Here is a 267,269-nt window from a genome sequence, read left to right as displayed (position 1 = left end):
TTATTATTATTATTATTATAATACTTTAAGTTCTGGAGTACATGTGCAGAATGTGTGGGTTTGTTACATAGGTATACACATGCCATGGTGGTTTGCTGCACTCATCAACCTGTCATCTACATTAGGTGTTTCTCCTAATGCTATCCCTCTGCTAGCACCCCCGACAGGCCCCGGTGTGTGATGTTCCCCTCCCTATGTCCATGTGTTCTCATTGTTCAACTCTCACTTATGAGTGAGAACATGCAGTGTTTGGTTTTCTGTTCCTGTGTTAGCTTGCTGAGAATGGATGGTTTCCAGCTTCATCCATGTCCCTGCAAAGGACATGAACTCATTCTTTTTTATGGCTGCATAGTATTCCATGGTGTAATGTGTCACATTTTCTTTATTTAGTCTATCATTGATGGGCATTTGGGTTGGTTCCAAGTCTTTGCTATTGTGAACAGTGCTGCAATAAACATGTGTGCATGTGTCTTTATAGTAGAACAATTTAAAAATATGAAACACTTCAGGAATTTGCGTGTCATCCTTGTGCAAGGACCATGCTAATCTTCTCTGTATCCTTCCAATTTTAGTATATGTGCTGCCGAAGCGAGCACGTTTTTTGTTTGTTTGTTTGTTTTTTGAGATGGAGTCTTGCTTCATCACCCAGCCTCAAGTGCAGTGGCACAATTTTAGCTCACTGCAGCTTCCACCTCCTGGGTTCAAGCAATCCTCCTGCCTCAGCCTCCTGAGTAGCTGGGATTACAGATGTGCACCACCACACCCGGCTAATTTTTATATTTTTAGTACAGATGGGGTTTCACCATGTTGGCTAGGCTGGTCTCAAACTCATGACCTCAAGTGATCCACCTGCCTCGGCCTCCCAAAGTGCTGGGATTACAGGCAAGAGCAACCACACCCAGTCAGCTGTCTTCTCACTATGTCTTCACGTGGTGGAGACAGAGAGAAAGCTCTGCCATCTCTTCCTCTGTTTATGGGGACACTAATCCCATCACAAGGGTCCTGCCCCTTACGACCTCATCTAAATATATTTCCCTCCCAAAGGTCTCATCTCCAAATACCACTACACTGGGTGTTAGGACTTCAACATAATGCGTTGTGGGAGAACGCAAACATTCAGTTCATAATAATTACCAACAAATTTAACATCAATACAGTAATATTATCTAATACACAGATATTCAAATTTTATACTCAGTATTCAAATTTTAAATATTCATTTTAAATTCAATATTCAATTTCAAATATTCTATACTCAAATTTTATTTTGATTGCATGTTGAAATGAGAATACATTGATTACATTGGGTCAAAATACATTATTAAAAATTAGTTTCACCTGTCTTGTCACTTTTTCATGTGGCTTTAAAAATATTAAAATTCCACCTTTTGCCTGAATTACATTTCTATTGAACATCACTGCTCAGAATATTCCCTCTCACATTTTGTTGTTGTTTGTGACATGGGCATTTTTTTTAGTGCAAGCCAATTATCTTGTGGAAGGCTCTACAATATGGCTTTGTCTGTTTCCTTTTGACTAGATTCTGGTTAAATCTTTCTGACAAGGATATAATCGAAGTGATGTTGAGACTTGGCATCAGGGGCTCACTGTGTGAGTTTGCCCCATTGTTGGGAATGCAAAGTTTTACTACTTGGTTAAAGTGGCCTCTGCCACACGTAAAGATTCTTTTTTCCCTCTATCGGGGTGGTCTTTTGAAACCATATAAGCATCCTGCTCCTACTTACTCAGTGGTTTTAGCATCTAATGATGCTTGTTGCCTGTATCAGTCATACATTAGTGATTGCAGAAATCACAGGTGTCTTAACTTTTCATTTTAATTGGCTTGACTGATTTCCTATTCTAGTTTTTTACGCTAGTACATGATATGAGCAATTTACTGCTTTTTTTTTTTTTTTTTTTTGGAGACAGTTTCCCTCTGTTGTCCAGTCTGGAGTGTAGTGGTGCCACCTCTGCTTCTCGCCTTCTGGGTTCAAGCGATTCTTATGCCTCAGCCTCCCGAATAGCTGGGATTACAGGCACGTGCCATCACGCCTGGCTAATTTTTGTATTTTTTGTGGAAACGGGGTTTCACCATGTTGGCCAGGCTGTTCTCGAACTCCTGACCTCAAGTGATCTGCCTCCCTCAGCCTCCCAAAGTGCTGGGATTACAGGCGTGAGCCACCACACCTGGCCCAATTTGCTGCTTTGTAAGTCTGAGAAGACTTTTATTTTGACAGTTACTTTTATTTGACGAAGACTTTTATTATGACAATTTATTTTACTGGCTGCATAGCATTCTGTTGTATAAAATGTAGAATACGATATAGTTGAATCTCTGTTGATGATTATTTACATGTTTTCTAATTTTTTGCAATTAAAAATATTGATTCTATGAACATCCTTGTACACTGTCCACCCAGTCATTTCCTGCCTTGAAATATATCCCTAAAAATGGTATTATTGAGTATGTTCAGTCAAATTTTTGACACATATAGTCAGATTGCCCTCCAGAAATATCACACAGTTCACACTTCCAGTGAATCAGCCAGGATGCTTTCAGCTGCAAAGGAACAACAATCTCAACACAGATTGGCTTCCATAATAAAGACATTTGTTTTCTCATAGAAGCCAGAACTCCAAATGAAAGGTGCTACCATACACTCCATTTTCTCCTCAATTTCATTTTTTAAGAAAAGCACTAGCTGTAACCCATTAAATAGACTTCATGACTCACCAGGGGATCATGACCTACAATTTGAAAAACACTGCTTTAAAATACTCGAATTGCTCTCTGGAACTGGAGATAGGTGGCTACCTGAACAAATTCTGACTTTTGTTAGGAGTGGAGGAATGGATATTCATCACCTTATCTATTTATCTACACGGATGGCAGAGAACACCGTCCCCCAGGCCCTTCTCACCCTGCGTGTAATTTGGCTCCCCTATCTTTGCCAATCTAATAAGTGAATTCGTCATCTCTCTTTTTAAAATTTCATCTATTTAACAGTGAGATTTCATGGATAAACAATATTGTATAGTGCCAGGCTCTGGTAAGAGGCCTGCCTGGATTCATAATCTGGAAACTTCACTTATCACCTATGTGACTTAGAGCAAGTTACTTACCCTCTCTGTGCCTCTGTTTTCCATCTCTAGGAGGATAATAATATCTACCTCATAGGTTTGTTATGATCATTAAAAGAGATAACTTGGGCTGGGGTGCAGTGGCTCACGCCTGTAATCCCAGCACTTTGGGAGGCCAAGGCGGGTGGATCACCTGAGGTCAGGAGTTTGAGACTAGCCTGGCCAATATGGTGAAACCCCGTCTCTACTAAAAATACAAAAAATTAGCTGGGCGTGGTGGCACACACCTGTAATCTCAGCTACTCGGGAGGCTGAGACAGGAGAATCGCTTGAACCCAGGAGGCGGAGGTTGCAGTGAGCAGAGATCGCACCATTGCACTCCAGCCTGGGTGTCTTGAAAAAAAAAAAAAAAAAGAGATAGTTTGTATAACGTGCTTAGCACCCTTTCTGAAAATGTGTTTTGGAAAAACTTTTTTTCATTTATAGGTTTCTTTTGCTCTATTAGGATGATGTCTGAATTTGAACCCACCACACCAGGGAAAAGAAGTCGACAGAGATTTGAGCTGTGCAGAAACAACTGTGTCCTGATTTCCCCAGGCCCTACACAGCTCATGGTATATGGAATGCAAGGGAAGAACTGTTTGCAGGGCACAGGGTGGACAAGGCCCTGCAGCTCTGCAAGACCAGGAAGGCGCCAGGGATGACTCTGGCTTCCAGAAGTTTAATAGGAAAAAAAAGGCAAACAAACATTAAAAGAGAAAATGCATGCAGCATACAGCGCACACAGCTCCTTTTTCTTGGCGTGCACCTGGTCCCTGCAGCCACTTGGCCAACTGCGGTGTCTGTCTTCCTTCAGGTCCTCTGTTGGTGTGCACTTCTCGAGCCTAGGGCCACGTCTTTTCATCTTTGGACAAGTGCCAGCGCCTTTTCTGACACATTGTAAGTGCTGAATAGATAGTAAATGGCTGACTGAACAAATGCAATTTACAACTATATAGTGGAAGATGTGGAAGTAATTGGGGTGTAGTTTTTTTTTTTCTTGCATTATCCGTTTTCTCTCTGGGATCCATGGTGGTTTATATACAAAATCTCAAGGTCAATGTCTCCTTAGTTGGGGAGCCTAAGTAGGAAAAATAGAAAATGGCTAAAGCATTAGGAAAAAGATAAAGAAGTGTTACATGTTCTTATGAAAACACAGACACTGTAGAGAGAAAGCCTGCAGGACCCTAATGAGCTAACTGCAAAGGGGCTATAAATTCTACATGGTGTCTATCTGCAAGCCAGGGCCATCTCAGGGTCTAAGACCTTTGACGTTGCTGTCATATGAATGTGTGAAGATAGGTTTCAATTGAGATTGATTAGAAAAGGTACCTGGCCCCTAATTGAAAATTGGACAAATGATAAGAGCAGGTAAATCACAGGAGACACAAATTCCCCCAGAAGCTGTAAAATGCTAGATTGACACCAATCACCCAGACAGTGTCATAACTGTCATCGTCAGTTTTGTGACAAGTGAACAAGATTATTTGAAATCGTGGTTGGAATTATAATAATAGCTAACGTTTATAGTGTTGTCTGTCCCTGTCAACCTCTTTCCCCTGGTGTGACTTTATCCCAATACAACAACAGAAATCCATAAATGAAAAATAGTTGTTTTCTGAAGTGCATTTACTGTTAAGCATCTCATATTAATTACCTCTTTTAATATTCATCTATAAGGTAGATATTATTATTCCCATTTTAGAAATGATGACCCAGATGAACAGAGAGGTTAAGTAACTGCTCAAAGACACATAGCTAAGTAATGGTTGCAGAGTATGAATTCGGGAAGATCTCTCCCAAGAGACTGCGCTATACGATATTGCTTGCCAATGAACTCTTACAGGCAGATGAAATAAAAAGGCAGGTATTTTCTGAAAAGCAAGCCCACTCTATATGTTAACTCAATCTGGAGTTATTCCCCAGATTGGTGATGCCAGTTTTAGGGTACTGGTGATGATGCCGAAATTTCCAGGGACCTTAAAACACACTTGGGAGTTGGGGGAGCCATTTTTTCAACCTCCATTGTGGGAAATAATCAAATCTTAGTCATCTCTAGTGTGTGACTAATACCCATTGCCAGGGCTGTTCCATTCTGCTGCAGAAGCCCCTGTAATGACTAAGCCATCAAGATGGGTTTTTTTCCTAATGACATTTGCTGCACAGGACTAAATTCTATTAAGCCAGCCTTTTCGAATCTGGATCTGGAGGAGTCATTGTATCACTGTCTTTGAAAATTAGGCTAAAGGGGGTGGTATCTATTATTACGCCGAGGCTCTAGTTTCCCTCCTCCTAGGATGCCTGACCTCTCCGGCCCATTCCCGTCTCTTTCTTACTGAACCTGCTGTGCCTGTCTTGTGGGAGCCAGCATGACCTCATCGCCCTGAGCAGGGGAGTGTTGGGCTGGGCCAGGGCCCTCTCCGTGCCCTCCCAGGCAGAGCCTCCACCCTGGGTTTTACAGTTACTCAGGGACCACAGAAGATGGATGGTGCTAAATTAAGGCAGCAAACCAGAAAAAAAAAGCAAGGACCCACCATTCAATACACCAATGCTTTTATTTTAAAGCAGACACTAACTGAGGCCGTTTCTGACTTTGACATCCTATAATTACGATCCTGAGAAACATTTATTTAGACAACAACACATAAATTAGTTGATGACTTCTCTTGTTACTTATACCTCACAAAGGTCAGAGATACAGAGCCAAGAACAATTATCTTGTCACGAACTTAAATTCTTTTGGGTTCTAATTATTGGGGTATTTAGCCTCTTCCCAACTAAAACGCCAACCTTTTCCCCAGCTTCTGAGAATAAAGAAAATCTGATTCACTCCCCTGCTTAAAACCCACGAGTCCCTTCATCTCCAGGGTGAAAGCCAATCCTTTTCTCATGGAACAGTCCTTCCTTATCCATTCCCTGCCTACCTCTTTAACCTTACCTTTTATTATTTTTTTAAATTGACAGATAATATTGGATGTATTTATCATGTACAGCATGATGTTTTTTGTTTGTTTGTTTGTTTTGAGATGGAGTCTCGCTCTGTCACCCTGGCTGGAGTGCAGTGGCCTGATCTCTGCTCACTGCAAGCCCCGCCTCCTGGGTTCATGCCATTCTCCTGCCCCAGCATCCCGAGTAGCTGGGACTACAGGCGCCCGCCACCACGTCTGGCTAATTTTTTGTATTTTTAGTACAGACGGGGTTTCGCCATGTTAGCCAGGATGGTCTCGATCTCCTGACCTTGTGATCCGCCCGCCTCAGCCTCCCAGAGTGCTGGGATTACAGGCCAGCATGATGTTTTGAAATATATCTTTCAACATCACTCACCTCTGTCCCCAGGTAAGTCTCAGCCAAATGGCACCAAGCTCTCTCTGTCTCTTGGTGGTCCCAGGCCATCCGCTTGGCCTTGAAACACCCCCTCCCCACCCTGACCTGTCCACCCTTACCTGGCTGACCCTTCTTGCTTCTGTCCCAGCTAAGACATCATTTCCTCCTGGAAGCTTTCCCCACTTTCTCCAAATACCCACATATGTGGGTGCCACTCCTGCAAATTCCCACAGAAGAGCTCAGCAGCTGTCATGGTGGATTATAATGGCCCCTGGATTTGTCTGCCTTTCTCATCACTGTAAGTCCTTGAGAGCAAGGGCTGTGTTATCTTCACTGTCATAGTCCTAATACCCAGCCATTTTGTCTGGCACACAGCAGAAGCTTCATAAATATTTGTGGCTGAATGTTATTCATGCCCATATGATTTTTTACATTTTTTGCGATTTAGAATGTAGCTATCCATTCTCTTGTTAAACTCTCTGCCACTTACTGAAAACAACCAAGTGATTCATAGTTTCTCCCACTCCAAGCTGATGCCTACTCATGCCATCCAGAGGGCAGTCCCCACCCGCCCAGCCCTTCAACACACACTCTGAGCCAAGCCTCCATCATACTCTGCTAGAACTTGAATTGCCACATTGAGGGGTTGGATTTTATTCAACAAGAAGGGTGAGTCAGTGGAAGTTTGTTTAGGACCAGGGAGTGTGCACTTACAGCCAAGATGCATGTTTCTGTGAGGTGCAGAATTGATTGTGGGAGGAAGGGAGTCTGCTTAGGGGACTGTGACCGTGAGCAATGTAAACTAGACTACTAGGGAAAGAATGGAGAGGAGGGACCGGATTTGAACTGAGAGGCAGCACTTGGCAATTGACTACATGTGGGGGCAAAAGAAAGAGGCTCCATGTTGATTTCAAACTCTTAGGTCTAGAAAACGGGAAGGTAGGTGACACCACTAACAGAAGTAGAGATCACTGGATGGATTGTGCGAGGTGCTTGGTTTTGCTTATTTGGAGAAAAGAGGAATGTATTGATGTGCTAGCAGAGTTTTCAAGTTCTAAAGATCAATTATTCAAATAAAATTAGAGATATCATTTATGACCAGGCACAGTGGCTCACGCCTGTAATCTTAACATTTTGGGAGGCCAAGGTGGGCAGATCACTGAGGTCAGGAGTTCGAGAGCAGCTTGGCCAATATGGTGAAACCCCATCTCTACTAAAAACACAAAAATGAGCCAGGTGTGATGGTATGTGCCTGTAATCCCTGCTACCCAGGAGGCTGAGGCAGGAGAATTGCTGGAACCCGGGAGGTGGAGTCCGCAGTGAGCGGAGATTGTGCCACTGCACTCCAGCCTGGGTGACAGATCAAGACTCCATCTCAAAAAAATAAAAAAATAAAAAATAAAAAAGTTATAATTTATTAAGTGAATACTCTGAACCAATCATTTCACAAAATTAACATCTAAATGCTTACTATAACACTAAGAGGTGGATTCTATGATTCTCCCCATTCTATGGATAAGGAAACGGAGGCTGAAGTCACGTGACCACATTCACACAGCTGTTCTGAGTGGCAGAGATGGGATTCAGCCCAGGCTCTGTGACCCAGTGTCTTCAGTATGTGGGACTGAGGCTCAAGAGACAGCTTGGAGCTCTCTATAGACTTCAGTGTGGTCCGCATTAGGAAGTTAAAGCATTGAGATGGGACGAGGCTGTCAAGGGAGAAAACGTGCAGAGGAAAGTTGAGAACCACGTATAGAAATGGAAGACTAAGAGTGAGCAGGCAAAGGGAAGACGAGGAGCCCGAGGTAGAAGTAAGCAGGGGCAGCCCAGAGGAGGAAGTGGGTAAAGCATCCTGGAATAGGATGGAAACAGGTTTTAGAAGAAAGTGATGAGTGTCACCTGCTGTAAAGAGATGTCAAGAAGGGAAAGTCCTTTAAGGCCATGGGTGTGTTTATTATGTATTGTTTGTCGATTGATCCGGCTAATAATCAGTATGTTTGCCTCCTTAATGTTCTAGGGCATCTACCGTGCAGAAAGCAGAGAAGTGTCAAGGAACCAATTTGGGTAACATCAGCAGCATTGGTAGAGTTATACCTAGAACCAGCACAGAAAGATAGAGGGAAATTTGTGCCGTGGTTTCCATGCTTCAAATATGCCAAGCTGTGACGTGGCAAGTATAATCATTAACGCTGCTTGAAACCCACAGGGAGCACTCCCGCGTAGCTAAAGCCTCAGTATTGCTTTCGGCTTGAACTCACAACCTGAAACAGCCTTGAATCTAGTATACTGTGGCACCTAAGATCATTTGCCAATGGTCCAGATCTTATTTCAAGCTCCTCTTTCAAGCACCAGATGACCTGGAGTACGGCCATTTCCAGAACTAGCTGGAACTATTTTTCATCTAGGACCATTCAAATAAGACTTTAATGCAATATCAGAATTTACAAACTCAGATCATTCTCTTCCACTTTGCCAGTTGCTAAGTAATCTTTCGAGGTTCTAAAACTCAGGGACTTTAAGATGATCTCTGTTGACACTGGAAAAGGAGAGGTCTCTTTCCTCGTCCTTGGCTAAATAATAGATGAACTGGCATCTAAGCTGCTAAGACTGAACTCCCATTGGAGAGGCTTAAATGGCCTCAAAATGTGTGTCCTGGAGAGAAGAGGCAGGACATACTGATAGTCTTGAGGAATTGTAGAAAGTTGAAACTAAAAGAATATCAAAAACTATCTAGCTTAAGCCCTCATTTTGCAGATGAGCAAAAAAGAGGCTTAGAAATATTAAGGGCTTTGCTCCAGTCTCAGAGCCAGTTAATACCAGTACTAGGACTAGAACTAAGTCTCTTAACATTTAATGCAGTTCCTTTTCCACAATACTATTCAGAAAACAAACATTCATTGATCTGCAGATGTTCGTCCTCTTGCGTTCCAGCATTTTTGCAGCTAATGCCACTTACCGTCTCCGTGAGCATGTATTTGTGCCTCAGGCAAGAGAGAAGGGAGGCTGACAGACAAGTTCTTCAAATTATATTGAATGAAGAGCTAAAGAGTTTCCCAAGGGGTAACATGAGCTCTGAGGAAAGACCACTTGGGCTTTGGAATTATTTACTCTTGGTTTTAATCCTGACTTCATCATTGTCTAATTTGTGACACTGGGCAAGTTATATCTTAAACTCTGTATTAGTTTTCTATTGCTGTTGTATGAAATTACCACAAACCTAGTGGCTTAAAACATCACAAATTTATTCTCTTACAGTTGTGGAAGAGGTCCAAAATGTGTCTTGCAGGCTACAGCAAGGTGTCAGCAGGGCAGGCTCCTTCAGGTGTCTCTAAGGATGAATTGTTTTCCTGCCTTTTCCAGCTTCTGAAGGCCCATTCCTGGGCTCATGGTCCATTCCTCACGTCACTCTAACCTCTTGCTTCTGTCATCACATCTCCCACTACTGACTTTGACCTTCTTGATTCCCTCTTTATTTATTTACTTAAAAAAAATTTCTTTAGAAATAGTCTCACTCTGTTACCCAAGCTGGAGTGCAGCGGTGCAATCATAGCTCACTGCAGCCTGGGCTCAAGTGATCCTCCTGCCTTGGCCTCCCACAGTGCTGGGATTACAGGCATGAGCCACCACACCTGGCCTTGACTCCTTCTTTTTTTTTTTTTTTTTTTTTGAGATGGAGTCTCGCTCTGTCACCCAGGCTGGAGTGCAGTGACCCAATCTTGGCTCACTGCAACCTCCACTTCCTGGGTTCAAGCGATTCTCTTGCCTCAGCCTCCCGTGTAGCTGGGACTACAGGCATGTGCCACCACACCTGGCTAATTTTTGTATTTTTAGTAGAGATGGGTTTTCGCCATGTTGGTCAGGCTGACCTCAAACTCCTGACCTCAGGCGATCCGCCCGCCTTGGCCTCCCAAAGTGCTAGGATTACAAGGGTGAGCCACCACGCCTGGCCTTGACTCCTTTTATAAGGGATTACATGTGATTACAGTGGACCCACCCAGCTAACCCAGTATAAATAAGCTCCCCATCTCAAGATGTTTAACTTAATCACAATGACAAAGTTGTTTTGGTTTTTTGTTGTTGTTGTTGTTTTTGTTTTGTTTTGCCATGTATATTCACAGGTCCTGGTGATTAGGATATGGACATCTTTGGGGGTCATTATTCTATCTTCCACAAACTCTATGAGGCTCAGAGATAAGTCTGGAGCTAACAATTCCCATCTAGGGCTGGGTGCAGTGGCTCACACCTGTAATCCCAATACTTGGGGATGTTGAGGCAAGAGGATCGCTTCAGCTCAGGAGTTCGAGACCAGCCTGGGCAACATAGTGAGACTCTATCTCTGTAAAAAACAATTTAAAAAGTAGCTGGGTGTGATGTGCACACCTGTGGTCCCAGCTACTTGGGAGGCTGAGGCAGGAGGATCACTTGAGCTCCGGAGGTCGAGGCTGCAGTGAGATATGATTGCACCACTGCCCTCCAGCCTGGATGGCAGAGCAAGACTCTATATCAAAAAAGAATTCTCTTGCATCTAATAGTGCTTGGACATCACTTCTTATAAGAAGACTTTCTTGGGACCCCAAAATCAGATTAGATTCTCCTCCTATGTGTTCCCATCACCTTCCGGGGTCACCTCTTACTGGAGCCCTTATAAAACCACATTACAGTTACTTGATTATGATTACGTCTTCCACACTAGTCTTTTTAACTCCAGAGAGTAGAGACTGTGCCTTATTTATTTTTGTTATCTCCTGCCCCCAGCATGGTGTCTGGCACTTGGTAGTTGCTTAATAAATATCTGTTGTCATGAGGATTAAAAAAGACCAAGTAAAATGCCCAATGGGGCCGGGCATGGTGGCTCATGCCTGTAATCCCAGCACTTTGGGAGGCTGAGGCAGGTGGATCACCTGAGGTCAGGAGTTTAAGACCAGCCTGGCCAACCTGGTGAAACTCCGTCTCCACTAAAAATACAAAAATTAGCCAGGCATGCTGGCAGGTGCCTGTAATCCCAGCTACTCTGGAGGCTGAGGCAGGAGAATCCTTTGAACCCAGGAGGCGGAGGTTGCAGTGAGCTGAGATTGTGCCATTGCGCTCCAGGCTGGGCAACTAGAGTGAAACTCCATCTCAAAAAAAAAAAAAAAGCCCAATGGTACCTGGCTCAAACAGGTATTCAATAGATAGTGAATTCTTTTGCTAACAGCCATTATTGCCAAAAAAAAGTAGGAGAATTTTTTTCTTTTTATTTTACTTTAAGTTCCAGGATACATGTGCTGAATGTGCGGGTTTGTTACATAGGTATAAATGTACCATGTGATTTGCTGCACTTATCAACCCATCATCTGGGTTTTAAGCCCCGCATGCATTAGGTATTTGTCCTAATACTCTCCCTTTCCTTACCTCCCCACACCCTGACAGGCCCTGGTGTGTGATGTTCCCCTCCCTGTGTCCCTGTGTTCTTATTTTTCAACTCGCAATTATGAGTGAGTTCATGCAGTGTTTGGTTTTCTGTTCCTGTGTTAGTTTGTTGAGAATGATGGCTTCCAGCTTCATCCATGTCCCTGCAAAGGACATGAGCTCATTCTTTTTTATGGCTGCATAGTATTCCATGGTGTATATGTGCCACATTTTCTTTATCCAGTCTATCATTGATGGGCATTTGGGTTGGTTCTAAGTCTCTGCTATCATAAATAGTCCTGCAATAAACATATGTGTGCATGTATCTTTATAGCAGAATGATTTATAATCCTTTGGGTATATACACAGCAATAGGATTGCTGGGTCAAATGGTATTTCTGGTTCTAGATCCTTAAGGAATCACCACACTGTCTTCCACAATGGTTGAACTAATTTACACTCCCAAAAGTAGGAGAATTAGGAGAATTTCTATGGATGACAAGTGAAATGCCTCCATCCCGACAGGGAAAGTACAAGAAAGCATGTCTTCTAGCTTAGAGACAAAAACCCTTTAAGGCAGTCAGAGCCAATGGCATGGTTTACCTTTTCTGTTTTTATTATAACATTGTTTTGCCCAGAACCCACCACCCATTTGGTGAGGAAAGTGTGCTGGCTGACTTTCAGAGGCAAGTGGGGCAGGAACAGGTGAAAAGGAAGAAATCCACTCTCAGTATTTCATCATCAACTGGGCAGAACAGAGCCTCAACCTGGATCTGCCTTTACCTCGTCAAGTGCTTTGAACTCTTGGCTTATGCCACATTTTCTCTCAGTGGGCCACACTTGCTTTCTTTACTGACATTTATGCCTAGTGCAATGGAGAGGCAAGAGGACGGGCAGCAGGCCAAGTAGTTCCGGGTGGCCCTGTGGTGCTGGACTCACCGTATTCTTGGACTTGCTATCTGACCATACGCAAGTCACTCCTCTTTCAATTTCTGCACCTATAAAATGCATGACTCACCTCACAGACACCGAGAAACTCAAAGTGTTTCTGTCTTTAAAGGGAAAGAGTTATTAAAAAAAAAAAAAAAGCTACTGTAGATGTACCTATCAGGCTATTACTACACCAAAGCTAAAGCCAAGGCCAAAGCCAGCTTTGATTTCATTTCAAAGCTTGGAGCAAGGAACCTAATGTCAGAAATTTAAAGAAACATGCTGTTTAAAGTAAGCCTTCCCAGCCTGCAATTTAGATTCAGATTCACACACATCCCACAGTGGAGACCTTAGTTCCCCTACAGATACACACAGTAGGACTTGAACCAGCAACTTTGCCTTTTTAGCTAAGCAGTCATGTATTGATTGCACTTACAGCCAGAGCCTGATTGGCATACCGGCCATATTTGCTGACAAAATTCAGTCACGTGGTCTGCAAAACGATGTTTTAATTATTTGTGAATTTATTTCTATGAGAAGTTTACAAAGGAACAAATATTAAACCAAATGTAGTTATGCCTTTAACAAGTCACTCTATTTAAGAACAAATTGTATACTCAGGCCATCCTGAGCTCCTTAAAGACCACTGTGTTTTATTTACTTTTAAATCCCCGTCTTTAAAATACCCTTAGAAGAGTTGGCGATCAATAAATGTTGACTGACTAATTAGTTATTCCATCAAATACGATTTCTATAGTCTATTGCAGGGATAAAAGGGAAATAGAAGACGCACCAATTGGAGCCGATAGGGCAAACAGATTAAAGAAACATACAGCGAAAGGACATTGCACAGTGAAAACCAATTTGCATTTATATGGAACTTGCCTGGTTTGGCAATATTGATCACTCATTCATTTAATCTTTCATTTTTATCATTCAATAAATATTTTGTAAGCACTTTTCAATGAGATAAAGAAGGAGGCCACGTTAACTCTGAATTATGCTCAGTTCTTGAGTCTTCTTTGACTAAATAGGCAAGAAATGGGCAATTCCATGGACAGTGCCCAGAACTGCTACTTTAGAGAAGCAAAGAGATACTACAAGAGTTCAAGGGAGAAAATGGATCCAGTCTAGGGGTGACAGGTGGGTCCACCTCAACCACCAAAGAGCACCTGCTTTCAGTGACATCATTTCAAACGTGAAGAGTAAAGAAGGGAAGGGCAACATGGAATTTAGGAAAAAAGAACTCCTTCCAAACTCAGGAACTTTAATAGTCCATAAGCAGGAATTTTGACAAATGCTTTTGACTCAGAGATTTAGAATCGTGGCTTAATAAAACTAATAAACTAAAAACCAATAAAAATAACACAAATGACCTTCTACTGTGGATAAAGGCAACCCCACTATCATTCATTTCACTAACAGCTCTGTCCAGAGGAATAAAATTCACCTTCAGCCCCCTCTTTACTGTGGATTCCTGAAACTGTGGCCAACCAACTCCCAACTGCCCAATTTCTCCCGTGTCTCCGGTGGGGTTCTCAAGAAGCAGGAGGATTCTTGAGCAAGTCATTCATCGGGGCAGTGTTCTCAGGAGGAGGGGAGTGAGGAGGCAAGAGAGCACAGGGTGGGGAAAGTCAAGCAAGGATGTGGTGTCATCTGGAGACCAGCTTCAGGCTGATCCCTTCAGGGAGCTTGGGAAACCCAAAGTGCACCACACAGGCAATGCCTCCTTGATGCTGGGGGCCGAGCTTTTGTATGTCTGGGCCAGAATGCATTTTGGGAGCCATGACTCCCAGGAGAAGGAGGGGCTGTGAGCTGTCATCAGCCAGCCCTCACAGCAGCTGGGGGTAAAAGGGACCTGGATGGGGCACTCCTAGCACCTACCATGGTGAAATATACGAACCGCTGAATACAAGTGAGCTCAGTGAAGGGAGATGCTAATCCCCAAACCATACATCTTGCCATTATGTTGTAATAATAAGTAATTCAAAATCAAAGCTGTTTCTACATCCCCCAAGCACCTCAGACTCAACATATCCCAAACCTAAGTGTCACCTCGCGTCCCTCATGTCACCAAACTGTTTCCCTGGTGTTCTCTTTGTCGATGAGATTCCATCATAATGAGGTCACTCAAGCTACTGACTTCTCTCTCTCTCTTTTTTCTCTCTCTCCAATCTGTGCCACATTTAATCAATAACCAAGTCCTACCAGTTTTACCTCTTAAAGGTTCTTAAACCTATGCCTGACTCTCCCTCTTCATTACCACTGACCTAGGGCAGATCCTGATCATATCTCACCAGATCTCCCTGCCTCCAAATGTGTCCTCCCCAAATCCAACACCTCCCACCCCATTCCTGGCTAAAATGTTCAGTGATCTCTTTCTATAGAAATGTCCAAGCTACTGACCTTAACTTCCAGCAGCTTCCCTGAACAGGCACCAGCCCATCTCGCTGACTTATTTTTCAGCACTTTCTGACTTGCACTTTATTTTCTAACCACACTAAACTGCTGACTGTTGTCTTGCCCACAGAATGCTGCTCTCCATCCAGGCCTGGGCTGATACTGTTCCCTCTTCTGCTAATGCCTTTGTCCTCTTTATCTGGCTCACTCAGATCAGATGGCACCTCTCCAGGAAGCCTGCTCTCCTCCTCCTCTCTCTCAGACTGGGTTCAGTATCCTTCCCCTGTGTGGTTTTTCTTTTTCTTTTTCTTTTTTTTTTTTTTGAGACAGAGTCTCACTCTGTCGCCCAGGCTGGAGTGCAGTGGCGCGATCTCAGCTCACTGCAAGCTCCGCCTTCCAGGTTCATGCCATTCTCCTGCCTCAGCCTCCCAAGTAGCTGGGACTACAGGCGCCCACCACCATGCCCAGCTAATTTTTTGTATTTTTAGTAGAGACGGGGTTTCACCATGTTAGCCAGGATGGTCTGGATCTCCTGACCTCCCACCTCAGCCTCCCAAAGTGCTGGGATTACAGGCGTGAGCCACCTCGCCCGGCCCCCCTGTGTGGTTATTCATGAGTGTGTTCAGTTTGTAATCATTCATCAGATTGTGAATATAAGATGCCACCGCGCCTGGCTAATTTTGTATTTTTAGTAGAGACAGGTTTTCTCCATGTTGGTCAGTCTGGTCTTGAACTCCTGACCTCAGGTGATCCGCCCGCCTCGGCCTCCCAAAGTGCTGGGATTACAGGCATGAGCCACTGCACCCAGCCAACATAATTGTTTTTTAAAAGTTATATTTATATATACATATACATGTAGATACACACACACACACACACACAGACACACACACACACACACATTTTTTTTAACTTTTTTTTTTTTTTGAGGCAGAGTTTCACTCTTGTTGCCCACACTGGAGTGCAATGGCGCCATCTTGGCTCACTGCAACCTCCGCCTCCCGGGTTCAAGCAATTCTTCTGCCTCAGCCTCCAGAGTAGCTGGGATTACAGGCACGCACCACCACACCTGGCTAATTTTTGTATTTTTAGTGGAGACGGGGTTTCACCATGTTAGTCAGGCTGTTCTCAAACTCCTGACCTCAGGTAATCCACCCACCTCGGTCTCCCAAAGTGCTGGGACTACAGTGTGAGCCACCGTGCTGGCCTATATTTTAACTTTTATTCTAGGTTCAGGGGCTCAGGTGCAGATTTGCTATATAGGTAAATTGCGAGCCATGGAGGTTTGATATACAGATTATTTCATCACCCAGGTAATAAACATCGTACTAAATAGGTAGTTTTTTGATCCTTATACCTCTCCCATCCTCCACCCTCAAGTAGGCCCCGTGTTTGTTGCTCCCTTCTTTGTGTCCATGTGCACTCAATGTATATAAACATAATCTGGAGTGAAAGAAGCCAGACACAGCAAAGTAGATTCGATCTGATTTTATGAAGAGAGCTTCTAAGAGTCTGGTCATGTTCTGTTTCTTGATCAATGTGTTGTTCATGAGGTAGCAGTGGCTTAAATGAAAGGAATGTTTTGCTCACCATTAGGCCATTTAGACATTGAGACAAAGTTACTAGGGAAAGTTGTCTAAACTTCTTTCCTGAAAATCATTGTGAAAAATTGGGAAGGCAAATGTCCCATAAATATTCATCCAGCTTCAATATTAATTATCTCCAGAGAGAATTTCTTCTGCTAATACTATGATATCAACATTTCTCATTTAATACTATTAATCATAATGCCTTCATGATTACATTGCATATGTAGTATATGCTTACATATCATGTGGATTTTATATTTGCATATGCCCACTTTCCTCTCCAGCTTAATGAATATCAATGATTGCAGCCTCTTAGCAATAAAGGAGTGTCACTTCTCATTCACAGATGAGGAAATTGAGGCCCACTATCAAATAGACGGTTACCGCAGAACTGGAGCAAAATTCAGGTCTTCAGGCTCCCAGCCCATGACTCTTTGGAGCACACATAACTACATAAAATGAGAAACTTTGTTTCTACTTGGAAACATAAACAATGATAATCCTAATTGTTATTAAAACTGTGAAAGGTTTTTTTTTTTCCAAGACAGTAGGACTGCATGACTTAGCTTTATGTTATAAAATCATGATATTGCACCCTAAGATAATGATCCTTCTTTGAGACATGATTCGGGTGTCTCTGCAGAAACTAATTTCACAATCCAGTATACTTCATAGGGATTTCGGAAGAAATTAGGTAAATTAGCAGAGAAAACATGAACTTGTCACCTCAAATATTGACTTAAGCTCTAACACAAGTAATCTTACCTTATAGAGCTGTGGGACTTCAAAAGCAGAAGTGAGGTTACAGAAGAGCTTAGTCTAAACTTGTCCCCTCCTTCCCCATTCCTACTTCTGCTTCTGTGGATATTCCTCTTTTTTGGTAATTTTAGAAAAAAAAAAAAAAAAAAACCACGAGGTAGTTCACATCCAGAGTCTTCCTACCTCTGAAACCTCTGAATGTAGCATTCACTGCGCTGAGAGCTTTTCCCCAGGAAGTTGGGCTTTGCTCTCACCTGGTCACCTTTCAGGAATCCCAAAAAGACAGGGTCTGTTTTCCCTGCAAAAGAACAGTATGTGCAGGTCACACATACTGTATGTGACAGGGTTTCATCATGCTAGCCAGGCTGGTCTCCAACTCCTGACCTCAGGTGATCCTCCCGCCTTGGCCTCCCAAAGTCCTGGGATCACAGGCCTGAGCCACCACGTCCAGCCTTTTATTTATTTTTTTGAAACAAGGTCTCACTCTGTTGCCCAGGATGGAGTGCAGCAGTGTGCCATCACGGCTCACTGTAGCTTCGACCTCCCCAGGCTCAGGTGATCCTCCCACCTCAGCCTCCCAAGTAGCTGGAACTGCAGGCATGGGCTACCACACCAGGCTAATTTTTGTACTTTTTTGTAAAAACAGGGTTTCACCAAGTTGCCCAGGCTGGTGTCAAACTCCTGGGCTCAAGCATTCTGCCTGCCTCGGCCTTCCAAAGTGCTGGGATTACAGGTGTGAGCCACTAGAGGGGAACCACCCCATCTTTTTTTTTTTTTTTTGATGTTTTTTGTTGTTGTTGTTGTTTGCTTGTTTTCTGTTTTGAGCCGGAGTTTTGCCCCTTCACTCAGGCGGGAGTGCAATGGAGCAATTTTGGCTCACTGCAACCTCTGCCTCCTAGGATCAAGTGATTCTCCCATCTCAGCCTACCGAGTAACTGGGATTACAGGTGCCCGCCACCATGCCTGTCTAATGGTTGTATTTTTAGTAGAGACGGGGTTTCACGATGTTAGCCAGTCTGGTCTTGAACTCCTGACCTCAGGTGATCCACCCGCCTCGGCCTCCCAAAGTGTTGGGATTACAGGCGTGAGCCACCGCGCCCAGCCTTTTGTTGTTGTTGTTTTGTGAGATGGAGCCTCGCTCTGTTGCCCAGGCTGGAGTGCAATGGTGCAATCTCAGCTCACTGCAACCTCTACCTCCCAAGTGAAAGCAATTCTCCTGTCTCAGCCTCCCGAGTAGCTGGGATTACAGGCACACACCACACCCAGCTAATTTTTGTATTTTTAATAGAGACGAGGTTTTACCATGTTGGTTAGGCTGGTCTCAAACTCCTGACCTCAGGTGATCCACCTGCCTTGGCCTCCCAAAATGCTGGGATTACAGGTGTGAGCCACCATGCCTGGCCACAATGTAACCATTTTTAAGTGTACAGTTCAGTGTCATTAAGTATATTCACATTCTTGTGCAAACCTCACCACTATCCATCTCCAGACTTTTTCATCTTCCCAAACGGAAACTTTGTACCCACTAAACAACTCCCCATCCCCCTCTCCCGGCAGCCCCTGGCAACCACTATTCTACTTCCTGTCCGTATTAATTTGACTACTCCAGGTACCTCATATAAGTATAATCATACAATATTCGTCCTTTTGTGACAGGCATGTTTTACTTATCATAACGTCCTCAGTGTTTATTCATGTTGCAGCATGTCTCAGAATCTCTTCTCTTTTTAAGGTTGGATAATATTCTATGATATGGATACCTCACATTTTGTTATATTAATCCGTTGAGGGACACTGGGGTTACTTCCACCTTTTGACTACTGTGAATAATGCTACTTTAGACATTACTGTACAAGTATCTATTTGAGATTCTACTTTTGATTCTTTTGAGTACATACCCAGAAGTGGAATTACTGGATCACATGGTAATTCTATGTTTAACTTTCTAAGGAAAGGGCTTTTTATAGCAAGAAAAGGTTCTGGGGTGTCGGGGGTGGTGAGGAGGAGGGATGGTAGTTCCGAGAATCGAGATTACTTCAACATTCGTAAGAACCTCAAGGATGGCAGGTTGGAGGGATCTGAAAGTTAATGTAGCACAGCTGCCTTCTAACACCTACAGACTCGCTTCTGTGTGGCTTCCTTCTATGGCTGAAATGCTCTGAGGTCTCCCTGTGCTGCCTTTACCTCTCGTGGCCACAGAGATAACGTGAATCTGTCTGCTTTGTGACAGCCCTCAGGCCTCGGAAGACAGCTTTCTTGTCTCCCTGTCTTTTGTCTTCTAGAGAAAGCTTTGTGCTTTAATTTTTTTTTTTTTTTTTTGGTAGAGACGAGGTCTTGCTATGTTGCCCAGGCTGGTCTCAAACTCAAGGCCTCAAGTGATTCTCCTGCTTCAGCCTTCCAAGTGCTGAGATTACTGGCATGAGCCACCATGGCCAGCCTGCTGTTTTTTAACTGTTCCTCCTATGACTCAGTTTTAAGACTCCTTATCCTAGGTACTCTCTGAATGAGTTAATTTCTGTACAATACTTATAAGAGTGGTATTCTAAGTGGAATGAAATACCCCTGGCAAAGTCCAAGCAGCATGGCCTAGAGAGAGTTTATCACTTCCTTTATTCTAAATCAGGGCGTCAAATGACTGCTTGGGCAGGGCAGAGAACAGACAGGTGCAAGTCAGGCCTCTGTGAGACAGCTGGGATTGGTAAAACCCAGGGTTAAATGGGAAGCATGTTGGCTTGCAAAGGTACTTACCTGGACAACAACTGCAGCCCCAACGAAAGAGAGGATTTACCCCAAGGACAAACCATCCAGCCCACTGTTTCCTTTATTTTTTGATAGGTAGGTAAAAGGTGAATGAAGGACTGCAACCATCACAATGTGGCCTCATATGGAGCTTGCTTTCAACTAAAACCCTGAACACCTTTTCCCACAAGTGCTGCAAAATACCTCCCACCTATTCTTTACTCAAACCATTGATGTTTTCGACTCAACGGCAGGGCCCGACATGGCACTAACCTCTACTAAATGCATTGTTAGAATGATCTCATCCCTTTAACCCTTCAAGATTTGTCTAGTCTTATTCTGCCATTCTGTGTATTTAGTCCATCTCCCAACTTCATATCTTAGCTCGTCAATGCTGCTTAGCAATGACGAAGGAATTTTAGGAGCTTAATTGACTTTTTCAGTCCTCTCCATAAAGTAGTGCGGTATGTACCACCTCAGCTGGACAGTTGCTCTTATATGTTTCATATTCAGCTGATTTCTGAACTCTCCCAAACAGCCTAGCATAGAATGAAGCCTTGTGAAGGATCACAACTTGAAGTCTGTCTTACACTTCACAACTTCCCATAACTTCTGACATATTTTTAATATGCCATTCTCTCTTCTCTAATAAGAATGGCAGACAACCTGTGAGTAGGCTATAATTTTTAATGAGTTACTATGTTTGCCTGTGGATATTTTTAAAGGAATACAGTAACTCTTTAGGAGACAAATGCTTTTTTCCTCCTTGAATAGAATGTCAAGTAAAATTTGGGTAAATTTATAAATATTTCTTTTTTTTTTTGAGATGGAGTTTCACTCTTGTTGCCCAGGCTGGAGTGCAATGGCACGATCTCCACTCACCGCAACCTCCGCCTCCCGGGTTCAAGCAATTCTCCTGCCTCAGCCTCCAGAGTAGCTGGGATTATAGGCATGCGCCACCACACCCGGCTAATTTTGTATTTTTAGTAGAGACGGGGGTTTCTCCATGTCGGTCAGGCTGGTCTCGAACTCCCAACCTCAGGTGATCTGCCCGCCTCGGCCTCCCAAAGTGCTGGGATTACAGGCATGAGCCACCGCGCCTGGCATATAAATGTTTCTTTATCAAATAAACATGGTGGGCGCAGTCAGACCTATATTATCCATCTAATTTTTCTTTTTGCCTTGATTACCAGTAATCTAGGCCAAATTCAGAGCCCAGATAATCAGCTCATCTCAGGCAATTTGTTATATTCACCCCATTTACAGAGCCCCTAGTGTATTTTTTATCTTAAATTACCCTAGTTTTGGAATCAGTATCAATTTTCTCAAGCCAGTTAGAATCACTCTGCACATCAGAAGAATGTTTAAGTAAACGGTAGCCACCCAGAAAGGATTTCTGTATTCCAAATGAATCATTTGCATCCTGTTCATTAACAAGGGCCTCTAAGTTCATAATAAGGCCAAGATATATTTTTTTTCCAAAACGTCTTGAAGAGGCAAATATTAATTCAGTACATCAAGTTATGATAGGTGATCTAACAACATTAGTAGAATTAAATGAGGCAGGAAGTACCATGAGAAATGCGAGTAACACTTAGGTAAAGCCTTCACAGCTCTTCAAAATGCTTCAGGGGCTTTTTAATAATATGTGTTACAGCATGAAACAGAGCTAACCAACATTTCAGAGGAAACAAGGCCTTTTTCTCCTAAAGGTATACATTCACAGTGACTTTATTATCCACAGCATTCAGCCAGTTTTCATGTTGGATAGATAAAGAACTTTCTCTCAGTACCTTTGACCCTTAACATCTCTGCTGGGTGTGAGTTAAACTCAGCTGATATGAGAATAGTAAATACAGTCGAACCCACACTTATTACACTGAGTGCAGCTGGGGGAATTCAGCGACATGGCCTAAACAGTGATAAAAAGGGACTGCAATAATGATGTATTGAAGAAATATTTATCAAGAACTTAATACCTACATGGTACATAATATACTAGAATACATTTATAAATATTTGTTGAGGAACTAATTATAAAGACTCTGCCAGGTGCTTTAGGGTTCAGCCACAACCTATTATAAGTAATACCTATTACAAGTGGGTGCTTGTAATAGATATTACCATATTACCTAAGCACTCACTTTAATACTCATTGTTCTAGGCTCCACCTGTTGTTATGATATGAATCTTTTTAGCTATACTCTGATCCAGAAGATCACATGATTAGCCTCAATTTCTAAGGACAGTAATAAACTTGATAGTTCTGAGCAAATACATACACTACAGAATAGTCATTCAACAAATATTTATTGCCCGCCTACTATGTAGTCTATATATACATATATGTAACACACATGCAAAGAACACTCTAGTTAGTAGTTTAGAAGGATGGAATTGGATGTTAAACGGGCCTGGGTTCAAGCACTGGTGCCACCATTTAAAAGCAGTGAAACACTGAACAAGTCTTAGATTCCTTATCAGTAAAATGGGAATAAAAGTACCTATCTGGAAGAATTGTTGTGAGGATTACATACAATAACACTGATGAAATACTAGCCCAGGATGTGGCATAATTGCTAATTTAAAAAGAGCAACTTGGCAAAGTGCTAGTTGGGAGGCCAAGGCGGGAGGATTGCTTGAGCCTGGGGGTTCAAGACCAGCCTGGGTGAAATAGCAAGCCCCTGCCACTAAAAAATAAAAATAATTAGCTAGGCATGGTGGTGTTTGCCTGTAATCCCAGCTACTCGGGAGGCTGAGGCAGGAGGATCACTTGAGCCCAGGCGTTTGAGGCTGCAGTGAGCTAAGGTCACACAATTGTGCCCTGGCCTGAGCTTCAGAGCAAGACCCTGTCTCAAATGAAAAAAAAAAAAAAAAAAGACATTGTTTATATATATGTACAAAAGTTTCTAAATAAAAATATTAATTAAGAAATCCATAACAGGCATATTAAAAAGATGACAGTAGTTTTTAATTAAAATATTTGAAAGGTAACAACAGGAGGAGGAAAAAAAAGGCATATTTTAGCACAAAGGAAGGGCAGAAAAAAAAAAAAGACACTATGAGTTTGGTGAAAGTTTGCCACCAGAAGGCTAGTGGCAGTATCCATGCTTCAAATTCATATTCCGGGCCAGGTGCAGTGACTCATGTCTGTAAACCATGGCTTTGGGAGACTGAGGAAAGAGGATTGCCTGAGGCCAGGAGTTCAAGACCAGCCTGGGCAACATTAAAAAATTAGCTGGGCATGGTGGCTCGTGCCTGTAGTCCCAGCTACTTGGGAGGCTGATGCAGGAGGATCTCTTGAGCCCAGGAGGTCTAGGCTGCAGTGACCCATGATTGTGCCACTGCATTCTGGCCTGGATGACACAGCCAAACCTTGTCTCTGAAAAAAGAACTCAGATTTGGGGGTTTAGTTCTATGTCCTCCAAGGACTGCAGACTTCTCAAGCCAAGAGTAATGATGGTCCTCACAAGGACAAACTTAGGTCCGCCCTCTCTGCAGAAGAATCAGGGAATTATGACTCATAGGAGCCACCACAAAATCACTAACTGGAAATCCTTGCTGCAGCTACACTGCAAAAGAATCGGACTTGATTTGCCAAATTCCCCATGTGATACAAGCGTGGCCACCTGCCAAAGAGCCAGAGGGAGAGAGGGCCACTCGCCTTCCTGGTGACACAGAGATTTCCTAGCCCTGTTACCAAATGAAAAAGCAACGCAAGGGCTTCTAAGAAGCCATCCCAACGACCTTTCGGCTTTGAGAAGAGCAGTCCTCATACCAGAGTGTTTGGGGTTTTGGCCTCTTTCAGTGTTTATTCATTCTTACATGGGAAAGTTGTATTCTGAGGTTTCCGTGGTTCATGAAGCTTTTGCCTTCACCATCTGTTCCTGTGTCTTCCTCGGGTGACATCAGAGTATAGCAGTATTTTCCCTTGCCATCTAATGGGGTTTGGGCTGTTTGACTCAACCGTGTGTGTTCCTCAATGCCAGGGGAATAATCCTACCCTAAGTCAGCTGAACAGAAGCCAGGATCTAACTGCAAACAAGAGACCCAGCTTGCTTAACAGCATGGAAGAGACCAGTTTCGTTGCAGCTACCTGGGAAGATGGTTGCTAATTAGCCTGCAACAAAGAGTTCCTTGCTCATCTAAAAAAGGCAATCACTGTTCAGGTAGGTTAAAGTGTTTCTGAGACTTTTCAGTGCCAGCCAAGAGCATGGGCAGCTTAGGAGGGCAGGCTGGGTGCCGACAGAGCTTTAAGTACCACCGAGAAAGGTGACTGGTGGATGAATTCCTGGCAGGCCTGTTGCCTCCAGCAGCTGGCCCCTGCAGACTGCTTGCTCAGAGAGTGGCCAGGACTGTAGAGAAACCGTAGGGAAGAGTATCTGAGGAGGGAGAATACAGATACTTTTCTGGAGTGGGGTGAGCCAAAGACATTCATTGGAGAGATTCCAATCTGATTCTCGGGTGCCAGTAAAATTGAGATTATTTGTCTGGGTCATGGTGTAGTTATAAGGACTCACTCAATACATGTGTGCAGATGGACTCATGTGGGATGTTTTTAGACAAGGCACATGAAACTGAACATATCTAACATGGACTTATTCTTTCTCTCCTTCTCACTCCTCACTGCTAGCCCTCCCTAACCCTTCAGCGTCCGTGCTAAGGCTATCTCACATCCTTAGCTTCCACTCACCACCTCTCGTAGGTTCCTACACACTCTTAACACCTCTCTCCATTTCCAATACCCTCAGCTGGAGCCCTCATCATCTTTCTCTTGGGCTACTGCAAGAGTCTCCTCACCATTGTCTCTGCCTCTAGTCCCTTTCACCTCCAATACTCTCTTCATGCAACTGCCCACATTCTCTTTCTGAAATGCAAGCTTGGTCTTATATCCAGCTCAATGGACTCCAGTAGCTGCCCAGTACCTATGGAATAAAGTCCAAAGCTTCTGCATGGCACACAGGAGCTTTCAAGATCGGCTCCCTCTGCCATTGCAGCTTCATCGCCTGCAAGAGTCCAGGACTGTCATCAACTGGATTACCTGCTGTTCTCCTAATATGACCTTGGAATTACCTCCTTACTTCCTATGCTATTCCCTCAGCCTGGAATATCTTTCTCTTGTCCTGCCTGCCAAACTCTTCCTCTCTTTTCAAGACAAAGTCACCTCCTTTGTGAAGCCTTCCCCATCCTCCTTCCTCCAGATCTGGGTTAAGTATTCTGCTTCCTATTCGTGTGTGTGTGTGTGTGTGTGTGTGTGTGTGTGTGTGTGTGTGAGAGAGAGAGAGAGAGAGAGTGTGTGTGTGTGTATGTGTGTGTGTTTAAATATACATAACATAAAATTTATCATTTTACCCATTTTAAATGTACAGTTTAGTGGCATTAAGTACATTCACATTCTTGTGTAACCACCACCACTACCCATTTCCAGGACATTTTAAACTTCCCCAGCTGAAATTTTGTACCCATTAAACACTAACTCCTCATTTCCTTCTATCCCCCAGCTTCTGGCAACCACCATTCTATTTTCTGTCTATGCGAATTTGACTATTCTATTTATGTTATATATAGGATTTGTCCTTTTGTGATAGGCTTTTTTCACTTAGCATCATGCCTTCAAGATTCATCCATGTTGTAGCATGTGTCAGAATTTCTTTTCTTTTTAAGGTTGAGTAATATTCCACTGCATATATATATATATATACGTAAATGTAAATATATATACACACACACAGAGTGATATATATAATATATCACATTTTCTTTATTCATCTATCAATGGACACTTGCATTGCTTCCCCTTTGGCTTTTATGAATAATGCTGCTATGAACATGGGTGTACCAATATCTCTTTGAGATCCTGCTTTCACTCTTTGATATGTACCAGAAGTGGAATTGTTGGATGGTATGGTAATTCAAACCCCTATTATTTTTCCTCAAAGCCGATTGTGCATGTTAAATATGTATCTTCGATGTGGTAATGTAGCTATATACAAACTCCCAAGGAGTAATTTTAGGTAATTAAAGCACAGCAAAGACTCTGCAAAGAACATCTGACTCTCCCCTGCGGTAAAAGTATGTTTTCCACCCAGAAGAACTTGCAAACCTGTTGAAACGTGACAGTGTGAATAACACTTGCAATCTAAAATTAAACTCTGGCAAAATACTTCTAAGGAGAAAATCCTTTTAAGAAAACCAGTTGGTAAGTTTTGTAGTTACCACTTTGTTATGACCTGCTTAGGAATTTGGAGTTAGGAACCCCAGTTCCAGCCCTGCCCTGCATATCACATATAGCAAGTCACTTAATTTCCTAGGCTGATTTTACCCTCAGTAAAATAACAAGCACCCCTTTATATTCATGATAATAAGGCAACCCAAGTGAAAGCATTCTGGTAACCTCAAAAAAGGGGGATCATCTGAATTATCATAATGACCAGCACCCATGTAATGCTAGGGATCCTTTCCTTTTATAGCAGACTCAAATGGCAGTAAATTGGACTCATGATCCTCTCTCAAAGGAAGCTAAATTGAATTTTTTTTTTTTTTTTTTTTCTGAGACAGGGTCTCGCTCTGTCACCCAGGCTGGAGTGCAGTGGTGCAATCTCGGCTCACTGCAATCTCCACCTCCCGGGTTTAAGTGATTCTCCTGCCTCAGCCTCCCAAGTAGCCGGGATTACATGCACCCTCCACCATGCCCAGCTAATTTTTGTATTTTTAGTAGAGACGGGGTTTCATCATGTTGGTCAGGCTGGTCTTGAACTCCTGACCTCTGGCGATCTGCCCACCTCAGCCTCCGGAAATGCTGGGATTACAGATGTGAGCCACCATGCCCGGCTGCTAAATGGAATTCTTTAAAGGAAAAAATGCAGCAATATTTGATCTTCCCATTTGCGTAAGAAAAATCTTTGAAGATGAAGTAGAATCCTAGGGACATTTAAGGGTGATAAGATAGGTTCTGGTGGGATTTTAAAACATCACAATTGAGGAGACAGTTTTCCATGAATAAGGAATAGGCACAGAGAAGGAAAGCCCTGAACCAAGAATAGAAAAAATACTCTTGGTAAAAACAGACAGTAAGTCCTACATGGTATGTGTACATTCCATCTAGGCAGTATCAGTTATAGCATTAGTATAAATACCCTAACCCACTTCCCATGGTTCTTTCTGGTTTGCTATATGTACACATTAGGTGTGGCAAAGATGTGTTTATAGTCACTGTTATGATGGTGTCAAATGATGACACTTTTACCGAGTAATAAATCAACACAGGATCCTTGACTTAGAATAACTGACCAATCAACTTACTTGTACATCTTACAACCTCCATTCTTACCATCCATGTTTTCAGAATGTCTATGCTATTGATTCTCCACAAGGGAAGGCAGTATAAGGCAAGACTGCTGAGTTTTTTTCACATGTATTGCTAAACTAATATTGAGTGAGATATAGCCTTCCTTCTTCTCTGAAATTGAGGAAGTGGTCAATACAAAAAGAAACATGTTTGAGACAATTACAGAATTCAGATGACCTAACCGATGACTTGTAAATACAAGACATAAAAGGTACAGTGCTATGCATATAGTTGCCGATAACGCTTAGAAAAAACGAGACAAGGGTTCAGTCTTCTGAGAAACTTAGATCCATTCTCAGTCTGGGCACGGTGGCTCACACCTGTAACCCCAGCACTTTGGGAGGCTGAGGTGGGCAGATCACCTGAGGTCAGGAGTTCGAGATCACCCCGGCTAACATGGTGAAACCCCATCTCCACTAAAAGTACATAAATTAGTCGGGCATGGTGGCACATGCCCATAATCCCAGCTATTTGGGAGGCTAAGGCAGGAGAATGACTTGAAACTGGGAGGCAGAGGTTGCAGTGAGCCAAAATTGTGCCACTGCACTCCAGCCTGGGTGACAGAGCGAGACTCTGTCTCAAAAAAAAAAAAAAAAAAAAGGAAAAGAAAGAAAGAAAGTTAGATCCATTCTCAGAGCTTTCAGTTTATGGTTCCATATTTCTCTGTTTTAGAATGCTCAGAAACAGCCTGGAAAGCTGAAAGGCAGTTAGTATGTAATAAAAGTGGCATTTCTAATTAGAGGGGAAAAGATGAGTATGATGAATGGTGTTAAAGGAACAGACTATGCATCTGGAGGAAAATATTTTTCCCTGTTCTCTTTCCCTTCAAACAGTGTCCTCCACACATGTTGTCAGGTGTCTGGTTAGAGAGCCAGTTAACACAGGTAGCCCCTGGGGTGCCACTCAGCAGTTCTTGAGGTGAATATTGTTAGCAGGCGACCATTCCCGCCATATGCTCCCTGCTTTTGCAAAACCAGTCCCCAGTGGCCAAAGATTTGTCTTGCTTTCAGACATCTATTATATGCCTGCCTTCAATTGGTCAGAATTCACCCCCATACCTGCAAATGTATTCTCCCCAGTGACAAATGCTCTATTATTTCTGTGTATTAAGAGTCAGCCACAAGTGGGTAGGATACTCACCTCATAGTTGTCTTCAGTGTGTGAAGAATGGCTGGTAGTGGTGGTTCACACCTGTAATCCCAGCGTTTGGGAGGCTGAGGTAGGAGGATTGCTTGAGCCCAGGGGTTTGAGGTTACAGTGAGCTATGATTGCACACAGAACTCCAGACAGGGCTATAGAACAAGACCCTGTCTCTTAAAAAATGTGTTACCTATTGGGTACAATGTTCACTATTCAGGTGATGGGTACACTAACAGCCCAGACCTCACCACTACTCAATATATCCATGTAATACAATTGCACTTGCACCCCTAAATCTGTAAAAAAAAAAAAAAAATTTAAATACTAATGTGTGAAGAACTGTGTTCATTAGATTGCCTGAACCCAGCATGGTGGGTGGCAAGCACAGGTTAAAAGCCAGGTTTCCAAAAATCAGCAAAGGCACAGCTGCTAGTAAATATGGTGTTGTCTGTATCCCATCAGGAAACCCTTGCTCTCCTATTAGACCTAATTATCAGTCAGCAGCTGAGTTCCAAAAATGGTGCTATGGGTTTGGCAGGAAACAAGTCAAAAGAGGTTATCCTGCTGGGTGAGAGGTCCTGTGATGGTGCTTTACAATACATTTCCTGGTCAGCTATTACTGTGATTTGGTGACCTCAAAATCTTGGCTGGTGCTTTTATGTCTGGAGGAGGAACTTGGGCAGTAGGAGCCACAATGGCAGAAGCAGGGCGGCCATCATTATTTTTACTTCAGGTTGCTAGCATCTGACTATTAGGGAACATGTGTCCAAGGGGGTGGAATAAGGGAGAGTGGGATAGAAGGGAGAGTCTCTTCTTGAAATCATATAGAATTCAGGAGAAACTGAGTTCAATGGCAGCTTGCACACTGGTCACAGAGTCCACCGGCAGAGCCAGAGTTGCTCTGCCACAAGCCACTCCCTCATCACTCAGGGTGGGAATGCAGCTCGCCAAGACTGCCTCCTGGCCTGGAGTCCCCCACCAGCTGAAGGCCGAGCTCACCTGCTCCAGGGATGTTGCCTTGAGGCTCTGCTGATTAAGCTACCCTATCTTGCCCACACGTGTGAAATGACAGGATGATTTTTAAAACTATAAAGATCCAAAGATTACATTATTAAGTGGGCCCAGACATGTTTAAATGCATTGCATATTTGAGGCCCTTTCCAATTCACAAAGGTGCTTTGATACTTCTTATCTGAGTTAACTGTCTTCCTCAGTTAGATTTCTAGAATCTAGTAACACCCTGTTGCCCTGTCTTCTTGATATTATATTTCAGTGATTGGTTTTCCAACCTAATGTCTGCATTTGCTCCAATATCAATGTGTGTTTTAGATTTATTTTTTTTTTTGGTGGCAGATATTGTCAGATACTTCAGAATAGATCACACATTTTATTTTCCATAAGATGACCCACCTGGGCTACATCTACACTGCTAAGCGACGCAATTGTCTCAGACTGTACTCACGGAATAGAAACGTTTAAAAAAAAAAGTTGACCGACTGGGCGCAGTGGCTCACGCCTGTAATCCCAGCACTTTGGGAGGCCAAGGCGGGCGGATCACCTGAGCTTAGGAGTTCAAGACCAGCCTGACCAACACGGAGAAACCCCATGTCTACTAAAAATACAAAATTAGCCAGGTGTGGTGGTGCATGCCTGTAATCCCAGCTACTCAGGAGGCTGAGGCAGAATTGCTTGAACCCGGGAGGCGGAGGTTGTGGTGAGGGAGATCGTGTCATTGCACTCCAGCCTGGGCAACAAGAGCAAAACCCCATCTCCAAAAACAACAACAACAACAAAGTTGACCATAAGTGAACTGTTTACAAAATGAATTCTGTGTTCCCATGATTCCTATATTTCCTCCTGTGATGTCAGCACAATCTGGGCAGGGAGAAGGATTTTTCTTCCATAAGAGGCTCCAGCAAACACCTGATAGAGTGAGTGACCTCTCTCTGTCATGGCTGGTGTGTGATGCTGGCCCCTCTGGATAGCGGGACAAGGCCATTCCCTTTTCTCTGGTACAACCACCTGGTTATATGGATAACATATCAGTGCTGACTTCGACCAGGGATCCCACAGACATTTTAGGGAAAACAAGCCTTTCTGTTTTAAATCTCAGATGCTTTTGTCCAGGACTGGACATAGAAATATCTAGGAAACAGGTAAGGAGCAAATCTGGATGCCAGACCCTCTGCCATGCTTACAATCACCTGTTCCATTCTGCAACCCAACTTTTTTTTATCAGGCAAGCTTTTGTACCTGGGAAGGTCTGAATGAGAGCTCGTCAGTCACTCATCTGAACCAATGCCTGGGGCTGCCCCACCAGGACCCATATAACTCGCACCATCTAAATTCTAGTCATAAACATAGCTTAGGCTTAAAGTGGACCATGCTACACTAATATTCAGTTCTGATTCCAAATATATGACAGGCCTGTGCCTCTCAAATTCGCTTATGAGCTAGGCAAATGATTATGTCATTTTTACAAGTTTAGTTTCTCTTTGCAGAAAACAGCACTTTGCTAACAAACAGGATGTCACATCATAGTGCACACAGATGTCAAATATTCCGATCTGCCAGGAACAAAAAATCAGAATTTAAATAAAATCTTCCCAAGTATGAGAATAAGCTCTAGCAACTGTTGGCCATGTGGCTACAGATCATAGAGAATTCATTCAACTATTTGTATTCTTCTGTGTCATCAGCTTCCTCGTTTATCCAAAAAATTAATTGAGCAACTACTATCTTGGGTACCTGGGAACACAAAAAGTCAAAATGCAGTTCCCACAACTTAATAAACTCAAAGTGTATTTGAGAAGACAAATCATTTTTTTTAAAGAAAATAACAATAGAAATACTGTGGGAAGCAGGAGAGGGAGGGAAAACTATATTGGATTGTGTTTTGTTTTTTTGGCCATGTGGGATGTTCTTTCCCTTTTAGCAGATAAAAAAGAAAATGTATTTTCTTTTTTTCTTGAGACAGAGTCCCACTCTGTCACCCAGGATGGAGTGCGGTGACGTGATCTCTGCTCACTGCAACCTCTCCCTCCCAGGTTCAAGTGATCCTCTCACCTCAGCCTCCTGAGTAGCTGGGACTACAGGTGCTGCCACCATGCCTGGCTAATTTTTGTATTTTTAGTAGAGATGGGCTTTCACCATGTTGGCCAGGCTGGTCTCAAACTACTGGGCTCTAGTGAACCACCAGCCTCAGCCTCCCAAAGTGCTGGGATTACAAGCATGAGTCACTATGCCCGGCCTAGAAAAAGCATATTTTAATTTAAATCCTAACTCATAAATAGGGAAAGATCATGCCTTTAGTACATTCAATGCAGTTTGTTTGTTTTTGTTTGTTTGTTTGTTTGTTTGAAACAGAGTCTCGCTCTGTCACCCAGGCTTGAGTACCATACCTCACTGCAAGCCTCAAACTCCTGGGCTCAAGCCATCCTCCTGCCTCAGCCTTCCAAGTAGCTGGGACCACAGGCGTGTGCCACCATGCCTGGCTAATTTTTTACTTTTGTAGAGATAGGGTCTCGCCATGTTGCCCAGGCTGCAGCACAGTTCTTATGCAGGTGTAGGATGAAGACTAATTTAGACAACCAAGCAGTTGTGTGGGGCAAGACTCCTTCCATCAGCATGATGTAGCTGCCCCCTGGCTTAGGGTAAGTTTTTATCCTTTGGTGTCTGGTCCTTATTAAAACAGACTCTCCACCAGCCACTCTGGAGTGTCAGAATAACGTGTTATTATAGTTATGAAATGCTTAATCAGCATCCCACTAATTGCCACACAATAGCCCCAAGATATTTGTCCCAGGATATTTAACATGTGCTTTGAGGTTTTTCTTTTTTTTATTTTTTATTTTATTTATTTATTTTTTTCGAGACGGAGTCTCGCTCTATCACCCAGGCTGGAGTGCAGTGGCGCTATCTCAGCTCACTGCAAGCTCCGCCTCCTGGGTTCACGCCATTCTCCTGCCTCAGCCTCTCCGAGTAGCTGGGACTACAGGCGTCCACCACCACGCCCGGCTAAATTTTTTGGATTTTTAGTAGAGACGGGTTTTCACCGTGGTCTCGATCTCCTGACCTCGTGATCCGCCCGCCTCGGCCTCCCAAAGTGCTGGGATTACAAGCGTGAGCCACTGCGCCCGGCCATTTTGAGGTTTTTCAATAAGTGATTGGACATTGTAAGCAACACGGAACATGCCATAGTTAAAAATGACAGGAGGAAATAGGGAACAGTGATCTATGCAGCTACAGTGGGAGCAGAAGGAAAACACAAATCATCTTCCTCCACCCTCCTGCCTGCCTTCCCAGCATCATTCTCAGCCTCCCTGAATTGTGGCCTGGACTCTTTCACTTTGGAAAAGATCTTCAAACCACCGTGATCTTTCCCACCAGTCTTTACACCCGCTGTTCCCTCTATTCTAGGAATGGAGGGAACAAAATGCACTTTAATGTGTATATAAATCACCCGGGGAGCGTGTTAAAATGCTAAGCCTGACTCAGTAAGTCTGGGGCATGGCCTGAGATTGTGTATTTGTCTCAAGCTCCCAGGTAATGCTGATGCTGCTGGTTGGAGGAGGAGCCTGGGCTTGGAACACCCTTGCTGTCCGTCCTAGCTCAGCTGTCAGTTGTTTCCGGACACGTGGATTTTATGCACACACATCTATGCACATACACGCACATACAAATAACAATCATATCAACACCACCAACAAAACAACAAACCCTTTCAGGGACCAATCAAATTTCCAACTCTTTATTGTCAACTGATTGGTCCAGAAAGGCTATTTGAGACATCCAAACTGTTATTTCTGTATCATAAAAGGAAGATTATTTAAATTCTCCAAAAGTAGGAAGGGCTTAGTTTCAGAATAAAGGACAGCACTTTGCATAAAATTAGCTTTATGAAAAAAATGTTTTCTGCATTACTCTTATTTTAAAAAATTTATCCTAGACTGGAGGTGCTTAAAACATTAGGAAAAACTGGCCTGCTCAAAGTCTGCTGAGTGTTTAAGTCTCAAGTTTAGAGGCTGCCTTTCCAAGAAGCTTTTTATGATCCCGGCATGGGGGTTGGGTGTCCCTCCGCGCTGCTCCAGAGAATCTTACGCACAATGTTGCCATAACCTTCATCTCCCTCCACTATAATTGCTTGTTTAGTTGTCTGGAGTCCAAGCAGACCCAGAATGTCTTTCATTCCAAAGCCTTGAACATTGCAAGTATACAGAAAATACCCAATAACTGAATGAAGGTCTGAAATAACAGATCAATCCTGCAATCTTACTACTGTAGTGGATTCTGTGTGTGGGACTAGGTAGAGTTGGAAACATTTTTTTGAAATGGTGCAAAATTGTGGTGTTTATAGAATGGTAAAGTGTACATATTCAGAATCTTTTTATGTAGTACCATTTTTCGAGGAGGCAGTAGAACACACATATGTATCTTTACCTGTTCCTTACCTTGACCCTGATTCACTCTTTTCAACTGTTGCTTTGAAGTGCTCAAGTGATGTTCTGTTCTATGCATCTGCTGAGAATTTATATTAGTTGTGTTTTTCTATTTCCTTCTGAATGAGTGACCACGAGTTTTAGCGAGTCCTTGTAATTTTTAATCTGCTCAGATAAACTGGGCTCTTGGCTTTATAAACAGGAATGAATAGGAAACCTGTATTTCAAATGATAATGTTTCTTAATTTCCTTGTACTTCTTAGCCTGTCTATTGTGTAGGACAGATTTAGTTTCCTCTTCCAAACTAAACAGCTAGTGTGGTTTCAGGTGAAAATTAATCTGAAATTTGTAGGCTGCAGGAATATATTGGGAATTAAGATAGATAATATTGGCTGTTAAGTAATGGCAAGTAAATCACCAGGCTAAGAATTATGCTCAAGAATGGACCCAAATCTCTCTTTTTGGGTCCATAGTGGTGGTGATAGTAATAATAATGCAATAATAACCACAACTCTGTGTGTTTGTGTGTCTACTAAAACACCTGTGGGCATGTCTGTCAATTACTAATGATTATTTCTAGGGTGAGATCATGGAATACTTCCATTTCCTACATTGTATATTTGTATTTGTCTAGTGTTTGAGTTTATTGCTATAGCATATATTTTCTGTTGTAAGCAGAAAAACAGGACAGAATTATTAAATGGAAAAAAAAAACTTGTATGAGAATTAATGACACTGTTGCCCACAAGTACAGGCTTTTCTACATATGAAAGTAGAACACTAAGACACATTCGGCTTGAGGTTTCCACAGGAGAGGGGAAATTTCAGTTGCTTTAACACTTTTAGTTGGTTGGAAAGGTCATCTCAAGGAAATAGTTTCTGATGTTTATGTCAGGACTCAACACAATACCCCAAAGTTTGGTGCCTTGGCATGCTGAGTACTTTGAACGAACTGCAGGAAACCAAGAGAGCCTCAGAAGCAAGATCTGTTTCACCTTCTCTCGCCCTCCTTTCTCCTGCTTCTCTTTCTCCTTCAAGATAGGCCGTGGAAACTCTAAGGCAAGCCATAGAAAGTAGAACTCCTCCACCACAAAGCAAATCATAAGCCTGGAAATATTATTATTTTTCTTCCCAACTTTCTTTTTGCTTTTTGAGACAGAGTCTCGCTCTGTCACTCAGGCTGGAGTGCGGTGGTGGGATCTTGGCTCACTGCAACCTCTGCCTCCCAGGTTCAAGCAATTCTCCTGCCTAAGCCTCCTGAGTAGCTGAGACTACAGGCGTGCACCACCACACCTGGCTAATTTTTTGTATTTTTAGTAGAGATGGAGTTTCACCATGTTGGCCAGGTTGGTCTCAAACTCCTGAACTCAAGTGAACTGCCCACCTCTCAAAGAGCTGGGATTACAGGTGTGAGCCACTCTTTCTGCCCAACTTTCTGAATAGAAGCTGTCCATAAAAAAATTCTCTGACCTCCCCTGTTAGATGATTTTAGGTCATAAGACCTTCATTCCAGAGGCATCCTGCCCTGTATCTGGGAAGAAGGAATGCTGCACACAGATGCCAAGAAGAATCGGAACAGACAGGCATTGCTGGATCCCCCCTCGGTCTATTACCATGAGATCAAACCCTTTTGTCCAATCACATTTCTACAGTGCTGTCCACTCTTCATTGAATCTAAGCAGAAAAATGGGCAGTTTTCCCTGGGCCTTCCGGTCTTCATTTCTGAAGTCTTCCATGTTACATAAAACTTTCTTTTTTTTTTTTTTTTTTTTTTTGAGACAGAATGTCACTCCGTCGCCTGGGCTGGAGCGCAGTGGTGCAATCTTGGCTCACTGCAATCTCTGTCTCCCAGGTTCAAGCAATTCTCCTGCTTCAGCCTCCTGAGTAGCCAAGACTACATGCATGTGCCACTATGCCTGGCTAGTTTTTGTATTTTTAGTAGAGACTGGGTTTCGCCGCATTGGCCAGGCTGGTCACGAACTCCTGACTTCAGGTGATCCACCCACCTCAGCTTCCCAAAGTGCTGGGATTACAGGCGTGAGCCACTGTGCTTGGTCCCACGTTACGTAAAACTTTGATTAAATAAATTTGTATATTTTTTCCTGTTAATCTGTCTTTTGTTTTATTTCAGAGCCAGCCAGGAACCCTAGGAGGGTTGAGGAAACTTTTCCTCCCCGACATGTATAAATCTCTTAATGCAAGGACATGAGAGTTTTTGAGTAAAGTATAGATACTGTCACCAGAAAAGCGATCTTGTCCCAGACCCCGAGAGCAGGTTCTTGGATCTTGCACAGGAAAGAACTCAGGGCGAGCTGCAGCGTATAGTGAAGTTAAGATAGTTTATTAGAGACTACTCAATTACAGAGTAGAGTGTCCTCAGAAAGTAAAAGGAGGAACTCACTACCTTAAACGTAGTGCTTGCTTCTATAGGTTGTTAAGAATAGTGTACTTTATTACAAAGACTTGTGATCAGCTTGTCACATGCTATTAGTATTGTTATTTTCCTATGTTACTATTGATTTCAGCAAGAATTAATGAGTATATTATATTATCTTTAAAGCAAAACCTAGTCTTAAACTAAGAATGCTTTTTGTTCTTAAAGTACTAGGACATTTCCATAAATTCCAGGTCTTTAATTAGTTATTAGCATCATTAACTCATTCCCTCAACCATAAATGTCTTGTGACCAACAGTGCCCAACCCCTCGGGAATGTAACACAGCAGGTTTGCCTTTATCCGGCCTTTATTCAAGATGGAGTCACTCTAGTTAGGACACCTCTGACAATACTTTTGGGGATTTCAAATGCTATTGGTGATTTAGTAGAGAAAACTACATGAAAGAATCATACTAAAACCAAATCTGATAACTTTTGCAAAATGAAGTGGATGTTGGTAACAACTTAATGAAGACATTAATTATGAATTGACCTCTTCAATAAAGTTTCAAGGTGGCTACCAAGACACACAATTTTAAAAGATGTATATGCACCCTAATAAGGTAAAGCACTTCAAAATTAAAGTGACACTCAAAATTAAATTGATGCAGGTCTTTAGTCAAATGCATAATTTTATTCATCTGTATAATTTTGACCTTCTTGCTGTTGCTGAAATCTCAGTCTTGTATTCCTCTACCACTTCACAGATCCATTTCTGTTCCTGTGCATTGTAGTAGGCATTAAGATTGTCCAGCTCCAAAATTATGGTCAACTTACTGTTTGGACATTTATTTGAATTTTCAACAAAATTTTCTTAATTTAACGATTTATCCAAATATTTGCTGAGTGCCTACTAAGTGCCAGGCACTGTTCTGGTCCTTGGGATACATCAGAAATAGAACAAAGATTGTTGCCCTGTGGAACCCATAGTCTGAACACGGGTGACAATGAAAATAAGCATAAGAAATAGACAAATTATGTAGTATGTTAGAAGCTGATGGGTGCTATGAAAGAGATGATGTTTAGAGTTACAGGTTACACTGTGATAAAAGAAACACTTCAGCCAAATTAAATTTAAAGGAGTTTAATTGAGCAACGAACGATTCGTGAATCAGGCAGCCTTTTAAGCCAAGGTAGGCTCAGAGACTCCCGTGCAGCCGCACGGTGGGAGATTTATGGACAGAAAAAGGAAAATGGAAGTGAGGTACAGAAACAACTGGATTGGTTGCAGCTCAGCATTTGCCTTATTAGAACACAGTTCGAACAGTTGGCTACATTTGATTGGCCAAAACTCAGGGATTGACACAGGGGTGGGCTACGGCCTGTTTACACCTTCATTTGTTATAGCTCATGATGTACAGAAAAACCTTTAAGCTGAACTTAAAATATGCAAGGAGGCAGCTTTAGGCTACACTTGATTTAACAACTGTGTCAACTCTCAACAGTGCCACCCACCCCCCCAACCCCCCCAAGAAGGGACAGAGAACATACATGTTTTTTAATACAGTTATTTTAGGGAACATTTGTGAGATGAGGTCCATTCATGTGTGGGGTCCAAGGCAGAGGCCCTCTTGCCTAGTTTAAGGGCAGTATTGAGGGTAGACCTCATTGAGAGGTGAAATTTGAGCAAACACATGGAGGAGATAAAGGAGTTACAACTGCAGCCATGTGGAGAAAACAAATTTCAAGCAGAGGGGCCAGTCACTGCAAAGCCCTTAAAGCAGGACTGTATCTGGCATGTTTGGTAAACAGTAAAGAAGCAGGTATGTAGGTAGTGATGGGAGAGTAGAAGGAGATGAAGTTATGAGGAGCCAGATGGTGTAGAGCTCTGTAGGCCATTGTAAGGACTTTGGCTTTTATCTGAGAGAAGTGGAGAGCCAATGCAGATTTTTGAGCAGAGATGTGACATGATTTGATTTATATATCCATTTAGTCACAAATAATTTTTAAAGGTGTTTTGGAGAATAATTAAATGTGAAATTATGCACATTTACGTTGACTGTTGTTTTAAGCTGGGATGTTACAATCTCATTGAAGATTATAATTCTGGAGTCAAATTAGCTGAAGACTTTCCTGCTGAAAAAGTTTTCCAGCATGTGATACATGCGTTAAGTAGAGCTTTCTTCTATATACTTATTACTTTACTTTTTTCTTCTTTTTCATGTTCTTCACTACACATTTTGGGTGTGTTCCTAGGAAATCTTTTAAACTAAGTTTTCTTTGATATGTATATTTAGTATCGATGTTCTAAGATACTATTGAATAAAATACATACCGCAGTAGCTTAGTTAAAATACCGGAACCGAGGCCAGGCGCGGTGTCTCACGCCTGTAATCCCAGCACTTTGGGAGGTAGAGGTGGGTGGATCACCTGAGGTCAGGAGTTCGAGACCAGCCTGACCAACATGATGAAACTCTGTCTCTACTAAAAATACAAAATTAGCTGGGCGTGGTAGCACATTCCTGTAATCCCAGCTACCTGGGAGGCTGAGGCAGGAGAATCACTTGAATGCGGGAGGTGGAGGTTGCAGTGAGCCAAGACTGCACCACTGCACTCCAGTCAGGGAAAAAACAATGAAGCTCCATCTCGAAAATAAAATAAAATAAAATAAAAAATACTGGTACCGAAAAAAAATAGTCACAAATGACATTACTTAGTGCCTTTTACAAACAATACTTTGAGGGCCAATTGTATACCATTATCATCTAAAGTCTGTCTCATTTTCTTTGCTTTAATGAAATCATGATAATCTATTATTTTCTACTCAAGGTTAACAGAAACTGGCTTGTTACTTAATATTTCTTTGACTTCTTTTGTCCATTAAAAAAGGGGAGTGTTTTTAAGATTAGTGGGTGAAAGTTGATGTATAAATAAGAGTAGACACAGCTTTAGGTAAAATGACGAAACAGGTTAAGTTTGGCTTCCTCTTTTTGTTTCAGTTCAGGCACATGCACCCAGCACAATACTTAGTGCATTGTAGGGGCTCATTATATACTGGTTAAATGAGTGATAAGTTTCCTGAGACATTTATTTCCTGCACTTGTTAGGGTTCAGTGAGCCGAGATCCCACCACTGCCCTCCAGCCTGGGCGACAGAGCGAGAATCTGTCTCAAAAAAAAAAAAAAAGATAAAAAATAAAAATAAAAGACTACCTGCCAGAGGAAGTGGGCAATCTTCGCCTAAAGATATGACCTGCTAATGATTAAACATCAGACGTCAGGGAAGACATATTTTAGAGTGGGGAATTTTCCCCAAGAGCACCCTCTAAACCACATCAGTGGGCAACTTAAGGCGCTTTGCTTGTCATTGGGTCAGATGGGAGTTTGAGGAATTGGCAGTAACATTTGGTATATAGGCTTGGGACATAATATCGTGAATTATTTCTATTTCATAATTCCTGTGCAAAAAATTATGGGAGTTGTTGATTCTACAGCAATTCCTGTCAATTTGTAGATTATCGCTTATTAATAGTTTGTATTGTTTGGTAGAACTTGAAAACTACCGAACGATTACAGTTCAGGCTTTTTTCCAGTACCCCTGGCGTTGCTATCTCAGTGACTGGGAGGTGAGGAGGGTGGCCCTTGAAATGCCAAACTGCCTCCCGCTGCAGTCTGCCAGCAGCGTGCTGGGCCCAGAGCCGGGGATGCAGCCAAAACATCCTGGATTTTACCTACAGCTCCCACCCTCTGGAGGGACTGGTCTATTAGGGCATATGACACTGACAGTGCACACTGTATACAAACCGTGTTTGAACAGGAGTCGGTTGGAAAATACACCACTGCACTGAATTACTTCTGCAGTGGCTTTGCAAAACTCTTTGTTTCTTGAAAGAAGCCGACGGTAACCATTACAATATGGCTTTTTCCAGGTCCCAGAGAAAGGCTAGGGGTGCCTTGTGGGTAACCCTTTCTCCCTCTCCTGACTCCTTCCCGTTATTTCCTCTATCTTCATCCTCTAGACCTACACAATGGGACAGGTTGACAGTCTGTGTTGAATGGAAGAGGCGGACGATGCGCTTGTGTTTGGTGCTTCTCAAACGGTGCCCGCACGCCCCAGGGTCTCACGCAGCCCACTACGCATAGCCCTGGGAGGAGGTGCGGACCCAGGGTACGACCCCCGAGCACTGAGAAACCGAGACCGGGCCCCGGGCGCAGCCCCGCGGGTCGGCCCGCCCCCCTGCCTTCCCTATTGGCTTGGCGGTTCCACGCGTCACGCCTGCGACGCAGGCGCTGCCCTCCCGGAGGAGGCGGGGCTTACACGCGCGAGGCAGAACCAAGAGCGCACGCGCAGACGAGCGGGTCTGGGTCCGGACGAGGGGAGGGAGGGGGGTGGTGTTCTCGGTTTCCTGGGTTACCTGAGCGGGCGGGGGTGGGGAGTGCGCGGCGGCGGTGGCGGCTGCAGCGGCAGCGGCGTCGGCTCGGGGTTCTCCGGGAGAAGGGGAGTGCGCGGCGGCCGCAGCTGCCACAGAACAGGTAAAGGCGGCCGCCGGGCGCCGACGCTGCCGGCAGAAGGTTCCGGGTCCCGGCCCCTCTGCGTGGCCTGGAGGGGGGGCGGTTTGGGGCTGGTGGCAGTCAGCCTGGGTTGAGGGCCGGGGCCGCTGGGCTGAGGGCGCGAGGGCACTCGGCCCGACGCGCCAGCTCGGGGCGTCCTCTCTGGCTTCTGGGCTCTGGGACTTCTCCTCGCGGCGCCGGGCCGCCTTTGACAGCCGCTGAGCCGCGCGGGCGGGAGCTCGGCTGGGCCCCTCTTGGCCATTGCAGCGGCCACTGGGCACTAACTTTATTTCGCAGTGCGCGGGGGGCGAGGTCGAGCAGGCTGACGGCGGTGCGTTGCTACCTTTATTTTATTTTTTGATCCTGTGTCGCTGCACTACTCAGCCCAGCTGGGCCCAAGCTGTCAGGTTGACGATGGGAGTTGACGGTTTCCGCGCCACCACCCAGACGGTCACTCCGCGCGCTCTTGCCCTGCGGCGCTCGCCCACCTGTCACCTACACCGTGCGCCTGGTCCGCTCTTTCCTCCTGTCCGTGACACCCTTTGACTGGGCGAGAGCCTCTCTTTCCAGGGTATCCCCTGAGACATCTGCCGTCTGTCTCCGGCATCACTGGAGCCTGACCGAGATGCCCCTTCGCTTTCGATGGGTTAAATAAACTGGGAAATTACCCACGAAGACCCCGGTATCACAGTGTAAAGCCCAACGAAGGGGTTGCTTAATGGTCCAGGGGATACAGAGGCTTTAAGAAACGTTTCCTTAACGCTAATTCTTATCTGGTTAAACAAAACATAACGAAACATCCCCGATCTGCTCAGCAGACCATACACACCCAGCGACGGCACTTAATAGGGTTTGTTTTAAGCAGATAGAAAATTTTAAGGGAGTCGAATCTTGTGTTGAATGCGTTCGTGTTGAATTTGGGCCAGTGTTTCCTTGAAGATCAAATGCAGGTTGCATTATCCTATTGTTTGTTTAACAGATTGATAGGACAAACCGAATTAGACTTTTCTTCCTGATGATTCTTGGCTCTTCTGCGCTATTACTTTAAAATTCCACGCCTAGATTCCCTATGCTGATAAAGATGTTGACTTTAAGCTTTCAATTTATAGATGTAGTTGATTAATATGGGGTATCTGTTTTAAAGAGCTTTGTTAAGTAGCCAACAACTCTTTTTCTGATAGCTCTTTGCTGTCATCCATATTGTTACTACAAAGATTGGAGAATTTGGAGAAGAGAGGGCATAAGGAAAAATGAACTGCTGTTATTTAATTTACATGAAAATACTTCACGAACTATATAATTATATATATGTATTTAGTAAATATTTATTGAGCATCTACTGCGTGTCAGATACTTTTCTAAGAAAACATAAATATCTGCTCCTTCATGGAGCTTATATTCTAGTGGGGACCTCAGATAATAAACAAATAAAATATGTGCTGTGTCAGATGGTGTTAAGTACTACAGAGAAAAAGCAGGGAAGAGGGAGGGCAGGGAACCGAGAGAGGTTTGCAATTTTAACTAGAGGCAGCCAGGGAAAGCTTCCTAGAAAAGATATTTGAGCCAAGACCAGAAGTAAGTGAGGGGTAATCCATGCACCTCTCTGAGGGAAGGATGTGCTAGCAGAGAGGAAGGCAGAAGGGCTTGCAGAAGCTCTGTGTGCTGGGCATGTTTGAGGACAGCAGAGAGGCTGATTTGGCTGTGGTGGAGAAAGCAAAGAGGAGTAGCAATAAAGTCAAAGAGGTTAGTGTGGTGGGAGATTAGACTGTATAAGGCCTTGTAGGCCCTTTTAAGGACTTGAGTTTCTACTCACAGTGAAAAGGGGAGTCCACTCTTTGAGTAAAGAACCTTACCTTTTATTTTTAGTTTTGAGTCAGGATCTCACTTTGTCTCCCAGGCTGGAGTGCAGTGGCACGGTCACAACCTACTGCAGCCTCGACTTCCCAGGCTCAGGTGATCCTCTCACCTCAGCCTCTAAAGTAACTGGGACTTCAGGCACACATCACCCACCATGCCTGGCTAATTTTTTGTAAAGATGGGGTTTCGCCATGTTGCCCAGGCTGGTCTCAAACTCCTGGGCTCAAGCGATCCATCCACCTTGGCGTGTCAACACTCTGGGATTGTAGGCATGAGCCACTGCACTCGGCCCCAGGCTTGCCTTTTAAAAATGATCGTTCTGGGCTCTGGATGGAGAATAGACTTTGTTGTAGGGGAAGGGTTGAGCAGGAGCAGAAGCTGGGATACCAGTTCGGAACTGTTGCCCTAATCCAGGCCAGCGAGAATGTAGCTTGGACCAGAGTGGAATTGGTGGAGGTGGTGAGAGATCATTGATTTCAGGATAAATTGAGGGTAGAGATGTAAAAGACACCAACATTTAGTTCCGAACAAGTAGAAAGATGGGGTACTTGTGTACTGAGATTAGGCTTATGAGAGGAGTAGATTTGGTGGAGAGAAGGGTGGGAGTTGTTAAGAAGACAATACAATTAGACATCCACGTTTTTAAAGAAAAAAATTATTCAATGATACTTGTCTAAGAATGGTAAGTAAGACTTTATTCAGAACCATCTCAATAGGTATAGAGACCTCTGCACTGGGGCCCTGCAGTAGGGGAGGGAGACTGGGCTCAACTCTGAATACAGCATGGGAAAATGGGAATTTATAGCCAAGCAGCAGTGTGGGGATCGTGGATGGAAAATTGCTAAAAGGAAACATCAGGGATAAGGGGGATTCTGGCTAAGCTGACCTAACAGGATTCTTGCTGAAGACAGGCCAGGGTGATCAGACATTACCTGGGGAATGGTGGAGGATGAGGAACCGATCAGATATTTAGGATGATTAGATATCCAGGATGTTATGCTAAACAGACTTAGCAGAGTTCTTTGCTAATACTGGATTTTACAAGGAAGTGCACAGATGGGCCTCACAGAAAATTCAAAAGCCTAAGTTTGGCCAAGCAAAGAATTTTTGTCAAAGCTGAGATTATTAGTAGTAAACGCAAGTGACTTTGTTTTGAAGACACTTTTTATATTACCTTGACTATACCAGGGGGTTAAACATTTCACCCATAAACTGCCAACTTTGATTTCATGATTATTTTCTTCTTAGTTCTTTTGGACCAACCTAGTCATTCTTTTCCCAATTGTAGTTTTATTTTTGTTTGATTGCACTCACATAGTGTGTTTGTTAGCTTCAGTTGTAGAGAGAGCCATATAGTCCAGAATTTCAGAGTACCTTTTTGGTCTGTTGCTGTATTTAACTTGAACACCTTCATCTGATTAATCTTTTCCTGAATTATCTTGTTGCCGGCTTAAGTTCAAGTTTTTTTTTTTTTTTTTTTAGACAGAGTCATTCTCTGGTTTCTCTTCAAATTGTATAAATCTTTCGCCTTTTACTAAAGATTTCCGTGGGGACAGAGTCTCGCTGTGTCACCCAGGCTGGAGTATAGAGGCGGGATCTTGGTTCACTGCAACCTCCACCTCCCAGGTTCAGCCAGTTCTCCTGCCTCAGCCTCCAGAGTAGCTGGGACTACAGGTGTGTGCCACCATGCCCGGCTAATTTTTTGTGTTTTTAGTAGAGGTAGGGTTTCACTGTGTTAGCCTGGATGGTCTCAATCTCCTGACCTCGTGATCTGCCCTCCTTGGCCCCCCAGTGTGCCTGGATTACAGGCATGAGCCACCCTGCCGGGCCAAGTTCAAGATTTTTTTTAAGCCCTAAAATGTTATCAAGTGTGGCTTTACTTGGCCATTTGCAAAATTACAAAGGAAATGACTCATTTTTAATACTTTGTAATGTCAAAAGACAAAATTACAACAAATTTAGCTTAAAGATCTTACTTCACCTTTGCCGTTGTAGAATCAGGCAACACCTCATTCTATAAAATAGAACAAGTGTTCTGATGAGCCGAGCAGAAGTGGTTGGTTTTATGGTAGTCTGACTTTATCTTGAAGGGATATGTGTGTGTGTGTGTGTGTTTGTTTGTTTGTTTTGAGATGGAGTCTTGCTGTGTTGCCCAGGCCAGAGTGCAGTGGGGTGATCTCAGCTCACTGCAAACTCCAGCTCCTAGGTTCAAGCGATTCTCCTGCCTCAGCCTCCCGAGTAGCTGGGACTACAGGTGCCTGCCACCATGCCCGGCTAATTTTTGTAATTTTAGTAGAGATGGGGTTTCACCATGTTGCCCAGGCTGGTCTCGAACTCCTGACCTCAAGTGATCTGTCCATCTTGGCCTCCCAGAGTGCTGGGATTACAGGCATGAGCCACTGCACCCGGCCTTGGGGAGATATGTTCTAAGATCCCCAGTGGAAGCTTGAAATGGTGGATAGTACTGAATCCTATATACACTATAGAGCAGGATGAGATTTCATCATGCTACTCAGAACAGGGTGCAATTTGAAATTTTGAATTATTTCTGGAATTTTCCATTTAATATTTTCAGACCGCGGTTGACCTCAGATAACTGAAACCTTGGAAAATGAATCTGTGGATAAAGGGGTACTACCGTATAGACTGAAAAGGGGTGAGGAAAACAGAAGCAGAAAAGAAAAAGCAAATTGGTCATTTAAAGTTATTTTTCTTATTAGGGTTAAAGCAGATGGGACTTCCTTATGTCAGTCATATCATATCATATATCATATCATATCAGCTGGCCTGTTTGGGATTTGACTACTACCTCTGTCTCTCCTGATTGCTTGGAAGGTCAGATAAACAACTTAGTTTTGGCTTGGTGAAGTGGAACTTCAGCATGAGTGACTCCATTTTGATTTGATCTGTTGTCCCTAGTGCAGGAGGAGCTCAGTCTAAACCAATGACCTCCTATAAATTTCATTTAACACTGGTAAGTTAGTAATATGCAGGGATTAGCCTAATTCTTTTGTTTCAGTAAAGATGGCTTGAAATAAATGGGCCCTCACATGTTAAATGAAGATCTTTTAAATCAAATTATATAGTATTTGTAGCAATAGAATTTGCCCTATAAAACTCGGATAAAAAGTCTATCAGTCTCTGAAGCCAGGAGCCATGGCTTGTGCCTATAGTCCCAGTTACTTGGAAAACTGAGGTGGGAGGATTGCTTGAGCCTGGTTTGAGTCCAGCATGGGCAACACAGCAACATGTCATCTCTAAACAGAACAAACAAACAAAACATATATATGTATATATCAGTCTTCTGGAATTTAAGGTCTACACTTTAAGAACCAGGAAATAATCTAATTTTTTAAAATGGATTTTCAACCTAAATATATCTTAAAAATGTATAAAAATCTGTCAGATTAGTAACTAATTATAAACTGATCTTAGAGTCTTTGAGGACACCGTATTGTCTTTGATATTGTTTTATTTTGCTGCTGTGTCTCACCAGTGTTTGGCTTTGTAACTCTTAATCCCCCAACTTTGTTTACAGTAATGAGAGAGGTCCAATACGTTTGGAAATGTTGAAGGCTTTCCAGGTCTAACTGCTGAAAAACAAAAATCTTACCTAATAACGTGAAAGATTAATGCTTAAAATTGATCATCTTAATCAAGAAAGGAATCAAGTAATTTTCAAAAGGCTAGTCATTGTTCCATTCAAATATGATTCTTTGAAATTAAAACATAAAATGGATGAGGACATAAGAGAGCTTTTCACTATTTTAACTGAATGGAAGAAATAAATGAACAATAGGATAGAGTACTACACATATTAGAAATGTTTATAAAACTGCTGCCACTCATCTTTAAAAAGCAATGTTTGTATAACAGATTACTACTTAGCAATAACAAGGAATGAACTTTAGATCACACAACAACATGGATAAATCTCAAAATAATCACACAGCATGAAAAAAATCCAGACCAAAAAGAAAAAAAAAGTACATACTGCATTGTTCCATCTATAAAATTCTAGAAAATGCCTATTAATCTGTAATGGAAGAAAGCAGACCAGTGCTGGCCTGGACATAAGTTACAGAGGGAAGGGGCAGGAAAGAGGGAGAACAGCAGCGTACTAGGAAACTTCAGGGGGTACTAGATATGTTTACTATCTTGATTTGATGATGGTTTTGTGGGTGTATACATATGTTGAAATGTATCAAATTATGCACTTTAAATATGTGGTTTGTTACATGTCAGTTATACCTGTAAAGTTGTGTTTAAAAGTGGCTTGACCATGAAAAGACATGCAGAAATCTTCAGTGCATATCACTAAGTGAAAAAAGGCAACCTGAAAAGTCTGCATACTTTATGATTACAAGTGTATGGCATTCTGGGAAAGGCAAAACTATGGAGACAGTAAAAAGATTAGTGGTGAAGAGGAGGAGGGATGAATACGCAGAGCACAGAAGATTTTTAGGGCAGTGAGACTGTTCTGTAGATAGTACAGTGGTGGCTACATGTTATTATACATTTATCGAAACCCATAGAATATACAACATCAAGAGTGAATCCTAATGTAAACTGTGGACTTTGGGTGATAATGACCTGTCAGTGTAGGTTCATTGATTATAACAAATGTGCCAGTTTAGGGGGGCTGTCCATAGTTGGGGAGGCTGTACATGTGTGAGAGAGCAGGGTGTACATGGAAACACTGTAATTCCTTCTCTGTTTCGTTGTGAACCTAAAACTCTTCTAAAAAATAAAGTCTTTTTTTAAAAAAGAAGATAGAAGATTTTTGCCAGAAACCTGAAGAATTGCATATTTTACATTTAAAAATGGGAGGAGAGGAAGGTAAAGTCCAGAAACTATATATTGAAAATCTTGACACTGACTGATTCCTAGAAAAACTATAGACCAGCTTGCCAAGTGCTTAGTGATTTGTAATTAGAAAAGAAAGCACTGATGACTAAGACTCAGAATTTAAGAACAAGTCATATTAAGCTAACTTCATGCTTATATTGGCAAAGATGTAATAGTATTTGTATGATAATCTTTGTATAGTACTTTATAACTTACAGAGTACATTCCCATTTATTTTATTTAACCTTCACAACATCCCTTTCAATTAGTGTAAGATGAGAAAGACCTCAACAGTAATAATCCCAGGAAGGCACAAAGGGGACAGATATGAGAGATTTTAGAAAGGCCTTGTGTAGTTATGGATAAAGGAGAGGGAGGAATCAAAGCAGGCTTTAAGGATTCTAGATTGTCTGAGGGTGAATGGTGATGCAGATAATTACTCATAATTTAAAAAATACGGGTGGAGGAGTGGATTTGGAGATGTGAAATCCATCAGTTTTCTTCAGTTTGGTGGAATTAGCCGTTTTATTTCCTTTGTTGAAACTGAGTCAGATATAAATATATATATATATTTTTTAAAAAGGCCTGGTGTTCAGGAGAGAAGCCTAAACCCAATAAAACAATTTTCCTTTATTCAGTTAAATATATTCTTTCAAATACTTTTGGTAATGAAGGGAGGTTAGTGGGTAGGAGCTTGAGGAAGTGGATGTGATCATTGGGAAGGTTTGTTTGTTTTAAGGATGGAGAAGCCAAGGACGCTTCAGTGGATTGAGGGAAAGGGACTATTGAAGAGGAAGAAAATTGAAGTCACAAAAGATAGAAGATAACTGATCAAATGTAATGAGAGGAAATGGAAGAGTCAGGTCCAGGAGGACAAATGAAAGAGCTCCCTGAAGAAGAGGAATGATGTATCTTCCTGTTTAAAAATGAAAAGGAAATGGGGTAGATATAGATATAAGTTAGTATCCAGGATGGCATCTCTTTTTCTCTGTGAAACAAGATTATCTGCTGAGATTGAGAAGGAAGAACATGGTTTGGAGTATGCTTGAGGGGAAAAGAAAAGTTACTATTGAAATTGGAAAAGGGACTTAACTAGGGGCATGTGACCTCTTTGCTGAATCATGATTAATACCCTTCCAAGGCTTGAAATCACAAATGTACAGAGGCCAACAGGATGCTTAAGCAGTGTTCTCCAGCAGCCTGCCTGCTCCCACTCCCCTTCCCTGCCCCCCATAACAATGCAGAAAACAAATAGACTGAACCTGGACCACTCCCCTTCCCCACCCTCATAACAATGCAGAAAACAAGTAGACTGAACCTGGATTGAGATTGGAAGGGAAGGTGTGATGGAAAACTTGAGTAGGGGGTAGTGGGAAGTGAAGGAATAGAGAGTGGTAATGAGGCTGCTAATTGAAGGGTTGAGCCATAGGAATCCTGCTTATTAAGGAACAAAGCCAAGCCAAGACAAGGCTGGTAAATGTGGATAATGAAGAGGATGAAGAATCTAAATTAGTCAAGGGCAGGAATAATGGAAATAAAAGAGTACTAGAGATGGAAAAATTGGCACATATGGTGTGAGAATTCTCAATTTAAGATTCTGGAGTTAGCAATTTCAGGTGATGATAAGGGCCAAAGAATGACCAATGATGGGTGGATAGCCAAGATTAATAGTGCTAATTATAACAATATTAATATTAATAAAAGCTACTATTCATTGAACACTGTGTAGTAGTCACTATAGTAAATATTTTCCATAGGTTATCATGCTTATGTTTCATATATTAGTATCAACATTTTACAGATGAGGAAACTGGAGCTCAGTGAGATTAAGTAACTTTTCCCAAGACTCACAGCTAGGAAGTACCTGAGTCTTTCTGAGTCCTAGCTTTGAAGCACTTATGCCTGACTACTAAACCATGCTAGCCTTCTGCAAAGTAGGAGTCATTGAAGAAGAAGACAGAGCTTTAAGTCTTGTGTGTTGGGATTAATTGTTCTTATGGATAATGAAGTCCCCAGAATATATAGCTTCTGTGTGGAAACAAAGATAGTCATATGACAAAATTCTCAGTAAATGGAGATGGCTGACTCAAAGGTCAGTAGGTGACAACTATAAATATAGCTATAATGTAATCTTAAAAGTGGATAAAATCGAATAACAATGACTCACAAGTCATCTTGGGAAACTAGGAGAATACTGAATTGTCTTCCTGGCCCCCAATGTGATGCATATGAAAATATTAACCATTCATTTCTTAACCCTCTCTTCTCTCTTGGCTTGTGAAATTTTTTATATGTGTGTGTGTGTATTTACATATGTTTATGTGTGTATATATACGTGTGTGTGTGTGTGTATATATATATATATACACCTGTGTGCACACGTGCGCACACACACACAGACACACACCCCTCTTTTTTGGTTTTCCTCCTACTCCTCTAACCACTCCTTCTCAGTCTCCTTGGCTGGATTCTTCTTTGCCAGCTCCTTCATGTTGGTGAGCCTCTGGATTCTCTCCTCCTCCTCACTTCTCTTTCTTTGTGCTTTCCTTTGATGATCTCATCTATTTCTAAGCTTTCATATACCACCTATATGTTAATGACTTCTGAACGTTCATCTAGAGATGAATCTAGAACTTTCTTCCAATCCCAAGATCCTTATATAGGAAGATGTACCCGGAAGAAATAGCCCATGATATTTCAGGGCAATATCATGTGACTAGAGAAAATCATCTTAGGCTAGTAATCTCCACTCATGCCCATCTAGCTGAGGGCTCAATTCCCTTATTCTCAACATCCACAACCATTTCTAAGGTGATAGCTTCTCTGGTTACTTATCACTGGTATGACCAAACATCTTGATTTGCCGAAGATGGCTCTGGTTTATGCTTATTGTTCAAGACCAACCTGGCCAACATGGTGAAACCCCATCTCTACTAAAAATACAAAAAATTCGCTAGGTGTGGTGACACACACCTGTAATCCCAGCTACTGAGGAGGCTGAGGCACGAGAATCGCTTGAACCTAGGAGGTGGAGGCTGCAGTGAGCCGAGATCGCACCACTGCATTCCAGCCTGGGCTACAAGAGTGAGATTCCATCTCAAAAAAAAAAAAAAAAAAAAAAATCAGTGTATCCTGTGTCACTTTTAAGAGCTGCTTATATCCATTAGTTCACTCTTACCCTACTTTTCATATTTAAGTGTCTAGACTTCGTTGTACTTTTACTGCATTATGACTTAGAGTTTGTTCAAGATTAAAATCTTTTGCCATTTCTTGAATTTCTGCTTAATGATGCTTCCAAAGACAGTAATACTGATCATTATTCTTGAAATATTTCTCTATTAGCCTTATTTAAACATTTTGGAGAATGTTTCTAAAGTCATTTGCTCTACATTACTGAAAAATATATTTATTTTCTCTTCACCTTATTTTTTAAAAAACAGAACCCAGTAAGGCAGTTTTGATAAAACCTGATTATGCACAGTTTAAGGAAACATTCAAGATGTATAATTTTAATCTTAAATTAATCTTGATACTACATATTCTGAATGTTCTAAGTTCACAACCCAAAGAGGCATTTAGAGATCATCTAGTTTTTGTTTTTTAAATATCTGTAAGAATAATGGGCATCAGAAAGGTTAAGCACCTTGCCTGAGATCCTAAAGAGAACAAGGCAAAACAGAAAACTGAGAATCTCTTGACTTTTAGTCTACTATTCTTTCTGTTATACTACCAACCTTTTGAAAATTTTAATGTATTTTAAGAAAGTGATCTCATAACCAAAAGATGCCTGTGCATCATAGAAATCCATAGTGTTTGGTTTTCAATATGTAATTTGCTTATTTTAACCCTTTAACCCTTTTTCTTTATGCAAGTCTACATTTAGACCACAGTGATAGAAACTACCCAGTATGATAGAAACTACCCAATGTGGTAGGGAAAAAAATTATGTGGGTGGAATTTGAAATGCCTTTGCTCAGAAAATATTTATATATATTCCTTTCTTATTTCTGTTCTGTGCCCTGCTCCCCTAACTATCCATCTCCACACATGGTTATAGAACAATAGGTTCAGCCACCAGATCTCAGTTTGAACTTGTGGTTATCTTTCTTGGTGTGAAATGTTTTATAACAGTAAACACATTTTTCTGTAATTGACTGCCTCAATTATTATTTTTTCTTTCTTTTGAAGGGAAGCTAATTTTTTGTGTGTCTTAAGAATTATGAAATAAGAGGAAAAGTGCTATCTATACATGCAAGGTATATTTAAAGCTTATAAATATCTGTGTTCAGTATGTCTAAAACTTGTTTTGCAGAATCTTCTAAAACTTATTTTGCAGAATCTTTAATCTTATGCAAAATATATATGAAAAAAGTTTATTATTATAGTACAGCTACATAAATTATTTTTATTATTTTCATTTCACATTTAGGATAAGGCTCCAAGCTGTGTTTTTAGCATTCCTCAGGAGGTATGGAAAACTATCATGCTTATAATTGATTTTCAAGAACTTTTAAACTGTATGCTTTGAATTATCTTTAACATAGTATGAATAAGCATCCAAAATTTTATTGCTGAAGATTTTTGGTTTTAATATGAAAAATGTTTGGTAAGGTTTTCAAGGTGTTTCGGTAGTGCCTTAAATGCTTGTTGTGGAATAGAGAATGGCTTTTGTAAATGTGTCTATTTCTCAGAGCCTTACCTGGGAGAACATTTCCTAAAGGTATTTGAATATTAAAATGTTTTCTATCAAAGTTAGTATTAAATGAATTGGTGTTTATTTATTGAACTCTTCTATCTGTGGTACTGTGTTAGATGCTCATATTTTTCTGATCAAATAAGATCTGGTTTCCTTAAGAAAAGCATAATCTAGTTTTAAAAGAAACAATACAGTACAGTGTGATGAATAATAAGACAGAGGCATGTGGAAAAGTAATTAATTGGGAATTAATGGGAATTTCCATAGCAACATGATAAAAAAATTAGTTGAGAAAGCGTATACCCTTTGAAGGAATTGCAGGGTGGTACAACGTGTTATGTGTTGGGAGTTTGGAAAAGCTAAATTGTAGCAGATATTGCATACTTTGATAATAAGCAGTTGGGATCTTCTTCCCTATGAATTGGAGTGACGTTTGTCATTCCAAGGGATATGAGTAACACTTTTAGTGGTTGTATATTTAGATTAGACAAAAAATAGACCAGACAGTGTGATCAAGTAGGAGTTTGTTAGTATTGCAAGTAAGAGAGGAGTTGAAGGTCTAAGGATGCTTAGGTGTAAGATGAGAAGGGAAGGACCAGATTCAAGGTGATGATGATAATATCTAATAATTATTGATTTTCCTTCAATCTGCCGGGCACTGTGCTATGCATTTTACATGAGTTATCTCATTTAATGTTGATATTCACAATAACTGCAGGTACTCTTATGAACTCAGTTGTATAGATGAGAAACTGAGGCTTAGAAAGAGGAAGTCGAGTACCCAAGGTCATAGAGCAGCAGATGCAGAGGTGAACCAGTAAGCGGTCAAGAGGGAGAATTGACTAGGCGCTAGATAAAGTGCTATTCTGGTTTCTCACCTCAGTCACTGGGTAGAGGCCATTAACTGAAAGAGGAATGAAGAAGGAAGAGCTGGCTTTTTGGAGAGAGAAGTCAATGTTTGCTTTGGAGAATAGAAATTTGTATATAGAATACAAAGGGATTGCACGAGTCTGAATCCTGGCCCTGACACTTAGTAACTCTGTGACTTTGAGCCATGACCTAACCTTACTGTGCTTCAGTTTCCAATATGTGTCAACTAGGGATAATAATGTTACTTAGGAGATTGTTAGGAGGATTAAACTAACTACTCTACTTACGTAGAGTGCTTACAGTAGTGCCTGATGTGTAGTAATTAATCATTGTAAGTGTTAGCTAGATTATCATCATCATCATGCTATAAAAATCCAAAGGTCTGTTTTGAGGAGGGATGTAGTAGTCAGTGTAAAACATCTAGCACATTCCTTCTAACAGGGATAGAAAGCCGGGGAGATGATTTACCTGGATGAACCTTCATAGTTCTTTTAAATGCCATCTCTCTCTCTATAACTATAATATCTCAGAATTTCTACCCTTTTACAGTGCTCAGGGCCAAACACAGGTTCTTCCTGAGATACCTGGTTGCTGAATTTGTTTGTTTTTAGGAAAAATGAACTACCTGTTGAAAGGCTTAAGTTTGGTGCGTTTTAGTGTGACTTCCTCTGAATTTCTATTAAAATTTTGCCTGGCTGCCCTATGCCTGAGTTTCCTTTATTTCCTGGCCAGCTTTGTCCCACACGGAGCCAGAATAACCTCTCCTCCCTAGGTCAGTGCCCCAGGTTTCAAGGCAGCTGGAATGGCATGTTAACCAAGATTTCATGGGCTTGGGGAGAGGGGTAGAGAAATAGGCAATGTTGTTTATTGACACCCTGAAATACGAAAAAATAATATGTACACTTTTCTGGGCCATTGCTGTCTTAGATTTCCGTTCTTCCCCCAGAACTACTGCTCTACTGCTGTTACACATGTTTTTTTTTTTTTTTAGTTTTCTTTACACAATTCTGCATAAATTGGAAATATTTCATTAAATACATTTTTCTACTTTAACTTAGCCTAAATGCACAATACAGAATAAATATAGGAACAGCACAACCATTTATTTCCATATTCACTAGTTAAGGATTATTATATTCCCACATTTTAAATATAGAACATCTAGTTCAGAGCCAATTCTTAACCTTCTGATGCTGAAATTTCTGATGCTCTTTAGAGCCGAAGGTGTTACTTCTTGTTAAAATGTAAATACTTCTTTTCAAGAGGAGCAACATTTTTTTCCAAGTCATTTACTTTTTGGTATAAATGTACGATGTAGAAACATGGAAAAAGATAACAAAGCTGTAAAACATCTTGAGAAGTTTGTGGGGGGCAAGAAGTTTGTGGTGCTTGGACGTGTGCTTGGGAGTTGGCACTAAGTACAGCTGTAATTAGTCAGTTTTCTGTCCTGTCCACACAGAAAACTGTCTAATTACAGTTGCAAGTTGTGCCAGACCTAATAACTAAAATGCTCTGAAAGGTAGAATTCTGAAAGATATAGTTTGGTTGTGAGTAGTCTGTCAAAAATTGTATGCAATATTAGGAAAAACATTGGATAGGACTCTGCAGACCTAGCTGTTAAGTCCTCTGACTTTTGGGAAATCTCTTAACCGCTGTCTGCCTTAGTTTATCTGTAAAATTTTGAGGGAGGTGATATGGTCATTAACCCAGAGATCGTTTAACTCTCTGAAAGTTGATTGTAGAATGGTTTCTCATTTTAAAATAATGTATTAAATGCAAACTCTGGCAGTTTTCCTTTATTGTCAGTCAACTTGTCACCTCAGTATTAGTTGAAAAAATTTGTTTTGAGTATGGCAATTACATCTTACATATGACTGTGTTCCAGAGGCTCATTTCTAAGATGGTTGTTTAGAATGTTTAGAATGCATAAGATTTGCCCTTACAGACAAAATAAACTACAGTATACTTGAGTGTTGCATTGTGAGACTTCCCCGGGAAAAAGGTCCGGCAAAGTGCTGAGATTACCTCAACACGTGTAACTGGCTTACTGTTTGCCTTACATGCTGCTATCCTACTTTTTGGACCCCTTTCCCCAGATCGTTGGAGCTACCACAAATGGCTTGGAGGTACAGGAATCTCTTCTCCCTCCCTGATAGGCAGGGGGCTGGGGGAGAATGGGGCAAAATATATTGCTAGCAATTCAAGTTGGAACTCTGAATTCATTTTCCCATTGAGGCATGCATGAGTTGTTACTAAGATTCTGTAGGGTCTGTAGTTAAAAGCCTTAACAGCATTTCCTTCCTGAAGCTGTCCCAACGTTAGTATCTACGGAACTGGAGACCACAATCTTTACTTCCTAAGAATACATGACATCTTGACTTCTAGTCAGATGCTCCTTAATGCACTATTCAGAGAAGCAAGTTCAGTATTTGTCAAGAAGGGCCTGGGCTCTAAACAACTACTATCATTTCTTTTAAAGTTAATAGATTCAATGAACGTTGAACATACCACCAAGTATGGTGAGTAGTCAATAAATATGGGATCATTATTTGTCTTATGGAAGATTTCAGTTTGTGAAACCATTTATATTATTGTTAAAGTGGTTTTCATGAATTTTCTTATTCAGTTATTTAATTTAGAACTTTAAGTGTCATTTCTTTCCCTGATCTGCATTTGAAATTCCAAGAGGAATTTGATCACACAAAGCCCATTAAATATTTTAATTTCCCATATTTAGTACCAGATTTCGCTTCAGTATTCTCGAGAGTGTATTTATTATCCACTATAAAATAGATTATAAAGGTTTTTATAGTAATAAAAGTAAATATATAAAAATAATATTCCTAATGAACTTTCTGTTTTGTCTTTAGTTAGGAATCATTCTTTTTTTGCCAATAAACATTTTTTATTTTTATTATTTTTAATTTTTCCATAAGTTATTGGGGTACAGGTGGTATTTGGTTACATGAATAAGTTATTTAGTGGTGACTTGTGAGATTTTGGTGTACCTATCACCCAGGCAGTATACACTGTACCATATTTGTAGTCTTTTAATCCCTCGCCGCCCTCCCACTCTTCCCCCCAAGTCCTCAAAGTCCATTGTATCATTCTATGCCTTTGTGTCCTCATAGCTTAGCTCCCACATATCAGTGAGAACATATGATGTTTTGTTTTCCATTCCCAAGTTACTTCACTTAGAATAATAGTCTGCAGTCTCATCCAGGTCACTGCAGATGCTGTTAATTCATTCCTTTTTATGGCTGCGTTGTATTCCATCATACACACACACACACACACACACACACACACACACACACACACTTACATACCACAGTTTCTTTATCCACTTGTTGATTGATGGGCATTTGGGTTGGTTCTACAATTTTGCAATTGTGAATTTTGCCGCTATAAACGTGTGTAAGTATCTTTTTCGAATAATGACTTCTTTTTCTCTGAGTAGATACCCAGTAGTGGGATTGCTGGATCCAATGTTAGTTCTACTTTTAGTTCTTTAAGGAATCTCCACATTGTTTTCCATAGAGGCCGTACTAGTTTACATTCCCACCAGCAGTGCAGAAGTGTTCCCTGTTCACCACATCCATGCCAACATCTACTGTTTTTTGATTTTTTGATTATGGCCATTCTTGCAGGAGTGAGATAGTATCACATTGTGGTTTTGATTTGCATTTCCCTGATCATTAGTGATGTTGAGCATTTTTTCATGTGTTTGTTGGCCATTTATATATCTTCTTTTGAGAACCGTCTATTCATGTCCTTAGCCCACTTTTTGATGGGATTGTTTTTTTCCTACTGATTTGTTTGAGTTTGTTGTAGATTCTGGATATTAGTCCTTTGTCAGATGTATAGATTTTGAAGATTTTCTCCCAATTTTGTGAGTTGTTTACTCTGCTGACTGTTCCTTTTGCCATGCAAAAGCTCTTTAGTTTAATTAGGTCCCAGCTATTTATCTTTGTTGTTATTGCATTTACTTTTGGGTTCTCGGTCATGAAATCCTTGCCTAAGCCAATGTCTAGAAGGGTTTTTCCAGTGTTATCTTCTAGAATTTTTATAGTTTCAGGTCTTAAGTTTAAGTCCTTAGTACATGTGTAGTTGATGTTTGTATAAGGTGAGAGATGAGGATCCAGTTTCATTCTCCTACATGCGGCTAGCCAATTATTCCAGCACCATTTGTTGAAAAGAATGTCCTTTCCCCACTTTATGTTTTTGTTTGCTTTGTCAAAGATCAGTTGGCTGTAGGTATTTGGGTTTATTTCTGGGTTCTCTATTGTGTTCCATTGGTCTATGTGCCTATTTTTATACCAGTACCACACAATTTTGGTGACTATGGCCTTATAGTATAGTTTGAAATCAGATAATGTGATGCCTCCAGATTTGTTCTTTTCCCTTAGTCTTGCTTTAGCTATGCAGGCTCTTTTTTGGTTCTGTATGAATTTTAGATTTTTTTTTTCTAATTCTGTGAAGAATGATAGTGGTATTTTGATGGGGATTGCATTGAATTTGTAGATTGCTTTTGGCAGTATAGTCATTTTCACAATATTGATTCTACCCATCCATGAGCATGGGATGTGTTTCCATTTGTTTGTATCATCTGTGATTTCTTTGAGCAGTGTTTTGTAGTTTTCCTTGTAGAAGTCTTTCAATTCCTTTGTTAGGTGTATTCCTAATTTTTTTTTTTTTTTGGAGCTATTGTAAAAGGAGTTGAGTTCTTTTATTTGATTCTCCACTTAGTCGGGGTTGGTGTATAGAAGAGCTACTGATTCGTGTACGTTAATCTTGTATCCAGAAACTTTGTTGAATTCTTTTATCAGTTCTGTGAGCTTTCTAGAGGAGTCCTTAGGGTTTTCAAGGTAAACAATCATATCATCAGCAAACAGTGAAAGTTCGACATCCTCTTTACTGATTTTGATGCTCTTTATTTCTTTCTCTTGTCCAATTACTCTGGCTAGGACTTCCAGTACTATATTAAAGAGGAATGGTGAAAGTGGGCATCCTTGTCTTGTTTTATTCTCAGAGGGAATGCTTTCAACTTTTCCCCATTCAGTATTATGTTGGCTGTGGGTTTGTCATAGAGGGCTTTTATTACATTAGGGTATGACCCTTGTATGCCGATTTTGCTGAGAATTTTAATCATAAAGGATGCTGGATTTTGTTGAATGCTTTTTCTGCATCTATTGAGATGATTTTTGTTTTTAATCCTGTTTATGTGGTGTATCACATTTATTGACTTACGTATGTTAAACCATCCCTGCATCCCTGGTATGAAACCCACTTGATCATGGTGGATTATCTTTTTGATATGTTCTTGGATTCAGTTAGCTAGTATTTTGTTAAGGATTTTAGCATCTGTGTTCATTAAGGATATCGGTCTGTAGTTTTCTTTTTTGGTTATGTCCTTTCCTGGTTTTGATATTAGGGTGATGCTGGCTTCATATAATGAATTAGGGAGGGTTCCCTCTTTCTCTATCTTGTGGAATAGTGTCAAAAGGATTGGTACCAATTCTTTAAATGTCTGGTAGAATTCTGCCACGAATCTGTCTGGTCCTGGACTTTTTTTTTAGTGGTAATTATTAAATTACCATTTTAATCTCGCTGGTTCTGTTCAGGGTATCTAATTCTTCCTGATTTAAGCTAGGAGGGTTGTATTTTTCCAGGAATGTATCCATCTCTTCTAGACTTTCTAGTTTATGTCTGTAAATGTATTCATAGCAGCCTTGAATGATCTTTTGTATTTCAGTGGTGTCAGTTGTAGTATCTCCTGTTTCATTTCTTAATGAGGTTATTTGGATTTTCTGTCTTCTTTTCTTGGTTAATCTTGCTAATGGTATATAAATTTTATTTATCTTTTCAATGAACCAGCTTTTTGTTTCATTTATCTTTTGTATTTTTTTTCTGTTTGTTTCGATTTCATTTAGTTCTGCTCTGGTCTTGGTTATTTCCTTTCTTCTGCTGGGTTTGGGTTTGCTTTGTTCTAGTTTCTCTAGTTCCTTGAGGTGTGACCTTAGATTGTGCTCTTTCGGACTTTTTGATGTAGGCATTTAGGACTGTGAACTTTCCTCTTAGCACCACCTTTGCTCTATCACAGAGGTTTTGATAGGTTGCGTCATTATTGTCATTCAGTTCGAAGAATTTTTTTAATTTCTATCTTGATTTGGTTTTTGACCCAATGCTCATTCAGGAGCAGGTTATTTAATTTCCATGTATTTGCATGGTTTTGAAGCTTCCTTTTGGAGTTGATTTCCAGTTTTATGCTGCTGTGGTCTGAAAGAGTGCTTGATATAATTTCAATTTTCTTAAATTTATTGAGACTCGTTTTGTTGCCTGTCATATGATCTATCTTGGAGAAAGTTCCATGTGCTGTTGAATAGAATGTATATTCTGCAGTCGTTGGATGAAATGTCTGTATATATCTGTCAAGTCCATTTGTTTCAAGGTATAGTTTAAATTCATTGTTTCTTTATTGACCTGTGTTGATGACCTGTCTGGTCATTGGAGTATTGAAGTCCCCCACTATTATTGTGTTGCTATCTCATTTCTTAGGTCTATTAGTAATTGTTTTATAAATTTGGGAGCTCCAGTGTTAGGTGCATATATGTTTAGGATTGTGATATATTCCTGTTGGACAAGGCCTTTTACCATTATATAATGTCCCTCTTTGTCTCTTAACTGCTGTTGCTTTAAAGTTTGTTTTGTCTGATATAAGAATACCCTGCTGGCTTTCAGTGTCCATTTGCATGAAATGCCTTTTCCCACCCCTTGACCATATGTGAGTCCTCATGTGTTAGGTGAGTATCCTGAAGGCAATAGATAGTTGGTTGGTGAATTCTTATCCATTCTGTGGTTCTGTATCTTTTAAGTGGAGCATTTAGGCCATTTACATTCAATGTTAGCATTGAAATGTGCGGTATGGTTGCATTCCTCATGCTCCTTGTTGCCTGTGTACTTTTTTTGTTGTTGTTGTTTTGTTTTTGCTTTTTAACTTGCATTTTTGTTTTATAGGCCCTGTGTGATTTATGCTTTAAAGAGGTTCTGTTTTGATGTGTTTCCAGGATTTGTTTCAAGACTTGGAGCTCCTTTTAGCAGTTCTTCTAGTGGTGGCTTGGTGATGGCGAATTCTCTCAGCATTTGTTTGTCTGAAAAAGACTGTATCTTTCCTTCATATATGATGCTTAATTTTGCTGGATACAAAATTCTTGGCTGATAATTGTTTTGTTTGAGGAGTCTGAAGATAGGGCCCCAATCCCTTCTACCTTATAGGGTTTCTGCTGAGAAATCTGCTGTTAATCTAATAGGTTTTCTTTTATAGGCTACCTGGTACTTCTGTTTCACAGCTCTTAAAATTCTTTCCTTCATCTTAACTTTGGATAACCTGTTGACAATGTGCCTGTGCAAAGATCTTTTTGTGATGAATTTCCCAGGTGATCTTTATGCTTCTGTATTTGGATGTCTATGTCTCTAGCAAGGCCAGGGAAGTTTTCCTCAATTATTCCCCCAAATATGTTTTCCAAGCTTTTAGAATTCTCTTCTTCCTCAGGAACACTGATTATTCTTAGGTGTGGTCATTTAACATAATCCCAGACTTCTTGGAGGCTTTGTTCATATTTTTGTATTCTTTTTTCTTTGTCTTTGTTGGATTGGGTTAATTCGAAGACCTTGTCTTCGAGTTCTGAATTTCTTTCTTCTACTTGTTTAGTTCTATTGCTGAGACTTTCCAGAGCATTTTGCATTTCTAAGTGTGTCCAAAGTTTCCTGAATTTTTTGTTGTTTTTTTTCTTTATGCTATCTATTTCTTTGAATATTTCTGCCTTCACTTCTTGTATCATTTTTTGGATTTCCTTGCACTGGGCTTCACCTTTCTCTGGTCCTTCCCTCATTAGCTTAATATCTAACCTCCTGAATTCTTTGTCAGGTAAATCAGGGATTTCTTCTTGGTTTCGATCTATTGCTGGTGAACTAGAGAAATTTTGGGGGGGTGTTGAAGAGCCTTGTTTTGTCATATTACCAGGGTTGGTTTTCTGTTTCCTTCTCATTTGGGTAGGCTCTGTCAGAGGGAAGGTCTAGGGCTGAAGACTGTTGTTCAGATTCTTTTGTCCCACCGGGTGTTCCCTTGATGTTGTGTGCTCCTCCTTTTCCTGTGGATGTGGATTCCTGTGAGCCGAACTGCAGTGATTGTTGTCTCTCTTCTGGGTCTAGCCACCCAGCGAGTCTACTGGTATGGGGGGTTGTCTGCACAGAGTCCTGTAATGTGAACCATCTATGGGTCTCAGCCATGGATACCAGCGCCTGTTCTGGTTCAGGTGGTGGAGGGTGCAATGGACTCCGTGAGGGTCCTTAGCTTTGGTGGTTTAATGCTCTATTTTTGTGCTGGTTGGCCATGTTTTAATGCTCTATTTTTGTGCTGGTTGGCCTCCTGCCAGGAGGTGGCGCTTTCCAGAAAGCATCAGCTTTAGTACAGAGAAAGATACGCTGTGGGCAGGGCCCTAGAACTCCCAAGATTAAATGCCCTTTGTCTTTTGCTACCAGGGTGGATAGGGAAGGACCATCAGGTGGGGGTGGGGCTAGGTGTGTCTGAGCTCAGCCGCTCCTTGGTTGGGTCGTGCTGCGGCTGCTGTGGGGAATTGGGGGTGAGATTCCCAGTTTACTGGAGTTGTGTACTTAGGAGGATTATGGCTGCCTCTGCTGAGTCATGAAGGTTGTCAGGGAAGTGGGGGAAAGCCAGCAGTCACAGCCCTCACCCAGCTCCCACGCAAACCGAAGGGCCACTCTCACTCCTACCGTGTCCCCCCTAACAGCCGGGAGTCTGTTTCCAGGTTGAGGGCTAGATGGGCTTGAAAACTTCCCCTAGGCTATCCACCTGCCAAAGAAAAGGGCTTTAGTTCTTCCCTCCACCTGTGAAGTCTGCGAGGTGGTGGATTTGCACCCTCCTCCGAGTTCTGGCCAGCAGGCTTCTCACCGCGTTCAAATTGTTAGAAAGTTAGGCTAGAGAATTCCTTTCCCTATGGGGTTTTACCCCCTGCTCCTCTGGCCACCTTCCCAATGGATCCTTGTGGTGCCAGGCAGGAATGGGCTACTTAAGGACCCAGGGAGCTCCCAGGGCCTTTCTGCTGCATTCTCTACCTCTGTAATTCGCTAGGCTCGGCTCTCTAACTTGATTCAGCTCCAGGTAAGGTCAGAAACTTCTCCAGCAAACAGACCTTCAGCTTCTCCAGTGGGGGTGTGTGTTCGGGAGAGGAGAGTCTCCCTTTCCCACTTGCACAGTTGGGGCACTCACAGTATTTGGGGGTCTCCTGGGGTCTGCAGGAGCAATCCTCTTCCTTCAGAGGGTCTGTGGGTCCTCTCGGGATTGCTGGTTTGTTCTTGCAGTGGATCTGGAACTAAAATTCACAATGCGAGCCCCCGCATGCCGCTCTGTCCAGAGCTGCAATCTAGTCCTGCCTCCCATCGCCATGATCCCAGGAGCTCCTCTCTTTAGTTAGGAATCATTCTGATGGTTATTGCTTAACACATCTAGTATTGACTAAAAAGTTACACAGTAAAGCTTAGATTAACAGATATTTTCTTGCTTAAATATTGTACAGTTCAACTGATATGCTTTAACTCGCTTATTCTTTAAAGAGAATTATATTAATCTGAACAAATGCAGTTTCCCCCTCCCCCTCTTTGGTCCCCTTCCCCTCACCAGTGTCCTGCATTTCAGACATATAGTTCTGTGTTATAGTCTAAAAAGTCTGTAGAGAGAGGTTTAAAAATCTTGTTTCCAGGTGTATGTATTACAATCCAGTGGACTTGAGTAAAGGTTCTGGATACCATTTAGAGGTAGTATTTAGTATTAGGGAAACGCCTTTGCCTGTTGTCTAATTTCTAATTGACCTGACAGAAGAAGACAGGCGATGTATCTTCTAAACTTGCTTATTTCAGTTCTAGTTAATTACCCCCCAAAACATATGTAACTCCAAGACAACTGGGATAGGGGAGTCCAGTGACTAATCATTTCTGTGACCTTGGACCTGTAGGCCTCAGTTTTTGTCAACTGTAGAATGTGGGGTTAGAGAATATGATATCTAAAATTTCTGCCATTATGACAACATACGATTCTAAGTTATTCATGTTTATTCCTTTATTCATGTCATTTATGAAATGGTATAAATGGTGTTATCTTTTTTTTCTCGTAAAGATTTTTTATTTTTACTGGTGTGTTGTAAAGACTATGAGATCTTTGAGAAAGTTGCTAATCAATCTATCATCAATATATATTAAACTCTGGAGAGATGGGATTTAGAATAGTTAAATCCATATAAACTAACCTTTATTTTCAAGAAGGCTGCTTCAAATCATGGCAGATTTTGATTTAACAGAATTTATTGGGCACATTATTCTGTACGTTATTTTGCCTAATTCTTACAATAACCCTGATTTATCACAGTCTCCTCTTTGGCACATAACATTTTTGAAAAAAAGTCTTTCCAGTGGCAATTTCCCTAATACTATTGAATTAAGAAAATTAGGCAAGCACATAGTGTTACTTTAAAAGGGAATTTTCCGGGATTTTTTGGCATTTGGTGAAAGACTAACAATCAAGTCTTTTGGGTGTTACTGTTTGATGAGGAAAATGTATGCTTTCTCATCAAGCTATAAGAATAAATATCATTATTATAACCTTTTTTGTTGTTTTTTCCTTTTACTTCTTTTTTTTTCTTGTGGAAGCCACAAGACAGGGAAAAAGCAGAAAATACAGGGACTCCCTATTTTTTTTTTTTCAGTGCTTCCTTGGAAACAGCGTTATGAAACAGAACAGCATTTTCCTCACTCTGATCTGAGGAAAGCTTGCAGTGATCTTTTTCTTCCTTCAGATGGCACTGTCTGTCATAAGGTGTGCAGCTAGTACTGAGCATTTACATAGAGCTATAAAATTTGTCAACAGTGTTTACTGAGGTTATATAATTTCTTAGGCTCCACATAGCAACTCTGTGGGGTAGTTTATGGAAGAGGCAGCCAAACTTCACACAGCTCTGTGTGACTAGCTAGTAATTGCTAGATTCCTGATCTGCGGCTTCTGGGTCCTATTTCACTACTGTCATGATGCCTATTGTATGTATATCCCACTATTCAGAACAGATTCGTAAATAGTGAAAATAGAATGAGCTGGAGCATATTAATAAATGTCTATTAAAATATTTACTTAAGAAATAAATATTGGGATTAATGAATTTGTGAAAAAGGGAACTGTAGCACAATGGACCCCTTCCCCTTCTTATCACTGTGGCCACTGGCCATTTGATATTTATTGAAAAGGAAACTCAGCCACCTAGGGACCATTTCTTGCCCTGTTGTTGAGCTTGAGATTTTATTTTCAGTGGTACATGTAATGTCCTTCATAGCATTGCCTAGAATACAGACATGACAAGGCATCTAAAAATGCCATTATATGAGGAGCTGCCCTAAAAGTGAAGAATGTACGTGGTCATGACTTGGTGTGAGGGGCGGGTGTAGTAGTTTTCTATGTCAAGAAGATAAATGCGTGAAAATCCACAAGACTGAGGGTGATAGCTTAATTCTGTAATCATTTAGGTGGATAATAAGTTGTGGAAATTAATCACAGAACCGGAACAGAGCTAAGATATCAAAGTTAACTATCCAGATGTTTGCAGGAAGTCTCATTCAATGAAAGCAGAGCCACTGTTGACTGACTTTAGTGACCATTTCATTTCCAGAAGGTAAAGGAAATAATCCAGGGAGCCAGTACTCTTGAGTCTATCTTTGACCTAATTTGACTACGAGGGGCTTAATTAGACAAATTAACCTAATGAAAATCGTGAGAGAGAGGCCATGCCATTCATTCAACAAATGAGTAGAATCGAATGCCTGCTGTTAGCTGTGTTCTGTTCTAGGTGCTAGAGATTTAGCAGTGAATACAACAGACAAAATCTCTGTCATTATAGGGCTTTCATTTTAAGAACTTACAATGATCTGTTGTCCAAAAATACTAGCTTCATGGTTACTTAACTGCAAGGACCTTAACTTTCACTTCACTTTAGACATCTGCTTGCAGGGCAAGTTGTTGTCTGGGACTGCTTGTTTCAGAAATCTAAAAATTCTAACATCTTCATTCCCACATTGTGTACTCTTCAGTCTGGTAGAGATCCACACTTCCTTGATTGCCTGGATTTTCTCCTTGTCTATCAACATTTATTTTCCTGGCCTCTTTCTTTTTCCTACCCAGTCTGTGTCTCATTTTTGGCCATAAGGACTGTTCTTCCACCCATACCCTTGGGTCCCTTTCACTTATGCTTCTGCTGCCTCCACCCACCAAAACTCCCATTTCCAGATCAGTGATAACAATCTGCATTGTCTACTATTAGACCCAAGCAGCTGAATCCTGCTGGTGAATCTGAAATATCTGAAAAAATCCATACCACCAGAAATTCATGGTTTTCCACCTCTGCTAAGCTAGTAGCCAACCAGTAAATTCTTTTGTCTGTCATCACTACTTTCCCCCATTTGACTATTCTTCCAATAATTATTCTAAATTACTTAGCGTTTAGCCCCCAATCTCTAGACTCTCTTCTTTAAGCAGACAACTTTGCCTATTACTTGAATGAAAAAATTGAGGCAGTCATTCTTGAGCTCCCTCAGTTTCTGGCCTTCCACCTGTTTTCTATATCTGCAACTCTCCTTACCTCCTTTCCCTCAGCCTCAGAGGATGATGTGTCCCCTCCTGCTTCCCCGCCCCAGCCTAACCTCTTCACCTATGCCCTTGATCCAATCCACACTTATTTTTTCTATGAATTTTGTCCTTCATTCATTCATTCTCTTGCCCCTGTCTTCAGTATCTTCCCTTGTGCTGGCTGCAGTGGTATGCTAGTAAAGTGGCTCTCCTAGAGAAAGAAACAAAAAAGACCCTAACGTGTAGCATTTGCCCATTTCCATGATGTAAATACTCTCACCATGATGATTTTAAGCTACCAACATGGTGCCAGTGATGCTGGGAAGAAGTACACACAATCAGAGCTGATAGGAGATGGCTGGCCACGCCGCGCCACCTCTTATTTCTTATAGCCTAAAAATACGGTTCTTCCAATTCTTTAAAAAAAAAAAATACTCCTTTGTAGGGACATGGATGAAACTGGAAACCATCATTCTCAGTAAACTATTGCAAGGACAAAAAACCAAACACCGCATGTTCTCACTCATAGGCGGGAATTGAACAATGAGAACTCATGGACACAGGAAGGGGAACATCACACTCCGGGGACTGTTGTGGGGTTGGGGGAGGGGGGAGGGACAGCATTAGGAGATATACCTAATGCTAAATGACGAGTTAATGAGTGCAGCACACCAACATGGCACATGGATACATATGTAACAAACCTGCACATTGTGCACATGTACCCTAAAACTTAAAGTATAATAATAATAATAAAATTAAAACAAAACAAAACAAAAAAATACTTGAAAAAAAAATCTTCCTTGACCTATGCCTCTTTCTCCAGCTCCTCTCTATTTACTGTTTTTCTTTTCTAATCCTGCCTTCTCAAGAGAGTCCATACTTGCTGTTTCCTTATTTGGTCTGGTATTGGAAACCATGAGATGGAGTTAAGGATAGTTGTTGAGAAGGTATACATTTTGAGCATTGCTGAAATTGGAATGAAAGGCATGGTGGATTTAGTCTCAGTAGTCACTGTAAAGAAGTTGGTCACTGGCCTAATAGACAGAGGACTCAGCTCACCTGGTGTGGAGTGGTTTTGCCCTGACAGCAGACTCTGCACACATGCCTCAGTTTTTCTTCTACGTTCTTCACAGGTGGCAGTACCATTTATCCAGTTAACCAAGCCAGTATTCAGAGAGTTGTCCTGATCCCTCCCTTACCACTCACTTCTCCATCCAATTAATCACCAAAATTGTGCTCATTTTAACTCTTGGATATTTAATAAAATTACATTCTTCTACTGTTGCTTTAGAAAAAAATATCGTTACCATTTGCTTGGAGTATTACGCCAGTCTCCAAATTGGTTTTCATGCAGCTAGAGTTTTCTCCATAAAATGTGTCTTCCACATTGCCACTAGAATGACCTATGTGTTCAAGATTGCCACTCACATGTTCAAAATAATTCATGGGCTTCCTGTCACCTGTAGCAGTGAGTCTCAGCCCTGACTGTTCATTAGAATCACCTATGAAGCTTGTGAAAAATACCGATGTTTAGGTCTTGCTGTGGGTTTAGCAGATTAGGTTCTCTGATGATGGGGCCTAGACAAACTCTATAGGTGATTCTGATAAGACTCACTAGCCAGTAGATTAAAGCCCAAGGTTCTTAGCATAGTGTACAAAGCCTTTCACCATCTGGTCTTTGCCAGCCACTCCCTCCTCACTTTTCCTGTTTCTCATTTTGTAGTTGTGACACCAAACTTACTGTAATTTCCTCAGTGACTTAACTTGAGCTGCTGTTTCCATCTCTAATGCTTTTCTTCCCTTCTTTTCTCCCTTTACCTGTGCAACTTCAATTTATTCTTCATGAAGCTTCCCTGGCCACTCAAATTGGGTTAAGTGCCCCTTAGCAGTACATAGTACCCTATATATTGATTTGCCTTTGCCACCATAATGTAATCTTCTTGAGGGCAGAGACTGGAATTACTTTATGTTCTTAGTGTCTGATACAAAGTGGTTGTTTTGTAAATGATAGCTGGCAGACTAATAAGCAGGAAGAAGAATATGGAACAAAGCCGGAATATAGAGAATTGGGGTACAGAGTTCCTAAAATTCAAAGTAAAGGTAGGTAAGATGCCAGAGATAGTCTCTTGAAGGGAAAGTAGTTGTAAGGTGATAATAGGCAGTATCTCTACTAAACAATTGGAAATAATATGTGAAGGAAAGGGAGAGGGAAAGTGGCCACATGAACTGATGATTTATTTTTATTTTATTTTATTTTATTTCGTTTTATTTTATTTTTTGAGACAGAGTCTCGCTCTGTCGCCCAGGCTGGTGTGCAGTGGCGCGATCTCAGCTCACTGCAACCTCCTCTCCCAGGTTCAAGCGATTCTCCCAAGTTGCTGGGACTATAGGCGTGTGCCACCACACACGGCTAATTTTTGTATTTTTAGTAGAGATGGGGGGGTTCTCCGTGTTGGCCAGGCTGGTCTCGAACTCCTAATCTCAGGTGATCCACTCACCTTGGCCTCCCAAAGTGCTGAGATTACATGCATGAGCCACTGTGCCCGGCATGAACTGATTTTTAAATAATGTGCACAAGAAAGAAAGAAGGATATGAAACCAAATGGTTGGGTGCAGTGGATCACGCCTGTAATCCCAGCACTTTGGGAGGGTGGAGGTGGGCGGATCACCTGAGGTCAGGAGTTTGAGATCAGCCTGGCCAACTTGAACCTGGGAGGCGGAGGTTGCAGTGAGCCGAGATCATGCCACTGCACTGCAGCCTGGACGACAGAGCGAGATTCTGTCTCAAAAAAATAATAATTATTATATATCTAGATCTATATATAGATATAGATATATAGATATAGATATATACACCTACATACACACACCGACACATATAAAACCTATAGAATAGGAACACAGTCCTGGTAGTATAATGAGCTAAGATTTTGAAAAAGTTTGGGCTGACCTTTTACATTTTATATGTGGAGAACGAAAATGAGGCCAGGTGCAGTGGCTTACGCCTGTACTCCCAACACTTTGGGAAGCCAAGGCGGGAGGTTCACTTGAGCCCAGGAGTTGGAGACCAGCCTGGACAACATGGTGAGACCCTGTCTCTACAAAAAGAAAGAAAGGGCGTGGGGGTGGGGGGTGGGGCAGTAGGGGGAGAGAGAGAGAGTGAATATGACAAATAAATAATAGATTCTTACCAACAAATGGACCCAATAATCAGATACAGAGAACAAATGAAATTTCTTAGCCTTCTTCTCTTCTCTGACATGGAGAATGATCTACACACAGACTAATAAGGGTAGAAGTGAGGAAAATAAGAGGAGAAAATTGAAGCCCAAGATTGGGGAGGAGATTGTATCAGAACTCTGGATGCTCTAAAATGAATTCACATATCACGGTCAGATTCTGAGAACATTTGTTAATGTCGTTGCTGAACTAATAATCTTTGAGTAATTATGGTGAAATATGAAAACTTATAGAAGGCTGTGGAGGAATAATGTTCTAAAATTAAAAAGAATGTAGATTCCATAGATTTTTGTAAACTTGATGTTACTTCCACAAAAGACTCTAGAGATCATTTTTAAAGATTTTCAAATATTATACTTAAAGAAAAGATGAGCAATAAAGGCTATGTGGGCTCTCTAAGAATTCATTCCAGATAACCCAGTTTCTACCTATAGATTCTACATTTACAGATTAAGAGAATGCCGCAGCTGTAATATATCTAGATTCCCATAGAGTATTTGACAGTCTACCATTCTATACTTGGGAACATGAAGAAGAATTGGATTATAGTATGGGTATAGTTATTGAACAATGGAACTCAATCTTGATTTAGTTACTCATTGGCAGCCTGGCAGGAGGTCTTTTATGGGCTGCTGTTTTTTGACCCTGTTACACTCATCAGTTTAACACCTCCTTCCCACTTCTCACTCTCAGCTGGCAATCTTGCTGTTTATTGCACCAAGAAAATAGAAGCACCTGAAAAAAACTTCTTGGTCCTCCTATTGCCGAATATACTAATCTTCCTACATCTATACTCATATTCTCTGACATTCTTCTTATTCAATTAGATGAACTGCCACTGTTCCTTCCACTTGTACGTTGGTCCTCTTCGTTTTGCTTGCTCATTGTTCCTAGAATTATCTCTTCTCATTCTAGTTTTTCATCTGTTTTCCTTTCTCTGTTAGAGAAACATACTATGTTTCAGCTTAGAAACAAGCTATAATATTAATCAGGTTTTTTTTTAACCTCACTTATCTCATGTCCCCCTCAAGCCATCACCCATTCCCTTGCATGCTTTGTGGCAGAACTTCTCAAAAGAGCTGTCTAAATTGCTTGCCTTCATTTCCTCACCACTCTTTTCCACCCCACCAAGACCATTCTTTGAAAAGATTGTCATAACTTCCATGTTGCTAAATCCAGCAGTCAATTCCCAGTCTTCGTCTTACTTCTCAGAATTCTCTTTTTTTTTTTTTCTTTTTTTTTTGAAACAGGGTCTCACTCTTACCCAGGCTGGTATGTGGTGGCTCAATCTCAGCTCACTGCAACCTCTGCCTTTCAGGTTCAAGCAGTTCTTATACCTCATCCTCCCAAGTAGCTAGGATTACAGGTGTGCACCACCATGCCGGCTAATTTTTGTATTTTTAGTAGAGATGGGATTTCGCCATGTTGCCCAGGCTGGTCTTGAACTCCTGGCCTCAAGTGATTAGCCTACCTCACCCTCCCAAAGTGCTCTGATTACAGGCTTGAGCCACTGCACCTGCCAGCTTTCTCTCAGAATTTTTGATAGCATTGGTTACTCTTTTCTGTTTCAAGCTTTCTTCACCTGGTTTCTGGGAGATACCACTCACCTGATTTTTCTCCTGCCTCACTTGCTGTTCCTTCTCAGTCTCCTGTATTGGTTACTTACCCTCTCCCTTGACTCAGCCTGCTAAACCCAGGGCTCAGTCGTGAAACCTCTTCTCTGCTCCCTTACACTCATTCTCTAGATCCCCACTGTTCATTATAGTAGCCCCTAGCCACCTGTGGCTTTTGTCTGCTATATTGTGTGGCAGAAATTATAGAACAGGCTCATCATCTCAGAAAGCTCTGGTGAACAGCACTGCTCTGGGTTATTTCATCTGTCTAGTCCCATGGCTTTAAAAATTTATTGATGATATCCTGATGATTCCCAAACTGATTCACTAGTTCCAGCTTCCCTGCCTGTTTTGATCTTCAGCTGCCTACTTGATTACTTAATTTCTAAGAAACCTATCACACCTAACATAGCTAAAACTGAACGTTATTTTCCCTCCCAACTGTTCTTATGTCAGTCTTACCTATCAGTAAACAGTACTATTCTTCACACAGGCTAAAAAACCTTATAGTCTTTTTTGGGTGGGCATTGGGAGGGACTTCCATTCTTGGGGAGAAATGGTTTCAGGGGAACACTTCTATTTCCTCTTTCCATGCTTACTTTAGTTCCTGAGAAGGAAGAATGGATTGACTTTTCTCACTTTTTCTTTGCAATTATTTTTTACCTCTTTTCCTCTTGCACTCAATATCCAGTGCATCCAGCATACATTTATCTCAGTGGCTTGGAACACACATTTCCCAGATACCCACATGGTCCATTTACTTATTCCATTCAAGTTTTTGCTCAAATATTACTGCTTCAGACCTTCCTTGTCCATCCTATCTGAAACAGCATTCCTATCACTCTATACCCTTACTTTGTTTTACTTTTTCATCGAATTAACATGACCTGACATTATAGTGTATGTTTGCTTTTCATCTGTCTCTACCTCACTATAATACATGATGGTAAGGATTTTGATTCTGCTCTAAACTCAGTGCATAAATTAGTAGCTCACATACAGTAAATGTTCAATAACATTTGTTGAAATAAATGACATATTGATGAAACTTCTGATGACATAAAATGAGATGTAGCTAATACATTAAATCAGTGTTTGTGTATGTATCTTTTGTTTTTGCTTGTTCATATTTTACATTTTACCAGTCGCTATATGAGAAAAAGTGAAACATGATTTTTCTGAGAAGGTCATTTATATGATTATAGGCATTTGTTACTATGTTTTTCATTTATGGTAAATGCCAAGGATATAAAAATTCTAAGAATATCGTTGGGGCAAGTTTTCTTTGTTATGACATTATAACAATTGTTGTATTAGAAATTGAAATTATAGTAATAAAGTTAGATTTAAAATTGGGCATTATAGCTATAAAAGGCAAAAAGTAATAAGACAGGGTCGCTGGCCTTAAGTAACTTGTGACCTAGAGGGTAAAACAGTCATAGATAAGTAACTACAGGGTGTGTCTATGTAGTTTGGAAACAGAAGCAAATATATAATGGGCTAAGGGCATCATTATTAAAAATGTATCTATACTTCCAGACGTTCTGGACACCTAGAATGATACAGGATGATAAAAATTAGAATACAGGTGTGTATGAAGCGTGCTGGCAGACTCAAGGAGGACACATGTGACTGTGCTGGTGGTTAGAATTATGATCTTGGATAAAATGAAACTGCATAGATATTCAAGTGAGGCTTTGTAAAATACAGAGATAAAGAAGCCATGCCAGTTTAAGAGCATTAGAGAAATCCCTCAGCTTGGCCTAGAAAATGTCCCTCGATAAGAGAAACAGACAGATCTAGCTGACCAGCTGCCAGCTTTCACTTCTTACGGCCGCACTGAGTTAGCTGGAATCATCTTAGCATTGCAAGATAGATGGCAGAGCCATCAGCCTTGTGGTAGTCCAAGCTGGAGGGTGGTAGTGGTCAGAGCAACTAATATAATACCATCTTTAGGCTCACAGTTTGACCAGTAATTTCCCTTCCATAATTTTATTTTATTTTTTCCCCTTCCATAATTTTAAAGTTAAAAATATCTGCATGGGCCGGGCACGGTGGCTCACATTTGTAATCCTAGCACTTTGGGAGGCCGAGGTGGGTGGATCACCTGAGGTCGGGAGTTTGAGACCAGCCTGGCCAATGTGGCAAAATCCCCCCCCCCATTAAAAATACAAAAATTAGCTGGGCATAATGGTGGGCACCTGTAATCCCACCTACTCGGGAGGCTGAGGCAGGAAAATCGCTTGAACCCAGGCGGCAGAGGTTGCAGTGACCCAAGATCGCGCCACTGCACTCAAGCCTGGGTGAAACTCCTCTCAAAAAAAAAAAAAAAAAATTGCATGATACTGATTAGCTTAGGAGGCAGCAGGAACAGGTATGGAAGGTGTGTTAGGACTCTATTCCAGGGCTGTTCCACTCTTGGTTGAGCCGTTGATATACTGCTTTCTGGTGCTCTGCCAGAGGAATGAGGGGGTGAGACTGAAATATACCCTGTGCTTTGATAGCTATGTGCCCTGCTGTGGAGCTGCACCCATCAGGAAGGGATGTTTTTTCCTAATTCACACAAAGCCCTGCATTGTCTAACACAGCTGTTTTCTGCCTGGTTTATCTTCAAGTGCCTAGAATAATGTGTGGTACAAGAACTGGTTGGCAAGCTGAAAGAAACTTAAGACAGTTTTCCAGAATTGAGCATTTTGAAGTAATTAAAGATCACTCTGGGCCAGGTACAGCGGCTTACGCCTGTAATCCCACTACTTTGGGAGGCCAAGGTGGGCAGATCACTTGAGCTCAGGAGTCCAAGACTAGCCTGGGCAACACAGCAAGACCCCGTCTCATTTTTTTTTTAATAAAAATAATTTAAAAAACCAATCTGATTTTAAAACTTGTAATTCAGAATATCATGTTTGCCGCATAACTATGATAAGGAAACATTCTTCATGCTTCTTCCTGGTAAGCACTGTAGAGAAGGGGAGAGCAGGTAACTAAAGAGAAATATCCTGTTGCTATCCCAGAAATAGAAATTTATCCTTTAGTCTTCTAGAAATAACCTTCATTATATTCTACACAAAAGATTAATTCATTTAAAAACTTCAATAAGGATATGAAATTTGATAATGATTAATAAATTGATGTTTGGTTTTAGTATTGTCTAAGTTCTTATGTATCCTCAAATACCTTTCATCCTAACAGGAAAGTAATGGCTGTACCTAGGAACTTTGAGTTGAAAACCTTTTTTTCTTGATAGTATTTAGATATTCCACTGCCTCCTAGATTCTAGTGTTAAAAGACTGGTCTAATTCTCCTTTGCAGTTAACTTGTGATTTACCTGGAGGTTTTAAGTTAAGAACTGGAAGAGGAAAAGTAGAAGCTATTATTGAGTTGCTTTTTCAGATCACTATGTTCCAAGATTCCCTCTCAAGAGGAATTCTTGAAGTAGGCATTTTTTTAGTGTGCTTCTAAGATGTAAAAATTTCATTGGTGGTTTCATACATCATGTATGAAGACTGGCCACTGATTATGTCACAACTTTGTTAAAATTATTTGTGGTTTACTATTGTGATTAATATGTTTGTCTTTTTTTTTTGTAGGTGAAGCTTTGTTCTAAGAATATTTGTTTCATCGAGTTTATGAGCCCAAATGATATAGACTCTAAATGTTACAGCAGTGGTGAAAGACTGGTAAGTATATAATGTAATAAATATTAACCATCAACATGATTTTGAAGGCTTGAAACTACATGATTATGTGACATTCGTTAAACCCCAAAGTTAAAACAGCTAAACTTTTCTTAGTAGAGATGGATGTATACTTTGTGGTTTATTCATACAATGGTATATTGCATGATGGTTTAATGGAATGAACATAACATTAAGAGGAAAAAGCAAAGTTACAAAAGGATATATACAGTATACCATTTATATCTGGTTGTTGGCTATAACCTCATGTTATATATTCTTTGTTTCTGGGTACTTTAAATATTAGAAAAAATTTAAAGAAAATACCGTGCAATCGTCTCTTCAGTTGACATTAAAAATGACTGAAAGTCATTCAGTTAAATTCAATATTTCTGTTAGGAAGAGGTGAATACTTCCTAATGTACAAAGCAAAAGTGTCCCCATCACCACAACTGATGTTGTTCTGTTAGTGCAAACTAATACAATTAGATAGAATAATGGAAATTGTATGAATATTGGATAAGATAATTCAGAATTTTTGTTATTTGTAGATTATAGAGTATTATATCTGGGAAATTCAAAACAAAATAATAAAAAAGCTCAGAAGTTTAGATATATGATTATTATATCAAAAGAAATCCACTTCCTATGTGCCTACTATGTACCAGTTTTATTTTTTATTTATTTATTTTTTTTTTTGAGACGGAGTCTCGCTCTGTCGCCCAGGCTGGAGTGCAGTGGCGCAATCTCGGCTCACTGCAAGCTCCGCCTCCCGGGTTCACACCATTCTCCTGCCTCAGCCTCTCCAAGTAGCTGGGACTACAGGCGCCCGCCACCACAGCCGGCTAATTTTTTGTATTTTTAGTAGAGACGGTGTTTCATCGTGATCTCGATCTCCTGACCTCATGATCCGTCCGCCTCGGCCTCCCAAAGTGCTGGGATTACAAGCGTGAGCCACCGCGCCTGGCCTTATATACCAGTTTTAAATCCTAGAATATATAATGGAAAACAAAATCGCATTCATAATAATGGCAAAAATATAAAGTGCCTTGGAGTAAACTTAACAAGAAATATGTAAAACCTACCTTATGAAATAACAGCAATTTCTACTTCAAGGAAATAAGATAAAGGTGCAAATAGTATAAGGGTGTTAATTGTAGCTTTGTTTACGATAATAAAAAGCTAGAAACAATCTATTCAAAAATAAGAGATTGGCTACATAGTAAACTATAACATAATGCAATATATGTAGTATTTACATGTAGCAGTATGCCATACAGCTATTAAAGAGTGAGAGCTCATGTGTTTTTCAATATATCTAAATGAAATAAAAGCAAGTAATAGATCATGTATATACACTAACCTATTCATATAAACATGTATATATTTTAGGTACATTTTTAAATCAGGAAAAAACATACATTTCTGTTGAGATTATAATGCCTTTTACTGATATGGCATTAACTTTTATATCTAAAAATTTATATTGATTTCCATTATCTTAATTTCTAGAAGATAGACTTAATTATTCCCATAATTTTTCAGTTTTTCACATTTTTAATATTTCTAAGGTTGCAGTGTATCTTGCAATGGATGGTGTCTTATAAGCACTTGTGAAGTAGTTGACCTGGCTTGCACATGAGTGCACTTGACCATAGACTTTCACATTGTCAGTGCTTCAGCAGACTTCTGTGCATTGCTGGTACTATACCTGTTGAGTTTTAAATGTTTTCCTGGTTGTTTTCTGAAACTTTCTGCTGATACCATCTGGTAAGATCAAGAAAGCACCAGCATATAAATTTATAGAATGACATTAGTAGCTTTGAAGGAAAATCCCAGAAACAATTGTGCAGTTCTCTTAAGTGCTGTGTCATGAATGGTCTTGATGGCCCAGAAGGTGATATTGTAGGGAAATTTTATGTGATAAGAAGCATTGTGTCGTAGTTTAATTCTTTTTTAGTGGTGTACTAAGTAATTATGTATCCTAAAATTATTAACAGATTCAATGAAATATATTAAAGTTGGATAAATATGAACTGAATATAAATTAGGTTATTGGATTATTGAATAATTTTACTTTCTGAAAGCATATAAAGAACCAATATTAATATATAATAGAGGTTATTGCCACATTTTAGAATGAGAGATGTACTTTATATTTTTCTGCCTTTCTAATATTCAAAAATATTAAAAATATTGACGTTTGTTATACTAAAAGAGAGTTACTGTAATACCTAGAATTCTGATGGGAATCAAAGAATTAAACTATGAGGTCCCAGAATGAACAGGAACTAAGGTAGTATTAGGAATTTCTCTGGTATTTCCCTTTCATGTTTATCTACTTCTCTTTGTTGGCTTCTGACCCTCAGCTACCTCATAATGACTACCACAGCCCCATCTCTGTGTGACCTTTCAGCACATCAACTATATCCCTTTAGTTTAAATTCCCAAGAGAGAGAAAGAAAACCTGATAAGTCCAGTTCCTCTTTGCAGCCCACACTATACAAGTCACATCTTGTGATGAGCATGGATTGTAGCTGAACTGGGGCCCAGAGCCTGACTGTGCCTCTTGGCAAGAGGCATAGTCATATATGCACTGCCCTCTCAGCAGGGACTGTGGGGAGGGCTTCCCCCTGAAGTGGGTGAAGGGAGGTAAGGCAATACATGTCTTATTTAACTTAACATCTCTACGTTAAACATCTTTTAAAGGTTACTGGATACCTCAAAATTACTTTTAGCCCGGAGATGAAACGATTTTGAAACTCCTTGGGGATTTTGTTGTTCATGGTTTTTCCCTTCTGGAAATTTGTACATTTTTCTCTGTATTTATGTTCCCCCATTCTGTTTGCTGTACCTTATTTTCCTTAATCTTAAAATGTCACATTACCCTTTATTTGATTTAAATATGTCATAAGAATTGAAGTGGCATAACTTTAGCTGTTAGAATTATTCAGCGTTTATTCACCTGATTGGAAATCCTTTTTATTAACTGAACTTTGGTGTTTGGGGAGGATGGGTCAGTGATTGGTGGGCTCTATCAAGTGAAAAATGGGTTATATTTTTAAAATACCAATTTATTATAAAATATGTAAACCAAGAACATTTTATAAGTAATCGGTTTATTTTTATTGTATTGAAGAAAGAAAGTCTTCTCTCTTAAAAAGAGAAAATGTCTTCTGTCCAGGTGCTGTTACTTACCCATTCTCAGCTATGCTCAGGTATTTCAAACCTGGGATTCATTTCGCCATGGCAGGAATTGTCTAAGAAGCACCTGACTAGGTCAGAACTATGCCTGAAAATATTATAGGGTTAAGTACCAATTCCCAGTAATTTTAAGCCAATCTTCAGTTAGAAACAAACAACAAAAACACATAGTTTTAAAAGTAAATTTGTATTTGTTTTCCTAATCTTTTTTTTTGTAATATTTATTTTATAGCTCGGTCATGAGCACCGACAGTAACTCATTGGCACGTGAATTTCTGACCGATGTCAACCGGCTTTGCAATGCAGTGGTCCAGAGGGTGGAGGCCAGGGAGGAAGAAGAGGAGGAGACGCACATGGCAACCCTTGGACAGTACCTTGTCCATGGTCGAGGATTTCTATTACTTACCAAGCTAAATTCTATAATTGATCAGGTAACATTTTTATATCAAATACTTATTTTCATCAATATATGATAGTTAACTATAGCTACATGGTTTTGGATTACATAGTTTCTGAAGCCTCCTTGAGATAAAGTCCAGTCTTTCACATTATTCCACTAAAAAAAAAGTGGACCTATTTATAACCGTATTGTTTATTTGAATACTTTCAAAACATCTGAAATATCTTAGAATTATGAATTGCCTAAGAACTAAATGGTTTCATATATACTATGCTTTTTATCATAATATCAGTGAGATAACTATGGTTCTTAGTAGAAGTATAAGACATAATCTTATATCCCTGTATCTTATGTCAGAAACATGATGAATTTTCATTTTCAATAAATATCAAGTATGTTTTTGAAAAATTTTTGGAGGCTGCTAATTCTGGAGTGAAAGCAGAGTCCTTTTATGTGAACTAATAATTACTGAGTCCTTTAGCTTGTATACATCTAATTTTTCAAACGTTTTTGGCTTAAAGTATGGTATGACCATATGGTTTTGCTGTTTTCTTATTATAAAATTAACAGTTTTAAAACTAGTTGAGACTAGATGTTTTCATCTAACCTTCTTTTACAGATGAGAAAACAGATCCAGAAACATTAAGTACTCACATAAATTAATTTTAAGGCCAAATGTGATTTATATCTTTATTTCATTTTAGTAGAAAATGAATAATTATTTTGTGAATGTAAAACTCTACAATCTGCTTTCAGGGAACTAATTAATATAGTTAGTTGAAAAAATAATAAAGTGTAACACCAATATGATGGTTTTTTTAACACTTTGAATATTACCAGCTTTAGATGTAAAATTGGCCATCATTAAATAAAATTTCTTTGCTATGAAAGCATTTTGCTAATAAATACATATATTGAGGAAATATGGAGACTAAAACAGTACCTCTGTTTTCACTGTAAGCTAAGGAACACAGCAAATACAAATTAGGAAGCATGTACTTGTCATGGAATTTTTCAGGACATTTGTAGGTTTATGGTTTTTTTTGAGACACAGAGTCTCGCTCTGTCACCCAGGCTGGAATGCAGTGGTGCGATCTCGGCTCACTGCAGCCTCCGCCTCCGGGTTCAAGTGATTCTCGTGTCTCAGCCACCTAAGTAGCTGGGACTACAAGTGTGCACCACCACACCCAGCGAATTTTTGTATTTTCAGTAGAGATGGGGTTTCACCGTGTTGGCCAGCTGGTCTTAAACTCCTGACCTCAAGCAGTCTACCCCCGTTGGCCTCCCAAAGTGCTGGGATTACAGGTGTGAGCCACTGCACCCAGCCAAGTTTATGTATTTTTATTCTTTTTCATGAATGTGATTTGTTAAATGAGTGATTTAATATAATTTTATTTTTATATATTTGTATGACTTTTCTGTAAATAAAATTTAAAATCAGAAAAAATCATGTTAGACCATGTGTAGTGATTTATTTTGAAATTTTGATTATTTAATATGTACACCATGCTCTGTTCTTCTTCCCCACAATAAAAAAATTCAATGCTTTGTCTTTTTTAAAATATACCATATAAATAGAATCAGTAATAGTAAATATCGAGGAATGACTCTAATAAAATATGTACAGTACTTCTGCATGGAATTCTATAAAACATTATTGAGAGAAACTAAAGAAGACCCAAATAATTGGAACATTATATAATGTTCATGTATTGAAAGAATCAATATTATAAACATACATGTTTTCTCCAAATCTATAGATCCCAATTTAATCCCAATCAAAATCTTAATAACAGCATTATTAAAAATAACATTATTGAGATATAATTCAGATATCTTAAAATTCACCCATTTTATGTGTACAATTCAGTGGCTTTTAATGTAGTCACAGATAAGTGCATCTGTCACCACAGTTAATTTTGGAATATTTTCATCACCTCCAAAAGAAACTCCATACCTTTTAGCTATCGTTCCCCTATCCCTTCCATTCTCCTACCCCTAAGCAAACACTAATCTACTTTCCATCTCTCCAGATTTTATGCTTTCTCTTTTATGTCATGAAATGTCTTTTAATGTATTACTAAATGACTGAAATAATTCATGTCATAACAGCAGCAGTAGTTTCTCTTTTGGGAATATTTTGCTAGTCTGTAGTGTTAGCCATTCTAAAAGAATATGAAGTAGTATCTTATTGTAGTTTTAGTTCACATTCCTCTAACAACTAATGATGTTGAGCATTTTTTCATTTGCTTATTGGCCATTTGTATATCTTCTTTTATGAACGTCTGTTTAAAAGTTTTGTACCATTTTTAAGGTCAGGTTATTTGTTTATCATCAGTTGTAGCAGTTCTTTGTGTATACTGGATCCAAATCTATTGGATTCCAAATATGATATTTTCTTTGTATATATGGTAAAGAGAATACTTTCTCTTTTAAGTCATAAGATATATTTTAAGGTATTAAATGACTAAAATTATTTAGGTCATAAGTTAAATATTTTTTTCCTGTGGTGGTATTTTTTAATCCCTTCTTTCCACCTAGTCACTTTTTGGAATATCTGTAGCAATAATAGTAGGAACAGTAGATGTGCCTTTGGAGTGAAAATAAATAGCCATTTAAAACATAGGCCTTTATCAACATTTAGTTCTTTCAATTAGGAAATGGAGAATGAATGTTTGAGTTTTTAAGGGGAATTAATTGAATGAGATTTTATCATTTAAGATGAAATCGTAACACTAGACACACAATTGTATGTTTTAGGAGGAAATTTAGTTTTTCTATCTGTGCTTCTCATGAATAGGAGCACTTTCTGAGTACTCTGGGGTGATTTAAGCCCTTTCCCACCAACTGTAGTCCTTTTGCTTTATTAATATTTATTTATTTTTGAGACAGAGTCTCACTTTTTCACCTAGGCTGGAGTGCAGTGGCACAATCATGGCTCACTGTAACCTCAGCCTCCAGGGTTCTAGAGGTTGTCATGTCTCAGCTACCTAAGTAGCTGGGATTACAGACATGCACCACCACGCCTGGGCTAATTTTTTAAAATATTTTTAGTAGAAACAGGGTTTTGCGATGTTGGCCAGGCTGATCTCAAACTCCTGGCCCCAAGTGATCTGCCCACCGTGGCCTCCCAAAGTGCTAGGATTACAGGTATGAGCCACTGCGCCCAGCTTATTAATCGACATTTAATATAAAGAACTAAATAGACTTTTTATTGAGGTATAATTTATATACAGTAAATGCACAGATAATGTGTATGTAGTTAGATGAATAGTGACAAATACACCTCACATCAGTAGTCCCAATCCTTTGGGAGGCCAAGGTAGGTGGATTACTTGAGGCCTGGAGTTTGAGACCAGCCTGGGCAACATGGCAAAACCCCATCTCTACAAAAAAATAAAATTAGCCAGGTGTGGTGGTGTGTGCCTATAGTCCCAGCTACTCAGGAGGCTGAGGTGAGAGGATTGCTTGAGCCTGAGGGGATCAAGGCTGCAGTGAGCCATGGTCGTGCCACTGCACTCTGGCCTGGGTGACAGAGTGAAACCCTGTCTTAAAAAAACAAAACAAAATCCAAATATTTACACCTGTGTCGTCACCACCCAGATCATTGTTTAGAATATTTCCGCCACCTTAGAAAGTTTTGTCATGCCTTTTTTTCAGTCAGTCCCTCCCCTTCACTCACTGCAAGACCACCACTGTTGTGACCTTTAGCATCTAAATGTAGCTTTGGAATCATGTAATATGTAGTCTCATGTCTCTGAAATTCATCCATGTTGTTGCATAATTCAGTAGTTCACTACTTTTTAATTTCTGATTAGTATTTCATTGTAAGGGTGTACTGTAATTTGTTTAACCATTCACCTGCTGTTTAATCTTTTGAGCTGTATGCATTTGGCTATTATGAATAAAGCTGCTTTGAACATTCCTATAAAAGTCCTTGGATATATTTTCATTTCTCCTGGGTAAATATGTAGGCATACAATTTGTGGGCAAAGGATAATGTTTGTTTAATTTTGTAAGAAACTGCCCAACTGTTTTGCAAAGTAGTTGCACCATGTTTCATTCTTACCAGCAGTGTATGAGAATTCCAGTTCTATATCCTCTCTAATATTTGATATTGCCAGTCTTTTTAGTGTTAGTCATTCTAAGTGAATATGAAGTAGTATCTCATTGTAGGTTTAATTTGCATTTTTCTGGCAATTAATGATGTTGAGCACCTTTTCTTTTTCTATATTTGTGGGTCTTTCTAGACTGCATTGTATTCCACTGATCTTTCATGTAGTCTTTTATCAGTGCCCTGTCTAGATTACTGTAGCTTTTATAAAAATAAGTTTGGAAATTAGATGTTGTAAGTTGTCTAATTTTGTTCTTGTTTTTAAAGAAAGTTTGGCCATTCTAGATCCTTCATATTTTCATATAAATTTTAGAATCAACTTGTTATTTCCACAAAATGCACACTAGGATTTCACTTGAGATGGCATTGAATCTATAAATCAGTTTACAGAGAATTGACACTTAACAATGTTGAGTTTTTCAATGCATGAACATGATATCAAACTCTATTTATGTCTTCTTTAGTTCGTTTCTCTGCACTATTGAGTGGTTTTCATTGTAGAGGTCCTGCCTGTTGTTTGGTTAAATTTATTCTAAATATTTTATTCCTTTTTTATGCTATTATAAAAGGTATTTAAATTTTTTATTTTCCTGTTGTTTGTTGCTCATAGAAATACAATTGCTTTTCGTATGTTGACCTTGTGTCCTGTGCCTTTGCTAAATTCATTCATTAGATCTTGAAACTTTCTGTAGATTCCCTAGGATTTTGTATGTAAATAATAGTGTCATCTGTGAATGACAATTTTACTTTTTTCCCAATCTGTATGCCTTTTATTTTGCTTTCTTGACTTTTGCACTGGCTTCTAGTACAGATGGAAGTAGTAAAAGTGGACATCCTGGTTTAATGTTTGACCTAAGGAGAAGCATGAGGTATTTCACCATTAAATGTGATATGAACTCTCAGTTTTTCTTAGACACTTTTTATCAGGATGAGGGAATTTTCTTCCATTCCCAATTTGTTGAGAGTTTTTATACTGAATGGGTGTTGAATTTTGTCAAATGCCTTTTCTGCATCTGTTGAAACTATCATGATTTTTCTTTTTTATTCTGTAATGTAGGTGAGTTATCTTGATTGTTGTTGTTGTTGTTGTTGTTGTTGTTGTTTTTGAGACAGAGTCTCAACTCTGTCGCCCAGGCTGGAGTGCAGTGGCGCAACCTTGGCTCACTGCAACCTCTGACATCCAGGTTTAAGTGATTCTCCTACCTCAGCCTCCCAAGTAGCTGGGATTATAGGCGCCTGCCACCGCACCTGGCTAATTTTTGTAGTTTTAGTAGAGACGGGGTTTCACCATCTTGGCCAGGCTGGTCTTGAACTCTTGACCTCATGATCCACCCGCCTCAGCCACCCAGAGTGCTGGGATTACAGGTGTGAGCCACTGTGCCCGGTGGTAGTTTTTAAATGTTTGCATTCCTGGAATAAACTCCATTTTGTTCATAATTTATTATACACAAATTTTAATCTACTTATTCTTAGGGAAAAATACTCTTTTTAAATATCAAAAACATTCTTTTTAATGGTTAAAGATGACAAAGTTGAATATTTCTACCACACCACCATGCCCAGCCTATCTTTGCTTTTAATCTCAGCACCCATATCAACTAGATGAGTGACTTTAGTTAGTCACTTAATTGCTCCAGAGCACAGTACCCTCATCAGTAACATAAGGACATTCAGCTGGATGACTTAAGGGATCCTTCCAATATAAAAATTTTCTCTGTGTAATATTTGAAAATAATGGCTTCTGGTTTCTTCTATGCCCTATTGCCAACATATATATCAAAATTGGACTAGTATACATGACCATGTGTTATAAATACTACTTTTTAAAATTTCAGTGATACATAATTTCCATACCTACTGCACTCTGTGGATGTTTTATAAAGTTGTTACTTATGTTGCTGAGTAAAATGTGAAGTTTTACCAAAGGGGGTTGTACATTTATGAACAAAATATAATTCAAACATTATAATAGGTTTTTAAAAATCTTTGGCTATTTTCTATGTAGGAGAGTACTTTATTCTTCCTACATTTTTGTAGTATTATCACTTTAATGTATAGTACTGCTGAAATGGCCTACCTGTAGTGATATATAAAATAAACAGAAAAATATCAGACCTTTAGAAGTGTGGCTACAGTTTATTCACTGCTTTACTCAGCAGACCGTTAAGTACCTACTATGCCCAGCACCTCTGCTAGATGCGGAGATGAAATGACAGCGACTGTCTTTACCAGGAGCTCTTCGCTTTTGAAGAGATAGATAAATAAATGATGACAAAACAGTGTAAAAAGTATTTGGTGAATGTAGTGGAGAGGGGTCATCAGGACCTGCTTCTTAGATATTGACATCCCTAAGTAGGAATCGGCAATGTAAAGAGGCAGGAAACACCAGACCAGAGGAATTGCACATGAAAAAACACGGGGGCTAGAGAAAACACAACACATTCAATGAATTACAAGTAGTTTAGTGAAGTTACAGCGAAGCTGAACTTTGCTTTGCTTTTGGTAAAACGGGGATGGGCTAGTGGGGAGACCTGAAGGGCAGAGGCCATGACATGGCAAGCCTTGTATACCATGTTAAGAAGTCTTAATTTTATTCTGGAAACATTGGGGAAATTTTAAAGCAAGGGAATAGGCAATGAGAATTATTCTTCAGATTTGACAAGTGAGTTAATGATAAAATTGGCAAGAGTTGTTTCAATGGGAGAATAATGCAAACTTTTAAATGTAGTAAAGGTAATAATAAATGAGCATTAATTTACTATATCTAGTTCTATAGTTTCTGTTCACACACAAACCTAGTTCTATCTATGCATGATTGGTCTGACAGGAATGAGAGGATGTAGGGGATGTTGGCATTCCTACTTCTTGGAGTAGTGAGAGTGTGATCGCAGTGGAAATCTTAACCACTCGACAGTGGTGCTATCCATAGAGAGTAGATAATTCATTGAATGATTCCCCTTTTAATTAATCCCCCAATTATCCACCCAGACTGATTGAAGCAATGAATATATCAGTTGATTGTGGTGTAACAGACCATGTTCCAAAACTTAGTGGCATAAAACAATGATTTCTTTGCTCTTGATTCTGTTGAGTCGGCAGTTCTGGCATGGCTCAGCTGGAATAGCCACTTTGGCTCCTTGAGGTATCAGCTGGTCTTACATCTGAGTTTGCAGTCATTTAGCAGATTAACTGAGGGCTATTGGGTGGGGCTGTTGGCCAGACTGCCTCAGTTCTCATCCACATGGCTTCTCGTCTTTCAGTAGGCTAGACTCAGCTTATTTACATGATAATGGAAACATTCCAAGAGGGTGCAGAAGCTGCAAGAAGTCACAACAACATGTTGATCACATTCTGTTGGTCAAAGCTAGTCACAAGGTCAGCTCAGATTTAGGGATGGGGAAATAGACTCTATCACTTGATAGGAGGAACTGCAATTGATTTGTAGCTGTGTTTAACCTACCATGGTCTCTTCTCTGACTAAAATTATTATTATTCCTCCTACACTCACTTCCCTCTACGCCTCTTGAAGTATATATTATTCCATCATGACCTCAGTCTTGAATTGATGATCTCATGGTATGCATCAGTTCTGGATACACATGAGGCTTTCATATATAGTAATTTTGTTGCAGCTCTTCTTGATTGAGAAACTTATGAATTAGACAGGTTATCTGCTCTGCATATGCCCTATATACAATAATGAGATAGGAGTAAATTAATTGTAATAAGAAGAGGGACAGGAGAGGAACATAGCGATCTCTCGGCCATAGCAGTCCTGAAATCCAGTCAGCACATGTTGTCATGGCCCCTGTTCTAGGGTCTGGGAATATATTTTTCTTCTGTGGGAGTGGTTCCCTAATCCATGTTTCTCCAGGACTCTTGGTTCCACCCTATGAGGTATGTTCTCTTTTCTATAACAGATAGCCCATAATATATAGCTTTCTCACCTTACTTCCTGCCTGTTGAAGAGTGGGGGCCCAGAGGCCTTTTTTCGTTTTGAACTGTGTCTATCCTATCCCTTTTAGGCCAAGCTGTTAGTATCTTTTAATAACCAACTTTCTTTGAAATGTTGTGAGTTTCCTGTGAATCTTAGTGGGGTTCACTCTATGCCTCAAAAGCCACATCTATAATAGTCTTTGAGACAGCCTTCTCTGCTTTGTACAGAACAATGCCCTGAAGATTCTTAGTAGTACTTTTGTCTAGGTGATAGGGTCCACTAGTTACCACCTAAGTCTTTCTGGAGTCTTAACAAAGAGTATTATGGCCATTTAATAACCACTGTTTGCCTAAAGGGGAGGTGGGGGCAGAATGGGAGCTGGCTGAGCAAACTACAGGCTACAGGCCGATCCTGTTGCCATTGACTTGTTTTTGTACAATGTACAAGCTAAGAATAGTTTTTGCATTTTTAAAGGGTTGTTAAACAGAAGAATATGCAACAGAGACCATATATGACTCACCAAGTCTAAAATATTTACTATCTGGTTCTTTACATAAAAAGGTTGCAATTCCTGGTCTAATTCAAGAAAAACTGTTAGCATGTTTATCGCTGGGAAAAACAGTACATATAACATAACTATCCTGACTCATCAAAAACATTTGATAAAAGGTCTAAAAACAAATTAAGCTTAGAATAGAGGATTTCTTTCATATACAAAGATTAGAAGAACCAATTTTTTTTTTCTTTTTTGAGACAGGGTCTCAGAAAAAAAGACTCTGTCATGCAGGCTGGAGTGCATTGACACGATCTCAGCTCTCTGCAACCTCTGCCTCCCAGGCTCAAGCAATCCTCCCACCTCAGCCTCCCAAATAGCCGGGATTACAGGCATGCATCACTATGCCCAGCTAATTTTTGTATTTTTTGTACAGATGGGGTTTCACCGTGTTGCCCAGACCGTTTTCAAGGTCCTGAGCTCAAGCAATCACCCTACTTGGCCTCCCAAAGAGCCGGGATTGTAGGCGTGAGCCACCATGCCCAGACGTCAATAATATTTTTAATAAGAAGTGCTACATGGGACCAATACAAGCATAATTCTTTATTGCTATTTCCATTTGATATTATGTTTTAAATACATGTAGTGGTAAAGTGGAATATGAAAGCTAATGTAGGAAAGATGGAGAAATAAAAATACTATTTTTTAAAGTAATGTGTACGGAAAAATCCAAGAACTCATCCAGAAAACTATTCAACAAAGTTGTGGAGTATAAGGCAAAGATGTTTGTTTTTAGCTGCAGCTATACAGCTAGAAAAAAAAGGAAAGAGAAAGATCCTATTTGTATTACTAATGTAGAAACCTTCATATATGTGTATATACACATATATTAGAAATAATCATAAAATTCTGATAGAAGAAATAAAGGGCTTAAATAGTCCATACACATATATTCCTGCTTATGCATGGAGAATCAAATTTAATTAGCATGTCAAAATACAGATTTAATGTAATATCAAAAATACCTATTAGGCTGGGTGTGGTGGTTCACCCCTGTAATCCTAGCACTTTGGGAGGCCAAGGCAGACAGATTGCTTGAGCCCAGGAGTTCAAGACCAGCCTAGGCAACATGGCAAAACCCCATCTCTACAAAAAAATACAAAAATTAACTGGGTGTGGCGGCACGTGCCTGTAGTCCCAGCTACTTGGGAGGCTGGGGCGGGAGGATCACCTGAGCCTGGGCAGTGGAGGTTACAGTGAGCCATGATTGTGCCACTGAACTCCAGCCTGGGTAACAGAGTGAAACCTTGTCTCAAAAAAAAAAAAAAAGAAAGAAAAGAAAATAAATAACTATTAGCTTTCCATCACATTCTGGATAGAGTCCAAGTTCTTTATCATGTCATCCAGAAGTCCTTGAACCCTAGCCATCTGGTGTCCATCTGCCTGTGCAGCTTCCTAGACATCAGTCCGGTTTGTGATCTTAGCCCTTTCCCCTTTGACTCACTTGCCCATTTTCTCCCATCCCACCACTTCTTCTTCTGAATGGCTAGGATAGGCAATTAGTTTAAAACCCAGTCTAAACAATAGTTATGAAAAGGGCCAGTGCCTGGCACCTTGTTGGTACTTGAAATATGTTTCTTGAATGGAAAAATTACCTCAATGAAAGTTATTTTACTGTTTGTTGTTTCTATGGGGAATTTTATAAAGGTGTAACGCAGTTATTTTCCCTGTAAAAAGGAAGACATAAAAATGTAAGTATTGGCCGGGCGTGGTGGCTCACACCTGTAATCCCAGCACTTTGGGAAGCTGAGGCGGGTGGATCATGAGGTCAGGAGATTGAGACCATCCTGGCTAACACAGTGAAACCCCGTCTCTACTAAAATTATGAAAAAATTAGCCGGGTGTGGTGGCAGGTGCCTGTAGTCCCAGCTACTCAGGAGGCTGAGGCAGGAGAATGGTGTTAACCCGGGAGGTGGAGCTTGCAGTGAGCCAAGATCACGCCACTGCACTCCAGCCTGGGCAACACAGCGAGACTCCATCTCAAAAAAAAAAAAAAAAAGTAAGTATTAAATATAAGTGGTATGTTATTGTTATTGGCTGATTTCTCTTGATTGGGTGGTCTAGAAATAGCAGGGAATGGACCTGTTCATGGCATATATTGTCTAATATGGCACATTGGGAACTTCCCACTTGGATAGCATGAGGGAACACCTCATTCCCCTGGATTCTGTGACTACCGTATGTACAAAGGACCATGGGAGATAAAACTTGGGAGATAAGCTCTTGGTTTGAAATAGAGGGCTGCAAGTTCTGATTTGCCAGGGTGCCCACAAATTAAGAGTAAAGGATTATATCACTTCTAAAAGGACAGAATTACAAATGTGGTTTCTTTGGGACCAGAAAGGATAAATCTGGGAATAAATGATACCCAGATACTAATAAAGAAGTAATACACCCAGAGGATTGAAGAGAACTTCCCCAATGATGAACTGTGTTTGAAATTGTGGTAATCAAATGTGAAGCAGAGACTCATTTCCCTCAGTGCTATATTGGGCATCAGGGTGGTACGGGATGCCCTCTTCAGGACTACAATTCCAGCAGAGGGGCCAAAACTCAAACATCTGCACTCGCCTCATTCTCATTCTTTCAAGGCCCATGGTTTGCAAGAACTAACTCACTTGGTGAAATGGGGGCAACAGGAATGTTCTTCCTTTCTCTTGAGGGGGAGAACAGCAATCTTGGGTTCCTGTGGGAGGAGAAGCTCCACAGAAGAGGTGTTGCTGGGTCTGAGCCTTGAAGGTAGTTGAGAAGTCCTCAGCTGAGTGGGAAGGACCTTGTGTCATGCAGAGCTCTGCCAGGAGTCAGGAATGCCTATTCACGCAGCAGTGGTGATTTGCCAGTATGTGGAGCAAGGGCTGAATTATCAGTACAGTGTGTCCGTAGCACTTTCTCAGACCCTTGAGGTTTCTGCAACTCCATTAGAATGCTATTAGTTCACCTGCCAAAGATGAAGACTCAGATTAGGAGGACTCTACTGGAAAGATGTGCCAAAAATTGGTGTATCTTTTTTTTTTAAAAAAGACCATGTATATTTTTATTGGCATCTTTAAAAATGTTGAGGTATACTGAGTATGAGCTATACATGGAAATGTTATCTATACATCTTTAGTTTTATTATTTGGAAGTAAAGCACATGGAAATGGGGCCCTTTTATATGTTTTATTTTGCATCTAAAATTTAAAGTCATTCATGCAGTGAATGGTTATTGAATACCCAACTCCATGTTAGGTGTTGGGTGGCAGAAAACGGGGTGTTTGCTGAGGACTAGGGCCTGAGCCCTGGAGTCCATGCCCTGAGAGAAGACTGAGAAGTATGTTTGGGAAAGTTTCCCATCATATTTAGAGATAAACCTGAACTCCTTTGTGTGGTCCACAAAGGCCCATTAGATCTGACACTGCCTACCTGTCCAACCTACACCCTCCAGCCTTGTCTCCTAGCCCTCTCCCTCTTGCTATGTATGTTTCAGCTACTCTCCTTCTTTCTGTTTTTAAAAAAGGTTGTAATATATAATTCCTATTAAAATAATCATGAAATGATTAAAGTTAATTATAATCATGAAGTGACAAAAATAATCATGAAATGACAAATTTCTGGAAAAATGTACATCACAAAATTGACATGTGTATAAATCTCAAAAAATCATCACAGAAAATATTGTAAAACTTACATATTTTCTCCTTCAAGCGCTTAAGGGACAATTCTATTGCCAGTGGATTCCTTCAAACTCTTAATGAATAGATCACTTTTGTGGTAACAAATATGTTTTTTTAACTTTTATTTTAGGTTCAGGGGTGCATGTGCAGGTTTGTTATATAGGTAGATTGCATGTCATGGGGTTTGGTGTGCAGACTATTTCATCACCCAGGTAATAAGTATGGTACCCAATTAATAGTTTTTTGATCCTCATCCTAGTTTTTTGATCCTCACCCTTCTCCCACCCTCCATCCTGAAAGAGGCCCCAATGTCTGTTCCCTTCTTTGTGTCCATGTGTACCCAAGGTTTAGCTCCCACTTATAAAGTGAGAACATGTAGTATTTGGTTTTCTGTTTCTATTAGTTCACCTAGGATAATGACCTCAGCCTCCATCCATATTGCTACAAAGGACATGATCTCGTTCTTTTTTGTGGCTGCACAGTATTTCATAATGTATATGTGCCACATTTTCTTCATCCAGTCTATCATTGATGGGTATTTAGGTTGATTTGTTATCATGAATAGTGCTGTGGTGAACATAAGCACACGTTTGTCTTTATGGTAGAATGATTTATATTCCTTTGGGTATATACCCAATAATGGGATTGCTGGGTTGAATGGTAGTTCTGTTTTAAGTTCTTTGAGAAATTGCCAAATTGCTTTCCACAATAGCTGAACTAACTTATGTTCCCATCAGCGTTGTATGAGTGTTCTCTTTTCTCCACAACCTCACCAGCATGTTTTTTTTTTTTCTTTTTTTTCATTTTTAATAGCCATCCTGACTGGTGTGAGATGGTATCTCATTGTGGTTTTGATTTGCATTTCTCTAATGGGTAGTGATGTTGAGCATTTTTTCATATGCTTGTTGGCGCGTGTATGTCTTCTTTTGAAAAGTGTCTGTTCGTGTCCTTTGGCCACTTTTTAATAGGGTCGTTTGTCTTTTTCTTATAAAGTTGTTGAAGTTCATTATAGATTCTGTATATTAGACCTTTGTCAGATACATGGTTTGCAAATATTTTCTGCCACTCTGTAGGCTGTCTGTTTACTCCGTTGATAGTTTCCTTTGCTGTGCAGAAGCTCTTTAGTTTAATTAAGTCCCATTTGTCAGTTTTTGTTTTCGTTGTGATTGCTTTTGGCATCCTTCGTCATGAAACCTTTGCCAGGGCCTATGTCCAGGGTGGTGTTTCTTAGGTTATATTCCAGATGGTTGTAGGTGTGCAGCTTTATTTCTGGGCTCTGTATTCTGTTCCATTGGTCTCTGTGTCTGTTTTTGTATGAGTACCATGCTGTTTTAGTTACTATAGCCTCGTAGAGTAGTTTGAAGTCAAGTAATGTGATGCCTCTAGCTTTGCTCATTTTGTATAGGATTGCTTTGGCTATTCAGAGTCTTTTCTTATTCCATATGAATTTTAGAATAGCTTTTTCTAATTCTTTGAAGAATGTCATTGGTAGTTTGGAATAGCATTGAATCTGTAAATTGCTTTGGGCAGTATGGCTTTTTTTTTTTTTTGATGGAGTCTCTCTCTGTCACCCAGGCTGGAGTGCAGTGGTGTGATCTCGGCTCACTGCAACCTCCGCCTCCCAGGTTCAAGTGATTCTCCTGCCTCAGCTCCTGAGTAGCTGGGACTACAGGCACATGGCATCATGCCTGGCTAATTTTTTGTATTTTTAGTAGAGTTGGAGTTTTACTGTGTTTGCCAGGATGGTCTCGATCGCCTGACCTTGTGATCTACCTGCCTTGGCCTCCCAAAGTGCTGGCATTACAGGTGTGAGCCACCACGCCCAGCCTTTTTTTTTTTTTTTTAGCTGGAGTCTCACTTTGTTGCCAGGCTGGAGTGCAGTGGTGTGATCTTGGCTCACTGCTTTCTCCTCCTCCCGGGTTCAAGTGATTCTTCTGCCTCAACCTCCTGAATAGCTAGGAATACAGTCAGGCACCCCCACGCCCAACTAATTTTTGTATTTTTAGTAGAGATGGGGTTTCACCAGTTGGCCAGGATGGTCTCGATCTCTTGACCTTGTGATCCGCCCACCTCAGCCTCCCAAAGCGTTGGGATTACAGGTGTGAGCCACCACGCCCGGCCCCATTTTAACAATATTGTTTCTTTCTATTCATGAATGTGGAATGTTTCTCCATTTGTTTGTGTCATCTCTGATTTCTTTCAGCAATGTTTTATAATTCTCATTGTAGAAATCTTTCACCTTCCTGGTTAGCTGTATTCCTAGGTATTTTATTCTTTTTGTGACTATTGTGAATGAGATTGTGTTCTTGGTTTGCCCCCCAGCTTGCGTGTTGTCAGTGTATAGAAATGCCACTGATTTGTGTACATTGATTTTGTAGCCTAAGACTTTGCTGAAGTTATTTATCAGATCTAGGAGCTTTCGAGCTTTCTTGCTTTCTATGAAAAAGCCAAACCCATTCCCAACACTTCATATACTTGCTAGGAGCCCTTTTCCTCCAAATCTTTGCATGGATTCCTTCTTCTCATCAATTAAGTATCTGCTCAAATAGCCCACCCTAAATAGCCTGTCTAAAATGTTACCCTTTTTGTCACTCTGTAATCTCTTTCCTAGATAATTTCCTTCATAGCACAGCATTATATCTGAAGTTTTCTTATTTTTACCCATTATTTTCTGTCTCCTGTGCTAGAAAGTAGGCTTCATGAGGATATGGATATTGTGTTCACCACAGCATTTGAAGTACCTGACACAGTGCCTGCCCTGTTTAGTAGGGGGATCAAGAAATATTTATTTAATGGATAAAAGAGGAAAATGGGCATTCAGACAGTAACACTTCAGCAGAGTGTTTGCTGGAATGGAAGCAAATCAGCAACATGAAAGCTAAGTTTACTAAGGGAAACAGGTAGGGTGTTAGAGAAGTCTCCCCACAGAGGAACTAAAAACCTAGAGAATGAGTTGCAGTTTGGCAGATGGGAGGATAGGGATGGAGAACTGCAGAAACAGTGTATGTGAGGAAGACCTGTTGGGAGCACAGAGACCAGTAGTTTTCAGGGGAAACCCTTACCAGCTAGATGTATGGGGAGGGCTCATGTGTGGCGGAGGGAGCTGAAACTGGACAGGTCAACAGGAATCATTGCCATGAAGGGTTTTCTATGCCTAAAAAGGGGTTTAGATTTTACTAAACACCTTTTTTGAGGAATTCTGAGCCTTTTCACAACCAGGACACCAGAAGGAATAGTCCAAATGTCCTGTCTTTACTTTCTCACTTCCTTTGACTCTTCAGCCTATTGTAATTGGAGTTGCACCCAAATCACTCCATTAAAGCCATTAGTTAAGGGGCATTCCAGTTGCTAAATGCTTTTCGGCCATCATGTCACACAGTGAAAGGGCAACAGCTTTGGCCCTGCTGACTCCTTTCTTTTCTGAACTGGTCTCTTCTTTGGTTTCTCTGGTTGTACTTCTCTTTCTGGGGGCTACTTTTCAGTAGAAGCCTTTCCAGGCTTTTCTTTAGCATTGCCCATCTTTAAGTCTTTAAAGTCCAGAGTTTCATTTTTGGTGGTCTTCTATTGTCATTCTATATTCTCGCCCTGGGAAAACTCACTTATGTTCTTGCCTTCCACCCCAATTACTCCTAAATCTTGTTATTTACTTCATATTTTTTTAAGTTCCAGATCTGTATACATTTACTGTCTACTAAAAAGCCGTTAGGATAGCCCATAGACATCTCAGACTCCATATGTCTAAAAAGTGAATCCATCACCTTTATCCCAACCTAATACCACTTGTAAATTTCCTGTCTTGGTGAATACATTATCAGCTACCTAGTTGCTGAAACCAGAAACCTGTAGGTCCTTTTAGATCTTTTTTTTTTTTTCTCCCTTATGTGCCATAGATAATCAACTGCAAGTTATTTTAGTTCTACCTTACAGTTTCTCAAGTATGTCTCCTTTTCCCTTCTGGAGTACTTCAGAAAGTCATCATCTCTCTCATCTGGATTATTGTTTCCCTGCCTCTAACACTGCTTCCCCTTCCACCTAATTCTGTTCAGCAAATCCGATTGTGTCATCATGCGACCCCCTCTCCCACCGACTGGTATAAGGCAAGAACTCAAACTTGATTTGTCGTTAAATCCTTTACTACCCATGTCCCAGCTGTCCCAGGTCTAGCTCTCTAGCTCCCATTCTCCTTCCATACTTCTGATAATGACTGCTCCTTTTTCCGAACTCCTAAACTGAATGCTTGTACCACCCCTGGATACTTACTCATACTACCTGCCTTCTGCTGTTCTTTAACTGTTTATGTGTATGTATTTTATGGACCAAATGAGGGGACCTTCTCCAGGGCTTGGACCATATCCTCCAGAAAGGGTAAGACAGTATTTTTGTGGACATAGTGTGCAGTCAATAAATATTTATTGGATTACATTCACTAATAAGTCTTTCTCTCCTTATATATTACTTATTAATAATGTCAATTTCTCTTTTTAAAATTGTCTCTGAGTTTTACATTTAACTGCATGAAGGCTTCACATTTTTCTAGTAACTTTGTAGCATTGCTTTGCTAATTAATAGGGCTTAACTTTTCATTTTCACCTAGCAAATCTGTTTCTTCATAGGTGAGGAATTCTTGCAATGTGCATGGTGGTAATAACAGCTATTTTTAGAAATATCAGCAAGAGTGTGCTAAATACTGTCAAATACTCTTAGATTCTTCTATCATTAGAAAGGCTTATAAACTTAAAAGTATCACAGCTTTAACTGGATTGAAGATAGGTTAATTTGATTCTTAGCTTTTCAAATGCAGCCTTTCAAGAAAAAGGATTTTTTGGTTCAGTTTAAGACAAGATATTAGGAACTGATGTGTCTTACCGCCTTAGAACATGAAGGATTCTTTTGTTACTGACATAGGCATTGACATGTAGAGAAGAACTCCTGACTCTTCTTCTGTCTCTCCTTCCACTGGTATGGAAGATACCTGTCCAAGAAGAAAAAGCAACAGGTATGCTTTTTCCCTTTATCATATCACTTGTGTTATCAAAATTTCATAGGAAAGTTACTTCTGCCTGAGTGTTTGATTCTGATTCAGAACAGTGTATGTTATTGTGATTTATTCATACTAAATATGAAAAATTATTTAGGCAAACACATTTTCCTTTCAATAACACAAAAACCACGGTGCTTCTTGGGGGAAGTACTTGAATGTACTGATGATTAGAAAATGTATGAAGAAGCAGAAACTTATCAGAAGGAGTGAGTCTAGGTGTGCAGCATAACATCAGAAAAATGGATAGTGAAAAGTTGGAAGTGAAAAGTCTGAATAAAGAAATTAAAGTTTCTTTGCTTATTTTAAAGACTGCTTTCTATTACCAGTATTCTATAAGTGACTTTTGTAGTATTTGTTTTAGCTTAGTTTTTCTAGTGTCGCCTTTAAAGTATAATTTTTCTTTTTTTTTTTTTTAGACAGAGTCTCACTCTGTCGCCCAGGTTGGAGGGCAGTGGTGATCTCGGCTCACTGCAACCTCAGCCTCCTGAGTTCAAGCAATTCTTGTGCCTCAGCCTCCTGAGTAGATGGGATTACAGGTGTGCACCACCATGCCAGACTAATTTTTGCATTTTAGTACGTACAGATGGGATTTCACTATGTTGGCCAGGCTGGTCTCAAACTCCTGACCTCAAGTAATCTGCCCACCACAGCCTCCCGAAGTGCTGGGATTACAGGCCTGAGCTACCGTGCCCAGCCTAAAGGATACATTTGATGTAATATTTTGTTTCAAGCTTGGGTAGAATTATTGTTATGTAAGGTCAATAGATTTTTTAATTTATGATTTTGAAGAAATCATATGTCTATAAAGTACATGAAACTTTAAATGTTTCATTGGAGAGATTAATAGTTTTCCTCTTGACCCTTTCTTGTGACATGTGACTTGTGAGATGTTTGAAGATCTCTCAGGTTAAAAAAAAATTATTATATTTTAATTCCTGTATTTTTAGTGAATTTCATGGGGCTTTTTTTAAGGAGGTATCTAAGGTCTTGTAATACGGTTTTTCTGCTTATTTATTGATTCACTAACTCTCTGCTTTTATTTTTTTCTGAGTTTGCAGAATTCACAAATTGTTAATCATTTAAGAAATCTGATTAATGCTCTTTGGGGGAAGTTGTCTTCATTGTCTGCATCTTTTGCTTGGGTGGAATTTGTCAGACTCCTTTTAATTTCTCCTCTTCCCATCTGGTTTGCTTTCCTTGTCTTAGTAAAGCACAGATTTTTTATTTACAGATTTTAATTTATTCACTCTAAATTACAGCTACTTTTTTATATAGCTCTTACTACATACTGCAAAGAGAAAGACTGATTTAATTATCTTTTTAGTTAAAGGGAGAATTCATTCATTTCCCCTAAGAAGTAGTTACTGAGTGTTGACCATATGCCAGGCCCTATCTAGGCACTGGAGATGAAATAATGATGTCTATACCTGGTGCCTAGTTCAGTGCTGAGACATTTGAGAAATAATTTGAATAAAGAATTCTTTAAACCTCAGTTTTGGAGAACATTTGGCATATAGTGTATGATTTTGAAATAATTTTAGAAAAATCTTAAAGTAGTTAAGTTATATCAGGTCTATGAATACTATTTTTGAGAATATAATACATCCTTATATCTTAATTAGTGGTACTATGGAAAGAGATTTGTAAATAGTATGAACAATAGCACTAAATACCAGATAATCTATAGCATCTCATGTTGAAGTTAGACTATAATATATAGTTTTAAATCAGATTTACTTTCTTAACTCTGTTCTCTTTTGTTTGTTGTTGTTGTTTTGAGACAGAGTCTCACTCTGTCACCTGGGCTGGAGTGCAGTGGCACGATCTCATCTCATTGCAATGTCTGCCTCCCAGGTTCAAGCGATTCTCCTGCCTCAGGCTCCCAAGTAGCTGGGATTACAGGCGTGCACCACCACATCTGACTAATTTTTGTATTTTTACTAGAGACAGGGTTTCACTGTGTTGGCCAGGCTGGTCTCAAACTCTTGACCTCAAGTGATCCCACCTGCCTCAGTCTCCCAAAGTGCTGGGATTACAGGCATAAGCCACCTCACCCAGCCTCTCTTTTGTTGTTTTAAAAATCAGTTTGTATCCTTTGAAGTAATGTCAGCTAGTGTTTAGAGTAAGTATAGGTGTGCCTCTGTTTTGTTGTTTTAAAAATCAATTTGTATCCTTTGAACTAATGTCAGCTAGTGTTTAGAGTAAGGATAAGTGTGAGAGGAGGTAACCCAGAGATATGACATAAATGAAGGAAATCAGCCCTGCAGCAAAATACATTGAGGATAAACTCCTTTAGTGGATTTAAGATAAATAAGAGGGCTGTCACCTTAAAATTGAGTTTTAAAACATGCTGAGATATTCTAAGTCTTCTTTTTTCATTCCATTAGATTTTAATCTACCGCTCTCAGCAGATATAATCCTGACCAAAGAAAAGAACTCAAGTTCACAAAGATCCACTCAGGAAAAATTACATTTAGAAGGAAGTGTCCTGTCTAGTCAGGTTTCTGCAAAAGTAAATGTTTTTCGAAAAAGCAGACGACAGCGTAAAATTACCCATCGCTATTCTATAAGAGATGCAAGAAAGACACAGCTCTCCACCTCAGATTCAGAAGCCAATTCAGATGAAAAAGGCATAGCAATGAATAAGCATAGAAGGCCCCATCTGCTGCAGCATTTTGTAACATCGTTTCCTAAACAAGACCACCCTAAAGCTAAACTTGACCACTTAGCAACCAAAGAAGAACAGACTCCTCCAGATGCTATGGCTTTGGAAAATTCCAGAGAGATTATTCCAAGACAGGAGTCAAACACTGACATTTTAAGTGAGCCAGCTGCCTTGTCTGTTATCAGTAACATGAACAATTCTCCGTTTGACTTATGTCATGTTTTGTTATCTTTATTAGAAAAAGTTTGTAAGTTTGACATTACCTTGAATCATAGTTCTCCTTTAGCAGCCAGTGTAGTGCCCACACTAACTGAATTCCTAGCAGGCTTTGGGGACTGCTGTAGTCTGAGCGACAACTTGGAGAGTCGAGTAGTTTCTGCAGGTTGGACTGAAGAACCAGTGGCTTTGATTCAAAGGATGCTCTTTCGAACAGTATTGCATCTTCTGTCAGTAGATGTTAGTACTGCAGAGATGATGCCAGAAAATCTTAGGAAAAATTTAACTGAGTTGCTTAGAGCAGCTTTAAAAATTAGAATATGGCTAGAAAAGCAGCCTGACCCTTTTTCACCAAGACAAAAGAAAACACTGCAGGAGGTTCAGGAAGATTTTGTGTTTTCAAAGTATCGTCATAGAGCCCTTCTTTTACCTGAGCTTTTGGAAGGAGTTCTTCAGATTCTGATCTGTTGTCTTCAAAGTGCAGCTTCAAATCCCTTCTACTTCAGTCAAGCCATGGATTTGGTTCAAGAATTCATTCAGCATCATGGATTTAATTTATTTGAAACAGCAGTTCTTCAAATGGAATGGCTGGTTTTAAGAAATGGAGTTCCTCCCGAGGCCTCAGAGCATTTGAAAGCCCTAATAAATAGTGTGATGAAAATAATGAGCACTGTCAAAAAAGTGAAATCAGAGCAACTTCATCATTCGATGTGTACAAGAAAAAGGCACAGACGATGTGAATATTCTCATTTTATGCATCATCACCGAGATCTCTCAGGTCTTCTGGTTTCGGCTTTTAAAAACCAGGTTTCCAAAAACCCATTTGAAGAGACTGCAGATGGAGATGTTTATTATCCTGAGCGGTGCTGTTGCATTGCAGTGTGTGCCCATCAGTGCTTGCGCTTACTACAGCAGGCTTCCTTGAGCAGCACTTGTGTCCAGATCCTATCGGGTATTCATAACATTGGAATATGCTGTTGTATGGATCCCAAATCTGTAATCATTCCTTTGCTCCATGCTTTTAAATTGCCAGCACTGAAAAATTTTCAGCAGCATATATTGAATATCCTTAACAAACTTATTTTGGATCAGTTAGGAGGAGCAGAGATATCACCAAAAATTAAAAAAGCAGCTTGTAATATTTGTACTGTTGACTCTGACCAACTAGCCCAATTAGAAGAGACACTGCAGGGAAACTTATGTGATGCTGAACCCTCCTCAAGTTTATCCAGTCCTTCTTACAGATTTCAAGGGATCCTGCCCAGCAGTGGATCTGAAGATTTGTTGTGGAAATGGGATGCTTTAAAGGCTTATCAGAACTTTGTTTTTGAAGAAGACAGATTACATAGTATACAGATTGCAAATCACATTTGCAATTTAATCGAGAAAGGCAATATAGTTGTTCAGTGGAAACTATATAATTACATATTTAATCCTGTGCTCCAAAGAGGAGTTGAATTAGCACATCATTGTCAACACCTAAGCATTACTTCAGCTCAAAGTCATATATGTAGCCATCATAACCAGTGCTTGCCTCAGGACGTGCTTCAGGTTTATGTAAAAACTCTGCCTATCCTGCTTAAATCCAGGTTTGTATGTGTGTGTTGGGGTGGGGGGGCTGGGGGTTGTTGCGCGTGTCTAGATCTTTTTCATTGGATGCTTTCAAGTGAGTGATAAAGTGTATGCATTTAAACTTCTAACACTGATATCTCCAGGGCCTTGGCAGTAGTGTGATCGTATTTACTCTTTATTCTTTCCTAGGATTTAATTTCAATTTGTCAACAAAAAATGTTCTCCTTCCATGTCAGATTTGTTTTAACCATTTGTTTATGTATGTATGCATTTTTTACTGAGCTGTTTATAGAGAAGAGGATAGAGCCATTGATTTTAATTTCTCAACAAAAAGAAAAGTTTTAGATATACTTCTGAGAAAAATGTAGATGAAACAGATATCCAAGAGCAGAGCAAGTTTAATTACTTTATATTTCCTTGATAGAATATTATGGCCATTGAAAATGTTTACAAAAATCATATTGGAATATGAGAAAATGATTGTAGTATCTTATGGGTAAAATATAAACAATTAAAATAGTGTTCACTTATTTACAACTATGTAAAATATGTATTACATATAAAATAATACATAAAACGATTATTGAGGCAGAGGCACTAATGGGATTATTAATTTTAAAATATTATATTTACATTTATAACCTCTGCAATATATGTAGAAAAATTAGAAAATATAGATGAACAAAAATAAGAAGATTAAAATTACTTTTAATCCTATCAGTGAGTTTTCCAGACTTTGTGATTGCCAAATCTGGTGCATTTAAAAATAGTTTTATAAATGAATAGGTAGACTGGCCTTTCAAATTAGTGCATATACCATTTTAGAAACTTATACAGAAATAACCTATCATTAATATCTTCATGTGTGGCATTTTTTGGTCAATCTTAGTACAACTACTTTAAAACTATTATTGATGTTAAATCAATGCCTTACAGTCATTTAAAAATTTTTCTGACATTTTGACATTGTATAAATAGAACTGACTGATGTGAAAGTTTTGTAACTCTTTGGCATATTTGTGGACAACCTGAATCTTTGTGATGAAAGGGCTGAGAATCACCTAGCTGGCTTATATTAAAGTTATTACTAGGATTCCAATGATCTAGACACAAGTCTCACTGGAGACAGAGTTGAAAACCTTTTATAGTATTTGTACCATTGACTCTGTTCAACTAGCCCAATTAGAAGGGAAATTCATGTGATGCTGAGCCTTCTGAAGATTTTCAGCTCTGTAGTGTGATTCTTACCCTTCATAAGGTATAGATTTAAAGTAAACAGATTCCCAAATGAACCGTCAGGCGGACAAACTAACGAACAAACACATGCTTGCCTGCCCTCAGGGTGTCCACCTCAAGTGTGGTGGTGGCTGTGGTGTTCAGAATGTATATAGAATTTGCCATTTGGAGAAAAATTTTCTTCCCTGAATTGCTTCATTTAATGTGGGACAGGTAATCTTTTCTTTTTAGATACTGCTGGAGCCATATATACAAATGTTTGAAGAAGGATATCAGAGTAATTAGAAAGTAACTTGAGGTCCTAATTATATTTAACTAAGAACTTTAGCCTGATAATTGATGAATAAAATTAGGTAGTGGTTAGTATACCCCACATGCAATAGTGATATTAAATACTATATGTACCTATTTATAAATGATGTTTCTTTATTTAAACCTTTTTACATGCTTTTTTTCTTTCACAGGGTAATAAGAGATTTGTTTTTGAGTTGTAATGGAGTAAGTCAAATAATCGAATTAAATTACTTAAATGGTATTCGAAGTCATTCTCTAAAAGCGTTTGAAACTCTGATAATCAGCCTAGGGGAGCAACAGAAAGATGCCTCAGTTCCAGGTATTGATGGGATAGACACTGAACAGAAGGAGTTGTCCTCTGTACATGTGGGTACTTCTTTTCATCATCAGCAAGCTTATTCAGATTCTCCTCAGAGTCTCAGCAAATTTTATGCTGGCCTCAAAGAAGCTTATCCAAAGAGACGGAAGACTGTTAACCAAGATGTTCATATCAACACAATAAACCTATTCCTCTGTGTGGCGTTTTTATGCATAAGTAAAGAAGCAGAGTCTGATAGGGAGTCGGCCAATGACTCAGAAGATACTTCTGGCTATGACAGCACAGCCAGCGAGCCTTTAAGTCATATGCTGCCATGTTTATCTCTCGAGAGCCTTGTCTTGCCTTCTCCTGAATATATGCACCAAGCAGCAGACATTTGGTCTATGTGTCGTTGGATCTACATGTTGAGTTCAGTCTTCCAGAAACAGTTTTATAGGCTTGGTGGTTTCCCAGTATGTCATAAGTTAATATTTATGATAATACAGAAACTGTTCAGAAGTTGCAAAGAGGAGCAAGGAAAAAAGGAGGGAGATACAAATGTAAATGAAAACCAGGATTTAAACAGAATTTCTCAACCTGAGATAACTGTGAAGGAAGATTTATTATCTTTGACTATAAAAAGTGACCCCATACCATCAGAACTAGATAGTCTAAAAAAGAGTGCTGACAGTTTAGGTAAATTAGAGTTACAGCATATTTCTTCCATAAATGTGGAACAAGTTTCAGCTACTGAAGCCGCTCCCGAGGAAGCAAAGATATTTACAAGTCCAGAAAGTGAGACCTCACTTCAGAGTATACGACTTTTGGAAGCCCTTCTGGCCATTTGTCTTCATGGTGCCAGAACTAGTCAACAGAAGATGGAATTGGAGTTACCTAATCAGGTAATACCTTGTCGTTAGTCCAGCTCTTATGTAATATATATACATATATATGCACACACATATATATTATGTTTTATATATATATACACGTACATACACACACATTTTATAAGTGTCAGATGAATAATAATGGATATTGTGTTTCAAAGTTGAAAGATCTAAATCTTTGTGTGATGCTGTTGGCTGCCCTGCCCAGATCTCCTTTACCAAACTGATCACCCATTCACCATCTGCGCATCAGCACCCATCTTCCAGGAATCGCCCTTGACCGATGGGAGATGCCTGGGAAGGATGCTCATAGCTAATGCTGATAGATGTGGCTTTAAGAAGTGGGGACAATCATTGTGGGGCACTTCAGGCTCCAGAGCTTCCCAGGAAATGAGGCTGGGACTAGACTTCTCCTAAAACCACATCTTTGTCCAGATTCTTCCCTAACCTCTTCTGCTTTACCTCACATTCTTACAAATTTTCTCCTGAGATCATTTCTCAACTAAAAAGGAATCTAGGGACCTGGAATATTGCAGACCTCTTCTGTCCTCACTAACTTACACCTAACTGTTCAGTCGGCCAACAGGCTCTTCCTACTTCAGTTCCAGCCTCCATGTTGCCTTATCTGCAAAAAATCCTGATGCTTCCACACTGAATTTCCACAATTGAAATTCACATGCTTTAACACAGCACACAAAACTCTTCAGTCTTGCTTTGACTTCTTTGCTTAGCTTAATTTCTTGCCATTCTTTACCATGCTGCAATGAAAACCAAATAAGATGAACTATTTTATCAATAAAAATGTTGTTAATTTTAACAGGATGTTTATATAGAGCTAGATATTTATATAGTCATTTTGCTTTCATATCAACTGCAAATAAATGGATTAGCTTTATACTTAGGTAAATATTTATTATTTATTTTTTCATCATTTAGTTTTTTAATGGTTATTAATATTCTTAGTCTTTTTTATTTTACCTTAGAACTTGTCTGTGGAAAATATATTATTTGAAATGAGGGACCATCTTTCCCAGTCAAAGGTGATTGAAACACAACTAGCAAAGCCTTTATTTGATGCCCTGCTTCGAGTTGCCCTCGGGAATTATTCAGCAGATTTTGAACATAATGATGCTATGACTGAGAAGGTATGAATAACAACATATAGTTGTGTTCTTTGGGTATGACCAGCAGAGGTGGAAGTGTGGGATGAGACTAGGACGCTGATGAATGTCATTAGAGCATATGGACTAGGACTTGGTCAGATGAGTTCAGTGGATCTTATCTCCTCGTGATGGATATGTGATGGGATGGACAGTGTTTTGTCATTGCCCCATCTTACACATAACAGGAGAGCAATACGATATGCTTTTCCTTATCTAATCTGGAAATTTACTGAGAATTACTTCCAGTTAGGACAGAAATATATTACTTGATTTGGTATATTTTACATATACCTGATAGTTTATTAAATGCTAATTCAGGGATGGTGATGATTTACCTATCCTATCTGGTTCTTTGGTGGTACAGCTAATATTTCCAGAACTCTCTACTCACATTAATTTTAAATCATTCAACATAAAAATGACTAGTACTTACAAAAAAATAGCAGTCACAGTGTTTTAGTTGTTTAACATTTTTTCCTGAAACAACTATTGTAATTTTCTTTCCTAAAATTATGTGGTGCATAATTGGCTTCTTTCCCTCTCATTTTATGTTTATTTTACCTTTAATTGCCATCTGTCCTTTATTTTTTATATAACTTCTCTTTTAACTCCTTGATCTAGCCATATATATAATGTTTTATAAGGTTTTGAAATAACATTTTATGTTACTATTTGCCATAACTTAAAAACATGCTGAAATAGCTATGAATAAGTTCATCATATTACTGAATTAATTGATTAACTGTAAAATGTTAAAATACCTACTTTATTCTACCTTTTATTGTTGTTACAATGATGAAGTATTCTGAGCTTCTTTAAGTGAAAATGTTTTCTAAAATGAAGGTATTAGTGGAATTTTTATAAGAGAAGGAAAATTTCTTTCTTGCACAGGAAGTTAGTACTGGAACTCTTGACTTCTGAGATGCTTGTTATGTAGACAGTTGCATTCTGAGATCTTTTAATTAATCCCTTTGAAAAAAATGTCTTGTCTGCTCTAGTTACCTAATTTATGAGGCATTTATAAAAATCCTTATGAAAAAATCTTTTTTATTAACAAATGTGCACCAATAATATATATTAGTATTAAATTGTGTGAAGTAAAATTTTACCACATTGTCGTTTTTAGTCATTTCCAATTGTATAACTAGAATTTCTTACATAGATTTATTTATTAAACTGAAATGACCTATAACTTACTTTGTTAGAAACCCCTTTTTTGAGGTATTAAGTTGTCTGAAAGGATCTGGGAAATTTTGCTGAGTGAATTTCATAATTTATAATGATTCATATTGTTTACTAAGTTTTTTTCTTCAAGAAAATGTTGAAACTGTCCTTAACATGACTTTTGAGTAATAAGTATTCTATTACTAAAAACAAGCAAATGTTACAACCTTTGAATTACACTGATTTATAGAGTCATCAATCTGCAGAAGAATTGTCATCCCAGCCTGGTGATTTTTCAGAAGAAGCTGAGGATTCTCAGTGTTGTAGTTTTAAACTTTTAGTTGAAGAAGAAGGTTACGAAGCAGATAGTGAAAGCAATCCTGAAGATGGCGAAACCCAGGATGATGGTAAAATATCATTGAAGTGCTTGTAATTCGATCTGCAAGCCAGATCATTAAATAGCAAAATGGTTCATAATAATACCACTTTATAATTTTGTATTGCCTTACAGTTTAACAAATGTGTTGCATAATCATTTTATTGATCTTCCCAACAGTCTGGCATTCATATATGCAACAATGTGATATAGTTTGTTATCACACACATGGTCTGAGTGCTTAAGAACATGGAGTGAAGGACAAAGTCCCCAGTTTCATGTATATTCTAGTGTGAAAGACAATAAATACTAGAAGTAGATAATAAAATAGAAATCGATAAACTGGGTGATGTCATAATAGTAACTGGGTGGTGAGGGAAGTCCTTTCTGAAGAGGCAATGTTTACGTTGAGGACTAAATGAAATCAAGCTAGGCAGACAAACACTGGCAGGAAGAGCATTCAGGCAGTTTGTTACAAAGAATACATAATACAAGGAATGAAGACACCTGTCTGTGACATCCAAGCATAGATTTCTTCTTAGTTTACCACAGCTCAGTTTGTCTTTAGGATGGAACTATATTGCCTATGATCCTTTCCTCCCTTGTCTTTGGATTTAAAATGAGTAGCATGGAAAAGATGGGTTGATTAGAGCCAAGAGACTTCTGGCAAGACTCCATCTTTTTATATGCTGGCCTTGTGAGTGTCCTAGTACTGCTAGTTTTTTTTTTTTTTTTTTTCGAGATGGAGTCTTGCTCTGTCACCCAGGCTAGAGTGCAGTGGCGTTGATCTCGACTCACTGCAACCTCCACCTCCCAGGTTCAAGCCATTCTCCTGCCTCCGCCTCCCAAGTAGCTAGGATTTCAGGAGCCCGCCACCGTGCCCAGCTAATTGTTATATTTTTAGTAGAGATGGGGTTTCACATGTTGCCCAGGCTAGTCTCGAACTCCTGACCTCATGATCCACCTGCCTCGGCCTCCCAAAGTGCTGGGATTACAGGCGTGAGCCACCTCACCCAGCCACTGCTAGTCTTCACTGAGTTCTCAGTAGTATATCTTCCTCACAGTCAGTTTTCTTGCTCTCATCTAGTGAATGGGAATTATCACTGATATCTTACTTAAAGGGCTTGATGGACCCATGACTGGTGCTTTTTGAAAAAATATTGGTTTATTACTTTTTTTTATAGTACAGCTTGCCATAGTACAGATTTGACTTTATAATTTTGGATTTCCTCGTTTTTTATGTTTGCTAAGTAGATCTCAACTTAAAGAATTCTGGTCTAGGTAGAAATTTATAAATTTCTTAACTGTATCAACATTTTATTAAGAGCACAGCAATCTTAAAAGATCATATAAGTCAAATTTTCCAAAATGCAATATTCAATAAGACAGAGTCTGTTTCTCACTTACGAAGAAGGCAAAATTGATAATTCATCCAACCACTAGTCAAGCCTACTATTTTCACAAAGATTTGGGTAGGCAAATTGAACTGCTCTGTGATTTAGGTATTTGGGGGGTCAGAAAGTTTGAATAGATTTTTTTTTTTTAAAGTTGTGTCCATGGGATGTGTTAAATCTCTATCATATGTCTGTAAAAATTCTTATTTGTAAAATTTGTAGTTCTATTGAAGATGAAAATTGCTTTTAAGGCAACTCATTAATCTTCAAAATATCCATATCATTGTCAAAAGTTGTGTTATAGGAAAAGATTGGAAAAGGTTTTGTAAGCATCCTCTGGATAGTACTTTTGCCACTAGATCTTCTAAATGATTAATAAAGTTAGACATATTTAGTGTTTAGGGAATAAAAATAACCTTTTGTTTTTCTCTTTTCAGGGGTAGACTTAAAGTCTGAAACAGAAGGTTTCAGTGCATCAAGCAGTCCAAATGACTTACTCGAAAACCTCACTCAAGGGGAAATAATATATCCTGAGATTTGTATGCTGGAATTAAATTTGCTTTCTGCTAGTAAAGCCAAACTTGATGTGCTTGCCCATGTATTTGAGAGTTTTTTGAAAATTATTAGGCAGAAAGAAAAGAATGTTTTTCTGCTCATGCAACAGGTAAAAAATTCATTTAGTTAAATGTGATCAATATTTTTCAGACTCATTACCCAATAACATCTCCTTATGTATAACCCAACTTTTCTGAAAGTTATTTGAGATGATTACTTATCTTTTCTGGTACCGCAGGTGAATACTTACAAGTGGTATTCCAAAATCTTCTAATTCCATAGTTTTCTAAAGTAGCATAAAAAATTAATGTCCTTTGCTAGCCAGTAGTAAATCCTCATCTATTTCTGAGAATGGGTAATATTTTTTTAAATGCATTTAATTTTAATATATGCTCGCTGTTTTGAAAAATCAGTATAAAAAGAAAATGAAAATTAGTATAATCCTACACATAGTAGTCTTTTTAGTCATTTTTAAATACATATATACATATATAGTAGATACCCTATCATATAATTTATTATGACATTACAGTTGTTTCATGCTTCTGTGAGGTAAGCAATTTAATTTTGTATTTTTTTTTAATCTTCAGGGAACTGTGAAAAATCTTTTAGGAGGGTTCTTGAGTATTTTAACACAGGCTGATTCTGATTTTCAAGGTAAGTTGAAACTGTTTTAAACAATAGCTCTGAAATTATTTTATGTGAAAAGTTGATAATAATGGCTTCTGGCCGGGTGTGGTGGCTCATGCCTGTGATCTTGGCACTTTGGGAGGCTGAGGTGGCAGGTGGATCACTTGAGCCTGGGAGTTCAAGACCAGCCTGGGCAATATAGAGAGACCCGTCTCTATAAAAATTAGCCAGGTGTGGTGGCACATGCCTGTGGTCCTAGCTACTTGGGAAGCTGAGGTGGGAGGATCATTTAGGCCCAGGAGGCCAAGGCTGCAGTGAGCCATGATCGTGCTACTGCACTCCAGTCTGGGTGACAGAGCAAGACCCTGTCTCAAAAAAAAAAAAAAAAAAAAAAGGCTTGCATTGACATAGTGCTCTGTGATTTCAAAAAAGTGTCTTTATATGCATTATCTCATTTGTTCCTCAGATCCACACAACGAAATAGACAGAGTGCAAGTATGTTTATAGAGAGGAAAATCTGGATTCCAAAGGGTTGGGTTGTTTAGGATCATATACAAAGAAGTGGCATTGTGGGGACTGTAACCCAGTCTAATGCCATGTTGTTGCCATATCTGATATTGATTACTCTGTACTTGGTACTTCCTCAGACATTTGAGAAATTCTTAATGATTGCTAATCACAAGAAATCTAAATTTTAATTGGAGAATTAAGGCTAGCCTACACGAGACGTTAATTTTGGTTTGTATGATGTTTTCTCATGATTAAATTCAGGTTATACATTTTTGGCAGGAATACTCAGACGTGATATTGGGTCCTTCTGAGTGCATCATATCAAAAGGACTTATGATATCTGGATCTTACTACTGGTGATGTTAACTTTGATCATGTGGTTAAGGAAGTGTTTGCCAAGTTTCTCTATTGTAAAGTTACTATTTTCCCTTTATAATTAATAAGTATCTTGTGGGGAGATAACTTGAGACTATGTAAATGTATTTTTTCTCATTCTTTCATCCACTAATTTTAGTATTATGAAAAAAATATGAAAGTATGATGATTCTTGACTGAAACAGTTAATTCTGTGGTATCTGCCAAATAGTGATTTTCTGTTTCCATCATTCCTTCATTTATTAACTGAGATTGTACTGTAAGGAAAAGCTTTCTCTTCTCCTTCATTTACTTATTTAGTATATGGGTGTATTTTTATTATTATGCTAGGCACTTAGTGAATCCTTGTGATCTGAATATGTGTTTTTAACTCTGAGAAATTATGTTCCATTATTTAATGACAGCTTTATTGGGATATAATTCCCATACCATAACATTCGCCTACTTAAAGTGTATAGTTCAGTGTTTTGTAGTAGGCAGTTTATTTACAGAGCTGTGCAACCATCACCACAATTAATTTTAGAACATTTTCATCACCCCCAAAAGAAACCCTGTACCCTTTAGCATTTATTGCCTATTGCACCTTAACCCTCCCCTGCATGGATTCTCCTGCCCCTGGCAATCACTCATCTACTTCCTTTTCTGGATATTTTTCATGTAAATGGAATATGTGGTCTTTTGTGACTGGTTTCTTTCACATAGCATGATGCTTTCAACTTTCATGTTGTAGCATGTTTCAGCACTTTAGTTCTCTTTCTAATCATTTTTTAAATTTTTTACTTTGCATGGATTCCTTTTTTCAGTGTTTTTTTTGGGGGGGGGTTTTTGTTTGTTTGTTTTGGTTTTTTTTTTTTAGACAGGGTTTTGCCCTTGTTGCCCAGGCTGGAGTGCAGTGGTATGATCTCAGCTCACTGCAACGTCCACCTCCCAGGTTAAGCAATTCTCCTTCAGTTTTTATTAATAGACTTTATTTTTTAGAACAGCTTTAGATTTACAGAGAAATTGAACAGATATTATAGAGAGTTCTCCCATTACACCCCTCCCTGCCAGTTTCCCCTATTATTAACATCCAATTTTTTATGATATATGTATTATAATGAATGAACTTATATTGATACGTTATTATTAACTAAAGTCCATAATTCAGATTTCTTAAATTTTTACCTAATGTCCTTTTTCTGTTCAAGGATTTTATCTAGGATAATACTACATAATAGTTAGTTGTCATGTCTTCTTAGGTACCTCTTGACTGTAACAGTTTCTCAGACTTGCCTTGTTTTTGTTGGCCTTGACAGTTTTGAGGGGTACTGGTCAGAATGTCCCTGTATCAGAATTTGTTTGACATTTTTCTCATTGTGCTATCTTGTGATTTTGATTTGTATTTCCCTGATGATTAGTGATGTTGAACCTCTTTTCATGTGCTTATTGGCCATTTGTATATCTTGTTTGAAGAAATGTCTATTCAAGCCCTCTGCTTATGTTTGAATTGGGTTGTTTCTTTTTTTGTTGTTGAGGTTTAAGAGTTCTCTATATATTCTGGATATTGATTTCTTATCAGATATGTGATAGGTTAATATTTTCTCCCATTCTGTGGGTTGTGTTTTTACTCTGTTGATAGTATCCTTTGATGCACAAAAGTTTTTCATTTTGAAATCCGATTTATCTTTTTATTTAGTTGGCTGTACCTTTGGTGTCATATCTAAGAAATCATTGACAAATCCAATATTATGGAGTGTTCCCTGTAAGTTTTATTCTTAGGGATATATAGTTTTACATTTAGATCCTGAATTCATTTTGAGTTAAATTTTGTATACGATGTTAGGTAAGGACCCAACTTTATTATTATTATTTCACGTGTGAATATCCAGTTTTCTCAGCATCATTTGTTGAAGAGACTGTCCCTCCCCCATTGAATGGTTTTGGCACCTTTGTCAAAAGTCATGACTACACTAGGGGTATGGGCTTTTGAGAGGAAGATCATAGAAGCAAAGTGCCATTGTCATTAAATCATATCAAGGATACATATTGTCAACATGATTTATAATTGTTGATGTTGACCTTGATCACTTGCATTAAATAGTGTTTGTCATGTCTCTCCATTATAAAGTTACTTTTCCCCTTCCCTGCTTCTTTTCTTTTTTGGCTGAAATAACATTCCATTGTATGGATATACTGCATTTGATTTATCCATTCATCAATTGATGGGCATTTGGGTTGTTCTCCTTTTTTTCTACTATGAATAATGCTGCTATGAACACTTAGGTACAATTTTTTGTGTGAACATATGTTTTCATTTCTCTTGAGTCATTTATTTTGGATCATATGGTAACTCTGTGTTTAATCATTTGAGAAATTGACAGACTGTTGTCCAAAATGGCTATACCATTTTACATTCTTACCATCAGTGTATAAGGGTTCTAATTTCTTCATATTCTTGCCAGCACTTGTTATTATATGCCTTTTTAATTACATCTATCCTAGTGGATATGAAGTGGTATCTCATTGTGGTTTTGATTTGTATTTCCCTGAAGGCTAATGTATTAAGTATACCTTTGTGTGTGCCTTAGTCCCTTTTGTGCTACTATAATGGAATACCACAGACTTGAATGATTTATAATGAACAGAAATTTATTTTCTCACAGTTCTGGAGACTGAAAGTCCAAGATCAAAGTGCCAGCATCTGGCAAGGGCCTTCTTGCAGCATCCTCACATGGCAAAATGCAGAAAGGAAGAGAGGCAAAAGGGGGCTGAACTCTCCCTTTCATAAGGGCATGAATCGCACCCATGAGGGCAGACTCCTCATGACCCAGTCACCTCCCAAAGATCCCATCTCTTAACACTACCACAATGGCAACCAAATTTCAACTTGAGTTTTGGAGGGGACAGATATTTACACCATAGCGGTGTGCTTTTTAGCTATTTGCATATTTTCTTTGGATTTCTTCAGAGAAATGCCTATCCAAATCCTTCAACCATTTTTATACTGGTGATTCATGTTTTGATTATTGAATAGTAAGAGGTTTTTTTATGTATTCTAGATGCAAGTTCCTCATCAGATATGTGGTTTGCAAATATTTTCTCCCATTCTTTGTGCTGTCTCTTAACTTTCTTGATGGTTTACTTTGAAGCATGTTTTAAAAGATTTTTATGAAGTCCTGTTTGTCTATTCTATCTTTCATTGCTTTGCTTTTAATGTCATATATTAGATCTAATACAGGATCATAAAGATTTATTATTTTAAAAAATAATTTTCTCCTCTCCATATTCCCTCCTCTTTTTTTCTTGTATTCTGATTGTAATCTTGAGCCTTCCCAATTGATCTGGCAAAGATAAGATAATCTTTCCTGTCATATTGACTATGTCACTGTTTTTATGCTACATTTTGAGACATTTTTTCAATCCCAACCTTTTATTTAATTTTTTATTTCGGTAATTTTAATATTTCAGAGCTCTTTTTTTATTGTTTTCTGGTTCTTTTTCATATAAGGATATAATATCTCCTTGTATATATTTGATTATAGTAATAAACATCTTAAAGTTTCTTCTGTCCCCAAATTATCTCTTTTTCCTCTGGGGTCAGTTTTGTCAGTTTTTTTGTTTTTTAAATATTGTTTTTACTGCTTTAGGTTGCTAATTCTCTAATATTTTTATGAACCTTTTTAGCCCATTTATATTTAATAAAACTGTTGGAGATTTCCTCTAATATTGTGAAAGTGAATTTGTTTTCTATTTTGGCCTCTTTCCTGAGTGGGTAGTATGTTGAAGAGCTCTGTGTGAATGTGCCATTGGATGATTAGGGGCTTCCCAAACACCCTAATGAAGAGAGCTTTATTTTGGGGGACCATTAGGGATACTATTACCCTACATGGCAGTTTGCATACCTTAGAAAAATGCATCTTTCACATATAGGGCTTGACTGGCGTATAATGTCTTTGCACTGGGAAAAAAGGCATCCCTTTCTTGATCCAGGCATCACAGCCCAAAACCAGGATGCATGGCTTGGCATACAGCATTCAGACTTTATTTTAGTCTCTACTTTTCCCTTTGGTTAGGCAGTTTGTTCAGTCTGCAGACTGTACAGTTACACTCAGTAGCCATGATGCTAAAAGCCTATATACACCTGAGCTTTTGCCTGGTAATCCATTTTGTTTCTTTAGAGAAGAGTTATCATGTTTGGGACCTAAAAGTGAATACTGAACTATCTGTGCTCTCTACTGAGAAACAGGAGAGAGGTGGATATTCACAGACAGACCTTTCATTAATCCCTGTATTGTTAGCCGTACTCTCACTTTCTCTCTAGACCTTAGATGGACAGCTCGGCTTCTTACTGCTCTGAACCTCTTTGTAATTCAAAGGAATTCTAGGTTGCAGCTTTCTCTTTTTTCCATCTACTTTTCCATCTTCAAGAAATATTTTTAAATCTCTTACTAGATGTGCCCCAATGCCCACTGCCCCCACATATTTTTGCTGTTACGGGTTTCTTCCTTCTTATAATTCTGTACTTTAATGCTATGAGTTTTCAGTAGTACACAGAAGCAAGTGTATATATCCATTCCCCCATTTTTAACTGGAACCTGTCAGTTTTGAACTGGAAAAAAAAAAGTAAGCACACACACTTTGATCATATTATTTTCCTACTTAAAAACCTTTAATGGATTCATGTTATGTACAGGATAAAGTCCATGCTATTTTATAGTCTCATTGCAAGTAGTCTCTCCAGATGTATGCACTATTTTGCTACTGTGTCAGCTCATTACTTCTACAAAATATGTTGCTTAAATACGGCTTCTATTCTCTAAACTCTAGGTCTTCCAAAACTACCAGTCTTTTAAAACTTATCTCAGGTTTTAAATCAAGATTATTTCTTTCAGGTCAAAGTGGAGATGATATTTATTTTCTAGGGCTTTTTGTTTTTGGTGAGGATCAGCTGAAATAAAGCATGTAAAAATACTTTGAACACTATAATTTGCTCTACAAATATTAGTTATTATTTAGCTCTAAAGAATTCTATGAATTTGTGTATCACCATTTATGTTTTATGCTAAACCTATCATGGAATAAAGAAAATGTTCAAACTAAATAGCTTGTGGTATTTAAGTATTTAAATCATCTTTAATATTTCCACTACTTGTCATCGAATTTTGTACTTAAATAGTGATAGATATAATTTAAACATTTTCAAGATAAGATAGCAGACTATTTCATGATACAGAAGTATTAGCTTAACAAATATTATATTGATTTATGCTTCTTTCAAGAATGCCCTTAGTTTACTTGTAGCTAATTAATATTCAAGAAAAGTGAGCTCATGCTGGCCGGGCATGGTAGCTCACACCTGTAATCCCTGAACTTTGGGAGGCCGAGGCGGGTGGATCACCTGAGGTCAGGAGTTTGAGACCAGCCTGGCCAACATGGTGAAACCCCGTCACTACTAAAAATACAAAAATTAGCTGGGCATGGTGACACGTGCCTGTAGTCCCAGCTCCTCGGGAGGCTGAGGCAGGAGAATTGCTTGAACCTGGGAGGTGGAGGTTGCAGTGAGCCGAGATTGTGCCATTGCACTCCAGCCTGGGTGACAGGGCGAGACTCTGTCTAAAATAATAATAATAATAAAAATAATAAAAAGAAAAGTGGTTTTTGTTGTTTTTGATGGTTGGTTGGTTGATTTACATTTAGTTATATTGCTATTTCTTCCGCAAATTTTGTGATTCCTATACTAGATTTTTTATAATCCATTCAAAAAGTGATAATAGTATTTTACCTCTTTTGGTGAAATTGCTCATTTGTTCCTCTAATTGTGTACTAGCTTTAATTTTTTTCCCCCTTTCTTTAATTTAGCATGCCAGAGAGTATTGGTGGATCTTTTGGTATCTTTGATGAGTTCAAGAACGTGTTCAGAAGAGCTAACCCTTCTTTTAAGAATATTTCTGGAGAAATCTCCTTGTACAGTAAATATGCTATAATTTTTACATTTTTCACTGATAAATTCTTTCACTTATAATTTTAATAGGATGTATTTTTAATTATTTAGAAATGTTACTAAGCTCTTTCTTTTGATGTGACAGTACAGGCTATTTCACGTTATTATGTGTGAAATACTCAATTATATGCATATATTTTAACCATTTCACTTCAATTTTGATTAACCAGACATATCGCTGAGATTATATTTTCTTTACCCACCCCATCCCCAGTTTTTGTGCTTCAGAAAAGCTGAGTAATTTTAATTACCAAAGAGAACTTAATTATGAATAGTTATAACCATCTTAGGGATTATCCTTTTCAAAAGGTTATTATCCACTATACCCTTCAATTATTGTCTATGCTTCCCCTTTCCATTGGTGTGGCTTAGTGTCATTTAAACTATTATCTGCTAGGAAACCCATTTTTATAATGAAACCTTGACTAGAAGCATAAGCAAATAAGACAGAAAACTTTGGAGCTACTTTGTAATGGGATTGGATATTCCAGAGCCCTGCCCACTTTATCACCCTGCTCCAGTCCCAAGGTTCCTGAGGGAGCTCTGTGGAACATGGGTTAAAAATCACTAGTGTAGATCATTGAAACTAGCTGCTACATTTGTGGAATGCTTTTTTTATTACTTCTTCTGAGTATATTTGTCATTATCATAATCAACATCAGGTGTTATTTTAAGCATGACTAGGACATTGTACTAGATTAATCTTTTTTATTTTTTCGTTTTCTCTCCTTAGTCATTGTTCTTGCCTTTAATTAAATGGGCATTTCCTCTTATATTTTCTATAAATTCTACATTTCAGTTTAACCAAAAACTTGTACTATAAATAAAAGCTTAAAACCTTGTTTCAGTTTGCCAAACACAGATGAAAGAAAATTTACTTGATATGAAAAAATCATGTGAAATAAACTGGAAAGTAATTGAACACTCAGTTTTACGAAGCCAGTCATGCTCTAAAGTCAGAAATCTGGAGAATTTGTAATGTCTCTGCTTCTTTCCCTGATTTAAAAGTAATTGAGAGAAGAACCATAGTTTACTTAGAAATAAACATTTTTCTTTGGTAGAAATGATTATTGACATAAGTATTATATATAATTTAAAATTTAAAACCAAATCATAACTATTAAATCTAAATATGTATCAAAAAATCTCGGTACCCCATAAATATATGTACCTACTATGTATCCACAAAAATTAAAAAAAAAAAAACAACATTTAAGGCAGGGCGCCATGGCTCATGCCTGTAATCCCAGCACTTTGGGAGGCCTAGGTGGGCAGATCACCTGAGGTCAGGAGTTCGAGACCAGCCTGACCAATATGATGAAACCCCGTCTCTACTAAAAATACAAAAATTAGCTGGGCGTGGTGGCATGCACCTGTAATCCCAGCTACTCAGCGATTCAAAAAAAAAAAAAAAAAAAATAAAATGAAACAATTAACCCAAAAATTACATTTTTTAAAATAAAGGTGGGATGGTGATCAAAGGAGGCCGAGGTGGGTGGATCACCTGAGGTCAGGAGTGCAAGACTATCCTGGCCAACATGATGAAACCTCGTCTCTACTAAAAATACAAAAATTAGCTGGGGGTGGTGGTGGGTGCCTGTAATCCCAGCTACTCCGGAGGCTGAGGCAGGAGAATCGCCTGAACCTGGGAGGCGGAGGTTGCAGTGAGCCGAGATCGTGCCACTGCACTCCAGCCTGGGCAACAGAGTGAGACTCTGTCTTGAAAAAAAAAAAAAAGAATGAAATCTGTTTCATATTTTATCTCAGCTATGAAAAAATGAAAATTTTAAAGATGTGGGAGATAGGAAGGTATTTAAATAGGAATGCTGATATGTGTGGGTATGTTTGTATTTTCATTTATAACCCAAATTTCAAGATTATTATGTACTTTATTACGTGATTAGAAAGTTTCATTTGTTTTTCTTTTTCTCTAGAAAATTCTTCTTCTGGGTATTCTGAAAATTATTGAAAGTGATACTACTATGAGCCCTTCACAATATCTAACCTTCCCTTTACTGCACACTCCAAATTTAAGCAACGGTGTTTCATCACAAAAGTATCCTGGGATTTTAAACAGCAAGGCCATGGGTTTATTGAGAAGAGCACGAGTTTCACGGAGCAAGAAAGAGGCTGATAGAGAGAGTTTTCCCCATCGGCTGCTTTCATCTTGGCACATAGCCCCAGTCCACCTGCCGTTGCTGGGGCAAAACTGCTGGCCACACCTATCAGAAGGTTTCAGTGTTTCACTGTGGTTTAATGTGGAGTGTATCCATGAAGCTGAGAGTACCACAGAAAAAGGAAAGAAGATAAAGAAAAGAAACAAGTCATTAATTTTGCCAGATAGCAGTTTTGATGGTACAGGTATGATGACAGGATTATCTGATTTGTACACAAAGATTGTTTTCAGACTATAATTTTCCTTGAGCCATAAAAATGTGGTAGTGTTCTTAACACTCTTAACATGTTCTTCACCTTAAATGCCTTACTTAGTGGTGGTAGGTCCTGACTTATCAAAGCATGAGTTGTCATATAGCCTTGAATCTCCATTACAGAAACTTTAGTTTTTTATAGGGGTGAAGGGGACACCACATATACAACTTTTTCTGGGGTCATCAGCCCCTGGAGTTCCTTATGGGACTTCTTTCCTGGTCCCATTACTGGATTAGGGTGGCTCCTGATGTTATAAAAGGATAAAACCCTATAGCTGCTTTTCTTTCTGTTGTTTCCCAGCCCCTATTAGACAGTCCCCATTTCATTTTATTTCTCTCTCTTTTTTTTTTTGAGACAGAGTTTCACTCTTGTTGCCCAGGCTAGAGTGCAATGGCGTGATCTCGGCTCACTGCAACCTCCGCCTCCCGGGTTCAAGCGATTCTCCTGCCTCAGCCTCCCGAGTAGCTGGGATTCAGGCGCCAGCAACCACACCTGGCTAATTTTATATTTTTAGTTGCGATGGGATTTCACCATGTTGGCCAGGCTGGTCTTGAACTCCTGACCTCAGGTGATCTGCCCACCTCAGCTTCCCAAAGTGCTAGAACTGCAGGTGTGAGCCACCACACCCGGCTAATTTTGTATTTTTAGTAGAGACAGCGGTTTCTCCCTGTTGGTCAGGCTAGTTGCGAACTTCTTTCTCTCTTTTATTTCAAGTTCTCCTTCTCATGCCATGTCTTAACCTCAGTGGCCCTCCCCTAATTCCTGTCACAGAATGTTTAAATGCATCAGCCATTCTCCAACATTAGAATAAATTTCATTCCAGTTCCTTCTTTAACTGAAGAATTGCTGTTATACTGCACCTTGTTTCTCATATGACTAGGGCAGAAAAAAAACTGTTCATTGAAAAGCAGTTTATGGTGATGGAAAGTGAAGTAGGTAGGATAATTCTTAGGGCCTATGGAATGAATAAAATGACTGGATGAGACAGATGTTTAGGGTTTTATATGTACATGGAGATGCAGGCCTCAATAGCTCTTCATTCCACAAATCTTTCTCATCCAGTGGAACCTCTGTTTTAGGACACTATGCCTGCACTAGAGTTTTCTGTTGTGGATTGAATTTTGCCACCTAAGAACTGATAGCTCTACGTGTGATAATATTTATTATGATGCTATCTAATGTGCATTGAGTGCTTTCTGTATATGTGTCACTTTGCTCAGCTGTTTCTATATACATTTTTAATCTTAACAAGTTAGTAAGTGCTCATACTATCTGCATTTTTAGAGGAAGTTAAGTAGCGTGACCAAGTTATATAGCTGGTAAGTGATGGAAAGGAATTGAAACCCACCTGTTTTTAATTCCAGAGCCTTAACATTGCCACTATACTATAAGCTATGCAGATTGCTTTCTCATGTTTTAATGGAGGCAATCTCAATGTAAAGTCTCTTATAAAATGAATAAATATACATAGTGACCTGAGAAAAGTAAATATTGGAAAGTTTTTTCTTAATTTTTTATTTTAATGATATATTAGAAAACATAGAAAGATGATTTTGTATAAACACTTAAAAATAGTAGACATATATAAAAATTTTTGAAGAGAGATAAGGAATATTTTGCTGCAATATCATACCTTTTACCTCTAAACTAACTGGTGCCTTTGGGCAAATTAACCTCTCAGCGCCTCAGCTCTGTCACCCTATATATATTTACCTTATAAGATGGTTGTGAGCATTAAGTTAAATATTTGTAATATTACTACTCTGTAATTCCTAGGTACACACTGGTTTTGTCCTACTCTTTTATTTGTAGAAGTTCATATTTGGTATGGAACATTTTTAAAATTTCACATCAGATATGAGTTCTCTATATATAATATATCTTGGTCAGTAGCCTCAAAATAACCAGTGACCTTAACTCTTCTTTTTTAAAACTATTGTCATCGCTACAGGGAGCATTTTTTTAACATCGGTCATGGTTTTACCTGTTGAAAAATAGCAACTAATATGTATGCAATCTAATAAGCAGTAGTGTTCTTTAAAAGTCTGAGCCTTTGGACATGTATTTTGTATTTTGATATATCATAACACAGTTTTACATAAAGTCACATGTATTATAATGACAAGTAGATCATCATACATCTTCAGGTAGTGCTGGGTTTTCAAAGATGAGGAAGAGGAGTCAAGATGAATAACCAGGTAGCCCAAACCTGTAAGCATTTACCCTAGCTTGCCTTAAAGAAACATTAGCGTTTCAGAATCACTTAGCAATTATATTCAAAGACTACTCACCAGGGAATATAAATTATGAATATATTCAAACACTAGAGTTTTTCCTTAAAATTTGTAATATGAAATTTTTTTTAAATCACGCCATATTGTGATAATTCTAGAATGATTTTTGGTAGTGTGAGCATGGACAATGATGTGTGCTCCCTGGACCAGGGTCAGTGAAGTCATAGTTGATAAAAGAAGCTTGGTACACATTGTAATAGGTTGTCACATAGCAGTCTGGTTATGCCCACAATTGTCCTCAGTCATTATACATTTTTAAACATCTAATAACTTTTAAAGTACTGAATTACCATTTTTCATCCCTTGTGCTTTTTTGGAGTTAACATCTATACTCTAGAAATATGGTTTTTTAGAACAGGTCAGGCTCAGACATTCTGGGTAGATAACCTACCACAAATGAACAAATTTGCTTTGTATTCTTCTAAATTCACTTTTCTATTCAATTGTTATGAACCATTTTACTGATCATTCTAACATCTTTTTCTCATAGAGAGCGACAGACCAGAAGGTGCAGAGTACATAAATCCTGGTGAAAGACTCATAGAAGAAGGATGTATTCATATAATTTCACTGGGATCCAAAGCGTTGATGATCCAAGTGTGGGCTGATCCCCACAATGCCACTTTTATCTTTCGGTATTGATTATCCTCAGCCTCCCATGAATAGATAATGTATTTAAATAATTTATGTAAGAGACATTAATGTGAAATCTGCTAATAAAAGTTCATCATAGCAAAACAAAAAGTCTCATTTAAAAATTATACATTCTAACAGTTATTAATACCACTTTTGTAATAGTGTATTATTCTATCCAAAAATCCATAAAGTCTAAAATATATTAATTCTCGGCTGGGTGTGGTGGCTCACGCCTGTAATCCCAGCACTTTGGGAGGCCAAGGCAGGCAGATCACCTGAGGTCAGGAGTTTGAGACCAGCCTGGCCAACATAGTGAAACCCAATCTCTACAAAAAATAAAAATAAAAACAAAAAAACAAAAAACCACAAAAATTAGCCAGGCATGATGGTGCATGCCTGTAGTCCCAGCTACTTGGGAGGCTGAAGCAGGAGAATCACTTGAACCTGGGAGGCAGAGGTTGCAGTGAGCCCAGATCACGCCACTGCACTCCAGCCTGGGTGACAGAGTGAGACTCTGTCTCAAAAATAAACAAATAAATAAAAATAAAAAATAAATGAATAAAATACATTAATTCTCTGATTTTAGATCAAATACTGAAGTCCTATGCTATGGAAATATTCTATCAGATTGTAGTGGTCTTAAGATGTTATTAACAGACATAAGTTTTCCATGTGGATTATATATTTAATAGCCATTGCCTAATAAGCTTGGGTTCTCCTTGTTATCTTGTCCTTTTATACTATCTCCTTTATTTAGTAGTGTAGATACAGGTCTTTTATTTGTATTGACTATGAATAGTATGATATTATTTGTCTAAAACTCAAGTCTAAACAAACCAGTTTGTTATTTAGGAATATATACTTTGTAAACGTTACAAACATTACTAGGTGCCTTATGTACATTATCTCCTCACTCTTTCAGTAGTCCCACAAAGTAGGTTAGACTTCCAATACAGTCTGGTATTTATACATTTATATTAATTTTTCTATGAACCAAATAATACATTGTAATTTCTAAATGGGCAATGACTACATAAATAGTAATAATATATATTTTTTTACAAACTGAATTCTGAAAATTATTGCCTAAATTATGACTACCAGCCAATGAGCCTAATCTGTTTTAATTCATGAATCGAGGTAATGATAGAATAACTAAGTAGCTTATGGTATAAAATGAAGACCTACTGACTTTTCAAGCACTTTAAAAAAAATAGAACTGATTTTTAATCTTAATTAAATATTTAGAATTATAGTTACTATATATGGGTTAAACACTGAGGTCAGAATTTTCATGTTTTCAGCCTATGCCTTTTCTCTTTTTCTGTAGTGTGTGCATGGATTCAAATGATGATGTGAAAGCTGTTGTACTAGCACAGGTTGAATCACAGGAGAATATTTTCCTCCCAAGCAAATGGCAACATTTAGTACTCACCTACTTACAGCAGCCCCAAGGGAAAAGGAGGATTCATGGGAAAATCTCCATATGGGTCTCTGGACAGAGGTAGGAAGCATTTTGAGAAAATGCAGCTCAATCTCAGTTACAACGTTATGTTTCATTAGTCTGTTATAGCTTCTGAAACAGATTACAGAAAATTCTAGGTTTTTACTATAATAAAATTTACTATACTTTATTTTTTGTTGTTTCTTTTTTTATTATTATTATACTTTAAGTTCTAGGGTACGTGTGCACAACGTGCAGGTTTGTTACATATGTATACATGGGCCACGTTGGTGTGCTGCACCCATTAACTCATCATTTACATTAGGTATATCTCCTAATGCTATCCCTCCCCCCTCCCCCCACCCCACGACAGGCCCCAGTGTGTGATGTTCTCCTTCCTGTGTCCAAGTGTTCTCATTGTTCAATTCCCACCTATGAGTGCGAACATGTGGTGTTTGGTTTTTTGTCCTTGCAATCATTTGCTGAGAATGATGGTTTCCAGCTTCATCCATGTCCCTACAAAGGAAATGAACTCATCCTTTTTTATGGCAGCATAGTATTCCATGGTGTATATGTGCCACATTTTCTTAATCCAGTCTATCATTGATGGACATTTGGGTTGGTTCCAAGTCTTTGCTATTGTGAATAGTGCTGCAATAAACATACATGTGCATGTGTCTTTATAGCAGCATGATTTATAATCCTTTGGGATGGCTGGGTCAAATGGTAGTTCTAGTTCTAGATCCTTGAGGAATCGCCACACTGTCTTCCACAATGGTTGAACTAGTTTACAGTCCCACCAACGGTGTAAAAGTGTTCCTATTTCTCTACATCCTCTCCAGCACCTGTTGTTTCCTGACTTTTTAATGATCGCCATTCTAACTGGTGTGAGATGGTATCTCATTGTGGTTTTGATTTGCATTTCTCTGAAAAATTTACTATACTTTAACTTACAAATCTGTCAGAGTTGGACTTTTTTTTCCTATTGGTCATTTTCATGCAAAATAAGCCTCCTGTAGAAGTGACTGTTGAAAATTAATATTTGGGTTTGGGGAGCATGAAGATACCTAGAAATTTAGACATTTATGTATAACTATATATCAAAGAACAGAATCTATAATTTCATCCTGCAAGCCCATATATTATAACACTGAATCCATGGTAATTATTTAAATTAAGTGGCTAATAAGGCTAATACCTAAATTAAATTAGGCTTTCAAAAGAAATTAGAATGACTAGCCTATGTATAAGGTGATAGATTCAGATAGAGTGCTAGAAATATACCAAGTGATAGATTCAGGGAGAGTACTGTACGATTTTTACCACATAGGAGAATTGTGAGCCAAGTTAATAAGAAACATCTTGTGGAATATCTTAATGTAAAATTTTAGCCTGTAGGAACTATAAGATATCTTCGATTTGTAGAACTATAAGGTATCTTCAATTTGTAAGCATTGGGAAGTATTGTATTGAATGAAGTAGCGTGAAAGAAGATAGAGAATTTGAAACTGTAATGTAGCATGGTAGAGGATTAAGCTGGTTGGATGAGTTTAAGTTGAATAATGAGAAATAAAAATGAATGGACATGGTGAGACTACTTAACAGGCTTTAAATGCCAAGCTGAGAAGTCTAGATTTAATCAAAAGGAACATAATATAGTGCATACTTATTATGTTGCAGACCTTTTGCTAGGTGCTTTATATACATCATCTAATTCTCTCAAAAATCCCTCAAAGTAGATTAGACCATGGAAATAACATATACCCTTAACACAGACTAACCTATTTTTATTCATTCATTTGTTCATTCATCACATTTATTGAGGAATTACAGTGTTTTGAGCACTTGATATATTAATTAGGCCTGGGGGACAGTGGTAAACAAGATAGACGCATTCCCTGCCTTCCTAGAGTTCACAGTCTGATGAGGAATCAGACAACAAGCAAACACAATTAAATGAATATTTACAAATGAGGACAAATACTGTGAGGCCCATGCTTTAAAACCCTGAGACAGAAAACACCGAGTTTGACACTTACAATGGGTGGATCAGGGAAGGCCTATCTAAGAACAAGGTATTAAAGCTGAGACCTGAAAGAGGAGATGGAACTTGCCCTGTGCAGGTGGGAAGAGGACAGTTTTAGGTGGAGGACAGGGCATCACTGCAGGAGGCTGCAGCAATTGATTCCTTACAGCTGTCCAGCCTCAATAATAGAGGGAGACGGGGATCAGGGGCTTGTGGATTGCTTTGCAGTCCATGGCATCTGCCACAAGCAAGAACATGCTTTGGAAGTAAAATTAAGAGTTCAGTTTTGTTGTATTTATTTAAAAAAATGTAAAAATACGTAATTGAAGTCTAATTTCCATGTTCCATGTTCCAAATAAAATACTGTCTGTGACGTTCTCGAGCGTCATACCTGCCACAGCAGCTGTAGCCAATCAGCAAATTTGTTTCCAGAACCTGTAGTTAAATCAGATGGAGCTGGGGCTGGAGTTGTAAGTAGAGAGCCCCTTTCTCCTAGACACTCTCCACTCAATTTCTTGAGCTCTCAACATGTGCCAGGCACTGTATTAGGCACTTTATACAGATTACCTGATTTAATCCTCCCAATAATACTAAGAAGTAGGTATATTATTATCCCAATTTTACATATGAGGCAACTGAGACCTACAGTGACTTGCCCAAACTCATGTCACAAGTAAGGGGTAGAGCTGAAAGTTTAACCTAGACTCTGACCCTAGGGAGGGCCCATGCTTTAAAACCCTATGCTTTACTGCCCCTGCAGCCTTTTTCTGAATTATGTCAACTGACAGAGGAACCATAAACTAACTATTAGACATGTTCAGAATGAGAGATTAGATTTTTATTGTGGACAGTCTGAAATTAGTAAGCATGGTCACTTGATTCACATATCACTCTGTTTTTTTACCCACCAACTTACAGCTACATTCCTTAGAGAGAATTGTTTGCCATTTGGCACAAGTTAATTTCATTGGTTAACAGAGCAAGTGACCAAGGACAAATATTTTGTTCTGTTGACTTAAACTTGGTGCTCTAGTATCTTCATCAGCTTATAAACTATAGAATAATTTCTAGGCCAGGCATGGTGCTTCATGCCTGTAATCCCAGCACTTTGATAGGCCGAGGCAGAAGGATTGCTTGAGCCCGGGAATTCAAGACCAACCTGGGCAACACGGAAAAACCCTGTCTCTACGAAAATAAAAAAAATTAGCTGGGCATGGTGATGCATAGCTGTAGTCCCAGCTATTCGGGAGGCTGAGGCAGGAGGATCACCTGAGCCCAGTAAGTCAAGGCTACAGTGAGCCATGATTGCACCCCTGCACTTCAGTGTGGGTGACAGAGCAAGACCCTGTCTCAGTTAAAAAAAAGAATTTCTAAAAGAATATATTTGAAGAGGCCTTTTAAAATAAGGTAACAATACTGAAAATGAGTTAATACTTTCCATTAGTTTTTATTAACAGCTTACAAATATGGCAGAAATATATGGCACATAGTAGATACTTAATATTTGTTTAATTCATTTTGCATTCATCCTGCAATAGATTTTCTTTCACCCTTAAAAACACTTTTATTTTTATTTTATTATTATATTTTTATTTTACTTTAGTTCTGGGATACATGTGTAGAACGTGCAGGTTTGTTACATAGGTATACATGTGCCATGGTGGTTTGCTGCACCTATCAACCCGTCATCTAGGTTTTAAGCCCCACGTGCATTAGGTATTTGTCCTGATACTCTCCCTCCCCTTGCCCCAACACCCGCCGAGAGGCCTGGGTGTGTGATGTTCCCCTCCCTGTGTCCATATGTTCTCATTGAAAAACTATTTTTTAAAATAAAAAATTTAAAACTATTTTAAGTCATAATGCCACTAGATGGCGATAGAGTTTCAATCACAGCCATTTATTTGGTCAAGGAGAAGTATGTCATTGAACGTATCCCAAATCTTTCCTTTATTAAAAAAAAAAAAAAAACCATTAAAATAGTTAAGTTTATATGTTATATGTGAAACAGAGCCTTAGGCAAAACTTTTAAAATAAATATATACAAAGTTGAATTTCTCATTAAGAGCTACCCATGTTAGCTTACCCTGTCTTCATCTTACAAATTTTATTTAGACTTTGCCTTTATAGATTACTCTCATTATCTTAAAGTGGAGTTTAAAACATTCCTAAACTAGGGGTAGAGCTCTGTGGTTTCACTAGTTGATGAAGTCCTCCCTGCTTTGTGTGTCTTTCTGTGAGAAAGCCTTATTTTGCCTTTTCCAGTACTCTGTCTTTTCTTCCTTCACCATTATCCATGAAGCAAAAGAGACTAATCAAAAGCTGCATAATCACTTAACATTAAGAAAACAGAAAACGCAGAAAGCATTGGCATTTCAGTGGCTAGACAGAAATTTTGAAGAAGTTATGTTTTTACTGATTAGTTTTCAAAGGCCTCATAGATGACGTAACATTTTTGGAATGTCATGGATTCCAGTTTTTGGAATTGTTTGTCAAGATGGGAGACTTGTTGGCAAAATTAAGGGGAGGTGGTTGGTTTGTATCTGTAAACCAGGAAGGTGCCTATACAGAAGTCAAATGGCAAAGAAAACTTGCAGCAAATGTCTCGTCACATTTCCCATGGCGTGCCGTGGGATCATCAGGTATCTCTCTTTGGCTCCCCTCTTTCTGCAGCACCTTTGGCCAAGAGACAAACAATTAGCCCTCCTCTCTTGCCCCAGTGCCAGCTGATAATGACCCAAGAAAATTGTTCAAGAATTCCCCATTGTAGGCCAGGCGCGGTGGCTCACGCCTGTAATCCCAGCACTTTGGGAGGCCCAGGCGGGTGGATCATGAGGTCAGGAGATCGAGACCATCCTGGCTAACACAGTGAAACCCCGTCTCTACTAAAAAAAAAATACAAAAAATTAACCAGGCCTGGTGGCGGGCACCTGTAATCCCAGCTACTATGGGAGGCTGAGGCAGGAGAATGGTGTGAACCCAGGAGGCGGAGCTTGCAGTGAGCCAAGATCGTGCCACTGCAGTCCAGCCTGGGCGACAGAGCGAGACTCCGTCTCCAGGAAAAAAAAAAAAAAAAAAAGAATCCCCCATTGTTAAATATTCATGCTTTAAAAATACTTAGTACTAGTACTTCCTAAAGTCATTGCTTTCACTTTGTTTTTAATGTAGGAAGCCTGATGTTACTTTGGATTTTATGCTTCCAAGAAAAACAAGTTTGTCATCTGATAGCAATAAAACATTTTGCATGATTGGCCATTGTTTATCATCCCAAGAAGAGTTTTTGCAGTTGGCTGGAAAATGGGACCTGGGAAATTTGCTTCTCTTCAATGGTGAGTGAGCTATGATTGCACCACTGCACTTCAGCCTGGGCAACAGAGTGACATTTTTTCCTTTGAAACATTTCCAGTTTTTTTTCTCGGTTAACAAATATTAAACTAAGTAAATTAACCTGGCTAAAATGTCCATCTCTCTTCCTTTACTTGTGTTTAATAAGTACTGTATTTCCAAGATTCTAAGATATACTTTTAAAATATTTTAACATTTTTGTAATCTAGTTGTGTCTTACAATTGATATATACATTTAATATAAAAATGTATTTCCCCCATCCTCAAAAAAGAGAAGCTCATATTAAATTAGCGTTTTTTTATACTGGATAATGTAGCATCATGACTAGTAAACTTACCTTGGTTGTCTCCTTTATAATTCTATTATATCTTATACAAATATCAAATTTTAGGGAAAAATGAAATATATGATTTTAAAAAAATATGTCCTTAAACCTGACACATAATAGCATTCAGACAGTGTTTATTGACTAAATAGGAAGGAATAAATATATTGATTCAAATTTTAGTTAGAAATGGAATTTACCAAGTTATAGCTTCCATTATTTAAAAAATACAACAACAAAGTAAAATAAAACAGAAAACCTGTTTTCTGGCTAAGGAGCAAATAGAAATGTTATGATTTAATTAAAAGCTTCACAATTAACTTTATATACATTAATTCATCTTCCGTCATAGTTGGCATAGGTTATTTTCTCATTACACCAATTTGGAAATTGAGGCTTTATCAATTTTATAAAATATAGTGAACAACTGAAAGAATCTGGCTACAAAAAATAATTCCTGGTTTCTTGCTTTTTATGAAAAATTCTGGTTAGAGTGTTTTAAATAACTAACTTTATTTTTCTGCTATTCAGGAGCTAAGGTTGGTTCACAAGAGGCCTTTTATCTGTATGCTTGTGGACCCAACCATACATCTGTAATGCCATGTAAGTATGGCAAGCCAGTGAATGACTACTCCAAATATATTAATAAAGAAATTTTACGATGTGAACAAATCAGAGAACTTTTTATGACCAAGAAAGATGTGGATATTGGTCTCTTAATTGTAAGTTTTAATTTTATAAGTTTTAATTTTATAGGAAATGCATTTAGGTATATTTATTGAAATGTATAGTTATGAATTAGATTTCTAAAGATTTTCATGTGGTTCCTTATCATTTTCTTTTCTTAGAATTATGTTTTTTTCAGAAAAAAATTGAAACACTTTGATCTTTCAAAATTTGTTTCAGGTTTTATATTTATATCTTCTTTTCCTTGAAATTATATTTCTATAAAAAGTTTGTCAGTTTAGTTTATTTTATACCTACTAATTATTCAGGAAAAATGTTTATGATACAGTGAAAATAACGCTTGTTAGTTTGACATACTCCTAAAGAATGTTGTTCGTTATATTTTCTTTCCATACTTATAAATAAATAATATCCATTTATAATGTTAGTTTTAGTTGCATATATTCAGGTCTTAGAAAACCTACTCTTTTTTATTTTTTTATTTTTATTTTTTAAGAGACGGGATTTCACTGTGTCACCCAGGCTTGGGTGCAGTGGTATGATCATAGCTCACCGCAGCCTTGAACTCCTGGGCTCAAATGATCCTCCCACCTCAGCATCCCAAGTGGCCGGGTCTACAGTCATGCACCACCACACCAGGCTAATTTTAAATTTTTGTAGAGATGGAATCTCGCTATGTTGCCCAGACTGGTCTCAAACTCCTGACCTCAAGCAATCTTCCCATCTCAGTCTCCCAAATGGTGAGATTACAGGCATGAGCCACCATGCCTGGCCTAAAAAACGTATTATTTAATATCAGTACAATTAGGAATTTTGCTTTCAAAGTATTGCTAATTCTGCTTATATGGGATTCTATTGATTTTTATATATTATTCTAATATTTTGTTCTACCAGTATATAATTTAGGAGCTAGTGGTGAGGATTTTTCATTACAACAACTAAAAAACTGAGCCTTCATAGTCTTAGAAAATCTACTAAAATCTAGTAGATCTGGCCATTAAACTGGGTTCCTCTTTCTCTTGCTTCTTATGAGAAATACAGATATTTCTTACTTGAAGGAGACTACTGTTTTGGAATGTATTTTGTTGTTGTTGTTGAGTTGCGGGGAGGGTAGATTTGGTTGTCAATAATTATTGGGTAGTAAGGGCCAGGGATGCTAAATGTTCTACAGTACATGAACACTATTATACAACAAAGAATGATCCTATCCTAAATGTCCCACCATTAAGAAAACATCCTTTAGGGAAATGGTTCCTCAAACCTGAGTGTGCACCAGAATCATCCAGAGGGCTTGTTAAAATATAGATTGCTGGGCTAGAGCTTCTGATTCAGTAGGTCTGAAGTGTGACCCTGGAATTTACATTTTTAAGAAGTTCCTAGGTGATGCTGATGCTGGTTGAGGATCACACTTTGAGAACCTCTGCCTTAGGGAGACTGAGGAGCTCACACAGATGTTCATTCAAGTAATAACTTTAACTCAGTAGTTTTTGGTTAATCCATTTGGTTTCATAGAAAAATTTCCCTAATCCTTTTATTTTTCCTGAACAGTATATAGGTCATACAAGTTACAAAACTCAACATAAATTATCATGAATGAAAATTCTGAGGTTTTTATGTGAAAACTATTTTTAGAGAGCAAATTGTTTAAGCCCGATTTAGAAATTTGGGAGTTATAAGCTTGTGAAACAATGGTTAGGGAGAAGTGGTATGCTCGGCCAGGCACGGTGGCTCATGCCTGTAATCCCAGCACTTTGGGAGGCCGACGCGGGCGGATCACCTGAGGTCAAGAGTTTGAGACCAGCCTGGCCAACATGGTGAAACCCTGTCTCTACTAAAAATACAAAAACTAGCCGGGCATGGTGGCAGGTGCCTGTAATCCCAGCTACTCAGGAGGCTGAGGCAGGAGAATCGCTTGAACCTAGGAGGTGGAGATTGCAGCGAGCCAAGAATGCACCATTGCACTCCAGCCTGGGCAACAAGAGTCAAACTCTGTCTCCAAAAAAAAAAAAAGAAAAAGAAAAAAAAGAAAAGAAATGGTGCCCTCATGTCAGGGTGCAGCGTCAGATTTCTGATTGAAACTACTGCAGGTTTGAAACTTTGCTTTTCCAGCATAATCATACACAAAAGACAGTATAATTGGTTTAGCTGATGCACAGATATGCTGGGTGGTATGTCTGATTGCTGTGGGTCATAAATAAAGCACAGGCCAGGCACGGTGGCTCATGCTTGTAATCCCAGCACTTTGGGAGGCTGAGGTGGGCAGATCACGAGGTCAGAAGTTCAAGACCAGCCAGTTCGAGACCAGCCTGGCCAACATGGTGAAACCCTGTCTCTACTAAAAATATAAAATTAGCTGGGCGTGGTGGCATGCACCTGTAATCCCAGCTACTCAGGAGGCCAAAGCAGGAGAATTGCTTGAACCTGGGAGGCGGAGGTTGCAGTGAGCTGAGATCGTGCCACTGTACTCCAGCCTGGGTGACAGAGCAAGACTCCGTCTCGGAAATAAATAAATAAATAATAATAATAATAATCAAAGCACAAGGCCCCCATCCAGTTCTGAGAGAAGACACTGAATCTATATGATTTCCCTGAGCTTGGGTTTGGCATCTACTACCATTAAAACCACTTTAAAGTACGTTATGGGCCGGACACCAAGGTTCGTGCCTATAATCCCAGCATTCTGGGAGGCACAGGCAGGAGGATCACTTTAGGTCAAGGGTTTGAGACTAGCCTGGGCAACATAACAAGACCATGTCTCTACCAAAAAAAAAAAAAATTTAACTGCGTTAACTGGGTGTGGTGGCAGGTGCCTATAGTCCTGGCTGCTTGGGAGACTGAGGTGGGAGGATCCCTTGAGCCTAGGAGTTCAAGGCTACAGTGAGCTATGGTCATGCCACTGCACTCCAGCCTGGGTGCCAGAGCAAGACACTGTCTCTAAAAAAAAATACATCTGCATTTAAAATTAACTTTAATTTTTAAAATAGTTTAGAGAATCTTGACAGGGAGCCACACACTGATGGAAACTATCCTTTGCCTGGGAGAAATATTTGAAATTCTATTTTATTTTAGTTAGGTGTGCTGACTGTTGACAATCTGGAATTTTATTCCAGTAGAAAGATCTAGTTTAGAGTTGCTTTTAAATGAATAGTCAGCCAATGAGCAAATGCAAAGCAAAAATTTCAAATAAATTGACCTGACCCAGGGTTCTCAATATTTTTAAGTGCTTAGAATAGTGCCTGGTATGTAATAAGTGTGGTTTAAGACTTAGTTGATAGTAGTAGTAATAGTGTAACTTAATATATATTCTAAACCGAACAAAGCTGGAATCCTTCTCAACCTTGACGTGGTCTATACAATTGATCACTGCTAAATAAATCACTGATCAACATTTGCTTTGTGGGAAACAGTCTTGCTTCTAATGTTTTTCTGTTTAGTGTAGTAGCTGTTGTTTTTTAAACAAAGAAAAGGATCAGTTGAGTGTGTTTTCACTTTGAAATACTTACTTGCTAGTTCATAGCTTGCATTTTAAACTTGGTGTCATTACTGAATGAAAATATTTGTGTTTCAGGAAAGTCTTTCAGTTGTTTATACAACTTACTGTCCTGCTCAGTACACCATCTATGAGCCAGTGATTAGACTTAAAGGTCAAATGAAAACCCAACTCTCTCAAAGACCCTTCAGCTCAAAAGAAGTTCAGAGCATCTTATTAGAACCTCATCATCTAAAGAATCTCCAATCTACTGAATATAAAACTATTCAAGGCATTCTGCACGAAATTGGTGGAACTGGTATATTTGTTTTTCTCTTTGCTAGGGTAAGAAACACTGGTTATAGTTTTGTCTAAAGAGAAATGACTTATTTATTATTGATAAATTAAAGGATTTCTTTTGGACCACACGAAAAAGCTACACTCAATTTATTAAACTTTTAAGATAAAAAAATTACATATTAAATGTTGCTAAGCTTTCTGCCATAGATGATTAAGGTTTCTTCTAATTTATGAATATTTTAGAAGTTTTCTATTAACCAAAAATGTAATTAGTACAATTAAATGTTAAAAGTACAAGATTTTAAATTGAGAGGAGGATATTTTTTAAAATAAAATTTATGAAGTTTTTATTCCTTAAATGTTTCCAATGCATATGAAAAAACTAAGGATCAACAAATACATTTAAAAAAAAAAAAAAAAACTTTAATTTGTTTGGGTTTGGAGTTTTTTCAAAAAGGAGAAATACAAAGTTTGACTCAGGCCATAAGTACCATTTTAGAATGAATCATTTAATTATCTGTCCTATGCAAAGTAGACAGTAATTATAGACTATTTTAGGGATTGCTGAAACCTATATTAGGGAGCACAAATAGTCTCACTTTGGTAAAAATCATTTCTACTTCCTCTGGGTCCACATCCCTGTTTAATTAAAGCAGCTTTGATCTTCCTTCCTCCTCGAATGCCATCTTCATTTTATCCCGAAGTATAACTTTTGCAACATTATCAAGTTTTCATAGTCTCCCTACCTAACTTCCTTTAATGGAAGCATCTTTGATTAATTTTGCAATAAGAAGCATATCAGCATTTGTTGTTGTTAGGGTTCTTACAAATATTTTGTTAGCATTTGATCCACCATACTCTGTAATCTGTCTTTTCTTCTCCACCTCTTCCTTTTTCATAGTTTTTTTTTATCTAGTGTCTGGTTGAATAGATTATCTCCTAGTGTTTTAAAATTAAAAACCCTTTAACTCCTCACCAATATTTTGTGATCTTTTGTACCATTGTATAGTTTCAAAACGTATATCCTTCTTTTATTCTCTTTCATCAAGGTATTGAATATAATTTTGTTATTGTTACATAGAGATTGGATCTTAGATAAAATGTTTACATTTTTATCTTCATATGTTTAGTATCTTGCCAATAAGACTTTTAAAGTATGTTTCTAAGTCTAAAACTTACAAACCTTGTTCAGTATCCTTCCTCCCCTACAAAAAATAAAATTCATTGTCCTTAAAATCTTACATGCATAACCTGCCTTGTGAGCCTGATCTCTACAATCCAGCCAAAGAGGCAACCTGCAGCTTCCTAGATGTACCCTGAACTTCCAGTTTAGGCCTTTACCCTTTCCCTGGCTGTGCCCTGCCCGCAGCCACCCCTTTATTCCTGCTTTCCAGGATTTGACTCTCTTCCTAGGCCATTTTCTCTCTGTGTAGCCTTCCCTGAAACCAAGCAGAGAGGGGTCAGAATGGTCTCTGTGCTCTCCTGGCATACCTATTGTCTCATTCTTCTTTGGTCTTTAGCATGATAATAAGTGTGTGTTTCTTATGTATATAGTAGTTGTCAGAAAGTGTTGGTTGAAGTAAATTGAAGTACAAGGCACAACATGTGGTTTTTATGGATACATCTTATCTCTTTGACAGGACAGTAGACCCCATTGGGAACAAGTATCATGTATTTTACTTCTTTTTATCTCCCTTACCACATAATGCAGAGCCTATTGACTAATTTATCAAAAACGTATGACACTTCAGATCACTAGTTATAAAATGCTACTGACCACTAAGGTTGTTTGTGTCATTGTATACTATAGTATATATAAGAGACTATAGAACATGGAATTTATGCCTTACTCTCAGTTTTGTTTATTCACAATCCTTAAATAGGTAGAGTATGAGCATTAAAAAAATACTTTGTAGAAACTAATGGATTGATGTTACATAATGGAAGATTATACATGTTAAATTTTTACTCTCAGCAAATTGGGAGAAAACTATATCCACCCATTTTTTTTTTAGGTTGTTGAACTCAGTAGCTGTGAAGAAACTCAAGCATTAGCACTGCAAGTTATACTCTCATTAATTAAATACAACCAACAAAGAGTACATGAATTAGAAAATTGTAATGGACTTTCTATGATTCATCAGGTGTTGATCAAACAAAAATGCATTGTTGGGTTTTACATTTTGAAGGTATGTCTTCATAAAATTTATTCTTATAGTTTCATATGCAGTGATACTCATCTCGTCATCAAAGTCTTCCAATAATAGTTTTGTGTTTCAGTTATTCCTGAAGAAAATGGAGGAAACTTATTAGTGTATAGTTAATCAAATTAAGATACTCTTCTAGTTCTTTTCATCATTTAAATAATTACATTTTTCTTTTCTTTAAAGCATTTTTTAAAAGTAAGAAAAAAATAAAGTCATTGAATTTTAGACCTGGGTGGGCCATAGATCTCTCCCATGCTGTCCCCTCATTCCGTAGATTGATAAGATCTTTGCTTTAGCTCCCACCCATATGGCAGAGAACCCAGTTCTGTAGGCACCTAGAGGCATACCGTTCCATTAGGCACTGCTGCTACAGAGTTAGTTTTTCAAGTCACAGATATTCATGCTCATTTTTATTATGATCCCACTATCATCATATATTTAAATACATTTCTAGATAAAAGCATTTGGTAACATTGTGGAAATATTTCTCTCTGAGACTTCTGGTACTAAGGCAAAAGATGATTGCTCTACCCTTGCCCCCACCCCTACTTCTTTAAACTGCAAGATCCATACATTTGTGGCATGAATCCTTACTACTTTTTTGAAAATGTTTTAAAGCCTAATAGCAGATTAATTCAATTTAAAACATAAAAATTGAGTGCTGTTTGTTTCACCCCTTGTTTGAACCTGAGTACTCACTTAAAAATGTTTGTAAGTTTAGGATTTTCTATTTATCTGAATTGTTTTACAAAACAAGTTAAAGATACTTTGTGCAGTGTTGCATTATTTACTAGCTTTCCTTTGAATTTAATGAATGCTAAAGTTGAAAGCTTAATGTTTCTGTTGAACTTTTTGATTAACCAATTACTAATGCATCTTATATTAATGCTAATTTTCTATAGACCCTTCTTGAAGGATGCTGTGGTGAAGATATTATTTATATGAACGAGAATGGAGAGTTTAAGTTGGATGTAGACTCTAATGCTATAATCCAAGATGTTAAGCTGTTAGAGGAACTATTGCTTGACTGGAAGATATGGAATAAAGCAGAGGCATGTAATATGTACTTTTTTTCCATTTTTTATTGTGGTAAAATGCATATAACACAAAATTTACTATCTTAAGCCTTTTTAAGTTTCGGTTCAGTGTCATTAAGTGTATTTACGGTGTTGTCCAACCATCACTACCATCCATCTCTGTAAATCTTTTTTGTTTTGTAAAACCAAAACTTTGTACCCTTTAAACAAATGTTCTCCCTCTTCCTGTAGCCCCTGGAAACCACCATTCTACTTTTGACTAATCTAAGGATTTCATATAAGTAGGATCATATAGTATTTGTCTTTTTGTGATTAGCTTATTTCACTTAGCTTAATGTCTTCAAGGCTCATCTGTGTTGTAGCATATGTCCAAATTTCCTTTTTAAGAATGAATAATATTCCATTCTATATATTTATCACATTTTGCTTATCCATTCATCAGTTTAGAGACACTTGGATTGTTTCCACATTTTAGCTACCGTGAATAGAAGCATATACTCGTTTTTTGGTTTGTTTGCTTTTGTTTTTGTCTTTTTTTGAAACGGAGTTTTACTCTTTCGCCCAGGCCGGAGTGCAGTGGCGTGACCTTGGCTCACTGCACACTCCACCCCCAGGCTCAGATGATACTCCTACCTCAGCCTCCCAAGTAGCTGGGACCACAGATGTGTGCCACCATGCCTGGCTAAGTTTTTGTATTTTGGGTGTAGACAGGGTTTCACACATGTTGCTCAGGCTGGTCTTGAACTCCTGAGCTCAAGTGATCTGCCTGCCTCGGCTTCCCAAAATGCTGGGATTATAGGCATGAGCCACCACCCGCAGCCAGCATATTCTTTTAAATATTTATCTAATCATTCTTCTGAAATAAATAATTTATTACTTCAATGTAATGTTAATTATAAATGGAAATCTGGCACTTATTTCCCATGCAAAGTTTTGAACAGCCATGGGGAATGCTGAGCTGGAGAGTCAAAATCAAACTTGGGCTGGCTAAGAATACTGCAGTCAGGCAGGAGCATATGGGCTTATTTGGATCAGTTGAAGGCTTGCATTTACCATAAACTCTGAAAGGGGAGACTGCTAAGAGTCAGGGGAGTCAGGTCCAGGAGAGGGAAATCTTCTAACTAGGGGAGCCATGCTGGCCAGGAGTTAGAGATAGGACCATGGTATATAGGGCAAGGCTTCATCATAAGTACAAATTAAGCAACATAGATTGATCTTAGTTGTAGGCACTGCATCTCAGCACCTAGAATGGCTGGGCTTGTCTTCACAAGGACCTAGTCAGGGAATGAGTATAGGGTTGTTTCCTTTCTGCCCTAGTTTTAAGCAATCTTAATGGTATAGGCTCATATAGCCTTCTTAGTTCTAGTGTAGACTGTTTGCTCTAAGTGTGGCAGGGTTCTAGTAGGTATTGGTGATTTTTGCAAAAAAAAAAACGAGATTGTCTAGAACTAATTAGAATATAACAAGATTATCAACAAATATTATTTATAGAGCAATTCAGAATATATATACCTTTAGAATTTTTTTAAAAATGGTTATTCCCAACTTGCCAACAGTCCCTAAAAATTTACACATTACCAATAATGAGTTATGAGGTTGAAAAAAGACTCCTTTTTTTTTTTTTTTTTTTTTTTGAAACGGGATCTCACTCTGTCACCCAGGCTAAAATGCAGTGGCGCCATCTTGGCTTACTGTAACCTCTGCCTCTCAGGTTCAAGTGGTCCTCCTACCTCAGCCTCCCAAGTAGCTAGGACTACATGTGTGCACCACCATGCCTGGCTAATGTTTAATTTTTTTTTGTAGAGATGAAGTCTCACTATATTGCCCAGGCTGATCTCAAACTCCTGGGCTCAAGCAGTCCTCCTGCCTTGGCCTCCCAAAGTGCTGGGATATAGGCGTGAGCCCCCACGCCTGGCAAAAAAAAAAAAAACAAAAAACTAAAAAACCTTTTCTAATCTATTAGTAATAAAAATAAATTTAGTTCAAATATGCTAGAGGAAAGAGAATTTTCTATTCTTCCTATAGAAAATTATATTACAAAGTTGTTGTTACATGAAGAGGCAATTCAAGAATATGCAGCCGCAAAACAGAGAAAAGTATTTTGAAAGGCATGTCCAACAGCCAACTAACTATTGCCACGTTTCTGGATTTTGTGGTATTCATGGTACTTTTCAGTTTTTTAAACTTTGTAATTTGTTGTGATGCCTTTTCTCACTCTGAATAAATACATACTTTCAGATCTAAAAAAAAAGAAGATAGATAAGATAGATTAAAATATGTGTAATATTGCAGGGAGAAAGCAAATAATTACAGGGATAGCATATGTAAACAAATTGGGTCAAAAGCAGTATAAATGTATAATAAAGAATATGCTCAGTTGCAGGTTGGAAAACCTAACTTGGACAAAGTTGGACAAAGTTTATTTAGTACTTCAAAAGAGCAGGCAAATTTGGAGTTGTTTGATTTTAAAAGAAACATTTTTAAATTGAATTTGAAAGTGGTAAGACACATATTACTTCTATGGATCTGAAATAAGGTTTTCTTACGTAATTAATTATATTTGAACTAAGTCTGGTTTTTCTTTTTTTTGTTGTTGCTATTTGTTTGTTTACATTGGCACTATTTTATCTTGGTACTACTTTTCAGATTTGAATCATGTTTTCATACTTTGGCTGCCTTGTCTGCCGGTTTTCAGGTGGCTTTTTCTTTTAGAATATCTTGGCTCTATCTTATAAAGAGAGAGACCCTGGGTGGAAGAGTATGATTAAGTCTATCAATATCTTGGTTCATTTTTGCCAGATAATGGCAGGAGAAATAGGCTCTGCAACCCAAGCCAGTTAATTTTGCTTTTTGTTAAAAGCTTTATTGAAAGGTCAGTTAGGATAATAAGATGAAGGGAAGGTTGTCTTTCAATATTAGTTATCAGTATAAGATCTCTTTTTTCCTCTAGTATTATGGACAAGTTAAGATTGATTCAATATGGGAGAAGCATTTTAAGGCACTGTCAAAGGATACTAACTACACTTTGAAGTGCATAGTTTGTAATCATGCAGATAATTCTATTATTTGAATTTGAAAGTAAATTAATCTAAAAATGCAAAATTTTCACATTGTCCATGACACTTCAATTTAGTATGATTTGCTCTAAAATTTTTTGGTTAAATGCTGCATATGCAGATTGGTATTGAAATGTATACATTTTTAACAACACTCTTTGAACATAAATTATTTAAAAACACTAATGTTGGTAATGTGTATGCTTCTCTAATTTGAATAATCTCTCTTGATAATTCATCTTTTGAAAATACATTTAATGCCACAGAAAGGGTAATGTAGGAAAGCACCTAATACAATATTGCATTCAACATAGCTATTTAGGAATAGCCTACTGGCAACAAAAAATAATAGGGAATAAATTTTAACATTGGCTTTTTGCAGACATGTAATCTTTGATACTGAATATATACACAGTGTTAAATTGTTGCGTGTTGTGTGTCTTCCAAAAAGCATGCTCCATATTTTTCAGTAAGTATGTGCTTATTGGTGTGTGTTTATCTCCTCAGCAAGGTGTTTGGGAAACTTTGCTAGCAGCTCTAGAAGTCCTCATCAGAGCAGATCACCACCAGCAGATGTTTAATATTAAGCAGTTATTGAAAGCTCAAGTGGTTCATCACTTTCTACTGACTTGTCAGGTTTTGCAGGTACTTTTCATGTAACTTTACTTTTGGAAAAATATTCCACAGTTGTTTAAGAATACTATGAACATCAAATTTTTGTGGCACTTTCAGCGGGACTTCTTTTTTTTTTTTCCGTCTTCTCTCCAGATTCTCTTCTTTCAATAAATAGTACAGGGGTTTTTCAACTGCTGCATCTTACAGCTTGATCATCACACTGTCATAATTCCTAACTCAATTACAAAAGTACAATTACCAAATTTCTTAAATGTTTCTTTATGTTGGGATAGTATAATAGTTTTGTACTGCCTTGAACAGCAAGAATAGTTAATGAATTTTAACTTGTTCCATATTCCTTAAATAAATATTTATAAATATGTATTGCTTTAATAAGTATAAACTTGCTAAAGGTCTATTTTATATGCTAGAATTAGCATTTTAAACTGTATCTAAGATTTTTATTAAAAAGTGACACTAATTTTATCAGTTACATTGTAATGTCTATGCTGTGGCCCTTTTAGTTAATTTATTTCTCTGCCTTTATTGATATCATCTAATATACCAACCAAGCAGATAAAAGGCATCGATAAATATCTGCTTGGTTGGTATATTAGACAATTTTCCAAGTTTTTTTTTTTAATGTCTGAGGCATCTATTAGAACTTTGTCAAGTTAGGTAAGTACAGATATTCCATGAGATCAGTAATATTTTATATTTTGAGTCCCTTTGCTTCAGTGGCGCTAAGGGCTTTTCATTATAGTTGGGCTAAAATTCAAAATCTGTGACAACATCTGTAAGAAGTGTTAATATGAGAAGGCTTATATGATCTGGCTACCATTCTAGCTTCATCTTATGGTACTCAGCCTCCCTGGATTTCTTTCCCTTCCTTAAACAAGTAAGACTTTTTTCTGTCTCAGAGTACATGGTATTCTTTTTGCTTTAACAATTATTGATCCCATTCTTTTCATCTGGCCAGCTCCTACTTATCCTCCACGTGGCAACTTACGACTTACTTCCTGAGAGATACCTTCCCTGCCCTTTCCATATAAATTAGTCTCTTTCTCTTTATACACTATGTGCATACAGTTTGTTAGTTATTTATGGAATTATGGCTTATTTCCCTCTGTAAGCCTCCTGAAAGCAAGGATATGGTTTTTGTTTTGTTTTGTTTTAAATCACACTGTAATCTCAGTACTTGACACACCTGGGCATCTGATAAATATTTGTTAAATGAATGAATTCCAAAAACACAAAAACATTTTATTGCCTTTCTTGGCCCCTGTGGTAAATTAGACCATTGTTGTAGGGAATAGAATATGTTGATTGATCCTTCAGGCCCCTTGCTTACTGAGTGTTTTATGCATCATTTATACATCAGTTTTCCTCAAAATTTTTTCCTTTGCATATCCATTTTGAAATGTATTGGCCAATTTTCATTAAGTTCATATGACAATATGATATTCAGTCTTTGCATGTCAGAAAAGTGGCACTTATAAACTTTGAGATTTTTTCCGTATATTTTTTCACTTTTGTATTATTTACAAAAATGCTAGAAAAAAATCGAGGTACAAATTTTTTTCCTTACGTGTATAGTTCTTTACCCTTGTTTGTTCAAAGAGCCCACTTATCAAATTAACAGCTATTTATTAAACATAGCTTTATGTCAGGTATTGTGGGAAGTTTATAAAGAAATGAACTTAGTCTTTGCCTTTAAGATACCTCAGAGTGTTTGTGCACTTTAGGAAGATTAATAAATTGGTAGTATATTGGATGTAAGGCAATTTCATTCATTCGTGAGTACAGCATAAAGAACCTGAACCCTGGTGATTAAAATGGGAGTGTTTAGGTAGGGAGCAAATATGGGAGAGATTATAAGGATAGAATTCATAGGACTTGATTCTGTTTAAATGGAGCTTCAGGAGGAGTCAAATATAACATAAAATTTCAAGCCAGGAGACCAGAAAAACAATAATTTCATCAGAAAAAAAAAGAAGCAACCTTGTAAGTTTTGTAGTTTTTATATCTACATTTGAAATTACAGCAGGACATTCAGCAACAGTGAACTGGTAATAGTGAAGCCATCGGGATAGAGAAGCACTCCAAGACAGAGAAATGTAGTGAGAGAATCAGAGGACTGAGGTTTACACCTCAGGAGATACCCATTTTCAGGATGTGAAACAAGAAAAAGGGGCTATTGAAAGAGATATAGAAAGAGTAATTGAAAAGCTAAGAGGAAACTCAGTAAAGTGAAAGCCAGAGGTCGGCAGAGGGGCAGAGGGGGAAGAACATGTAGAGAAGGAGGTGATACCTTGAACCAAATGATATAGAAAGTTCAGAGAAAATGTAGGCAGATAAAGGGCCATTGACTCAGAAATTCTTAATGACTTATAAGAGTTCAATAGCATGGATAAGGCAAGAGCCAGATTTCAGGGACTTTGGACAGCATGTGTGGTGGATCATTGAAGGCAGTGAGAATAAATGATTATTAAAAAGTCCAGCAGCAAAAGCAAAGACAGAAACAGAATGTTCACATAAGGTAAAGTTAAGGGATTAAAAAAATAGTAAAATAGAATACCAGTGACTATTGATAAAGAGTCAGTGGAGAGGGCAAGATAGAAGTAACCTGGGCTGGACTTCGGAATGAATAACTGATGCTGCAACCAAGAAAGTTAAGAAGATACATGGAGTATGGTTTAGAAGAAATGTAGATGGTCATAGCAGAAATAGTTCTGAATTGGAAGTCAGGAGATCTATGTTCCTGTCTTAGTCTTTGCCACTTGACAGCTATGAGATCTTGGCAAAGGAGTTTCATGTTTTCTTCTGTAGACTCAGTGTTCTCTTCTTACATCTGAGGTAGTTAAACTAAACTGTTTCAAAATTAACATCTACATTTTAAGTACTCCAGTTCAGTAATACACAAGAGTAAATGAAGAGTGGATGTAGAGATACATATTGGGACATAGGAAGAGGGAAGATGAGGAAGTTTACCTCCCATACCCTTAATCTGGAGGCCAGCTGCTACCCACTGGGGACATGGAATTGGAGGATATAAGCAATTTATTTATATACAGCTTTATTTTTAGTAATTACTTGGCATTTGCCAAGTCTCATTATTCCAGACAGTAAATGGTGCAGTAGAAAGAGTTCAGAGGCCTGAGTTTGAGTTATAATTGTACCACCTACATATTTTATGTGTGGTTTACGCTAGTCAAATAACCTCTTTGTGCCTCATATTCTAGAAATGAGGGCTAAAACCTCTCATAGAGCTGTTGTGAAAAAGAGCTTCGTAAACTGGAGCATATTGTATTAGTGTAACGAGTTTTGTATATCAAAAGTTTTCTGTCCTAATCCTATACTAATATTACTAATATTAGTAGTAGTAAAAGAAGAAGAAAAGATAGTAGCAGTAGTAACAGTAGTGATTGTAGTTTATCACTAACATTTATATGGGGCTTACCCCATGTAAATGCAAGGTACTGTTACCTATATTACCTATATGCAAGGCACTATTCTAAGAGTTTATGTTATTTAGTCCTTATGACAACCCTATAAAGTAGCACTAGTATTACTCACAGAGACAAAGAAAGTGAAGCATGCAGATGTTAAATAACGTACCTAAGATCGCGTGGCTAGTGAGTAGAGAAACCAGAATGCAAACCTAGGAAGTCTGGCTTTTGAGACCATGCTTGGGAGAATTGTAGTATAAGTTTGCCTTGGTTAATTAAGATACATGGGCTAGAATTAAGTTGCCATCTGTGTTAATGAATTTTTAACAACAAGATTGCTTGAATTAGGAAATAACTCAATTTAATGAGTTGTTATGGTAATGGTAAATATGATCAGACTACAGTGGTAAACCAAGAGAATTCTATCTTAAAAAGAATATTTTGCCTAAATGAAAAATCTTAGTTAAGTTGACAATTCTTTAAAGAGAGTTTTTTTTATTTTTTCAGGAACACAAAGAGGGGCAACTCACACCCATGCCCCGAGAGGTTTGTAGATCATTTGTGAAAATTATAGCAGAAGTCCTTGGATCTCCTCCAGATTTGGAATTATTGACAATTATCTTCAATTTCCTTTTAGCAGTTCACCCTCCTACTAATACTTACGTTTGTCACAATCCCACGAACTTCTACTTTTCTTTGCACATAGGTAGGTATAATCATTTTTGTTAGATCATGGCTATTTCCACTTTTGTTTTATTCTTCCCACTTGATTCACATTTGTTTGATATTTGAATGGCCTCTGTGCTGCTCTAATTACATATTGGGGTTGGGATAGGGCAGAGAGTTATAGAATGAACTAGACATGGCCTCTGCCTTCAAGGAGTCTAAATGCCAAGTGGAGAAAGGAGACATAGATTCAAATAACTACAGTAAAAAAATGTGTATTTGGTAAGTATCGAAGAGACACAAAAGAAGAACTAATGAGATTTCAGAGGACAGAGGGTTTCATCCGAACACTGTGGAGAGAATATTTAATAGGTTACATGACATCTGATGTGGACATTGAAGATTTTGAGTAGAATTTGATAGGTAGATTGGAGAGTTAGTGTTCCAGGTAAAGACAATGACTTTAAAGGGAGGAAAAAAGGAAAGAAAAAATAAGGACTAATGAGTTTTACCTATGTATAGGGGATCTGTAAAGGAGTAGTGAGAAATAATGCCATAAATACAGTTTAAGACCACCATTCACTAATTTTTACCCTAAAGTCATATCAAATGGGTCCTTGAATGTAAGGCCAGAGAATTTGAACTTGTATTCTAGTTATAGGTCATTGAAAGGGTTTTGTTTGTTTTGAGCAAAGACTATGATATAAGTAAATTATTGCAGTAGGATTCAGGAATAAGGAACTAGGGGCAGTAAGGCCAATTATAGTAGTCCATGAGAGACAGGATAACAGAATCTGGGCATAGTAACAGTGGAACTGGAAAGGAGGGATAAATTGAGACGTGGGAAGTTTAGGATGGAATGACTCTGGAGGTGTTAAGGAAAAAGGCTAATGGCTTTGGTTGTATAATGTATGTTGTATTTGAGGTGCCCTGCAGTTATTTATAATATAATTTTCTAGTAGGCAATTGGGAATGAGGGTTACAGCATGAAGAAGGAAGGGTAGGTTATAAGGAGCTGTCAACATAGAAGTGAGGTGAAGCTCTAAGAACAGATGAGACCACTGAAGAAAAGTAGAGCAAGAGAAGGAAAGAGAAAGCTAAGGAAAGAACTGCTGGTAATATTACTAGTTGGAGGGTAGGACAAGAACGAAGAATCAGTAAAAGATAAAGATGGAATAATCAGTTTTTTTAAGAACCAGGGAAATGTAATGTGGTAAGAAAGAAAGCAAGAATGTACCTACAAGAAAGCTGAGTCATAAACTTACATTGGAAAACTGGTTGTACAATAGCCATTTTAAGAGATGTAGTAAATGGGGCCAGGTGCGGTGGCTCACGCCTGTAATCCCAGCACTTTGGGAGGCCAAGGCAGGCAGATCACCTGAGGTCAGGAGTTCAAGACCTGCCTGACCAACATGGCGAAACCCCATCTCTACTAAAAATAAAAAAAAATTAGCCTGGCATGGTGGCACATGCCTGTAATCCCAGCTACTTGGGAGGCTGAGGCAGGAGAATGGCTTGAACCCAGGAAGCGGAGGTTGCAGTTAGCTGAGAACGTGCCATTGCACTCCAGCCTGGGCGACAAGAGCAAACCTCCATCTCAAAAAAAAAAAAAAAGAAATGTAGTAAATGAATAAAATGAGCAGCAGTAAATGTCCAAATGAAATTAGACAGCATGACTTTGTGGTAGGCTTAGCACATTTCATGGAAAAAGGACTGTGGATGAAGATTCTGAGAGTGGGTTAGTTACAAAGAAGGGTAAAATATGGTCCCCTCTCTTAAGATGTTTACAGCCTAGTTGAGGGAAAGAAGATAAAGAAACGATTATATCATGCCACGTGGAAAGCACAGTGATAAGGAAGTCAACATTTTTGTTTTCTGGTAGCATAGAGCATATGAAGACTGAGGGGGATTTCCCAGAGGAAGTGATGCCTGCCCTGAATCTTAAAGGATGAGTAGGAGTCAAAGAGAAGGGTCTTCCAGGCAAAGGAAACAGCTTCACAGGGAACTAGGAGAAAGTGGTGTTGCTGAAATGTAATTTATGAAACAAGGCTGGGGAGGGGCCTAGGGACAAATAGTGGTAATTCTTGTGGACAAGAAGCTTGGGTTTTATCTAAGGTGGTAAGGAGGCATAGAAAGCCACTGGAAGGTTTTAAGCAGGAGTTGACATTCCAGAGAGAGCGAATTCTGGTAGCTGTGAGGATTTGAGAGTAACGAGATGTTCATCAAAGATACCATTTAGAAATCTGTGATAGTAATCCAGTTGAGAGATGATGAAGCCTGCATTATAGCACTATGGTAGGGAAGAGAAGAGGTCAAGAAACAAAAAATGAAGTCATGCTAGGCATGGTGGTTCATGCCTGTAATCCCAGCACTTTGAGAGGCCAAGGTGGGTGGATCACTTGAGGCCAGGAGTTCAACTCCAACCTGGCCAACATAGCGAAACCTCGTCTCTCCTTAAAAAAAAAAAAAGAAAAAAAAAAGTTAGCTGGGTGTGGTGGCACATGCATGTAATCCCAGCTACTCGGGAGGCTGAGGCATGAGAATTGCTTGAACTAGGGAGGCCGAGGTTGCAGTGAGCAAAGATCACGCCACCACACTCCAGCCTGGGCGACAGAGCCAGACTGTCTCAAAAAAAGAGAAAAAGCCGGTAGAACCTGGTGACTGATTTGCCATGGATAAAGGAAAGGTAGTGGTCAAGGGTGGCTCCAGGTTACCACCTGGGAACTTCCCAAAGAACAAAACAGAAGGAGTAAATTTAGGGCAAAAAGATGATTCAGATTTAGATTTGTTGCATTTGTGATTCATTTAGAAACCAAGCAGTCGAATTTATAAGTATGAAGCTCAGTAATGATTAGTTTTTATAAATATTAGACACTGAAGGGGATATATAAAAAGATACAGTCCTTTCCTCAAGGAATGAACAGATGAACAATCTCCCTTGAGAGATGATAATAACATATAAAAAGTGAATAGTTACATGTTAAACCATAGAAATAACTATTAAGTACAGTTGGAATTAAGAAAATAGAAGTTAATGTGGCCAGAAATAATAAACAACAGCAAAATCTGTACTAAAAAATTGCGAAGAGTAAGTATTCACATATCATGTGCCTTAGTATAAAGTATGCTATATATTTTTCTCTTTAAACATCTTTTTGTCAAAATTTGAATTTAATGATCTGCTTTTAAAGTTATATTTTTGTTTTATCCTTTTTAAAAATTTTGCTGTTTCAAAAAAAATTTGGATTCTAGATGGCAAGATCTTTCAGGAGAAAGTACGGTCAATCATGCACCTGAGGCATTCCAGCAGTGGAGGAAGGTCCCTTGTGAGCCCTGGATTTATGGTAATAAGCCCATCTGGTTTCACTGCTTCACCATATGAAGGTAAAAACAGCAATAATGGAAGTATGACCTTCTCATTTTAGTTCTGAATATTCTTAGATAATTAAATTGCACATATTTTAGAAGTATATGTAGTACAACCTCAGTCAATCTAACAAGAGACACCCAGCACAGGTCCTCAAGAGAATTGAGAAAATGGATGAGGCTCATGCTATCTTGTTCTGGCATTCTCTGACTTCTCTTATCATAGTCATTTGTCTTTCATCAAGCTTCTGATTTACTTTACCATTTTCTTCAGAAGCTTTTTAAAAACTTTTATTCTCTTCTGTCTACCTAAAACCATCATTCTAGACAACTTCACTTGCCAGATAAATGGCCACCCAGTACTCCAGCTTCACATTTTTTGACTCAGGGTACCTTTTCTCTACTTTGCCTTACCGCTCTGCATGCATCTGTCTTGGACTTTATCATCATCAAGAATGCTTTCAAGCGCCTGTGAAACTACAGTATCCCACTTTGTTCTATCCATATGATCTATTTTTCAATCACATGCATCACTCTGACATTTTCAAATACTGTACAATCGTGGCTCCATTTCTTTTCCATGTCTTTTGAACAGAATCTTTTTATTATAATTATACTTTAAGTTTTAGGATACATGTGCACAACGTGCAGGTTTATTACATATGTATACATGTGCCATGTTGGTGTGCTGCACCCATTAACTCGTCATTTAGCATTAGGTATATCTCCTAATGCTATCCCTCCCCGCTCCCCCCACCCCACAACAGTCCCCGGTGTGTGATGTTCCCCTTCCTGTGTCCATGTGTTCTCATTTGAACAGAATCTTTGTGTATCATTAGCCCTCCAGCCAACCAGAGAAACAGAATCCTTTCGGGGAGTTCTGACATGCTGAAAAAAGGCAAAGGGGATGCATTCATCCTCTCTAATTGACAGCCTCCCATCTTTCCGTTTTTTGTTTGTTTGTTTTTTTTTAATCACACTCCTAGGTCACATTAGCCAATAACTTCAGCAGTTATTCAGTTGGAAACTATCTCAGTTTCCTTGTCTCCTTGGCCTATTGGTATTCTTGAACTGAAAAATGCTAACCTGGCCTCAGTCTAACCATTGTCATACTGCTGAAAGTTGTAGCAGAGCTTTAAATGCTGCCCTGTAATTTTTAGATATGTTTAGAATCAATACCCTCTTGTATTTCCATAGTAAGTATATTCAAGTCTTTAAGCCAACAGTACTTTTCTATCTTCCTAATTTACTCTTAACAGAGTCTCATCGCTACTTTATAGAAAAAAAGAATAGGTGCAGGTTTTCAAGTTGCAAACTGACCATACATCTTTTCCTTTCCTGACTACCGTCCTTTTCCATACTGGGACATTGCTCTTATTGTCAGTCCAACCTAGTCTTGTCTTTAGCTTCAATCCTAATTATTAAATAGTGCAGGTGAGATAGTAATAGAGATAGATAGAACTAGATATATAGGTATTAGTCTCTAGTTTTGTTTTCCTCCCAAAGTGTTTCAGTTATTCTCTAGCACTTTTTATGCCCTTTTATAATAATATTTTAAGGCTCTGTTTTTATTAGTTTTTCTTTTCTTTTTTAAAAAAAATTTTTTTTAAATAAATGAGATAGGGTTTTGCCTTTTTGCCCAGGCTGGTCTTGAACTCTTGGGCTCAAATGATCCACCCACCTTGGCCTCCCAGATTGCTGGGATTACAGGCTGAAGCCACTGCACCTGGCCTTTTTGAATTAGTTTTGTTTGGAATTTTACAAGACATATTTGTTTTTTAAATCATCTGTTATGTTGAAACATTTTCAAATACAGTCATACCCCCATTTTTTCCAGATATTTTGAAGAGAATCTTTTGGCAACTTTAGCCCTCTAGCCAAAATCCAGAAATAACTTAAGAAAAAAATTCTGAGCTATGGAGCTATTTTATTGCCACAAAGTCTATGCTCTAAAGCAGTTCATTTAATGCCTGTTTACTCTGTGTTCATGGTCTCAAATTTTAACCTGCAAAAGAATCACCTGGAGAGCTGTTGACACTGATTCCTGGGCTCCTCCCTTATACATTCTGTATCAGTAGATCTAGAGTGGAGCCTGAGAATGTGAATTTCTAAGAATCCCACAGGTGGTATTGATGCCCATGCTACCAGTCCACAGACCATACCTTGAATGGCATGCACTTATATCCCATGCACTACAATGAGAATAATTTTTCTGGTGTCTTCCTACGTAGAATATTAGAAGCAGTAAATTAGAGAGCTGTGACAAGAAAAGAAACTATTACTTCTCACTAATAGCAGCAAGAAGTGACTGCAAAAATGGAGGAGAGCGAGAACTGTCTAGGGCTGTTTAGGCTAGTAACAACAAGTACTACCATTTTTTGAGCACCTATTATATGTTGAGCTCTATGCTAGGTGCATCACAAATATATTCTCAGTCTTTAAAGCTACCCTGCAAAGTAGATATTCTGAACCCTCGTTTTACATTTGTAGAAACTGTAGTACAATTAAGTGATTTACCTTGGACCACCTCACTATCATTTGAATCCAGTTATATCTAGTTGCAAAGCCCACACTCTTTCCACTACATCCTGGTAACTGCTAGCCTGAGGTAAATTGAGTTTCACTTAATTCACTTAAATTCAGCAAAGTAGAACCATTAATCCTAATGACTTTGAATCATTCAGTCAATACTGTATTTTGTTAAGAAGACAGGAAAAGACATATGTTTTGGGAAGATATTAATAAAAAATGGTTAAAATAAAAATAGTTTTGGCATTTACGAATTTTAAGCATTAAGCCGGGTGTGGGGTGCATGCCTATAGTCCCAGCTGCTTGGAGTCTGAGGTGGGAGGCTGTCTTGAGCCCAGGAGTTAGAGGCTGCAGTAAGATGTGATTGTGCCACTGCCCTTCAGTCAGGGTAAGAGAGCAAGACCCTGTCTTTTAAGAAAAAGTAAAGGAATTTTAAGCATTAGTGACTTGTAAAATTAACCTATATGGATTTTAACAGTGCTAGATAAATGGGCTTTTGCTGTGGTTGCGATTTATAATGCAAAAGAGAGGTGGTCCCACTTAATAGATTTTTAAGTAGTATTTTTGTATCTACTCTTACCAGGAGAGAATTCCTCTAATATTATTCCACAACAGATGGCCGCCCATATGCTGCGTTCTAGAAGCCTACCAGCATTCCCTACTTCTTCACTACTAATGCAATCACAAAAACTGACTGGAAGTTTGGGTTGTAGTATCGACAGGTTACAAAATATTGCAGATACTTATGTTGCCACCCAATCAAAGAAACAAAATTCTTTGGGGAGTTCCGACACACTAAAAAAAGGCAAAGAGGATGCATTCATCAGTAGCTGTGAGTCTGCAAAAACTGTTTGTGAAATGGAAGCTGTCCTCTCAGCCCAAGTCTCTGTCAGTGATGTCCCAAAGGGAGTGCTGGGATTTCCAGTGGTCAAAGCAGATCATAAAGAGTTGGGAGCAGAACCCAGATTAGAAGATGACAGTCCTGGGGATGAGTCCTGCCCACGCCGACCTGATTACCTAAAGGGATTGGCCTCTTTCCAGCGAAGCCACAGCACTATTGCAAGCCTTGGGCTAGCCTTTCCTTCGCAGAATGGATCTGCAGCTGTTGGCCGTTGGCCAAGTCTTGTTGATAGAAACACTGATGATTGGGAAACCTTTGCCTATTCTCTTGGTTATGAGCCAAATTACAGCCGAACTGCAAGTGCTCACAGGTACTTATGTGTTTTTGTACACTCCTCCCACCTTTATTTTACTATTCTTTAAAGACTCTCTACCCCTCTGAAAATGTCTTCATTATGCCACTTCTTATAATACAACAAACAGAAAAGTTTATTTCTTTATATACATAATAATAACATACAGAAAGATATATTTTTCCTTATTTTAATACTAGATAATATTGAATTCCATATTTAACCAAAATCTAAACCATAAGTAGCACTTAAAAAATATATTGTGGTTTAATTCCTTATAGTTATTAAGGAAAAATTCTTCAGGACAGAGAAACAATAGGATTTATCCAAAGCTTTGACTCATGAGAATGATTCTGTCCACTTGGTGCTCATGTGAAGGTGGGAGTGATTTCTAGACTGGGCCTGTCCTGGGTAACATCTCACTTGATCAGAGACAAGTGACGGCTCCAGAAGGGAAGAGGAACAGGTGTCATAGGGTGGCTGCCCCATTCCACTCAGGTAATTATAATGCAGGTCTTGGTGCCGAACATTGGCAGTTCTTCTCTGGATGAAGTCAGAGCTAAAATGGCCTCAGAAAGAAATACCAGTGTTTCCCAGGACAGGCCGTCACCAGACTGCACAGAGTCCTCCATGTTATGACAGACATTGCCTAGACGTTGTATTTCTTCAGCGATTTTCCTTCTGCTACCCCAGTTTGTTCTCTCTCCAAAAACTTAAGGTTCCTCTGTCACCTGGACACAGATGACCTTGCTTTGGTGATGAGATATCCCCCTTATCTTTTCCTCTACTTCTGCTATCGCAGACCCATAACTTTATATGGAGCTCAGATGCAGCAGTGCTAGAGAGCATTCCCTTTACGAAAAAAACCTCATTTCACCAGGAGCTTCCAGAAGTTTCAGCTGGGCTAAACCCAGCAGCATTTGTTAGGATATTTAGATGGAGGTTTTATTTTCACGCTTGGTTCTTGAGAGGATATTCTGTAATGCTAGATTCTTCCCCTGTACCAATATTTGCCCCTCTTCTCTGTGAGTGAACTGGGTTTTTCTGACATGCCTAGACTCCTAATAAAGCTGTTTCTTCCTTGGTGGAAAAAAAAAACATTTCCAATAGCATCTCAAGTACTAATGTCCAGTGAAACTTTCTGCAATGATGGACATGTTTTATTCATGCTGTCTAATACAGTCAGCACTAGCCACATATGCCTATTGAGCACTTGAAATGTGGCTGATGCAGCTGAGGAACTGAATTTTTAGTTTAACTTTAAATAAATAGCATAAGTGACAGTGACTACTGTATTAGACATCAGAGATGTACAATCGAATAGTGTTAGTAGACTATATGCCCAAAAAAATCAGTGATAAAAAGTGATGGTAAATTTGTTAATCACAGTTAAATTAGGAAACATTTCTTAAACATTGTGAACATTTGTTTCACCTGTTAAAAAATGCTACTACTTGTCACAGTTCCTGAGGTAATCATCATGCACTTTTCTCGTCATGTTAGTAAGACTTTCTTGGTCTCTGTTTTAGTGTAACTGAAGACTGTTTGGTACCTATATGCTGTGGATTATATGAACTCCTAAGTGGGATTCTTCTTATCCTGCCTGATGTTATGCTTGAAGATGTGATGGACAAGCTTATTCAAGCAGATACGCTTTTGGTCCTCGTTAACCACCCATCACCAGCTATACAACAAGGTGTAATTAAAGTAAGGGCAAATACTAGATACGTTATTTTAATTCAGAAAAATATATGTAATTTAAAATTTTGAGTATATACATTAAAGTAGACCTAAATCTTTCTTTTATATTTTAGAATAATGAACTAATATAGTTTGTTACTTATTACTCATATATATTTTTTAAATTTTTTTATTTTGATAACTTTAGGGATACAGGGGTTTTTGGTTACATGGTCATATTTTTGCATCATCCAGTTTTAAGTCCCCCTCCATATATTGGTTCATATCAATATGTTTTTTAAATCTACCAATAAATCCCCATATCTGAACACTTAGTAAATCTCTTTTGTAAAAATTACAAGGAATATGTGGTTCATTGGAAATCTCTTCTTCAGTGTACTATCAAATTTTAGACATTTACTTCAGGTCTCAGCTTAGATGACACCTTGTCAAAAAGACCTTCCCTGATTATCTTATCAAAATAACTTCCCTCCAATCTTATTATTTATTCTATCATAGCATCCTATTTATGTCTTGTAATTATCTTTTTAATCTGTGTACTTGTTTTTTAAATTTCTCACAAATATAAGCTTCATGAGGGTGGGCATCTTGTGTAATAGGTACTAAGTATATTATTGAATGAGTAAATGCTTGATATGAATAGTTTCCATTAGAAAACAACCCAATATTAAAATAATCTTATAAAGATTCTCATTTTTCTTTAGTTTGCTTGGATGTAGGTATTGTTTAATCACTTGCAATACAACCTAGTATTGAGCTCCCATTTCATGTGTAAGTCCCTGAGCTAGTTGCAATATAGTATATAAAGGTAAATAATATAAGCCCCTACATTCAAGAATTTCACAGTCTAGAAGGGAGAGTTTCATACTTAACTAAGTAAAACGTAAGGAATTCTGTGATGAGTGCTGCAGTGGCAGTATTAATAAAGAATTGAGCAAAGGGAAAACGGAAGGATTCATGGAAAAAGTATACTTTGTGTTATGCTGTAAAGTTAGAAAGCTTTTTTAGTAGGGGAATAAATAGATGTGTGTCTGGGGGAAAGGAGTCTATCACTACTGTGAGAGAGTCATTGAAGGGGATAAAGAGGCGGAAGGATTAATTTGGTATTACACGTGTTGCATTTAAGATGCTAGAGAAGGGCGGAAATTCAGGCCTGTGCTCAGGATAAATAATCTGTCAAGAAGCCTAGAAGTAGAGGTCTAGGATAGATAGATATAGATATAGATATAGATATAGATATAGATATAGATATAGAATAGATATAGATATAGATATAGATATAGATATAGATATAGATATAGATATATAGATTTGCAGAGAGAGCATAGCTTACGCATTTTTTCCCCCTCAGCATTAGGTACAAATATTCTACTTATACTCAGCTAAGGCTGCCAGCCTACCAGGTGTCCATGCTCAGCTAAAAATGCCAGTTTCCCCATGAGAGAAACATTAAGATCTCCAAGATAGAGTCATCATTAGCATTCCACAGTAGCCAAAGACAAATTCATTTTTGCTTTGCTGTGGTGGTGGCATTTTTTTGAGCTTTCTGTGTTCTTCTGTACATATGAACTTAATAATTTACAAATACAGTTGTGTTACACTGATTTGTATATATTATATTTAATTTTAATGCATTATCTAAATTGACTTAATTTTTTGTTTAGCTATTAGATGCATATTTTGCTAGAGCATCTAAGGAACAAAAAGATAAATTTCTGAAGAATCGTGGATTTTCCTTGCTAGCCAACCAGTTGTATCTTCATCGAGGAACTCAAGAATTGTTAGAATGTTTCATCGAAATGTTCTTTGGTCGACATATTGGCCTTGATGAAGAGTAAGTGTGTTCTTCCCTCCAGTATAATTGGGAATCTTTTGTCTTTCTTCTTTTCTTTTCTTTTCTTTTCTTTTCGAGACGGAGTCTCGCCCTGTTGCCCAGGCTGGAGTGCAATGGTGCAATCTCGGCTCACTGCAACTTCTGCCTCCCAGGTCGAAGTGATTCTCCTGCCTCAACCTCCCGAGTAGCTGGGATTACAGGCACGCACCACCATGCCCGGCTAATTTTTTGTGTCTTTAGTAGAGATGGGGGTTTCACCATGTTGGCCAGGCTGTTCTCAAACTCCTGACCTCATGATCTGCTTGCCTTGGCCTCCCAAAGTGCAGGGATTACAGGCGTGAGCCACTATGCCTGGCTTTTTTTTTTTTTTTTTTTGAGACAATGTCTCACTCTGTCACCCAGGCTGGAGTGCAGAGAGACACAGTCATGCCTCAGCTCATTGCAGCCTGGAACTCCTAGATTCAAGGGATCCTCTTACCTCAGCCTCTTGAGTAGCTAGGATTACAGGCACACACCACCACACTTGGCTAATTTTTTTTACTTTTAGTGGAGATGGGTCTTGCGGTGTTTCCCAGGCTGGTCTCAAACTCCTGACCTCAAGCCATCCTCCTGCCTTGGCCTCCCAAAGTGTTGGGATTATAGGTGTGGGCCACCACACCCGGCAAGATCTTTTGTCTTAAATGTAAAATTTAGTGAACTCACTCTTAACAAAATCTTTTGGTCACCTTTAGAAAAAATCTGCTAAAAGTAATTTTCCAGGTAAATCAATGTATTATTTGCCATATGATATTCTTTCTAATATAACTTCATCCTTCATAGTTCATTCACTAGTTAGAAACTAGAAACAAATAAAAGCTGCATCAGATGAAAGTGATAGCTAAGATTTGGCAGATAGTGTTAACATGAGAAGATTAACTGAAAAGACAGGTGAGGCTGGGCGTGGTGGCTCAAGCCTGTAATCCCAACACTTTGGGAGGCAGAGGCGGGTGGATCACCTGAGGTCAGGAGTTCAAGCCTGACCAACGTGATGAAACTGTCTGTACTAAAAATACAAAGTTAGCTGGGCGTGGTGGCACATTCATGTAATCCCATCTACTTGGGAGGCTGAGGCAGGAGAATCACTTGAACTGGGAAGGCAGAGGTTACCGTGAGCCAGGATTGCGCAATTGCACTTCAGCCTGGGCAACAAGAGTGAAACTCCATCTCAAAAAAGAAAAGAAAAGAAAAAAAGAAAGATAGCTCATGTATTCTCAGTGACATTACATAAAGGATCCATATAGGAACTCCTTACTCTCCTCAGAGCCTTCAGGTTATCTGGGAGAGGAGTAAATCCCTCACCTAGAATTCCTGGATACACGGATTGCTGAGTTTTGACCCTGGTAGAATGCTGATGGATTAGCAAATAAGTGTAAAAATAAAAGAATATTTTTCTCCCAAACCAAAAGTTTGGCAGAAATTAAACTGTAATTTCTGCTTATGATAGAATAGAGAGAAATGTGTGTCTCCTTATTGTGATAGACAAATTCAGACCTTAAAGAATTTACTAAATTGTTATGGTAGTTTCAATGCTACTTTTCATTTACATACAACTTGTGGCTTTCACAAAACAATTCTGCATTACCTTATTTGATTCTCACAATAGCCTTGAGAAGAAAAGAGGACATAGATCACCACATATTTTTGACAGATAAGGAAAATGAGGCACAAAATACTTAGCTAATTTCATTCCATCCCAGAGGCAAGTTGTATTGGGATAAGAACTCGAGAATCATTCCCTTTTGCTAGACTGCTTTTTACTAGCTCACTGTCTTTCAAATACTATGTAAAATAATAATAATAATTTTCCTGTGCACTTGAAGCCCCCAAACACAGTTTCTTTGGACATAAGGGGCTCATGGATGAATTAAAATAAATCAGTTAAAACCAAGAAATTGTATGCATATTTCACTTGAATGTTCATATATTTATCTTGGGATGGACTTCTAGCAACAGCTTTTACCCTATTATTGGAGGGACTCTATCATCTTAAATAAAACAGGTTAAGAATCCTTACTCCCCCAACTTGTTTTTATGACTTCAAAATCAAGTTAGCAAAATGACCCATAGTTGCTATCATATTTTCTTATTTTGTGATTGTTTCTAATGTGCTCTTAACTGTATTATTTATTATAGATTTTATCTGGAAGATGTGAGAAACATGGGATTGTTTCAGAAGTGGTCTGTCATTCCTATTCTGGGACTAATAGAGACCTCTCTATATGACAACATACTCTTGCATAATGCTCTTTTACTTCTTCTCCAAATTTTAAATTCTTGTTCTAAGGTAGCAGATATGTTGCTCGATAATGGTCTGCTCTATGTGTTATGTAATACAGTAGCAGCCCTGAATGGATTAGAAAAGAAGTAAGTTTAAAATTATTATTTAAAATTACATCTGATAAATACTTCAGAACAGGAAAACTTTAGTATTAGTTTACTTTAATACACGAGTTTACCTATGTAAGAAGCCTTTCTGTGTACCTCTGAACCTAAAATAAAAGTAAAAAAAAAAATAATAACAGAAAGAAAAAAAAAAGCAAGAAATTGTATTTACTGAATGTCCCTGTGTGCTACTTCATTAACTGGCCCAAGTTAGTTTCTAATCCTTGCTTGATTTGGAAAACCCAGACGGAGAGAAGCATTGTAGGCCTAATATCGTACATTGAGGTAGATTATCAAGGTTAAGATTGAAGACCAGAAGTAACTAATTCATATTTATTGGGTATTTATAAATAATATAAATACAAATCTATTACCTCTTTTAGTCCTAAAAATAACTCTAATTTATACAAGTGAGATTCAGAGAGGTTAATTAATTTAGTCAAATTCACCTTCTCTGAAAAGTCTTCGCAGAATGTTCCTGTTCATACCCACACAATCTTCATCCTTAGTGTGGACTAGAAACTGCCTATGTGTTCTTATAGTATCTTGTATTAATCTCTAGTGTTACACTTACAACCATTTACTATTTATAGTAATCTGTTTACTTGTCCGGTTCTCTGTAAAACTATGTATTTTTGACAGGTGTCGAAGTGTATCTTATTTCTATTTCTAGCATACACACTACATATTACTTGCCATAGAATAAGCATGAATAAATATTGAATGACTGCATGAATGAGTGCAAGCTGGTCGAACAGGAATTTAAACCATTTAAATCAGTTAGCTGTGTCTTAAATTATTTGTTCTTTTTCTTATAAATGTTCTGTTTTCTTCTTTTGTTGTTATCTTTAGCATTCCTGTGAGTGAATATAAATTGCTTGCTTGTGATATACAGCAACTTTTCATAGCAGTTACAATTCATGCTTGCAGTTCCTCGGGCTCACAATATTTTAGGGTTATTGAAGACCTTATTGTAATGCTTGGATATCTTCAAAATAGCAAAAACAAGAGGACACAAAGTAAGATTTAATTTTTATGAATTTGGGGAGGGAGTTGTATAATAGACAAATCTGTTATTTGAGCACAGTCTTTCTTCTTAGAAACTCTTATACTAAAAGTTTAACATTAATTTTGTAATAATATCTATCAGTTTTTAAAAAGAAGCCTAAAAAGGCTTGAAAAAGTGGCAAAAATAGAAAAAGTGATTCCCCCATGTAGTTAGAGTTGGCAATACATAAGTGAAAGATGTCACTGATTTTTCTTACCAAGTAAAATTTAAAAGCATATGTTGCGTAGTAATACCCTTTAGTTTTCTTTAATGGTAATTATTAAAGTGAATACGAAACAAAAAATGTGATAATTGCTGGTTAAACTTTTGCCTTATATAGAAAAAAAGCCTGTTCTTTGAAACAATTTTTAAAATGAAATTATGAGCTAGTATTTTTCCATTGAAGGTTTTTTAAAGTGACCATTTGTAAATTTGCTTTAAAATTGCTTTTAACAAGAATTTTAAAATGTCTACTACCATCACCCCCATGCTGATCAAAATTTAAAAATTTATATCTAACAAAACATTATTGTCATGATACATAAAATCAGTTCAATTAAAAAATTAGTAACCACATAGCTTGAAAACATTCTAGTATCTTCTGTTTTTAGATATGGCTGTTGCACTACAGCTTAGAGTTCTCCAGGCTGCTATGGAATTTATAAGGACCACCGCAAATCATGACTCTGAAAACCTCACAGATTCACTCCAGTCACCTTCTGCTCCCCATCATGCAATAGTTCAAAAGCGGAAAAGCATTGCTGGCGAGTATTGAAATCATATTTTAATAACCATAAATTGAGACTAGCTTGACTTTTCTATGTTCTTATGCCATTCACATTTTTAAAATATTTCTTGTTTTACATAAAATTTAAGAAAGATTTTTTCCTGAAGGAAACGATTCTGCTCCTTACTTTTAGTGCTTTTCTCATTCAGTTATTTCTTGAGCACCTGCCTACCATGTGCTGAGCATTGTGCTAAATATTGGAGATACAATGATGAAAAAAACAGACACAGATTCTGCCCCTGCAGAGATCGTAAAATAGTAGGAAATGTAGAGGGTAGGAATAGAGATTATAACAGGGCAATCTACATCAGGAGTTAGGGAGGTCTCTGAGAAAGTGAGATTTCAATATAGATGTAAAGGATGAGAAAGGAGTTAGCAAGGTAGAGAGTCAGAGAAAGAGTATTACAGGCAGAATGGATGGCTTATGTGAAGCTTCCAAGGCGGGGAAAAGCTGAGCTTGTTCAGAGAAATAAAGAAAGCCATTTAGCTAGAATGTGTCACTTGATAAGAGTGGGACACCAGAAGAGGTTGTACAGTATGGTGTGGGCCAAAGTCATTTTTTAATCATATAGGCTTTGTTAAGGAGCTTAGATTTTATCCTAACGGGAAGTCATCAAAGGTTTTAAGTAGGTGGCATGCTACAAACAGCTTTCTGTTATAAAGATCTCTCTGTCTTCTGTGTAGAAAGTGGGTTAGAGAAGAGGAAGAGGAGAAGAGAGGTAGTGGGGAGTCCAGGTAGGAGGCTATTACAGTAGTCAGGGCAGATGATGGTGGCTTGCACGTAGTTAAAATGCACATGATGTCAGGGCTTGGTATAAATTAGTACATGTCATCAAATAATAAACATTAATATTGTTAGGCTTCCTTATTTTTTCTACAAAATCTGCTATGATCTTTACCCAGAAAGGTAACATGAACACCACATACACAGGATATACACACATACGTATGTATACATAGTGGATAAATATGCATGTACACATGCACACACACACACCATCTCCAGAGTATTTGGTAAATTGTTTGAAGTTTAATCACTCTTACTGTCTTAAATTCACTTAAGTTCAAATCTTTCTTTCACCTGTGTTAAGCTACTTCTGTGTTCAATGCTATGCAAAAATTTTAAACCATGTGAAAAACTCACTTGTAAAGAAAAGCTACCAAGTACCCATTGTTTTGCAGTAGTATGTTTAAATTACACTAAATCAAACTTACATAAATAAAACTTCTAAAACATCTATGTAACTAAACTTAACTACCCTCTACATTCTTCTTATTTAATATCTGAATGCACTGTCTCTTCTTGAGCTGCCCTCCCAGTTGTACATCTCTTTTGTCCTGAGTAGAAACAGATTCTTTATCAGTTCTAGCATTACTGCTCAGCTTCCTGTATGCCAAAACATGATTGCTGGACACCTTTCCTGTGCAGGACTCCTTATATAGTCAGTGACTGCTTAGATGGAATTTGCCCTTTATTGATATCAGAAAGTATACCTTTACTACCCCTGCTGTTTCTTTTGTATTGATACTTCTCATTCTCATATCTGTTCCTCCTCTGCTTCCATACCTAGATCTCTGGTTTTAGTTAATTATCACCTTGTGCCTGGGCTAACACAATAGTCCTCTTGCTATTTCCCATTTGGTCAATGATTTCTCTAGCAGTCTTTAATCTCTCTCTTTAGATACTAGCATTTTGTCACCTTGAGCCTTAGAGCCCTACATAGCTTCAAGTTTGTTATTTTTTTTTTTTTTTTAGTTTGAGTCATTTTAAAACAGATAATGAACTTTTAGTCTTTTCACTAGATGGCTGTCCTTTTTTCTGACTTCTGTAGCTTCTTATTATACTTGGACTTGTCTTTTTCACTCTAAGTAAATGTGATTGCTGTGAGCTTTAGGATACTTACAGAATCCTACAAGCTTTTAGCTTAATAAAAGACCTTAAAAGTCATCCAGTCCAGCTTCCTCATCTTAAGACGCACTGCATCCTAGAACTAGGGAGTGCTGGCACATGCACCCCTATACTCACTCCTTTGTGTCCTGCACCACATCTACTCATTCCAGGTCTATCATATCTCTTAGGACCCATCTCTCTCTCTCTGAAGTCTCTGTCAAGAATCCTTCCTGTTTTAAATACTACCCTTATTGAAATTCTATCTTTGTGAATCTAGTTTGCAAAATACCACTTTATATGTGTTCGGTTGTTGCTTTGTAATTGTTTCTAAGTTGTTTTTTTACACATATACTTGGGGAAGATTGTGCTTTTTATTTCTTCACTATTACTTAAAAGTATCATCAAAAGTATATTGGCTTTGTATGCTACAGGTACAAAAACTGCAGAATACTGAAGCTCTTCTGTTTCTGAGCAGTGTGGTTACAAAAACTAATTCAAGTCCATTTGTCCATGATACTAAAGTGACATAGAGGGATTTCTATTTCTGTCATGTCTATCAATTAGGTAATGAATTGTTCCTTCAAAGACTTAAGCCATTCTCTTTACTGATAAATGTTTAGGTGTGGTAGGGGGGATTCCTAAATAGATTCATTTAGCATTTGTTGAAAACTACTGAGATGAGTGACACCTCCAGCCCCACTGCCACTACCCTCCACCTTCAGCAGGAGTTGTGGGGACTGCCAGCAGCTGCAGCTTCCATTATGGCCACACACCAGACTCTGATAATAGACAGATTTACTCAAGCCCTGAACCCCAGGATATCCATGACTTGGAACCAAAGTTTCTTCAGCAGTACTGTCATTACATCTAGACCTTAAGTTCTTGCATTGCTAGAGGAGTTAGATACTATTTTATTGTCAGATTAATCTTACAACCTCACTCAGGTTTACCATTCTTCTTCTCAGCAGTCCCAAGTTGCCTGCTGCCCAGTGAACAAAGCTCTGATTCCTTAACCTCTATATCTGTTTTTGGTCTAGATATCTATATCTATGCATATCTTTATATGTAATTTTACCTAAATGGTATCATGCTCTACCTACTGTTTATAAATTGATTTCTATTTCTAGTCATTATATTTTTCCATATTAAGAAACATAAATATTCTTTTATTTTTAATGATTGCAAAATAATCTATTATTTTGATGTGGATAATCTTCTGTAACTTTTATAGATAAACAAAGGTTTTTTTGCTTGGTTTTTGCTATTATAAATAAGGTAGCAATATATATTTTTAAATGTATTTTTTTACTTGTCTGCTTATTAATATGAAAAACTTTACACATCACCCTTAATGCATGAAGGTAGAAGTAGTCAGCATTAGGATATTATTTAGAATGCTAGACAAATATTTAAATTGTCATACACTCACACACACACACAGTTATATTAGTAATTCACATACAAATGAACTTTATATTTCAACCAATAATAATACTAACCATTAAAAGTGTTTTATTATTTGTGAGAATGAGACAGGCATTACGTTTTACATTCATTATTTTATTTTACCAACAAAACAACTCTTTCTTTATCTGTTTATTCAGCCATCAAATATCAAATATTTCCTGAGTACCAACCATGTACCAGTTGCTATTTTACCAGTCTTCATGGAACCTGTACGGGGGAAAATGATCAATAAGCATATAAACAAATATATTTAATATAATGTTAGATAGTGATAAATATCTACCTGTGACGTAAGCTCTTTTTTCTTTCTAATCCACATCTTATGCATGAGAAAACTGCGGTTTAGAAAGAAATGTGCTTAAGGGCACACTAGCTCTATGTGGCTTCATAGCAGGAGTGCTGAAAAATACCCTCCCACTTTTTCTAGTATTAATACCTAGTACTAAAGAAGACTTACTTAACATTTCCTTATTCAGTGTATTATCATACCTCTGAATTACAATCATCAGCTGCACATACAGCATGAAAGCTGTCAGATGTAGACATTAGGAATAATCTGCTTAAACTAAGTATATTGTTTGACAGTTAACTCTTGAATATATACAGGATATGAATTTTTGTATTTTCTTTTTATTTGCCTCAAAAGTGACTACCAAAATATATTAACTGATTAAGAATACTAATTATCCAAAATACTGCGCAATCTAAAATAGCATTAAAATATTTAAATGTCTTACAGGATAAGTCATTAAAACCTGTTATAATTTAGTCATATGTAAGCAATTTTTATAGAGGTTATTTATAGAAATTGATATATGTTTTCATAATTTAAAACAAAGGTTCAATTCCAATGAAGGGTTCCATTATTCCTCATCTACCAAGACATCATTTTGGTTCTTATGGTCAACTTCCGATGCCCTTCTCCTTCAGTCCATTAAATCAAGACTCATCCCCCCAGTTTTCTCCTGGATGCACTACCTGTGTTGTACCTCCCGGAGCAGGTGCAGTAATGGTGCAGAAATGCCACTCCTCTCTGTTCAGTCTGAGGAAACCTTTCTCAGGAAATGCTTTTGTAGCATTGAATGCCAAATGATGCATCTGTTCTAAATCATTTTAATAACAAATCACTGGAATTATATTCACCTTTCTGATCTCTTCACTTTCATTGACTGATTTCTACTTTGTCACTATACACAATTTTTAAAACTACTTTATGAAATTCAACAATAGTAATTATCCAGAAATAGTAATATTCTTACTAAAAAATGATGTGCATTAAAACTTGATTTTGGAATACAAAGAAGTGAAACAGTATTTGAAACTATTTTATCAAAATGTTCTGAACTAGTTAAGCCCATTTAATACTTTTTAACTCGAACTTTGCCAAATGACATCTGTTTTACTAAGCTATGTCACTAGCTTCAAACATTGTTATTTAGGACTTTGAAACCAAAAGTACTGTTGCACTTCTTCAAAGAGGGACATCATTTTCTCTTAATCACTCTTTCCTTTGTATAAATTGACTTTGTAGTAAATAAGGTTGTTTTCATGGTCTGGTAATCAAAAAGTTTCAGCAAAAATAGTTTCCTTGATCCTAATTAACACTGGGATTTGATGTTTTAATTTATATACTTTTAAAGGTCCTCGAAAATTTCCCCTTGCTCAAACTGAATCGCTTCTGATGAAAATGCGTTCAGTGGCAAATGATGAGCTTCATGTGATGATGCAACGGAGAATGAGCCAGGAGAACCCTAGCCAAGCAACTGAAACGGAACTTGCACAGAGACTACAGAGGCTCACTGTTTTAGCAGTCAACAGGATTATTTATCAAGGTAAGACTATAGGATTAGTTTGTTTTTCCTCAGATTTTAAAATGAAAGAGAAGTAATCTAAGAGGAAACTTGTTAGTTTTCAGATGTTTAAGCAGCATTATTTTTCAGTTCTTAACATCCATATTATTAAGAGTTTCTTATTTAGAACTGATAAGTCTTGAATAAAAGTCCACTTTCAATGTGTTCAATGCTAGCCCAGATTGACCAATTTAAAACCATATGGCACTTCCAGTATGATCTTTTGAGATCGTTGTAGATTCACATGCAGTTAAGAAATAATACAGAGAGAGACCCTGTATACCCTTTACCCAGTTTCCCCCATGAATCTTGCAGAACTGTAGTATATCACCACCAGGTGAGTAACATCGATACAGTCAGCAACATTTCCAGCACCACAAGGATCTCTCACATTGCCCTTTTCTTAGCCACACCCACTTTCCTCACCCACTTTCCTCTCACCCCCAGCCCCTCAGCCCCATAACCGCTAATCTGTCCTCCATTTGTATATTTTTGTTTCATCAAGAATGTTATATAAATGGAAGCATACAGTATGTAGCCTTTTGGAATTAGTTTTTTCACTCAGTGTAATACTCTGGAGAGTCATTCTGGTTGTTGCATATATCAATAGTTCCTTTTTTTTTGCTGAGTAATATTTGTGGTATGGATATATGAATCTGGGTTGTTTCCAGTTTTTGGCTATTACAAATAAAGCTTCTGTAAGCATTTATGTGCAGGTTTTGTGAGAATATAAGTCTTTATTTTTCTGGAGTAAGTCCCCAGGAGCGCAGTTACTGGGTCATACGGTAATTACATGTGTAGTTTTTTAAGAAACTGCCAGACTTTTCCAGAGTGGCAGTAGTTTTACATTCCCATCAACGGGGTATGAGTGGTCCAAGTTTTTTCACATCCTTACCTAGTGTTTGTTGTTGTCACTATTTTTTATTTTAGCCATTGTGACAGATGTGTAGTGATATCTCATTGTGGTTTTAATTTGCATTTCCATATTGGCTAATGAATATATATGTACATACTTAAAATGTAATACTTAGAGCAGCCACTAAAAAAAAGCTATTCAAAGAAATGCACTCCAAAACACTATAAATAATGTTCTCACCACACACACAAAAAAATGGTAACTATGTGAGGTGATAGATATGTTAACTACCTTGATTATGGTGATTATTTGACAATGTATTCATATATCAAAACACCTTAATTATATACCATTTCTATTTGTCAGTTATATTCCAATAAAGCTGAAGATTGTTTTTTAAAAAACACCATAGATAAGTGAAAATGGAATTCTAAAAAAATGTTCAGGTAACCCCAGGAAGACAGGAAAAAGAAACTGGTAATTGTTAATCACTAGAAAAACATGATAACTCAAGTTTTTTTTTTAGTTTTTTTTACTTTTCTCTCTTTTTTTTTTTCGAGATGGGTTCTCAGTCTGTCACCAAGGCTAGTGGTATGATCTCAGCTCACTGCAACCTCTACCTCCTGGGCTCAAGCAATCCTCCCATCTCAGCCTCCTGAGTAGCTGGGACTACAGGTGTGCGCCCCATGCCTGGCTAATTTTTGTATTTTTTTGTAGAGATGGGATTCCACCATGTTGCCCAGGCTGATCTCAAACTTCTTGACTCAGGTGATCTGTGTGCTTTCACCTCCCACAGTGTGGGGATTACAGGCGTGAGCCATCGTCTCCAGCATTTTTTTTTTAACTTTTCTAATGTACATTCTGTGCAACAGACTCCCAGACTAAACTCTGAAATTGAAGCATGATTATCACATATACAGCATGTAAATGGATAGCACATGCAGAGAAACAGCTCTGTAGATCCACTCATGTAAATATGACATGATCTTTATGTTTGATTTGTATAATAATCTCATGGTCTTAATCATTTTGCAGTTTAACTTAGCTTCATTAGTCAGTTAAATATTTAATTTGGAATTGTATGACATGCATTTTCAAATTTCTATGTTATTTTATGTGAATTCACTTTCTACTACATTGTATCTACTACATCGAATACACCTGATACACATTTAAATTGTGATAATTAGTAATTAAATACAATATTTTTACCAGTATTATTACTATTTATAATGGCTAGATAGCAGTGATATGACTAATTTTGTATTCTTTTTTTCAATTCAAAGAATTTAATTCAGACATTATTGACATTTTGAGAACTCCAGAAAATGTAACTCAAAGCAAGACCTCAGTTTTCCAGACCGAAATTTCTGAGGAAAATACTCATCATGAACAGTCTTCTGTTTTCAATCCATTTCAGAAAGAAATTTTTACATATCTGGTAGAAGGATTCAAAGTATCTATTGTAAGTAAATTAATTACATGGGAAATGTTCATTCACACAAAGGAAATAGAGGTTTTATGTTGACTGTATTATACATTTTCAAAATCGTATTTCTTTGTGCTCTTTCAGAGAGCTTTTTAAAACTCGGACAACTTGAATTTTCAATTATAGAATAATATATATTGCTAATTCACCCTTTCCAAAATGACTCAACTCATGCAGCATTGCTTTTTAAGCCTGTAACCCTAGAAGACATTTTCTAGTGTTGTTTAGTAAGATCAGCATCAGAAAAGAGTAGATCATCATCATTGATGACTACTATGAGAGTTTACATGAACTGTTTGTTTTTAAAGTACTGTATTTATGGCTACTTACTCTCATTTTTCTGAATTATTATGAATTTTAGATCTTGGCCTAAGTGTATCTAACAGCTTTAAGATTATATAGAGAAAACTGATAAGTGTCAGGGTTAATTTATTATCATCTCACTTGGGTTTCTGTGGGTCACTTACAGTTGTCACAATGGAACGAATCGGTCAGTTTACTCCATAGATAGCAAAAGCCAATCTAATTCTAGCAGAACTCACAAATCATGACATGCCAATCTCTAAATCTAAACTAGATTTTGGTGTTTTAGCTCTGAACAGAAAAACCAAGTACAGATTCACTTATAACTCAGTCACTCAAACAGGGCTCTTAGGACTAGACGTAATTAGAGAGGAGCTGTTTCTAAAACTCAGAATGAATTCTGAATGTACTGCTTCCAGTTTTAAACTAGATACAGGTGATTTGATCAGCATTTGGCTAGGCTTAGTGGGACCATAGTTAAAACGATTGGTTAATTGTTAGGGAATAGTCTATGGTAAACCCATAGAGTAGTTTCCCCTTATCTTCGGGGAATACATTCCAGGACCCCTGGTGAATGCTTGACACCACAGATGGTACTGAAACCTGTATATACTATGTTTTTTCACATACATACATACCTATGATAAAGTCTAATTTATGAATTAAGCATAGTAAGAGATTACCAATAATAATAAAACAGAAGAGTTATAACAATATACTTTAATAAAAGTTATGTAAGTGTAGTCTCTCTCTTTTTACAATGAGTAAATATCTTATTATACGGTACTTAACTATTTTCAAACCATGGTTGACTGTGGAAAGCAAAACTACAGGTAAGGGGGTACTGCTATATGCGGTGCTTAATTTGTGACTATTATACTCAATAATATAGCACAATTCAAGTCTTTGTTATTAATCCTTTCTCTTTTTTATTGCAAAATCAGTGTAGGTTTATTTATCATTGTTCTTTGATCCTTTTTTTAATTTATAATTTTTGAGCCTTTGGTAATTTTTTCATGGCTTAGAACTTTAGCTTCTTTATCCATCTCTTGTTTTAAACTGTGGTAAGATATACATAACATAAAATTTACCATTTTAACCATTTTTAAGGATACAATTCAGTGGCACTAAGTATATTCATATTGTTGTGCAGCCATTGCCACCATCCATCTCTAGGAACTTTTTTTTTTTTCTGAGATGGAGTCTCAGTCTGTCTCCCCAGCTGGAGTGCAGTGGCCAGTCTCGGCTCACTGCAGCCTCCACCTCCCAGGTTCAAGCGATTCTCATACCTCACCCTCCCAAGTAGCTGGGATTACAGGCACCCGCCACCACACCCAGCTAATTTTTGTATTTTTAGTAGAGACAGGGTTTCACCATGTTGTCCAGGCTGGTCTTGAACTCCTGACTTCAGGTGATCCACCTGCCTCGGCCTCCCAAAGTGCTGGAATTACAGGTGTGAGCCACCACACCCAGCCGGAACTTTTTAATTATCCCAAATGAAACTCTGTACCCAATGAATAATAACTTTTACCACCCCTTTCCCCGTTACCCAGTAATCACTATTCTACTTTCTGTCTGTGTGAGTTTGACTGTTCTAGATATCTCATACAAATAGAAGCCTACAATATTTGTCCTTTTGTATATGGCTTATTTTATTTAGCATAATGTCCTCAAGGGTCATCCATGTTGTAGCATGTGTCAGAATTTCCTTCCTCTTTAAGGATGAATAATATTCCATTTATGTATATACCACATTTTGTTTGTCTGTTCATCCACTGATGGACGTTCAGACTGTTTCCACCTTTTGGCTATTTTGAGTGATGCTGCTATAAATGTTGTATGCCCATCTCTTTTAAACTCCTATGTGTATGGATATGTATATCTCTTTCTAATTTTGACTATTAAAACCAATCTGGAATAAAACATGTTCCATAGTCTTCTTTAGGGCTGTGTTGAGGCTAGCATGGTATTGCTTAAGCAGTCTGATCCTAGTTCATTCCTATCTTGATTGATTTTAGGGTTCAAGTAAAGCCAGTGGTTCCAAGCAGCAATGGACTAAAATTCTGTGGTCTTGTAAGGAGACCTTCCGAATGCAGCTTGGGAGACTACTAGTGCATATTTTGTCGCCAGCCCACGCTGCACAAGAGAGAAAGCAAATTTTTGAAATAGTTCATGAACCAAATCATCAGGAAATACTACGAGACTGTCTCAGCCCATCCCTACAAGTAAGTATCTCAGCTTTGATAAGATAAGTAAAATGTTTGGTGAAATATAAAGTCTGAATAAAACAAGAACTGAAATTAAACTGAATGTTCATGCCTAATTTATAAATATAATTTTCTTAACAAGCAATTTTAACCTAAGGTCTTTCCTCAGGTGCTTTTACACAGGCTCAATTTAACCTCTGTGTTTATTTCCCTATCTTTTTTCTAGTGCCTAAATTAAGAAGTTCTGTTTCAGAGTTTCTGTCAGATACTTTGTAATGTGTTAATACATCTTGAAGTGTTTTATTTAAGGTTTGTTTGGAGGCTTTTTAAAAAAGTATTATATTACCTGTGAAACATCTATATTGAATAGCTCAAACAACAGTATGTATAACATATCTCAAAAATATATGTGGTCAGTTAAAATAGAAAAAAATTATTAATCATTTGGAATAATCAAACCCAAAATACCTAAAAGAATTTCAGAGTGTATAAAGTTTATCACTTCAAGAGTGGTAGTCGGAAAGTTTAAAAGGTACATTAAACCATACTGGAGGGCTGTTTAACAGTTTCTTATAAAATTAAACATACATTTAACTTATGACCATGTTACTCCATTTTTAGATATTTACCTGAAAGAGAAATTAAAACATATGTTCATAAAAAGGCTTGTTTAAGAATATCTATGGCAGCCTTTTTTCATAATGGCCAAAAACTGCAAATACTCAAATGCTTATCAACAGAAGAATGTACAAACACATTGTGATTTCTGTATACCTGTAGAGAGAAATCTGTATAGACTATTCTACAGCACTGTATAGACTATTCTACAGCTCTAAAAAGGAACAGACTACTGGTACACCTACCATTATGGGTGAATCTCAGAACATTGAGTGGGGTTCACCTGCTTGTGAACCTCTTTCCACTGTTCCTTATCTATATCAGTCCCTAAATCTGGGTGCACAGTCTTGAGGGAGACACCAGTAACATTTGCTCTACTCCATATAGGCACACTAGAATCTCCATGTTCCCCAAGGACTCACCCATGACAGCTTGATGTGTGAACTCCCAGCCTTTCCCCCATTGGGTAACGGAATTGGGCTGAGTCCAGATTGCAACCACTTCCAATAACATGGTTTTTGGGAAAGCCATTATCTTCCAAGCCGCTATAGCTCAAAGATATCCACTGGATTTGAAACAGTAAGCAACTTGCAGTTCGAGCTGTATTTTACAACATTAGGAATGATTAATTGAAAGATGTTCACATGACACTGGACCAAATTAAGATGGCTTTCTCCCTCTTGCTCATGTGCCTCAGCCGTGATAATGACCAGCTTGGAGTTTACAGTTACAGTATAGTCTTTGCCAGAGACAATCTTTGGTGTTCTAAGGAAAAGGCTGCCATGTTGGAGATCCATCATCGCACCCTTCAATTTGTCTTCCATGACATCAACAAGAGCAAGTTCACCTACCAAGTCCTTCATTAAGATACCAATGGCACAGGCCATGCCAAGAGCACCAACCCCAACAACTGTAATCTTATTCTGGGGGATCTGTTCTTCCTTTATAAGATTATGAATAAGCTGATCCTTGAGAGTATCCTTGAGAGTATACTTGAGAGTATATTGGACTTGGAAACAAAAGGAATTGGGAATGCACGTCCGGCAGGCATCAGAGCGCGCGGCAATGAGATCCAGACTCGTCGGCAGCGGCCCCAGCACCTTGGCTACCTTTAAATACAGTCAGTCAAGGAAAAGCAGGATAAATGCTGTTTCCTTCCCTGTTTATTAATTTTTAGAACGATGAATTCATGCCCCTAGTGGCCTCTAATTTTTGTATTTGTTTTTATTTTTGGAGTGTCATTAGGAGCTCAGGTATTTTAAAATAAATGTTATGTGTTTTAGTCTATTGCAGTCATTATTCAGTTTGATGTTAAAATTAACACCTCTGTAGATTCAAGTTGTTGTGTCGACATGGCCTTTTTCATTTTAACAAGTTAATATGATTAAACTTCCTTGTTTTCTGGCACAGAAGAATGTCCTAGGCCCACCTTATGCAATTCCTTCCCCAAACCTAGAACCCAACTTCCCTCCCAAGAAGCCCTTATATCCTTTTAAGAAGATGATAGTATTTAGAGACTACAAATCTAAGGACTAAGTATGTTTATTTCTACTGGGTTGTCATTTCTTCTCAGGCTTTTTTAGTGGACAAAGCTAGGAAATACGTATTTTTTTAGAAAGACAAGTCATGAGTTTATACTGATACTTTCACTTTTTCTTGGATTTTTTTATTTGTATTTCTTACTAATGCTGATATCTTGATTCCTAACACTAACATAATCACTTATTTGCTTTGTCTTTCTACATATATAACATTTTCAAAATAAGATGACCAACGTGATCACTAATAACAATCCTTCTGAGTGCAGTTGAAGATGTCTTTGTGGTTCTTTTTGTTCTTAGCATACTATTATGGTTACACAGTGAAAATACTGTATTATAAAAGCACTTAAAATAGTTTTCTTTATTTGGTCAGGCTGCCAACTTCAACCAGTTAGGTAGGTAGGTAGGCTTTTTTTTTTCCAGTTTGTTTTATAGTTTTTTGGGATTCCTTTGGGTTTTTGTTTTTGCTTAATTTTGTTTTTAATCATGTGAAATGTCTACATTGTTCTAAAAACAACATTGTGAAACAGCACATTCAGAGAGGTTCTAGCTTTTATCCCTTTCCTCCGCTCTTATTCTTTCCCTCTCTGTGTAGGTAACTTACTTTTTTTTTCTGTTGAAGATACAAGCAAATTTACGTATACATGTATTTACACATGTAAATATTCTCTCCCCTACTTCATAACACAAAGAAAGATAGCAGAGTATACACACTCTTCTGCACCTTACTTTCTTCACTTAGTATATCCTAGAGATCATTATTACATAGTAGTATAGAGTGATCTTCTTTATGCCTTTTCACAGCTGCATACATTTAATTTGTATTTCATTTGGAATGTGCCTGGGTTTTTTAAGCCCCAGACTTCTTTTCTGCCATCACAACTTGATTCTGATTAACTCTCCAGCCTGCTGACCCTCTTCTTTTCAAGATAATCGTATCGTTGTGTCTTGCAACCTCTTCACATCCTGTTTATTTTTCTGTCATGCTGTTTTATTCATATTGTCCACCAGCACAGAACACCTCTCTCTCCTTTGTCTATCTATATCCCCATTCTATCCATTCATTTGGCCATGACCCAGATTACTCTATACCTTCTTCAAAACCTTTCTCCCTTTCTGTAGTCCACTCAGAACTCTTCCTTCTTAGAACCTTCTTTGAAAAGAAATATTTTACATATTTTAGCACTTTATTATTTTCTGAGGATTCATCTTTAACAGATTTAATTCCTTAAATCAGTTTTTTAAGGGCTGAAAATAAGATTTTTTTGTTATCTATTCCCAGTGACACCTTTTATAGTCCCTGAAATGATAATCAGTAAGTGATCAGAGGGTATTAAAATGAGATATTAGAAACAACTTCAGTGTTTAAGAAAATCATGTGTTTCTTTAGATAGTCACAATGAATAAAAACATTTCTGATAATTTTTCAAGATAATTTTTCAATGTCATTGAATACTAAACTGAAATATTTTTAAAGTTATATCAAGAACATTACCTTTAAGACACACTTAGGAAAGTCTTTTAGTCATTTACCATTTTTATTTATTTGCCAACTCTTTGGGCCTTTTACTCACAGAGCTTCTGTTCATTTTTCTCTTTTGGTCAGGTAGCAGCTGTCTGACTAATTTAAAATGTTGCATTAAAATGAGCTGTACTATTTTCACCATTGCATATGTTCATCTTTTGCTTTTGGGAAATGACACGATGTGATTCAGCATGTTAATTTAAATATCACCCAAAATGTAATCATTTCCAGATCCATTTGCTGACATTTAATACTATTCACAGTTTAAAATGTCATAAAACTAAATACAGTGATATTTGTGTCAATGCTGATTTTTAAAGTAAAATATATATATGTTTAACTTGTTGGCAAAATTATTGTCTAAATAATACATACTGTACATAGTAGAATCAGGTGTAATATCTACAGCATGTAAGGGCCACTTAAAAAAATCATGAATGAACATTTGGTTTAGGTTTGTGCTGCAAAGGACAATTGTCATTATCTTAAGTAACACTGTAAATTTAGGTTTTAGGGCCTGTTAATAAAACATTGGCTAAAACAACTCTTCCATGGATATATACATAGAATTGTCTGCGTAGGGTTTGAGAGTTTTTCACCTTTTGTTCTAGGGAGTAGTGAATGCTTACAAGCTAAAGATAGGTTTTAGTTCTAGAAATTTCACCAAAGGAAGAAGAGTAAATAAGTTTTAAGGTCTAAAGGAAGCTTTCCCTTCTAGTTCAGTTTTTCTGTGAGAAAAACTAAAAATTATCTTCCTTTATCCCAGTTCCTTTCCTGTATTCCTTTAGCAAGTTCTTTCCAAAATTCTTTCCCCAAAAGCTAGCTGGCTAGTTTGCTTGCTTTTTAAAATATATTTTATAAGAAAAAATTTCAAACATACAGAGACTAGAAAGAATAATGTAATAAATACCATGGAACCATCACCTGGATTTAACAATTGTTACTATTTTTATTATACTGACATCATTTCTTCTTTTTCTGAACTATTTTAACATATATATAGAAATTATGATATTTTACCTCAATTCTTTTTTTAAAATATTTTCCTATGTGACATAACATTATTACATCTAACAAAATTAGCATTATTCCTCTGTCATCAAATACTCAGTGCATAATCAGATTTCTGTACTTATCCTCAGAATGTCTTTTGTAGGTGCTTTATTCAAATCAGATGCAACCAAATAAATCTAGCAATATAATTTAATTACTACTAAGTAATTTAAATGTAAGAATTAAAATTCTAAATGACTAAAAAAATTATTACTTTTTTTAAAGCATGGAGCCAAGTTAGTTTTGTATTTGTCAGAGTTGATACATAATCACCAAGATGAATTGACTGAAGAAGAGCTAGACACAGCAGAACTGCTTATGAATGCTTTGAAGTTATGTGGTCACAAGTGCATCCCTCCTAGTGCATCAACAAAAGCAGACCTTATTAAAATGATCAAAGAGGTGAGTCAATGAAACCATGGTACTTTCTTAGGAGATTCCATCATAGGTAAAGAATGATTGACACTACTTTTTCAAGAGCAGAGTATCATTGATGATGAACTTGAAATGATTATTTTATTTTATTTTTCCTATATAATGTATTGCTTTTTTCTATGTGAGAAAAAATAGGCTTATTTTAAGGAGCATTTTGTTCTCTGTGGTTATCAGTATCCATTATCAGTAGCCTTCAGTGAAGGAAAGATTTTTAAAGTGACAAGCAAGCTGAAGCATACCTTGAGTTAGAGGTTCTTTAATGAAAAAGCAGAGTAAGGAGGCAAGCAACTATGTAAACTCATCAGGTTTAGCAACCCTGGTTAACCATTCTACTCTAACTTATGTGACCTAAATTATATAGACACAGAATTATAACATTATAACATAGTTTAGATGGTTCATTTATTTTAATATTCTGGTCTCTTAGGGGCAATTGTTTTTCCTTTGTTAACTGGGTTTTAAAATTAGTTTGTTGGGCTCTGTGCTAATGTTAGGTGAGAAATAATAAATTTTATATAGTATATTATTATCTAAATCTTTTAGGAACAAAAGAAATATGAAACTGAAGAAGGAGTGAATAAAGCTGCTTGGCAGAAAACAGTTAACAATAATCAACAAAGGTAAGATTTTATATGTTCCAAAGGCATGTATTTTAGGAATCCATTAGATTTCACATATACTTTTAGTTTTAAAGTATCATGTTCTGATAAATACGTTCCATGTATGCTTAACTATGGACAATCTTATTATTTGTTTAGTCTCTTTCAGCGTCTGGATTCAAAATCAAAGGATATATCTAAAATAGCTGCAGATATCACCCAGGCAGTGTCTCTCTCCCAAGGAATTGAGAGAAAAAAGGTGATCCAGCATATTAGAGGAATGTATAAAGTAGATTTGAGTGCCAGCAGACATTGGCAGGAACTTATTCAGCAACTGACACATGATAGGTAAGCTGCGGGAGGTCAGTTAAAATTGTCTTCCATGAAGATTTAAGATATTGATGTTAAACTGAATTTGTATTCCAGAATTCAGACTCATAAAGTCATTTCATTAAACAATTTTTTGTTTAATCATTTGTGATTTTTTTCATCTTAAAGAATAATCATATGAGTTTTTTTTTTTTAATTCTTGAGGAAGAAAAGTAATGAGAGGGGGCAGTAGCTCATCTAGATAGTAAAATTGGCTTAATTTTAAAATATGGTCTTTGTAAAAGAACAGAGAAATCACTGAAACAGGATGGTTGAGAAAAATATATTTTTCTAACTAATTTAAAATATGTATTACAAATAACAAAAAGAGGGAAATTAAGGTATTATTCTCTAAATTTAGTTAAGATAACTTATTCATATGATTTTGGTGTACTAAAATACACTGAACATTAGACACTAAAGTAAATTCCATATGGATAAAATAATTACTCAAAAAGTTTATAAAGTAGAAGATAATAGGATATTTGTCAACTCTTTGAAGGATAGATGACTTTCTAAGCTCAAATGCAATAGAAGAAACTGCAAATAAATCAATGGATTTTAACCTTAATTTTTTCCAGTGTATTTAACAACCATAACAACAACAAAAAAGCCTGGAAATATATTTTCAGCAAATAAAGAATTATTTTTATTGTTTGAAAAACTTACACAGATTCTAAAGTAAAATATTATGATCCCAGAAGTTTGAATGAGCAAAAGGCATGAACACATTCCTCACATAAGACAAATGAATTACCAAACACATGGGAAAATACTCAATATTGCTAGAGGCTAATTTGGTTTTCTAGAACCTCTAGATACCACATTTTACTTTTTATGTTAACAAAAATTTTGGCTGCTAATATTCACAGCAGGATATTGGCTGTCCTTTCTCAGAACTTTGGTGGCATTGTACATTTTGACAATATGTATTAATCATCCTAAAAACATTTTACTTCTAGCTTCAGTTATCCTGTTTTAGTGATTCTGTCCTAAGGAAAATATTCAAAATATGGAAGGCAGGCCGGGCACAGTGGCTCACACCTGTAATCTAGTACTTTGGGAGGCTGAGGTGGGAGGATCACTTGAGCCCGGGAGTTCAAGGCTACAGTGAGCTATGAACATGCCACTGCACACTGGCCTGGGCAACAGAGTGAGACCCTGTCAAAAAAGAAAAAGAAAAAGAAAGTAAACATAAAAGTTTTAATCTCTGTATTATTTATGCTAGTGAATGAATTAGAAACAAGTTATTTATTAACAGTACTATGGTTAAATACATTACAATGCATCTACCTCTGTATTGGGCAGCCATTCAAAATAATGAGATAAAGATGATACTGTTTCAGTAAAATAAGGCAAGTTATAGAAAAATGATCATAATGATCATAACTACAAATTAAAAACAGATGCACGTTTTAAAAAAAAAGGCAACCACTATCAGTATTTTGGTATGTGTAGGGTATGAATAAGGGTATTTTTTCTCTTATTTATTTCTAAAAATGCATTTAATATGTTTTTCCTGTCTTATTTCATCTAAGATAAAATTTATTTTATTTATTTATTTTTGAGACGGAGTCTCGCTCTGTCGCCCAGGCTGGAGTGCAGTGGCGCAATCTCGGCTCACTGCAAGCTCCGCCTCCTGGGTTCACACCATTCTCCTGCCTCAGCCTCTCCGAGTAGCTGGGACTACAGGCACCCACCACCACGCCTGGCTAATTTTCTTTTTGTATTTTTAGTAGAGACGGGGTTTCACTGTGGTCTCGATCTCCTGACCTCGTGATCCACCCGCCTCGGCCTCCCAAAGTGCTGGGATTACAAGCGTGAGCCACCGTGCCCAGCCAGATAAAATTTATTTGAAAATCTTTTTAAAAACCTGATTCATACCACAGAAAGAAACTGATTTTATTTCTTTCATTAGAGAGTAGGCAAAATGAGGCCAGGTGAGGTGGCTCACGCCTGTAATCTCAACACTTTGGGAGGCCCAGGTGGGTGGATCACTTGAGGCTAGGAGTTTGAGACAAGCCTGGCCGACATGATGAAACCCCATCTCTACTAAAAAAATACAAAAATTAGCCAGGTATGGTGGGAGCCTGTAATCCCAGCTACTTGAGAGGCTGAGGAAGGAGAATCGCTTGAGCCGGGGAGGCAGAAGTTATAGTGAGCCAAGATCGTGCCGCTGCACTCCAGCCTGGGTGACACAGCCAGACTCCGTCTCAAAAAAAAAAAAAAAATTAGGCAAAATGGGAAATGTAAAAAATTGATTTGGAAAAAAAAAATTTACCTAACCATATTAAATCCAGCATGTTATATTATATTGCTAAAGTGTTCATAGTAGTCATTACATATCTTTTAAAAAATTTAATAGTTGAAAGAAACTGGAAGCAGAGCTTGCCTTCAGGCGAGGAACTGGGAGACTGGGATTCAGGAGCAAAAAGACACTTAGATTTTATTATTTGTACTTGTATATGCATTCCCTGATCAAATATATAAACATTTGGAGTTTTTAAATTAACGGATCAGTTGTGACTTACTTATTCAATCTCTATAATGATTTTTTTTTATAGCTACAAGTCCTGGATGGTCACTTAAAACACCTTTTAATCTTTTTACTTGCAGAGCAGTATGGTATGACCCCATCTACTATCCAACCTCATGGCAGTTGGATCCCACAGAAGGGCCAAATCGAGAGAGGAGACGCTTACAGAGATGTTATTTAACTATTCCAAATAAGTATCTCCTTAGGGATAGACAAAAATCAGAAGGTAATAGTGGCTTCTTGACTCAACATGTAAATATAGCAGAGAACTGTGGTCATTAGATAAAGATAATATTTACTTTTCTCCTCAACAGATGTTGTCAAACCACCACTCTCTTACCTATTTGAAGACAAAACTCATTCTTCTTTCTCTTCTACTGTCAAAGACAAAGCTGCAAGTGAATCTATAAGGTAATTTTGAATCAATAGACCTTCACTCTTTCATGAATATACAACAGCTTATTGTAGTGTTTATGTAATATTTATTTTATATAATGCCATCATTTTCAGAAAAATCCTAAACAGGAAAGGCTCAAGGGAGGACAAGGTTATATGGCCAAAATCCAAAAGGAAATGACATTTCTGATAGCAAGGGTTCATGGGATTTCAGTCATCATGTTCTGGCCCTTGTTAGTATACATACACACACACAAACACACACACACACACACACATATATATGTATACACACACACATATTTTGTAATTGACTGTTTAACATCTCTATCTATTAATATAGATAGAGCTGCTGGTGGTATCATCAAGAGGCAATATAATGTAGTGATTAAAGGCTCAGATTCCAGTTCCTGCTCTTACTAGCTCTTTAATCTTAGGCAAGTTACCTAACCCCTCTGTCTCAGTTACCTCATCTATTAAATGAAGAAATAATAATAGGTATCATAGCATTATTGAGTATTAAGTATGTTATTATATATTAACTATTGATAGTATTATCATTGCAGTTATTGTGGTTGTTATTATACCCATTTCATAGATGAAAAACAGAGACGCAAAGAAGATAATTGGCTAAGAACACAAAGGAACTTTCTGATTCCAAATCCTGTGTTTTTCCTAGAATACTAGGCTTTTTTAAAAATTTATTTGATAAATTACCTTCATCATAATGTAAATAATATAATAATAGTACATAACAAATAAATAATACAAAAATAAATAGAGCACACACACAAAATGTATTTGAAGTATCAGAGGCATGAAACAATGTTTGCTTGTTTACTAGAAAATATAAAATATTGATATCTCTTTTAAATAACTTAATTTCTATATTCTGTCTACAGGTTATAGGGATTATTAGCTTTTTCTGGGCATTTCAGTTATTTCTTTTCTAATAGAATGCTAAAAAAGGAGCTAATATTTTCATGTGGCTTTTGACAAGATACCTCATGCTATTGGAACTCTATCTAATCTGCTTTGCAGAAATCTTTTACTAGGTAAAATAAAGCATATACTCTCTGAAATTAGTCAAAACATTTAGTCATAGTAATTTTAAATATGTTTTGACAGAGTAAATCGAAGATGTATCAGTGTTGCACCATCTAGAGAGACAGCTGGTGAATTGTTACTAGGTAAGTCAAATTTTGAAGAATTTTGCACATATTCACCCGGCCTTATTTTATTCTTAGATTATTTAAAGTGTTTTTTGACAACATGCCATTAAATTGGATAAACTTTCTGTAGTATCATATAGGCTAATTTGCCTTAACATTATATGTAATTGCATATGACTCATGAATGTGAAGAAATGATATCTTGTTTTCTGAAAAGCACATGAATAGCATTTTAGTTTTTATAAAATTGTTTCTTCATGAATATGCAATTTTATATTTAACCATTTCTTTTATTGTATGCCAATTTAGATTTTTTAAAGTGAAAAATTATTGATATACTTACCTACTATTTTATCAGATATAACTGTCCATAAAAAATATGTCTACTTTAAGATTGTCCATAATTTATATTCTCTATTGTGCTTCTGAGAGAAAGGCCAAGATTGTTAGTCCGTGGATACCTATATAGTTATATTTGTTTGGAAATTTTATTCTCAAAATATGAAGGAAAAAAATTATACCACTTGATCTCTGTTCCCTTAAAGAACCAATCTGTATGCTGTAGGCTAGGTTCTCAAAATGTGAGAACCCTGAATCAGTAGCATCAGCATCTCATGGGAGCTTCTTAGAATTGCACATTCTCACGCCTCAGTCCAGACTTGATGAATCTGAAATTCTGAGGGTGGGGCCCAGCAGTCTATGTTCTGATGAGCCCTCCAGTGATTTGATGTACCTTCAAATTTGAGAATGAATGTTGTAAGCTACAGCCTCCAAGGTCCAAGATATGGAGCTTCAAGCCTGCTGGGACTGAGCCCCACCATCACAAGGATGGAGATAGTACCTTTCTCTGAGCTAGCCATGCCACTACTTCAAGGTCCACTCAGTACTCAAGGGTGATGAGCATGCAGGGGGCAGAACCTCAGAGAAGTTCCCAACATTTTAAAACGCAATGTAGGGACATGGGTTAGCAACAGCCAGCCTATGAAACAGGAAAAAGTTGGAGGCTATGTTTAGGGCCTACTCTACCCTATTGAGTATCTCAGTCTGCAAAATAATTAAGGATTTCCCTTTTGCTAGATAATTTGGTTTACCACTTGACTTCAATTAGTGTGTAACAAAATAAAGCAAATCGATATGCTAGTAATGTAAGAATAATGGTAATAATAAATAGCCAACATTTATTTAGCACTGAGCACATATGCATTTTGCATATATTCTAATTTAATTCCCATAGTAGCTCTGTGAAATAGAGGTCCCTGCAATCTTTTTTTTTTTTAATAAAGAAATTAAGACACAAAGAGGTAAAGCAACTTGCCCAAGACTTCATGGATACTATTCAAAAATATTTATTGAGTGCCAGGAACTGTGTCAAGGTAGTGAGATTCAAATTCAGACCAAAGGACTCCAGAGACCATGCATTAAACCATGAATGGTAGTGTGCACATACATTTTAAAACCCTTATATCCAATTACTTTCTGCAGGTAAATGTGGAATGTATTTTGTGGAAGATAATGCTTCTGATACAATTGAAAGTTCGGTGAGTAGAGGCTTAAGTCTGTATTTACATAAGTCTAGACAGATTCCAAAAATGTATCAATTCAGTATAACTAGAGAGAAGGAAGAACTATTAGATTTCATTCTTTGTCACTCTATGTATAGATTGGTCTGAGTTCCAAACATTTTTTTAAATATAATTTTAAAAAGAAGACTGTACCATCTCCTCTGGCTTATGGCCCAAGTCTCATAGCAGTTAATATAAGACATATTCTAAACGCTCCTATTATATCAATTTATGTTCATTCCTTCTTATTACTGTCCTCCATTGCAACAAATATCTACTCCTTGCCACTCCCAGTTCACTATCAAGTACCTTTGCCTTCAGAAAGAAAGGAAAAATATTAAATAATTGAATAACTTAAGTAATTCTGATATTCACATAGCTTAATAATGATAATTGTTATTGTAGACAGACTGATAATCAGAAAATAAAGACATATTTTTTGTATAATAAAGCTTTTTATTTGAATTATCTTTTATGCCATTAAAATATTTTTTGAGATTCCTGTAATAGGAGAAATAAGCTTTTTGTTTCAGAAAAGTTCTAAAGCCAGGAATTCCTAAGGATATACTAAATGAGATTATGTGTGGTTTAATTATTAATATATATTTTATTTTAGATAAATTAGGCTGGGCGCAGTGGCTCACGCCTGTAATCCCAGCACTTTGGGAAGCTGAGGCGAGTGGATCACCTGAGGTCAGGAGTTCGAGACCAGCCTGGCCAACATGGTGAAACCCCGTCTCTACTAAAAATACAAAAAAATTAGCCAGTTGTGGTGGTGGCACCTATAATCCCAGCTACTTGGGAGGCTGAGGCAGGAGAATCGCTTGAACCCGGGAGGCGGAGGTTACAGTGAGCCGAGATCACACCACTGCACTCCAGCCTGGGCAACAGAGCGAGACTCTGTCTCAAAAAAAAAAAAAGAAAGAAAGTAATGAGTGAAAACATGAAGTTTGGTTATAAAATAAATAATGTAAAAAAAAGTCATGAACGTATTTAAAGTAGTCAGAAATATGAACAGCATTCTTTTCTCATTTATATAGCAATTACCACAGGGTTTGTCCCAGATAGTAAAATATAGTTATGTTATTTTTCAAGATGTATCCTTTTATCAGCCAAGGAATTTAATAGTTGATGTATGAGACAACTTTTTTGTATGTCCAAAAGATGACAGTTTTTCCCCTTAAAAATCCTACTCAATTTGTGTTTAACTCCATTTGACATGAGGTGACAGAAGAGTCTGAGTCCACCTGTTGAATATGTTGGTTTATTTTCAGTGCTTGAGGATACACTCACAAATACTTGGTCTGGGAAGACACCATTTAATTTTAAGTCAACTTGCATGCTGTAAATGTGTTTCATATTTAAATAAAGAGGAAAATTTTTTTAAAAAATCTAAAAATGCCCTTGCTTCTTAATAGATTGAACGATCCTTCTTTCCTATGTACTTTTGTAATGTTGGTTCTTCTTACATAACATTTGGTATCTTGCGTTGTGTGTGCAAATGTGTGTACAAATATTTCATGCACCCTTTTTGACCCATACAGATTTATTTCATGCAGAGCACTTAGCAGAGTACCTTGTGCATAGATGGTTAATTAATATATGTTGAATGAATGTTGAAACTAAACAAAGGAAGAATTCAGTTTTAAGTATGAAAATATTACATTTTCATTAAGACATTTTATTTTATTCATAATGTATTCCCTGCCTCTACTTATAAAAATTATTTTGGACCAAGAACAATAGTAAAATACACATAGAGTAGGATAATTTGAATCTAAAAAAAAAAATTAAGGTTTTGGAAAGTTAAAGAGCCTGGGATAAAATAGTTCTTGGCAATTGAGTCCTAAATTTGCTCTGAGCTTCCTGTTAGTCAACTCAGAAGAGTAAGTAAATGCAATTTTTTAAAAAGGAAAAAAACTGATTTAAAAAAAAAAGAAAACTAGGATGCAGGTTGATTTGAGGAGATAAATTCTAGCTAGTTTTAAACTTTAGTAGAAACTTTTCATTATTTCTCTATTAAAAGCATTAAATAACATAATTTATGTATTTAGTTACAATTTACAAAAGATTTAGATGCATTTTTTTTAAGTTTTTCTTGATTTTGTACTTTGGGAGGGACCTAGTGATAGTAGGATGTGTAGGCCCTGTGGTCCCTACTTCTTCATTTCAGAATGTGGGGGTTTGTCTGAGTACACTAGGATTAATACTCTCAAGCAGATTCAACCTTCCAGTGATTCTTTTCTCATCTTCTTTTCTTCTGTTGACCACCGAGCAGGGAAATGTGTTGGTATGTGTTGGTATGTGTTGATCTGTCAATTTGGTATGTGTTGATCTGTCAGCTTACATTTAGTGAGTGGGGCTTTATTTGCAGGAATGCCCCATTAGTTCCAGGAATGCTCCTCCAGAGACTCTGCTTTCCCTTTGCTGGATGACTTGGAAGCATGAGAACTGTTTCACAGCTCGGGTGTTTCCAGGCCATCCAGATGTGGATTTAACCTAAATCTGTATGATGGCAGGCCCACAGTTATGAATTCTCAGAGAGAGGCTCTTTTTCTATGCTCTAGGCTCCAGGCCAAAAGAGACAAGCTTGCGTCCTGGTTAATCCTCTTTATTTTTATTTTATTTATTTATTTATTTTTAAGACAGAGTCTCACTCTGTCACCTAGGCTGGAGTGCAGTGGCGTGATCTCATCTCACCAAAACCTCTGCCTCCTGGGTTCAAGTGATTCTCCTGCCTCAGCCTCCTGAGTAGCTGGAACTACAGGTGCCTGCCACCACTCCCGACTAATTTTTGTATTTTTAGTAGAGATGGGGTTTCACCATGTTGGCCAAGCTGGTCTTGAACTCCTGACCTCAAGTGATCTGCCTGCCTCCGCCTCCCAAAGTGCTGGGATTACAGGCATGAGCCACCGCACCCGGCCTATTCCCCTTTATTGATGGGCGCATTTGTTTGTCTAATCTTTCATTAGGAACAAATCCCTTCCTAGGTTTTAGCTTTCTGAAGCAATCTCAATTCCACACCCTGATTCTAGGGGCCCAGGGCCTCATCTTCTGTCCTCAAGTTGCTGTGAACCTACGTCAATTCGTTTCTGAAACTGGGGTATGTGCATACATGCATGCGTATGCAGACACATACAACAGAGCAACCAGAGTATCACTCCCTGCTTAGTGCTGATTTTCCAGTTCCTCTACATTTTTTACTTCTGGGGATATCATTTCCCTTGTTTTATTGCAAGCTCAGCTATGTATTTAAAAGGATATTTGCTTAGTAAAAGAAGCCAACCTGAAAAGGCTATATACTGTATGATTCAAACTATATGACATTTTGGAAAAGGCAAAACTATAGAGACAGTAAACAAATTAGTGGTTGCCAGAGGTTGGGGAGAGGAAAGGAGGGATGAGTAGGTGGAGTACCGAGGGTTTTTGCATGATATTGTGCTGGTAGATACATGTCATTATACACTTGTCAAAACCCATGGAATGTACAACACAAAGAGTGAATATAAACTGTGGACTTTAGGTAAGAAAAATTGTAGCAATATTGGTTCATCAATTGTAATTAATGTCCCACACCAAATGCAAGCTTTAATAATAGAGAAACTGTGAGGGCAGGGCCAAGGGAGGGGAGGATACATGAGAATTCTGTATTATCTGCTCAATTTTCTGTAAACCTAAAACTAGTCTAAAAAATAAAGCCTATTAATTTTTTTTTTATTTCTAAATTTTATCAATCATTTTGAGGCGTTTTGCATTGGGAGAGTTTTCAGGTAATCTTATCTGCCATCTGCCACAAAAAGATTTTGTTTTATTTTGATGCTTTTTAAAATCTAAAATTAAAATAATTATTTATATTTCTGGTAAAACAAATATTTTTCCTATTTCTTTGTCTTAGAGCCTTCAGGGAGAGTTGGAACCAGCATCATTTTCCTGGACATATGAAGAAATTAAAGAAGTTCACAAGCGTTGGTGGCAATTGAGAGATAATGCTGTAGAAATCTTTCTAACAAATGGCAGAACACTCCTGTTGGCATTTGATAACACCAAGGTAAATTCACCCTTATTAATTGATATATATTGTTTAAGTGCTCATGGGCCAGTGAAACTATACTCACACTGATTACATGAAGGTTTACTGAAATCGAATAAAAATTGCCATGTTTCTTGGTCCTATTTAAAGTGAAGCCTTTGTTATGTGAGGATTGTCTTTGACCTCCAAAATGAGGTAAATTCTGATTCCCCAAAATGACTGAAAGGAGTAATTTAAACTTGCTCAGTGCTGTAGCAGAGTCCATCTTTGACAAACTCTCTTGACCTCTAATCTCTTCGGCCACGATTTCTCTGCTCTCCTTTATAGAAAAACTGTTGGGAAAAGTTGCATATGCTTGCTGCCTCCAGTTTTCTTTTGAAATGCTTCAGACAGACTTTCTTCTCACCACTCTCGTCAGGGTCATCGGTAACCTCTATATTGCTAAACCTGTAATGTCGTAATCTTTCTTTGTCCCCATTTTACTTGACCTATTGGCAGCGTTTGACCCAGCTGATTTTTCTCTCCTTAAATAAAACCTTCCTCCCTGGGCTTCTGGGTTACCATTTTCTCTTAGTTCTTATACCTTACCAGCCATTGTTTCTCAGTCTTGGTTGCAGACGCCTCCTTGGTGTGTTGCAGGGCTCCTTCCTCAGACCTCTTCTCTTCTCATCCAGTCTTATGACTTTAAAATACCATCTGTATTCTAACAATTTACACATTTATGTCACTACCCAAACCTCTCCCCTGAATGCCACACTCACATATTTAACTTCCAACTGGTGTCTCCATTTAGAAGTCACTAATTGGCATCTCAAACTTAACCTGTACAAAACTGAACTTCTAATCTTCCTCCCAAAATTTCCTTCCAGTTTTCTCTATCTCAGTAAATGACAACTCTATCTTTCCAATGCCCAGGCCAAAACTCTTGAGATTATCCAAGACTCTTGTTCTTCTCTCATACCCTGCATACACTCTATTAATAGGTTCTGTTGGCTCTGTCCTCAGAATACATCGAGAGTCTGACTGCTTCCACTGCTACCATCCTAGTTTAAGCCACTATCATTTCTTGCCAGAATCATTTACAGTAGCCTCCTAACTGGCCTTCCTGCATCCATACTGTTTCTAAAATCAAATAAAAATTGCCATATTTCTTAGTCCTAACTAAAGTAAAGCCTTGGTTATATGATGATCATTTTTGACTCCAAAATTGTGTTAAATTCTGATTCCCCAAAATGACTGAAACGAAGTAGTTTAAACTTGCTCAGGGCCGGGCACAGTGGCTCATGCCTGTAATCCCAGCATTTTGAGAGGCGGAGGCAGGCAGATCATGAGGTCAGGAGTTCAAGACCAGCCTGGCCAACATGGTGAAACCCCGTCTCTACTAAAAATACAAAAATTAGCGGGCCATGGTGGCACATGCCTGTAGTCCCAGCTACTTGGGAGGCTGAGGCAGGAGAATCATTTGAACCTGGGAGGCAGAGGTTGCAGTGAGCCAAGATCATGCCATTACACTCCAGCCTGGGCAACAGAGTGAGACTCCATCTAAAAAAAAAAAAAAAAAAAACTTGCTCAGTGCTGTAGTGACTTTTAGCTACAATGACTTTGACAAACCCTTTCTTGACCTCCAGTCCCTTCACTACCATTTCTCTGCTCTCCTCTATAGAAAGCCCCTTAGCCCCCCTTCAGATTGTTCTCAACACAGCAGCTAAAGTATGTTGGATCATATCTTTTCTCTGCTCAGAATCCTTCAATCACTTTCATGTCACATTCAGTTAAAGGTAACGTCCTTCCAATAACCTGATAAAGCCCTGGTTAATCTCGTACCTTGTTACCTCTCTGACGTCATTGTCTGCCATTCTGTCCCTCACTCTGTCTACTCCATCCATGCCTTGAATGTCAGGCACACCAGTGCCTCGGGGACTTTGCATTCACTGTTGCCTGGAATGTTTTTCTCCTTAGAAATCCAAATGATTTGCTTTGTCACTTTTTCAAGTTTCCTGATCAAATATCTTCTTATCAGAGAGGCCCTCCCTGACTCTATAAAATAGCCACCCCTCCCTCTCCACCAAGCATCCCTTACCTCCTTTACTTTGGTCTGTTTTTCTCTATAGGATGTATTAGCATCCAGCATTTTCTGCCTTCCCCCAGTAGAATGCCAAGTCTTTGCTTTGTTAAGTTCCAGTTCTTCAGAATTTTGAACACTACTGGTATGTAGGTATTCAATTCATATTTGTCGAATAAATGAATGCCTCCTTTTCCTTCCAGGGCTTGGCTTATAGTCTGTCATAAATTCCCTTCCGTGGACCTTAGCGCCAACAATTGGCAACCTTCAGATTTAGGCTACAGGCTTAGGATGTTCTCTTCTTTGTGGTTTTGCCTATTCCATAACTACCAGTACATTTCCTCATTAAGTTCACTCTCTTATTATCCATATCTGTGGCTCTTCTTCCTATGTCTGAAGCATATACCTGCTTAGAATGGGTATTTCATATCTGTTTTTAGCAAAGCTCGTCTTGTCTGTTTTTTTCATTTATTAGCAATCGTTATTTAATTGCTTTAAAAGAACCAATACCCCTTTTCTGTGACAAAACTATTGTGAATCTCTAAAAAAGTTTATATATGTTTTCAATCAGTAGTGAAAATCAAATATCCTATTTACATAGGATACTTTATTTAATTCTTATGAGAGAAATATTATCACTCCCATATTATAGACATGGTAACTGTAGCACAGAAGGTTAGCAGGAAAATAGACCAGATCTGTCCAATTCAGAAGAACATGCTGTTTCTACTACACCATATTGCATTTATTTAGAAGAAAACTCTTCTTTATTCCTTATTTTTTTTCTTTTAGTATCTGTGTCTTAAGTGACTTTTCTATACAAACTTTTTCTTAGAAGTTTTTTATTAACATATTTCTCCAGCAGTGAAGCATAGTGGTGAAGAGCCCAGCCTCTGGAGGATGACCTGGACTTGAATCTCAGTTCTCTACCCATTAATGTTACTGAGAAAAAAATATTTTTTTGGAGGACATGAGATTTGTAACATGTCTATAATGTCATGGGTTCTTTGGAGAAAAGTGCCAATAAGCTAAAAATAATATCTGGGTTTTTTTTTTCTCCTTCCCTTTTAGGTTCGTGATGATGTATACCACAATATACTCACAAATAACCTCCCTAATCTTCTGGAATATGGTAACATCACTGCTCTGACAAATTTATGGTATACTGGGCAAATTACTAATTTTGAATATTTGACTCACTTAAACAAACATGCTGGCCGATCCTTCAATGATCTCATGCAGTATCCTGTGTTCCCATTTATACTTGCTGACTACGTTAGTGAGACACTTGACCTCAATGATCCGTTGATATACAGGTAAGTTAAAAGAATCATCACCTTTAGGGTTCATCCATCCATATGTTGTATTTCTTTATTAAAGTTTTCATTATGAAAAATTTCAAACATGCACAAAATAGAAGAATTATATAAGAACCCAAATACCTATCACCCCGGTTCAACAATTGTGAATTATGAAGATTTTTGCCAAACTTACATTATCTTTTTTTTCTTATTTAAGGCAAATCACAGACATCTTGTTATGTCACTTCTTTGTTCTACAGTATGCATCTCTTTAAAAAATAGAACATCTCAACCACAGTGCTATTATCACATGTAAGAAAACTGCAATAATTCCATGATATCATGTAATATCTAGTCCATTTCCAAATGTCCCCTGATTCTCTCAAAGATAGCTTTTTATAGTTGGTTGTCTTGAATCAGGTCCATTGCCATATTTGGTTGCTATATCTCTGAACATATACCTAGAATAGCGTTTTGTTTTTTTTTTTGAGACAGAGTCTCGCTCTGTTACCAGGCTGGAGCGCAGTAGCGCAATCTCGGCTCACTCTGCAACCTCTGCCTCCCGGGTTCAAGTGATTCTCCTGCCTCAGCCTCCGAGTAGCTGGGACCGCCGGCGCGTGCCACCACGCCCAAATAATTTTTGTATTTTTAGTAGAGACGGGGTTTCACCATGTTGGCCAGGATGGTCTCAATCTCTTGACCTTGTGATCCACCCGCCTTGGCCTCCCAAAGTGCTCAGATGACAGGCGTCAGCCACCACACCCAGCCAGCCATTATTTTTTACGTGTATTTTTTCTCTTTATTTTCTCTTGACATTGACTTGTTGGAAAAACCAGGTCATTTATTCTGTTGGAGGCTTCACATTCTGTATTTTCTGATTGCTTCCCATGACATTGTTTAGTTTGTTCCCATAACCCCTATATTTCCTAGAGACTGCAAAAGTCTTGCTTAGGTTCAGGTTCAACTCTTTTTTTGGCAAGAATCCTTTATAGGTGGTGATGTGAGCTTTATATATATATTCCTTTTTTTTTTTTTATCATTCTGCATGGTTGAGAGGAGTGAGCTTTATATTGTATCGTATTAGGAAGCCTATGATATTCCACTCTAATGATGCTCACTTTGATCTGTGGGCTCAGGCTCCCATTGAATTTGTACCTAGTGGTTTCATCCATTGATGATTATTGCTTGAATCAATTATTTCACTAGAGGTTCCAAAATGTTGATTTCCCATTCTCTCATATCTTCTAAATTTATTAGAAGAAAATAGACAAGGTGAGCCTAGGATGTTTTGTTGTGTCAGAAAGCGAGGAAACTAATATGGTCTGGTCAAAAGGACTCAGAAGTTGGCCAGGCGTGGTGGCTCACTTCTGTAATCCCAGCACTTTGGGAGGCCAAGGCGGGCTGATGGCTTGAGGCCTGAAGTTCGACACCAGCCTGGCCAACACGGTGAAACCCTAACTCTATTAAAAATACAAAATTTGCCGGGTGTGGTGGCACATACCTGTAATTCCAGCTACTTGGGAAGCTGAGGCAGGAGAATTGCTTGAACCCAGGATGGGGAGGTTGCAATGAGCTGAGATTGCACCACTGCACCCCAGCCTGAGTAACAAGAGTGAAACTCCATCTCAAAAAATAAAAATAAAAAAGGACTCAAAAGCCAAGTTGAAGTGCCTCTCACTGCCAAAGATAGGATAGTTTGAGAATAAAAAGAATAATGACTGCAATTAGTTGAAACACGTGGAAATAAAAAGAAACATAAGGTCATAGTGATACTTTTTAAAAGGCCAAAGAAACAAAGTGAAACAAAATTCATTGGTCCCATTAGAGGTAATAAGGCACCAATTCCTTACTTTGAAATTTGGCAATTAAAGGAACAGAATTCAGCATTTATTCTGCCTTTCCTGAATGAACTGTATTTTAGAGTAACCAAATAATCCTAGTTGATGAGGGAATGTTTTGTTTGTTTAGTTTGAAAAAATATTCTAATGTTTAGTTTAAAGAAAAATGGACTCCAAATATTTCACTTAGTATACTAGAGTATTTCAGCTGTAAGTGCCAAAGAGTGGGCCTAGTTCAGACAGTTCTCAAGAAATCAGATTTAAGCTGGGCGCAGTGGCTCACGTCTGTAATCCCAGCACTTTGGGAGGCCAAGGCAGGCAGATCACCTGAGGTCAGGAGTTCGAGACCAACTACTCGGGAAGCTGAGGCATGAAAATCACTTGAACTTGGGAGGCGGAGGTTGCAGTGAGCTGAGATCATGTTTGGGTGACAGAGTGAAACTCTGTCTCAAAAAAAAAAGTGAATATGCTTGCTTGCACAGATAAACAGAAGAACATCTGGGTGTGTATAGACCAACATGTTTTGCCTGGGGTAATAGTATTGTGGCTAATTTTTAGTTTATTGTTTGCTCAACTGTAGTTTTGTATTTTTCAATTCAACTACAACCATTAACATAACTTGTGTCCAAAAAAAAAAAAAAAAAAAAAAAAAAAAAATGTAGGCAGCCATCTTAAGTGATTTTGCTCTATTTTTAGATGTTAATTTGTATCTATTCTATAAATTGTTTTTGCTTTTTAACAAAGTTTTTATGATTAGAAAAATCTCAAAGACAAAATTAATGCATTTAATACAACTAATTTCAACATTCCTGGAGAATAGTAATTTATATTAAAAAAAAAAAAAGATGTAACAACATGTGGTTAAGCAGACCTGGTTTGACTCACTGAAATATAGGCAAATCTTGCTGTTGGTCTAGTTATGGTGCTGCAGGTTGAAATCCAGGTGGTCCCATGCCTGTGCCAGACCAGACGGTTCCTCAGCCAAAAGAGCCTGCCCTTCTTCATCAGAGTTTTTTCTTTTGCTCCTTCAAGTGCCACACAGGGACACCACATGATTCTGTAGCTTGTAAAACTGAGGATTCATTCCTGGAGGGATGAGAATTCATTCTCCTGCTTCAAGGAATGGTGTCATGTGGTGTTCACAGAATGTGAACACCAGCACTGACACATTTGTACGCACACGTACATACTCTACACTGTGTGCAATGGTATCACTCCCCATCTACTAACTAGTTAGCAAAATATTTATTTCAGTTCTCAGTCTCCAAATCTCAGCTTGGTCATTTTAAGCACGTGTTGTTTCTTCAGTTTTTACTAACTAGGCGAATAATTACACAGCATCTTCCTCTGTTCCTAAGTTCTGTCAAAACTGTCCTTCGTTCTACACTGCCCAACTGGATGTAGAGTCTGGAAAATGGGACACTAACTTTCAGGGCTTGGTCTAGGAATCTGCTCCCACGAGCAACATCAGTTACGATTCTAGAGGAAGCTGCAGAAGTAAGGGAAAGAAGGATAGTAGCCCTTCTTATTTAGGCTACTTGTAAGTCAGGAATTCCTAATACTGGCCTGGCTCTGTGGGGAAAATTCCACCTTAATTTCTGAAATCATAATTTTGAATGGTGACTGTTAGTTGCAAAACAATATGTTTAAGCAGAGAAATAAGGGCGGAGCATTTTGTTGACCACTTACCTACTTACAAGATGCAGACATCTAGGGAGCTTAATCTTGACAGTATCAAAATATTTAATTTTTGAAATTATCCTTTTCTTGCAGAAATCTCTCTAAACCTATAGCTGTTCAGTATAAAGAAAAAGAAGATCGTTATGTGGACACATACAAGGTAGCTTTTGTTTTTATTCATACTTTATTAAAGAAAATTGTGTTTTGTTTTACAGACTTGTGTTTTACCTAATTTTAAATTTATACTACGGATTTTTTACCTTCCTGTACTAGGATTGACAGACAACTAGAAATCATTATGTGAAATGAAATATCATCTTCTATCCTGATTTTCTGAGAACACTTTGCCCAGAAAAAGAATACATTTATTTTGGCATAAATTGAAAGCCAATAACTCATTGTTTATTCCAGCATATAGTAGTCACATTCCTTATAAAAATCACAAAGATTTCCAGGGACCTGCTATTCATATCCCCTAGTATTATTTATATAATAGTGTTAATATATTTATAATGTACCCATAACCATTAGTCATATTCAGGAAATTATGCATTGGTTTATTAAACAAAAATTTATCAGATTTTAACATTTTTAAAAGAAAATGAATTACCTTTTTCTGTGAAATTAATATTAATGAAATTCTATTGGAAATTCAAAAATCACAATAGCTACACGTTACATTCTTCATGAGTATCAAGACAGGAGCAACTGAAACACTTTTTTCATATTCATCACATTATTTTATGCCACAGTTCCCGAAACATCCCTCTAAGCATCTTATGACTGTCACTACTTGATTCTTCAGCAGTTGAAAATGCGTCATTGCTGTGGAACTCAAGAAGTAACTCTTGAAAATTCACTATACCTGACTTTGTTATCAGAACCAGACAGAAGCTATGGGAGACAAGAATAGTGACAGATATTAAATGTTTGGTTGAACTTCCTACTTTATGATGGGAAGATAGGAGTAGTGAAAAATCACCATATTCTTTTTTTTATCTCTGATAACTGCACTGTAAAACAGACTTAAAATGTTATATTATTACCAGTAATGTGACACAGTTTTTACATTTCTATTGCATTTCTACTTCTAGAGAAGCAGTTCTCTAGACAGCATAGCATTACATCTTGAAACTCTTTTGAAATGACGACATCTCTAGTGACAGAAGCACCTCTCATTTGTTGGGTGCTTGATCCGCTTAGACATTATGAGCTATTAGTTAGGAGGTGGAGTGCTCAAAGTTAGGTAGGTTTTCTATGAGGGAATGAAAGAGTGAAGGTGGAGATGAGAAATGCTTCTGAGTGTTTGGGTCTTAGTGAGGCACTAAGGAGAAGACTCCCAGACACTCAAGGAGGCTGAAGTCTCCGGGGCAGGGGTGGGAGGGCCAGCCATGGAGAATGGCCTCAAAGGTGTAGCAGAAAAGGAGAGAAAAAAAACATCCAGCACTTTTGTAGCGTTGCCTGGAGCCCACAATCATGAATTCTCTGGATTCACTGTTTCTTTCAGTACTTGGAGGAAGAGTACCGCAAAGGAGCCAGAGAAGATGACCCCATGCCTCCCGTGCAGCCCTATCACTATGGCTCCCACTATTCCAACAGCGGCACTGTGCTTCACTTCCTGGTCAGGATGCCTCCTTTCACTAAAATGTTTTTAGCCTATCAAGGTAAGAATTTTTTTAATAACTGCCTAAAAAGTCATGTTGGGTCATCAGAAAAACAACAACAACAACAACAGCAACAACTTAGGACTGACTTTTCAAGAACTATTAAGACTAATCAAACTACAGGAAAAAGAATTCTATTTATTCCTTGCCCAAAATGCTCCTCAAAAAAGCCGTAGTGAGCCAAATCATCTTGCTAATGTCTCAAATTTTAGCTTCAAATTAAATGTCTAAGTTTATAAAAATGCAGTTCACTTTTTAAAAATTAAGATACAATTCACAAACCATAAAATTTACCCTTTTAAAGTTTACACAGTTCACTTTTTAAAGACATTCTACCTAATACTTATTTCAAATCCAGTAAGTTACCTTCGGAGCCTATGTACATTATTGTAGTTCATTATAAAGGCAAGTACATTATTGAGGTTTATTATAACTAGTTAATAAAAGAGGCACACCAGCAACTTCACTGTGGTAGCTTTCTAGTTAATAATCTTCTACCTCAGCATTTTAAGTGACAGACTGGAGGCCTGAACATGACTTAGGTAGGAGTGAATTTGTATTTTTATGCTGATTGGGACACACTCACCTATAGTTTCTAATGAGAACTATGATATTAGTTCTATAGCTGTTTCTCATGGAATCCAGAATACTTTGAGGAATCATTATCCATTCTTTTACTCAACCATTCTTGAACTACTTCATGCTTTTTACTCATGTACAACCTATTGGAGGAATGAATTTGTATTCACTCTTATTGGTCTATAAAAGGGGCTTTCCTATGTTTGTCTGTCTGTAAGTAAACAGAACAAATGTTCTGTATGACAGCTGTTCAAATATTTGAAAACGGTTGGCCTGTCCCCTTTCTCTGTCTTGTTTTTCCCCTGGCTAATTATCCTTGGTTAATTTGACAGCAGATTGAGGGCCTCCTGGATCCATGGTCCTATCCCAGCTGCTGCAAGGAATACCAAAAAATAAATAGGACAGTTTTGTACTAAATAAAGAGTTTTTAAAACCAATGTTTAAGCCATCCATGTTTGCTGTGGCTTCCAAGCCTGTCACTATTCTGAAGATCTTTCTGGACATGTTCTGATTTGTGAATGCTCTTGACGAAAAGAAAAAGGCAGTCAAAATAAAAAAGAATATTTCAGATGTGGTTTGGGCCCCTACAGTGTTTAACAGAACTGTTACCTCCCTCCATCCAAGACTACATTTCATTTAATGTAGCCCAAGAATCCATTAATATAAAACTACCAATCAACTAAAATTTATCAATATTTTTATTCATGTTACTATTATGAATGTATTCATATATTATGTTTTCTTCATTATGTATTTATGAATATATTTTGTTTAAAACCTAGGACTACCTCAGTCTCCACTCACTTTCATCTCATTAGTTTCAAGTGATATCTGTTGGCTTTTGAATTTATTTCTTGGCTTTGGTTTAATACAGGGATTCTCCACCTTGGCACTGTAGTCATTTCGAGCTGCATAATTCGTTTGTCATGGGAGCTGCCCTGTGCATTGTAGGACATTTAGCAGTATCCCTGTTCTCTCCCTACTAGTGCCAGTGGTACCACCACCACCCACACCCCATCCCCCCAGTTGTAAGAATCAAAAATGTTGCTAGACATTGCCAAATAACCCCTGGAGGGCAAAAGTGCTACTGGTTGAGAACCACAGGTTTAATATATGCATATTCTAGATAATGGGAATTTGTAGTAGTACTGTTTAATAAAATGTAGGAAAATACAGAGAATCTTAAAATCTGAACAGAACCTACCCAATGTGCTACTCTTGTTCCGTATTTCCTTAGTCTTAGCTCTAGATACTTGGACCTCACCATAGCCTTACAAAATTACCTTAATTTTTCTGTTTAGTTTTTTTGTTTGTTTTTGAGAATTACCTTAATATTTCTGAATTCCATTTTGATTGATAACTTTTTCTACTAAGTTAGTAGGTATTTCTTTAAATGGCCCTCCTTACTTTCTGAGAAAAAGTAAATGTTTCTAAACCTTATTTCTTCCCAGATGTTTTTAGTGGCCACCAATGCCAGTTGACTCAACAGAATAGATGAGAAAGTAATACAAGTGACAGAAGATGTTGCTCAGCAGAGCAACTAAGGCTGGGAGAAGAAACCTGATGCTGCGATGTGTTTGTGGCAGTCTCCAAATGAAAAGATGTTTTCAAATTTCAGCAAGTTCAGAGGAGTTTTAGATGATGCAATGCGGTTCCTAAGAAACATGTAAACTGCTACTGTTCTCAGGGGCCAGCTTTTGGATATCATTTAATATTCTAGGCCTTTCCCTATGGCTAGAAAGTCTGATCATTGTTGGCAGAAAAGAGAGTCCAAACTTAATTCTTTATTATTAATAGTCTACCCTGGAAAAAAAAAATGAACAAAAGAGTGACTATGCTTAGTTTTATTGTCATTCATAGGAAATTTTACTCAATTCTTTAGCTCAGAGTTAGAACAACAAAAAACAATGGACTGTAACGTACACTCCCCACCCCCCCCCCCAAAAAAAAAAAAAAAAAACAAGAAAAGAAAGGAGAAAAAGTAGTCTTAACAATTCAAAGTGAAGGAATCATGCTTCCTGATGGGGAAAAAACTCTTTGCCTACTTGAACTTAAATTTTCCTTCTTCATTATTCATTCATTCAATAAATAGACCATTATTGAGTACCCATTATGTGCAAGGTGTGTGTGATATCCCAGGGCCCTGTTTTTGTGGAACTTTCATTCTACTATTAAAGTAGATCGATGATAATTAAACACATAAATGATATAAACTAATAATATGTATTACAAAATCATAATACAGATGAAAAATGTAATATGATCTCAAGTTTATAGAAATATTTATTTTCAAGAACATGAATAACTTCTTTTGAATTATGGGCAAACAAAATGAGCATTATTTTAATCTTTTTGAAGTGGCGAAAGTAAATTAATTATGACAGGCCTCAAATAGAATTAGGTCTTTCTGTCTTAATTGTATTATTTGTATTTTTTTATAGATCAAAGTTTTGACATTCCAGACAGAACTTTTCATTCTACGAACACAACTTGGCGACTCTCATCTTTCGAATCTATGACTGACGTGAAAGAACTTATCCCAGAGTTTTTCTATCTTCCAGAGTTCCTAGTTAACCGTGAAGGTATAGCAATAAATTATTTCTAATTTATATTTCTGAGGGCTTGTGGTTATTTTGTAATTTTCCAAAAATGAAAATAGCTTTTTTAAGTCCTAAAAATTTTTGAGTCCCCAAATAAGAGAAAATGTTTTTTATTAAGTATATAATTCTACTTTCAAATAAGCTTGAGGATTTTAAGTATTTTATAGGACTAAATATGTTTGGAAAACTGTAACTTTTAACTATTAAAATTATTTGTAAATATGTATTTTAATATGATTATAGAAATTGCTTTATTCTTTTTTCTGAATACAAAAGTTATAATGTGCTAATTACTTTAAAAATAAGAGATATGACTTTATTGAAAGCAAAATATAAATTAACTGAAATCTCAATTATTTTATGAGGAATGACCAAAATAAAAATAAAATACTCTGCCCAGAATTATCTAATAACCAGAAGGAATACTGGAGTATAAAATCAAATTTTCTATGATGCCAACCAACAGTCTTGGCTGCCAACCTTAGCTATTCTTAAATAGAAGAGCAGCTAACCCTTAAGGGGTATCTTTGGGTCATTTTCTTACGTTACTTAATTCTATAATTTTATGTGATCCTTAAGAGCATATGAAATAGCTTTGAGAAGTTGGTGTTGGGCAAATTACGTTAGAATTTTGTTGTATAGTATCTGTGTCTCTGAGGTTGTTTGATTGATTATTGAATCATCAGTAGATTCATGCCACCCTGGAGCTTATTTCATAGTGTTGCTCAAGTGAGAAATGCCTCAGTCAAACTTCAGCACCTGCAATTTGGGGTACCTGCCTTGAAGCTTTTCGTTTAGGACTCCTGTTTAAATCTACTCCTTGTTTTCTCTGTCCATGGTCTCTTATATGTATGTTCTAGCTATCTATGGCTGTATAACAAATAATCTCAACACTTAGTGGCTTGAAACAATAATAAATTTATTATCAATTACAGATAATAAAATTATTTTTTATTGGTCAGAAATAAAAAATAGGTCAGAAATTCAGAAACAGCTCAGCTAGGTGGTTTTAGCTCAGGGTGTCTCATGCTGTTGCCTTCAGGTTTTCTGGAGCTGGAACAGGCAGGGGATGAAGCCTTAGGCAGCTGGAACACATCACTGTCTCTTCATGCAGTGTCAGTGTTTTTTCATGTGGTCTCTCTGTGTGGGTTAGTTTTGGGCTTCCCCACAGCATGGCAGCCCTGGATGTCCTACTTGGCAACTCAGGGTTCCAAAGACAAGTGTTCCAAGAGGGAGACGAACAGAGGCTGCATGGCCTTTTCCAGCCTATTCTTAGCAGCCACGCGGCATCACTTCCACTGTATTCTTCCTATTCATTGAGGCAGTCACAAGTGTCTTCCCAGATTCAAAAGAAAGGAAGATAGACTTTGCCTTGTGATGGAGGGTAGCAAGATTCTGGAAAGGCATGCAAGACAGGAAATGCCGTTATAGCCATTTTTGGAAAATACAATTTTTTACAGCGTATATCATATCATTTCCTATCAGTGTTCCTCTCGGACTCTCGTATGTCAGTTGTCTGCTTTGGGTCAGGAGTATCTGCCTGTGTGATGTTCCCTCAGAACACCTGAAAGTTGGGAAAGATTGAGTTTGTACAAATGCCCATGCGCACCCCATCCCCAGCCCATTCCCAGATGCCTCATTCTCTGTTAAATAAATAAGTTCCTGCTGCTGCCACTCCTGAAGCCACACACATGGAGTTCTGCAGGTGCTCAGCCAGTCCATCCTAAATCAACCATGCAGCTGCACTGTACGATGACTGCTGAGCTTTCTGAGATGCTCACATCCCCATCCCATATGAATTTATATAAACCCTTGATTTATATTCCATATCATATCATTTCAAAATACTTCCCAAGTATTTTGGTGAAGATGCTTCTAACTGTTTTTACAAGACCAAAAGCAGACAGACAGCAACTTAATTTTATATGGAACTTAATCAGCCTTTAAAAGGTCATTTTTAATGTTTATTATGGTGTTCAGCAAACTAGAAAATGTAGCACAAAAAGCCATTTCTGTTTAAAGGTAACATTTCCTCTAGGATAATTTTTTAAAATAAACACTTCTGAGATTTTTGTTTATACTGTTGAGACAATTAGATATTAGCTCATTTACATCACAGTAGAACCCTCTTATTTCCAGCGTTGGGATGATTTTGTTATCTACAGGAATGCTTAGTAGAAAGGAAGTCAGAACAGACCTATAGACTTATAAAATTAATAGACTATGGCAATTCATTCTAAGAATGTGTATACTTTATATTAGTTGAGTTTTTAAACTATAGAATACTAATATTTACTAAATATAATCTTAAATTTATTAAAATGTTAATACCAATAGTTAGAAATGCTTCTACAAAGCCTTAGTTTGATTCTAATTCAGGTTTACAATTGAATAGATATTTAAGTACTTAATGCCCTTGAAGATGTGAATAGTGAGAATATTGGAATTAGTAGGCAATGGTTTTCTCCTTTTCTTCAATATGTTATAAAGTGGTAGAAGGATAAAGTGGAAAGATCTCAAATTTAATTATGATAGCATTAGCTTACATAGCCCTATTAGTAGGTAAATAAGTAGATGAGCAGTGGTGTTTCTTATTTAAAATGTATATCCTCCTTGCTATTCCCTTTTTTGGTTGTAGCACACAAACAGCTATTTTTGTGAACTCTTAAGACCTGCTCTGTGGCTGAGTGAAACCTGCTTTGGGGGAGTTAAATATTAATATTAATCTTCTCTTTTAGGTTTTGATTTTGGTGTGCGTCAGAATGGTGAACGGGTTAATCACGTCAACCTTCCCCCTTGGGCACGTAATGATCCTCGTCTTTTTATCCTCATCCATCGGCAGGCTCTAGAGTCTGACTACGTGTCGCAGAACATCTGTCAGTGGATTGACTTGGTGTTTGGATATAAGCAAAAGGGGAAGGCTTCTGTTCAAGCGATCAATGTTTTTCATCCTGCTGTAAGTGACTCTTTTAAAACAGTCTGTATTTATATAAGATAGAACCTGAATATTTTAAGGTTAGTTGTTCGGCTGTTCCTTTAAAACACCCAAGTTATCAAAGAGAATTGGTAGTAGCATTAAACCGTCACCTAAGATTTTTCAGGTTTTATATTTCCTCTCTTTAAAAACAAGATACTGGCCGGGTGCGGTGGCTCACGCCTGTAATCCTAGCACTTTGGGAGGCCGAGACGGGCGGATCACGAGGTCAGGAGATCGAGACCATCCTGGCTAACACGGTGAAACCCCGTCTCTACTAAAAATACAAAAAACTAGCCGGGCATGGTGGTGGGCGCCTGTAGTCCCAGCTACTCGGGAGGCTGAGGCAGGAGAATGGCGTGAACCCGGGAGGCGGAGCTTGCAGTGAGCTGAGGTCGCGCCACTGCACTCCAGCCTGGGCGACAGAGTGAGACTCCGTCTCAAAAAAAAAAAAAAGATACTATCTTTTTAAGAGGTGCCCCAAAACAATCCCCAGGTTTGATGATTCCCTAGGTGGACTTGAGGATTCAGCATATAGTCATCCTTCCAGCTCAGGTTTATTACAGTAAATGATACAAAGTAGAATCAGCATGGGGCAAAGTCTGGGAGAAAGCAGGCACAAACATCCAAGAATCTACCCCTGGTAAAGCACAAAAAGCATACTCAGCCTCCTCCAGCAACGAGTCATAATGACACATGTGAAATGTTGTCTGCCAGGGAATCTCATTAGAGACTCGGTGTGCAAGATTTTTATTGAGATTGGCAACGTAGGCACCCTCTGCCTCACACATACTGAAATTCCAGCCTCTCAGAAGGAAAGCAGGTGTTCTGTATAAACTGCATTGTTTGTACAGTTTAGGCACAGTAAGCCGCTCTTATCAGTTAGGGAATGGTAGGACCTCTCCTGAAATCCAAGTTCCCAGACAACAGCCAAGGGCCAACTTTGCAAGCAGGGCTTTCCAGAGATAGCAGTCAATCTTGCTATGTTAACTCTTTTCTGCACACTATCCTACACATACATGTTCTACTTTAAAATGGCACCATGTTTTCTTATTACAGAAAAAGTACTTGTACTTTGTTAAAAAATGTATAAAATACAGACTAGCAACAGGGAGAAATTTTAAAATCCACTTTAATATCACCATCCAGAAATAGTGAAAGCATCTTTAGACTTCTATCTATACATATGTACCATTCCATTTATATAATAATAATGCTATTTGGTAACCTTTTCTTCTCCCTAAATAAGATAATCTTAAATTTATTCAAGTCATTAGGTATCATTCTACATTATTTTTAATGGCTACTTTCTATAGGTAGAGCATTCTTAATCCAAAAATCCAAAATTCAAAATGCTTCAAAATCAGAAACTTTTTGAGTGCCAACATGATAGTTGAAAGAAATGCTCATTGGACCATATCAGATTTCAGATTTTTGGATTGAGAATACTGAACTGCTAAGTAAATAATGCTAATATTCCAAAATCCCCTCCCAAAAAAACCCTGAAATCCAAAACAATTCTGGTTCCAAATGTTTGTATAAGGGATACTCAACCTATATTCTTAAGTATAGCTATAGAATAATTTATTTAGCAGTCTTCTATTGTTGGATATTTAGTTAGGATTTGTTTGCTATTAAAATTAATTATGTCTATGGTTATTATACATCTTTACTTCCTTAAGATAAATTCCTAGAAGTAGAATTGTTACATTTTTACTTTTTATTTATTTATTTATTTTTGAGATGGAGCCTTGCTCTGTCACCCAGGCTAGAGTGCAGTGGCGTGATCTCAGCTCACTGCAACCTCCGCCTCCCAGGTTCAAGCAATTCTCCTGCCTCAGCCTCCCAAAGTAGTTGGGATTACAGGCGCCCACCACTGCGCCTAGCTAATTTTTGTATTTTTAGTGAGACAGGGTTTCACCATCTTGGCCAGGCTGGTCTCAAACTCCTCCACCACCTCGGCCTCCCAAAGTGCTGGGATTACAGTCGTGAGCCACCACGTCTGGCCTACATTTTCAAGTATACTTTTTGATGTTGTTGGCTAGACTAACTTTAGAAAAAAACAAAAAAAAAATCTTACCTCTTCAGGAAACATTTATTTTGCTAGGCTCTGGGGATGCAAAAGTAAATAAGACTCAAATAGGGTAAAGGGGGTTAGGAGGAAAGCCAACTTTCCTCTCCAAGGTAGATGGGCCTGCCTGGATGTAGTAGTAGAGTCCAAATGAGGCCGCTGAAAGGAAATCCCTCGAGGAGTGGGAGGTGAAAAAGCAGATTCTGAAAAGAAAGATACTTCCTTTTAAAAGGAAATATCTGAAGGACCTCCCACTAACTGTAATTTTCTGTGTCGACTGTAGCAAATCTACAAGAGTTTATAACAAATACAGGTAAAATGCACACACAGAACCTACAGTAGACCACTCCATATCTGAGCTTATTCAGGCCAGTAGTCCATTCCCCAAAAGTAGCTTTAAAATAAGCTCATTAGTTTATTTTGTTCCATAATTATTTTGAGTACGTCTGAAGTCATGTAAAATTAAATTTCTTAAGAGATTTATAATCTAAAAAAGAGAATAAGATAGGCTTCCTGATTATTCTAATAGAAGATAAATGCTATGGAAAAGTTCATTCTAACAAAGGAGAATAATGTAGTTTGGTGAATAACAACTTTACATATAATATTAATATGTAAGGGAGGAAAAATACCTTCTTTTCCTCAGGTTCACTGGCTGGAGCCTCTGCAAAATAACAAAAACAAAAACCCAGATTAACAAGAGCAAAGTATATAAATTTATTTAATCCAAGTTTTATGTGGCACGAGAGGCTTCACATGGAAATAAGACCCCAAGTAGTTAAACCTGAATGTTTCTATGCCTGGTTTGATGAAAAATGGAATGTCATGAAGAAAAATGATAGGACAAAGGAGTAGGAGCTAAGTGTAGTTAACCAGGGGAATAGCAGGACCTGTTTGTTCGGATTCCTCTGTGTCCCTTTGTCTTCTGAAACGAGGGTGCTTCTTTACTACAGGTATAGGGAGGGTGACTCCTAAGTGAGAATCTTATGACCTGCTTCAGGGGAAGGCCAAAAAGTCCTTCCTGCACATGCTGTTCCTCAGATTCCTTCAGTACGCCAGGGTACCATATTTTGGGGTTGTGTGTCCTAAACTCCATCAAGTATAAAATAAATGCCAGGCTTCGGGTCTGATTTTTGAGCTTCATTTGATTCTAAAATGCAACTTTAAAAGCAATTAGGAGGCCAGGCATGGTGGCTCATGCCTGTAATCCCAGCACTTTGGGAGGCCGAGGTGTGTGGATCATTTGAGGTCAGGAGTTCAAGACCAGCCTAGCCAACATGGCAAAACCCTGTCTCTACTAAAAATACAAAAATTAGCTGGGCGGTAGTGGCTCATGCTTGTAATCCCAGCTACTCGGGAGACTGAGGGAGGAGAATTGCTTGAACCTGGGAGGTGGAGGTTGCAGTGAGCCAAGATCATGCCACTGTACTCCAGGGTGGGTGACAGAGTGAGACCATGTATAAAAAAAAGATAAAAAGAGCAATTAGGAATCTTAACATTAACTTCATTATACCCTTTTTATTTATAATCCTGAACCATCTTTTCAGTTATTCTTACATAAAATTTACATTAAAAGTATCTCTGGGCCAGGCACAGTGGCTAATGCCTATAACCCAAATGCTCTGGGAGACTGAGGCAGGGGGATCACTTGAGGCCAGGAGTTTGAGACCAGCCTGAGCAACATGGTGAGAACCTGTCTCTACAAAAAATTTAAAAATTAGCTGGGCATGGTGGAACACTCCTGTAATCTCAGCTGCTCAAAAGGCTGAGGCAGGAGGATCACTTGAACCCAGGAGTTCAAATCTGCAGTGAGCCATGATCTTGCCACTGCATTCCAGCCTGGGTGACAGAGCAAGACCCTGTCTCAATTTTTTTAAAACAAAAAAGTATCTGAAGACTGAAATATACATGGTAATTCTCATCTGACTGAAATTTTTTTTTCACTAATTCTTTGGGACTTTAGTAACTTTTAGAAGGATAAACTTTATGCCATCGTTAAGAATTTAATAAAACTTATTTAATGGGGCAAAACAAAATATGGCGATTAAGTGCAGAGTCTCTGAATTAAGGATTGAGTTCAGATCCTCACTCTGTGACTCTGCCACTTGTGTGACCTTAGGGCAAATATCTTGACCTCTCTGTACCAAAATGTACAAACTTGTAAAATGTGAATAATAAAACCAACCTCGTAAATGAGGAAGGAAATTCATGTAGGATAATGTCTGCTAACACAATTAAGTATAAATAAATGTTAACTTTTTAAAAAGGCATATAGAGATGCCTGTTGACCTTAATGACCATTCACTAATACGTGGGGTTCACTTAGAAACGAATACCACAGAATGTTGAAAAGCACTATTTTAAAATAAATTTTAAAACAGTTCTAGCTACAGGAGTGTATCAATCCTTATGTGATTTTTTGAGTACATTAAGTAGCCATCGCAAATGGCCTTGCTTAGATAAATGTTTGTAAAAAGTATTCACAACAAGAGCAAAAATTGACAAGTGGGATCTAACTTAAGAGCTTCTGCACAGAAAAAAAAAAAACCATCAATAGAGTAAACAGACAACCTACAGAATGGGAGAAAATATTTGCAAACTGTTCATCTGACAAAGGTCTAATATCTGGCATCTGGCATCTATAAGGAACTTAAACAAATGTATAAGAAAAAAACAACCTCATTAAAAAGTGGGCGAAGGACATAAACAGACACATTTCAAAAGAAGACATACGTGTGACCAACAAGCATATGAAAAAAAGCTCAGTATCACTGATCAATAGAAAAATGCACATCAAAACCACAGTGAGATGCTCTCTCACACCATTCAGAATGGATATTACTAAAAAGTCAAAAAATAACAGATGCTGGCAAGGTTGTGGAGAAAAGGAAACACTTATACACTGTTGAAGGGAATGTAAATTAGTTCAACCACTGTGGAAAGCAGTGTGGTGATTCCTCAGAGAGCTAGAAACAGAACTACTATTCAACCCAGCAATCCCTTTACTAGGTATATACCCAAAAGAATATAAATCATTCTACTGTAAAGGCACATGTACATGAATGTTCATTGCAGCACTAGTCACAATAGCAAAGACATGGAATCAACCTAAATGGCCATCAATGACAGATTGGATAAAGAAAATGTGGTATATATACACCATGGAATACTTTGCAGCCATAAAAAAGAACAAGATCATGTCCTTTGTTGGAACGTGTATGGAGCTGGAGGCCATTACCCTTAGCAAACTAATGCAGGAACAGAAAACCAAATACCACATGTTCTCACTTGTAAGTGGAAGCTGAATGATGAGAACTCACGGACACAAAATGGGGAACAACAGACACTGGTGCCTATTTTAGGGTGAGGGATAGGAGGAGGGAGAGGATCAGAAAAAATAACTACTGGGTACTAGGCTTAGTACCTGGGTGATGAAATCATCTGTACAACAAACCCCTGTGACTCAAGTTTACTCAAATAACAAACCTGCACATGTACTGCTGAACCTAAAGTTTTTTTTAAAAAAAGGATTTGATGGCTGGTGCAGGAAGTTGTGGTGAGAATTGAGTTGAAGACGACTTAACTTCTGAAATATCTTTGGAATTTTATTTTGGCATTTATAGAAATGTTATGTCTAGATATGTAATGAAAGCCACTATGACTGATTAAATATTATACTAAAAGCTAAGCCATCCAAGTGGATATGTACAAAATGTGGCTGATCTGTACCCAATTACTGATCGCCAACTTTAGAAATAAAGAAGTAAATGTGCATTGCTCTCCATCTGAGTCTACGGGATAATGACACTAAGAAAAATATGCTTCTTAGTGCAATAATTTTATTAGTACAATAATCCCCTTTACATTTAAGAGCTTTGAATTTTCATTGCTGCTCTTTTGGTTTTATCTACAATATTGATTAGAACCTAAATAATGCTCTCTAATATCTACCAGCATTGTATTTTAACTTCATTTTTGCCTTTTCCTATATATTGCTTTGGATAAGCAACTTCTTCAATAATTTAGTATCGAGTCATATATGATATTCTCAGATCTTAAATTAAAAGCTAATTTTATAAACATAACTAATTATAACCGTCAGTCAAGATACATTGTTTTTGTTCACCTATTCAGAAACATTGATACTTCTGATCTCAGTGAGACCATGAGTGATTGTTAACCTGAACAAAAGCATTTTTTCCATAACCTAGAATATGAAACAAAGTGTTGTTTTTCCCTTTGGTATTATATTATTGTCAAGTCTTTCTTTTTACTACATATGTCTTGTTCCTTTACTCTTTCACTCTGCAGACATATTTTGGAATGGATGTCTCTGCAGTTGAAGATCCAGTTCAGAGACGAGCGCTAGAAACCATGATAAAAACCTACGGGCAGACTCCCCGTCAGCTGTTCCACACGGCCCATGTGAGCAGACCTGGAGCCAAGCTCAATATTGAAGGAGAGCTTCCAGCTGCTGTGGGGTTGCTAGTGCAGTTTGCTTTCAGGGAGACCCGAGAACAGGTCAAAGAAATCACCTATCCGGTATGTCATTTGGATTTCAATCGAATGCAGCAAAACCTGATTAGACTCTTGTGATGCCAGGCACTCTCCCAGGTGCCAGGGATACAGTAATGAATAGCATGGTCCTGGCCTAAAGCTGTGTGCCAATCAGTGCAAGACAGGTGCAGCAGTGAAAGCAGAATCCTGTGCGAGGTAAATGCTGTGTTAGCGATATGAGAGAGTGCTTTGGGGAGCTCAGAGGAAAAAAGAATTGATCGTTTCAGACAGTAACCTCCCTCAGGAAGCAGAGAGAATTGTTATTCCCAGGGAAAGCCTCGCAGGGCAGTGACATAATAGGATTTTTCAAACAAGAAGAGAAGGACTAGAGAATAGTTTGAGCATTGGTATGCCAGTGTACACATGCATACCATGGTCTTGGTTATCATCTACAATCAAAAGGATTGACCAGTGATGCGGATGTTTTGGTTTATACTTAAGGAGGAACTTTACATATTTCTTTGCCCCCCTCCCCAGGTTGTAATGATAAAAAGTATTGCCTCCAAAAATAGGAAGTAGGTATAATTTTTACTTCAAAATAGAAAAGTCAAACAAGCAAGCCTTAAAGCTAAAGTGGATTTTAATCTTCAACTAAATTCTTCGTTATAAAAACTGCATAAGATAGTAGAATGTGAATTGTAAGCACTATAAGGGTTTGCAGAAGGAAATCACAGAAAATGAAAAGGTAAGGGAAAGATGTTGTAAAGGACCTTAAAGATGAAATATCTCAGTGTATCTCAAAGTGCGGTAATCTGTGACCTATTTTAAGAGGAAAAGGTTTTTACACACCTACACCTTGTTTTGACTATTATTCCTTGTAATATTACTTTATGTAAGACAGAACACTGGGTATAAATTATTTGTGCTCATAGCTCACATATGTCAAATGTTTATGTTAAATACAAACAAAACTTATTCCACCAGTGAAATTCAATTTTAAAGCATTAACATGGTAGACAATGTTGTTTTGCTAAAACTAAATTACAAGTGTTGAGTTTCATAATAGAAAACTCTATTTTTTGTTTTCTGTTTTTGAAGCTTCACAAATCACTTTAGTCACTGTAATTACCAGGGTCACTATTTTTAACTACAGTCTGTCACTTGATTGATTGATTGATTGATTGATTGATTGAGATGAGTCTCGCTCTGTCGCCCAGGCTGGAGTGCAGTGGCAAAATCTCGGCCCACTGCAACCTCTGCCTCCCGGGTTCAAACAGTTCTCCTGCCTCAGCCTCCCGAGTAGCTGGGATTACAGGCGCCCACCACCACACTCAGCTAATTTTTGTAATTTTAGTAGAGATGGGGTTTCGCCATATTGGCCAGGCTGGTTTCGAACTCCTGGCCTCATGATCTGCCCACCTCGGCCTCCCAAAGTGCTGGGATTACAGATGTGAGCCCCCACACCCAGCCCAATCTGTCACTTTAACATGTCAACATAATTTTACAATACATCCCTGAAAATTAATAAATGCCATTTAATTTACTACTATACTTACTGCTCGTTAGCTGTTAAAGTTGTATCTGAGCAGTATGTCTGCTCGCAGTGGGAACATGGTGCCAACCTGCTTCATTCCCACCTCAGGACCTTTGTGATGACTCTTTGCTCCACCTGGAATAACCACTCCCCAGATATATCCCGTTTGCTCCCTCATCTCATTCAAGTCTCTGCTCAGACATCTCTTCCTCAGAGTCTTCCCTGACCCCCATTTAAATGCTTTCCATAAGCTCTGATTATATCTAAGTCTAATTATGTCTAAAACAGCTGTCCGTCATCTCAAATCCCTTCCCCTTCTTTGTTTTGGTGTATAGCACTTCCATCACCTGACATACTGTATATGTATTTGTTTATATATTTGTCTATACTCCCATCCCAAATAGAACGTAACTCCATAAACACAAGGACTTTGTCTGTCTTGTTCATTACTGTGTCCCCAGTTCCTAGGAAGGTCCTGGGCATATAATAGATACTATTTTTTAAATTAATGTCTTCTCCGATGCAAATTCTTTAAGGTTTGGTTTGCTGCATTTCTGTGTGATGTGTAATGACATTTATGCCACTGCTTTTCTTTATTTGAACCATGGTGAAACCTTCGACACCATACTGCTTCTTTACTCCGTGGGCCTTCACTTGACATCTACACAAAATGCAAACACAAGCCTTGAAACCAAGCAACAGTACTCATTTATAAGGGGGTCATCTGGATGACCCAGATATGCTTGTGTGAACTTCAGTTCACTATTGAAGTTCAAAACAATCAGAGCTGTATAAAAAGCATTTCAATAAAGCACTCCTCTTTAAATATTCTATGAGAAGTGGCTGTTCATATCCTTTGCCCACTTTTTCATGAGGTCGTTTGTTTTTTTCTTGTAAATTTGTACCAGTTGCTTGTAGATTCTGGATATTAGACCTTTGTCAGATGGGTAGATTGCAAAAATTTTCTCCCATTCTGTAGGTTGCTTGTTCACTCTGGTGGTAGTCTCTTTTGACGTGCAGAAGCTCTTTTATTAGATCCCAGTTGTCAATTTTGGCTCTTGTTGCAATTGCTTTTGGCCTTTTTGTCATGAAATCTTTGCCCACGCCTATGTCCTGAATGGTATTGCCTAGATTTTCTTCTAAGGTTTTTATGGTTTTGGGTTTTACATTTGTCTTTAATTCATATTGAGTTAATTTTTGTATAAGGTGTAAGGAAGGGGTTCAGTTTCAGTTTTCTGCATATGGCTAGCCAGTTTTCCCAGCACCACTTATTAAATAGGGAATCCTTTCCCCATTGCTTGTTCTTAATCAGGTTTGTTGAAGATCAGATGGTTGTAGATGTGTGGTGTTATTTCTTCAGTCTCTGTTCTCTTCCATTGGTCTATATGTCTGTGTTGGTACCAGTATCATACTGTTTTGGTTACTGTTGAAAAAAAGCTCAAGATCACTATCATTAGAGAAATGCAAATCAAAACCACAAGGAGATACCATCTCACACCAATCAGAATGGTGATTATTAAAAAGTCAAGAAACAATAGATGCTGGTGAGGCTATGGAGAAATAGGAACGCTTTTACACCATTAGTGGGAATGTAAATTAGTTCAACCCTTGTGAAAGACAGTGTGGCAATTCCTCAAGGATCTAGAACCAGAAGTACCATTTGACTCAGCAATCCCATTACTGGGTATATACTCAAAGGAATATAAATCATTCTACTCTAAAGATACATGCACACGTATGTTTATTGCAGCACTATTTACTATAGCAAAGACATGGAACCAACACAAATGCCCATCAATGATAGACTAGATAAAGAAAATATATACCATGAAATACTATGCAGCCATAAAAAAGAATGAGATCATGTCATTTGCAGGGACATGGATGAAGCTGGAAGGCATCATCCTCAGCAAACTAACACAAGAACAGAAAACCAGACACCGCATGTTCTCACTCATAAGTGGGAGTTGAACAATGAGAACACATGGACACAGGGAGGGGAAAAACATACCCTGGGGCCATACGGTGGAGTTGGTGGGGATGGGAGAGACAGCATCAGGACAAAACCTAGATGATGGGTTGATAGGTGCAGCAAACCACCATGGCACATGTATACCTATGTAACAAACCTGCACGTTCTGTACATGTATCCCAGAACTTGAAGTAAAAAAAAAAATTAGAAGAATAATGATAATAAATATACTATGATATAAAACAGTTGCCATTGTATCTTTCTGTGTCATTGAAAAACTAGAAGTTTAAACTCTGCAACTCATGTAAAAGGAAGTTCCTTTTATATGAATTCCTGGCAAGGAATTGTGAATGATAAATTATAACTAAAATTTAGCAGACACATTTTTCTCAACTTTATTTGTTTTTTTGTTTGTTTGTTTTTCTGAGACAGAGTCTCGCTTTGTTGCCCAGACTGGAGTGCAGTGGTGCGATCTCGTCTCACTGCAAGCTCCGCCTCCCAGGTTCACGCCCTTCTCCTGCCTCAGCCTCCCGAGTAGCTGGGACTACAGGCGCCCACCACCACGCCCGGCTAATTTTTTTGTATTTTTAGTAGAGACAGGGTTTCACTGTGTTAATCAGAATGGTCTCGATCTCCTGACTTCGTGATCCGCCCGCCTCAGCCTCCCAAAGTGCTGGGATTACAGGCTTGAGCCACCACGCCCGGCCTTTCTCAACTTTAATATTGATAGATTTGGATCCCACAGGGGAGCCACAAAGAAACACTGTTAGACAAAATTTTAGAAGCTTGTTTTCAAAATGCCTGACCCGAACGTCTCTGTTCCCACATGAGCATTCTTGAAGCTCTTAAGCTTTTCCAGAGATACTCATTTTCTAGACCACTGTGATATCATTTAACATGTCCCCTAAATAGTCTGACAGAATTATTAGAGCTCCTAACGTGGCACGATTTTTTTAAAAGATAGTATATAGGTCAATGATGCCTTTTTTTTCATCTATTTGGAAAATGACATAAGCAAGTTTCACTAAAAATCATTAGGTTTTTTACAGAAATGACTGAAAATTGCTTAATATATTATTTTTATTTTATGTAGCATTTCCTCTGAAGAGTTGAAAGTAAAATAATGGGTTAAACTCTTAAATGTGTAAAAGGAGGGAATCCATTAAAAAAGAAGAGTTCAGTAGAGGATAAAACAGTCATAAGGAGAACAAAAAGAATAGAACTATTTGGGGAAACTCTTTAAAAGGGCATCATCTCTTTTCTTCTTGATTTTGAAACTTTATAATAATTGTTTTTGCTTGAAGTGAAGGAAACCTTTTCATTACTCTTCATGGGTAGCCAAATGGGTATCTTTCTAGAGTCTTCACTCACCTGTCTTCCCCCAAATCCTATTGTTCTTCAAGCTCTACCTTTTATTTTTCACTGACAATTCTTTCTCATCTCTTTTCTTCTCTAGTACTGGCTAGGATTCTCTAATCCTCTCAATATGTTCCATAGATAAACACTTTCCCTTTCACTCATCACATATCTGAGATGAGAACCTGCTATGTTCCAGGCGCATAGATGAATCAGAGGTGTTCCCTCTCTTCAAGGAGCTCATAGCTGAGTGAGGTTCCTATGCTATATGTGGTCTTGATTTCTATTGCCATATGTACATATGGCTTGTCATACTACCAAATTACAGTCCTCCAGTAAGTATCAACTTTAGTTGAGGTATTTCAACTAGGAATAAGAAATATACCAAATTTTTTTCTCTGCTCAAATTTCAAGGAATTTTGAATTATTAACCACATATTTTCATGCAAATTAGGCCAGAACCACAGAGTAAAACTCAAATAAGGGACAAATATTTCTATACACTAAGCATGGGGAAGTAAAAAAAAAATGTGTAAAATAATTATTGCCCTTACAGAGCTTATAATCCATATTACTTTCTCTTACTTTGTTTAGAGCTTAAATTAGAAGTAATTCTATACTTACCACCTTTTAAAAAGCCATACTTTTTATTTTTCTTCGTTTTAGAGTCCTTTGTCATGGATAAAAGGCTTGAAATGGGGGGAATATGTGGGTTCCCCCAGTGCTCCAGTGCCTGTGGTCTGCTTCAGCCAGCCCCACGGAGAAAGATTTGGCTCTCTCCAGGCTCTGCCCACCAGAGCAATCTGTGGTTTGTCACGGAATTTCTGTCTCCTGATGACATATAGCAAGGAACAAGGTAAAATAAAATGTAATGAAGATCATTCTGGATATATCTTTCATGAGATTTGAGTATTTCTAGCTCATCTGTGCTGCTACTTTGAGTCCTTGATGGAAAAACTCAGCTCAAATTTGTGGTTATTTAGTGCAAAGTAGGAATGAAAACATGCTACATGAAAAAACAGAGTTAAATGCAGTGCCATTTGAAATGAGAGGAGGAACTTGAAGGGGACAAGAATAGCTGGTTATGTTCACAAAACGAAGATGTTATCGATTTGACAGAAATGTACACTTTGAGGCTGTTGAGCCCCAGAATAGACAGACGTATTTGACAAACAAATCTACCACCTCAGAAGATATAGTCATGGGTTTAAGCAACAAACACAACAAGGATGTCGAGATAGCCTTGAAAATAGGTTTTAAAGACACGTATTCCTGAAAACCAATCCTTTTCTGACTCCCCACATACTGACTCACTAAAAGCAACATGTAGGAAAGTGCTGTGCAGTAGAGGCCTCTTCATGTTTCTAAATGTCAACTAGACACCGGAAAACTAGGGACATTTTGCATTTGAGCAGTCCCTCAGCCATTCCAAATTAGCCATTTCACTAGAAACAAAAGAACTCTTCCTACTTACTATGGACGTGGGGCACCAAAATGAATGACCTAGAGCACTCATCTGTTTCTATCAGGTTATATGCAAACTTGCCTAAAAGCCAGTGTGTGGACTAGATGCCTGTTAGCAGCCAGCACTTCTGGCAATTACCATTACCTTCTGTGCACTGTGCTCCTTGGCAGCCATATATAGCTTTCCACCCGACCTGCAATACAAAGGTGCCAGCACCCAGAGAAAACATCAGTCACTTAAAGAAATTAGGTATGCTAGCTAGGCCGTAGTTCTTTTAGGCTCACTCTTATTTCTGTCATGAAATGAATGATTGTTTTTATAGTTGTTAGAAATAAGAGACGATGCATGCCATTTTATCTATGTTTAGTGAGTTAATAGGATAGGGTAGAACTGTTTAATCATAATTATTGTGATATCAATGGTTTATTCTTACTAGTATGTTACAATCAGTTATGAGGCAATTTACAAGTAATTTGCTAATAATACGAAAGTACCAACATGTGTGAATTATTTACCTTTAAAAAATTAGAGTGCAGTAGGCTGGGTGCGGTGGCTCAAGCCTGTAATCCCAGCCCTTTGGGAGGCTGAGGTGGGCGGATCATGAAGTCAGGAGATTGAGACCATCCTGGTTAACACGGTGAAACCCTGTCTCTACTAAAAATACAAAAAAAATTAGCCGGGCGTGGTGGCGGGCGCCTGTAGTCCCAGCTACTTGGGAGGCTGAGGCAGGAGAATGGCGTGAACCTGGGAGGCAGAGCTTGCAGTGAGCCGAGATCGCACCACTGCACTCCAGCCTGGGGGGCAGAGCAAGACTCCATCTCAAAAAAAAAAAAAAAAAAAAAGTTAGAGTTCAGTAAAATTTATCTCTGTTGAGCAAAAGAGAAAGAGCAGGTATTATCACTTAGCATTATGGGACTTAAACATGTCAAACATATTCTAAGCCTATCTTATTTGTGCCACTACAGTCATGAACCCTTAGTGTGCCCTTAATAGCTATGTTCATTCAAATTACACTTAATTTCTTCACACAGTGTATTTGGAATTTGTCAGAACCTGGGTATGTCCAGAGCAGTAGTTTAATAGAACAGTTTCCTCCATGGCCTCGACAGGCACAGTTCCTGAGTTTTGCATCCTTGCCCTGCTGCTTACTAGCTATGTGGCCTTGGGGAAGTTAACTTTGTGCTTTGCAAATCCTGACTTTTGATCTATAAAGTAGGAATAACAAAATAATTTACCTCACAGGGTAATTTTCTGTAAGGATTCGATACAATAATGTGTGGGGATGATTAGCACAGTGCCTGGTTCATTCTAAGTGCTTAATAAATGCTTATTGGCCTGTCAATACCCTAGGGTCTGGGAGAGGTCAGTGTTTACTACATACACTCAACACTAGACCCAGCAAGCAACAGTCCACATAGACGTTCTAGAGAGGCATTGACTGAACAATGTTGTAGCTTACAGATGAAAGTTAGGTCACTTGTTAACACAAGAGACACACTGCATCAGAATCTCTGGGGCTTGAGTCCAAGCTTATACATGCTGAAAATCAATTTTAGATTCAATTTTAGTAGATCCTGTTTAAGATATACTGTCCTAATAGGTAAAGGAGAAGTTTCTTTTTCTGAAAGGAAAGGAAAAAAAAGATGATGCCTCTTGTGGTACTGGAATGAGAAACCTTGGTTTATGGAGCACTTGCTGCATATCAGGCATTATGGTAGATTGTGAGAGGACTCGACTCATGATATGTGGTTCCTTTCCCTAGCAGCTTATATTTAGAGGAGTTTCTATTTAGTGAGTATATTCCAATTCTTTTGTTACAAAATGTTGTCAACATTTCTTATTTTACTCAACAAAACAAAAAGCTGTGAATTGCCTATTTTTAATATGCTGTTGATTCATTCAAGAAATATTTATTTGTTATACTTATCGACATGCTGGGTATTCTGCTAGGTACTGGAATAAATAAAGCACATTGTCTCTCATTTAGGAACTTAAAACATTGCAAGTTTCAAGGGCAGTACCATTTACAGCATCTATGCTGCATTTAGCTATATTCAGCATACCAACAAAGCATAGATAATTAATAGTACTGGGAAATGATGTCAAAATTTCCAAATTTGTATGCCAAGAGAACATAATACTATGTTGTAAAAAAGAGAGAGGGCTGGGTGCAGTGGCTCAAGCCTGTAATCCCAGCACTTTGGGAGGCCAAGGCGGGCAGATCACTTGAGGTCAGGAGTTCGAGACCAGCCTGGCCAACATGGTGAAACCCCGTCTCTACTAAAAATACAAAAAAAAATCAGCCGGGCGTGGTGGCAAGCACCTGTAGTTCCAGCTGCTGGGGAGGCTGAGGCACAAGAATCACTTGAACCCAGGAGGTGGAGGTTGCAGTGAGCCGAGATTGCACCACTGCACTCCAGCCTGGGTGACAGAGCAAGACTCTGTCTCCAAAAAAAAATAAAAAATAAAAAAGAAGAGAAGAACAGAGCCTCCTTGAATGAAGGTCTACCATACACAGTCCTGCAGTTGACAGGATTAAATGATCCCTTCTCAGGCTAGGTGTTGTTTCCACTCTAGCAGTGTTATCTTCCTGCTACTAACAGTTGTCTATCCTGGGTATCTAGAAAGTTAAATAATATCTAGTTCATATTTATTTTTAAAAGAAAAGGTGTCTCAGAACATGAATAATGTAAGCTTCACTATTACTGTCTTTTATAATAATTTCTTAACAGAAATTTTAGTTCTGAGTCAAATAAATCCCAGCCAAAACAACACAAGTGAAAAAATATCATCCCACCCTGAGAACCCTGTTAGCATTAAAGGAATAAAACTAAAAAATTGTTCCATTTTAGAGATTTAAAGATGGTTTTGCACCAGATGATATGTTCTGCTGTGTAAACTTCACCCTTTAATCTGCCAGTTTTGGGCTGTCATGTAACAATCGAGCAGTGACAATCTGACACTTTTCCTTCTCCTTCTCCTTGAGGTGTGAGAAGCATGAACAGTACGGACATTCAGTGGTCAGCCATCCTGAGCTGGGGATATGCTGACAATATTTTAAGGTTGAAGAGTAAACAGAGTGAGCCTCCAGTAAACTTCATTCAAAGTTCACAACAGTACCAGGTAAACATTTTATTTTATTTTATTTTATTTTATTTTATTTTATTTTATTTTATTTTATTTTATTTATTTTTTTGAGACGGAGTCTCACTCTGTCACCCAGGCTGGAGCACAGTGGCACATCTTGGCTCACTGCAAGCTCCGCCTCCTGGGTTCACGCCATTCTCCTGCCTCAGCCTCCCAAGTAGCTGGGACTACAAGCGCCTGCCACCATACCTGGCTGACTTTTTGTATTCTTTTAGTAGAGACGGGATTTCACCGTGTTAGCCAGGATGGTCTCGATCTCCTGACCTTGTGATCTGCCCGCCTTGGCCTCCCAAAGTGCTGGGATTACAGGTGTGAGCCACCGCACCTGGCCAACTTTTTTTTTTAATTTTAGAGTGTTGCTCTGTTGCCTAGGCTGGAGTGCAATAGCACACTCTCAGCTGACTGCAACCTCCACCTCCCAGACTCAAGTCATCCTCCTCCCTCAGCTTCCCAAGTAGCTGGGACTACAGGTACGCGCCACCATGCCTGGATAATTTTTATATTATCTGTGGAGATAGGGTTTCTCCATGTTGCCCAGGCTGGCCTCAAACTCCTGGGCTCAAATGATTCACCCGCCTTGGCCTCCCAAAGTGCTGGGATTACAGTGAGCCACTGTGCCTGGCCCGTGTAAACGTTTTTGTGGAATCTTTATAATAGTTAATGCATAAAAATGAGTCAGACTGGCCGGGCACAGTGGCTCACGCCTGTAATCCCAGCACTTTGGGAGGCTGAAGCGGGCAGATCGCCTGAGGTCAGGAGTTCAAGACCAGCCTCGCCAACATGGGGAAACCCCATCTCTACTAAAAATACAAAAAAAATTAGCCAGGCATGGTGGCACATTCCTGTAATCCCAGCTACTCAGGAGGCTGAGGCAGGAGAATCACTTGAACCCAGGAGGCAGAGGTTGCAGTGAGCCAAGATCACACCATTGCATTCCAGCCTGGGTGACAAAAGCGAGACTCCATCTCAAAAAAAAAAGAGAGTCAGACTGATAGCAGCTAGGTTGGTTGGTTGGTTGGTTGGTTGGTTTTGAGATAAAGTCTCGCTCCATCGCCCAGGCTGGAGTGCAGTGGTGTGATCTGCGCTCACTGCAACCTCTGCCTCCTGGATTCAAGCGATTCTCCTGCCTGAGCTTCCCAAGTAGCTAGGACTACAGGCATGTGCCACCATGCTTGGCTAATTTTTCTATTTTTAGTAGGGATGGGGTTTCACCACGTTAGCCAGGTTGGTCTCGAACTCCTGACCTTAGGTGATTCTCCCACCTCAGCCTCCCAAAGTGCTGGGATTACATGCGTGAGCCACTGTGCCCAGCCAAGCAGCCAGTTTTTAATATCCTGCAATTTGTCCAGTCAAGAAGCTGATGTTAGGCTGGGCATGGTGGCTCACACCTGTAATCCTAGCACTTTGGGAGGCCAAGGCGTGGGGATCACCTGAGGTCAGGAGTTCGAGACCAGCCTGGCCAACATGGTGAAACCCTGTCTCTACGAAAAATACAAAAATTAGCCGCGCATGGTGGCAGGCACCTGTAAATCCCAGCTACTCAGGAGGCTGAGGCAGGAGAATCACTTGAACCCGGGAGGCAGAGGTCGTAGTGAGCTGAGATCATGCCATTGCACTCCAGCCTCAGCAACCAGAGCAAAACCCCGTCTCAAAAAAAAAAAAAAAAAAAAGAAGCTGATATAGTACTTACAGACTTCCTAACTACCACTATTTGTGTCCCCCAAATTTGTTTTCTACCCATTTTCTCATTGGGAGAATATTATCATAATCTCCTTCTCAACATCAGTGAAGGGCATAGTGTTTGAACCAAATCAGCATTGCCTTCTTCTCAGTGTTCACTCACCTTTGTCATTAGGTCATTTTCTGTAACCATAGTGATCTTTTATACCTGATTTTTCCTAAATGGACTGGATATTCAGGCATCATGTATAGTAGAAAGAACATTGGGCCTAAAGCCTTGTGATCTTTGTTGGTGTCCCAGCTTCGTTATATACTAACTGCAGCCTTTGACTAGTAACTTAACCTCTCCAAACTTGAGTTTCTTTCCTCCTCATTACAACCAAGATAATAGTACTCACACTTCTTTCTCAGAAAGCTGCTGTAAAATGTTTCCAGTGTTTGTGAAAGAAATTTGTAAACTGTAAAATACCATGTAAATATACAGTACTGCTGCTGCAACTGTTCAAGACTCTAAATTGTATGGACAGCCTTCTTTTTTGACTCTCTTTCCATGGGAAGTTCTCTTGCCATCCTCTGATTTCCATTACCTACATAACACCTTATCATGTGTCCTAAAATGTATCCCATTCCCTGAGCTCTTTAGAAATGGAGGAAGCTACTTAGGGGAATTTTTAGCAGTGAAAGCAAGAGGAGCAATGCCTTGTTTGCATAACCCTCAATATCCCTGACCAAAATATTGCCACTATTTGTTATATAGCTTACCAGGAAACTGACAGAAGTAAGAATAAAGAGACAGTGAAAAACAACTTTACTAGGAACTTTAATAAGATGATTTTTTTTTTAGTTTTGAAACATATCAGGCTGCATTAATCAGAGCCTTTTTATGCAGATAGAAATATATATATCCAAACACAAACAAGTTATAACCATAAATCATGGCAAAGCTGGTAGTATAACTAAATTGGAAATGAGTCTACAAAATAAATGAAAACACAGAAACATCTTATAGAATCAGTATGTCCCTTACTGCACCCTTTTTGGGATTATTATAAGTTGGGAAAAACAGAGAAATATATACAGTGGGAGTTAGATATACAGTACATTCTACCTGTCAAAATACACTGACACAAATTTATGAGCAGATTTAACTCATTGCTATCATCAATAATCTGGATTTACAAACATCTTGACTTTCCAATGAAAAGTGAAGAAAAACAAATGAAATTATCATCAGTATTAACTGAATGTTTTCAACGCAATGTTAAAGATATAACATAAGCTTTCAGTCAAATTCTTTACACCTTTCATTACTAGGCATTCTTTCTATTTAAGAGTTGGGTACTGTTACATTAGATTGATGTGCTGTGAATAGAGGACAAAGATGAACAAATAACTTTAAAGAAGCTTTCCAATTCACTAATATATTTTCACCAGTACAAAGACAAGCATTTAGTCAAATCATTTTTGCCAAGTAAATTGACTGTAGTTTAGCAGATCCAAAGCTTGAATAGAGTTGTTTAAAATTCTTATTTTTATTTTTTTCTAGCTTTATTGGGATAAAATTGACAAATAAAATTGTATATATTTAAGGTATACAGTGTGATGTTTTAATACATGTATACATACATTGTGAAATTATTACTATGGTCAGGCTAATTAACACATTCGTCACCTCACATAGTTAGCATTTTTTATGTGTGTGATGAGAATATTTAAGATCTACTATCTTAGCAAATTTCAAGAATACAACACAATATTATTAACAGTCACCATCCTCTACATTAGATCTCCAGAATGTAATCATCCTGCACAACTGAAACCTGTACCCTTTGACTACCATCTCTCCATTCCACACACATTACCAGCACTCTCAGCCCCTGGCTACTGCTACTCTACTCTCTGTAGTTCAGCTTTTTTTAGATTCCACATATGAGCAGGATCATACAGTATTTGTCTTTCTGTGCCTGGCAGATTTTACTTAATACGATGTCCCCCAGGGTCAATTGTGTTATCACAAATAACAGGATTTCCATCTTTTTAAAGGCTGAATAATATTTCATGTATATAAAAGAATTTAAACATTGCAAAATTATTTATATCATAATAGATGAAAATAAAGATGAAAGAACACTATCACAAGTCCTATTAGCAAAACAAGATGTGATAACATTGTGTGATACTTTGAGTCAAATGACTAACTGGATGAGAATACTAAATTGCATTTTCATCTAGAGATACATTTCTAAAGATATATTTTTGTTCACCCATTCTTTGATTTGAGAAAATTCAGCTAGGATGTTATTATTATTATTATTATTATTATTATTATTATTTGAGATGGAGTCTCACTCTGCTGCCAGGCTGGAGTGCAGTGGCGCGATCTCAGCGCACTGCAACCTCCCCCTCCTGGGTTCAAGCGATTCTCCTGCCTCAGCCTCCCTAGTACCTGGGACTACAGGTGCATGCCACCACGCCCAGCTAATTTTTTGTATTTTTAGTAGAGACGGGGTTTCACCATGTTAGCCAGGATGGTCTTGATCTCCTGACCTCGTGATCCGTCCGCCTCGGCCTCCCAAAGTGCTGGATTACAGGCATGAGCCACTGCGCCCAGCCAGGATATTATTATATAAAGACTCACGCTCTGAGATTTCACTTATATGATCAATTTCATCATCATCACTAGAGTCTAGAGTCCTGACGGCTGTGTGCCTTCATGTTGTGATTAGTCTCGTAATTGTGAAACATCTTCCTCCATCAGCTTTCTTGGTAGAAAATGAAAAATTCTGAATTCTCCACTGTGTTCAATGAAAGCCAAAAGTAGACTATAGAAGTGGTGTCTCCAGCCTTATTTTATACTTTCTTGAAAGATGACACTATACTTTGGACAATGCAATAAGAAAACCAAAAGATGACAATTTAGTTCACATATTACATTATCTTCTTGGGAGATTCCATCATTGTCCCATTTCCTTGTTTGTTTGTTTGTTTGTTTTTTGCATATTTAGGAATAATTGATGAGTAGTGAAATAATTTTTAGAATGATGAAATCGCTAAATGTTTCAGGATATAGAAAAACAAGTTAGTTATTAAGATCTTATAATGTAACTTAGGTTGATTCACTGGATCCATATGGTAATTCCAAGACAGAATGAGTTTTATTCTGTGTATTTTTAAAAGCGCATTTTCTCTTTGTTCTTTGGAAGACCTCCAAGAAAGAATAAAATTTATGAAGTATCAATCCTTAGAAATAGAACTACTCAAGAAAGAAACTGAAAACATAAAATTGGATCCAATGAATCCTTATGGTATAATGGGAGTTAAGAAGAATAAAGATCAGAGAAAGTCATTTTCTAAGGTAGCAGAGACATAAACACACTTGTAGTGCAAGGGAGGAAGCCAGCAAGAGGCAGCTTGAAACTGTAAGAAAAAGAAAACAAGGTTTCTGAGGAAGCCTGGGGATGAGGCAAGGCTGACCTTGAAAGCAGAGACATTTCTTTTTCTGAATCAGAAGACAGGGAAACATGTTGAGGTGCAGAGGAGAGAAGAGGAAGAGGTGTGCAGCTGGGGGTCTCCATCTGCTTCGTGAAGTGAGTGTGGGGGAGGTGGGATAGGAGAGCAGTTGGGGACAGTTGCTGTGGACATGGTGCTTGGGGTTGGGGTCAGCTATCATGGAAAAGAGGACCTGTCAGGCCACATAGAAAATTGACTCAAACCTGAATGGTGCCTCCATGGTTAGGACTGAGGGATTTTGTACCAAAGGCATAATCCCATCTTTTACATTCACATTTATCTTTCTTCCCCTGCTTAACAATCTTTAGAACTATTAGAAGCAATACCTCTATTTATATGTACCTGTTTCCCCACCCAAGACATCAAACGAGGAAAATAAAAGCAAAAGGCAAATAAGTGTGTGAAGTACATACACATTCACACTCAACCTTGGATTTAATCAATCCTGAATCATTTTGTTAAATTTATCTAAATATATATACATATATACACATACATCCACACACAGGCATGTATACACATAGACTATGCATTATAATATATTTTAATTTGGAAACAACATTTAGACATTTGGCTCAAAGTTACAGAATATTACTATATCTGACACATTTCTGTTTCAAGAAATGTTTACCCAACATTTTTGAGATTTAAAAAAAAATAGTTGTCAGAAAAGTAGAAGTATTTTTCATTCTTTTAAAACATGGTAATCTTTGATTTGTCCTTTTTCAAAGGTGACTAGTTGTGCTTGGGTGCCTGACAGTTGCCAGCTGTTTACTGGAAGCAAATGCGGTGTCATCACAGCCTACACAAACAGATTGACAAGCAGCACGGTAGGGTCTGGGCTTTCTGTGTGGGTCGTATGGGACTTTGTCAATGAGGGGAAGAAAACCTTTATGAAGTATAATTCATTTTGCATAAGATTAACTTAAAATGTTTATACCCTAATCTCCCTACATTAGGTCTTAAAATTCTTTAGGGTTTATTAGAATCATGAAAAATCTTGAAAACAATTGTAGTAGTCCTGTTTTTTTTCAGAGACAGTATTTTGAGTTATGATCTGTTTTGTATTTAGGCTTTTAAATGACATTTGGGTACTTACCTGTATTTGCAATATCAACCTGAATGCTTAGGAATATACCGTAAGAGTCTATCAGTTTGAAAGCTTAGAAACCTTAATGTCCAACATTCCCATACCCTCTGGGTAAACTAAATGACAACAAAATCTAAGTAGTCTGTCTGGATTTGTACCACTTACTGGAAGAAATTTTATTATTTTTCGGCCATTCACTGAACTCCCAGGATTTTGGAGTTGAATCATAAAACAGGGGAAAAAATAAGACAGATTATGCAATGCTTCTTTTAATTTAGTGTTTTTGGGGGGTTGTTTTGTTTTGTTTTAGTTTTGTTTGTTTTTTGAGTCAGAGCCTCCCTCTGCTGCCTAAGCTGGAGTGCAATGGCACAATCTCAGCTCATTGCAACCTCTGCCCCCTGGGCTCAGTCAATTCTCATGCCTCAGCCTCCCGAGTAGCTGCGCCACCACGCCCAGCCAATTTTTGTAACTTTAGTAAAGATGGGGTTTTGCCATGTTGGCCAGGCTGGTCTCGAACTCCTGGCTTCAAGTGATCCTCCCACCTCACCCTCCCAAAGTGCTGCGATTATAGGCATGAGCCATCACGCCCAGCCTATTTTTGTTTCTTGAATCAACTGCCTGTGGTGCAGTTGAGAATATGTGGCAAGTTTAGGTTGATAACTCAGTAATCATCATTCTGATCCAGAATTTTCACTGTGCATTTTTTTCCATTATAATTTTTTTTATAGTATTAAATCTGTTGTACTGAGTGAAACCTGTATTTCTAGCATAGAGTGACTCCCAGGTTCTTCCTTTTCTTTTTTTTTTTTGTTTTTGTTTTGTTTTGAGACAGAGTCTCACTCTGTCGCCCAGGCCGGAGTGCAATGGTGTGATCTTGGCTCAATGCAACCTCCATCTCCCGGGTTCAAGCGATTCTTCTGCCTCAGCCTCCTGAGTAGTTGGGATTACAGGCGCCCACCACCACACCCGGCTAATTTTTGTATTTTTAGCAGAGATGGGGTTTCGCCGTGTTGGTCAGACTGGTCCCGACCTCCTGACCTCAGGTGATTCACCCACCTCGGCCTCCCAAAGTGCTGGGATTATAAGTGTGAGCCACCGCGCCCAGCCAGGTTCTTACTTTTTTTTCTAAGCTTATTCCCTTTTGAACTCTTGTTAAGTTTCTTTGCATGGTCCCTGAGGTATAAATGTGACCATATTTTGTTTCTGTCTCTTAGTCTAAGGAGCCATTAAAATGGTGTAAACAGGAGTTATATGATCCAATCAGCATTTTAGGGAGACCACTGTAGAGCCTGCAAGGAGAAACACTTCCAAGGGCATGAGACTGGGAGCCAGGACATCAGCGAGAAGGCCACCGCAGTGATCCAGGCAGGAAGCAAAGAAGGGCAGGTTAAGGAGCCAGAACAGTAGAGTGTATGCTCTAAGAAAGGCTCACACCCAGGATAGAGGACCACAGAAGAAGGACATCCAGACATCAGGGAGCCTGATAAGTTACACTTGAGCTGGATCCTAAAGGATCAATCTACTCTAAGTGAAGGAAAGTGGAAAGAACATTTCAGGCAGAGGAAATAGTTTACACAAGAGCCTGGAATCAAAGGCATAGGGATTTTGGGGGGTGGCAAATACTATTCTGTGTAGTTTAGAGTGTAACGTGTTGGGGAAGAATGACAAAAGCAGGGCAGGAAAAGATTGAGGCCAGTGACGAGGTTCTTACATGCCATGATAAAAAGAATGCTAAAGAATATAAGCAGGGTGTGGTGGCTCATGCCTGTGGCCCCAGCACTTTGGGAGGCCAAGACAAGAAGATCGCTTGAGCCCAGAAATTTGAGACCAGCCTGGGCAACATAGCAAGACGTTGTTTCTACAAAAAAAAAACAAAAATAAAAAAATTGGTCAGGCATGGTGGTGCGCGCCTGTGGTCCCAGCTACAAGGGAGGCTGAGGTGGGAGTATCACTTGAGCCCAGAAGGTCGAGATCACAGCAGTAAGCTGTGATCACACCACTGCACTCCAGCCTGGGCAGCAGAGTGAGACCTGACTGAAATTGTTTTTTAAAAAGGTTAAAAGCAGAGAATATAAGTGTAATAACTTTTTGAATGTCTCCTTTTATCACCTTTTGATTCCCAAAGGCTTAAAATGAATGTTAATTTTATAACATCTGTAATATTCACGCTGCCATTGCCTTTAATCTTCTGAGCTCCCCTTTCTGACTTCCCCTACAAATCTATTCTAAACCCTGCTGCTAGGGCAGTTGTCAGCTTATGCACTTGGATCATTTTGCACCATGACATGGACACCTTTTTTAAAACCTGGCTTTATCTTTTGCTTTTTATTTCCTTTTGCTTTTGCCAACACTTTGAACAGCCTTGTTCTAAGTTTTCCCTACTTCTCCATTTTTAATTGTGCACTAACACAGTGTGCAGTACAGGTTTTAAAAAAAAGGTTAAGTTGTCACTGTAGGAGTATTTGTGCACAGGATAGCTTTGAGGAAGCAGATCAAGAGCATAGCTATTACAATTTAAATACTGCAAGACATACACTTCTTTTAGTTTTGAGGTCATGACACACTTGTGAAGGCTTATGTTGCTTAGCTTTCCTCAGTTATATATTTGCCTTAAAGCAGATTTTTGAGCTAATTTTTATAGGATTTTTTTCCACCTAAGTATTAGGTAATCAAATCATGAGACTAATAGTTACTATTGAACAGTGCCAAAAAATCTAACTTAGTAGTGTAGTTTTATCAGTTTGTTTTGATGGGAGATTACTTGGGTATTTGTAGACATTGTTGTTGCCTTTTCCCAGGGATCATGTTGCTATTCTGGCATCTCTAAGGTTGTGGTTCTGACCCTGAGCTTGCGAGGTTAGCAGGAGACACCTCACGTTCACTGGTTTCTGTTCTTCGGCTTTCCTGGCCCACTGAATGCCATGGTTTTAAAAGTGTTCATGTCCTCCTTTGGATTGTCTTTAACACAGACAAAAGATGGGCCCCCCCCAACCAAGTGCCACATAGGATGTGGCCAAATCCTTGAAAATACTTTCAAGGGATCTTATGAAATACCTTCCTTAGCTAGTAAGCATATCTAACTTTGAGCACCATAAGTTTCTGTTGAAGCACCCAAGATGAAGTCTTCTAAAATGCATTCTAGGTAATGATGAATAAGTTGACTCGTTATATGGGATTGTAACCTATAAGCCATTTAAATGTTAGAGGAGAATATCTTCTAAATGTGATAACTGATTTTAAAATAGTTGCTGTCGGGTTATTCTGTCACTAAGTAAGTAACGTGTCCACATCATCTTCGTATAAATGAACACCTGTATATCTGTTCTCTAACTTGAGGGTGGTAGAAGAATATGTATGCAGCTTATACAAGGTAGTATTGCTTCGTTCAAGAACAATTTAAAAAAAAGGCGCCAGCACAAGAGACCTGCTCCACCTACTGGAAATTATTTTCTGACCCATCAGTGAATTGTCTAGTAATATTAGCCTTTGCAGTCATTTCAAAGTGCAGAGTTTATTAAAAAATTATCAAATACTACTATTAGGAGCCCTGTGTTGTGTTTACCCATAACTGTTACTCATTTCACAGAGTAAAAGGTGGAGAATAGGTCAATAAATCTGTACTCTGTTTCTTCTGACATATTTTTTACAATAATGAATGGGATTGCCTGTGGTCAGTAGGAGAATGGCCTAAAACTTTAGGAAAATATTGGCCCAAGGAGACCAAACTTGTAACTTATCAAGTAGAACACTAACCCATTTTAGTTCTGATGTTGGAGTAACTCACTAATCTGTACTCAGTGAATTGGAGATAGTTGTTCTGTTTAAAATTGGGACACTGAAGAAAAACAAAGTATGTATGGAAAAAAATAAAATAGAACTTCTAGAAATGACATAATAAAAATAATAGTTAATATTTACTGAGTGCTTACTTTGTATTAGGCATTGTTCTAAGCTCTTTACAATTTCTGATGTATTGGTTTTTGACTCAAGCATCTGTATTTTTCTCTATATTCTTTCATCTGACTACATTTCTATGGTGTTAACTATTGGCCCTAAGCATAAAACAGATGTGAGGATGATCTTATTCTAAGAGCTGTGCATTGTGTTCTAGCCCCAGGTTGTCTGATACTTTCTTTCCTTATCTCCCACCTGGCTCGCGGCCTCTCCTGCATCAGTAGTGCCTGCTGTGGGCTTCCTGAGGCTGCACAGCATGCTTCTCACTGCTTGTCCACCACATGCTTCTCTGGGGCTTCCTCTGCCAGCAGCCTGTTGAGCTAAGGCACCTTCCCTTTCCTTGTTGCTCTTCTCTTTCTCCACTTTGTACAGTGGCACAATCACGACTTACTGCAGCCTCAACCTCCCAGACTCAAGTGATCCTCCCACCTCAGCCCCATCCCCAACCCCCCACCAATAGCTGGGGCTACAGACACACACCACCATGCCCTACGACTTTCTAATTTTTTGTCTAGAGACAGGCTCCCACTATGTTGCCCAGGCTGTTCTCGAGCTCCTGGGCTCAACAATCCTCCTGCCTCAGCCTCCCAAAGTGCTGGGATTACAGACGTGAGCCACACATTAAATCTTCGTAATAACCCTTTGATGTAGGTTTTGTCATTATCTCCATTTTTACATGAGACTACTGAAACACACAGTTAATCCTTCTTGTAACCTGCCCAATGTGTCACAGCCGATTCATTGGAACAGCTAGTTAAGCAGCACATTACAGAATTAATGAACTGAAAAAAATTACACAGAATATAAAATAGAAAGATAAAGAAAAAAATGAGGAAAGAAGGGATATGAGGGCTAGAATGAAAGCATCCAAATGTGGTGAGTAGTTACAGGATGAGAGAGGGAAGAAAGGCCCAGTGTGAAGAGATGATGACTGAAATTTTCCCACAATTAAAACTTGAATTTTGGATTAAAGAATCACAGCAATTCTTGGCGGGATAAATAGAAATGAGTCAAACCTGTCCCTCCAGATTTCCCCCTGACCATTGCCCCAGCTCAGCCCTTTGCATCTTGCCTGGGTCCCTATGTTGACCTTCTCACTGGTGTCCTGGCCGCCAGTCTCATGTCCCTGGAAGTTGAGTCTCCCTGTAGGCTCTATGATGGCCTTCCCAAAATGCCAACCACATCACATTAGTCCTGCCCCAGACACTTCAGTGACCGTTTATTGCTTGGGGGATAAAATGTAGGTTGCTAGGCATCACACACCAGGTTCCGTGCTCTGACCCCTCTGTGCCTCACTGCCCCCTCTACCTCACCACCCCATTTCTTCCTGCTCCCTGCCTACCCTGCTCCCAGTAACATTGGCAGTGCCACTTTCTCTCATATCTCCTTTACCTCACACATGCTGTCTTCTTAGCCCAGAGTGCTCTTTGACAGCCATTTTTCTTTGAGTAAATTCTGCCAGTTCTTCAAAACTTCAGTTCATATGCCGTCTCCCAGGGAATCCTGCTTTCACTCCCTGTCCCCAGTCTGAGGAAGCGACTTATCTGTGCATCCCCAGAGTTCTTTGTGAAAATCGTCTTTGGTAGCCCTCGCTCCTTACTGCCATGGAGCTCCCGGAGGGGAACTCTGTATCCCCAGCTCCTGGTTCAGTAACAGGCACACAGTAGGGGACACTCAGCAATGTTTGTTGGATGAATAAATGTATGGGTTGCCTTCCACATTACCTCTCTCTCTCTGTAATATGAAAATCACTTGTAGGCTGGGCGCAGTGGCTCACACCTATAATCCCAGCACTTTGGGAGGCAGAGGCAGGTGGATCGCCTGAGGTCAGGAGTTCGAGACCAGCCTGGCCAACATGGGGAAACCTCTTCTCTACTAAAAATACAAAAATTAGCCGGGCGTGGTGGCAGGTGCCTGTAATCCCAGCTACTCGGGAAGCTGAGGCAGGAGAATCACATGAACCCGGGAGGTGGAGGTTGCAGTGAGCCAAGGTTGCGCCATTGCACTCCAGCCTGGGCAACAAGAGCAAGACTTCATCTCAAAAAAAAAAAAAAGAAAAAAAGAAAAAAAAAAATCACTTGTGTGTCCTTATTAAAAATATCTATGGGCCAGTCACAGTGGTTCATGCCTATAATCCTAGCACTTTGGGAGGCCTTCCCAGGTGGGAGGACCACTTGAAGCCAAGAGTTTGAGACCAGCCTGGGCAGCATAGCAAGACCCTATCTCCACAAAAAAAAAATTTAAAAAGTAGTTTGGCATGGTAGTGCATACCTATAGTTCTGTTATTCAGGTGGCTGAAATGGAAGGATCACTTAAGCTCAGGAGTTTGAGGCTACAGTGAGCTATAATCACACCACTACACTGCAGCCTGGGTGACAGAGTGAGACCCTGTCTCAAAAAACAAAAACAAATAAAACTATGATCATGGCCATTGGCCAACAAGAGATTTCCTGTTTCTTAAAAAAGTTGTTCAGAATAATCCTCTCCTGAAACAATGAAGAGTGGATAAAATATATATACAAAAATGTATCTTTATAAAATATATCCATGTTTTAATATACCTTATAAGTATATATTTTAATATAATGTAAACATATGATAAAATATATTTTTATTCAGTCTTGTGTGTGTGTGTGGGTGTGTGTGTATTTATTTATTTATGTATAGAGAGAGAGAGCCTTAAAAGCATTGAATATCTGACAAGCTAGTAAGAAACTACCAAGCCAGAGAGGTAAATAAGCAGGAAGGAGCTTTAGCCCTGAGGACACTATCAATCCTGAAACACTGACACTGTCCTTGGACAGCCTCTGTGGAAGAAATGGAAAACAGCACCCAGGAACTAAGCAAGCTGGGGAGTGCCAAGAGATCCCGCCTCCAAAAGGCTGGTCCCTCACAGGCTGCACTCTCAGAATGAAAATGAGTTGCATGGGAGAACCCTTGCATGGAGTTATATCCTGGGCTGGAATGCCCTGGTTTGTCTAGGATCCTCAAAGACTTCACTTTGCATTAAGGTGGCCCCAGGCTGGTGTGGTGGTTGGTGTCATCTGGCAGAAACAAGGAAGTTACTTGCATTCTGTTCCACAAATAGAGGAATTCTTACAAATAAATGTTTTAATGTAGTGACAAATACACAAAACTAGGCACAAAAAAATACAGCTAAGAAAATAAATTTATGAAAAAGTTAAAAATTATAATAAAATAAATATCATTTAAAGCAACCTTGCTTGCCACTTGAAACTTAGGAAATTTTCAAAGATTTAGAGCGGGGTCGAATCACAAACTCAATGCTGCGGAACCCAAGCAGAAAAGGAAGGGGCTCAGGTCCTTTAGAGCAGGGAATTCCTTGGTCCTACATACCTCAAAGCATGATCTGAAATGGGTTATGGGCATATCCCAGTGGCTCTGCAGACTCCTGGCTGTGGAGAGGATCACAATCTGAGAGCCAGAATGGCTCTAAAGGGAGGGCCCAGGGATCCAGGCCTATGACTCTTGCTCTTGTTAAAAGCTGATCTGGTCGCTGTGATCGTTTTCAGGTGAAGGTCACACGCCCTAGCTAAACAGGCAGTTGCTACACAGCTCAAGCCAGTTGTTCCAAGGAATAATGTGAACCTGGTATTGCCTGGTCTTTTGATTCTTTAAGTGTAAAATATGTATTTTTATGTATATAAAAATATGTAACTGGACTACATAGCAGCTAAGATAGATCGCTATACCTAATATATCAACACAGATATATTTCAAAAACGATGGTGTTTTTGAGAAAAGGCAAGATGCAGAAGATACCTAAAAAATAATACCATATATTTAGAATTCATAAACATGAAATACAATATAATACGTGTATGTACTATACAGTATGTTATTTATGGCTATAGTGACATAATAGAAGTATAAAAACTTACATAGGAACATAAATACAAAATTTAGGATAGTAGTAACTAACTTCTGACAAGAGAGAAGAAATAGGATGTAGAACAGTACACAAATTATATGTACAATGTTTAATATTTAAAATGTTAAGATTTGTTTAACTGGGTAGTCAGTATATAGCTCTTTGTTATACTTATTCTTTCTACTTTTCTATATTTTTGAAGGGGAAATATTGAAATGCTTTGTGATAATAGTTAACCTAACAAAGCAACAGTCAAACCCTGTGTGGACATCTAGTATCCGTGAGCCAGTGTGGCCCTCAGAGCACCAGTTTGCAAGCTTCGATTTAGAAAGTCAAGCCATAACTGCTGAGTATCAGTAGCATTAGGGCCCATTACCATTGGTAACATCACCAATTTGTATGACACCTTCTGAAAGTACACTGTCAAGAACTATAAAATTATTAATATTCACGAACCCACTAGGAAAATTTTGGAAATTTTAGCAGAGACAGGGTTTCACCATGTTGGCCAGGCTGGTCTCAAACTCCTGACCTCATGATCCACCCGCCTTGGTCTCCCAAAGTGCTGGGATTACAGGCGTGAGCCACTGCGCCCAGAATTTTTTTTTATAGAAGCATTTCTTCTTAAAAAACTTTATTTATTTCCCAAAGGTCTGCCCTCTAATTTGCTAAAAACCTTTTATACATGAAGAATTTATGGTATTATCTATAATTTGAAAAAAATAGAAACAATTTTTTTTTTTTTTTTTTTTGAGACGGAGTCTCGCTCTGTTGCCCAGGCTAGAGTGCAATGGTGTGATCTCAGCTCACTGCAACCTCCGCTTCCCTGGTTCAAGCAATTCTCCTGCCTCAGCCTCCTGAGTAGCTGGGATTACAGGCGCCAGCCACCACGCCCAGCTAATTTTTATATTTTTAGTAGAGATGGGGTTTCACCATGTTGGTCAGGCTGGTCTTGAACCCCTGACCTCGTGATCCACCCACCTCAGCCTCCCAAAGTGCTGGGATTACAGGCATGAGCCACCGTGCCCGGCCTAGAAACAATTTTAAATGTCTATCAATGAAGGATACTTGTAAATTATGGTGTACTAACTGTACGGAATATTATAACACCATTAAAAATTATTTTGAAGACAGCGTCAAAATTGGAAAATGCTTATAGGAGAATATGTAAAATATAAAATAGGAAATTTTTATGTGGCAATATTACAACTATAAAAATACATGTATATTTGAACAAAGATTGGATGAGAATAGACAAAAATGAAAAGCAGGTAAGTTGAAATTATGAGGAATTAAAAATTTTTTAATTTCTTTCTTTCTTTTACTCTGAATAGGATTGAAGAATGACATGTTTGAGAAGACCATTTGAGTCACTTTGGTTGTTTTATTTTTGAGATACTATACTAGAATACTTTTTGTTGTGGTTTTTATCTTATACTTAATTTTAAAATTTCAGCCATCAGAAATAGAAATGGAGACTCAGATACATCTCTATGGTCACACAGAAGAGATAACCAGCTTATTTGTTTGCAAACCATACAGTATACTGATAAGTGTGAGCAGAGACGGAACCTGCATCATATGGGATTTAAACAGGTACAGAAGACGGTCTCCAAATCAAACATAGCATTTTTAATATATCCATTTTTACTATATCTTTACGTCATAATCATTTTAACCATGAAACACATGCTTAAAGGTAGTAAGATTACCTATTATATTTTATTGAAGTCATACAATCAGATAGGAAAACATGTATGCCTTATCTACAATAGGTACATAGACTGAGAAAAAGAATTACAAAATAAGAGAATGTAATTATATTTAATGATCACATACAAATTCATGTCTTTTGTCTTTCAGGTTATGCTATGTACAAAGTCTGGCGGGACACAAAAGCCCTGTCACGGCTGTCTCTGCCAGTGAAACCTCAGGTGACATTGCTACTGTGTGTGATTCAGGTGAGCTTGCTCCAACCCAAAGCACAGGGCTGGCTGGTGCTCTAACAGCGCATTCGGCCAGTGGTTACCTCCTAGGTCAAGCCATTCTCTCAGGTCCCTGCCAGATCTAAATACTTTGGTAACAGCATGTACATGTGTAGAAATACAATATGGTCCAAGACTCAGTTCATCAATTTAGGCCTCAGCTTATGCAGAAGTTAGTATTGTCATCATTTAGCTATTTTCCTGATACATGTAAAATTGCATTTGAGTACATGTTAAGCTAAGCAAATTATTATTATGTAATTTTTTCAGTTTTCTTGGTTTTGACTTTTCTACCCTTTTTTGCTTCTGCTTTGTAACTATTAACTTTCTTACCTTCCTCCTGTGAAAGAACAAAATTTTAACAAATTGAGTTGAAAAATTGAATTAGTTTTATTAATGATTCATGAATCAGGCAGCATTCCATCTATGAAATAGAAAGGTACCCCGTGAGCTGAGCAGAGGAGGTAGTCTTCATAGGCAGAAAAAGCTGAAGAAAGCAGAAACAAGGAACAAAACTCAGATTGATCATTCCACAGTTACTTTCCTTAGGGGATTAAAGCAGAAGGAACTTCCTTATCATACCAGCTCAACTTGAGTGATCCCCTATCATTGCTGTGAATCTCCTGTTTTTTGGAAAACTAGCCCATTTCCAAGTTCAGTTTGATTATGTGTCACCTCACACAACTGACTACTCCATTCTTGTTTGATCTGGTATGTTAGGGCCTAGTGCAGGAGCTCAGTCTAAAACATTGGCCTCCTGTAAATTTTATTTAACACTCCTGACTAAATGAAAAGCCTCAGCAGATGACCAGCTTGAATATATGTCTTCCAGGTTCAGAGAGAGAGCAATAGTATAGAATAGTAAATGGAAGTATAATTTGCCTTAAAAATTACATGACAAAAATATATCACCTAATCAAGAGTCTTCTGTTGTTGTTGTTGTTGTTTCATATATACATGTTAAGAAACCAATGCATCCAGCAGAAAAGAACAGTTGGAAAATTCATGAATTTTCTGTTTGCATTTCTATTTTTAAGGGTCTTAAGATGCAGAGGATCCTTTGAAAAACTGTTGCTTCTTTCTGTCCATTCAGCGTTGGACATACCTATAGTGGGTAGTTTTCTATCCTTTGCTTGCATTTTTTACATTGTTTCTTTTTTTCTAACACAAAATGTATGGTGTTTTTCCAGACACCAAGCAATTCTCTGACATCAACTGGGTGTCCAACCATGCAGTTCGGTTGTGACACTGGAAGTTTGCAAATTTGGAGGCTGCCATGAGCCCCACCCTTAGGTTCAATAATTTGCTAGAATGACTCACAGAACTCAGTAAAACACTATTTATACTTAACAACTATCATTTATTATAAAGGATAGAAATGAACACTGGCTGAAGAGGTGCACAGGACCAGGTCTGGAAGTGTCCTGAGTGCTAGAGTGTGTCCTCCTGGAGTCAGGGTTGTGGAGTTAGGGTGCACCACTTTCTGGCACACAGTTGTTAGAAACAAGTGCTTGGTGCCATAAAGAAAAACTAGCACTTAGAAAATTTCTCAGGAAGGCACATTTACTTCTGCAGAAAGGTGCTGCCTGCGTCCAACCGACCAATCATAAGAGCACACCAAAAAAAGGAGATAAGATTTTTATCCCTAACGCAGCTCCTGTTGCTGTGTCCTTTCCCCATTGGCTGGAGTCAGACTGCACAATCTAACTCAATTGGCTAAGACTTAAACTTTTCTAACTATGGTAAACATGCAATTTGCTAGAGGAGGAGAGGAAGAGACTGTTGCTAAGGCAGGAAGGGTAGTTTACAGAGCAAGTCTGGGCATGTCTGGGCATATAGAGGTTTGCTAGTTACAAATTAAGCAAGGGTGGGGGCTGTGTACAGAGCAAGAAAGATCGAGGGAGCTTGGAACTTACTATTTCTGACACTTTTCCCCCTTTTGATTTTATTGTTCTTCCTCTTCAGATTTCTTAAATTTTTCTAACATCTGTTGGCTTTGTAGTTCCTTTTGGTTAAGAGTAGGAACTTAAATTTGAGTAGGGCAGGGGAGAATCGAGAGAGGTTTTGGTAAGGGCTTTTTCTATAAGCATTTGCCTTAATCCACGAATACAAGGTATGATGCAGCAACTTACAAGAATGAGTACGCTGATAACGATTGCAAGGGGGATAAAGATTGATGTTATGAGTCCTTTCTATTTTCTAAACCATTTTTCTATGAATTTTCGGCTATTTGCTAGGGTGGTAAGGCCCTGTAGGGCTTTTGTGATTGTTCTATTGGGAGCTGTGTTGTTAGGGATAAAAGTACAACATTGGACTCCAATCATGACACAGACCCCGCCCTTTTGGCCAATATTATGTTAAGGGCTATTCTATTTTCCTAAGCCATCTGACTGGTAGGACCTAATTGTTCAGCTATTCCTTTAATGGCATCCCTAGTATAGTTAGCAAACCGCTGTTGATTATAATAAAGGTAATTTATCCAGTCTACATTTTTGCTTGCAGTTACCCATGAGAACAATATAGATTCAAATCGTGCGCTATTTGATTCCTGGCTTTAAATTCATTTAGCACCTCTTGTGGAACTTTGATAGCATTTATATATATGTGAGGATCAAAAGACCCGAGGGGGACACTTTTTTTTTTTTTTTTATGATTGTTCTTTCTATTTGGTTGATGAAATGCCAAGGTGAAAGGGATGGCTAATTGGATTACAGCGCAAATGCCACTCTACTTACTTGGCAGAGTACTTAATAGTGGTCCACTACAATACTACCATACATCTGCTTGGGGATGAACAAGGGCAGACTGGCTCGTTAACTCTTGAAAAGGCTCAGATTCACTGCATCCTGTTAGGCTTCCAAGGAATGCTAAATATTCCCCCTGTCCTGAGAGACACAAGGTAAAATTGACATTGTTAATTGGAGGCCAGATAGCTCTCAAGGGCTGACCCACAGAGCCTTTAACTTCTGGGAATAGTAACAAGAGAGATTGGCATGCCTTACTGCCCCAGGCTGTGAGGTCTTGGAAGAGAGCTACTATGCAGTTCATATTCTGTTGGTCAGAGGACCATCCAAGTGGAAAGCAGACAATGTGGGTCTCTGCTCTTCCTGTTGCACAAGCGCAACAATCGCTTTTATTTAAGGTGTGAGCGGAATATTTAATCCATTTCAGCCAAGCATTTATATCTTGGTACCCAGTTTTTATGACTAAAGTTTGTTTTAAATCCTTGACTTTTATTACAACTACTTTGGTTTTGTCATTGGGCATGAAATGGGAGATGGTTTGATTGGATGGGCTTGGGGAAGGGGTAACAATAGAGGATAGCAGGGAAGAAACAAAGCGCATTTCAAAGAAGCCTATAGAGTCCTTTCTAACGACATTTTCTCCTAGACCATAGAAGCGCCTAAGGTGGGGTTAGAGTTGCTAGAGGTAGGGATAGTAATAGAGATGAGTAGTCGGTTGCACTGGTGGGTGTGACAGTTGTGGGGGGTGGTGACTCCTTTGGTGAAATGGAGGTAAGGCTTTAGGGCGGCGCAATCATCTGAGGATGTCTAACCTTGGTTTTTGGTGGTCTAAACAACATGTGCCCATTGAGAACATAAATTGGGGAGAGAGTGCTGATCCCCCCACCATAGGCGGGATAAGGGGGCGGTAGCGGCTTCCCTGGAGGGGCAGAGGTATTTTTCTGACGCTATTTCTCTTTGGTGTTGAAGGTTCCTGCAGGGTATAACAAAACAAGCATTAAAAGTAATATTTCGGGATGAGCTTGACTTAGTTACATTAATAATAAAATGGAAGCGGTGGTTAAGGGAAAGAGAAGAGAAAAAAAAAAGAGACAGACTGATTAGACTTTTCTTTTTAACATTACTTTGGTGGGAGTTGGCCCTGGGACAGCAGTCCATGGCTTTGAAGAGGGCAATGCTTTCTTGACTCGGGTATAATGGGTCTACCCTTTTTCAGCAGTTCAGATTACTGTTTCAGTTGTTGAGAGCACCAGGTAAGGTCCTTCCCAGACCTCAAGAGGCTTGAGCTTTCCCTCTTTCCAACTTATGATAAGGATGTGGTCTCCGGGTTGGTGTCAGTGAACTGGGAATTTGAGGGGTGGAGTTTGTGCTAGGAAGCTTTGAGTCTTGAGGGAGTAAAGGCTGGAAGACAGACTAAATACATAGCTTCTAAGAAACTGATCCTTTGTCTCAAATGTTGGGAGGTCATTAGTGGAATTTAAATAAGGCAACCTATAAAGCATTTTATAAGGGGATAAGCCGATATCTTTCTACTGAGCAGTTCACTTAATAGGGTAATGGGAAGACACTTAGTCCATGGTAACCGAGTTTCTAGAATTAATTTGGTTAGGTGGTTGTTTTTTTTTAATTAAGTTTAGAAAAGTTTCTTTAGTGATAAAAATAATCAAATCCCTTTTCACAATGGAAAGTTCTACATGATCTTAAGAACTAAAGTATCATGATTTGAAAAGCAATATGGAAAGTTATTTGCAGTACAAACTCTATCACATTCACTTAAAAAGCAGCCAAAGTTGCTTTTTTCTAGGTATACAGGCAACATTCCACACCATTCAATACTACCTCCCTTTTGGGAAACACTTTCTTCTGGTGGCTTTCAGAATACTAGTCTCCTGATTTTTCTTCTAGGTCACTGGTGGGTCCTTCTCAGTCTTTTGCTGGTTCCTCTTCTTTTCGTCTACTTCTTAATGATGGCATACCTTAGGTCTCTGTCTTTTGCTACCTTCTCTTCTCTAGCTGTACTAGGTGATCTTATCCAAAGTCATGGTTAGGGTCTTGACTGCAATTTGTCCAGGTTCTTGGTGTTTTGAACAAAGAATTGGACAAAATGCCCAGCAAAGCAAAGAAAGAATGAAGCAACGAAAGAACAAAAGCAGGAATTTATTGAAAATGAAAGTACACTCGGCAGTGTGGAAGTGGACCCAAGCAGCGGCTCAAGGGCCTGGATATAGATAGAATCTTCTTGGGTACAAACACCCTCCAGAGGTTTCCCACTGGCCACTTTATGCTCACCTCATGTGAATGAAGTGGTATCCCACAATCAGTCTGATGGGTTGCCTAAAACCACCAATCAGAGGCTGAAATGGAGTTACAAAGGTCACACTCCTGTGGAAACATCTGATTGCTGTTTGCAACTAATCAGAGGCTAAGGTGAAGTTACAGAGTTGCAAATGAAGACTCCACCCACAATCAGTTTGATTGGTTGCAGACAGCCAATTTCCCATCTGCCAGCACAAAATGTGGGGGGTTTGCAAAGGGAGTAGCCTCTGGTCCTTTTGTTCTTTAGGTGTGAAAAGTTAGGGTTTTCCTTTCAATTTAGTTCTAGGAAGTGAGTGTGAAACGGCCTTAGGTTCCCTGCCTCCAGACCCTGTTCTCCTGCCTCACCAGGAGGTGGTGGGCATGAGAGTTGGGGGGTATCTGGAAGTTTCAGTCCTCAATCATGTGGTTGATTTTTCTGGTGGCCAGCCCCTAGGCTGAAGCTATGTAGTCCTCCCCACTGAGAGTCATCTCATTAGCATACAGAAGACAGTAAATTCCAAGGGCTTTAGGGACTCTGTCCCAGGAACTAGGGACAAAGACCAAATACTTATTTTTCATTATATCACAGATACCTGTTAGGGTTTTGTTATTGTTGTTTCTACAAAACATTCATTTATTCTTGTGTTCAAGAGAAGTAATATCTTCAGTCATGATTAGATTTCAGATATGAAAGAATTTTTGCTAGTCTTAGCCCCCAGTCATAAAATAATGTCATGAAAACATTTTTATTTCCTAATGATTATAACTAAGGGAAAAGATCTTAAAGAGTTGACTTTGGTAGTACAAGTGTGTGCAAATGATTGATGATTTTGTATTTCCTTGATTTGTGCATTAGCAGCTTTTAGTGTGTCATATCAAGAAGAATGCTGGGGAAATAATATAATGATTATTTATATGGAGTTCTCTACTTTCTTGTTTTGGCAGTGTTTGAAAGTTAGGACTGATCCTGAGGGAGTTGAATTTTGTAAAGTTAATTACTTTCCTGCTGCCAGTAGTGATTTATATCTCTGATATTATATCAGCTAGTCATATGGGAATGAGAAACAAAATTACTTTTTCTGCAATTACCAACTCACTAGTAGGGTATTCAGGTGTCCCTGGGTAGCACACAATATAATAGAGTAATGGGTAAAACTTTTTCCAGTTTGAACAAAAAGGCCTTGTCACCTTTTTTTAAGGTCTCTTGATACATATATAAAAGAAGTCATAGGCCGGGCGCGGTGGCTCAAGCCTGTAATCCCAGCACTTTGGGAGGCCGAGGCGGGCGGATCACGAGGTCAGGAGATCGAGACCATCCTGGCTAACACGGTGAAACCCCGTCTCTACTAAAAATACAAAAAAAAAAACTTTAGCCGGGCATGTTGGCGGGCGCCTGTAGTCCCAGCTACTGGGGAGGCTGAGGCAGGAGAATGGCGTTAACCCGGGAGGCGGAGCTTGCAGTGAGCCGAGATGCGCCACTGCACTCCAGCCTGGGGGACAGAGCAAGACTCCGTCTCAAAAAAAAAGAAGTCATAAAGAGCACTTGGTATATAGAGAACATAATTTTTTAAATTACTTTTTTTTTTTTTTTTGAGACGGAGTGTCACTCTGTCACCCAGGCTGGAATGCAGTGGCGTGATCTCGGCTCACTGCAAGCTCCGCCTCCCGTCGTTCATGCCATTCTCCTGCCTCAGCCTCCTGAGTAGCTGGGACTACAGGCGCCCGCCACCATGCCTGGCTAATTTTTTGTATTTTTAATAGAGATGGGGTTTCACTGTGTTAGCCAGGATGGTCTCGATCTCCTGACTTCATGATCCGCCCGCCTCAGCCTCCCAAAGTGTTGGGATTACAGGCGTGAGCCACCGCACCCAGCCTAAATTACTTTTTTAAAGAGAGGTCAAATTTATCTCTAGCGACCCAGACTAGAGTTCATCCTCCTATTTTCTTATAGGCCAAGAAGGAAAGAAAGTTACCAGATTTAACCTATCAAAAATTTTGACTATTTATTGGATACCATCCAAGTAATCTTAAAATTAAAAAAAAAAAAAATATATATATATATATGTCTATGTGTGTATATACATACAGTCAACCCTTTGTATCTGTGGGTTTCACATCCGTGGATTCAGCCAACCTCAGATTGAGAATATCAGGGGAGGAAAATGGATGGTTGCGTCTGTACTTAGTATGTACAGACTTTTTTCTTATTATTATCTAAACAACACAGTATAACAACTATTTATATAGCATTTATATTGTATTTGGTATTATAAATAACCTAGAGGTGATTTAAAGAATACAGGAGGAGGCCGGGCACGGTGGCTATGCCTGTAATCCCTGCTCTTTGGGAGGCCAAGGCGGGTAGATCACGAGATCAGATCAAAACCATCCTGGCTAACACAGTGAAACCCCGTCTCTACTAAAAATTCAAAAATTCAGGCAGACATGGTGGCACTCGCCTGTAGTCCCAGCTACCCAGGAGGCTGAGGCAGGAGAATCACTTGAAGGAGGCGGAGGTTGCAGTGAGCTGAGATTGTACCACTGCACTCCAGCCTGGGCAACAGAGCAAGACTCCATCTCAAAAGAAAAGAAAAAAAGAAAAGAATACAGGAGGATGTGCATAGGTTATATGCAAATACTATACCATTTTATATCAAGGACTTGAGTATCCATGGATTTTGATATCCTCGGGGGTCCTAGAACCAATCCCTCTCCGATGCCTAGGGACAACTATATTATGTGTCTGTGCTGTATGTGTAACATCTTCTCAGAAGTTATATTGTCAAGCTCATTCCTCCTGATCATAATTTCTCAGTTCTTATGATGGGATATGGTTTTTATAGTGATAAGGTGTGAAATGTATTAAACTGTGAAAATGTAATCAGTGATTTCCAGGGTGTGTGTGTGTGTGTTTACCATTCTATCACTGGATCAAAATATATGCCTTTGAACTAAGGTGAGACATCCATAGCCTGGTCCTCTGTTGCCAATGGCAAGATAGAGTTAGTAAAATATTCTAAGATTCAGAGTGGGGTGGTTCTTTAATTTATTTTGATTTCCACGACTGTGTATACGAAGGATAGAGATGCTTTTCAGGAATGCCTAAGTTTCTGACTTTTAGTTGATGTGTTAAATTATACATGCAAGCAATCTGGTATTGGGTAACAGTGTCAAATTTTGATACTTACAGAAGTAGGCAGATGAGTTGTTATTTGGTTTTGTAGTAGCCCAAGATACTGAGTGAGCTGCTAGGATAATTATTTGGCCATACTTGAGAGTCCAGGCCCACATTTAGATTTTTTATTTTGAAGGATTAAGCCATGCGGTAGTGGTAGCTATGGGTTACAGCGAGAAACCCCTGCCTCAATATCTTTTATGGCTATGTTTCCAGTGACTTCAATGAGCCTTCTAGCCTTACTAGTACTTATCTAATTATTTTATCTTTTTAAAAAATATTTTAGCCAACATTTAATTCAAAAGAAAGGTTGAAATGTAGCCTACTCATGGAAAATATTGTCTATAATTCTATTTCTTTAGCATACTGAGTCTCCTGCATCTTGATGCTATATTTAGATATATCATAATCAATGTTCTACAATGGGAAAACTTAGTAGAACATTGGGCATTTGTGTGTGTGTGTGTGTGTGTGTGCGCGCGTGCATGTGTGTCTCAATGTATATTTAACATAAAATTTGCCATTCCAGCCATTTTTTAAGTATTCAATTCAGTGGCATTAATTAACAGTGTTGTGCAACCATCACCATTATTTCCCCATTCCTCCTCCCTCAGCTTCCAGCCCCTGGTAACCTCTATTTTACTTTCTATCTCTCTGAATTTGCCCATTGTAGATATTTTATGTAAGTGGAATCATACAGTACCTGTCTGTTTGTGTCTGGCTTATTTCACTTAGCATGATGTTTTCAGGGTTCATCCATGTTTTCGCATGCTTCATTCCTTTTTACGGCTAAAGGAAATCGTGTGTGTGTGTCTGTGTGTGTGTGTGTGCGCGTGTACATACTACATTTTGTTTATGTGTTCATCTGTTGATAGACATTTAGGTTGTTTCCTCTTCTTGGCTATTGTGAATAATGCTGCAACACACTGGGCATTTTGATCTGTGGTATTTGACGGTCTTTGGCATATTTTTAAATAAAGAAGCATTGTTTATATGTTTCTTTGCTATAAAATATGAAATATTTTCATTGTCTTAATAAAAGACAGAAGCAAAGCCTCTACTTATATGTTAATGAAAAGATAAAATTAAATGTAGTGAGACTGTGCCATCAAACTTTATCGTGCCTCCTAACCGCTTTATCAGTATGAGAATATTTCCCCAGAGAAGGCTGGACATATCATCAGCCCCCAAACCATCCTGTTTATAAAGCATGGCAGGCAATTATGCTTCCCCCAACCCCAGAAAACTAAAAGAAAAACTTTTGGTTACTCTGTAATCTTTGAAAAGAAAATAGTTTAATAAGGTATTGCTTTATAAGATTTAATCTTAGATGTTCTGAAGAATACTTTTTCTTCTTTTTCTAAGAAGTTGTAACTCAGGTAATTTTTACTACACCTTTTTTTTTCTCTTCAAGTCACATAAGTCACTTTTTTTTTTTTTTTTTGAGACAGAGTCTCTGCTCTGTCACCCAGGCTGGAGTGCAGTGGCGCTATCTCGGCTGACTGCAACCTCCACCTCCTGGGTTCAAGTGATTCTTCTGCCTCAGCCTCCCGAGTAGCTGGGACTACAGGCGCCCGCCACCACCCCTGGCTAATTTTTCTGTATTTTTAGTAGAGATGGGGTTTCACCATGTTGGCTAGGCTGGTCTCGAACTCCTGACTTCAGGTGATCCACCCACCTCGGCCTCCCAAAGTGCTGGGATTACAGGCATGAGGCACCCACGCCTGGCCAAGTCACTTCTTATAGATGGTTTCACAGAATATTTCCTTCACTTTTTGGAAACTTTAGCTTTCCAAGTATTTTCAGTCATAACTCATATTTGGTGGTTCATATGCTGAAATATTACAATTACACAAAGATGATTATTTTACCTTGTTACTGTACATCATAGATTGCTTCTTTTTATTTTTATTTTTTCACTGGTTATTGTCTCTTGATTAATACATAAAGATCTATGCAACTTGGCCTGGTGCGGTGGCTCACGCCTGTAATCCCAGCACTTTGGGAGGCCGAGGTGGGCTGATCACTTGAGGTCAGGAGTTCAAGACCAGCCTAGCCAACATGGCAAAAACCCATTTATACTAAAAATATAAAAATTAGCCGGATGTGGTGGCGTGCACCTGTTCTCCCAGCTACTTGGAAGGCTGAGGCAGAAGAATCTCTTGAACTCGGGAGGCAGTTACAGTGAGCCAGGATCACATCACTGCACTCCAGCCTGGGCGACAGAGTTAGACTCTGTCTCAAAAGAAAACGAAAAAGAAAAATCTGTGCAAGTTGTGTAGTAATTTCATTTATACAGTCTTCAGTCATGGGTTGTCTACAAACTTCATCAATAAACAAATGAGCTTGCCCTTCAGGGTTGCCCTTCTGGGGCCAAATGTGGTGGGCTCTGAGACAGCCACATTCTGGTAACCTGCAGGATGATTTGGGTGTTTTAGCTGGCGGAGGCAGTGACCTCAGACTCTGGACGGTGAATGGGGATCTCGTTGGACATGTCCACTGCAGGGAGATCATCTGTTCCGTGGCTTTCTCCAACCAGCCTGAGGGAATATCTATCAATGTAATTGCTGGGGGATTAGAAAATGGAATTGTAAGGTAAGAGAAATTTGGATTCTCTTTTTTTGATTTCATTCATAAAGACACAGGAGTTTCAGAAATTAATTTTTAATATCTAGGCATATTAATATTCAGTATTTAGAGATTTAAACTCACCTTGGGATGTAGGTTCTTTAGTTATTCCTGTTTTATTTCTAAATAATAAAGATAGCTTTAGTACAGTTTTGAAGTTTTATGTTAACTATAAAAGATTAACAGTATGGAAGTATACAAAGTTAAAAGTTCTCTTATTCCCACATCTACTCCCTGCAAACTTCCTAGAGGGAACTACTGTTAATTGTTTGTTACATTTCCTTCCAAATGATTTTTAACAAATAAACAAATATGGAGGGCTTTTTAGGGAGAGTAATTTTAGTTTGCATAATTAGATGATTTTTTTCCCCTCTAGGTTATGGAGCACATGGGACTTAAAGCCCGTGAGAGAAATTACATTTCCCAAATCAAATAAGCCCATCATCAGGTAAGATCTTCTCCCCACCTTATGCTTCAGAATATAATTTGTGATTGTATTTTTCACAGAGAGGTATTTAAGCACACAGACTTAAAGAAATGTGCAATTCAAGTCATCATGAAAAGCCAACCTCTTAACACACAGCGGGTTGTCTATGACCCAGCAGCAAGAGAGACCACACTCCTTGTCTTCATGGAGCTTAAAATCCGAGTCAGTGACTCAGAGTCTAATGGAAAGACATGCTTGTAGTGTGTCTCTGGAATCATAGAGACTGTATTTTTTCCTTTCATATTTGACAAGACCATAATGGTGATTGATAGCTGCAGGGGTGCTTGACAAAATAGATAAATAATCAGTTACTCTTTGCTTAGTTAACAAATTTGACTTTAAATAATTAGAAATAAAGTGATTCAAATTTTACTTTATTAAATTAAAAGTATTTTCAGTGTACTAAATTTAAAGTTTAAGGAACCTAAATTAATTACTAATGTTACATTTTTTTCCTTTTCTCTTTCAGGGAAATAATATATAGCCATAAAATACTTATTTATCTTTATAAGGAGAAAATATAGTACTGTTATATTTTTTAAAGTTTTGTACACCCAAATATTTGTTGTTTATGTAATAAAGCATAAACGTGGAGGCAAAAGAAGATATGCAAAGAAGAATAGAATGTACTGAGCTTTGTGATCCTGATTTTATTCTATATCACCTCATTTATGAGCATCTCAAACTTGTCAGCAGGGTGACTATGTTAGAATTACAGTCAAAACCAGTGAGTTGTAGGCGGTCATTTAGTTTATGTCTCTCTGCGCTACTGAAGATAACTTCTTTACACTAACCTCAGTATGATGACCAATATGCTAATACAATTTTAAGAAATATAATGTACAAATGGGAATTTTTTTTTTTTTACAGCCTTACATTTTCTTGTGATGGCCACCATTTGTACACAGCAAACAGTGATGGGACCGTGATTGCCTGGTGTCGGAAGGACCAGCAGCGCGTGAAACAGCCAATGTTCTATTCCTTCCTTAGCAGCTATGCAGCCGGGTGAATGCGAATGAACTTCACGTTCTCCAAAGCACTTTAACTCCAAACTAGATTTGTTGACTTCACCAGTTTTAGGAGGTTGAACCTAAAGAAATGGATGACTGAACAAACCATCCAAATAATGATAAAGTCTATTCATCTGCACAAAATTCTGAAGATTCACATGATCCTAAGAGGAAAGTTCTGTTCTATTTTAGTGATAATCTGGAAGATTGTGTGAATATGCACTAGCCAACAAGTTTTAAGCCTTGCATGCTACATTAAAATGATATTCTTAAAATTTTTCCCACCAAGGTATTCCAAAGAAAATATTAAGGTCTCCCCTTTTTCTATGATTCCAAAAGGACCAGTAGAATTTAAATTGGTTGGCTAATTGTTTATATAAAACACACAAATTATATTTTAAAAGTTTTCTGCCATGAAATACTCCTCCCACCACACACACATGCTCCAAAAGAGGAAAGAAAAAAAGATAATTTTGAGGACTTGATAATTGCTTTCTTTGAGAAGCAAATTATTCAGTAGGTGCCTCTGTACCAAATATTTTATGGAATATCTGAATACTAAAATAAACTACAAATGAATCTCAAAATCAGGCAGTTTTTGCCTGTTGCCTTCTTAGCTCAAAGGAGAACCAGAATTTTTTTGACAGCCACAAACAAGAATACAGGTATCTTGGATTTCAGACACATTCTGTTTCTTCATAAAAATTTTACTTAAAATCTGTAGCGCTAGATATTGACTATCCTTAGTTGAGTCACTGAGGTTTAAACACAATGGTAAGTCTTAAAGTCTGCTATTTACAGAGCATTGAATCTGTACCAATTTGCAATAGAAAGCCTCCAGTATGCAAGAAGTTTGCATGGGTATTAAGAATACAGCCTAGGCCGGGCGCGGTGGCTCACGCCTGTAATCCCAGCACTTTGGGAGGCCGAGGCGGGCAGATCACGAGGTCAGGAGATCGAGACCATCCTGGCTAACACGGTGAAACCCCATCTCTACTAAAAATACAAAAAATTAGCCGGGCGAGGTGGCAGGCGCCTGTAGTTCCCAGCTACTTGGAGAGGCTGAGGCAGGAGAATGGCGTGAACCCCGGGGGGCGGAGCCTGCAGTGAGCCGAGATCGCGCCACTGCACTCCAGCCTGGGTGAAAGAGCGAGACTCGTCTCAAAAAAAAAAAAAAAAAAGAATACAGCCTAAATAAGGCATTTAATCTAATCTGCAGGAAGAATTTTCTTCCCCAAAACAGAATTATAAAAGCTTACTTTATTTTAAACAGGAGGCAGAATAATTCTTTTAGGAAACCATTTCATTCTGTTTCTACTAACCTATACCATCTGAGAATTCTAGGAAGAATAATAAAATCTCATGTATTCCACGGCAAACTTACATACCATCAAGACAGAACTCCTAAACATCTTGGAGCCGTCTGTCTCTCCCATATGATGGCTGTCTGTATATTTTTACTTGGGGTGCTGCTTTATTGGCTTTGAAAACACTGTCAGATAAGCTCAGTAATATGTTACCATGGGATAAAAATATGTATCCCTGCCTAAGAATAACTTGTGCATTTGTTATGGAAATTTAATTCATATGGTGTTTACAGTACTACTTTTGTAACTTCCAGACTTTCTAAAACATTCTGCTTAAAAACCATATAAAATATAATTCCAAAGTCTCTGCTGTCAAGATAGATTTTTGAGAAAGCAAGTGGCCATGTATGCTTTAACCTTAAACTGCATATACATGTAGTGATACCTAGGCTGCATCTAGATCACCGTGTGCTCAGGCCAGCTGTTAATCCTGAGGTCCATGGAGGTGCAGAGATGAGATTACTCCTATTCACGTTGAAGTGATTTGCTTTGTTAACAAAAAATTGCAGCTATTGTCTAGCTTTCATTTTTTTACTGAGAACTTTAAATTAGTCCCCTATTAGAATAGGGTTGCTACTCAGTCTTTTTTTAAAAACCGAATTTCATCATTTATCTAAAGAGAAAATATGCAAAATAACTGGTCTTGTTAAGAGTGCAATATTATATTTTTATGTAAAAATAAAAATTAATTTGGGGGGATTATTTATTCAGCATGAAACCTAATGTGTATATGTTTGAAATACTTCATAATGTGCATGTTGTAGCAAACATTTCTGTAAATTATCACAAGCTCTGTTACCTTTATATACACTGCCACTTCGATTTGGAAATAAATTTCGTAAAAATAGATTTAAACACCTCTTCTTTAAGCTATTTAAATATTATGAGCAGATCTCAAATCGATGGCTTTTTTTGTAACCCACATAGGTTCTGTCTTTAGCTCCACTATGCATTTATATCACTAGAAAAAGATAACTTTCATTTTTTTTTTTTTTTTTGAGATGGAATTTAGCTCTGTTGCCCAGGCTGGAGTGCAGTGGCGCGATCTCAGCTCACTGCAACCTCCACCTCTCAGGTTCAAGCAATTCTCCTGCCTCAGCCTCCCAAGTAGCTGGGACTGCAGGAGTGTGCCACGACGCCCAGCTAATTTTTTTTTTTTGTATTTCTAGTAGAGACGGGGGCTTCACCGTGTTCGCCAGGATGGTCTCAATCTCCTGACCTCGTGATCCACCTGCCTTGGCCTCCCAAAGTGCTGGGATTACAGGCGTGAGCCACTGCGCCCGGCCTAACTTTCATTTCTTATTGTGGTTTTTGTACTAAAATTTTATGTTTCAACCTTTACTACCCTTAAATCGTGTGGACATTAGTCCCTAGATCAAACCGCTCATTTTAAAGAAAAAACCATCTGCCCACCCCCGACCCCATAGCAGATCTATATTGAGCCCTTGCCAGGTGCCAGGCACTGTACCAAGTGCTGAGGATATTGTGCTGCACAAAGCACAGTGGTCCCCTGCGCTCCTGGAGGTTACAGGCTGGTGGAGAAACCACCATATATAACACACAACGTGTAGTTACAAACCATGGTAAGTGTTAGGTAAAATATAGGGTACTCTGAAAGAATGTAAGAGGAAGGACTTTCTTTAGATTGAGGTGATCTAGAAAGCCTCTTGAAAAATTGAAATTTTTGGCCAGGCGCGGTGGCTCATGCCTGTAATCCCAGCACTTTGGGAGGGCGAGGTAGGCAGATCACTCGAGGTCAGGAGTTGGAGACCAGCCTGGCCAACATGATGAAACCCCGTCTCTACTCAAAATACAAAAATTAGCAAGGCATGGTGGTGGTCGCCTGTAGTCCCAGCTACTTGGGAGGCTGAGGCAGGAGAATTGCTCGAACCTGGGAGGCAGAGGTTGCAGTGACTGAGATTTTGACACTGCACTCCAGCCTGGGCAAACAGAGCAAGACTCCATCTCAAAAAAGAAAAATTGACATTTTTGTTGAAACCTAATGAATGATTAGAAATCTGGTGAAAATCGGGGCAGATGTGTTCCAGATAATACATGTTCAATAACTGGGGCAGTTTAACATCAGCAAAGGCCCAGGGAAGGAAAGAGCATCCTGTCCATGTCTCAGCTTCTTGGTGGGTGGGGGTGGGAGTGAAAACGGTGGGTGACGTCAACAACAGCAGTCCAAGGGCCCGAATGCTGCTCTTCTTTCTGCTTTGCATCTGTGGTATTTTAAGATTCTCAAGACTACAGCATTCCTGTTCTAGGTGTCTGTCCCAAAGAGAACTGAGCAGTAGCATTTTGTCGGTGTAAACCTGCCAACCCAGATGTCCCCTCTTTACCTGCAAGTCTCAGTTGGACTCACCCTTTCCACAGTGCTCACTGAATGCCAGTTTTGTGCAAGCCCGAGGCTAGAGGCTGGGTGGGGAAGGGAGGGGAGGGGGATTATTTCCAGCTCGAAAGAGCTCATGCAGGCGGGTGCGGTGGCTTACGCCTGTAATCCCAGCGCTCTGGGAGGCTGAGATGGGCGGATCATGAGCTCAGGGGCTCCAGACCAGCCTGGCCAACATTGTGAAACCCCGCCTCTACTAAAAAACACAAAATTTAGGCGGACATGGTGGCGGGCGCCTGTAATCCCAGCTACTGGGGAGGCTGAGGCAGGAGAATCGCTTGAACCCAGGAGGCGGAGCTTGCAGTGAGCCGAGATCGCACCACTGCACTCCAGCCTGGGCAGCCAGACTCCCTCTCTTATAAAAGTGAATCGAAAAAAAAAGAGAGAGCCAATGCCCAGTGCCTGGTGTCCTACTATTTTGTTTATGTGTTTTTTGTTTTGGGGGGAAAAGCAAAAAAAAAAAAAAGCTGCAAGGCCAACTTTTTTGTTGTTGTTGTTTGTTTTTGAGAGTGTTGTACCCAGGCGAGTTAAGAAAACGCCACACTTCGAGACGAATTGAGTCCTTTATTAAGCTGGTGGCCAAAGAGACAGCTAATACTCAAAATTCTCTCCGCCACGAGGAAGGGGTTCGATTCACTTTTATACCTAGGTTTAGGAAGGGTAGGGGGACTCAAATGTAGTAATTCTACAGAAGAAAAAACATGCAAGAATCAAAATGCTTACAGAGTGATAAACAACTTAAAAGACAAATGGTTACAAGAAGAGCAACGGTACCAGGTGCAAGGTTCTGAATCTTTCATTATAATTAGATACAGGGTTTATGCCGGACACAAACTCAAGGTTTTATGTTGTTATCTCTTGGAGAAAATTCCTGGGAACTTCATACATGGTTGGTGTTGGTACCTTACCAGTTAATTGGGCTCCTTTGAAATGCTGAGGATGTTTACCCAGGCCAACTCCTCACGAAAGGGGGTTGGGTGAGGAGCCCTAGTGTCTTGTAAATTAAGGGGTCAATTGGAGTTTGTCCGGCTTTCCTAGCTAGAGAGAGTCTTACTTACATGAGAAGCAAGGCTAGATGATTTAAAGAGACAAGCAGGACAAAATTCAAAGTAACGAGTTGAAGTAAAAACAAGGTTAGACATTTCAAGAGTTTTACTTTTGTTTTCCAGGCTGGAGTGCAAGGGTGCAATCTCGGCTCACTGCAACCTCCGCCTCCCAGGTTCGAGTGATTCACCTGCCTCAGCCTCCCCAGTGGCTGGGAATACAGGCTCCCGCCACCATGCCCAACTAATTTTGTATTTTTAGTAGAGACGAGGTTTCACCATGTGGGCCAGGCTGGTCTCAAACTCCTGACCTCAGGTGATCCACCTGCCTCGGCCTCCCAAAGTGCTGGGATTACAGGCGTAAGCCACTGCACCTGGCAAGGCCAACGTTTATAAAAATGAGTAGGGAGCAAACAAACTCAACGAGTTAACATTTTTTTATCAATAATTGCAGAACAGTGGGAGTTCTTGGATTATCCGTGTTGCAGTCCCTCTCTCTTTGCTAATTACCCTTCAGGTGTCCCCAATTTGTCCCAAACTGTCTCACATCTTGGACAGCTATATTATTTTTTCATTGTACTCCTTCTCAGGATAACACTCCACGTACTATGAAGCCAAAGCACTTTAAAACCTAACAAGCTTAAAACCTTGAACCAGAAAGACCAACTGAAAAGCATCAGCAGGTGGAGGGTAGATGCGGAGGAAACAAAACAACTGCCACTGGAGAGAACAATTCACAATTGAGGTCAAAGGTAGCAAAAGAGCTTTTAAGTTGAGCACAAACTGGTATTGTGGAGTATTGCAAAAGCTTCATGCTGCATGCAGGATTTCCCCCAGTCGTTTTCAACTGCACAATTAAGGCAGCTACATTTGCCGATACCAAACATATACACGTATATATGCATTGAGTTGAGAAAGAGGTGCCACCTATATCGTGTCATGTGACAACAGAAAACTGTATCTTGCCACTTTGGGGACACTGGGTTGCAACTCAGCTGTTTGAGAGAAATTAAATAATACAGTGTGTCCTTTGAGGCCAAAATGACTAGAAGATCATTTGAGACTAGGCTACAATATTCCTGGTCAAGAGCTGAGCTCGTTTCTTCCTTCATGAAGGAAGTTAATGAGAGATGAGTTTGAAAAAGAGTGTCTCGTGGCAGTTTGGCTCATTGCCAAAGTAAATTAAACTGGTCTTACCAAAACTTCTGAAGACTGATGATAATGAACTGGTGTTTCATTCTCAGATTTTAATTTTGTTAAAATAGCTGTAAAAGTCCTTGGAATCCAGTTCCAAGAGTAAATAAAAAAGACCGTCTTTTCTGAGACTTTTAGTAAAAATTAAGCTATAATTTTCAGAGTGGTTGATATAATCTAAATACAAATGAGTAATTAGGTAACTTCATTATGTAGTTTCTATACACAATTTTCTGCACAGTAGTAGTTTATTACAACCAAGTAAAAGCTACTTACGTGTGCTCCTACGTGGATATGAATTAGACATTCTATTTTATTTTCTACAATGGTCTGGAGACAGGGTTAGGAGGTAAAATGTCTCACAGCCTGAGGTGGAGACTAGAAGAACAGCTGTTTTCCACCACCCTTTCCACCATGTGCATTTTTAGACCCAAGCATTATTCTCTGTTCCCTGCTGCGGGCATTTCAGAGCCAGCTTCAGCCCCGCCTCATGGATACACGTGCTCAAAGGTGCTGCTCACTGCTTTATGTTTAACTGGTAGTCTCTGCCACTGTGTTCTCCCGAACTTTAAATTTCCTCAGTTATTACAACCAATTATTCGGAATATACTTAGTGTTGGACAACCTTTCTCTTGTGAACATCTATGAGTTTCGAAAACAAAAATCATCAGAGCTGAGTCTGAGAAATAGAACTGTTTTCGTCAAAAACAAGTTACAATTACAAGGTACTGAAAAAAATGTGTGATTCTGCAAGTAATTCCAAAAGAAGAATTTTTTTAAGATTTTGAGCAATGCATAGTATCACTGGAGTAGGGTAGATTAGGTACTTGGGAGAAACGAAGGAAGAAAGCAAGCAAGCGTCACAGGACAGATGGACAGGTACCATGTCTTACTGTTTCTTTTCTTGATTTTTTGTTTCTTTGTTTGTTTGTTTGTTTGTTTGAGACTGAGTCTTGCTTTCTTGCCCAGCCTGGAGTGCAGTGGCGTGATCTTGGCTCACTGCAACCTCCACCTCCCGGGTTCGAGAGATTCTCCTGCCTCAGCCTCCCAAGTAGCTGGGATTACAGGTGCATGCCACCATGCCTGGATAATTTTTGTATTTTTAGTAGAGATAGGGTTTCACCATATTGGTCAGGCTGGTTTCGAACTTCTGACCTCAGGTGATCTGCCTGCCTTGGCCTCCCAAAGTGCTGGGATATAGGTGTGAGCCACCGCGCCCAGCCTTCTTGATCATTTTTAGAAAAACTTCCCAACCCCAAATAAACTACCAAGTCCTGCTTGCTTTTATCTGTGTTTGGATAATGTCTTTCACAAAAACGAAGCCCACGCTAGATTATCTTCACTTACACACTTTCCTTGCAGTGAACTTATTTGACTCCCCTAAAGGGTCTCTTAACTCTTTTCTTGTCCTCTGTTTTAGTAGATTACAGTTCTTCCTTATTTATCTCGGGATAGTTCTTGTACAAATATTAAAACGAGTAAAAGTGACAGAGTTGTGTACACATGTCCTGTCAGAAATGACAAGAGCTCCTTTTAGATCCACTGAAAAAGGCTTATTTAGAGCCCTATTTAAGACCAACAGTTTCATTATCATTCAGGGACAAATTGTGCCAGAAGCAACCTGTCTCTCTTTCAATCTGGTAATCCTTATATTTTCTCTATGCAGTAAATCGCTCCATATTAGACAATATTTTGCAGTTTTTATTATCCTGCTATCGATGCTTGGGAACTTTTTATCGAGGAATAACATTCAAAAGCTAACGCTGTTCTTTTAGTAATTTCCTTCCTAAGTGAGGCCACTCATACACCAAACTACCTTTGCCAAATCTTTAAAAAAGTTTAGATTTAAGCAAATCAATGAGTACATGGTTTTCTTTGATATCCCATTAAACATGGAGCATGGTTGCTCATTCTTTTAACATTTTTTGGCTTCTACAACATACCAGATACAAAGATTTATGACAGAGAATCTGCTCTCAAAAGAACTCGATGAGAAAGGAAATGTGGCCGGGTGCGGTGGCTCACGCCTGTAATCCCAGCACTTTGGGAGGCCGAGGCGGGCAGATCAGGAGGTCAGGAGATCGAGACCATCCTGGCTAACACAGTGAAACCCTGTCTCTACTGAAAATACAAAAAATTAGCTGGGTGAGGTGGCAGGCGCCTGTAGTCCCAGCTATTCAGGAGGCTGAGGCAGGAGAAAGACGTGAACCCCGGGGGGGCGGAGCCTGCAGTGAGCCGAGACCGCGCCACTGCACTCCAGCCTGGGCAACAGGGTGAGACTCTGTCTCAAAAAAAAAAAAAAAAAACAAATCTAGGCACACAACAGCATATATTTACAATGTCTAGCATCCAATCAAAAATTATGAGATATACAAAGAAATAGGAAATGTGACCCAAAATAGGTGAAAACTGTTGATAGAACAAGAAGGAAATGATAGAATTCACACACAAGCATATTAAAATAGCTATTAAATGTGCTCAATATATGCAAAGGTGTTGGGAGCAGGCCCCCCAAAATCTGGCCTAAACTGGCCCCAAAACTGGCCATAAACAAAATCTCTGCAGCACTGTAACATGTTCGTAATGGCCCTAACGCCCATGCTGGAAGGTTGCGGGTTTATGGGAATGAGGGTAAGGAACACTTGGCCCACCCAGGACGGAAAACCGCTTAAAGGCATTCTTAAGCCACAAACAATAGCATGAGCAATATGTGCCTTTAGGACATGCTCCTGCTGCAGTTAACTAGCCCAACCTATTCCTTTAATTCAGCCCATCCCCTTGTTTCCCATAAGGGATACTTTTCGTTAATCGAATATAGAAACAATGCTAATGACTGGCTTGCTGTTAATAAATATGTGGGTAAATCTCTGTTCGGGGCTCTCAGCTCTGAAGGTTGTGAGACCCCTGATTTCCCACTTCACACCTCTATATTTCTATGTGTGTGTCTTCAATTCCTCTAGCACCTCTGGGTTAGGGTCTCCCCAACTGAGCTGGTCTCAGCACAAAGGTTTAAAAAGGAAACCATAAATCTAATGAGAAAAAAATGGAAAATTAAAAAAACTAAATGGAACTTCTAGAAATAAACATATTATATCTGAAATGATTTTTCTGTCACACCAAGCATGCGAATAAAGAAAATTTTACTGGCTAGGCTTAACAGCAGATTAGACACTTCAAAAGTAAGGATCAGTGAACTTGACATCGCAGCAGAAACTGTCCAAACTGGAACAGAGAATAAAGAAATTCCTAATGAACAGTGCTTCAGTGACTTACGGTACAATATTAAATGGTCTATCATATCTGTGATTGGAGTCCCAGAAGGAGAAGAGCAAGACAATGGGTGAAAAATTTTTAATTTGAAATATTTTGATAAAAGTTATAAACCTACAGATCCACGAAATCTAATGAACACCAAGCAGCATAAACACAAAGAAAACCACATCAAGGCACATCATAATCGCACTATTGAAAACCAGTGATAGAAAACTTCACAATCAGCCATAGAAAAAGAGACGCATTACAGATCCAGGAACAGGATAAAGATCTGCAGATTTCTTTTTTTTTCTTTTTCTTTTTCTTTTTTTTTTTTTTTTTTTTTTGAGACAGAGTCTCACTCTTGTTGCCCAGGCTGGAGTGCAGTAGTGCGATCTCAGCTCACTGCAACCTCTGCCTCTTGGGTTCAAGTGATTCTCCTGCCTCAGCCTCCCGAGTAGCTGGGATTACAGGTGCCCGCCACCACGCTCAGCTAATTTTTTGTATTTTTTAGTAAAGATGTGGTTTCATCATGTTGGCCAGGCTGGTCTCGAACTCCTGACCTCAGGTGATCCACCCACCTCGGCCTCCCAAAGTGCTGGGATTACAGGCATGAGCCAATGTGCCTGGCCTGAAGATTTCTTCAGAGAAAGTATACAAGCACAATGAATGATATCTTTAAACTTCTTCAAGATGTCAATCTAAAAAAAATCCTCCAAAAACAAAGGCAAAATACTTATATTCAGAACAACAAAAACAGACAACCACCAGCCAATCTGTATTACCAAAAAAAGGTTAAAAGATGTTGTGCAGGCAGAAGGAAATGATATCAGATAGAAATCTGGATCTTCACAAATAAATGAAGAGCATCAGAAATGATAAAAGACTTTTCAAAATCATTTCTAAATGTTTCAAAAGAAAATTGACAGCTTAAAGTAAAATAATGTTCTGTGGGGTTTATTACCTATGTAAAAGGGAGATATAACAAAAATAATACAAACGATGGAAGAGGGGAAATGGAAGCACACACTATAAAGAATCTAATAGTGAAGAAGAAGTGGTATGATGTTATTTGAAGGTAGTCGACGGTAAATTAAAGATGCATTTTATAAACCCTAGAACAAAGAAAGAGGAGGAAAATGAAGGTCAATACTTGAGATAAAATGGAATACTAAAGTATACTCAGGCAGGAAAAAAGGAATGAAGAATAGGACAAACAGAAAACAAATAGCAAGTTGGCAGTTTTAAACCCAACCACATGATAATTACATAAGAAGTAAATGAACTAAACATTCCAGTTAAAAGTAGAGATGGGGTTTCACCGTGTTGGCCAGGATAGTCTCGATCTCTTGACCTCGTGATCCTCCCACCTCAGCCTCCCAAGGTTTTCCTTCTTTATCCCTAGTTATATTCTTTGTTCTGAAGTCTTCTTTGTTTTTATCTATATAACCACTGCAGATTTTTTACTATTAGTTGTCAAGCTGACAGATTGTCAAGCTGAATTTTAAAAAGCAGATCCAACTCTGTGCTGCCTACAAAGATGGAGAATCCTACTTTTAAGAATAAAGATACAGGCCAGGCGTGGTGACTCACGCCTGTAATCCCAGCACTTTGGGAGGCCAAGGTGGGAGGATCACCTGAGGTCAGGAGTCTGAGACCAGCCTGGACAACATGGTGAAATCTGGTCTCTACTAAAAAGGCAAAAATTAGCTGGGCATAGTGGTGGACGCCTGCAATCCCAGCTGCTCTGGAGGCTGAGGCAGGAGGATCACTTGAACCTGGGAGGCGGAGGTTGCAGTAAGCTGAGATGGCACCACTGCACTCCAGCCTGGGCGACAAGAGAGAGAGTCTGTCTCAAAAAAAAAAAAAAAAAAGATACAGATAGATTTAAAAATTAAAAGGATATAAACACATATCATGCAAACACTAATAGTAAGAAATCTGCAGTGGTTATATAGATACAAACAAAGAAGACTTCAGAACAAAGGATATGACTAGGAATAAAGAAGAAAAACCTTGGGAGGCCGAGGCGGGCAGATCATGAGGTCAAGAGATCGAGACTATCCCGGCCAACATGGTGAAACCCCATCTCTACTAAAAATACGAAAATTAGCTGGGCGTGGTGGCGTACGCCTGTAGTCCCAGCTACTCTGGAGGCTGAGGCAGGAGAATCGCTTGAACCCGGGAGGAGGAGGTTGTAGTGAGCCGAGATCGCGCCACTGCACTCCAGCCTGGGCGACAGAGCGAGACTCCCTCCCTCTCCGCAAATAAATAAGAAGGAGGAAAACTGATACCCAGGGTCCTGGTGCCAGACTTTACACTACTGCAGCAATCCTGGGTGATGTCCAGAGACGAGCGGAATCAGAATTACCTGGAGAGTTTGGGGAATCACTGGTTGCTGGGCCCCACCTCCCGAGTTTCTGATTCCTTAGGTCTGAGTGGGGCCTGGGAGTCTGCGTCTCTAAAAGATTCCCAGGTGACACACTAATTCTACTGGTCTTGGGATCCACTCTGCAGCCACTGGTTGACTGGCCTCTTCCTCCTGTTTAAAATTGGCATAATCCTATCTTGAATGATAGTGTAGCAATTCGAAAGATAAAATAAGGAAACGACGCGCTTGAAAGTGTAGACAGATTTCCCTTGTGATTGATTAATTGAGATTGGGATTTGGGATAAAAGGAAACCTAGGATTCTGCCTTAGCCAACCAGTCGGGGTCGGGAGGTGGGCAGGAAATGCAGGAGAAATAGATTTTGGGGTGAAAACAATGAGCTCAGGTTTGGATTTGCTTGAATTTTCAATGCAGTACTCATGTATCTTTCTCACTTTTAAAAGTCTGTGAGGTGGACAGTTATAACTGGCTTAGTCGTTTTGCCAAGGTTTAATTTTGTGCCTTAAATGGGCACTTGGGAGCTTTGTAAAAATCAATGTGTTTGCTGGCCCCGTATTTCTGGGCCTGTGTGATTTCCGCGTTCGCATCCAATCTGGCCCTTGGGCTCCGAGAAGGTACACGTATGTGTAGGGCAAGGTCCAACCAGTGGAGCCAGGGATCTGAGCAACAAGCGCGCCCTGTGTCCTTTGTGGCAGGGACCGCTCGTGGACGGCGGATGAGGATGAGGCGCCCAGATCTTCCTGAAATATTTCCTAATCGTTCATCATGATGTTATGTTGTTTTCACAAAGGGAATTAATATTGGCCTCCTTTTCTACAAATCTTGCCAACACTGCGTGAAATGTTTTCGTTGCTTCTCTATTCCCAAGGTTTCGTATTATTTTACCAAGTCGGAAAATGGACGGCGCTTAAACTGTTTTTTCCCTGAAAGGACGAGGGCTGTGATCACTAAGATATTTTAAAATCTCCAGCGCAAAAGCCTGCGGTGCCACAGGGACGAGGCCTGGAGAGCAGTCGCTCCTAGAACCGGGGAGCGAAGGGCACCCCCGCCTCCAGCACGCGCCCTCCGCCCTCCCGGCCTCTCTCCCCGCGGAGTGGGGGCCTCGCCGGCCCCTGGTCCCCGTCACTCAGCAACGTCGGGTCAGCCTTCGCCCGGTTAGTGGCGACGCGGCCGCGCGAATTCGCACAGGTATTCCGCGTTTCTCTGCCGTTCCCCGCCTTGGCCGGAGGCTTGCGAGGCGTCCTGTGGTGCAGGGTGGGAAGCCGCCCGCGCCCCAACGGCCCAGGCGCTGGAGCTCACCTCAGGCGAGGGCGGTACCTGAGGCTTCGGGGAGCCCGCGCTGACCACGGCCCGGTCCCCAGACCCCTCCAGCGAACCCCGACCCCGCCCCCAGACTCTTCCAGAGATTTCCCCCTCGGCCCCGCCCCGCAGATCCCTCCAGTAATTTCCCCCCCGGCCCCGCCCCGCAGATCCCTCCAGTGATTTCCCCGGCCCCGCCCCCCAGGCCCCTCCAGTGATTTCCCCCCGGCCACGCCCCCTAGACCCCTCCAGTGATTCCCCCACGGTCCAGTCCCCCAGACCGCCCCCCCCAGTGATTTACCCCCGGGCCCCGCCCCCCACACCCCTCCAGTGATTACCCCACGGCCCGGTCCCCCAGACCCCTCCAGTGATTTCCCCCACGGCCCCGTCCCTCACCCCCTCCAGCGGCCCCGGCCCCGCATCCCAAGGCCCCTCCAGTGGTCCCCCGGCCACGCGGGCTCCGGGCGGGCGGGCGGGGCGGAGGCGCGGCCCTTTGCTGGGGCAGGGGGCGTGGGCCCGAGTAGCGGGCGGGGGGCGCGGGCCCGGGCTGGGGCGGGGGCGGGGGCGGGGAGCGCGGGAGCCCCGGTGACGCAGCAGTGACGTCGGTGGCAGCGGGCGGGATTTCCCGGGCGAGACCCCGCGGCGGAGTGGGCGCGGCCAGCGTGGAACGGGGGCGAGGGTCGCGGAGTCGCCGGCTCCCCCTTCCCCAGCCTAGGCCCCCCTGGTACAGGGGGCCGAGCAGAAGCCCCCAGCGTCCAGGGCCGGGGGAGGGTCCTCCTGCACCCCCAGGCCCGCGCGGTCGGGCCCTGCAGGGCGGGAGGCGCGGCGCGGGGCGGGGCCGGTGACGGGACGCGGAGACCCCGCGGGCGGCGGGAGGGGCACGAGGCGCGCGTTTGCACCCGAGCCCGGCCCGCGCCCCGATGCGGAGCGATGCCGCTCGGCCTGGCCGCCCCCCGCGAACACCGCGCTGCAGACGAAGCCCGCGCGTGATCCCGCTCAGGGTAAGTGGGCGCCCGGCCGGAGCCCTGGGTGTCCGCGGGGAGAGCCCAGCCCCGGTGCAGCCGGACGCGGAAGGGAAACTCGGGGTGAAAGTCTCTGGACCTAGGGAGACAGCTCTGGCGCCGGTGTGGTCCTCACGCCGCCAGCTGCTGCACGCGACACAAAGACCTGTGGTTCCCTCGGCCTCCTCTCCTGGGACCTCCCGCCGGGCCCCGGGGAAGCCCGCGCGCGGGTGTGGACAGCCCCCTCGGAGCGTGTCCACGGGCTCCCGGGGCTGGGGGCGCCCGGTCCCTCCGGCATGAGGCAGGCGGGGACTCGGGGGTCCCCTCTTCCATTTGTAGGTCACAGAGCGTTTGCTGTTCTCCCAGCGGGGACGTCCCCCGTGGAAAAGGACCTCAGTGGCAGGAGATGGCGTGGCTGGTTGGGCGTTTTCTTTGGGGAAATGTTTCTGGCGAGTGCGTGAGGAAGCCCTCCTGGCTCCCCAGCAGCCCGGACGCCGCCTCGGGAGCACTCGGGGTGACGCTGGAGCCACCGCAGCTGAGGGTGGTTTTCCTCCCCTCCTTGATGGCGTCTGTCCCCGAGGCTGGTGCTGAACTGAAATGTGCTTCGCTCGCCGCGCGCGCCCGGCAGCAACCGGGGAGCTTTGTTTGGCTTGATTTTTTAAATTGCCTTGGAAATAACGCGAAACGGGGGAGGCTGAGGTGGGGAGAAGGACAGAGTGTGGTGGGGAAAGACTCCTTAATTTAAGATTTGCTTCATTTCGAGTATTTGGGGCTAAGGTGTTAGGAAACCCAAAAATGTTAAAGTTTGATCAAGTAATAAAGTGGATGATAGACGCCGGGCCTCCCACCGTCTCCCTGGCCCCGCGGCTGCCGCGTCTTTCCAATGCCCGTCGCCTCCCAGGACTGTCAAATGCTGGCACCGGGCCCGTGCCCCTCAGCCGGAGCCAGAGGCCGCCTAGGCTGCGCCCGTGTTCTCCATGAAAACGTGCCAGTCCTGTCGTCTGCTCATGAGTGAGGTGTGCCGCTTCCCACAGAGGACAGGAGATTTGCAGCGGCGAATGCCTCACAGTAGCCATGGGGGACCTGGGCTCTGCGGCCGGCTTCTCGATTCCTCCCGCAACTCCTTTTCCTCATTTTTGTATGAGGCGGGGGAGGGGAACCAGCCGCCATCTGATCTGGCCCTGTTCCCTGCAAGAGGCGACTGGGGGGACAACTAAGTTGATAAATGGAAAGCCTTTTCCAGCCCGGAGAAACAGACAGAGTACCTGTAAACTGGATTGTTTTTGAAATGTAGGGTTTGCTCAGTGACCGGTCATGATGAGAGATGGCTGTGGCACTTAATAAATAGTAGGTGTTAATGCAAATGCAAGGTTTACAGCGATGCCTTGCCTGTTAATGAGCAGCCTCACCATGGGGTTAGGCTGAAAGGACTATTTAGGACAATGGACTTCCTGTTGGCCCCCACCTCCATGCACAACTCCATTCCTCATAGGCCTTAAAATAAAATTGCCCAAGGAAGCCAGTGGAGGATGTAGGGCTGGCTCAGAAACAGCACAGCTAAGGGGTCATTCCCAGCAGTCCCATGATTGGCATTTCTCATGCAAACTGATGGTGGAGAAACCAGAAAAAAAAAAAGCTTTTCCTAGATTCACTTTACAGTTTTTAAAGCAAAAGTGACAGTCCTTGAAGTCCCCCAATATTCAGTGCATTGTTTGAAATGGTAGAACATCAGGTGGGAACATCGCCTGTAATCCCAGCACTTTCAGAGGCCGAGGCGGGCGGATCACTTGAGGTCAGGAGTCCGATACCAGCCTGGCCAACATGGTGAAACACCGTATCTACTAAAAATGCAAAAAATTAGGCAGACGTGGTGGTGCACGCCTGTAATCCCGGCTACTTGGGAGGCTGAGACACAAGAATCGCTTGAACCTGGGAGGCAGCCGTTGCAGTGAGCTGAGATGGTGCCACTGCACTCTGGCCTCAAAATAAATAAGCAACATGAGGTGGGAACATGGACCCTGACCCCCGGGGAAGCGAGAGCCGCAGCTGTCTCAGGAGGGCAGGAACACTGTAAAATGTGTACAATGCTCCTTCCCGCCAGACCTACACGCCCAAACCCACGCCTACCACAAAACTACTGCTTATGCAGAAAGCAAAGACTAAGGTCTGTACCCAACAATTTGTTCTTTTATTTATAGCTGCATCTCACTATTTCACTATCACATTTTTCCTAGTTTGTCTCAGTTTCTGCTTGGAGAGGGGAGAATGCCTAATAATGTATGTCAGAAGATTGCCCCTTTCTTCATGGAATTTTGAAGCAGTGACTTTAAAATATTACCTGGTTTTTGTTCTTGAAACACCTTTTGAGGATATACTGCTATCTAATCTTGCTGGTTTTCCTTTTTTAAAATTTGGTATTTTTATTCATTCTAGATATACTCAGGCATAGAGACTTGTATTATTCAGGTAGAGAGATTGTTTCTTTTTTAAAACCAGAAACCAAAATTTAACTCCTTTAATAGAGATATAAGTACTACATAAACAGTGGATAGCAAGGTTATAAACAGTGGATATCAACAGTGGATAGCAAGGATATTTTAATTGAAAGTCAGAAAAGCTAAATGAGTATCAGGAAAGAAAAGGAGATTGCAGGGTAATACTACTGAAAGACTGAAAGAAGCTGGTTAAAAACCTCTAAAGAATAAGCCAAAGACCGTTAATAAATGATCAAAAGTAAAAACACAAATGAAATTTTCATTTTAGGAAATGTTAAGAAATAGAGGTGAGAAAAGCTGCTAAAAGAAAAAAATTACGCAGAGAAAACAATGGGTGCTTAAAAAGAGATCAGTTCAGTGAGCTTGCTGGAGCGTTCCAAATTCCTGTAATTGCCAAGGAGTTTTTGTTAGGCTGAATGGTGGCTGGTGGGCAATCAGGTTCCCTGCTGGAAATTCGCAGACAGAATGACAGGTGCCATGCAGATAAGGGAAAGCCGGCTGTGTGGAAGACGCCGTGCTCACTGGGGAATGAGTCCTGCGTGCCCAGGAGTGAGGAAGTATAGGGAGCTATGGAGGAACTGTTCGTCTCCATGGCCCTGAGGTTTGTGGGCCACCAACGGCCCTGTCTCCAAGGATCAGATAGGGCAAGGAGCCCAAGTTAGTGGGCGACAAGGGGAAAGAAGGGCAGTGCTTGGGCTGGACATGTCATGTGGATGATCCCCTTTGATACTCACAGGATACCTGCCAAGTTTCTAATTTGCAAAAAACAGCAGTGACTGCTTGTGTCCTCTCTGTCCAGGAGTGTTCTGGCAGCAGGCTTGGTGGGTGGTGGGAACCTTTTTTAACAGATGTAGGAAAAGTATACACAAATGACAAGTGAAAGCGACAAAGACGTGTGGAAGAGAAGAAAGTGGAGAACTGTAGAGAGACCCACACTCAGGCACTGCACACGAGCTCCTTTCCCAGGAGGATTTGTTTCTCTTGCTTCTTAGATTTCTAAAACCATTTCTCTCTGAGTTGCCAGTTGGCTTTCTGTGGTGTGACACACGTGCTCTGAGGCCATGGAAGGCCCTAGAGATAGAAGAAGCACTCTAAGTATCCCTCTGGGCCAGAGAGATTGTTTCTCCCCCAGCACCCCCTGTGCACGAGGCGGGACAACAGCCACGATCGATCATATGAGCTGGCACTAACTGTGCCTTTATGCCTTTCTCATCAGTGCCTGGACCTCTTCCCGGTGCCCCTGCCTAATGGACAGCTGTAAGGCCTTGTCTTCTGTCCCCTCCCTATGGGCTCCAACAAAGAAAGAGAGGCAGGGCGATAAAATAGGAAGAAGGAAAACATTTTTAACTCTTTTAAACATTCTTTTTTTTTTTTTTTTTTTTGAGACGGAGTTTCACTCTCGTCTCCCAGGCTGGAGAGCAATGGCACGATCTTGGCTCACTGCAACCTCCGCCTCCTGGGCTCAAGCGATTCTCCTGCCTTGGCCTCCCGAATAGCTGGGATTACAGGCATGAGCCACCGTGCCCGGCTAATTTTGTATTTTTAGTAGAGACGGGGTTTCTCCACAGTGGTCAGGCTGGTCTCGAACTCCTGACCTCAGGTGATCTGCCCGCCTCGGCCTCCCAGAGTGCTGGGATTACAGGCGTGAGCCACCGCGCCCAGCCTGAACATTCTTATTCAAGCACCTCTACAACTACAGCAGAAAAAGTGTTTACGTGTTCCCCCAAATTCCAGCACCCAAACTCAAGCTTGTTTCTTCTGGTGTCCCACTACACAAGAGAGGTAAAACTGAGAGATTTCTAGCAAAGCAGTGTCCATGTATGAAGGCCCAAAGAGGAGAAATGAGCTTAGATGGCAGGAAGAAAAGAGCAAGAGGCTGTTGAGATTGGGGTGGGAGGCAGGGCAGGGCAGGGAGGCTGCTGAGGGCTGAGAGCAGGTTCTTCTCCACGATGGCCCAGCAGGACTCAGTGGCTCAGGTCCAGACACTGATGAACAGGAAGAGCAGATGGGGTGGTCATGCCCCATGCTGGGACTCTGTCTTCCCAGAGGGTCAGGCTCTTGGAGGCCAGAGGCCAGAGGTCAGGCAGCCTGGCTTTGCAGGCTGAGCCAAGTCATCAACACACCTTGGAAAGGGCTGTGTGTTACCCTTTAACACCCACGCGTCCAGATGGGCCCTGGGGTCTCTGGCAGCCCAGGGCCCATGTGGACGGAGTGTCTGCTGCTGCATCTCCCCTTCCTCATCAGTGGTCTCTGTCTTCCTATGGCTCCGTGTCTATAGGAGGGTCCAGCTACACCCAACAACTGGCGTCCTCCTCCTGGATGTCTCTCCAGCCCCATCCGGGCAGCCATCGGCCCTGCCCCGCGGCTCTGGGGTACCCGCCCTGCACAGACCCTGGATGGAAATTTCCAGCAGGGCCTTTCCGCTGCCCCTAGCCTGTGGCCGACTAAACGAGCATGAGTCAGTCCTCATTCGGTTTTAGTTTTCCTTCAGCAATCTTGAGAAAATTCTGTTTTCTCTGTGCCCCAGTTAACTTTGCGTATCACTCAGAAGCTGCTCTAGTCTGAAGGTGCTTGTTTATCCCCCCTTCAGCTGTGGGGCCGCGTGGCAGGGTACTAGGGGGCTGTAGCCTGGTTAAGGAGACCCGATGACTTCAGTCTACGGCATGCATGTGTTTGATGGTGTGTGCGGGGAAGAAGGTGTTACCAGGATGAGAGACGCCGTCAGGCTTGCTCATGCCCAAGGGCAGTGGTGGGCCTGGAGTGTGGGTGTGTGAAGGTGGCCAAGGAGGGTTGCTCAGTAGATATGAGTAGAGAATTCCAAAATGTTGACCTCGAGGGAAGTAAAGGGGAACTGGCAGTGTTGCTGGCCACTGAATTCTCTCTGGAACAGGGTGAGGTGTAGATCCAGGGCGAGGCCTTTGTCAGTCTCACACGCTCCCTCCCACTGTGGCTGCATTTTATCTGATAGAGACAGAGTCACTGGCCTCTTTTGCTGATCTGGACCTCTGGGTGCCCAGGTTCCCGCCACCCACCCCTGTCTCTGGAAGGCTGTACCCATCAACCTTTCAGTAGGAGTTTGGCGTTTCACTGCCAGTCCCCTCCACTTGGTTGATCTTGTAGAATTGTGCCTTTTGGGACTCTCTCGGGCAGACCTTTCTGTGTGTGCTCTGTCAACACTGCAGCGAGTGTGCCGGCAGCCCCTGCTCTGCCGTGTCCCCGCCTTTTTGGGTTCGCTGTGCTCGCTGATGGATGGGTCAGCATCCTCTGAACAAGTTTCGCGTTAGACCCTCTCCTTATGCTAGAGTTTGTTGCAGTCAGTAGTGTCTGTGAGAAGCCAATTGCTGGCCTGGACGCAGGCACGTTTTCATTCAACAGAAATTTTCTTTGTCATGGATTTGCCATTCTAGGGCTCTGCTGATCTCACTGTGATCTTCCTGGTGTTTTTAGTTTTATCGTCCATTACTGCTCCCTGCCACATTCCTTTTCATTACTGGATGCTATGGAAGGACTTTTCCAATACAGATATATTGCTGGATGCGACAGATGTGTTCGTCAAAGATTGCATGTGAACCATCCGGCAATCGATGTGTTCATCAAAGACTGCATGTGAACCATGCATTTGTGAGGTGTTCATTGACTGCATGTGTGATAAGCACCTGCAATAAATATATGCATCAGATAGTTCAGGCATTGGTGACAGAGAAACAAATAAGATATGGTCATGCACTCCAGAGGAGTCAGAACCTAGAGGGGGATGCATGTGTGAAAACAGCCCACCTACCCTGGGTTAGTGCACAGACAGGGAGAGCGTTAGTTCTTCCTGATAGCAGTGCAGAAAGGGTGTGACAGCAGAGGGTGTCTTGAGCTGGCCCTGGTGAGCTGAGGCAGGTTTTTCAAGCCAGACAAATGAGAAAGGGCTTTCCAGGCAGGGGGGCCAGCAGGGGCCCAGGGTCATGAAAGAGGAGTGGAGAGAGCAGAAAGGTTGATGAGAGCCAGGGTGTGAAGGTGGGACTGACCATGAAGAATGGGAATCCAGGCCCATTGTCAGGCAGAAGCAGGAAGCAGCAGGCCCCGCCTTGGCCCTCTGGCTGTGACTGCCATGTGGGGAAGGTCGGAGGCATGGGGCAGGAGAGGGAGGACAGGGAGACTGGATAACGCCCAAGGGTGCCCCGGCCCCAGCGTCAGTCAGGGCGGCCGTCTGATCAGAAACGGAGGGGCAGGGAGAGGCTGCCCAAACTGTCCAGAGTTTCCAGACTGAGCATGGATGGACGAGAGGTAATGTGACTTGGTTTTGTGAATGAAGCTGGGCAAGTAGAGAGAGGGTGTATGACTTGCCAAGTCAGGAGGTGACATCCGGGGGGCGTGTACGTGCAGAGCTGAGCACAGGTCTGGCTGGACCCAGGTGAGGCGACAGGGGCGAGATTGCCCGGGGTGATCCAAGGTGTGATGACAAAGCAGGGAGGCCCGCACCTCAAAGAACACACAGCAAGTTTAGGACAAAACAAATATCCTTCTGTAAGAGGCACACCCTTTCGTACACAGACTTTCATGCACTGGATTCCCTTAAAAGAGACCCCTTCCCAACCCTGCCTTCTCCCCGGCCCCCTGCTCCTCCAGCCCCTCCAGCCAGCCTCTGCAAAACCACAGCCAACCCGCCACCACCTTGCCTTCCTAGATGACTCATTCTCTCTGCATTGGAGCAGTTGCGTTCTGCCTCTTGTTTATGATTTCTTTGTCCCCCTGATGCTTACGGATTGACTTGGATGCTGTTAGCACCCGTCTATTGCTGCAGGCCCACGTCGGGGAATTGCAGTGTATCATCCTTCCGTGCATGGGTCTCTATTCGAGAGGGAGGTTCTGTTCTATGTTTTGCTCAGTTGCCCCCAGTCACTCTTTTTCCACCCCCCAAGGGCCAGTGGCCTCGAGGCAGGAGGGCTGGCCCTGGCCTGCTTCACAGTAACCGTGGCAGCTTACCCGCGACACCTGCACGGGACGGGGGCCAAGGCTCACCCCGCCCCTGCTGGGCCTCCCTCGGGTTCTTCCACCCTGCGTTCTCCTCGGACCTCTGTGGTTAGCTGTGAAATGCCCCTGCAGTCTGGTTTTCTCTCCTTTTCCACACAGTTCTTACTCTATTACGTTGCTTTGCCGCACTGTACTTTCGAAGCTCTAGGGCTACGAAAATGCAGGCAGTTGCTGGGCAAGCGAAAAATCCCCGCCCTCATAGAAGTTCTGTTACGATGGGGGAATCAGACCGATGATAAGAAGTCAGAAAATCAAAAGCAGTTTAAACAAGTACATGAATAAATAAGCATTTAAGATATAGTAAGTGCATGAGAGAAAAATAAAACAAGGCTGGGAGGTAGGGAATTCCAGGGAAGGGGGTGGCTCACATTTTAAATAGGCTGCTTGTGGGGGGACCTGCTATTTTGATCCAAGGTTAAGGTGACCTCCCAAATGATCTCATCTGATGCACGTGGAGCCAGCAGGTGAAAGTGTTGGTGGATTCACAGATTATTTACTTATTTATATTTTTAGGTGGAGTCTTGCTCTGTCACCCAAGTTGGAGTGCAGTGGCATCATCTCAGCTCACTGCAACCTGCGCCTCCCAGGTTCAAGCCATTCTCCTGCTTCAGCCTCCCTAGCGGCTGGGATTACAGGTGCCTGCCACCACACCAGCTAATTTTTTGTATTTTTAGTAGAGACAGGGTTTCACCATGTTGGCCAGGCTGGTCTAGAACTCCTGACCTCAGGTGATCCGCCTGCCTCGGCCTCCCATAGTGCTGGGATTACAGGCGTGAGCCACCGTGCCCAGCCGATTATTTATTTAGTTAGTTTTAGAGGCAGGGTCTCTTTCTGTTGCCCAGGCTGGAGTGCAGTGATGTGATCGTATTTCATTGCAATCTTGAGCTCCCCAGTTCGAGTGAGCCTTCCACTTCAGTCTCCTAAGTAGCTGGGGCTACAGTTGCCCACCACCGTGCCCGGCTAAATTCTTTTAAAATTTTTTGTAGAGATGGGGTCTCCCTATGTTGCCCAGGCTGATCTGGAACTCCTGGCCTTAAGTGATCCTCCCACTTCGGCCTCCCAAAGTGCATAATTACAGGCATCAGCCACTGCACTCGGCCTACAAATTAATTTATGCCCAACTGCCTTCCTGACAGAATAAGGTGGCTTTCCCCTCCTCTCACCCCTAGCATATAAGAAAGCTACATTAACCAAAAGGAGCATTTGGTAGTGTAACTCAAGGTAGAGGAAGAGACAGAGATTCTTTTTGCAAAATGACACACACAAGAAGTAGCCCCTTCTCACTCCAAAGTGGGCCTCTTCACAGCCTGGCTGTTTTGTGGGTGCTCCACCCATCCAGGGACTGGGGCTGCTGGGCCCAGTGACCTCTGACCTGCCAGGCGCCAAGCAGCAACAAAAGGGAGGGAGAGCTCTGGCCCACCGGGCAATTTGACCCTTCCTGGAGCCCTGCAGGGGGTGGTGGCCCCGAGAGGCTGGATCAGAGACCCTCAGGTCCGAAGGTCTGGTGGGCTAAATGAAAAAGAGAGGCCGCCCTCAACTCCACCCTGCTGGGATTCAGGCGGGCTCAAAGATGCAGATTAGCAAGGACTGTCTTATGTATTCGCCTTGATGTGTGGTCTGGCAGGTTCATGGTGAGTCTGTTGAATGATGCGTGTATCCTTCCTTCTGTTTTACACACCTGTTTTGAGAACCATTTACTTGTAGCACAGTCTGTTTATAAAGCCTAAGGTAGATTCAGCAGTGATTCTCAAACCTGGCTGCATGCATTTTGGGCAGTTTTTAAAATATCCCTTCTTGGGCCTCAGCCCCTGGACATTCTGACATAGTGGGTCTGGGCTAGGGTCCGGGAATTGGTCTTTGAGTTTTGCAGCCACCAGACTTGAGATGCATTGAACCAGATGATTTCTGTGGGTCCTCCTTCCTGACATCTGATTCCCCCCAACCTGCCTAAGCATCCCCAGGCTCTTGTGTCCTGTGCCAGCCTCTCCTGCTCCTCTTGGGGCTATGAGGGTTTGACCACCGTAAGCATGATGTGCCTGCAACACCAGGTCTCCTCCCCAGGCTGAATGCATGGATCTGTCCTTCCCTGCCTGGGATGAGAGACAGCCTGCTCTGGGGGGAAACTAGCTACCACCCTGAAGAACTGCCTCTGCCCAGAGCACAAGACCCCCACCTAGAGATTCCCCCTCACTGCTCCCCTCCCACAGCAGCAACGGCAGCTCTGAGGTTCTGGGCACCCCAAAGGACACAGACCTATCTTCACCCATGAGCCATCCAGGAGACATTTGACAGCTGCCGTGTGCCATATCCTCGGGGTAGGAATGCAAAATAAGTCAGAGGCCATCCCTGCTCCTGAGGCATTTACAATCCAGTGAGGGAGACAGACGATTATAACACAACACAGGGCCGGGCACGGTGGCTCACCTCTGATATCCCAGCGCTTTGGGAGGCCAAGGCGGGCAGATCACCTGAGGTTGGGAGTTCGAGACCAGCCTGGCCAACATGGGTGAAACCCCGTCTCTACTAAAAATACAAAAATTAGCTGGGTGTGAGGCAAGAGAATCGCTTGAACCCAGGAGGCAGACGTGCAGTGAGCCAAGATCATGCCACTGCACTCCAGCCTGGGCGACAGAGTAAGACTCTGTCTCAAAAAAAAAAAAAAAAGAAGCATACAACACGGAATTAAGAACAGCTCCCACCTCAACACAGCAGAACACCAAGCCTGGCCCAGAAGGACAGGGAAAACCTCTGGAAGGAGGTCTCATGATCTGGCCAGATGGAACCATCGGGGCACAGCCAGTGCAGGGTGAAAGCCTTCCAGGCTGGGGGCTCTGTTTCACCAAGGGAGAGTGATTCTGGCTCACATTAATTAAGTGCTTCCTGCAGCCCAGGCTCTTAGTGTCTTATGTTGTATGAGCTACTTATTCCTGACGACTACTGTGGTAGGTAGAATCATGGTCCCCAAAGATGGCCACCCTCTAATCCTTGGAACTTGTGAATCTGTGAATCTTACACAGCAAAAAAGATTTTGCAGGTGTGATTAAGGGGAAGATCCTAAG

General features: G+C 39.2%; 2 protein-coding genes, 1 non-coding gene and 2 pseudogenes across 7 annotated transcripts in view; 3 read left to right on the top strand and 2 right to left on the bottom strand.

The window, feature by feature from the left end:
• Positions 1-489: 489 nt before the first annotated feature.
• LOC116458203 (U6 spliceosomal RNA) lies at positions 490-596 on the bottom strand. The gene has a single exon (XR_004245252.1). It is a non-coding gene; the product is annotated as a U6 spliceosomal RNA (small nuclear RNA).
• A 23,599-nt stretch (positions 597-24,195) lies between these two features.
• Positions 24,196-243,030, top strand: LYST (lysosomal trafficking regulator). Of its 4 annotated transcripts, none has more exons than XM_032136200.2 (53): positions 24,196-24,418; positions 74,497-74,586; positions 78,020-78,218; positions 95,350-95,440; positions 97,873-99,955; positions 101,639-102,668; positions 103,640-103,801; positions 105,234-105,390; positions 107,191-107,417; positions 107,899-107,965; positions 114,662-114,771; positions 116,738-117,164; positions 120,018-120,162; positions 121,494-121,667; positions 126,799-126,959; positions 127,833-128,023; positions 131,557-131,802; positions 133,773-133,946; positions 134,867-135,016; positions 138,565-138,702; positions 142,629-142,827; positions 146,040-146,171; positions 149,266-149,893; positions 151,405-151,582; positions 153,241-153,410; positions 155,583-155,813; positions 156,684-156,850; positions 157,491-157,643; positions 162,665-162,856; positions 165,017-165,195; positions 167,541-167,747; positions 172,692-172,868; positions 173,445-173,521; positions 173,660-173,848; positions 176,486-176,631; positions 176,720-176,816; positions 177,930-177,991; positions 179,456-179,511; positions 183,431-183,583; positions 186,699-186,943; positions 190,540-190,606; positions 191,954-192,110; positions 195,131-195,271; positions 198,028-198,245; positions 204,646-204,876; positions 210,360-210,549; positions 214,145-214,281; positions 220,227-220,325; positions 229,888-230,027; positions 230,295-230,392; positions 241,069-241,225; positions 241,635-241,706; positions 242,616-243,030. In XM_032136200.2, the coding sequence occupies exons 3-53, from the start codon at positions 78,027-78,029 to the stop codon at positions 242,752-242,754; spliced, it is 11,409 nt and encodes a 3,802-aa protein (XP_031992091.1). In that variant the 5' UTR covers positions 24,196-24,418; positions 74,497-74,586; positions 78,020-78,026; the 3' UTR covers positions 242,755-243,030. The 4 variants fall into 4 exon arrangements, 3 of the variants coding, with proteins under 3 accessions (XP_031992091.1, XP_031992090.1, XP_031992093.1); XM_032136199.2 differs by lacking the exon at positions 24,196-24,418 and adding an exon at positions 40,978-41,082; XR_004244971.2 differs by lacking the exons at positions 24,196-24,418; positions 241,635-241,706; positions 242,616-243,030 and adding exons at positions 40,978-41,082; positions 231,454-231,526 and having other exon boundaries at positions 241,069-241,204.
• LOC116458200 (U5 spliceosomal RNA) lies at positions 44,461-44,510 on the top strand (annotated as a pseudogene).
• Positions 168,595-169,701, bottom strand: LOC116457940 (L-lactate dehydrogenase A chain-like; annotated as a pseudogene).
• Positions 243,031-255,489: 12,459 nt separating the features above from the next.
• Positions 255,490-267,269, top strand: part of GNG4 (G protein subunit gamma 4) — a 103,714-nt gene continuing 91,934 nt past the window's right edge. Inside the window, exon 1 of one of the 2 annotated variants that reach the window (XM_058430851.1) lies at positions 255,490-255,581. The gene's annotated coding sequence lies outside the window, so the exon portion shown is untranslated. Of the gene's footprint in view, positions 255,582-256,536; positions 256,694-267,269 lie in introns of those variants that run through there. The other variant, XM_032136951.2, reaches the window with a different exon arrangement.

This window comes from Hylobates moloch, unplaced genomic scaffold (genome assembly GCF_009828535.3).
Source record: "Hylobates moloch isolate HMO894 unplaced genomic scaffold, HMol_V3 SCAFFOLD_18, whole genome shotgun sequence".
NCBI lineage: Eukaryota > Metazoa > Chordata > Mammalia > Primates > Hylobatidae > Hylobates > Hylobates moloch.
The sequence above is the reverse complement of the archived record's forward strand: the minus strand, read 5'-3'. Positions and strand labels throughout refer to the sequence as shown.

Coding starts and splice junctions, on each gene's coding strand:
- LYST (XM_032136200.2), top strand. CDS start 78,027: ATGAGCACCGACAGTAACTCATTGGCACGTGAATTTCTGACCGATGTC. Junction 95,441..97,872: donor CCAAGAAGAAAAAGCAACAG/GTATGCTTTTTC, acceptor TCATTCCATTAG/ATTTTAATCTACCGCTCTCA. Junction 162,857..165,016: donor CAACAGGATTATTTATCAAG/GTAAGACTATAG, acceptor TTCAATTCAAAG/AATTTAATTCAGACATTATT.